At 41.7% G+C, this 248,119-nt stretch overlaps 1 protein-coding gene and 3 long non-coding RNA genes across 4 annotated transcripts; 2 read left to right on the top strand and 2 right to left on the bottom strand.

Moving 5' to 3' along the window:
* Positions 1 to 28,281: 28,281 nt before the first annotated feature.
* On the bottom strand, positions 28,282 to 35,520 carry LOC129624663 (uncharacterized). Its single transcript, XR_008701090.1, has 3 exons — positions 35,382 to 35,520; positions 31,119 to 31,453; positions 28,282 to 28,580 (listed from the first exon to the last, which is right to left on the bottom strand). It is a non-coding gene; the product is annotated as an uncharacterized LOC129624663 (long non-coding RNA).
* On the top strand, positions 34,587 to 36,977 carry LOC129624664 (uncharacterized). The gene is made up of 4 exons (XR_008701091.1): positions 34,587 to 34,683; positions 35,222 to 35,981; positions 36,241 to 36,304; positions 36,743 to 36,977. It is a non-coding gene; the product is annotated as an uncharacterized LOC129624664 (long non-coding RNA).
* Positions 36,978 to 47,499: 10,522 nt separating this feature from the next.
* Positions 47,500 to 224,692, bottom strand: LOC129624247 (ATP-binding cassette sub-family C member 4-like). The gene is given in 31 exon segments (XM_055541908.1): positions 47,500 to 47,571; positions 51,975 to 52,109; positions 71,988 to 72,093; positions 72,461 to 72,633; positions 76,223 to 76,312; positions 92,066 to 92,221; positions 102,973 to 103,155; positions 104,238 to 104,338; positions 110,039 to 110,149; positions 111,297 to 111,416; positions 116,236 to 116,386; positions 130,512 to 130,591; positions 134,469 to 134,615; positions 139,622 to 139,716; positions 140,405 to 140,442; positions 141,185 to 141,325; positions 143,561 to 143,758; positions 155,553 to 155,649; positions 165,780 to 165,866; positions 166,090 to 166,184; positions 172,958 to 173,149; positions 174,698 to 174,787; positions 185,743 to 185,844; positions 191,570 to 191,819; positions 193,748 to 193,873; positions 195,007 to 195,170; positions 196,225 to 196,314; positions 200,504 to 200,728; positions 218,320 to 218,440; positions 218,991 to 219,101; positions 224,625 to 224,692. Coding segments are annotated over 31 exon segments (3,915 nt in total).
* On the top strand, positions 167,608 to 170,322 carry LOC129624659 (uncharacterized). Its single transcript, XR_008701089.1, has 3 exons — positions 167,608 to 167,896; positions 167,980 to 168,189; positions 169,506 to 170,322. It is a non-coding gene; the product is annotated as an uncharacterized LOC129624659 (long non-coding RNA).
* Positions 224,693 to 248,119: the final 23,427 nt, after the last annotated feature.

Genomic DNA, 248,119 nt, shown 5'->3' with positions numbered 1-248,119 from the left:
ACAGCATGTGTCACTGCTCCAGAGATAGGTGATAAGGATGTGCTGTGGGGGAAACTCTTGGTAACTTACAGTTAAGTCAAAATGAGGAAGTAATTCTCCTTAATGCTCTCTGGTCTAAAAAAGCCAAGGTCCATGTACGGGAGATATCCACAGGGTCAGCTCAGTTGTAGCCACCTTAAGGTCAATCCTCATCCTAGGTAACTCGTATTTCTGTTATACTCTAGCCACCTCTCATTTATTAAGCTGAACCACTTGGTTAGTGTTCTGTTTTTGCCATCTTGAGATAATTTTTAAACAAGGGGCCCTCCTTTTTCCATTTTGCACCTGGTCCCGTAATTTACATAGCCTGCCCTGACTGGAGTCTGCAGGTCTTAAAACCATGGGCTTCTAGAGACTTGGAACTGTACCCTATTCACTTTTTAATTACATCTTCCAGCACAGTCACTGTCACATAGTGAGTGCACAATAAATGTTTGCTGTATGACTGTTGACTAAGAGCAAACCTTCCTTCTTAACTTTATAATTTTGACATTCTAAGAGCTAGTCTGGGATAACAGAAAGCCCTGGTTTTAGAGCCAGTCACACAGGCCTGAATGCCACTTCTTTGCCACTCAATAACAGTGTGGGTGCCCAAAGAATGTACTGTCAGAAGTGGGACAGTTGAGAGTGAAAGGAAAGCAATAAATAGACCTGACCTTGGATGGTCAATAAACTGGCACCATCCTTGATGAAATGGGTTCTGGTAAATGGTAAAGAATCTGCCTGCACTGCAGGAGACCCGGGTTCCATCCCTGGGTTGGGAATATGCCTTAGAGAAGGGCATGGCAACCCACTCCCGTATTCTTGCCTGGAGAATTCCATCGACAGAGGAACCTGAAGGGCTACAGTCCATGGAGTTGCAAAGAGTTGCATATGACGGAGTAACACTTTCACTTTTTCACCCTATAGCCATGTAACCTTAGGTACATGCTTAGGTAAATATCTTAAATTCTGAATCTCAGCTTCTTCATCTGAAAAATGAATATAGTTCCTGCCTTTGAACATTTGCTTTGGTTGGGATGATGGACAAAAAAGTATCTAAGAAAAGAAAGGATAGAATCATTGACCTTGGTGATTAATTACCAGGAGAGGACAGAAGGATGTGTATAGATGAAGGAGGTTTGTAGACTGTAGAAGATGTATTTGAGGAGGTCCTCATCTGTTGGCCTAACCCAAACTGTTCTGTCTTCACATGTGGTTAAAAATGACACAAGCACAGAGGCAGGAACACAAGATCTGGAGTCAGCCTTCCAGGGACAGATACTGGCTCCACTGGCCACTGACTGGGTTTGGATACAAGTTCTGCTACCTGTTAATCGTGGACTCTCAAGGTTGACCAGTGTGCCTCAATTTCTTTGAAAAGTAGAAGGTTGGTCTGTTTCTCAGAAAAGGAAAGTGTTAGTCACTCAGTCGTGTTTGACTCTGTGACGCCACAGACTGTAACCTGCCAGGCTCCTCTGTCCATGATATTCTCCAGGCAAGAATACTGGAGTGAGTAGCCATTCCCCTCTCCAGGGGGTTTGAACCTGGGTCTCCTGCATTGCAGGCAGATTCTTTACCATCTAAGCCCCCAGAGGGCTGTTGCAAAGATTAAATATGACAGCAACAGTCACAATATAGTCTGTGGGCTAGTACCAGTCCATAAGCTGTTTGTAACTATGTTAAAAATAAGTATAGGAATTTCAAAAAAGTTAGACAATCACAGCTATTCGCTATTTAAAAAAGATCCACACTCAGGATGGGTGGGATCCTGAACAGGCCAGAGACCAGTGTGAGTATCACACTTACAGGGGGGGTACACATGGTGGAGCTGCTCATTAGCCGTGAGCAGCCGTGGGCAGCACAGTGGGATCATTGGTTAGTTTGCGTGGGCTAAACATTTTAATAAAACTGATTCTTAACCCCAGACAACTGGGAAGCACTGCTTAGAACAATATTGGATATGTGATTAGCTCTCAACACATCCCTTTTATTAATAGTAATCTTTAAACCATACAGGCTTTCCACTATACATTAGAAATAGCATAAAAAATAAATTCCTTCTCAAGAGATTTTTTTCCCCTTAAGTCTAACCACAGTACTGTGCATATGCTTACATCTATTCTATTCTCGAATCAACAGCATGGTCTTTATATTGAAGAAGGTACCTGAAAACACATTAGGTCACTTTAGAAGCTCTTCAGAAAACACAAGGTTTTCTGTATAAGCTGCTGATTTTCCTTTAAAAACTGAAGGACTAGGGATTGATGAGCTTTTGATTTTTAAATCTAATGTTCTAAGGAAATTTACCTCATTTTTTTCAAACATTATAACAGCAGTGTATGCTTTTAAAATCTGAGAGAAATGTATGCTTATTTGAATTTGAATTAAAAAAAATATTAATAGAAGGAATACCATATACCAAGCCCTGTGAAACCTCCATACTCTATTCCACACCCATCTAATTTACCCTGGGAGTCAGATTGGGGTTGTATGTTTTTTCAAGAACCATGATCAAGGTTTAGATACACTAATAATATTTTATAGTACGCTTACCTTGTATGGTTTTGATGAAATTCATTCTTCTCAATCAGTAACCATGCTCATAAAACTAGCCAACTCACAATTATCCATTCCAATAAATGGAAGCTTTGGGTACTCCAAACCAGTGTTTGATCCAAAAGCTAATCATACTTAATTTTACTTAAAAAAATGAAAAACATTTTTAAAATTAAATTTTGCAGATTATGTAGACAGAAATTATATCACATTTGAAATGGTATAAAGAACAATCAGCAAAGGACTGAGGATTTTAAAACTTCATATAACACAAATTTTTTAAATCTATGAGTTTATACTGATTCTAATTAAATATAAAATAGGAAGGGCAAGCTCCTTCCTGCAGTAGAATGCCAACTAACAAATGGAGAAAAATTGACAAAAAGCATAGTCATAATTGTCACGAGTAACTCACAAAATTCAATATTGGCTGATAAATGGATATCAAGTGAGTATTTGGAAGGTGGGGGAGATGGAATTTTGCATAGACTAAAAGTATCTTTCCAGATTAATTAGTTCATAAGGGAGGAATTGTATGTTTAAAGGGGAAAAACCTGGCAAGCAGAATCCTAACCAAGTGACCAGAATTAACTTGACCAGTAATGGATCGACTGGCACCCTTGCCTCTTGATGTATGAGATAGTGACTATCATTTCTATGGTATTCTTTCCCTTGCTTCCAAAAGAAGAAGAAGAAAAAAAAGCATAGCCTAAATTAAATTTACAGACAACACGTTTGAAGACATTGTACAAAAAAGCTGGCCTGTACTCTTTAAAAATATCAATGACAAAGGTGAAGACAAGTTTTAGTTTTGTATCATTTACAAAGCTCCCTGCAAGCTGCAGGGCTCTGGTCTAGTTTGGGGTGAAAACACAGAAATATGCACAGCCTCTTTAGGGAGCATGTGGAGGTCAAGGTGCTTTCTGCTAACAAAATTACTTTTCACAGAGGCAGCCTACAGCCTTAGGTGATTTCTTTTGATGGATATAAAAATAATACCAAATACAGACTCACCTGTGAGCCATTCAGTCCACTGTTGTTAGAGGGAGGGGCCCCTGTGGGATCCCCTGTGTTTTGAGTGGAGGTTCTGCCAATAGCGGAGCTGCAGTGAGGAGTGGGTGCCTGGGGCCTCCAGGGGCAGTGGGAATACAAACCACTGCTCATCAGAAGCGCTGTAGACTCCTCCAAAGTATGCGTTCTGGTATAAGTTCATTTTCTCCAAAAGACTTATCTTTTCCTGTAATATATAGATATTTCTACCTGGAGTTGTGCCAGTCAGGTTTATTCTGGTAGGCCTTTTCTTAATATGAAAATAGACCAACACTTTTTCCTTAATTTTCTTAAAGACTGGTTTAATGGCTCTGACTCTGCACAGATGGGCTTTGTAAGAAAGTATGGCTGCTGCTTTGATACTACCTGTATGTGTAGTAACGAAGCCAACACACAAGGACACACAGGAGAAGGTTAATGATTCCAGAATTCCTTTCCTCCAAGTAGGAAACCATTTTCAGAAAGTTCATCTTGACAATTGGAGATAATGCTGAGAAACAGGGATGTCTGATTTCACTTAACATCTCTGGTCACTTTAAAGTTCTACTGAATTTGCAGATTTCCTTTACTAAATATTTACATTTTTTTCTTCCTTGTTGTTTTATAGAAAATACAATGAAAATTATAAGGGGATATTGTGTTCTCCAAGTCACAAGGATTATAACACACAATAGTTCCCTCATAGCTCAGTCAGTAAAGAATCTGCCTGCAATGCAGGAGACCCGGGTTTGATTCCTGGGTCAGGAAGATCTCCTGGGGAAGGACATGGCAACCCACTCCAGTATTCTTGCCTGGAGATTCCCATGGACAGAGAAACTCGTCAGGCTACAGTCCATGGGCTCGCAAAAGTTGGACACAACTTAGCGACTAAATTACTACCACTACTGTTTTTCCTTCCCTGTTTTATAGCAAATAAAGTGAAAATAATAAGGGCATATTGTGTTCTCCAGATCATAAGGATTATAACAGACAATACTTACTGCTGTCAAGGGTCCAGTAAATTAAGCTCTTTCAAACATGCTGTCCACCCCACTCTACCCTGGAAGAGGGGCTTCCCAGGCCCAGGACTACTCATGCCTGAGGAGTTGCCTGGTGCTGTTGCCCAAGGGAGGATGGACTCAGGCAACAGGCCCATACAGGCTGTTGAAGTGAGTTGGGACCATTGGGGCAGGTCATTCTAGGATCCTGGGTACCCTGAGTGTCTACATCAGTGCTTCTGGATCTTTAAGGTGCCAGTAATCCCCAGGGGGATCTTGTGAGGCTGCAGACTCTTATTAACACACTATGGTCAGAGGGCAGGCCTGGGAGCCTGCATTTTTCACCTTCATCCAGAGAATACTGATGCTGCTTGGCCACACTCAGCCAAGTGAGCGCCTGGAGGAGAGGGCTCTGGACAGGTGTGTCTGCTTGGCTCTCAGAGGCTTCACCCCATGTGTACTGGAGGGCTAAAGGACTAGACTGGGGTCCTCTAAAGTGTGAGGCTTAGGGCAGAGGCCTCTTTCCCTGGTTTAAAGGCAGTCTGGTCCCTTCTTTCCCCACGTCCCGATGCATCCATGGGCTCTGTTCCCACACTGCGGGCTCTGGTCCTCCCATACCAGCTCTGCCACCACAGCCCTTTGATCTCCCACTCACTCTTCCCAAGTCAAGTTTCTCTTGGCTCCTTTTTCTGTAGTGGTTCGTACTCCTCCCTGCCCCCAACCACCGCCCCCCCCACCATTTTTACTTCATGAAATAAAAATGTTTCAAAAATATTGACAGTTGATACTGATGAAATCATGTTTTGTTCTCTTGGTGTGTAAACAGGCAGTAACAACAACCAGAGATACAGCATATCCGCTATGCTCATGAACAGAACATATTCTGCTCACCCATTACCTCAAATCAGGATTTCCAAACATAACATTCACCAGACTAGAGGAAACTGAATTTTTGTCCCATATTTCTATTTGCAGAAGGTTACAAAATCTGATGGAATCAAATAGGCTGCTGAAACTAACCCTTGCATTTTGCATTACAAACAGGGAAACACTTCCTTACTATGATGAAGTATTCAGTGTTCCAGTATTTGCACTGGTTTGGGATTCTCTTCTTCCCGAGGCTGTTTCTCACTATTGATCTGAATTATTTGAACAGGTGGCTTTACACCTCCTATGCTAATGAGACTTTTGTCTGCTTTGAGGCTGCACAGGCAGGCATTTAAGGCAGATATGTTTCTTTCTTGGTAAACCATTCATACTTGTTCTGATAACCAGCTGCAAGCCACTCCAGAAGGGTCTTCCCAGAAGTGGACTCACATTTAGCAAGGCAGAGGTCCTGAGGACAGTGAACAGGCAGGACCTCTTTTCTCTCACATGCTACAAGCAGACCTGGGGCTGTGTCTTATGTCTGCACTCTCAGTTCCCTGGTCACAAAAAAAGAATGAAGTGTGTGTGGAATATGGAAGGCCAGCTTGTATATAGTTTAAAGGGATCAGGTCCTGAAATAAACCCAAGCACTACTCATGGTCAGTTAATCTAGGACAAAGAATAGGCAAGAATATACAATAGGAAAAAGGCAGTCTCTTCAATAAGTGGTACTGGGAAAACTGGATAGCTACATGTGAAAGAATAAAATGACAAATTATCTAATACCATATGCAAAAATAAACTAAAAATGGATTAAAATCTCAATGTAAGACCTTAATAAAACTCCTAGTGGAAAACATAGGCAGTACACACTGGGATAAATCTCAGCAATATTTTTTGGATCTATCTCCTAGAGTAAAGGAAACAAATTCAAAAATAAACAAATGGGAACCTAATTAAACTTAAAAGCTTTTGCTCAGCACAGAAGACAAAATGAAAATGCAACCTAAATACTGGTAGAAAATATTTGCAAATGATGCAATGACCAACAAGGGGTTAATTTCCAAAATATACAAACAGTTCATATAACTCAGTATCAAAAACAAAACAAAAAAAACAAAAACAACCCAATCAAAAAATGGGTAGAAGACATAGACATTTCTCCAAATAAGCCATACATTGACCAACATGCACACAAAAAGATGCTCTATACTGCTATTAGAGAAGTAAAAATCAAAACCACAATGAGGTTTGGTCAGAATGGCCATCATCATAAAAGCACAAATAACAAATGATGGAGAGGGTGTGGAGCTACACTGTTGGTGGAAATGCAGATTGGTACAGCCAGTATGGAAAACAGTATGGAGGTTTCTTAAAAAACTAAAAATAGAGTTACCATGTGATACAGCTATAACCACTCCTGGGTTATCCAGAAAAGACAGAAACTTTCATTCAAAAAGATACATGCACCCCAATGTTCATAGAAACACTATTTACAATAGACAAGACATGAAAACAACCTAAATATCCATCGACAGATGAATGGATAAAGATGTGGTGCATATATATATAGAGAGAGAATGGATTACTCAGTCATTTAAAACAAAAATAGAAATGGGACTCCCCTGGTGGTCCAGTAGTTAAGAATCCACCTACCAATGCAGGGGATGCAGATTCAATTCCTGGTCAGAGAACTAAAATCCCACATGCCACGGAGCAACTAAGCCTAAATGCTACAACTACTAAGCCCGCAAACCACAACTGTGACCCAGCACATCCAAAAATAAATAAAATATTTTTTAAAAAGAATGAGGGCTTCCCTGGTGGCTCAGTGGTGGAGAATATGTCTTCCAGTGCAGGAGATACAGGTTTGATCTCTGATCTGAAAAGATCCCACATCCCACATGTGCAGCAACTAAGCTGGTGCATCTCAACCATGGAGCCCGCTCTCTAGAGCCCACAAGCTACAACTGCTTACTAAAGGCCACATGCCCTAGAGCATGTGCTCCACAAGCGACATCACCGCAATGAGCCCAAGAACTGCAACTAGAGGAGCCCCCTCTCACCACAGCTAGAGAAAAACCCACACAGCAACAAAGACCCAGCACAGCCAAAAATAAATATATTAAAAAAGGAATGAAACAATGCTACTTGCAGCCAGATGGATGGAGCTAGGGATCATACTAAGTGAAGGAAGTCAGGAACAGAAAGATAAATATCATACGATGTCACTTGTATGTGGAATCTCAAATATGATACAGGTGAGCTTATTTACAAAACAGAAACAGACTCAGACATAGAATAGAAACTTATGCTTATCAAAGAGGAAAGGAGGGAGAGCTGTATTAGGAGTCTGGGATTAACAGATACACACTATTATATATAACAATTAGATAAACAGCAAGGACCTACTGAATAGCACAGGGAACTGTACTCAAGATCTTGTAACAGCCTATAATAGAAAATAATCTGAAAAAATGTGTATGTGTGTGTAATTGAATCACTTTGCTGTATACCTGAAACTAACCCAATATTGTAAATCAACCATATTTCAGTATTTTAAAAACAAGATACTAAAATTCTTCTTCCAAAAAAAATAAATAAAGGGATCAGATCCTGCCAACAAAAGTGCCTGTGATGACACCTAGGGAGCTCACCTGGCCACCACTCCTCACCTGCGCTCTGTAGGAGGGATCACAAGCTGTCTTCCCTGTTACCCACAGTCACTTGGGACAGCCATGCCTGTATGTGTGTTTGTGTGTGCACATGGACACACACACAATTACAGGTAATATTCCAAGATTCTGGGTGCTGCAAGGAAGCAACAGTGCCTAGCACTCCACTTCTATCAATGTCCCTGTACCTACCATGACCCCTCAGTCCCCTGTCATCTCTATGGGAGGAAGAGGAAAGCTGGCAGCTAGTGCATGGACATGAGATTTCCATCCAGTGGACAAAGACCACAAAGAAGTGTTGGAAGGCAATCCCTGGAGCACATGCTCACCTAGTTTTTCCTGTAAATGAAAACAAATGGGATGTCGAGAAAATATGTGATGCTCTTTTTCAAAGTTATGTAGGAGATGGATTCATAAAAAATGTAATTTTAAGTTTAAAATATTGCTAAAAGCAGGATAGCTCTCAAAAGGCTTTTGGTCAATCAACAGAGCACAGCCACACAACTGTAATTGTACTGTAGGAGGCCGTAGTTTCCTCCCAACTTCCACCCACCCCACCCCCAGTGAGTGGCAGCCACTAGTAGGGTCTCAGATTGGCCAAAGTCACTGCTTCATAAACCTGGTTACACATTAAAATCACCTGGGAAGTCTCTCTGATGCCCAGACACACCTACAGCCACAAGACTGGGATCTCTGGAGGGAGAGGTGGTTCTGACGGGCAGTAGGTGTTGAGAGCCCCTGGTCCCTCAGAGGACTCATCCTCTGGCCACAGTGATTATCTCAGAGAGGAGCAGTGGCCTAAGGCCTAAACCAATCAGCATATGATTAGATGAGTGGCAGGGTGATCATATGGAAAATCAAGAATAAAAGCAGAACCACTCTGAAATGCAGTCTGTAAGAAACAGTAAGACATTCTGAACCCAGAAAAACAGAGTGCACTTTATGGAAGATGGTAGTGATGAGGCTAGAATACAGGTTCAGAAGTATATTATTAACAGTTCTAACTAGCACTACGTATGAATTGATCTGACAGGGGAAAACAATTTTTATGCCTAAAATGTACATGATTAGAGTTTTAGGAAGTTAATTTTGGTGTCACTATGGAGAAGGGCCCTAAATGGAGATAGAGGTGGACCAGCTACTGATTTGGAGGTGGGTGTAGTGGGCTAGGGAAAAAATTTTGTAGGGCTGGGGAGTCCCAAGACATTCTAGAAACTGAGAGAACTTCCATGTCACTTGGACAAAAGTGGTCTTGGGATACAAGTCTTCTTCTCCACAGTGGCTGAGGATGTATCATAAGAAGGAAAGATAGAAGGATAAAAGGGAAGTATCCAAACTTTTTTTAAAATCACAGAACCATGAAAAAGTGTAACCCATTAAATAACAAAAGAATCCATTATGTTTACTGTTCCATAAACATGAGAGAAGGGAAATATCTTGCTTAATAAAATGCAAAGAAATTTAGAAGGAACAATAGAGGCAGAAAATTTTCCACTGAAGAAAAATCTAGTGGGTGAAACTTTGATGTGGAGCACAATATTTATGGAGAAGGGCACGGCAACCCACTCCAGTGTTCTCACTTGGAGAATCCCATGGACAGAGGAGCCTGGCGGGCTGCAGTCCATAGGGTCACAAAGAGTCAGACATGACTGAAGTGACAGCATGTATAATAGTTATATAATATCAAATCATCTCTCTGCAAATTATTAACTATAAAAGGAAAAAAAGCAACTGTACAGAGGATCCTCCCCCAAACCTATTCAAATCCACTATGCATTATTAAATGATATTAATATGCAGAGACAGCCCAAAGATTAGCACCATCTTACTGATTTTGCAGGGTAAGGAAATTTCCAAGGCCAGATAGTCACCACCCTTGAAAGTGGTGATAACCATCCTCTTATTTATTGCATGATTCCCAGCATAATATGGTTACAGAGGAGATGCTCAAGAATTATATGTTGAATAAGTAAATGCCTATGAATTATTAAAGAAGCAGTAAGAGAGGCTGACCTTCAGATTTTGCTAACTCTAGTAGACAGGTACCCCTAAAGAACCCCAGTCCAGGAGTCAAAAGACTGGTTTCTAGTCCCAGCAGTAGTACTGGTGACCCAGTACCTCAACTGTCTGCCCCCATCTCCTTTTCCACTTCAGTTCAGCACTTCCAAGACCATTAATATATCTAGGTCTGAATCTCCTTCCAAAACAAAAGTTATCAGTGAGCATCACCATTAAACAGGTTTGAAACAAGTTAGCCCATTATCCTACAGTCATTCCCTACAGAAAACACTCAGGGAATTAGCACTGGGACCTACCCTGAAAGGCCCTTTTTAAAATTCTTCTAGCACAGGAAAGGATTCCCATCATCACTAATCATTAAGGAAATACAAATCAAAACCACAAGGAGGTATCACCTCATATGTATAGGAGGGATACTATAGGGGGAAAAAAGAGAAAAGAAGGTTTGATAAGGATGTGGACAAACAGGAACCCTTACACACTGACGGTAGGGGATGTAAAACAGTGCGTGACAAAACACTGCATGATTCCACTTGCACGAAGGTACCGAGAGCAGTCAGATTCAGAGAGAGACAAGGTGGCCCTGTGAAGAATATACAAAGGAGAAAAGACACTCTCTTTAACAAGTGGTGCTGGGAAAACTGGTCAACCACTTGTAAAAGAATGAAACTAGAACACTTTCTAACACCATACACAAAAATAAACTCAAAATGGATTAAATATCTAAATGTAAGACCAGAAACTATAAAACTCCTAGAGGAAAACATAGGCAAAACACTGACATAAATCACAGCAGGATCCTCTATGACTCACCTCCCAGAGTAATGGAAATAAAAGCAAAAATAAACAAATGGGACCTAATTAAACTTAAAAGCTTTTGCACAATGAAGGAAACTATAAGCAAGGTGAAAAGAAAACCTTCAGAATGGGAGAAAATAATAGCAAACAAAATAACTGACAAAGAATTAACCTCAAAAATATACAAGCAGCTCCTGCAGCTCAATTCCAGAAAAATAAATGACCCAATCAAAAAATGGGCCAAAGAACTAAACAGACATTTCTCCAAAGAAGACATACAGATGGCTAACAAACACATGAAAAGATGCTCAACATCACTCATCATCAGAGAAATGCAAATCAAAACCACAATGAGGTACCATCTCACGCAGGTCAGAATGGCTGCTATCAAAAAGTCTACAAACAATAAATGCTGGCGAGGGTGTGGAGAAAAAGGAACCCTCTTACACTGTTGGGGGGAGTGCAAACTAGTACAGCCACTATGGAGAACAGTGTGGAGATTCCTTAAAAAGCTGGAAATAGAACTGCCATAAGACCCTGCAATCCCACTCCTGGGCATACACACCAAGGAAACCAGAATTGAGAGAGACACATGTACCCCAATGTTCATTGCAGCACTGTTTACAATAGCCAGGACATGGAAGCAACCTAGATGTCCATCAGCAGACGAATGGATAAGAAAGCTGTGGTACATATACACAATGGAATATTACTCAGCTATTAAAAAGAATGCATTTGAATCAGTTCTAATGAGGTGGATGAAAGTGGAGCCTATTATACAGAGTGAAGTAAGTCAGAAAGAAAAACACCAATACAGTATATTAATGCATATATATGGAATTTAGAAAGATGGTAACAATGATCCTATATGTGAGACAGCAAAAGAGACACAGATGTAAAGAACAGACTGTTGGACTCCATGGGAAAAGGCGAGGGTGGGATAATTTGAGAGAATAGCATTGAACCATGTATATTATCATATGTGAAACAGATCGCCAGTCCAGGTTCGATGCATGAGGCAGGGTACTCAGGGCTGGTGCCCTGGGATGACCCTGAGAGATAAGATGGGGTGGGATGGTCAGGATGGGGAACACAAGTACAACCATGGCTGATTCATGTAAATGTAAGGCAAAAATATTGTAAAATAATTAGCCTCCAATTAAAAAAAAAATCAAAGTGGCCCTGTGGTTGTCAGGGGCTGGGGGGAAGGGGACAGGGGAGAAGGAGAGTGGGGAGTTAGTGTTTGATAACACACTTATACAGGATGAGGGCCTCCCTGGTCCCCAGCTGGTAAAGAATCCATGTTCAAAGCGGAGAGACCCTGGTTCGATTCCTGGGTCAGGAAAATTCCCTGGAGGAGGGATAGGCTACCTACTCCAGTATTTATGGGCTTCCCTTGTGGCTCAGATGGTAAACAATCCACCTGCAATGCAGGATATCTGGGTTTGATCCCTGGGTGGGGAAGATTCCCCTGGAGGAAGGTATGGCAATACACTCCAGTATTCTTGCCTGGAGAATCCCCAGGGACAGAGAAGCCTGGCGGGCTATAGTCTATGTGGTCACAGAGAGTCAGGCATCACTGAGTGACTAAGCACAGCACGGTGTATCAAAAATGACAAAACACTGCATGATTCCACTTACATGAAGGTACTGAGAGCAGTCAGGTTCAGAGAGAAACAAGGTGGCCCTGTGATTGTCAGGGGCTGGGGGGAAGGGGAGTTGGGAGTTAATCTTTGACAGCACACTAATACAGGATGAGATGAGTTCTGGAAATTGGTTGCACAATAATGTGAATGTACTTAAAAACACTGAACCAGATGGTTAAAAATAGTTCAGATGGTAAATTTTCTATTGTATGCATTTTACTACTATTTTTTTAATTAAATGAGAAAAAAATTCCACTCAACGTACCTCAGGTGGAACTCTTCCTGTGTAGAATCTAGACTTTGCCACTTTCTTATTTGTTACAACCTTGGACTAGCCACAAAACCTCTGGGTATGGGCCTCTGGTGAATGGGAGTAACACCTCCGAAGGCTGCTGAGGGGCCAACTGAGAGGATCTGTGTTGCTCTAAAGAGGTCCCGCCAGACAAAGAGCAGCCATCACCACAGCCGAGTTCCTGAGTTACCCCTTATGAGCCCCAATAGAAAGCCTCTGCTAACTTTGATGGATGAGGTTGCTAACTTTGATAGCAGCACCCAACAGGAAGAAGAAAGACTCCTCTTCTTTTCTGGCAAGGACTCAGCCAATGAAAGCTATGGAGTCTGTATACTATAGCCCTCCCAACTTCCTTTTCCCCTCCATAATAAAGTTCTCTGTCCCTAGCACTTAGAAGAACTGCAGATGGCTCACCATGATTACAGGTATCGAGTTGCAATTCCTTGATGATCCCGACTAAACCTATTTTGAGAAACATCTGACCATCTATTTGTTCTACAAAAGGTATACAAAGGAAGGGTATTAACAAGTGTTGGGATCAGAAAGGCAAATTATCTGCTTGACACATTTGAACACACACTAGTTGATACCTCTCAAGTGGATTCAGTGAGTTTTCAGCAGAATCACCTCCCTAAACCATCTCAGCACTCAGCCAGTTCACAACCCCCTCATGTCTTCAGCTTCTCTGACAAAAGTCTCTGGAGAGACTGACTTGACACCAGAGACAGTTTCCACATCCACACTCCCTCTGCAAGGGGACAGTTCACTGACTGAGACGTGGTCAGCGTCAGGAGATTGAGGATGTAACCACTCCCTGATGGGCCAAGTGCATCTGGTCCACGACCCTGCCCCACCGTCATCTCTGGGGACAGGTCCTGCACTCACCCCCAAACTGCTAGCCTCTGGGATGAGGGGGGAAAGAAATTTAGAGCTCACCCCCAAGGCTGCAGTGCAGGGCAGCAGGGACATCTCCAGGGAGAGTCTCAGCAGACTAGACAGTCTAGTCCCCAGCTAGACATGGTTCATAAACTAGGCCACTGATTTTGAATAATGGGGAAGAGGGAGAATTATTCAATAAACTATGATGGGAAAATGGGCTGCTTTGGAAAAATGGGGCCTATCTTATAACAAAGTGGCACTGTGTGGGGCTGGAGTGGCCATAAGGAGATACCGGATGTCCCCACATTTGGGGTATTTGGAGATATCCTAAATTTGGAAAACTCAGCAGTGGCCACAGGACTGGAAAAGGTCAGTTTTCATCCCTATCCCAAAGAAAGGCAATACCAAAGAATGTTCAAACTACCACACAATTGCACTCATCTCACAAGCTAGCAAAGTAACACTCAAAATTCTCCAATGCAGGCTTCAACAGCACATGAACAGTGAAATTCCAGATGTTTAAGCTGGTTTTAGAAAAGGCAGAGGAACCAGAGATCAAATTGCCAACATCTGTTGGATCATTGAAAAAGCAAGAGAGTTCCCAAAAAAACTATTTCTGCTTTATTGGCTATGCCAAAGCCTTTGACTGTGTAGATCACAACAAATTGTGAAAAATTCTTAGATGGGAATACCAGACCACCTGACCTGTCTCCTGAGAAATCTGTATGCAGGACAAGAAGCAACAGTTAGATAACTGAAATTATATCAAAATAACTGAAATTATATCAAATTGATAACTGAAATTATATCAAAAACTAAAAGAAATTCTAGCTGGACATGGAACAACAGACTGGTTCCAAATCAGGAAAGGAGTGCATCAAGGCTGTATATTGTCATCCCGCTTATTTAACTTATATGCAGAGTACATCATGAGAAATGCTGAGCTGGATGAAGAACAAGCTGGAATCTAGATTGCTGGGAGAAATATCAATAACCTCAGATATGCAGATGACACCACCCTTATGGCAGAAAGTGAAGAACTAAAGAGCCTGTTGATGAAAGTGAAAGAGGAGAGTGAAGAAGTTGGTTAAAATTCAACATTTAGAAAACTAAGATCATGGCATCTGGTCCCATCACTTCATGGCAAATAGATGGGGAAAGAATAGAAACAGTGACAGACTTTATTTTGAGGGGCTCCAAAATCACTGCAGATGGTGACTGCAGTCATGAAATTAAAAGATGCTTACTTGGAAGAAAAGTTATGACCAACCTAGACAGCATATTAAAAAGCAGAGACATTACTTTGCCAATAAAGGTCTGTCTAGTCAAAGCTATGGTTTTTTCCAGTAGTCATGTATGGATATGAGTTGGACTATAAAGAAAGCTGAGCACCAAAGAATTGATGCTTTTGAACTGTGGTATTGGAGAAGACTCTTGTGAGTCCCTTGGATTACCAGGAGATCCAACCAGTCCATCCTAAAGGAAATCAGTCCTGAATACTCATTGGAAGGACTGATGTTGAAGCTGAAACTCCAATGCTTTGGCCACCTGATGCAAAGAGCTGACTCACTGGAAAAGACTGTGATGCTGGGAAAGATTGAAGGCGGGAGGAGAAGGGGATGACAGAAGATGAGATGGTTGGACAGCATTAACGACTCAGTGGACATGAGTTTGAGTAAACTCAGGAGTTGGTGACGGACAGGGAGGCCTGGCATGCTGCAGTCCATGGGGTTGCAAAGAGTCGGACACAACTGAGAAACTGAACTGATAACTGAAATTATATCAAAAACTAAAAGAAATTCTAGCTGCCTTTATTGTTATACATGAAACAAGAATTAAAATGCTTACAGAAATTTAGATGATGCTTGAATTTTAAAGGGCTTCCCTCATACCTCAGGTGGTAACAAATCTGCCTGCAATGCAAGATATCCCGATTCGATTTCTGGGTTGGGAAGATCCCCTGGAGAAGGGATAGGCTACCCAGTCCGGTATTCTTGGACCTCCTTGGTGGCTCAGCTGGTAAAGAATCTGCTTGCAACATGGGAGACATTGGTTCAATCCCTGGGTTGGGAAGATCCTCTGGAGAAGGGAAAGGCTACCCAATCCAATATTCTGGGCTGGAGAATTCCATGGACTGTATAGGCCATGGGGTCACAAAGTGTCAGACGTGACTGAGCAACTTTCACTTTCACTTGGATTTTAAAAAGACATTTTATAAAAGCAACAGGAGGTACAAAAAGAAAAGCTAAATATAATTAATGACATATAACTCAAAACCACTCAACTAGTATTGTGCATCAAACCTGGGATGACCCAGAGGGGATGGTACAGGGAGGGAAGAGGGAGGAGGGTTCAGGATGGGGAACACGTGTATACTTGTGGCGGATACATGCTGATATTTGGCAAAACCAATACAATATTGTAAAGTTAAAAATAAAGTAAAATAAAAAAATGACAAATGGTCAATAGACAAAAATTTTCATCACTAGAAATGAAATAAATTCAAATGAAAACTCTGATATTATTTTTAACCTTAGACCCAGAAAAAATAAAATCCAGGTACTCAAAGATAGCAATGAAATAAGCATATAAGAGCTATCAAGAGGACAAATTATTCCAAACCTGATGGAAAACAATTCAGCTTTTCAGCAATTATTCTACTTCTGGGAATACAGAAAAAAGAAAGATGCACCAAAATATATGCTCATGGTCATGGGTATACATCACATCATATTAACTACAAACTGTGTTAAATAAATGGAGAAGGCAATGGCACCCCACTCCAGTACTCTTACCCGGAAAATCCCATGGAGGAGGCAGCCTGGTAGGCGGCAGTCCACAGGGCGCGAAGAGTTGGACACGACGGAGCGACTTCACTTTCCCTTTTCACTTTCATGCATTGCAGAAGGAAACGGCAACCCACTCCAGTGTTCTTGCCGAGAATCCCAGGGGCGGCGGAGCCTGGTGGGCTGCCGTCTACGGGGTCGCACCGAGTCGGACACGACTGAAGCGACTTAGCAGCAGCAGCAGTGAGTCTTTCACTTGCATTTAATACTGCTGCTGCTAAGTCGCTTCAGTCGTGTCCGACTCGGTGCGACCCCGTAGACGGCAGCCCACCAGGCTCCGCCGCCCCTGGGATTCTCGGCAAGAACACTGGAGTGGGTTGCCGTTTCCTTCTGCAATGCATGAAAGTGAAAAGGGAAAGTGAAGTCGCTCCGTCGTGTCCAACTCTTAGTGTCCCCGTGGACTGTAGCCCACCAGGCTCCCCTGTCCATGGGATTTTCCAGGTAAGAGTAATGGAGTGGGGTGCCATTGCCTTCTCTGAAAGACTCAAAGACTCACTACTTAAAATGAAATACCACGTGTTGAATATTATTTAATGCTATGAATAAATGTTCAGTCACTAAGCCGTGTCCGACTCTTTGGGACCCCATAGACTGTAGCACACCATGCTCCTCTATCCATGGGGTTCCCCAGGCAAGAATTCTGGAGTGGGTTTCCATTTCCTTCTCCAATGAATAAATGTTAACCTTAGAAACTAAGGAGGAACCAGGATTCAAAGCTATTTAGTCATAGAGAAAAGTGTGCATGTGCAGGTGTGCACAGATTTCTAGGGAAAGACAAAACAACCAAAATACCAGCCAGTGTGGATAACAGAAATAAATCCTTATTCCCTTCTTCTTCTTCTATAGTTTTAAATTTCTTACAGAAAGAGAAATATATATACTTTTCTAAAATTCATAGCAATTACCAGTAACCTTAATGTTCAACCTCTCTTAGACCCTAAGTCCATCCTGTACTGTGAAAATACTAAAACCCCAGCAAGGTCATTTGTATAAAAGTTGGTAAGCTTATTATAGGCATCATTTACAAGTTTAAAAACAGTAAGGAACCAAGCAAATACCCAATGAGAAGATGAAAACTCAGTTCTTTTCTACAAGGTGGGTCTTGTCTCTGGGTGGCACTTCCTGGCTGGACTCATTTCAGCTTTCATGGGGCAGCAAGTAGGGGACACAAGGAAATCACGAAGCTACCTTAGACTTTACATACAGGATGGCAATCGTGGTCAACAACTAACCCCTTTTTAAAAATTAGCACTAAAGTAGCAATGCCAATGGGAGGAGCGGCTTAAAGCAGAAGCCAGCCTCAATCTTCCATCAGAATCACCTGGAGCTTGTTTATCTCCATTCCCCCCCCCCCCAAGTTTCTAACTTTCCAGAATTGGTCTAGAAAGAGCACGAGGGTGGGGGGAGGATTTGCATTTCTAACAAGTTCCCAGGTAATAAGGATGCTGCAGGTCTGAGAGCCAGACTCTGAGAACAGCCGCCCTAAAGCTTGATTATAGAATGTTTCATGTACATCATCTTCAACAGCAAGAATATTTTAAGAACTTCCCTTGAGAGACTCCTGCCAACAAGACCAAAGGTGTATCTGGAATTGCCTTCTCCTTGCATTTAAGAACAAGTATCAGAAAGATCCTCTGGAGGAGGGCTTGGCAACACACTCCAGTATTCTTGCCTGGAGAATTCCATGGACAGAGGAACCTGGTGGGCTACAGTCCAGAGGGTCCCACAGAGTCAGACATGACTGAATCAACTTAGCATGTATGCATGCATCCCAAGAGAAGCAGCTCAGTACTGCATACAGGACAACACAGGCTCAGGAGTCAGACTCCTAATTTGGGATGACACTGTTTCACCACTAGCTGTATGGTGGTAGGCAACATATTCAACCTGTTTCAGTGCCTTCCCATGTAAAATATGAGGTAATAGCTGCTTTAGCTCCAGCAGGAAAACTGGAAGTAGGTGTCCACCAAAATTAATGAGAAACCCTCCCCTTCCCATTTCCACGCACACACACATTTTGAAAATCCACAACAGAAGGTGCTTGAAGAGTTCCTTGCCCTGCCTAAAGTTAAGGAGATATTTCAGGCTTCATTATTGTTTACAGTAACTACATTCATACTCCTCTTTTTAGGTCCCTCTTTCCTTAAGGACCACCAAAAGGCCAAGAGATTTTACTACACATTGAATATACCACCATCAAGAAAAGCATAGGGGCTTCCCTGGTGGCTCAGTGGTAAAGAATCTACCTGCCAATGCAGGAGACAGAGGTTCCATCCCTGATCTGGGAAGATCCCACATGCTTCAGAGCAACTGAACCTGTGTGTCAGAACTATTGAGCGTGTGCTCTAGAGTCTGGTATCACCCTAGAGCCTGTGCTTGACAACAAGAGAAGCCACCAGAGTGAGACTCCTGCATGCTACAACTAGAGACTCCTGCATGCCACATGGCAATTAAGATCCAGAAGAACCAAAAATGAATAAATAAAAAAATCAAAAGACATGAGGCTTAGAAAAATAACAAAACCAGCATAGGAGCTTCCATTCCCTGGAAAACCCATAAGCCTTTCCATAAAAATTAAAAAAAAAAAAAAGGAAATATCAGAATTTGTGGGAAAGATGAATGGGTTAGGGTTCAGAAATAAAAGATCTAATAATCACCCAAGTGTAATAAAACCCAAAGATTTGGGCCCACCTAGTTAGTAGTCCCAGATATCAGGTAGAAAACTCTGGTTAAGAGCTTTACCTCTCTGAGCCATTTTTCATCTCCATTTCCTCCCAGCTCAGGGACCCTTCAGTGGTTTCAGGACCAAAGGACTCCTAGGCAAGACCCCCTGCATCAAGACCATGCACTTCTTCTCTGAAGGCTAAAGATCCTCATAATATTCCATAGGTTTTCAAAATTGAAAAAGACACATGTACCCCCAGTGTTCATTGTAGCACTATGTACAATAGCTACAACATGGAAGAAACATAGATGTCCAATAGATGAATGGATAGAGAAGTTGTGATACATATACACAATGGAATATTACTCAGCCATAAAAAAGAACACATGAGTCACTTCTAAGAAGTGGATGAACCTAGAACCAGTTATACAGAGTGAAGTAAGTCAGAAAAAGAAAGATAAATTTTGTATACTACAGCATACATAAAGCACACAGGAGGACCTAGAGGAGCTACTCCACGTTCAAGGTCAGGAGGGGCGGTGGTGAGGAGATACCACTCGTCCAAGGTAAGGAGCAGCGGCTGTGCTTTGCTGGAGCAGCTGTGAAGAGATACCCCACGTCCAAGGTAAGAGAAACCCAATTAAGATGGTAGGTGTTGCAAGAGGGCATCAGAGGGCAGACACACTGAAACCATAATCACAGAAAACTAGTCAATCTGATCACATGGACCACAGCCTTGTCTAACTCAATGAAACTAAGCAATGCCCTGTGGGGCCACCCAAGATGGGTGGGCCATGGTGGAGAGGTCTGACAGAATGTGGTCCACTGCAGAAGGGGATGGCAAACCACTTCAGTATTCTTGCCTTGAGAACCCCATGAACAGTATGAAAAGGCAGAATGATAGGATACTGAAAGAGGAACTCCACAGGTCAGTAGGTGCCCAATATGCTACTAGAGATCAGTGGAGAACTAACTCCAGAAAGAATGAAGGGATGGAGCCAAAGCAAACACAATACCCAGTTGTGGATGTGACTGGTGATAGAAGCAAGGTCCGATGCTGTAAAGAGCAATATTGCATAGGAACCTGGAATTTTAGGTCCATAAATCAAGGCAAATTGGAAGTGGTCAAACAGGAGATGGCAAGAGTGAATGTCAACATTCTAGGAATCAGTGAACTCAAATGGACTGGAATGCGTGAATTTAACTCAGATGACCATTATATCTACTCCTGCCGGCAGGAATCCCTTAGAAGAAATGGAGTAGCCATCATGGTCAACAAAAGAGTTCGAAATGCAGTACTTGGATGCAATCTGAAAAACGACAGAATGATCTCTGTTTATTTCCAAGGCAAACCATTCAATATCACAGTAATCCAAGTCTATGCCCCAACCAGTAACACTGAAGAAGCTGAAGTTGAGGGTTCTATGAAGACCTACAAGACATAACTACAAGAACTAACACCCAAAAAAGATGTCCTTTTCATTATAGGGGACTGGAATGCAAAAGTAGGAAGTCAAGAAACACCTGGAGTAACAGGCAAATTTGGAATATGCAATGAAGCAGGGCAAAGGCTAATAGAGTTTTGCCAAGAGAATGCACAGGTCATAGCAAACACCCTCTTCCAACAACACAAGAGAAGATTCTACACATGGACATCACCAGATGGTCAACACCAAAATCAGATTGATTATATTCTTTGCAGCCAAAGATGGAAAAGCTCTATACAGTCAGCAAAAACAAGACCAGGAGCTGACTGTGGCTCAGATCATGAGCTCCTCACTGACAAATTCAGATTTAAATTGAAGAAAGTAGGGAAAACCTCTAGACCATTCAGGTATGACCTATATAAAATCCCTTATGATTATACAGTGGAAGTCAGAAATAGATTTAAGGGACTAAATCTGATAGAGTGCCTGATGATACTATGGACGGAGGTTCCTGATATTGTACAGGACACAGGGATCAAGACCATCCCCATGGAAAAGAAATGCAAAAAAGCAAAATGGCTGTCTGGGGAGGTCTTACAAACAGCTGTGAAAAGAAGAGAAGTGAAAAGCAAAGGAATAAAGGAAAGATATAAGCATCTGAATGCAGAGTTACCAAGAATAGCAAGAAGAGATAAGAAAGCCTTCCTCAGCGATCAACGCAAAGAAATAGAGGAAAACAACAGAATGGGAAAGACTAGAGATCTCTTCAAGAAAATCAGAGATACCAAGGGAACATTTCATGCAAAGATGGGCTCGATAAAGGACAGAAATGGTATGGACCTAACAGAAGCAGAAGATATTAAGAAGGGGTGGCAAGAATACACAGAAGAACTGTGCAAAAAAGATCTTCATGACCCAGATAATCACGATGGTGTGATCACTCACCTAGAGCCAGACATCCTGGAATATGAAGTCAAGTGGGCCTTAAAAAGCATCACTACGAACAAAGCTAGGGGAGGTGATGGAATTCCAGTTAAGCTATTTCAAATCCTGAAAGATGATGCTGTGAAAGTGCCTCACTCAATATGCCAGCAAATTTGGAAAATTCAGCAGTGGCCACAGGACTGGAAAAGTTCAGTTTTCATTCCAGTCCCAAAGAAAGGCAATGCCAAACAATGCTCAAACTATCACACAATTGCACTCATCTCACATGCTAGTAAAGTAATGCTCAAAATTCTCCAAGCCAGGCTTCAACAATACGTGAACCGTGAACTTCCTGATGTTCAAACCGGTTTTAGAAAAGACAGAGGAATCAGAGATCAAATTGCCAACATCCTTTGGATCACTGAAAAAGCAAGCGAATTCCAGAAAAACATCTATTTTTGCTTTATTGACTATGCCAAAGCCTTTGACTGTGTGGATCACAATAAACTGTGGAAAATTCTTAAAGAGATGGAAATACCAGACCACCTGATCTGCCTCTTGAGAAATCTGTATGCAGGTCAGGAAGCAACAGTTAGAACTGGACATGGAACAACAGACTGGTTCCAAATAGGAAAAGGAGTACGTCAAGGCCGTATATTGTCACCCTGCTTATTTAACTTATATGCAGAGTACATCATGAGAAACGCTGGACTGGAAGAAACACAAGCTGGAATCAAGAGTGCTGGGAGAAATCTCAATAACCTCAGATATGCAGATGACACCACCCTTATGGCAGAAAGTGAAGAGGAACTAAAAAGCCTCTTGATGAAAGTGAAAGAGGAGAGTGAAAAAGTTGGCTTAAAGCTCAACATTCAGAAAGCAAAGATCATGGCATCCAGTGCCATCACTTCATGGGAAATAGATGGGGAAACAGTGGAAACAGTGTCAGACTTTATTTTCGGGGGCTCCAAAATCACTGCAGATGGTGACTTCAGCCATGACATTAAGACGCTTACTCCTTGGAAGGAAAGTTATGTCCAACCTTGATAATATATTGAAAAGAAGAGACATTACTTTGCTAACAAAGGTCCATCTAGTCAAGGCTACGGTTTTTCCAATGGTCATGTATGGATGTGTGAGAGTTGGACTGTGAAGAAATCTGAGCACCAAAAGAATTGATGCTTTTGAACTGTGGTGTTGGAGAAGACTCTTGAGAGTCCCTTGGACTGCAAGGAGATTCGACCAGTGCATTCTAAAGGAGATCAGCCCTGGGATTTCTTTGGAAAAGGAATGATGCTAAAGCTGAAACTCCAGTACTTTGGCCACCTCATGTGAAGAGTTGATTCATTGGAAAAGACTCTGATGCTGGGAGGGATTGGGGGCAGGAGGTGAAGGGGATAACAGAGGATGAGATAGCTGGATGGCATCACTGACTCGATGGATGTGAGTCTGAGTGAACTCTGGGAGTTGGTGATGGACAGGGAGGCCTGGCGTGCTGCAATTCATGGGGTCGCAAAGAGTTGGACATGACTGAGCGACTGAACTGAATTGAAAGTTTACATATGGAATCTAGAAAGATAGCACTGAAGAGTTTATTTGCAGGGCAGCAATGGAGAAACAGACATAGAGAACAGACTTACAGACATGGAGAGAGGGGAGGAGAGGCTGAAATGTATCGAGAGAGTAACATGGAAACTTACATTACCATATGTAAAATAGATAGCCAATGGGAATTTGCTGTATGTCTCAGGGAACTCAAACAGGGACTCTGTATAAATCTAGAGGGGTGGGATTGGGAGGGAGGTTCAAGAGAGAGGGGATATATGTCTAACTATGGCTGATTCATGTTGAGGTTTGACAGAAAACAAAATTCTGTAATGCAATTATCTTCAATTAAAAAATAAATAAAATTAAAAAAAAAAGATTCCAGAGGTTTCAAGGACCCCATCCCCAAGGTGGTCCTCTAGAGTGGAAGCAGAATATTCACAATAAGAAACTGTTAGTTGCTCAGTCATGTCTGACTCTTTGTGAGCCCATGAACTATAGCCTGCCAGGCTCCTCTGTCCATGAATTTTCCAGGCAAGAATACTGAAGTGGGTTCCATTTCATTCTCTGGGGATCTTCCTGACCCAGGGATCAAGCCCAGGTCTTCTACACTGCAAGAAGTTTCTTTACCATCTGAGCCACCAGGAAAGGAAAGGGGCTTGCCAAATACACACCCTACTCCAGGCTGTGTGTCCAAGGCAGAAGCAAAACATGTTCAAGAATAGTGTCCTCGTTCATTATATAAAAAAATCATCCTTTTTATACACATGAAGTTTGTCACAACTGGGTATCAGGATACACAGTGAGAAAGTCACAGAGAGAGTGGGAGGGAGACCTGGTCATAGACTCAGGTCAGAAGGAGCTCCATGCAGTTGCAATGTAGCTGTCACTTAGGAATATGGGAAAAGGTAGGGATGTTACTGGAAGACTACAAAGGTGCAGGACACTAATTAGATAAAGGAAGCTGTTCATAAGCTGCTTGCTTAGGAAAAAAAGGAGGGGTACTTTAGTTCAGAACTGAGGAGTATAATTATTCTATAAACCCTGATGGGAAAGGGGGCAGTTTGGGGGAAAAAAAAAACCGAGCCTATCTTATACTGAATACTAAATGAAATTCTAGCTGCCTTTGTTGTTAGAAAAAGAAGGGTAAAAGAATAAAACACTTACTGAATTTTAGATGATGCTGGGATCTTAAAAAAGATATTTCAAAAGCAACAGGAGAAAAAGAGGCTCAATATAATTAATGATATATAATGTAAAACCTCAACTAAATTACAATACAAATGAAAATCTGGCAAAGTATTATAAACACTATTGCAAGTTATTTTAAAACTATAAATGCCATTAAAAGACAATTAAAAAACAACAAATAGATAGTAAGTTCAGTTCAGTTGCTCAGTCAGGTCCGACTCTTTGTGACCCCATGTGGACTGCAGCACACCAGGCCTCTGTGTCCATCACCAACTACTGGAGTTAACTCAAACTTATGTCCATTGAGTCGGTATTTCCATCCAACCCTCTGATCCTCAGTCTTCCCCTTCTTCCTGCCTTCAGTCCTTCCCAGCATCAGGGTCTTTTCCAATGAGTCAGTTCTTCCCATCAGGTGACCAAAGTATTGAAGTTTCAAACTACCACACAATTGCACTCATTTCACATGCTAGTAAAGTAATGCTCAAAATTCTCCAAGCCAGGCTTCAGCAATACGTGAACCGTGAACTTCCTGATGTTCAAACCGGTTTTAGAAAAGGCAGAGGAATCAGAGATCAAATTGCCAACATCTGCTGGATCAAAGAAAAAGCAAGAGAGTTCCAGAAAAATATGTATTTCTGCTTTATTGACAATGCCAAAGCCTTTGACTGTGTGGATCACAATAAACTGTGGAAAATTCTTAAAGAGATGGAAATACCAGACCACCTGATCTGCCTCTTGAGAAATCTGTATGCAGGTCAGGAAGCAACAGTTAGAACTGGACATGGAACAACAGACTGGTTCCAAATAGGAAAAGGAGTACGTCAAGGCCGTATATTGTCACCCTGCTTATTTAACTTATATGCAGAGTACATCATGAGAAACGCTGGACTGGAAGAAACACAAGCTGGAATCAAGAGTGCTGGGAGAAATCTCAATAACCTCAGATATGCAGATGACACCACCCTTATGGCAGAAAGTGAAGAGGAACTAAAAAGCCTCTTGATGAAAGTGAAAGAGGAGAGTGAAAAAGTTGGCTTAAAGCTCAACATTCAGAAAGCAAAGATCATGGCATCCAGTGCCATCACTTCATGGGAAATAGATGGGGAAACAGTGGAAACAGTGTCAGACTTTATTTTCGGGGGCTCCAAAATCACTGCAGATGGTGACTTCAGCCATGAAATTAAGACGCTTACTCCTTGGAAGGAAAGTTATGTCCAACCTTGATAATATATTGAAAAGAAGAGACATTACTTTGCTAACAAAGGTCCATCTAGTCAAGGCTACGGTTTTTCCAATGGTCATGTATGGATGTGTGAGAGTTGGACTGTGAAGAAATCTGAGCACCAAAAGAATTGATGCTTTTGAACTGTGGTGTTGGAGAAGACTCTTGAGAGTCCCTTGGACTGCAAGGAGATTCGACCAGTGCATTCTAAAGGAGATCAGCCCTGGGATTTCTTTGGAAAAGGAATGATGCTAAAGCTGAAACTCCAGTACTTTGGCCACCTCATGTGAAGAGTTGATTCATTGGAAAAGACTCTGATGCTGGGAGGGATTGGGGGCAGGAGGTGAAGGGGATAACAGAGGATGAGATAGCTGGATGGCATCACTGACTCGATGGATGTGAGTCTGAGTGAACTCTGGGAGTTGGTGATGGACAGGGAGGCCTGGCGTGCTGCGATTCATGGGGTCACAAAAGTTGGACATGACTGAGGGACTGAACTGAACTGAACTGAACTTCCAATAAATATTCAGGACTGATTTCCTTTAGGATGGACTGGTTGAACCTCCTTGCAGTCCAAGGGACTCTCAAGAGTCTTCTCCAACACCACAGTTCAGAAACATCATTTCTTCGGCACTCAGCTTTCTTTACAGTCCAATTCTCACATCCATACATGACTACTGGAAAAACCATAGCTTTGACTAGATGGACCTTTGTTGAATGCAGAGTTCCCAAGAATATCAAGGAGAGACAAGAAACCTTCCTCAGCGATCAATGCGAAGAAATAGAGGAAACCAAAGAATGGGAAAACTAGAGATCTCTTCAAGAAAAGTAGAGATACCAAGGGAACATTTCATGCAAAGATGGGCTCGATAAAGGACAGAAATGGTATGGACCTAACAGAAGCAGAAGATATTAAGAAAAGGTGGCAAGGATACAAAGAAGAACTATACAAATAAGATCTTAATGATTGAGATAATCGCGATGGTGTGATCACTCACCTAGAACCAGACATCCTTGAATGTGAAGTCAAATGGACATTAGGAAGCATCACTAAGAGCAAAGCTAGTGGAGGTGATGGAATTCCAGTTGAACTCTTTCAAATCCTAAAAGACGATGTTGTGAAAGTGCTGCACTCAATATGCCAGCAAATTTGGAAAATTCAGCAGTGGCCACAGGACTGCAAAGGCAATGCCAAAAATAGATGGTTAGTATACACAAAAAGTTCCATCTCTCTAAGTAAAATAAATTCAAACTGGTTGATATTATTTTCAACTTTAGACTGAGAAAAAAATGTAATTCAGGAACTCAGAGTTGACAGTGAAATAAGCACACAAACAGTTATTAAGGTTTTCCAAACCCTATGGAAAACAATATGGCCTTTCACCAGTTATCCTAGTTCTGGGAACACAGATAAAGGAACAGTGTACCAGAAGCATGGCCATGGATACACATCACATCATAATTAGAAATAAACTGTGTTAAACAAAAATGAAAAATGAAAGGGTGGACAAATTACAGTGCCATGTTTCAAAGACTATTTAATGCCCATAAATGTAAACCACAGAAAATTTAGAAAGATTCAGGATTCAAAACTGTCTGGTTTTATAGAAAAGAATGTGGTTGTGTGCAGTTGTGCATAAAGATTTCTAGGGGAAAGACTAAGAAACAACCAAATATTGGCAGGTATATTTGGCTAATAGAAATCCTTATTCCTTTCTTCTGCTATAGTTTTAAATTTCTTACAGGAATAGAAAAATATTTATTCTTTTCTAAAATTTATATTCACCACTAGCCATAATGTATGATTCCTCTTAGACCTTAAGTCCAAACTGAACTGTGAAAACACTGAAACCTCAATGAGGTTGAAATGGAGTAGGACCCTATGTGCCTTCCCCCCAGGTCCTCCAATGGCCTTTTGTCTATAGGAAAACTTTAGCCAAAGAATAAGTTTAATCAGAGAAGTGAGAAAATGCAGAAGCAAAGGAAAACAGTCAAACAGGACAAAACAACAGTAGTTTAGTTAGTAAGCAAATTCAAGGACCCTTAGCTCCTCCTTCAGTTCCTCCTATTCGGAACCATATCCTGTGAGCTGTCTTGTAGATACTGAAACCCCCACCAGGTGGAAGAAGTTAACTATACTATGACTAGACTGTAGCGATGATATAAGTAAGTAAGTGAAGTCACTCAGTCGTGTCCAACTCTTTGTGACCCCTTGGACTGCAGCCTACCAGGCTCCTCCGTCTATGGGATTCTCCAGGCAAGAATACTGTAGTGGGTTGCCATTTTTTTCTCCAGGGGATCTTCCCAACCCAGGGATTGAACCCAGGTCTCCCACATTGCAGACAGATGCTTTAACCTCTGAGCCACCAGGGAAGCCCTAGCTATAATATAAGCTGCCACAATTTTGAGAACTGCCTCAAGGAAATGGGAAGAAATCAGCCCTGGACCCAAAGATTAACTGTACCTAAAACAATCAAGATGATACTAGTCAGACCACCAGTGACCAATTTCAAGATGACTATTAGAGCTGACTGCTGTTTTTCCATGGAGCCCCTGCCATTGGTCTATAAAAGTTCTTGCCCACTGATTGTCGGGGGGCAGGGGTAGGGAGTGAGACTTTGGACTGGCATCTGCCCTCCCCCATACCCCTGTGACAGCATCCAAAATAAAGCAAACTGTCCTTTCCACAAACTTTGCTTCTTTATTGGCTTTTGAGAGGCGAGCAGCAAGACCCCACTTTCCGTTTCAAGGTCATTTGTATAAAACTCAGTAAGCTAGTTACTGGCATCGTTTACAAGTTTCGAAAGCAGATGAAATTTGGGAAGAAAGCAAATACCCAAGTTCAGTTCAGTTGCTCAGTCATGTCCGACTCTTTGCAACCCCATGAATTGCAGCACGCAGGCCTCCCTGTCCATCACCAACTGTTTCACATGCATCATCTCCAACAGCAAGAACTTGAAGAACTTCCCTTGAAAAACTCCTGCCAACAAGACCAAAGGTGTGTTTAGAATCACCCTCTCCCTGCAAATACCCAAAGAACAGGTGAAAAAACAGTTTTTCTCTATGAGTCTCTGGGCAGCACTTCCTAGCTGGACTCACCTTCACTTTCCCAGCTCAGCAAGTGAGGTACACAAGGAAATCACTAAGCTACCTCAGACTTCACACACAGATGGCAATAACTAACTTCCTAAAGTCTGGACCCCTTTTGAAAGTTAACACTGAAGGAACAATGCCAATGGGAGGAGCAGCTTAAAGCAGAAGCCAGCCTCCACCGTCCATCAGCATCTCCTGGAGCTTGTTTAACACCATCCCCAGAGTTTCTAACTTTACAGAACTGGTCTAGAAGGAGAACGGGGGATCTGTGTTTCTAACAAGCTCCCAGGTGATGAGGATGCTGCAGGTCTGAGAGCCAGACTCTGAGAACAACCACCCTAAAGCTTGATTACAGAGATGTTTCACATGCATCATCTCCAACAGCAAGAACTTGAAGAACTTCCCTTGAGAGACTCCTGCCAAAGACCAAAGGTGTGTTTAGAATCGCCTTCTCCCTGCTCTTAAGAACAAGTGTCCCAATAGAAGGAGCTCAGTATAACATTTCCATACAGGATAACACAGGCTGGGGAGACAGATGGACTGGTTTGAGATCTAACTCCACCACTTACTAGCTATGTGATATGGGCAATTTACTCAGCCTCTCTGCTTCAGTGCCTTCAGGTGTGAGATGAGAGGTACTAGCAGGCACCCCACTCCAGTACTCTTGCCTGGAAAATCCCATGGATGGAGGAGCCTGGTAGGCTGCAGTCTATGGGGTTGCTAAGAGTCGGACACGACTGAGCGACTTCCCTTTCACTTTTCACTTTCATGCATTGGAGAAGGAAATGGCAGCCCACTCCAGTGTTCTTGCCTGGAGAATCCCAGGGATGGGGGAGCCTGGTGGGCTGCCGTCTATGGGGTCGCACAGAGTCGGACACGACTGAAGCGACTTTAGTAGTAGTAGTAGCAGCAGCAGCAGCTCCTTCGCCTCCAGCAGGAAAACTGGAAACGAGTGTCTACCAAAATCAATGAGAAATCCTCTCCTTCCCATTTGTATACACATGCATTATTGAAAATCCACAAATAAAACAGAAATGAGTTCCTTGCCCTGCCTTAAGGAGATGTCTGGCTACTTTGTTATTATTTACATTAATCTCACCCATATTTCTTCTTGCCTCTTTTCCCTTAAGGGCCAACAAATATAACTATACACACTGGAATCACCATGATCAAAAAAGCAAAGAAGAGATCCCTGGGAGATCCTGCAAGCTGTCTTGTGATAAAAGGAAATAGAATTTTGGAAAGATGAATGGGTTAGGGTCCAGTAACAAAAGATCTAATCATCACCCAAGTGGGATTAAAGTCCACCTAGTTAGTAGTTTCAGCTACTGGATGGATGACTTTAGTTAAAAGTTTCACCTTTCCAAGCCTTTTTCCACCTGTAAGCTTCTTCCCAGCTTAGGGACCTGTAAGTTTCAGGACCATAGGACTCCTGGGCAGGACCACCTGCATTAAGAGTGCGTGTGTGAAGTCGTTTCAATCATGTCCGACCCTTTGCAACTCCATGGATTGTAGCCCGCCAGGCTCCTCTGTCCATGGGATACTCCAGCCAAGAATACTGGAGTGGGTTGCCATTCCCTACTCTGGGGATCTTCCTGATCCAGGGATCAAACCCACGTCTCCTGCATTGGCAGGAGGGTTCTTTGCTACTAGTACCACCGGGGAAGCCCCACCTGTATCAAGCCCATGCACCACTTCTGTAAAGTCTGGGAATACAGAGAAGACCCCACTGGCTTCAGGGACCCCATTCCCTGAAGATGGAAGTGAAATATTCACAACAGAGAAAGGGGCTGGTCAAATATTAATACAATACAGGACTGTTAAAAGTTAACACTGAAATAGCAATGCAAGTGGAAGGAGTTGCTTAAAGCATAAGTCAGCCTCAACCTTCCACCAGAATCACCTGGACACAGTCCTGGCTGTGTGTCCCAGGCAAAAGCGAAACATGTTCAACAACAGTGTTATCCATTAAATACAAAATTGTGTGTGTGATCACGTGAAATTTGCCATAACTAGGTTCCAGGACATACAGTGAGAGCCACAAAGGGAGGGTGGGAGACATGGTCATGGACAGGGACAGGGACAAGGGGACGTGGTGGAGTTGGACCGCAGCTGTCACCTAAGGAATTTGGGGTAAGGTGGGGACATTATTGAAAGATGGCAATGGCGCAGCGCACTAACTGGATACAGGAAGCTGTCACAAGCTGCTTGTTTAGGGGAGAAAAAAGGTGCGGCTTTAGTTGAGAACTGAGAATTCCTGACCGATTTGGGGGAAGCCGACTAAGGGTGGGTTGGGGAGGGGGTCTAGGCCATTCGAGACTCCACAGACCTCAAGAAGCCGATCTCACCCCGACATCTGTCCTACCAAAGGCGCCGGCGGCGGGGTGTCACAGCCCGGGCCGGGGGGTGCGGGGGGGACGCTCACCAGACAAACGAGCGCGAGCCGAGGTTCGCGTCCTGCAGCGAGAACTCCGGGGACACCGGCTGGCTCTTGCCAGCTGGGGCTGGCGCGGAACCGGGACTCGCTGCTCCTGGAGGCGCCGGCGGGGATGCTGGAGACCCGGCCACCTCACCGGTCCGCTCGGCGAGAGCTCGAGAACCGCTTGCTTCCTGGAGAGGAGCGCCGGCTGCCCGCCAGGTGGTCAGCTAAACCGCCTCTCGGGAGTCGTCTCTGGGCATCGGCTAAACGCCAGCGCTGCCACGGCTGCTGGAAGCCAAGCCGGGGCGTGGCTACGGGAGGAAGGGAAAGCCGGGCGGAATCTTCAGGGGAGATGTGAGACCAGGAGCCAAAGCAGTTGATGGAGGCGGGTAAGCGAAATGCTCAGCAAGCGGGGCCGGCCTCTGGCTGCAAACTCTACGGAAGAGCTCGCTCTGAGCCCAGGAACCCACCCAGATGCAGAGAGGGAGCCAAAGAGTCTGTCTGCCTCTGCTGCTCTGAACCGCCCCCTGGCTTCCGGAAAGACCCAGAGAAAGCTGGCCAAAGGCATTAACAGTCTGCCCTCTGGGCACTCTGTCCTCATCAGGACCAAACAAGGGAGCGAAGAAGGTCCCCAACTGTAACCAAGCAGGACACTGTGGGACTTTCCTGGAATGGACCCCCCGCCCCCCCCCCCCCACCCCTACACTTTCACTGCCATAGGTACGGCTTCAACCCCTGGGTGGGAACTAAGATCCCACAAGACTTTCAGTACGGTCCAAAAAAAAAAAAAAAAAAAAAGAAATTTCATTAACTTGAGATGGCTATGTATGCGTACTAAGTCGATTTAGCTCTGACTCTTTTCAACCCCATGGAGTGTAGCCCACCAGGCTACTCTGTCCATGGGATTCTCCAGGCAAGTATACTAGAGTGGGTTGCCGTGCCCTCTTTCCAGGCAGGATCCCAACCCAGGGATCGAACCCGAGTCTTACATATATCCTGCACTGCAAGCATGTTCTTTACTACTAGCACCAAATGTCTGGTTTTCCTTAACTAACAGGGCTTCCCTGGTAGCTCATCTGGTAAAGAACCTGCCTGCAATACAAGATACAAATCTGCCTACAATGCAGGAGACTCTGGTTCAATTCCTGGGTCAGGAAGTTCCCCTGGAAAGGGAGAAGTTACCCACCCGTGCATTCTTGGGCTTACCCTGGTGGCTCAGATGGTAAGAAACTGCCTGCAGTGTGGGAGACCTGGGTTCGATCTCTGGGTTGGGAAGACCCCTTGGAGGAAGGCATGGCAACCCACGCCAGTATTTTTGTCTGGAGAATCCCATGGACAGAGGAGCCTGGGGGGGCTACAGTCCATGGGGTCACAAAGAGTCAGACATGACTGAGAGACTAAGCACCATTTTTTGATGCTCTGACTACCTGGTTTTTATTGCAAAATCCCCTATATATCCTGGTTCCTCCCTTATCTCTTGGGAGCAGTCCCTTAGAGCTATCTCTGAACTATGGGTTTAAGTCCTCAGCAAGTTGGCTGAATAAAATATAATTCTCAGTTAGGATCCTGGACTCTCTTCCTTACTCTGCCTTTAAAAATTTTCCCCTGAAATCCATCTGGGAATTCAGGTCTTTCAAGCATAGGGCCCCTGTACTCCCTGCTTGATCCTCACAATAAAGCTTTCTCTGCTCCGAACTTGAACATTACAGCATCACTGTGCCTTGGGTACAGGAACTTGGGTTTGGCGACACAAACCTGTGGCCAGAGCTCACCTTCTGGAAAAAGTGGCAGTGAGTGATTCAATGTAGGGGTCATCAAAGAGTACCGAGATAATAAAGCAAAACAACAAAGTGGAAACACTTGCCAAAAGAGTGGCCCTAGAACCAGTAACTTGGCAATTACCCCTCATAACGAGGCTGCTGCTTCTAAGTCACTTCAGTCATGCCCAACTCTATGTAACCCCATAGACGGCAGCCCACCAGGCTCCCCCGTCCCTGGGATTCTCCAGGCAAGAACACCGGAGTGGGTTGCCATTTCCTTCTCCAATGCATGAGAGCGAAAAGTGAAAGTGAAGTCGCTCAGTTGTCTCCGACTCCTAGCGACCCCATGGACTGCAGCCTACCAGGTTCCTTCATCCATGGGATTTTCCAGGCAAGAGTACTGAAGTGGGGTGCCATCGCCTTCTCTGCATAACGAGGCTAGATCCATCCAATTATTCCCCAGTATATATGAGCAAAGAATCAGACAAAGCCGAGAATTGGGGCTTCAGTATATAACTGAACAGGACCCTTCTGGGATAGACCTCCCTACTCCCCAGTCCATGTCCTCTGTGTGCTTCTTATTTGTAGGAAAACTTCAGTCTCCCAGGCCTCCCCTGAGTCATCAAAAGCTGACTTAAAAATTAATAATTGAAAGATCAACATGTAGCAACAGCCCAGATTATAAAGACCTACAAAGACCTAAAGAAAGGCAACAGAAGTTTAAAGGAGCTCAGATGCCTTTGAAGGATAAATGAATGCTATCCATGGGGACAGGCTTTGGCATGTTGCACTGTGTAGGGAACTGTGCCTGTTAGCTGTTTGCTGCCCTCTTAGATTGGGAAAGGGGAACATAGGGAGAGAGAGAGAGACTGCCTTGTGATTTCCTTCATCATGTGCTCAGAATCTAGACAAATAACAGTGGCATGTTACAGATCGACAGCCTACATAACTAGTCCTCACCTGATCTACAGTTCTCTTTGACTTTCCCTATACTTTCCAGCCCTGAAAATGCTCACCTATTAGTTCTACTTCAAAGATGAAGAAACTGCTTGCTGAAGCTGGAAGTCTAGTGACTTCATTTGTCAGACCCTAGACTGTTCTCTCCAGTCCCCACAACTATCTCACGACCATAATTGTTGTTTAGTTTTTAAGTCATGTCCAACTCTTTTTCGACCCCCATGTAGTCCATCAGGCTCCCCTGTCCATAGGATTTCCCAGGCAAGAATACTGGAGTGGGTTAGGTTATAAAGTTATTTCATTTCAAGTAGAGAGATCCAACCAGACCTTAAAAGGAACTTAGTCAAGCTATGTCAGAAGACTCAAAAAAATTGATTAACTTATTCCCAATTTCCTTGCTCTGCATGTAATTAGCTCCCGGGGATCAAGTCAAGTGTGTTTGAGCTCATGTGTGGCAGACCCACTCCCCAAGCCCAAAAGAGGAGACATTTTAGACCCTTTGAAATGAAACAACTTAAGTGTGCCCTCCAGGTAGGAGAAACTATGGTAACCAGGTGAGGCTGCACCTGCTCACCTGCCCTCCACTCATTCCAGCCAGAGGATCAGGTGGATCTAAAAACCCGAAAACCAGCAGCCTGCAATACCAATCACTCCTGAGAGAAGCAGACCCTACCTGGTGATGCCAACTACCATCAACCAGAAGCTGCAGGAGGTCACTCCATGGGGACATCACACTTGAGAGAAGGGGCCCTGAGCACCCACCTATGAGGAGACAACCTGGAGCAAGTGGACCCCCTTGACTACTTGTGTGAAGATCTCTCTGACCTGAAGCTTTCTTCCAGAAAACAATAAAAGTGTGTCCCCAAAGAGCAAATGACTAATTACAGGAGTTGTTGCACTCAGGGCAGTTAGAGACCTTGGCCGAAGGAACCACATACAACACTTACCATGAAAAAAGTAACAGCCACCCTTGCGATGGCCCAACGAGACCCGCCTGGACTTCTAGTGTGACATAAGCCCACTGCCTCCCTGGCCAGGGGTGGTCCTGGGGACCGAGTTGCCTCTGATCTCCCATTCACTGCCTGGGGAGGGGTCTGCGCACTGGGCAGCATATGGAGCTGTTATCACGAGGATGCACGTAGCCTCACTGAAGGAGGTGTAGGTGGACATTGGGCGGCAGACACCGGGCTGCCTGATCTGGGGAACAATCCGGGGCCAGGGTGATGGGGCCACGTGAGCCCCACTGGGTTTGTCCTTTCCTGGGCCCCTCCATGATCCTCAGAATCTAGAAAACTCCAGACGGCTGTCTCTCAGGGACAGAGCAGTTAGGGCTGAGGCCCAGGGGCACCAGACACGTCCACAGGAGGTGAAAGAGGTCTCATTCCTCTCCAGGGCCTGACGACCCCACACTAAGCAGGAAGCAGCTGCAGGAGCTGGACCTGCACCTTCAGGACGAGGAGAAGGACAGGCACAGAGGAGGGTCATGTCACCACAAAGCCCATCAACAGTTACTGGGTAGAAAGCACAGAATCTGCTCATCAAATAATCTAACCTTTTTTCTTTTTCTTTGTGCTGAGCTGAGCTTCACTTGTTCACAGAGTGCCTCCTGCAGAGGCCTTGCACCCAGCCTTTCATACCAGACGCCCTGATGCGAAATGGCCACACCTTAGCTCTGAGGGCTGTGAGCAGATATATCGCACCCGGCACTGTGATCTGGAGCCTCAAGCAGCACAGCTGAGCCCTTCTGGGAGACCCTCACCCCCTCCCAGCTGACAGGAATCATATAAAACAGCCCTGCTGGTTTGGGGGAGAGCATATGCTCTAGACCAAACTCCTACCTCTCACGCTTTATTGGGAATAAAGCTCTCCTCTCATTCTGAATCAAACTTCTCATTCTATGGGTGCAAGTAACTCCTGGCAGAAGGACCATTTTTGAGATCTGACTCAAAAGTGTAGGTGACAAAACAGGAAGAAATAAAACCCTCTTATGCCCAATAACAGTAGGATTCTCCTAGAGACTTAGATAAGGGAGAAGCACTAGACTAGCCAAGAAAATTGTTTGATTCTTAAATTCAAGTGTGGTCTGCATTGTTCCCTTGAAACATGATGCTTACCCTTGGAAACTCGTTGCTCCCTCCCTCATAGAAGCCAGGTGAGGTGTGTAGACCTTCTGTTCTATCAAGAACCAGACAGCCAGGAACCTCTCAGAGGTGGGATTCTTGAGGGAAATCCATTGTCCAGGAGACCCAGGCTCACACTCGACCCAGGAACCAAAAGCATCAGAGCGTTTTCTCCTTCAGATGCCCCGACTCTATTTGCTATGAAGTAATGGGACTGGATGCCATGATCTTAGTTTTCTGAATGTTGAGTTTTAACACAGCTTTTTAACTCTCCTCTTCCATGATTCTTAGGCAGGGTGCCACCTTCCTGGTTACTCAGATGGTAAAGAATCTGCCTGCAACACTGGAGACCCAGGTTTGATCTCTGGGCTGGGAAGATAGAATTCTGGGAAGACCGAAATGGATGTGAGGGGAAGTCCAAGGGCAGAGGGAACAGAAGGGTGGAGGTGCTGGGGGCAGGGCAGGGGGAGGACCAGCAGGGTCTAGAGGGTGCTGATTCATCTCAGCCTCCTCCCCACCTCTTAATCATGGGCTCACTCACACAGTCAGGGGGCTGGTGATGGTGGTCTTCTCTTAGCCTCAGCCCTGCTCTTCTGGGGAAGATGAGGGAAGAATTTTCAGAGGCTGAAAGACAGGACTAAGTGATATCCATGTCCTTCGTACCCTGGGAGTGGATGATAGATCTGAACACTATAAAATGTGTGATGTCCCTACTTTGGGGGTGGAGAAGTAGCAACTATTTATACAAGGAGACACAGCACATGTTTCCCTCAAATTCAGTTTCCATTCACAGCCTTGACCTCAGAGCCTCAACATATCAGAGAACCAGCCAGAGTGAGCCCTCAGGGAGCGTCTCCATGGTACATTCATCCTGGGAGCCCCCTTCACACACAGGACAAGCTTGGTGCAAATCACAGCAACTGGCTGTTAGCCATGCTCTTCCTGAACTAGAAAAGTTCTTTTTTCCCTTCTCTCTCCAACTGTCTTCTATTTAAATCTTACATGTGTCCTTACTCTGATGCCCTCCCCCCCACACCTGAAATTTATTAGCCACTAAGTCCCTAGTTCAAGAGGAAAAGAGAAGCATTTGGGACTGGAAAGTTGTTCACCTACAGCCTGGGTGCTTTCAAAGTCTAGCTGAAATAGCTGAGCTGTCCTGTGCCCAGGCTCCCAGACAGGTGCTGGGGTCCCTGGAGGAGACACAGCTGTCGCCCTTCCAGGCTAAAGGAGGAAAGAGATGAGAAAGGAGCCAACACAGGAGAGTCAGGAAAGGGGACAGGGAAGTGGGGGGTCTCATCTCACGGAGAAGGAGTCCTGCTTGGCAGACTCATGTTTCACGTGTGACCTGAGAGTAAGGGTCAGTCAATAAAAGACAGAGGGGAGGTTCCAGGCAGTGGAAAGATGGGCCCAAAGGTCCAGAAGAAAGGAGAGCTTGGTGGATTCAAGGAACTGAAAGGGATTAAGACACATTGGAGCTCAGGCTGGAGAGAGAGTGAAAGTCTGAAAATGCTGACCTAGGGATCAATAACCCAGGTCTCCTGCATTGCAGGCAGATTCTTTACTGTCTGAGCCACCAAGGGAAGCACTAAAGAACTGTACCTGGACAATGAAACAGTAAACGTGATCAGTTGATTCTGCAGGAGCAGGAGTGTGTGTTTTCTGTGTGTGGAGGGTGGGGCAGATGGGGAGGATGAGGCTCGGGCCCCCCACCCTTCTAGCTGCCTGTGTGGCCTACAGGGCCCACATTCCATGGCCTTTCCCCTTTGCTCACCTGGATGCCTGGATTCTGCTTCCCCCTGGTGGTAGTTTTCAGTATGGCATAGTTGTCCCTGGAGGTTTCCTGAAAGCCCAGCTGTAGTTAAGCAAAACCCTAAGAGCAGGATTCCCTAGGTGTAGCTTGCTGGGACGGAAATCCTGGGAACTGTACGTGATGAGCAGCTTGGCAGTAACCTCAGGAGTTGATCCTGCACAGGGAAGCTCAGGGAGCTCTAGGTCACTGGCCAAGCACAGGTCTGGCACATGTCTGTGACTGAAGACTTCTTGTGCCTGGGGTTTGAGGAAATTGGTCTTATCAGCCAGTGACAAGTGCTTATGACACCAAGCATCAGGAAGTGCTGACATGTAAGGTGACAAGCTTCTTAATAAGCAGCAACTGCCTCTTATCCTTCTCTGTGTGGCAGGATGTGTTTTTTATTTAACTATCACGTTTAATTTTAACACAAGCTCAGAGGGTATTAGGATCCCCATCTGAGAGACAAAAATACAAGCCTACAGAGCTTAAAGACCTTGATCAAGGTCATGTGACCCCTAACTGACTGATGCAGCCTCTGAGCCCTGGTGGGACCTCACAATCTGTCCCCGTTCCTCTCGTGTCCTGGCAAGACCAGGAGGTCTCCCTGCTTAAAGACCTGCTCAGCGGCTTCAGCCTGACCCTTCAGGTGGGTTCGTGTGGTCCCTCCAGGTGCTCGCAGCCCCTTTGCTCCTATTGCCCCTGACTCAGGTCCTTCCTTCTGCAGGGCATCCCCAGAGAGCCCCAAGGTCTGCAGGAGGACACTTTTGCCCCGTTCTGATAGCTTCTCCCAGCAGACAACTTCTGGGGGTGGGATCAGGCCAGGTTGTGAGGAGAATCATGAAATAAGCAGGAAGGTGTGAGCTCGTGGTCAGCACCTTCCTCTGACCTGGGGCCTTCTTCTTTTCTCCCTGCGCTTCCTGCCCCTCGGGGCAGCTCCTCTCCACACCCTACCCCCCACCCCCACATTATAAGTACTCCTGTAGCTCTGCTATAGATCAGAGTCACCAGCGGAGTGGTCAGAATGTAGAGTCCTAGGCTCCAGCCCCAAAGATCTGATCCAGAGAGTCACAGAATGGGGCCTGGGAATTTAAAGTTTTGTTAAACAACTCAGTGGATTCTGGTAGGGGGTTCAGCAAGGATTCTAGGTCCAGGTGCTAAGAGCATGGCCTGGAAGGGGAGGGGCTCTAGATGGCCAGACCACCTTGTCCTCTCTGGCTGCCTGCACCTGGTGGGGGGAGGGGGTGCAACCACAGGATGATCTGAGCAGGGCCTCTAAACCAGTGCTTCTCAAACTGTAATGTGATCAGGACTCACTTGTGATCTGGAGATTCTGAGTCTGTAGGTCTGGGGTCGGAGAAGGCAATGGCAACCCACTCCAGTACTCTTGCCTAGAAAATTCCATGGATGGAAGTGACTTCACTTTCACTTTCACTTTTCACTTTCATGCATTGAAGGAAATGGCAACCCACTCCAGTTTTCTTGCTTGGAGAATCCCAGGGACGGGGGAGCCTGGTGGGCTGCCGTCTCTGGGGTCGCACAGAGTCGGACATGACTGAAGTGACTTAGCAGCAGCAGCAGGTCTGGGGTAGAGACCAAGATTCGGTGTTCCTAATAGCCTCCCAGGTCAAGCTGATGCTGCTGGACCACAGGCCTCCCTTAGAACAGTGGAGCTCTAGGGCAGGGTGGGTGGAGTTTTCCTATAATGGATCAGGAAGTCCATATAGTCTCTAGTCAAAAAAACATTTACTTCTACTTTATTGAATACACTAGAGCCTTTGATTTTATTGATTTTTATTGACTACAGTATAGTGGTTGGATCATTGAAAAAACAAGAGAGTTCTAGAAAAATACCTACTTCTGCTTTATTGACTATGCCAAAGCCTTTGACTGTGTGGATCACAACAAAATGAGGAAAATTCTTAAAGAGATGGGAACACCAGCCCACCTTACCTGCCTCTTGAGAAATCTGTATGTAGGTCAAGAAACAAGTTAGAGCTGGACATGGAACAACAGACTGATTCCAAATTGGGAAAGGAGTATGTGAAGGCTGTATATTGTCACCCTGCTTAGTTATATGTAGAGTACATCATGTGAAATGCCAGGCTGGATGAAGCACAAGCTGGAATCAAGATTGCCTGAAAGAAATATCAATAACCTCAGATATGCAGATGATACCACCCTTATGGCAGAAAGTGAAAAGGAACTAAAGAGCCTCTTGATGAGAATGAAAAAGTTGACTTAAAACTCAACATTCAAAAAACTAAGATCATGGCATCCAGTCCCATCACTTCATGACAAATAAATGGTGAAATGATGCAAACAATGAGAGACTTTAACTTGGGGGACTTCAAAATCACTGCAGATGGTGACTGCAGCCATGAAATTAAAAGACGCTTGCTCCTTGGGAGAAAAACAATGTCTAACCTAGACAGCATATTAAAAAGCAGAGACATTACTTTGTCAACAAAGATCCATCTAGTCAAGGTTTTGGTTTTTCCAGTAGTCGTGTATGGATGTTAGAGTTGGACTATAAAGAGATCTGAGCGCCAAATAATTGATACTTTTGAACTGTGGTGTTGGAGAAGACTCTTGAGAGTCCCTCAGACTGCAGTGATCAAACCAGTCCATCCTAAAGGAAATCAGTCCTGAATATTCATTGGAAGGACTGATGCTGAAGTTGAAACTCCAATACTTTGGCCACCCCATGGGAAGAAGTGACTCACTGGAAAAGAACCTAATGCTTGAAAAAATTGATGGCAGGAGGAGAAGGGAAGGACAGAGGATGAGAAGGTTGGATGGCATGACCAACTCAATGGACATGAGTTTGAGCAAGCTCTGGAAATTGGTGATGGACAGGGAAGCCTGGTATGCTGCAGTCCATGGGTCACAAAGAGTAGGACACAATTGAGTGACTGAACTGAAAGTGGTGGATCACAACAAACTGTGGAAAATTCTTCAATAGATGCAATACCAGACCACCTTACCTGACTTCTGAGAAACCTGTATGCAGGTTAAGGAGCAACATTCAGAAGTGGATGTGGAACAACTGACTAGGTCAAAATTGAAAAGGATTACAACAAGGCTGTATAATGTCACCCTGCTTATTTAACTTATATGCAGAGTACATCATATGATTGCCAGGCTGGATGAATCACAAGCTGGAATCAAAATTGCTGGAAGAAATATTGACAACCTCAAATAGGCAGATGATACCACTCTAATGGCAGAAAGTGAAAAGGAACTAAAGAGCCTCTTGATGAGAGTTAAAGAGCTGGCTTGAAACTCAACATTAAAAAATCTAAGGTCATGGCATCTGGTCCCATCACTTCATGGCAAATAGAAAAGGAAAAATTGGAACTAGTGAAAGATTTTATTTTCTTGGGCTCCAAAATCACTGCAGATGGTGACTGTAGCCATGAAATTAAAAAGATGTTTGCTCCTGGAAACGAAAACTATGACCAACCTAGACATCATATTAAAAAGCAGAGACATCACTTTTCTAACAAAAGCCTGTATAGTCAAAGCTATGTTTTTTCTAGTAGTCATGTATGGATTTGAGAGCTGGACCATAAAGAAGGCTCCTCACTGAAGAATTGATGCTTTTAAACTGTGATGCTGCAGAAGACTCCTCAGAGTCCCTTGAACTGCAAGGAGTTTGAACCAGTCAATCCAAAAGGAAATCAATCCTCAATATTCATTGGAAGGACTGATGCTGGAGCTTCAGCTCCAATACTTTAGCCACCTGATTCAAAGAACCAATTTATTGGAAATGACCCAAGTGGTGGGAAGGATTGAAGGAGAAAGGATAAGGGATTAGCATAGGATGAGATGGTTAGATAGCATCACAAACCCAATGGACATGTATTTAAGGAGATAGTAGAGGACAGAGGAGCCTGGCTTGCTGCAGTCCATGGGGACACAAAGAGTCAGACACAACTGAGTGACTGAACAACAATTCATTGGAAGGACTGATGTTGAAGCTGAAGATCCCATACTTTGGCCACCTGATGCAAAGAACCAACTCATTGGAAAAGACTCTGATGCTGGGAAAGAATGAATGCAAAAAGAAAAGAGATGGCAGAGGATGAGACAGCATCACCATCTCAATGGACATGAATCTGAGCAAACTCCAGAAGATAGTGAAGGACAGAGGAGCCTGGCTTACTGCAGTCCATGGGGTTGCAAAGAGTTGGACATGAGTGACTGAACAAAAACAACAACAAATGCTTTCTTCTTCATGGGACCTGGGGGCGGGGCAGCAGGGGTGGAGGCAAGAAACCATAGAAATGATGTACTGTTGTCATTATCTCACACATCAAGAGCCATGAGGGTCAAAAATGAACTTATCTGTGAAACAGAAACAGACTTAGATGTAGAGAACAGATCTGTGGTTGCCAAAGGGGAGGAGGTGTAGGAGAGGGATAGATTAGGAGTTTGGGATTAGCAGATGCAAACTATTTATACATAGATTAGATAAACAATAAGGTCCCACATTATAGCACAGGGAACTATATTCAATATCCTGTGATAAATTATAATGAAAAAAATGAAAAAGACTCTATTATATGTAAACTGAGCTGCTTTGCTGTAAAGCAAAAATTACCACAATACTGTAAATCAACTGTACTTCAATGAAATAAATTTTTAAAGAAACAAGAAAAAAAAGCCAAGGGTGTCAGTAGGTTCATTATTAGTAACTTTAACTCTGGTCATTTGCTTAGCCTGGTGTCTACCAGATTTTTCCAGTTTAAAAATAAAATTCTTTCGTAAAGAATCTGGGAAGGTATTTTGACTCTATGAAAATTCCACGCCTTCCCCAACCCACCAAATATTGACCGTATATTCAGCTAATGATGAATTCTGTCTAAATTATTTATGACAATGATGGCTGCTATATGGTGCTATTCTGTCAATATTTCTACATTTGTGAGTTGGCATTCTACTGCAAAAAAGAGCTTTCCCTTCCAATTTTATATCTTATCAGAATCGGTATAAATTCATGGATTTTTAAAAATTTTATTGTTGTAAAATATAGGGTTTAAAACCCTTCAATCCTCTTATCATTACTTACAACACTTCTAATGTGATACAAACTCCATCTCAGAGACTCTAGGTATTCTTCAAAATATAATTAAAAATGTTTGTCATACAATCCTCAAAATTTAAATATGATTAACTATTGGATAAAACACTGGTTTGTAATACCCAAAGCCTCTGCCTAATGGGATGGATACTAGTGAGCATGGTTGCTGAGTTAAAAAGTGAATTGGTGGTCAGAACCATCCAATGTAAACTTTGTATAACACATTCTTAATGTGTCTAAGTCTTAACGTTGGTTCTTAAAAAAATCACACAATCCCTATTTGACTCCTAAAGCAAGTCAGATGGGCCTGGACTATAGATGGAGGTTTCATGGGGCTGGGGCATGTTATTCCTTCTGGTAATGTTATTTTTTCAGTTCTAAATTCAAATATATCTTTCTCCAAGCTTTCAACACACTTTGTTTTGGTTTTTGGAAAAAAAAAATTCCTTAGAACATTAGGTTTAAAAAGCAAAAGTTCAGTTAATCCATATTCTTTGTTTCTAAAGGAAAATTAACAGCTTACACATAAAACCTTGTGCTTAAACAAAAAACTATGAAGAGTTTAAAACACAACTGTGCTGTGTTTCCAGGTACCTTCTTCATTAGGAACATGCTACTGATTCAAGAATAGAATTGGTATAAATATATGCACACTATTGTTTTTAGACTTGGGAAAAAACCCTCTAAACTTGAATAGGAATTTAATTTTTTCTAATTTTTTAATGCTATTAAAAATATTGATAATGTATAGTAGGGCCTTTTGAAAGTCCATATGGTCTAATTTTACACATAAATATGATGGTAACAATTCAGAAAGAGGGTAGTGCTGGAGAGGGTAGTACTGACAGCTAATCACACATCTAGCAGTGTTCAAAAGTAGAGTTTCTCACCCGTCTGGGTTTGAGAATCAGGTTTACTTAATTTTACATTTTCAGCCAATGCCACCTAATCACTGATTCACTGTGCACGGCTAGTGTGCACCTCCCCCTGCAAGTGCCACACTCACACTTGGTCTCTGTGTTGTTCAGGATCCCACCCATCCTAAGTGTGGATGTCATGGCAGTTGCTGATGGCTCTGAGTTTCCAGCTTTCTTGAATTTCCTGTACTTACTTCCAACCTGGTTACAAACAGTTCATGGACTGGCACTAGTGCACAGACCACACAGTGAGCGTCTCTGTCATAGTTAATCTTCACAGCAACCCTCTGTGAACCATGCTATCCCCATGTCAACTTTCAGACAAAGACACTGAAGCACAGTGGACTTCCCAACCTTAAGAGCTCATGATTAACAGAAGCAGAATTTGTATCCAAACCCAGTCAGCAATGCCTAGAGTCAATATTTGTGCCTGGAAGGCTGACTCCAGAGCTTGTGCTCCTCCCTGTGGGCTTATGTCATTTTAACTACAAGTGAAGGAAGAATAGCTTGGTTTAGGCCATCAGATGAGGACCTCCTCAAATACACCTTCTACAGTCTACAAACCTCCTTCATCCACACTCATCTTGTTCTCCTCTCCCGGTGATTAGGAATCACCAAGGTCAGTGATTTCACCCTGTGTCTCTGGATGCTCTTGGTCCATCCATCATCCCAACCAAAGAACTCCAAGCCCAGGAATAATATCCATCTTCCAAATGAAGAAGCTGAGATTCAGAGATTCAGAGATTAATATACTTGCTTGGGCAAGTAACTAAGGCTACATGGCTGTAGGGTGTTTATAGTCCATTTTTTCAAGGATGGTGCTAGTTTATTTCCCTGGCATCTTGGCAGGTTATCACTTTAACTTGACTCTCAAGTGTCCCACTCTGGACAGTACGTTCTTTGGACACCCACACCGCTATTGAGTTGCAGAGAAAGAACTGCAGGTGAGTGTGACTGACTCCAAAACCAGGGCTGTCTGTTATCCTAAGCTACCTCTTAGAATTTCAAAATTATAAAGTTGACAAGGAAGGCTTGTTTTCAGTCATCATTTATTCATTCAGAAAACATTTAACTGAGCACCTCCTATGTGACAGACACTGTGCTGGAAGATGTAATTAAAAACTGAATAGGGCACAGTTCCATATATTTTTCTCTCTTGGTTTAGTGAGAAAACAGACCATGTATGAATACTCATAGTCAGGGCTACATAACTAACATAACCAGTGTAAAATGCAAAGAACAGGGCCCTTTGCTTAAAAATCACCATATCAGACAATAGGACACTAACCACGTATGGTTCAGTTTAACAGATGAGAGGTGCTCAGGGTCCTACAGAAATACGAATTACCTAGGATGATGACTGATCTTAAGGTGACTTCCTAGAAGAGGTAACAACTGGCCTGACCCTAGAAAATGAGATTTCTCACCTACATGGACCTTGTCCTCCATTTTTTAGAACAGAGTGTAGTGATGAGAATCACTGAGTCATCATTTTGACTTACACATCAGTCATCAAGCGTTTCCCTCACAGTACATCTTCGTCACCTACCTCTGGAGCTGTTACACATGCCGTGGGAGCACATGGAGACATGTTGTCCAGACTTCAAGGACTCGCTGTCCAGCTGCTGGAAGTGCTGCCAGTGGGTGACCTTAAACCACCAGCCCCTCTGGGGGCAGCCTGGATGCCATGACCCATCCAGGTAGAGGTATGACAGCCTGGCCAGTGGACGTGTCAGGACAAACCTGGAGGGCCATCTTCACTCCAAACTCTCATGGGGTCAGCTCAGGTTTTCTGGCCAGTGATCTAGCTTGATCCTTCCCTCTGCCCTACCTTGTTTCTTCCCTCCTGATTCCACAGTGTTGATCCGAAGGGCACCCCTGATATACATCCCAGCACTAAACTCCATCCGAGTCTGCATCCCAGACAGCCAGGCTGCAACATGTATCAGAAAACATTCCAGTACTCAGGGAGGATTTTTATTTGAAAATTACTGGTTACACATGTCCTTATAACATTTTAAAACCCCCAAATAAAATACAAAATGGTGGAAACAAGGACTTTTTGTGTTAATATGGTTACCCTTGGTTTAAAACCCACAATCTAATGTTGCCTGACCAAAATGAAATTGTTATATATCAATAACAAAAGAAAACTAATACGTTGAAACACATGAAAGTGCCATTTTATAGCTTTAAAATAGGTTGAATGTTAGCAGGTCCACATATTCAATCTAATAGAAAAAATCCATTGGCATTTGAAATTAAGAGAACACTATACTTATGAATAACTCATGGGTGAAAGACATGGTTAATGAATTAAATTAGGAATTAGAAAATACATAATACATTGAATATTGATTGTAAGTAACAAAATTTTTCTACCAAAGTTTTGTAAGTATCAAAACTTGTAGGTTATAGCTAAAGTGGATCTCATAAAAAATGTCAGCTTTATATACTTATTAGAAAAATAATTACATTATTAATCTGTTTCCAATTTAAGAATTTAGAGAAAAAAATCTCAAAGTAAAGGAAAAGTTGAAGAAAAGAAAGAATGATATGATGAACTAAAAAGAAAAACAGAGCATCAATCAAGCAAAAGTTGATTCTTTGAAAACAGGAAGAATTATTCAAGATTATTCATAAAATAGTGAAGGCTCAAAGAAAATTAAAAGGCAAAAAGAACACAGAGATGCTGCAGAGATTAAATATATAAGATTTTGTGAATACATTTATTCCAATCAAGCTCAAAACTCACAGGAAACAGATCCACTTCTAGAAAAATGAAACTTACCAAAATGACTCTGCAGAAATAACACACTGAATAGGAAGAATATAATTACCAAAAGTTACCCAGAGAATTATGGTTTCACAACCTTGTAAATGTGATTAATGTCACTAAACTGTATGATTAAAAATGGTTACATGGCAAATTTTATGTTATATATATTTTACTACAATTTTTTAAATTGTAAAAATATAAAATCCTCTATCTACAAGACAGTCTAGAACATGTCTATCCTTCATTAGCAAATCCCTGGAAGGATTCCTACTTTGAGAAAGCATATTTTCTCTTCTTTTAGAGGGCTTCCCCAATGGCTCAACTGTAAAGAATCTGCCTTCAATGCAGGAGACACAGGAGATGAACGTACAATATTGTCCTGTATTTTTTGGAGGGCAACACCTCTCTCACCTATAATGTTACTTAAACTACTTGTGTTGTATGTTTTTCCTATTAGTTTTCTCTGTAGTATTTTAACCAGAGATCTCTGAGTGGAAAAACAGATTGTAGTTCTAGTAAAGAAAGTGGTGATACAAAATGGCAACTTCACAGTCTTCAAGAATCTCTGATATAACTGGAAAGTAATATGTAATTCTGTGAACAGTAAAAAAATAAATAAAATAAATCTGTGACAACTTTGTCTCAAATCTTAGAAAATGTGGCTTCAGAGTCCCTCAAAACAAAAAACCTGGGAGACAGCTTTTTTTGGTGGCCTGCATCTTTGATTTAGATAAAAGAAAAGAGTATAACATATAAATAAACATAATAAGTCCTTTTGCAAGAGCTTGAAATCACTGAATGAAGTTGAAGAAAAAATTACAGATTAACATCTTATGTGAATATTTGTTGCTGGTGTAAAAAAGTAAAATATAACTTATGCAGTACAAAAATCTATTAGAAAAATGCCTTTGGAATAGACATGAACTCATGGTACAATCACAATGTTGACTCAAAAATTGTTAAGGCTGAGGGCTGTCCACTAGACATTCATAACATTCATAACCACACGGTCACTGTGAGTGATATCTGGTTATTTCCTTTCAAAGTGCACCTGAGAGGATAAAAAGACAAAAACCACATGTTTAAGCGTTTTAAAGTCCTCCTAAGGCAACACATTTCTAGGTCCACTTCTTCATGTGAAGCAAATCATATCACTACTGGAGGCACAATTGGAAAAACCAGGGGTGTATTTATTCTACGGAGGAAGTAGCCCCATTAGAACTTTCATTGGGGCTGGACTTAATGACAAACAACCTGTAGATACACTTGAGTTCTGATCATTCTCACTAACAAATATGCTTTATCACTAAAGTAAATTGATAAGTAAAATCATTTTACTGACTCAAATCCTAGAGATAAATTAAAAACAAAGTGACAAAGAGGCTGGGAAATCTATTAATAGCATCTGCTCAAGGGTTTCTCATTTTCCCACATAAAATGAACACAATAAATTTGGATGTTAATATGAGGTTGTAACCCCTATATTTTATATACTCTGATTGATAATCATCAAAAATAGAAATAAGAAATGGAGAAAGCATAATACTAAGTAGCCATTAAAAAAATAAGATAACTATGTGCATTGATGTAATCTGAGATAGATATTAAGTGAAAAAAGGAAAGAATAGCTATCATTTGTGCTTAGAAACAGGAATTTTCTTCCTGATACACAGAACATCTCAACAGAACAGTCAACAGTGGTGCTGGGCTCCACCTTGGGGGAGAGCTGTGTGATGACAGGAGTGGAGAGTGATTTACTTTTTGTTCATAAATTTTAAAAAAGTATTTTTAAAAGTTTTAAGATTTTATAGCATTAGATATACCATGTGTTTTAAACTATATGATTATAAATACATTTTAATTATTTAGAGCAGTGGTCCCCAACTTTTTGGCACCAGGGACCCAGTTTCATGGAAGACAATGTTTCCACAGACAGGGCAAGAAAGAGGAGATTTAGGCATAATGTGAGCGATGGAGAGCAGCAGATGAAGCTTTGCTCCTTTGCATACCACTCACCTCCTGCTGTGCAGCCCAGTCCCTAACAGCACACTGACCATACCAGTTTGGCCCAGGAGTTGGGGACCCTTGATTTAGAGTCTCTAAAGCTACTTAGAACTATGGGTATATTTTTTTTATTATTGGAAGACAAGTCTTCTGTCTACAGCCTTTTAAAATATGATCCCACTTTTATACTGTAAAATGCTCTATATTCTCAAAGCCCTTAAGCATGTGGTCTCTCATCTGATCCCTGTAATAAAACATGTGAAGAAGCTGGCCAGGCTGTAATCCCCGCTCTACACATAGGTGAGGACCTGAGGCTCAGGGACACAAGGCCACATGGATGCTAACTGCCCCCTCCATTGATTCAAACTGGTCCAGGCTCCTAGAGCTAGGATCCTGAGAATTTTATAACTTCTGGGCTGTATTAGGTGATTTCATGAATTAAAAAAAAGTACACCTCTGTTGCACACTGGGAACAAAGAAACTTAAGAAAACCTCAACCAAATCTGCTTCATCACAGAACAGAATGGATGACAGGCATTCATTCTTTGAGCTGAATTGTGCCCCCTCCAATTTACATGTTGAAGTCCTGAACACCACCGTACCTTAGAATGTGACTGAATTTGGAGACAGTGTGTTTAAAGAGTCAGTAAAGTGACAGTGAAGTCATACAGATGGCTCCTAATCTAACAGACTAGAGTTTTTATAAGAAGAGATCAGGACACAGGCAAACAGAGGGAAGACCATGTGAGACACAGAGAGAAGACGGATCTCCAAGCCAAGGAGAGAGACCTCAGAGGAAACCAACCCTACTGACATCTTGACTCAGACTTCCAGCCTCCAGGGATGTAAGGAAATATGTTTCTGATGTTTGAGTCACCTGCTCTGTGGTCTTTGTATGACAGCCCTAGCAAACTAATGCCCCCTTCAACTTTATGAATCTAAAAGGTACTTTCTCTCCTATTTCATGGATCAGGGTCAATCAGACAGTGATCAGTTCACCTGAACTATTTGTGCAAGAAAATGTGATGTGGTAGCACCTTCTCCCAGATGTTGAGTTTTCTCTTCAGATGAATGAATTCTGTTCTATTAGAGTGAAAACCTTGTGACTTAGGCTAATCATCCTGCTGTTAAAGCTCTGAACAAGGCATTGATAACTGATGCCTGCAAATTCAGAAAACTGATAATCTGACAGTCTATCCTCCTAAGAGGATGCAGAGTATGCAGAAATAATATCAAGATGGGATGAGAATCAAGAACTGCATTTCTTTCTGTAGAGGTGACCTGAGCCAGTGGCAGGACTGAAATCTAAGAGTGAGGGTCTGTCACCCTGTGAACTTGAGTGACCGTCTCCACCTTGGCTACCACGTGAAAGGAGCAGTGTTCTCAGACTCGGCACAGAACACAGTACCTAGGTCCACACTCAGCCTCCCCAGAAATTCCCCCTCTGTGCTCCCTGGACCAGCTCTGTGATTTTGGGTGAGTCCTGGACCCAATCTCTTCATCCATGACATGGGATAAAAAAGGGCAGTCATGAGGATTAAGCGAAATAATATGCATGAGAGCTATGTAAAATAAATTATATAGAACCACACAAATGTAACTTACCATTAATATTGTTAGAATAGGTGCAGGATTACTAGATCAGGAATCACAAGATTTCTAATTCTGTGACCTATGCCTGCTTCTGTATGACCTATGTCTGCTTCTTTATGTGATACTTTATCTAAAACATATACTTAAAGAACAGATTCCTAATTCTGCATCTGCTGCAAACTAGCTTAACACCAGTTATATGCATAGGACAACATTCCTTCTAAGAGGAATTAGTTTCCTCACCTCTAAAGTGAGGATGTTGAACCCTATTACCTTATCTGGACTTATCTAAACTTCTGAGATCAATTTCTCATCACTCAACATTTTGATCATATATAAGGATAATATAGTTTTTAAATGAACACTTTGACACATAGGTGGGGACACCTCTCTTTGATGTGTAATGCCTAAGTTCAAAAGAACAAAAGGTTTTGTAAGAGTCCTGACTCATTTGTGACTAGGTTATATGGGAATCACAAATGATTATCAGGTCTCAGGAGGGAAACTGACTGGGAGACACTCTAGTAGATGAAAGCACTCTGTAAATTTTAGGCACAAAAAATACAGAGCTTCATGTTCAGTTTCTCAACATTTGCATACAATACAGTACTTACAAAAAACTATCTCCTATCCTATGAACAGTGGAAGGTACTGATCTGCATTTTCTCATTTCTAAGGAGGATTGAGAAGAAACAGTGACAGAGGGAATTTAAGCCACATTTTAAGGTAAGTCTTTCATACAGAAATACTGCTAGATACTGAGGCATGTTTTCTTTAACAGATATTTTAAATATTACACAAGTAACTTTATTGTACTTACAAATGAAAATCTGGGAAAGGCAGAAAAGTATGAAGAAGGTAAAATGCATCCATAATTTCATACCCAGAGATAAATTTTCAGTACGGAAGCTTCACCACATACAGCTAGATAACTCATCCCACCCTGAACAACGCATCTCAAGTGGCAAGAACACCACACCTTCCCTCTCTCCCTCTATCTTCCCATCAGTGTCAATCCCACCTTGTTCCAGAATGAATTACAGGTGGCCGCATGACAATCGCTAAATCCCGCAAACTAGACCTCAGTTGTCACAGCTGTACAAGACACTACCACCCCACCTTTGTGAGAAAGACATCATGTGAGTGAATGTCGCTCACTGAGTGCCTTCCTCACACCATATATAGCGCTTAGTGCTCTCACCCACCTCATCTTCAAGCACCATCCAGAGTACAGTGTTAAGGTATTGTGAACTCCTGATTTATCCTGATGACAATTTACCTTCTTCTGGAAGGTAAAGGCAGCAGTGTTGGGGAGGGGATAATTGAATAAAATTTTAAACAATATAGAATTAGGGATTAAGTGACAGTATTGTGTAGGAGTTTTCTTTACAGCTTAGAAACAGAAGCAACTTATACCTTTCCCTGGTAAATCTTCATAGACTCAAAATATTCCAAATTTTTTTTCCTTAAACTATCAAATTTCATGGATGCTCCTGACAGCACTTGAATCACAAACGTGCTGAGGACCAATCAGAATGAAACGCCAAAGGTCTGCAAAATGAGAGTGTTCTGTGCGCTAATGGAATGTGAATCTAGGGTCCAAGTGTGGTAAGTCCTATCTGAAATCTGTCTCAAGCGCAGGTGTGCGTGTGCATAGAAAAGCACACTCATACTACCCCCCACCCCCACCACTACTGCAGATTCTCAGCAGACTTGCCCACCACATCTTGTTAAGACCCAGCCATGAAGCTTAGTCTCTGGAGGTTTATGATTGGAAAGGGCACAGAGATCCTGGGTGGAGATTTTGAAGAATGAAGCTGGAGACAAACTAACTACAAAGTCATGCAGCAGACTCACCTGTTTTGCCCTTTCAATGAGGGCAGAGGCCTCTGCCTTACCCAGGTTTTGCACCATCTTGTAAAACAGGCTAACTGTATTTTGCAGTAAATCATATGGCTGGCTACATTCTTTCCATCTCCCTAAATCCAAAACCTGTTAATCATCAGAAAGAAACCAATTAGCACCAATGTTGTACAGTAACATATTATGTATGTGTGTCTCTGTGTTAAGTCATTTCAGTCATGTTCAACTCTTTGCAACTCTATGGACTGTAGCTCGCCAGGCTCCTCTGTCCATAGGGTTCTCCAGGCAAGAATATTGAGTGGATTGCCACTTCCTTCTCCAAGGGATCTTTTCGACCCAGGGATTGGGTCCTGCATTGGCAGGTGGATTCTTTACCATGAGCACCAAATGTTTCACAGTAACACATTATAACCTGGACAATATTTCAAACACAGGCAGGACAGGAGAGTAGGGAGGATTTATTTGGATGTTAGAACTGGCTGGTGTTTAAATGGTTTGATTACCCTGTTTTACTAGGCAGACAAAGGTCTAACCTGATCTTTTATTATTATAAGGTTATAGGAAAGGAAGAAAATGAAAGTTTTACACTATGATTACTGGCACTCAGCAGTATGTAGCATCTTATATTCTTCCTAGGGCATTTGGGATTATTATCATTAGTTAGCACTTTTAGCTGTCAGACTCTGAGCTTTGAGGGATATTTATACAGATACACAGAGTTGCCAAATATATTGATTCAAGAAAATCAGTCAATTTATCTAAAAAGAAGGTTGATATCAGACAAACCAGATGACAGTGACCTGACAGCAACTTGTCAAGTTGGTTTGACAGAACCTGAGCAAAATTTGGGGAAAAAAAGAAGATGCTTCTGGAATTTCTTTAGGGTTCTGGAATACTGTCAGCTGCTAAGAGGGGCTGAATGCTTTATATGAGAGATTAAGATGTTTCTTGAAGTTGGCTGTGGTTGTAGTTTATTATTCTGAGAGTGAAAGGATGGCAAAAGGAGATGCTACATAGCACTTTAGTAGAATTGCTCTGCATAAAAACAAACTCTAGAAATCCAATTTTCTGCTTCAGTTAAATTCAGTCAGTCAGTCATGTCCAACTTTTTATGACCCCATGAATAGCAGCATGCCAGACCTCCCTGTCCATCACCAGCTCTCAGAGTTTAACCAAAATCATGTCCATTGAGTTGGTGATGCCATCCAGCCATCTTATCCTCTGTCATCCCCTTCTCGTCCTGCCCTCAATCCCTCCCAGCATCAGAGTCTTTTCCAATGAGTCAACTCTTCACATGAGGTGGCCAAAGTATTGGAGTTTCAGCTTTATCAGTCCTTCCAATGAACACCCAGGACTGATCTCCTTTAGGATGGACTGGTTGGATCTCCTTGCAGTCCAGGGACTCTCAAGAGTCTTCTCCAAAACCACAGTTCAAAAGCACCAATTCTTTGGTGCTCAGCTTTCTTCACAGTCCAACTCTCACATCCATACATGACCACTGGAAAAACCATAGCCTTGACTAGATGGACATTGTTGGCAAATAATATCTCTGCTTTTGAATATGCTATCTAGGTTGGTCATAACTTTCCTTCCAAGGAGTAAGCGTCTTTTAATTTCATGGCTGCAATCACCATCTCCAGTGCTTTTGGAGCCCAAAAAGTCTGACACTATTTCCACTGTTTCCTCATCTATTTCCCATGAAGTGATGGGACCAGATGCCATGATCTTAGTTTTCTGAGTGTTGAGCTTTAAGCCAACTTTTTCACTCTCCTCTTTCACTTTCATCAAGAGGCTTTTTAATTCCTCTTCACTTTCTGTCATAAGGGTGGTGTCATATGAATGTCTGAGGCTATTGATATTTCTCCTGGCAATCTTGATTCCAGCTTGTGCTTCTTCCATCCCAGCGTTTCTCATGATGTACTCTGCATATAAGTTAAATAAGCAGGGTGACAATATACAGTGTTGATGTACTCCTTTTCCTATTTGGAACCAGTCTGTTGTTCCATGTCCAGTTCTAACTGTTGCTTCCTGACCTGCATACAGGTTTCTCAAGAGGCAGGTCAGGTGGTCTGGTATTCCTATCTCTTTCAGAATTTTCCACAGTTTATTGTGATCCACACAGTCAAAGGCTTTGGCATAGTCAATAAAGTATAAATAGTTTTTTTTTTTCTGGAACTCTCTTGCTTTTTCCATAATCCAGCAGATGTTGGCAATTTGATCAAGTTCCTCCAGCTTAAACATCTGGAAATTCACGGTTCATGTATTGCTGAAGCCTGGCTTGGAGAATTTTGAGCATTACTTTACCAGCGTGTGAGATGAGTGCAATTGTGAGGTAGTTTGAGCATTCTTTGGCATTGCCTTTCTTTGGAATTGGAATGAAAACTGACCTTTTCCAGTCCTGTGGCCACTGCTGAGTTTTCCAAATTTGCTGGTATATTGAGTGCAGCACTTTTACAGCATCATCTTTCAGGATTTGAAATAGCTTAACTGGAATTCCATCACCTCAACTAGCTTTGTTCATAGTGATGCTTTCTAAGGCCCACTTGACTTCACATTCCAGGATGTCTGGCTCTAGGTGAGTGATCACATCATCATGATTATCTTGGTCATGAAGATCTCTTTTGTACAGTTCTTCTGTGTATTCTTGCCACTTTTCTTAATATCTTCTGCTTCTGTTAGGTCCATACCATTTCTGTCCTTTATCGAGCCCATCTTTGCATGAGATGTTCCCTTGGTATCTCTAATTTTCTTGAAGAGATCTCTAGTCTTTCTCATTCTGTTGTTTTCCTCTATTTCTTTGCATTGATCACTGAGGAAGGCTTTCTTATCTCTCCTTGCTATTCTTTGGAACTCTGCATTCAGATGCTTATATCTTTCCTTTTCTCCTTTGCTTTTCACTTCTCTTCTTTTCACAGCTATTTGTAAGGCCTCCCCAGACAGCCATTTTGCTTTTTTGCATTTCTTTTCCATGGGGATGGTCTTGATCCCTGTCTCTTGTAGAATGTCATGAACCTCCGTCCATAGTTTATCAGGCACTCTATCTATAAGATCTAGTCCCTTAAATCTATTTCTCACTTCCACTGTATAATCATAAGGGATTTGATTTAGGTCATACCTGAATGCATATGACACCACCCTTATGGCAGAAATTGAAGAGGAATTAAAAAGCCTCTTGATGAAGGTGAAAGAGAGTGAAAAAGTTGGCTTAAAGCTCAACATTCAGAAAATGAAGATCATGGCATCTGGTCCCATCACTTCATGGGAAATAAATGGGGAAACAGTGGAAACAGTGTCAGACTTTATTTTTGGGGGCTCCAAAAAATCACTGCAGATGGTGACTGCCGCCATGAATTTAAAAGATGCTTACTCCTTGGAAGAAAAGTTATGACAAGCCTAGATAGCATATTGAAAAGCAGAGACATTATTTGCCAACAATGTCCATCTAGTCAAGGCTATGGTTTTTCCAGTGGTCATGTATGGATGTGAGAGTTGGACTGTGAAGAAAGCTGAGCGCTGAAGAATTGATGCTTTTGAACTGTGGTGTTGGAGAAGACTCTTGAGAGTCCCTTGGACTGCAAGGAGATCCAACCAGTCCATTCTGAAAGCAATCAGCCCTGGGATTTCTTTGGAAGGAATGATGCTAAAGCTGAAACTCCAATACTTTGGCCACCTAATGTGAAAAGTAGACTCATTGGAAAAGACTCTGATGCTGGGAGGGATTGGGGGCAGGAGGAGAAGGGGACGACTGAGGCGAGATGGCTGGATGACATCACTGACTTGATGGACATGAGTCTAAGTGAACTCCAGGAGATGGTCATGGACAGGGGTGCCTGGTGTGCTGTGATTCATGCGGTCCCAAAAAGTCAGACATGACTCTGTGACTGAACTGCATGGTTTCGTGGTTTTCCCTACTTTCTTCAATTTAAGTCTGAATTTGGCAATAAGGAGTTCATGATCTGTGCCACAGTCAGCTCATGGTCTTGTTTTTACTGACTGCATAGAGCTTCTCCATCTTTGGCTGCAAAGAATATAATCAATCTGATTTCGATGTTGACCATATGGTGATTTCCATGTGTAGAGTCTTCTCTTATGTTGTTAGAAGAGGGTGTTTGCTATGACCAGTGTGTTCTCTTGGCAAAACTCTATTAGCCTTTGCCTTGCCTCATTCTGTATTCCAAGGCCAAGTTTGCCTGTTATTCCAGGTGTTTCTTCACTTCCTACTTTTGCATTCCAGTCCCCTATAAAGAAAAGGACATCTTTTTTGGGTGTTAGTTCTAAAAGGCCTTGTAGGTCTTCATAGAACCATTCAACTTTAGCTTCTTCAGCGTTATTGGTTGGAGCATAGGCTTGGATTACTGTGATATTGAATGGTTTGCCTTGGAAATGAACAGACATCATTCTGTTGTTTTTGAGATTGCATCCAAGTACTGCATTTTGGACTCTTTTGTTGACCATGATGGCTACTCCATTTTTTCTAAGGGATTCCTGCCCACAGTAGTAAATATAATGGTTATCTGAGTTAAATTCACCCATTCCAGTCCATTTTAGTTCTCCTTGGATAAGATCAAAGAAGCAATTAAGAAATTGAGCTTGTAATTCTAGTGATCATGGACCACACAGCACATGGAGGCAGCCCAATCTGAACTGCCTAGAACCTGAACCTGTTTTCACAAATTATTTTTCTCTGCTCCTTTTTCTTTCTTTCTTAAGCTGCCTTCCTTCCACCCCTTTTATTGCTCATTAATATGTCTGCTGGACTACCTGGGTAGCTCAGCTGCTAAATAATCCACCTGCAAAGAAGGATGTACCGGTTCAATTCCTGGGTGGGGAAGTTCCCCTGGAGAAAGGTAGGCTACTCACTCCAGTGTTCATGGGCTCCCCTGGTGGCTCAGATGGTAAAGAATCCACCTGTTGTGGGAAACCTGGGTTCGATCCCTGCATTGGGAGGATCCCCTGGAGGATGTCATGGCAACCCACTCCAGTGTTCTTGCCTGGAGAATCCCATGGACAGGGTAGCCTGGCCAGCTACAGTCCATGGAGTCACAAAGAGTCGGACATCAAGAGACTAAGGATAATAGGTCTCTGCTTACTGACTAAACACAAGGAAGTGAAGTGAAAGTCATTCAGTCGAGTCTGACTCTTTGCAACCCCATGGACTATATAGTCCATGGAATTCTCCAGGCCAGAATTCTGGACTAAGCATAATAGACCTGCTAATTATAAACTGAAAGAGAGAGGAAGGGGCTCGTAACTCTCCCTTTCTACTTATTAGTGACTTTGGTTAATTATTTTTTTGGGGTGGGGGAGGGAGTGTCTGAAACAATTTGCTCAAATGATATAACTCTTAAAAAGTTCTGATGTTAAGTTGTACTTTGTTCTTCATTTAAAGTAAATGCATCTTTAAGAGAATATGCTGAAACTCTAAACAAGCACAGGTTGCTTTTCCACATCTAGGCATTACAGTTAATTCCATTCTTTGTAATTAATTAGAAATATTTATTAAGTCTCATAAAGTCCATTTTCCTGTTAATCTTTTGTTTACTCCTGTGGATCACTGCTAAAGGCAGCTCTCTCAAAAGAGCCCAAGAATAACAGAATCTTTCACACCCACATAATAATTTATATCTTCTGTAACTTGTCCAACTCAGATGCTCTGAATATATAATTTTACTAAAGTGTATCATAAGAGAACATAACTACTTATTCTGAAGTTGAGGAATAAAAAGTAAAGTTTTAAAACATGGGTATCCAAACACCTATATTCAATGAATCTATGAAAGTGTTGTCAGGAATATACAGTGGAGAAGACAGTCTCTTTAGTAAATAGTACTGGGATAGCTGGACACGTGGAATGTTAGGTCCATGAATCAAGGCAAATTAGAAATGTTCAAAGAGGAGATGGCAAGAGTGAACATCGACATTTTAGGAATCAGTGAACTAAAATGGACTGGAATAGGTTAATTTAACTCAGATGACCATTATATCTACTACTGTGGGGAAGAATCTCTTAGAAGAAATGAAGTATCCCCCATAGTCATCAAAAGAGTCTGAAATGCAGTACTTGGATGCAATCTCAAAAATGACAAAATGATCTCTGTTCTTTTTCAAGGCAAACCATTCAATATCAAAGTAATCCAAGTCTATTCTCCAACCAGTAATGATGAAGAAGCTGAGGTTGAACAGTTCTATGAAAACCTACAAGACTTTCTAGAACTAACACCCCAAAAAGATGTCCTTTTCATTATAGGGGACTGGAATGCAAAAATAGAAATTCAAGAAATACCTGAAAAAACAGGCAAATTTGGCCTTGGAGTACAAAATGAAGCAGGGCAAAGACTAATAGAGTTTTGCCAAGAGAACACACTGGTCATAGCAAACACCCTCTTCCTACAACACAAGAGAAGACTATACATGGACATCACCAGATGGTCAATACAGAAATCAGATGAATTATATTCTTCCAGCCAAACATGAAGAAGCTCTAAGCTCTATACAGTCAGCAAAAACAAGACCAGGAGCTGATTGTGGCTCAGATCATGAACTGCTTATTGCAAAATTCAGACTTAAGTTGAAGATAGTAGGAAAAACCACTATACCATTCAGGTATGACCCAAATCAAATTCCTTATGATTATATGTTGGAAGTGACAAAGAGATTCGAGGGATTAGATATGATAGACAGAGTGCCTGAAGAACTATGGACAGAGGTTCCTGACACTGTACGGGAGGCAGAGATCGAGCCCATCCCCAAGAAAAAGAAATGCAAAAAGGCAAAATGGTTGTCTGAGGAGGACTTACAAATAGTTGTGAAAGGAAGAGAAGCAAAGGGCAAAGAAGAAAAGGAAAGATATACCCATCTGAATGCAAAGCCCCAAAGAATAGAGGAGAGATAAGAAAATCTTCCTCAGTGATCAATGCAAATAAATAGAGGAAAACAATAGAATGCGAAAGCCTAGAAATGTCTCCAAGAAAATCAGAGATACCAAGGGAACATTTAAGGCAAAGATAGGCACAATAAAGGACAGAAATGTTATGGACCTAACAGAAGCAGAAGATTTTAAGAAGTGGTAAGAATACACAGAAGAACTATACAAAAAAGATCTTCATGACACGGATAACCATGATGGTGTGACTCCCCTAGAGCCAGATATCCTGGAATGTGAAGTCAAAGTGGGCCTTAGGAAGCATCACTATGAACAAAGCTAGTGGAGGTGATGGAATTTCAGTTGAGCTAATTCAAATCCTAAAAGATGATGCTGTGATAGTGCTTCACTCAATATACCAGAAAATTTGGAAAACTCAGCAGGACTGGAAAAAGTCATTTTTCATTCCAATCCCAAAGAAAGGCAATGCCCCAAAATGCTCAAACTACCACACAATTGCACACATCTCACATGCTAGCAAAGTAATGCTCAAAACTCTCCAAGCCAAGCTTCAACAGTACGTGAATGATGAACTTCCAGATGTTCAAGCTGGATTTAGAAAAGGCAGAGGAACCAGAGATCAAATTGCCAACATCCTCTAGATCATTGAAAAAGCAATAGAGTTCCAGAAAATCATCTACTTGTGCTTTATTGACTACACCAAAACGTTTGACTGTGTGGATCACAACAAATTGCGGAAAAATCTTAAGAGATGGGAATACCAGACCACCTGACCTACCTCCTGAAAAACCTGTATGCAAGTCAGGAAGCAACAGTTAGAACCGGTCATAGAACAACAAACTGGTTCCAAATTGGGAAAGGAATATGTCAAGGCTGTATATTATCACTTTGCTTATTTAACTTATATGCAGAGTACACCATGAGAAACACTGAGCTGGAGGAAGCCCAAGCTGGAATCAAGATTTCTGGGAGAAATATCAATAAACTCAGATATGCAGATGACACCACCTTTATGGCAGAAATCAAAGAAGAACTAAAGAGCCTCTTGATGAGAGTGAAAAAGTTGTCTTAAAACTCAACGTTCAGAAAACTAAGATCATGGCCTCTAGTCCTATCACTTCATGACAAATAGATGGGGAAACAGTGGAAACAGTGACAGAGTTTATTTTGGGGGACTCCAAAATCACTGAATATGGTGACTACAGCCATGAAATTAAAAGACACTTGCTCCTTTGAATAAAAGTTATGACCAACCTAGACAGCATATTAAAAAGCAGAAGTATTACTTTGGTGACAAAGTCTATCTAGTCAAAGCTATGGTTTTTCCAGGAGTCATATATGGATATGAGAGTTGGACCATAAAGAAAACTGAGTACCAATTCTTGTGGTGTTGGAGAAAACTCTTGAGCATCCTTTGTACTTCAAGGAGCCAACCAGTCCATCATAAAGGAAATCAGTCCTGAATATTGATCGGAAGGACTGATGCTGAAGCTGAAATTCCAATACTTCAGCCACCTGATGTGAAGAACTGATTCCTTGGAAAAGACCCTGATGTTGGGAAAGATATAAGGCAGGAGGAGAAGGGGACAACAGTAGATGAGATGGTTGGATGGCATCACTGGCTTGATGGACATGAGTTTATGTAACCTCCAGGAGTTGGTGATGGACAGGGAAGCCTGGCATGCTGCAGTCCATGGTGTTGCAAAGAGTCAGATACGACTGAGTGACTGAACTGAACTGAACTGGACACCTACATGGAAATAAATGAAATTAGAACACACTAATTTTTTTGTATATGTACAACCATAGAAAATAAACCACATACAAATATAAACTCAAAATGGTGTAAGACCTCATATAAAACTGGATACAATAAAACTAGAGGAAAACACAAAACACCCTTTGACATGAATCATGGCAATAGCTTCTTAGTCTCCCAAAGCAAAAGAAAAAAAGCAAAAGTAAACAAATGGGACCTAATCAAACCTATAATCTTTTAACAGCAAAGAACACTAACCAAATGAAGAGACAATACCTAAGGAATGAGATAAAATATTTACAAATGATGTGACTGACAGGGGGTTATTATCTAAAATATACAAACATCTCATATAACTCAATATCAATAAACCAATAACCCAATCAAAAAGTGGACAGAAGACTTAAATAGACATTCTCCAAAGAAGACATACAGAAGACCAACGAGCACATGAAAAGATGTTCCACATCACTAATTATCAGAGAAATGTTAATCAAAATCATAATGAGGTACCACCTCACATGGATCAGAACGGCCATCTTTATCAGGTCTACAAATGACAAATGCTATAGAGGGTGAGAAGAAAAGTATACACCTTTGACACTATTGGTGGGAAAATAACTTGGTGCACTATTGGTGGGAATATAACTGGAAAACAGTATGGAGATTTCTGAAACAACTGAAAATAGAGCTACTATATGATCTAACAATCTCAATACTGGGCATGTATCTAGAAAATACAAAAACGCTAATTCAAAAAGATACATACACCCCAACATTCACAGCAGTAGCACTTAAAATAGCCAAAATATGGAAACAACCTAATTGCTAATCAACAGATGGCTGGTTTAAGAAAATCACACACACACACACACACACGTGCACACACACACACACACACATGTACTATGGAATATTTCTCAGACCATAATAAATGATGAAATATTGCCATCTTCACTAACACAGGTGAACCTAGAGAATATCATACTAAGTGAAGTAAATCAGACAGAGAAAGACAAATATGATATCATTTATATGTAGAACCTAATCAATAATACAAATGAATCTACATACAAAATAGACTCACAGACAGAATATAAACTCACGGTTACCAAAGAGGAAAGGAGGGGGCATAGAAATTGGAACTATAGGGCCAATAGATACAAACTACCATAAATGAAACAGATAATCAAAATAGACTTAATGTATAATACAGGGAAATATATCCAATATCTTATAATTACCTATAATGGAAAATATTCTAAAAAAATATTTAGGTGAATAATTTTGCTATATATCTGAAACTAACAAAATACTGTCAATCAACTATATTTCATGTTTATAAACAGGAGTAACACATGGCCAAAACACATTTGAGGAACACTTAAATAAATTTTCATTAATTTCTGAATTGATTCAGCAAACATTTATTGCACATTTAAGTGCCCTGATGGCATTTTCCTAGATTCTGTGGAAGATGAAAACACATAAGCCACAGACCCTGCTCCTATGGAGCCTGCACTGAGAGAAGAGAGAAGAAAACCTCAAGTACTTATCATGCAGGAAAAAAAGCACAACAAGAAGGGTTTAGTAACAGAAGAAATGACTTCTGACCAGAGGTTCTAAGGATGAGCTTCAAGGAGGAGAGAGGGCAATGAACTAGGCCTTGAAGAAAGGACAGGCATGAACAGGCAGAAACAAAGGTGGATGGGTGGACAGTGGTCATTCCAGACACAGTGACTATCATGGGCCAAGTGGACTGGAGTGAGCCTGGCAGCTCCTTAAGGACAGGGTTATACAGTTTTCCTTGTTCACTGATGCATCCCAGGGCCCTGGCATTGTACATGATAAGTATCAGGCACACAGTACATGCCAGTTGAAAGTTCAATACAAATGAAACTAAATTCAGGGTGTGACTGGGTGAGTGGCCAATGGTGTGATCTGTCAAGACTACAGGGTGAGATCAAGGGGAGGATGAGTCCAGCTGGAATGGGAACAGCTAAGGCAGGGGATACAGGGATGATAGGATGAGGGATGTAGACCTGGAGGACCACATGCTTCAGGTTGATGGCTATGGACAAGAGGGAGAGTGAGAGGGGAAATGAGGGAGGGACAAACCAGGGCTGAGGATGGAGGCTTCAAACTAATTTATGTCAAATACTGGAAAAGATAAAGAAGAAAAGAGATAGAAAGGAGGGGGAGTTGAGAGGCACAGGAGGACCATGCAGCCAGATATTCCAGGTAGCTGTCCTACACATAAAGATTAAATGGAGCCACTGCAAGATAATCCAATTAGTTTTCATTGGCAGGATGCTATCACTGATAATGGAGTGGCTGCAGGGAAAGGTGGGGGCAGGAGAGGCTGGAAGAAAAGCCTAGTAAGAAAGAGATGCCAGAGACAGTTTTCAATATGGTGACAAACAATAAAGGGAGATCCCATTAGGGACAAATAGACTGGGGAGGGGAAGATCTGAGTCTTAGACCTCTGCTTTTGAGTGCCAGGTGACACAGGGACAGTTGTCCAACCTTGGAAGTTGGGTCCTTAATTAAATGGGTTCTTGTGATTTTCTCAGAGGCTGGACCGTGTGGCAGGCATTAACTCAAAACTTTTTCTTAGGTCTTGAAATAAGTCATTTTTCTTGCCCATGGAATGATGAAGTCTGGGTCATAGTCACCTCCATAACTGCTCTCCCAAATCTTCTGCTTTTGCATGTAAGCACCACCTTCATAAAGTATTTCTTTTCCCTTACTGTGCTCTCAACTTTCACATTAGTTATCTTTTCTCTAAAAACTTGAAGGAAAACACTTGGCATGTTTTTGAAGGAGGTTTCTCTTCTGAAATGTTATAACTATATCCATGCAGGCTTATGAAAGAAAAATTCCATGAAGGTAAAAACAGAATTTAAGTGAAACTCTAGGTAGGTGTAAGCTGTTTTGTGCTTTTCAGGTGGGTATATTACAACAGTTTCTGGTTTTGATTTATCTGGGAAAAAGTATACTTAGAAGAGGTTTGAGTTGAGGAAAAGAGGTAAAGAATATGCATAAGATCGTTTACAAATAGAAGAGGTAGAATTTGAGATTCCTGGTCCTGGTTTTGGTCCTGCATCATTCATTTCCAAAGAATAACTGCAGATGGTGAAAATGTTGAACACACACAACAGCACTGTTTGGGCAAGTGCAGATTTTCATGTGCCCCTTTGCTTGTGCTTCTAAGGAGAATGCAGGTGATATGAAGACTGGAGTGTGAGAGATGGGAGGGGACAACTGGGCTATTGGCTGAAGAGAAAACAGGTCATAAGCACCCAGCAAATCCTTAAAACCATAGGAAGAACCCACCTTTTAATGCAGAGACAGTGGTGAGTCTTAGGAGACAGAGAATTTCTAATTTATCTGTTTTGCTCCACTGTTTTGGAGCAAAAAGAATGATTAAATTAGTTGTCATTATGACTCCATTATGTTTAATAAAATTAAGAGAACATCTTTATAAAACAGAATTCTGAAACATTAATGGTGCTTAATGAACCAAAGCTGGTAAATCCCTTTGAAGAGTCAACATATAAACAAACCTATTAACTAAGCCAGTTGATACCCAACAAGTCTTTTGCTTAATTTACTTACAGTAAACAAAACCATTTCAAATAGCTGAGAAAAGAAGAGAAGCCAAAGGCAAAGGAGAAAAGGAAATATATACCCATCTAAATGCAGAGTTTCAAAGAATAGCAAAGAGAGATAAAGCCTTCCTAAGTGAACAATGCAAAGAAATAGTGGAAAACAATAGAATGGAAAAGACTAGGGATCTCTTCAAGAAAATTAGAGATAGCAAGGGAATAATTCCTGCAAAGATGGGCACAATAAAGGACAAAAATGGTATGGACCTAACAGAAGCAGAAGATATTAAGGAGAGGTGGCAAAAATACACAGAAGAACTATAGAAAAAAAGATCTTCACAACCCAGATAACATGATGGTGTGATTGCTCACCTAGAGCCAGACATCCTAGAGTGTAAAGTCAAATGACCTTAAAAAGTATCACTATGAACAAAGCTAGTGGAGGTGTTGGAATTCCAGCTGAGCTATTTCAAATACTGAACGATGATGCTGTGAAAGTGCTGCACTCAATATAACAGCAAATTTGGAAAACTCAGCAGTGGCCACAGGACTGGAAAAGGTCAGTTTTCATTCCAATTCCAAAGAAAGGCAATGCCAAAGAATGTTCAAACTACCACACAATTGCACTCATGTCACATGCTAGCAAAATAATGCTCAAAACCCTTCAAGTTAGGCTTCAATAGCATGTGAAACAAGAACTTCCAGATGCACAAGCTGGATTTAGAAAAGGCAGAGGAATCAGAGATCAAATTACCAGCATCAGTCAGATCACAGAAAAAGCAAGAGAATTCCAGAAAAAATATCTACTTCTTATTCATTGACTGCACTAAAGCTTTTGACTGTGTGGATTACAATAAACTGTGGAAAATTCTTAAAGAGATGGGAATACCAGATCACCTTACCTGCCTCCTGAGAAACCTGTATGCAGGAAAAGAAGCAATAGTTAGAACTGGATATGAAACAACAGACTGGTTTAAAACTGGAAAAGGAGTATAGCATGGCTGTATATTGTCACCTTGGTTATTTAACTTCTATGCCAAGTACATCATGTGAAATGCTGGGCTGGATGAAGCACAAGCTGGAATCAAGATTGCCAGGAAGAATATTAATGACTTCAGATATTCAGATAACATTACTCTTAGGGCAGAAAGTGAAGAGGAACTAAAGAGCCTCCTGATGAAGGCAAAAGAGGAGAGTGAATTAGGTGGCTTAAAATTCAACATTCAAAAACTAAGATCATGGCTTCCAGTCCCATCACTTTATGGCAACATGGAAACAGTGAGAGACTTTATTTTCTTGGGCTCCAAAATCACTGCAGAGGGTGACTGTGGCCTTAAAATTAAAAGACGCTTGCTCCTTGGAAGAAAAGCTTTGACAAACCTAGGTAGTGTATTGAAAAGCAGAGACATTAATTTGTCAACAAAGATCCATCTAGTCAAAGCTTTTGTTTTCCAGTAGTCATGAATGAATGTGAGAATTGGACCATAAAGAAGGCTGAGTGCTGAAGAACTGATTCTTTCAAACTGTAGTGTTGGAGAATATTCTTGAGAGTCCCTTGGGCTGTAAGGAGATCAAAACAGTCAATCCTAAAGGAAATCAACCCTGAATATTCATTGGAAGGACTGATGCTGTAGCTGAAGCCCCAATACTTTGGCCACCTGATGTGAAGAGCTGAGTCATTAGAAAAGACTCTGATGCTCGGAAAGATTGGAGGCAGGAGGTATAGGGGATGACACTGGGTGAGATGGTTGGATGGCACCACTGACTCAATGGACATGAGTTTGAGCAAACTCTAGGAGATGGTGAAGGACAGGGAAGCCTGGCGTGCTGTAGTACATGGGGTCGCCAGGAGTTGGACATGACTGAGCAACTTAACAACAACAAAAAACATACCCATCTGTCTTTGTGCATATATATTCACCAGTGCAACAAAATGTATTTGTTACAAGAAATGGTAACCCACTCCAGTATTCTTGCCTGGAAAATCCTCATGGTCAGACAAGCCTGGCAGGCTATAAGTCCATGGGGTGGCACAAAAGTCAGACACAACTTAGCAACTAAACAACAACACCTTCAGCACCTATAACCACAGGAGTTCACAGTGACAATCCTGTGGGTTATGCCCTTCATCAACATCTGTCACCTCCCCAGCCCCTCCCTCAGGCTGGCTGCCTGTCCTCTGGAGCGTCAGGTTTTGCAGCAGGTTGACTCGTCTTATGTCCACATTAAAGCTTTCAGAACAGACAGTCACCTGCTTTCCGGAAAGGAAAGAGGTACAGGGATCCCTTAGAGATTTGGGGGGTTTAGTTCCATAACACCAGAATGTAGTGAATATCACAATAGTCAGTTATACAAAATTTCTGGTTTCCAAGGGTGTATAAATGTTCAGACTACACTGTAGCCTAGCAAGTGTGCAGTAGCATTATGCCTAAGAAAGCAATGTACAGACCTTAATTTAAAAAATAATTTATTGCTCATGGGTGCACCTATGGGTGATTCTGTTGATGTTTGACAGATAACAACAACATTCTGTAAAGCAATTATCCTTCATTAAAAAAATAATTTAAGAAAAATAATAATAATAAAAATTAATTGCTAAAAAATACTAACCATCATTGGAGACTTCAGCAAGTAACACTGAAGATCACTGATCACAGATCACCATAACAAATGTAATGACAGTGAAAACCTTTGACATATTGTGAGAATTACCAAAAGATGACAGACATGGAGTGAGCAAATGCTGTTGGAAAAATGGTACCTGTAGACTTTCTCAACTTGCTGGACAAACCATTAATTTGTAAAAAAAAAAAAGCACTATCTGGGAACTTCCATAAAACAAGGTATGCCTGTATTTCTAAAGCAAGCAATAAAGAAACTGATTCAAAAATCAAAGGTTTGAAAAAACATTATTTGTTATTTGTGATGATTTGCTGAATTGAAAACCAACTGGTAATCAGAAGCTCTAGAACAAAATATAAGGTTTACACCTGGGGTGGATGGAGCACAGAGGACAATCCCCAACTCTGAAGCTGGGGGATGCATGTCTCTTAGTCCTAAGGTCTAATCCTGCTATTCCTACAAGAGCAGTCAACAACCACAACCAGCTCGAACCAAGATGTAAACAAGTGGCTGAGTTTACATCTCCTGGTGGGACCTCCCTCTGACATTACTGATGACCTCAATCAGGGAGCCCTAAACTGAAGGACTCCCAAGACAGGAGTGGGAAGGGTCCCTTCACAGTGAAGGACAAGGTCATCATGCAAAACAAGTCCAGTCATTGCAAAGGTGACAGACTTCAAAGAAAACCCTTCCATTTCCCTTCTCCCTCCATCTTCCCCATTCACCCAGATGCTCAGTCTCCACACCCAGACACCAGCATCGAATCCTCTCTTCCCCCTCAGATCTCACGTTGAATCCATCGCTTGGCCCCACTTCCTCATCTCCCCCAAACCCAACCATCTCACCACTTCCACTGCAGGCACCTTAGTCTCAGCCAAGAGAAGGCAAAACTGCAAGAGAGAGGGAAAACTGCATTTGGACAACTGAAGACTATCATTGTGGTTTTGGCTGTGAAGGAAGGAGGGAAAAGAGTGGGGAAATAAACTAGAAAGGTGAGGAAGGACCAGGCGGTAAATTGCTTTGTTAAACCACATTAAAGATTTGTTCAAAGACACTGACCAATTGAGAAAAATTTGAGGTTACAGAAATTTACCAGGAGATAGGCTTCCCTGGTGGCTCAGATGGTAAAGAATCTGCCTGCACCGTGGGAGACCTGGGTTAAGTCTCTGGGTTGTGAAGATCCTGTGGAGAAGGGAATGGCAACCCATTCTAGTATTCTTGCCTGGAAAATCCCAGGGACAGAGGAGCCTACTGAGTGACAGTTCATAGGGTCACAAAGAGTTGGATACGACTGTAAAGTAATGCTCAAAATTCTCCAAGCCAGGCTTCAGCAATATGTGAACCATGAACTTCCAGATGTTCAAGCTGGCTTTAGAAAAGGCAGAGGAACCAGAGATCAAATTGCCAACATCCACTGGATAATAGAAAAAGCAAGAGAGTTCCAGAAAAAACATCTATTTCTGCTTTATTGACTATGCCAAAGCCTTTGACTGTGTGGATCACAATAAACTGTGGAAAATTCTGAAAGAGATGGGAATACCAGACCACCTGATCTGCCTCTTGAGAAATTTGTATGCAGGTCAGGAAGCAACAGTTAGAACTGGACATGGAACAATAGACTGGTTCCAAATAGGAAAAGGAGTTCATCAAGGCTGTATATTGAAGATTGCCGGGAGAAATATCAATAACCTCAGATATGCACATGACACCACCCTTATGGCAAAAAGTGAAGAGGTACTCAAAAGCCTCTTGATGAAAGTGAAAGTGGAGAGTGAAAAAGTTGGCTTAAAGCTCAACATTCAGAAAACTAAGATCATGGCATCCAGTCCCACCACTTCATGGGAAATAGATGGGGAAACAGTGGAAACAGTGTCAGACTTTATTTTTCTGGGCTCCAAAATCACTACAGATGGTGACTGCAGCCATGAAATTAAAAGACACTTACTCCTTGGAAGGAAAGTTATGACCAACCTATATATCATATTCAAAAGCAGAGACATTACTTTGCCAACAAAGGTTCATCTAGTCAAGGCTATGGTTTTTCCTGTGGTCATGTATGAATGTGAGAGTTGGATTGTGAAGAAGGCTGAGCGCTGAAGAATTGATGCTTTTGAACTGTGGTGTTGGAGAAGACTCTTGAGAGTCCCTTGGACTGCAAGGAGATCCAACCAGTCCATTCTGAAGGAGATCAGCCCTGGGATTTCTTTGGAAGGAATGATGCTAAAGTTGAAACTCCAGTACTTTGGCCACCTCATGAGAAGAGTTGACTCATTGGAAAAGACTCTGATGCTGGGAGGGATTGGGGGCAGGAGGAGAAGGGGACGACAGAGGATGAGATGGCTGGGTGACATCACTGACTCGATGAACGTGAGTCTGGGTGAACTCCAGGAGTTGGTGATGGACAGGGAGGCCTGGCGTGCTGTGATTCATGGGGTCGCAAAGAGTCAGACATGACTGAGCGACTGATCTGATTTGAGCAAGTAACACACATGAGTAAGTAAAGCATTAAATACATTGAAAACACTCTGAAAACAGAAACAAAGCTGATTGGTTCAGGGGATACAGATGTTTGCATCTGTGAATCAGGTCCTGAGAGATAAGACTGAGGACTGACCAGCAGAGAGGCTTTCCAAATTCTGTCTTTCCACACTGTTTCCCTAACCAATCACACATTTCAAAGTGACATTATTTCTAAGAATTAGATAATAAAAATAATCTGCTACTATTAATGCTGGAATACCAAAAACCAAAAATAAAGCCTCAGGGTACATTTAGGAACAAAGAATTTATTTGAACAGACCCCTAACTGAGATAGATCAAGCTATCTTTCTGCTGCTACCTCTAAGGTCTGACAAAGGGCTTGAAACAGGTAAATTTTACAGCATCATTTATTTATTATAGAAGAAGGATGCTTTGGGAGACAGTCTTCAAAATTTACAGTGTTAAGAGACAAGAACAACAAAGCAACAAGGAAAAAGTAGAAATGAGAGGCTACTTTTCCAATTAGCATTCAAGAACACAAAATGAGGGTCTAAGAATACCAGGTGCTAAAAAACATTTCTGCAATTTGAGCTACTGTCCTGTGTGTGTGTGTTAGTCGCTCAGTCATGTTCGACTCTTTGCAACCCCACAGACTGGGGCTCACCAGGCTTCTCTGTCTATGGGATTCTCCAGTTAAGAATACTGGAGTGGATTGCCATTCCCTTCTCCAGAGGAACTTCCCAACCCAGGGATCAAATGCTGGTCTCCTGCATTGCAGGCAGGTTCTTTACCATTTGAGCTACAGGGAAGTCCTTGGGATTTAACCCAGTCCCTCATCAAAGTTTGCAGGTGGAGTCAGCTTCCTGCTGAGCTGCTCTAGTCCAGACAACTGGCTACCCTATTGGAGCCTAGAGTATCCCTTTGGTTGGGAATGCCCCATTCCTATTGTCGGACGCTCTGGAGCTCACTTCTATGTATGTCCAGCTTGGCGAGTGAGGCTACAGGCACTGCTTCAATGCTGACAGCCTGATACCTACTCAATGCCCCCACTGATGAAACATCTGACAATGCATGTGAAGTGGGAGGCTGGGTGTGATATTCCAGAAACTCTCCAAGAAGTCAAAAAAGACAGTTAATTTATCATAAGATGTAAGGAAGTTTGGATGTTACTGACTGTTAATTATTGATTATTATCAATTTTGTATGGACCATCAAAATGCCTAAATATATTTTGCATTCATTTGGGACTGACTTCCCTTGTAGCTCAGACAGTAAAGAATCTGTCTGCAATGCAGGAGACCCGGTTTCAATCTCTGAGTTGGGAAGATTCCCTGGAGAAGGGAATGGCTACCCACTCCAGGATTCTTCCTTGGAGAATCCCATGGACAGAGAGGCCTCCAGTCCATGGGGTTGCAAAAAGTTAGACATGACTGAGTGACAAACCATGTTTTCTATATTATTTTATAAAGCCACAGTCTAACATTTACTGAAACTCATCAAGAAACAGGGAAACAACAAAGAAAGAAGATGAAAAGAGATGAGGAATAGAGGGAGGAAGGAAAAGAAGATAAGGAAGGAAATAATAAATTACTGGGAGGAAAGAGCCAATCAAATCTGGAGGGAAATACTAGACAGATGTCCAAAGACCAAAGCTTGGAGCCTACTGCATGTGCAGTGCCTGGATCTACTGTGTAAGAGACTTGTTGGTTGTTTATCTACAGTCTTTCAGCCTTGATTTGCCTTCCTTTCTAAACTCTCACCTGTGATGCATAGGTTGGGTCTCTGCAAGTCACATTTCAGAGGCTCTTTGGCAAGCTGGCCTTTTTTTAGGTTTTGCCAGTAAGCGGGCACTAGAGGGAGACTGACAGTGGGACAGAGCTAATCAATCTGACTTGGCTGTTCCTGCAGCGTCACCTCAGCAGTGGGACCTGACTCCAGCTCAGAGCTTCTATTAGCACATGGAGAAATAGCCCCATCCTGCTTCCTCAGCACATACAACCAGCAACTAGGCAGTGACCTCTCCTTGGAGGCTTGAGCACCAGCTGTAGGGCCTCTCTTCTGAGTTCTTAGGTCTGGAAATCTGTTCTAGGACATGATAGCTGCTTCCTAAAACCATTACCCTAGTGCTTCCTTTCCTTTTTCTAGCCTCTAATTCTTATGTAGGAAATTTCCTATATTAAGTCCTTTCAGCTGAAATACTGTTTTTCTCACGAGGCCCTTTCTTCTCACGGACTCCCTTCTGACAGCAAGAGCTGAAAAATTCTGCTACCTTAGTCAACAATATCCTGGCAATCTAAATAAGAGGTTAATTTTTTCATTAAGGAAATCAAACAATGCTGAAAGAACTGTGACACAGTGAAAATGACTGTGATCTACCCTCTTGAAATATGGAGCTATAACTTGGGTTTGGAATATTTTCAAGGCTGGACATCTTAAAAAATGACAATTCAAATATAAGAATATTATATGAAAATATAAGGTTATTGGATATATTATCTAATAGCACATTTTGAAAGTAAAGTTAAGTACTTGAGTTATTTTCAAGAATGAGAGGAGAAAATTAAATTACTGGAGGTTTCTATCAAGTTTTACAAGGAAGGATCAGTTAAAAAGTTGAATATAAATGGAAAGAACCGATATGGTAAGGGTCTTACCGATATCCATTCACAGTCAATAACAGTGCTCAACCTGTGTGTGATGGTTAGCACAGTGCACTCAGAAAATTTCTCATGGATTTTTTTTTGTATTAACTCATCTGTTCTGGAATCAGAGAAATTGATATACTTCAGTGAAGACAGGAAAAGCAGACTAAAGAGTTAAAAATTAAAAATCAATACTTTAACATATAATCTTGTTCCTAAAAAACTAAGTATAAAAACTCTATTTAGAAATTTACTATTTTTTTATAAAATGATGGAAAACAGTCTTCCCTTGAAATTGCATAACAACATTAACAGCATATAACTTTCTTGGTTTCTTCCCTTGTTTTCCTTTGTTTGGAATAATATTATTAAGAGATATCTGTGGGCCAAAGAGAGCATAGAAACATTTCTCAGCATCACTAAATGTTTTCCATTTACCACATTTACAATTTGGATTCCAGGTTTCATGGACCTCAGCTCCATACCTTGGATCCACATTGGATGTGGCTTTGTCAAGAATCAATATCTTATTTTTCCTGAGAATAGCCCTGGCAAGGCACACTAGTTGTCTCTGTCCAACACTCAAGTTCAATCCTGATTCTGCTAATTCAGTATCCATTTTACCAGGAAGACCTTGGATGGTTTCTTTAAGTTGTACCTGTGGATACAGAAAGAACATTTTCCTAAATAAACTGCTGCTGAAATAGACAAACCTCTTAGACATTAGAGCTTTGAAGTCCTCCCAACTTCTTGTGTATCTTGTATGTACAGCCAGGTGATGGGAAGAGCTGTTTCCAATTAGTGTTCACTGAGAAAGATGGTGGGTAGAGTCAAGTCAGGACAGAAAGATTTCAAAGTCCCCGATCCCTGCCACAGGCCATCCACCAACAACCCCCACCTAGGACTTAGTTCAGAAAGTCTCTCAAAAATTGAAGCTATTTCTCCCAATGTGGCTTAAACAGAAAATCTAAAAGGATCTTTATGGTTGAATCAACTTTACCAAAGTACATTTTGCATAGGAGTTGGTACACTAAAAGGAAACTTAAAAAAACTACAGAAAGTTTTTTTCTCTAAAGATATATTTTTATTCATTTTACAAAACCTTTAAAATTTTGTAATGTTTAAAATAATACAAATTTAAACAATGGAAAACTCCATCTAATACTTTAGTAATCCTGGAACCTTTCCCACGTTTAATCCGATAAATGGTGGACCGGTCAAGTGCATTTTCTTCAATATCATAGATGTCTTTCAGTGAATGAAAACTCACAAGAAACAAGATACAATATTACATCTTATCTCCCCCACAATATGGATATAGGTGATGTTTATATTAATCTATCTTCAAAAAATTTTATTCATAAGATTAAAAACACAAAGCTTTAACCACCAAATATAATCTGAAAATACACTTGATGGTAGGGGTCAGTTCAATGAATTCTGGAGAAATACAATGGAGCAAGAAGCAAACTCAGGCTGTACTTGAAGTTAAAGAACAAAGAAGAAATACACTTCAAATTAAGAAACCAATAGATTGATGGCCAAAAAGTTATTTGACATACTACAATGTCAGACAACAACACACCGAGGGTGAATGAGTAGCATTTTTGTGATATCCTAAATGCTGGAGCACTTCCATGAATGTGATCCTGAACTGTGCTCCTGATGGAGTCCAGTCCTTAGAAAGCAGAATTCTGAGTTAGGATTAAATATGGTATTGGTATTTAGTGTCAGCATAAAAGGTGTACAAACTCTAAAGGGTAAGATTTGGACTGTGGTGCAAGTGATTGGTCTTTGTTAAGACTGACATCCTGAGTTTGAAGAAATAATCTCATATTTACTCCTGAGTTGGATGACATCATACAACTAATCTGTTTTTTCCCCTTCTCCTTCAGGTTGTCCATATCTGCTTCATGATGAATAAGAGTTGTAAGGGGAAATGTTTTTCATAAAATACTGTTTTCTGAGACTCTCTATTTATTTATGAATCAGGGATGGTTATGAGAACAATATGAATATCAAAGCCCTCTGTAGTGTAATCATAAAATCAAGGTATAAAGTATTAGAATGGAAGAAAAGGACAACAGAGACAGTAGACAATAATAATTAAAAGTTACAACTGGAGAATCTGAACACATTAGATGATAGTATAATATTATTTTTTTTTTGAGATAATTGTGTTAGATTACACAAGAGAATGTCCTTGAAAAGGATAGAGATTGTATCTCTTGATGACTGTGATAGACCCAAAATCTGAAACTATGCCTATCTAAGAAGTTCTCAGAGATATTTGTTCACTGTGTAAAGGCAGAAGTGAATCTAATCTTGTGACATATCTGTTCCTATAAATTAGAAAGTAAATCCATATAGACAGCTTACATATAACACTATTATTATGTGTAAAAGGATTATATTCTTATAACAATTAACTGGCTCCAGAATATCACAACATCACATTGTAAACTGTGGAAAGCACATAAAAATTTTTAATTTAAGAAAAATGGAGCTAATAATACTATTGAAAACTATACATCTCAATATAGACTACTTCAGATCATTTTTGAGTTTGGGAAATATGAGATTATAGCAAAACTGAAGAATAATAAACTGAACTTATAAGGTACCCTATTTCTATCATCATTACCATTTTTAAAGTAACGCACTGTGTAGTGTATCTAGTAGGTGCCAATGCCTCTCACAGGAGGTTAATACAGATGTCAGATGGTTCCCATATTTCATGGAACCTTCTTACTTTTCAAAAAGAAAGGTTGGTGCAGGCTGGTAGGAGACAGGGAAATGCAGTCAACTGATGGGGAAAAGCTTTTACTAGAGCAGGACCAGCAATAAAGGAAGTAAAGGGGGAGCCCGTTTACCTAATAAAAGGCCTCAGGAAATGGACATGTGAGCTGTCCCACAGCAAGAACTGAACCACAGGTTCCTGATACACAGGCTGCTGATGCCCATATTTCTGTATCTTAGTTTCCTATGTGATAAGACCTACTTGTGTCCTAACAGAGATACTATCAATGCTGGACTTGTGTAACACAAAATTTTTTAAAGAAATAAGCCATACTTCTCTGAAATGTAGACATCAAACAAACATCTAGTACCTATTTATTAAGTGCTACTTTTTAAAAGCAAAAGACTGAGCTAGGTCCTATGAGAAATTAGAAGTCTGTCTATGATTTAGAAGTCTAGAGTTTCTGTTATCAGTAGAATCAATTTGCAAAACTAGGGCTAATACACAAAATAGCTAGTATTAAAATATACAAGCCAACAGCAACTCAATAGTCAAAATTTTTTCATGCAAGGGTAAGAAAATTCAATGAAGTAGAGCAAGGAGAAACATGATACAAATAACAGAAAATACTCTAGAAATTAGCCTATCCATATAAAAACTAAGCCAAAACTCCAGGATTCTGTTACTTGCATTCATGCTGCAGCATTAAAATGATATAATCGTCAATAAGTAATCGTCATCACATTCCACTAATATAATTTACCTTTATAAACACTTTCTTATGAAACTCCATAGTATTTTATTGGTATGATCTTGTTTATCTTTCAGTTAATAATGAAAAAGTATCGTTTCCACTTAGATATCCCCTAAGGCTAGAGGAAAAAAATGAACATTGGTGGGCAATTAGGATAATTAATTTACTAGGTCACTAATCAGAGAAGGCGATGGCACCCCACTCCTGTACTCTTGCCTAGAAAATCCCATGGACAGAGGAGCCTGGTAGGCTGCAGTCCATGGGGTCACGAAAAGTTGGACACGACTGAGCGACTTCACTTTCACTTTTCACTTTCATGCATTGGAGAAGGAAATGGCAACCCACTCCAGTGTTCTTGCCTGGAGAATGCCAGGGACGGGGGAGCCTGGTGGGCTGCCGTCTATGGGGTCGCACAGAGTCAGACACGACTGAAGCAACTTAGCAGCAGCAGCAGGTCACTAATAGAATTTGATCCCACAGTTTTAATGTCTAGTTTAGTGCTCTGCTAAGGACAAAATAATGTATCTAGTGGCTTGGGGTTCTATACAAAAAGTTAAAATGAAAACATGAGGCATTATATTGTTGGTTTTCATTATCAATACACACATTTTAAGTGCACCCATTTCATCACTGTTCTCTTAGAAAGTAAACAAAGTTAGCTCAAGTGATAAGCTTCCCTTAATTACCTGCAATGCTACAAATGTACACACACAGATACTGATGCTAACAAGTTAATTACATTACATAAATTACCTCTTCCAAGACATTCCACAGTTCTTCTCCCAAATACTCATTAAAGGGATCCAGATTTTTCCTCACTGTTCCAGTGAATAAAACAGGTTCCTAAATACCGCAGAATAGTAAATGTTATTACTATAATCTCTTTTCATTTTAAACCAACGTTTATAGAAAAAAATGAAAATATAAAATATCAAAATTCTCTGCAATTATTAACAATAAAGTTGCAAATGTATGTTTACAAAACAGTATCTCTAAAGTAATTTTCCATTGTATGAAGTGTGCTACACATTATCCTCTGGATTATTAAACACTAAGAGAAGAAAGTGTTGAAGAAGTATTTTCATCCTAAGGAAAAAAAAAACTGAAGAAGAGAAAGGAAAATTTTATTTTATTTTTTAAATTGCCATTCTGGTAATAAATGTCTGCTTAAAGACATACACAAACTGAGGATATAATTACATGAGAAACTTTACATCAATATTTATGTAAATTAACTGTCAATCCTGGCATGATACTGGGAAATACCAAGACAATGATTCAGCACAAGCTGAATTTTGTGCCTCGAAGCAAAATTGTTAAATTTTTTCACATTTGCACTGAAGAATAAAGTAGGCTATTTTCTATGCTAGTCAAACAACCTTCTGGGACGGGGGACTCTCTCCACATGCATGAATGGAACATCCCTACACATGCAAAGAGAACGTCAGCTCCTGGGGCCTGCGGCTTCTCTGTCCTTGGAGAGATCGCTGATTCTGCACCAGGTGATTCCCATGTTCTCTCACCTGTGCGTCAGGATGACCTGCCTCACAGAACCTCATTACTAACTGCAATGTCAGGATGACCTGAAACCCATTGTGACATGAGCCAGGATAAAATTATTTTCATTGAAATAGTTCTTCCTATTCATCTGCATCAGGAGGAGCCACAAGTAAATTAATCTGGAAATATATGCCTTTCTGGGTTTCAAGAGAGAATCTTGTACAAAAGCTCATGTAGACCATTTACATTTTTCTACTGGAAGGCTCTAGTAAGCCAGGCCACAGAATATGAGCAACAGAGAGGAGCCCAACTGGCTCCTTTCAGTGAAGGAGACAGGACAAGGGGAGGCACACGTGTGGGTACAAGAGGAGACCTGACGCTTCCACAGTGCCCGGAACTGCTCAGAATCCCCACATTCAAATCCCGCCTGGCCTTGGGGCGGACTTGCCTCCTCCTTTCACAAAAGCCAGAGAAGAAAGATGCAGAAGACAGGGATTTCTTTTCTCCAGCCATGAAGAAAAATGACACTCAGAGAGCCTCCTGTACCTTCTTTCCTTATTGTCTTAAAGTCTGATGAGAGAAAAATGGATGCAGAAGACACAGGGCATGTCACCAAAAAAGACATATCCCTAAACAAAATCTAAATTTCAAAAGACATTATAAAGGGAGTTTCATTTGCACAAAGTTAATTAAGTGGCCAACATTCCCCCAAAGCACTGAAAATCACTGGTCACAGGACGTTTCAAAATGATTATTGTATTGAACTGAAAAATACTGAGACCCAAATTTAAAGTCTCCCTTAAAACTCTGAAATTTAGGATCAAAGACTACCCAAGTATCTAAGCAATGGTAAAAGTTCCTTGTCAGTGGACTAATAATTATTTTACTTCAGATAAAAAAAAATTCTTAATTTTTGCAATTATCAACTCTAAGTTTCCAACAAACAGGCTATTTCTCTCCCTTTAGCTGTCTTCATGAGGTTTAGACAAATGACGTGGCCCAACAAGGGGAGGCTGGTCCCCAATATTTCTCCCTTTCCTTTGACTCTCCTCCACCTCTGGGCCCCAAAATGAAGGAGGGACTCTTGAAGGACTAGTGTTTGAGGAGATTTGTTGTTCAGTCACTCAGTCATGACTGACTCTGCAACCCCACAGACTGCAGCACTCCAGGATTCCCTGTCCTTCACAATCTAACAGTTTTCTCAAATTTGTAAAGGGACGGAAAGAGGCCAGGTTAATAAGCCAGCTTGGAGCCCAGCTGGGAGACGTGAGATGGGGTCTCTTTGCTTATAACAGTGACAAGAATGTTTCTTCTTAGCCCATCACAGCTTATGTGACCTGAATAGTTTTTCCTTCAGGTTTCTCTCATAGAGCAAATTTACATCCTGTAAGAGGTCTAAGGTTTGAAGTGTCCACCAAACCTTTAGCTGCAGAAAGCAGGGGCTATTCTCTAGTTGGAATGTGCAGGCTTCTCATTGCAGGGGCTTTTCTTGCTGCAAAGCACAAGTTCTAGGCGCATGGGCTTCAGTAGTTGCAACTCCTGTGCTCGGCAGTTGCGGGGCACAGTCTCTAGAGCACAAGTTCAATAGTTGTAGTGCACAAGCTTAGCTGCTCTGTGGCATGTGGGATTTTCCCAAATCAGGGATCAAACCCATATTTCCCACACTGGCAGGCAGAGTCTTTACCACTAAGCCACCGGGAAAGCCCTGTGAATGTAAACTGATACAGCCACTATGGAGAACAGTATGGTGGTAGGGGTGGTTTAGTGACTAAGTGGTGTCTGACTCTTGTGACCCCATGGACTGTAGCCCCACCAGGTTCCTCTGTCCATGGGATTCTCCAGGCAAGAATATTGGAGTGGGTTGTTATCTTTTTCTCCAAGAGAACAGTATGGATATTCCTTACAAATATAGGAATAAAACTACCATATGACCCAACAATGCCACTACTGGGCATATATCCTAAGAAAGTCCTACTTCAAAAAGACTCATGCACCCTAATGTTCACAGCAGTACTATTTACAATAGCCAGGATATGGAAACAACCTAGGTTTCAGGTGGACAGATGAATGGATAAAGAAGTTGTGATACATATATACAATGGAATATTATTACTCAGTTACAAAAAGGAATGCGTTCTAGTGAGCTCTAGTGAACTCACCTCACTAGAACTGAACGAGTTCATTTCTAAGTGAATCTAGAGCCTGTTACACCGAGTGAAGTAAGTCAGAAAGAGAAAAACAAATGTATTAATTAATGCGTATGTTGCATAATTAATACATGTAATTTATAATAATTAATGTATTAATTAATGCATATACATGAAATCCAGAAAAATGATATGATGAACCTATTTGCAGAACAGGAAGAGAGACACAGACATAGAGAACAGACTTGTTGATACACAGAAGAGGAAGGTGAGGGTGGGAAAAATTGAGAGAGTGGTATTGATATGTATACCACCATGTATAAGATAGTGGGAAGCAACTGTTTAGTGCAGGGAACTCGACTCAAAGCTCTATGATGACCTAGAGAGACGGGATGGTGGGATGGGGGAGGGAGGCTCAAGAAGGAGGGGATACATGTGTATATATGGCTGATACAGGATTGAGGGCAGGAGGAGAAGGGGGCGACAGAGGATGAGATGGTCGGATGGCATCACCGATTCAATGGACCTGAATTTGGGCAAACTCTGGGAGATGGTGAGGGACAGAGAGGCCTAGCATCCTGCAGTCTGTAGGGTCCCAAAGAGTTGGACAAGACCTGGCAACTGAACAACAACAAAAATAACAGCATGGCTGATACATGGTGTTGTACAGCAGAAACAAACACAACAGTGTAAAGCAATTATCCTCCAATTAAAAATAAATTTAAAAAAAGAATCTGAAAAAAAGCATATGTGTAACTGAATCATTTTGCTGTACATCTGAGACTAACACAATATTGTAAGTCAATTAAACTTCAATTTAAAAAGAAGGGTTATATGCTTTATTTATATAAGCAATGTTCAACTTTTTTATATAGTTTGATAGTTCTAAAATTTGAATGGTGGAGGAGTGTTTTCATGTAATTATTCATCTTTATAAGCTGTAGATGTTTTTAAATGACTTAAATTCAAGTTTTAATGGGTGGGCATTAGTTACGAGAGTTCAAAATTTAGAAATCTTTACATGGCAGTAATTTTTGCTTACATGTTACTGTAATAAATCTATGTGAGTATGAAAAAAAGTTCAGTCACTTATTTCATAATCAGGGCTCTCTCTGTTGTCACCTTCCTCACCTTCTTCCCTATAGGAAGCTCCTTGAAGGGGATGAAACTCTCCAAACTCTGGGGGACTAATGTGACATTCTTTGCAAAAAGAGGAGCCCTCACTTCTGAGTCCCTGACCAACAACACCAGCTGTTTCATGCTGAGCTTTAATCAGAGACCTCAAACACTGTGTAGGCCTTAAGGAGTTTCTGCTAAGTATCACCAATCCACTGCTGATTGTCATAAAAAGAAAAAAACTAAGTTTAACCATTTCATATTGCAATAAGGGTCCTCACTTAAGTCTATGCTGTCAGTCTAAAAGGACATATTGGGAAATTATGAGCGTTCATTTAGCAGTATTAGTGGAAAAACATATTTTAGTAAGTAAGAATATTTCTGTTATGATATGTCAAATATATGACATGCTAAAACTTCAATACTTTGGTCATCTGATACAAAAAACCAACTCATTGGAAAAGACTGATTCTGGAAAAGATTGAAGGCAAAAGAAGAAGGGGTAAGCAGAGAATAAAGACAGGTAGAAAGCATCATCACCTCAATGGACATGAATTTGAGCAAACTCCAGGAGATAGTAAAGGACAGGGGAGCCTGGCAAGCGACAGTTCATGGGGTCGCCAAGAATCATACATGACTTAGTGACTGAACAACAAGAGCAACAAAATTTCATTTAAAAGTTGAATGAAAAGAATGATTTATTACAACATTAACTGACTGAACCTACATTTTTCTTTAAAGTCAGCAGGCAATTTGTGAACAATGTCTGTTATAATAGGTCATGTATTTCATGTGTGGTGTTCATTTTGATTTCTACTCACTCTACTTTCATCACTTGCCAAATAAGAAACCATTATATTATCTTCAAAAGGTAATAAAAGTGCTGACAAACACATACTGCAAGGGCAGATAAAGGTCAAATGAATGACCCTTATTTCTGATAGATACTTATTATTTAAAGTAAGTAAGTAAGTGTTAGTTGCTCAGTTGTGCCCGACTCTTTGTGACCCCATGGACTGCAGCCCACCAGGCTCCTCTGTTCATGAGATTTTCCAGGCAAGGATACTAGAGTGGGTTGCCATTTCCTTGTCCAGGGGATCTTCCCAACCCAGGGATTGAACCCAGGCCTCCTGCACTGCAGGCAGATTCTTTACAGACTGAGCTATAAGGGAAGACTACCTCCAATCATGAAGTTAGTAAACTAATCTGATAAATAAGGGTTGTAAAAATGTTTGTAAGGGATTTGCCTCTTGGTACAGTAGCTAAGAATCCACCTGCCAGTGTAGGGGACACAGGTTCGATCCCTGGTCTGGGAAGATTCCACATACTGTGGAGCAACTAAGCTGGTATGCAACAACTACCAAATCCATGCTCTGGAGCCCTCGAGTCACAACTACAGAGCCTGCACACTTCTACTGAAGCCCACTGGCCTAGAGCCTATATTCTGCAATGAGAGAAGCCACTGCAATGAGAAGCCTGTGCACCACAATGAAGAGTAGCCCCCACTCACTGCAAACTACAGAAAGCCAGCTCAAAGCAACAAAGACCCAGTGCCGCCAAATAAATAAATAAACATTTTAAATATCTGTAGGCAGAAAACTTCCGGAGAAGGCAATGGCACCCCACACCAGTACTCTTGCCTGGAAAATTCCATGGATGGAGGAGCCTGGTAGGCTACAGTCCATGGGGTTGCTAAGAGTCGGACACTACTGAGCAACTTCACTTTCACTTTTCACTTTCATGCATTGGAGAAGGAAATGGCAACCCACTCCATTGTTCTTGCCTGGAGAATCCCAGGGACGGGGGAGCCTGGAGGGTTGTTGTCTATGGGGTCGCACAGAGTTGGACACGACTGAAGCAACTTAGCAGCAGCAGCAGGCAGAACACTTTACTGTAGAGATTTATGGCAGGATGTACAACCTATGTGTAAATAAACACCAAATTTATTGGCCCATGTATACTTTTTCTGAAGGTATACAACTAAACCTCACTTAATAAAGCTTAGCTGGCACTGCAGAGTTAGGAGAAAAATACTCTTATTTAATATAATATTTTAAATGGAGCATTAGTTTCAAAACTGTCTTTCATCATGGTTTAAAGTTCATACTTTTAAAATTTTATCCTAGAGTGCCATATTCAGTTGTAATTTTTTCCTTTGTTACTCAACATAAATTCATATTAGGCATGTGACCCAATAATGGCAACTCTGAATCAGCATTTACTGTAGTAAACTGATAATCCCTTGGCACAACTGCAAGACTGGAAGCTGCAACCTTAGTGGACCTTTTATGTCTGCTGCTGGAAGACAAGACCCTCATTATCTTACAAAGAAATCCTACTCATTAACTTTCAGAGGCCTAACACACCCTGAGATGAAGGCAAAACCATACAAGTGGTTATAAACAAAGCAGATAATCCTTTCAGTCCCAAACCAGGAATCTGCCCTCCACTATAGTATATCCTCACAGAAGCTACTGCTGCTTATTCCTAAGAGCTACATTATCATATCTAATCTGAGGATCTTTCTTAAGAGGAAGCTTATCTCCCTGATTTAAGAATAAGAAAATCACCTGAAGTCACTTTTAATCTTGGTTTCCATCTTTTTTTTAAATCCTGTAATGTCTGAATGAAACATGAACAGCATGAAAAGGCAAAATGATAGGATACTGAAAGAGGAACTCCACAGGTCAGTAGGTGCCCAATATACTACTAGAGATCAGTGGAGAACTAACTCCAGAAAGAATGAAAGGATGGAGCCAAAGCAAAAACAATACGCAGTTGTGGATGTGACTGGTGATAGAAGCAAGGTCCAATGTTGTAAAGAGCAATATTGCATAGGAACCTGGAATGTTAGGTCCACAAATCAAGGCAAATTGGAAGGTGTCAAACAGGAGATGGCAAGAGTGACCATTGACATTCTAGGAATCAGCAAACTAAAATGTACTGGAATGGGTGAATTTAACTCAGATGACCATTATATCTACTACTGTGGGCAGGAATCCCTTAGAAAAAATGGAGTAGCCATCACGGTCAACAAAAGAGTTCAAACGCAGTACTTGGATGCAATCTCAAAAACGACAGAATGATCTCTGTTCATTTCCAAGGCAAACCATTCAATATCATGGTAATCCAAGCCTATGCCCCAACCAGTAATGCTGAAGAAGCTGAAGTTGAATGGTTCTATGAAGACCTACAAGACCTTTTAGAACTAACACCCAAAAAAATATGTCCTTTCCATTAGAGGAGACTGGAATGCAAAAGTAGGAAGTCAAGAAACACCTGGAGTAACAGGCAGATTTGGCCTTGGAGAACAGAATGAAGCAAGGCAAAGACTAATAGAATTTTGCCAAAGAGAACGCTCTGGTCATAGCAAACACCCTCTTTCAACAACACAAGAGAAGACTCTACACATGGACATCACCAGATGGTCAACACCGAAATCAGATTGATTATATTCTTTGCAGCCAAAGATGGAGAAGCTCCATACAATCAGCAAAAACAAGATGGGGGGCTGACTGTGGCTAAGATCATGAACTCCTCATTGCCAAATTCAGACTTAAATTGAAGAAAGTAGGTAAAATCATGAGACCATTCGGGTATGACCTAAATCAAATCCCTTATGACTATACAGTGGAAGTGAGAAATAGATTTAAGGGACTAGATCTGATAGACAGAATGCCCAGTGAACTATGAACAGAGGTTCATGACATTGTATAGGAGACAGGAATCAAGACCATCCCCAAGGAAAAGAAATGCAAAAAAGCAAAACAGCTGTCTGAGGAGGGCTTACAAATAGCTTTGAAAAGAAGAGAAGTGAAAGGCAAAGCAGAAAAGAAGAGATACACCCATCTGAATGCAGAGTTCCAAAGAATAGCAAGGAGAGATAAGAAAGCCTTCCTTAGTGATCAGTGCAAAGAAATAGAGGAAAACAACAGAATGGGAAAGACTAGCAATCTCTTCAAGAAAATTAGAGATACCAAGGGAATATTTCATGTAAAGATGGGCACAATAAAGGACAGATATAGTACAGACCTAACAGAAGCATAAGATATTAAGAAGAGGTGTAAGAATACACAGAAGAACTATACAAAAAAGATCTTCATGACCCAGATATCCACGATGACGTGATTACTCACTTAAAGCCACACATCCTGGAGTGGGAAGTCAGGAGGCCCTTAGGAAGCATCACTATGAACAAAGCTAGTGGAGGTGATGGAATTCCAGTTGAGCTATTTCAAATCCTGAAAGATGATGCTGTGAAAGTGATGCACTCAATATGCCAGCAAATTTGGAAAACTCAGCAGTGGCCACAGGACTGAAAAAGGTAAATTTTCATTCCAATCCTAAAGTAAGGCAATCCCAAAGAATGCTCAAACTACCGCACAATTCCACTCATCTCACACGCTAGTAAAGTAATGCTCAAAATTCTCCAAGCCAGGCTTCAGCAATACATGCACCATGAACTTCTGGATGTTCAAGCTGGTTTTAGAAAAGGCAGAGTAATCCGAGATCAAATTACCAACATCTGCTGGATCACTGAAAAAGCAAGAGAGTTCCAGAAAAGCATCTATTTCTGCTTTATTGATTATGCCAAAGCCTTTGACTGTGTGGATCACAATCAACTGTGGAAAATTCTGAAAGAGATGGGAATACCAGACCACCTGACCTGCCTCTTGAGAAACCTATATGCAGGTCAGGAAGCAACAGTTAGAACTGGATATGGAACATCAGACTGGTTCCAAATAGGAAAATGAGTATGTCAAGGCTGTATATTGTCACCCTGCTTATTTAACTTATATGCATAGTACATCATAAGAAATGCTGGGCTGGAAAAAGCACAAGCTAGAATCAAGATTGCTGGGAGAAACATCAATAAACTCAGATATGCAGATGACACCACCCTTATGGCAGAAAGTGAAGAGGAACTCAAAAGCCTCTTGATGAAAGTGAAAGTGGAGAGTGAAAAAGTTGGCTTAAAGCTCAACATTGAGAAAACTAAGATCATGGCATCCGGTCCCACCACTTCATGGCAGATAGATGTGGAAACAGTGGAAACAGTGGTTGACTTTATTTTTCTGGGCTCCAAAACCACTGTAGATGGTGAGTGCAGCCATGAAATTAAAAGACACTTACTCCTTGGAAGGAAAGTTATGACCATCCTAGACAGCATATTAAAAAGCAGAGACATTACTTTGCCATCAAAGGTCTATCTAATCAATGCTATGGTTTTTCCGGTGGTCATGTATGGATGTGAAATTTGGACTGTGAAGAAGGCTGAGCACTGAAGAATTGATGTTTTTGAACTGTGGTGTTGGAGAAGACTCTTGAGAGTCCCTTGGACTGCAAGGAGATCCAACCAGTCCATTCTGAAGGAGATCAGTCCTGGGTGTTCATTGGAAGGACTGATGCTGAAGTGGAAACTCCAATACTTTGGCCACCTCATGTGAAGAGTTGACTCACTGGAAAAGACCCTGATGCTGGTAGGGATTGGGGGCAGGAGGAGAAGGGGACGACAGAGGATGAGATGGCTGGATGGCATCACTGACTCCATGGACATGAGTTTGAGTAAAACCCGGGAGTTGGTGATTGACAGGGAGGCCTGGTGTGCTGCAATTCATGGGGTCCCAAGGAGTCTGACAGGACTGAGCAACTGAACTGAACTGAACTGAACTGAATGTCTGAATTATCAGACTGAATGTCTGATCATCATCCATATTCCGAAGAAAAATACATTGTTTTCCAACAAAGGAAGAAGAATTTAAGTCATGAAAAGTCCTGTTTCAGGGGCTCCAGGGAGCCACTTTCAAGGGATTTAATGAAGACTTCAGGTTAAGAAACAAAGGGCTGACTACATTAGGCTAGAATCCAGTTATATTTCCTTACTAGTATTCTCCTTCTCAGTTTTGTTCTCAAGAAAAAAAACAAGGTGTGGGGCTGGGTAGGGGTGGGGAGAAAAGCTGGTAATCATGGAGAAGTCTAGAGAGCGAGCTCTGGTTCACCCTTCAACCTATTGAAGAAAACTCATGGAATCAAAATACCAAAAGAGCAAAGTAAGCTGTTTAAAAAACACTTAGCTTTTGCTTTTTTTTTTAAGCCTAAAAAATGTTAAAAAATGAATCTGTTTAAACATGAGAAAGATGATGACTGCTGATCTGTACCAACACTTGGGCTGTAATCATAAATACTGAATTTTCATGGAATCCCTCTTCATCTGAAAACAGTTTATTTGTGCCACTATCATAAGGGGTTCTAGGTTTAGAGAATCATTCAGAGGTTTTGAAATCTGTTTTTCAAGATCTGTTCAGATAAGCAGGCTTTGTTGCTGTTGTTTTTCAGTCACTAAACTGTGTCCTACTCTTTTGCAACCCCATGGACTGTAGCCCACAAGGTTCCTCTGTCCATGGAATTTCCCAGGCAAGAATACTAGAGTGGGTTGCCATTTCCTTCTCTACGGGATCTTCCCAACCCAGGGATCAAACCTATGTCTCCTGCACTCTCAGTGAGATTCTTTACCACCAAGCCACCAGAGCAACTGTACTTCAATTAAAAAAAATAAATAGACACACACAAAATTTGTGTCCAGGCTTGGCCCCTTACTTATTAAAAGGCATAAGCTCCCAGAACCTCTATTTTCAAATTTGACAGGTAAGGATAACAACAGAAGTGTGAGAATTAAACAAGAAATGGTAGGAAAAGAGGTTAAAATGTGTTAGTTCAGTTCAGTTCAGTTGCTCAGTTGTGTCTGACTCTTTGCGACCCCATGGACTGCAGCATTCCAGGCCTCCCTGTCCATCACCAACGCCCAGGGTTTACTCACACTCATGTCCATTGAGTCAGTGATGCCATACAACCAACTCATCCTCTGTTGTCCCCTTTCTCCTCCTGCCTTCAATCTTTCCCAGCATCAGGGTCTTTTCCAACGAGTTTGTTCTTCGCATCAGGTGGCCAAAGTATTGGAGTCTCAGCTTCAGCATCAGTCCTTCCAATGGATATTCAGAACTGATTTCCTTTAGGATTGACTGGTTGGATATCTTTACAGTCCAAGGGACTCTCAAGAGTCTTCTCCAACACAACAGTTCAAAAGCATCAATTCTTCAGCGTTCAGCTTTCTTCACAGTCGAACTTTCACATCCACACGTGACTTCTAGAAAAACCATAGCCTCAACTAGACAGACCTTTGTTGGCAAAGTAACGTCTCTGTTTTTTAATATGCTGTCTAGGTTGGTCATAATTTTTCTTCCAAGGAGTAAGCGTCTTTTAATTTCATGTCAGCAGTCACCATCTGCAGTGATTTTGGGGCCCCCCAAAATAAAGTCTGTCACTGTTTCCACTGTTTCCCCATCTATTTGCCATGAAGTGAGGATTCCACAAATGTTAGGAATTATTATTAATACTTGTGTAACTTACTGCTAAGCTGCTAAGTCGCTTCAGTCATGTCCAACTCTGTGCGACCCCATAGACGGGAGCCCACCCGTCCCCCATCCCTGGGATTCTCCAGGCAAGAACACTGGAGTGGGTTGCTATTTCCTTTTCCAATGCATGAAAGTGAAAAGTGAAAGTGAAGTCACTCAGTCGTGTCCGACTCCTAGAGACTCCATGGACTGCAGCCCACCAGGCCCCTCTGTCCATGGGATTTTCCAGGCAAGAGTACTGGAGTGGGGTGCCATCATCTTTTCCGCTTGTGTAACTTGTCAGAGCCTAAAACAAGCACTAGAGGAACAGAAATGAGAGATTCAGGCTCTGTCCTCTAGGAGAGGATAAAAATAGTCAAGAATGTGGGGAGAGCTGAGAAAAAATAAAAATGCCAGAGGTCTTCATCATGGACTGGAAAGTATGAGTGTGTATTCAGTGGTGGTCAGGAAAGAAGCTGCTGGGAGAGGAGCCACAAATCAAAATACTGAAACAAACAAACAAACAATATTCTCTCTTCTTACTCTTGGTAGAAAACATTAGATATATTACTCTGTTATGCTTTTTCACAAAATTCCTACTGTAGTTTTTTGTTGTTTTGGTTTGATTTGGTTTGTGCTTTATTCTTTGACTTAAATGGCAAAGAATCTGCCTGCAATGCGGGAGACCAGGGTTCATTCTCTGGGTCTCGAAAATCCCCTGAAGAAGGAAATGGCTGCCCACTTCAGAATTCTTGCCTGGAGAATTCCAGGGACAGAGAAGCCTTGTGGGCTACACTCCCTGGGGTCACTAAGAGTCAGACACAACTGAACAACTAACACTCTTTAAATTTATATAAATAATTTGGTTTATATTATAAACAATAAATATAAAGAAAATCACAATGAACCATAACAACATAAACAGAAATTAAAGAGCAAAGTCATTTCAGAACATGTTACTCTTTTTACTTATGTAGACTAATACCCAAAAGGCCAGTCCCCCAATCTATAGGAATAACAATAGTTACTATTGACTGAGCTTTCCCAAAAACCAAGCACAGGCCACGAACATTTCCTCACCAGTTACATCTTCACAACAAATTTGTGAAGCAGTAATTTGCAGATCTGGTTTAAGGAGGGGGAGGCTGAAACTTGAAAGCCGAGTGACTTCATCAAAGTCCTACAGCTGTATGAAGCAGAGCAGGAATAAAACTGTGGGTCACACTGACACTTGGTCTACACTCTTAAATATTCTACACCTGGCTGCCTCCTGAATGATTTCCTGGGAACTTTTACACATTGAAAGTTCTCTCCAAATTCTCTCTCTTTAATCAATCAACACTGCACCTTGGAGACAAATAAATATAAAATGGAAAAATAAATATTTGATGATCATTAACAACATGGATGGGAGAAGGCAATGGCACCCCACTCCAGTACTGTTGCCCGAAAAATCCCATGGATGGAGGAGCCTGGTGGGCTGCAGTCCATGGGGTCGCTAAGAGTCAGACACTACTGAGTGACTTCACTTTCACTTTCCACTTTCATGCATTGGAGAAGGAAATGGCAACCCACTCCAGTGTTCTTGTCTGGAGAATCCCATGGACAGAGAAGCCTGGTAGTCTGCAGTCCATGGGGTCACACAGAGTCGGACACGACTGAAGCAACTTGGCAGGCAGCAGCAACAACATGGATAGAAAGTTTAGCACTGTTTTATAAGCATGTTCTCTGGAGTGTGTATATAAGTGAAAGTGAAATCAGTCATGTCTGATTTGGACTGTAGCCCCACAGGCTCCTCTGTCCATGGAATACTCCAAGCAAGAATACTGGAGTGGGAAGCCATTTTCTTTTTCAGGGTATCTTACCGACCCAGGTATTGAATCCGGGTCTCCTGTATTGCAGGCAGATTCTTTACTGTCTGAGCCACCAGGGAAGCCCATAGAACATGCTCAAAAGTAGGGTGGAAACTTATGGAACAGAACCAAAACCTGGTGATGAAGGATGTTTAATCTTTTCTCAGATGTGTTTCCAAACATTACCTGCAGAGCCAAGACCATCTACCATTACTTCTTTATTTATAGAGTTCTTTTATGTATATAGCCACACAACCTTTTCCATTAAAAATAATGTGGAGCACATTTCTAAATACTTTCATCCAATGATACAAAAGGATTTTACAGACAGACCCATTATTTCTGCAAACTAATCTCATTTGGCACATTCCAAAATATAAAACTTGGTAATCTAAACTTATTCATTTTCTACTGTAACAACTAAGTTATGAATCTAATAGCCAGTGGGAATCTTTAAATACAGGCATTTTACATACTAAAAATTTCTTTCCATTTTTCCTAAAAAGGACATCTTTGAAAAAAATTTTAATTGTGGTCAAATATTAACACACAGAAAATTTACTAGCATAACCATTTTTAAGTAAACAGTTCAGTGGTATTAAATACATTCACATTGTTGTGAATCTGGATCACAACCATCCAGTCACAGATTCCTTTCATTTTGCAAAACTGAAACTCTGTACCCATTAAACAACAACTCTCCATTCCTTGCTCCTGGCAGCTCATGGCAACCATCACTCTACTTCCCATCTCCATGAATTGACTACTCTAGGTACTTCATATCGGTAGAATCATACAGCATTTGTCATTTGTGACTGGCCTATTTCATTAGCACAATGTCCTCAAGGTTCATCTGTGTTTTAGCATGTGTCAGAATTTCATTTTTTTAAGGCTGAATAGTACTTCATGGTATGTACATGTACTAGATTTTGCTAATCCATCCATCTGTCAATGGACCCCTGGGACCCTCAACCCTTAGGCTATTAAGAATAATTCTGCTATGAATATGCATCTCTTCAAGACTTCTTCAAGTATCTCTTCAAGATCTTTATTTCAATTATTTTGGGCTGAAATCCTAAAGGAGAATTGCTAGATCATATGACAATTCTATTTTTAAATCTTTTGAGCAACCACCATTCCCCGCCCCCCCCACAGTGGCTGAACCATTTTACATTCCTATCAGCAATGAGCAGGAATCTAATTTCTCTACAACCTTGCCAACACTTGTTATTATTTTTCTTTCTTTTTTGATAGTAGACATCTTAAGGGGTGTGAGGTGTAATCTCACTGTATTCTGAAAAGAATATCTTGATTTTAAAACTACTTATACTAATTCCAGGTATTTTAGAGGACAGGGGTAGGTAGCAACAGTTGTACTCAGTTGTAAGACTCAAATCCACACTCTCCTTCCCTTTGGGTACCATATTATATATGCTCCCTAATAAACAGGCATTCCAGAGCTCATTATACCCACATTCCAGGAATCACATTTGCCTGGTTCATTTTTCTCCTTTCCTGTCTGTGTTTCTCATTTCCTATGATGTCTGTGTTTTCCTGAGCTTCTCTGGAGAATTGTACAGTATTAAAAAAAAAAAAAAAACTCAAAACAAAAAATTGGTAAGTCTGTCAAAGCAAAGGGCAGGATGGCAGCTGAGGACACATAGGGCCTATGTTGCCCTTGGCTATGTACCTGGAGGACAGTAATTGCTCAGTAAATACTCATGGAATTATGTTGAGTGGATGAACCACAAGGAAAGACAGGCACTTCTACTGTGCATATAACCCAGTCTCCAGAACAATCTCTGAAAGTCATACTTTAAGAATCAGAAAAAAAAGAAAACAGACTCAGCACTCAGGAAGAGATGGCCAATTCAATGCTCCATCCTCACAGCATCTATGTTTTGGGTCTGTGTGAAGCACTTCACACTCACTTACCTATTTTGTCCTCACAACAGCTCCAGGGGTTTGTACTGCTAGCTGCCTTGTAAGAGAGAAAACTGAGGTGCACAGAGATGGAATTCTGAGTTCCATATTCTTCCTTACTTTTCTGTACTGATGCCCTGGTGAAAGTTACTTACTAATAGCCAAATTTTAAAAGTCTCTCCAAAGCATCTATATACCCTGAAATTCTCAAAGCCCCACAGTTTCCCAAAGCACCCTCCAGGGAGATAGTCACCTTTGAAAAGATGTCCTTGTTTCCAGAGCAAAATTCCTCCTGTAAGACACTTAAAATTCGTGTTTCCCTATAGGAATCTCTCCAGTGCTAAACAAATCATTAGTCCTTTTGTTCTCAGAATTATGTGGTTATCAGTGAATAAAACCATGAAACCTGAGGAACTCTAAGTCCAGAAATCTATCTCAGTAAGTCCTTAAATCACATGCAAACAAAACTAATGAATGAACAAAGAACCAAAACCTGGTGTCTGATGAAAGTGTCTGTTGAAAATACCTGCTGCTAAAAATATGCTTTATTGAGGGGGAAAAGGATTAATCATTTCATGTAACTTGAAAAAAAAATAATCAAATTAAAAACAAGTAAACTTGGGTGCCTTATTAAAAGAACATGTGAGAATGTTCTAATGTGCATACCTGAGGTGCAACTGACATACTCTTCCGTGAATGGTTAAGTCCAATATTGGTTGTCAAGATGTCATCAATCCAAATGCCACCTTCAGGTTCTGACAATCTAAAAAGTGCAGCAATAAGGGAACTTTTTCCAGCTCCTGTTCTTCCCACAATGCCAAGCTGTAAAGAGATACAGGAGAGATTAAGAATTAACAGGATGCAACAGACCTGGGAGAAATCCTGATTGTTGAAGATTAAATTGAAAAGTTCTATATAAACAGTAGTATATAAGTTTCTTAGTTATGGCACTGTTGACATTCTGGGCCAGATAATTCCTTGTTGAGGGATGGAGGGCTATACCGTATATTGTAGGATGTTGGTAGTAACCATGAACTCTACCCACTAGATACCAGAAGCATGCTCCAAATTGTGGCAATCAAAAATTTCAGACATTGACAGCTGTTCCCTGGTTAAGACACCCACTGGTTCCAAGAAGTTAAAGATGACAATCTGCTGGAGTGAAAATCCAGCAATCTCCTAAATGGTCCATAAGAAGTCAGCTTTTAAATTAACCTTATTCCTACTGCCCAAGTAATTTCAGCTTCAGAATTATGTGGCTAATTTTACAGAGATGTCAATAAGTCAAGTAAGAAGTATTATACATAAACAAGTGCTCACTTTCTCAGGGGTGTATTATTTAAGATAAAACTGGGTAGAAAAACTAAATCACTTTCTGATATTAAATATCTTAATTATGATCTATCTTGAAAGGAAACATCTTAAAATTATAAAATGCAGATCTCAGTGTCTTAAAAGACAGTGGCTAGTAGATAAAATGCACTTAATGAGATCAATGCCAACACAAACATTTGCTATTTATATGGAACATTTCATCAGAGCACTTCAAAAGGCATTTTATTAACAAATTAATACTTGGAATTGCACTTTGGAAAGATACATGTCAAGTGTCATGCTAGTCATTAAAACCAAAGCAGAGAGACATTAAGTGTACCAACAATAAGATTGGGGCTTTCCTGGTAGCTCAGCGGTAAGGAATACACCAGCCAGTGCAGGAGAATCGAATTCAATCCCAGGATCTGAAAGACCCCCTGGAGAAGGGAATGGCAACCCACTGCAGTACTCTTGCCTGGAGATTTCAATGGAAAGAGGAGCCTTGGCGGGCTACAGTCCATGGGGTCACAAAAGAGTCAGACATGACTTAGCGACTAAACAACAACAGGTTTAACAATAACTGCTGCTGCTGCTAAGTTGCTTCAGTCGTGTCCGACTCTGTGCGACCCCAGGCTCCCCCGTCCTTGGGATTCTCCAGGCAAGAACACTGGAGTGGGTTGCCATTTCCTTCTCCAATGCATGAAAGTGAAATGTGAAAGTGAAGTCGCTCAGTCGTGTCCGACTCCAAGCAACCCCATGGACTGCAGCCCACCAGGCTCCTCCGTCCATGGGATTTTCCAGGCAAGAGTACTGGAATGAGGTGCCATCACCTTCTCCGACAACAATAACAGTAAAAAATAAATATAGCACAGGTAGAATGCTGGTGAAGAATAAAACTGCATTCAAATATGTATGCTGAAATTTGCCCTTTGCTACCAATGAGCTAGCCCAACTGCAGATTCCTTGAAGGAAGCTTCCCAAGAAATGATTTCATCTCTATTTAGGAATCTGGAATTGATGAGGTTGTAAAGGCATGTTTTCCATCATTTGTAAATTAATTCATCCAAAATTTAAAACTCATGGCTTTAAACAGAGAAAAACTAAATCTTTCTGAGTACTATACTCAGAATGCTGGGAACTTTATATTTTATCATTTGAATACCTCTAAAGTTTCAAAACTTAGCCTGTAAAATCAATCATGACATTTCAAAAAAGAACTTATCTTTATAGAGATTAAATGTAAGAAAAGTGGTTTAGCAAATTTTATCTTACAAAGATAACACAATGTCTATAAAACATTTTGTACTTTATGTTAAGCCCTATTTTATATAATATAGATTGGCTATTCTCTGCACATAGGTAGATTGTAGTGTGTATATATGTGGTTCCTATGTTCTGTGTTGTGGCTAGATGGCATCATCATCTCGATGGGCATGAGTTCACGTAAGCTCTGGGAATTGGTGATGGACAGGGAAGCCTGGGGTTCTGCAATCCATGGGGACACAGTGCCGGACATGACTGAGCAACTGAACTGAACTGAACTGAACCGATGTTCTGTGTACAGGCAGGCCTCAAAGATATTTTGGATTTGGTTACAGGCCACCTCAATAATCAGGGTTTTCCAGGTGGCACAACAGTAAAGAATCTGCCTGCCAATGCAAGAAACACAGATTTGATCCCTGGGTTGGGAAGATTCCCTGGAGAAGGAAATGGCAACCCTGTCCAGTTTCCTGCTTGGGAAATCCCATGGACAGAGGAGCCTGGTGAGCTATAGTCCACGAGGTCACAAAGAGTCAGATATGATCAAGTGACTGAGCACACACACACACCTAAATAACATAAATATCACACAAAAAAGGAAGTTACATGAACTTTTTTGTTTCTCTTTGCAAATAAAAGTTATATTTAGGGGCTTCCTTGGTGGCTCAGTGGTAAAGAATCCATCTATCAATGCAGGGGACACAGGTTTGATCCCTGATGCTGGAAGAATCCACATGATGCAGAGCAACTAAGCCCATGTACCACAGTGACTGAAGCCTGCCGGGGTCCAGCCCCGGCTGATCCAGGCTATTCGAAGTGGGGACGGCGTCGGTGAGGATCAGGATACAATAGCTTCATTTAGATATTAATTAGAGATATAAAGAGTAATAGAATGAGGATAGCTCAGTAGGAAAATTCAGTGGAGAAAAGAGGCTGAGTAGCTTGGTTTACACCGGAGACCAATAAAACTTCAAGACAAGAAGGATGCTTGGGGCTGGTGCACTGGGACGACCCAGAGGGATGGAATGGGGAGGGAGGAGGGAGGAGGGTTCAAGATGGGGAACACATGTATACCTGTGGCGGATTCATTTTGATATTTGGCAAAACTAATACAGTTATGTAAAGTTTAAAAATAAAATAAAATTAAAAAAAAAAAAAAAAAAAGAAGAAGTTTGCACCACTTACGTAGGCCGCAGGCGTCCTTCTGTTCTCCCGAAGGAGAGGAGACACTGAGGCCTCCCCGGTCGGATCTTAGAAGCCCAGGCATAATTAGTAAGCATGGTGGGTTCTGCGCTCCAGATAGAGACTCAGCCAGAATTTGAGAGAGAGAGAGACATGCGGAGACCAGTCTTTCGAGGAACTGATCCCAATTCTTTATTTTCCATGGTCTACTTTTATACACTGAGATGTTATGCAAAAGTCACACGGGGTCAGCAGTCCTGACTTTTATCAAACTCAGGTGCTTCATACAAATGTATACAGAGGTCTTAGGGGTGTTACATCATCTTCTGGCCAGGGGGCCTGCTGACAATTTATGACCCTCTCCTTGTGACAGCGGTCAGTCAACCAGGACACTTATTTCTCCAGGGGTGATTATTCTTAAAACAGACGCCACTCAAATAAAGTTACATTCCTATAGGGTGAGGGTGTAGTGGGTTTTAGTTAAGGAAAGAATTTACTTAGCCTAAGGTCTAACGTGATTAATATCAAAGGTTAATACTTATCTCTTCTATATATTCATTAATGTGTTTAAGGGCAGGGGATATGGAGACTTAGCAACAAACATTGGCTCAACAAATGAAAAACCCTTCACCAATACAATTTCTAATCAGCCCATTATACTTATACTAATAGCTTTCTAACTTTTCTAAGGAACCTGTTTTTAGAAGGTTTAAAGCATCTTGTGCCTCTCACGGTTGGGAGGCTGTGAGCAATCACATGTGGCCGGACAAGCCTGTCAGGCAGGCCAGAGAACCTTCTGAGGAGTTTGTAGGTTAAAACCCTTGTCACGCCCAGGAGTTTTTATTAACTGGGGCACTAGGTTAACTCCTTCTCCAAAAGAGGTGGTGGGGGACAGCCCCCCGTAAAGTCAGAGGTGTAGGTGCGAGCATAAAGTAGTAAAGCAGGCAGGCTCTGGTTATGGGGGTAGATGCTCGAGGATTTCCAGGGGGACTCCTGAGGCTCGATCCCACCTTTGCGTATGTCGAGCCTCCTTCCTCATGACCTTTGCCATGGGCGGAGTGCCTCACACCGGCCCCCAACAGAAGCCTACATGTCCTAAAGCCAGGGAGCCAAAAGAAGAGAAGCCACTGCCATGAGAAGGCTATGCACTGCAACTGGAAAATAGCCCCTGCTCACTGCAACTAGAGAAAAAGTGAGCATCAACAAAGAACCAGTATAAACAAAAAATAAATAAAATTATTTTTTAAAGTTATGTTTCTACTATATTGTAGTCTACTAAGTACACAATAGCATTATGTATATAAAAAATGTTCATACCTTAATTTTCAAATAATTTATTTCTAAAAGAATGCTAACCATCATCTAAGGCTTTATCAGGTAGTAACACTAAAGTGAAAGAGATGACTTAAAACTAAATATTAAAAAATTAAAATCATGTCATGCAGCCCCATTCAGTTCAGTTCAGTCACTCAGTTGTATCTGACTCTTTGTGACCCCATGGACTGCAGCACGCCAGGCTTCCATGTCCATCAACAACTCCCGGAGCTTATACAAACTCATGTCCATCAAGTCAGTGATGCCATCCAACCATTTCATCTTCTGTCATCCCCTTTTCCCGCCTTCAATCTTTCCCAGCATCAGGGTCTTTTCAAAAGAGTCAGTTCTTCACATCAGGTGGCCAAAGTATTGGAGTTGCAGCTTCAGTATCACTCTTTCCAATGAACAGTCAGGACTGTTTTCCTTTAGGATTGACTGGTTGGGACTCCTTGCAGTCCTAGGGACTCTCAAGAGTCTTCTCTAACACCACAGTTCAAAAGCACCAGTTCTTCAGCGCTCAGCTTTCTTTATAGTTCATCTCTCACATCCATACATGACTCCTGGAAAAACCATAGCTTTGGCTAGAAGGACCTTTGTTGGCAAAATAATGTCTCTGCTTTTTAATATGCTATCTAGGTTGGTCATAGCTTTTCTTCCAAAGAGTAAGAGTATTTTAATTTCATGACAGCAGTAACCATCTGCAGTGATTTTGGAGCCCACCCCCCCCCACCCCCCGCAAAAATAGTCTCTCACTGTTTTCACTGTTTCCCCATCTATTTTCTATGAAGTGATGGGACCAGATGCCATGATCTTGATTTTCTGAATGTGGAGTTTTAAGACAAATTTTTCACTCTCCTCTTGCACTTTCATCAAGAAGCTCTCTTGTTTTTCTTCACTTTCTGCCATAAGGGTGGTGTCATCTGCATATCTGAGGTTATTGATATTTCTCCTGACAGTCTTAATTCCAGCTTGTGCTTCATCCAATCCAGAATTCCCTGCATGATGTACTCTGAATATAAGTTAAATAAGCAGGGTGACAATATACAGCCTTGACATACTCCTTTCCCTATTTGGAACCAGTCTGTGTTTCATGTCCAGTTCTAACTGTTGCTTCTTGACCTGCATGTAGGTTTCTCAAGAGGCAGGTCAGGTGGTCTGGTGTTCCCATCTGTTTAAGAATTTTGCAGTTTGTTGTGATCCACACAGTCAAAGGCTTTGGCATAGTCAATAGAGCAGAAATAGATGTTTTTCTGGAACTCTCTTGCTTTTTCAATGATCCAACGGTTGTTGGCAGCTTGATCTCTGGTTCCTTTGCCCTTTTAAAATCCAGCTTGAACATCTGGAAGTTCTCGGTTCATGTACTGTTGAAGCCTGGCTTGGAGAACTTCGAGCATTACTTTGCTAGCATGCGAGATGAGTGCAATCGTGTGGTAGTCTGAACATTCTTTGGCATTGCCTTTCTTTGGGATTGGAATGAAAACTGACCTTTTCCAGTCCTGTGGCCACCGTTGAGTTTGTGGCCACTTCCTGAGTAACCAGGAAGCTTAGGGTGCTATTTACCTCATTTGGGGTCTTATTTTTACTAGCTGTTTATTCCATGAATTCAAATCCTATTTGTATCCACTACATTTTCCTCTTTACTCTAATTCCCATGAATTGAGGCAAAGGAGGCAAGGACAAAAAGAGAATAAAGCCCAATTTCTGCTAGGCTGGGCTTCCCTTGTGGCTCAGATGGTAAGGAATCTGCCTGCAATGCAAGAGATCCGTGTTCCATGCCTGGGATCTCCAGAAGATCCCCTGGAGAAGAAAATGGCAACCCACTCCAGTATTGTTACCTGGAAAATTCCATGGACACAGGAACCTGGTGGGCTAAAGTCCATGGAGTCACAAAGAGTTGGACATGACTGAGTGACTTCCTCTTTTCTGCTAGGCTGGCTCACTCCCTTGTTCCCCCACCCAACAGCAGCCTCTCTCAATCAAATCCAAAACAAAAGGGGTGTCTTAGAGTAACAGGACCTGGGACATGTGAGCAGAGAGGGAACCTGGGATGTACACAGGTGGAATGAAATTACTTCATGAATCTACTGCCTGGGTATCATCTTCAAACACAGAAACGAAGCTAATGGTGATACTTTGGGTGAATCAAGACACAGATCAAAAGTCTAGTTACTTTTTTCTGGAATTGAGCTGCAGGAGTTGCTTGTATATTTTTGAGATTAGTTCTTTGTCAGTTGCTTCATTTGCTATTACTTTCTACCATTCTGAAGCCTGTCTTTTCACCTTGCTTATAGTTTCCTTTGTTGTGCACAAGCTTTTAATTTTAATTAGGCCTCATTTGTTTATGTTTGCTTTTATTTCCAATATTCTGGGAGGTGGGTCATAGAAGATCCTGCTGTGATTTATGTCGGAGAGTGTTTTGCCTATGTTCTCCTCTAAGAGTTTTATAGTTTCTGGTCTTATGTTTATCTCTTTAATCCATTTTGAGTTTATTTTTGTGTATGGTGTTAGAAAGTGTTCTAGTTTCATTCTTTTACATGTGGTTGACCAGTTTTCCCAGCACCACTTGTGAAAGAGATTGTCTTTTCTCCATTGTATATTCTTGCCTCCTTTTTCAAAGATAAGGTGTCCATAGGTGCGTGGATTTATCTCTGGGCTTTCTATTTTGTTCCATTGATCTATATTTCTGTCTTTGTGCCAGTACCATACTGTCTTGATGACTGTGGCTTTGTAGTAGAGCCTGAAGTCAGGCAGGTTGACTCCTCCAGTTCCATTCTTCTTTCTCAAGATGGCTTTGGCTATTTGAGGTTTTTTGTATTTCCATACAAATTGTGAAATTATTTGTTCTAGCTCTGTGAAAAATACCGTTGGTAGCTTGACAGGGATTGCATTGAATCTATAAATTGCTTTGGGTAGTATACTCATTTTCACTATATTGCTGGGCATACAGACTGAGGAAACCAGAACTGAAAGAGACAAGTGTACCCCAGTGTTCATCGCAGCACTTTTTATAATAGCCAGGACATGGAAGCAACCTAGATGTCCATCAGCAGATGAATGGATAAGAAAGCTGTGGTACATATACACAATGGAGTATTACTCAGCCATTAAAAAGAATATATTTGAATTATTTCTAATGAGGTGGTTGAAACTGGAGTCTATTATACAGAGTGAAGTAAGCCAGAAGGAAAAACACCAATACAGTATACTAATGCATGTATATGGAATTTAGAAAGATGGTAATGACAACCCTGTATGCGAGACAGCAAAAGAGACACAGATGTATAGAACAGTCTTTTGGACTCTGTGGGAGAGGGAGAGGGTGGGTTGATTCGGGAGAATGGCACTGAAACATGTATAATAGCATATAAGAAACGAATCACCAGTCCAGGTTCGATACAGGATGCTTGGGGCTGTGCACTGGGATGACCCGGAGGGATGGTATGGGGATGGAGGTGGGAGGGGGGTTCAGGATGGGGAACATGTGTATGCCCGTGGCAGATTCATGTTGATGTGTGGCAGAACCAATACAATATTGTAAAGTGATTAGCTTCCAATTAAAATAAACAAATTTAAATTAAAAAAACAAACAAAAAAAAGTCAAGTTACTGCAGTTATTAATTCAGTCTCCAAATTCGTTTTGCCCGCAAACATTGTATAATTTCAATAATCCTATGATTTTCAGATTTTAAGAAGGAAAAATAAGAATCTGTTATGCTCCTAAGTTGTACTATCGAGTTTCTTAGATAATTAATATTTTATGGCTTTTTATGGGAAAATTTAAGACAAGTGCAAGTTAACAGAATTATATTTACAACAAGAAATCTGACAGACACATTGAGAGTAATCTTACATCACCTATAGGCCTCTCAGGGACAGGACTATGTCAAGAGATGTGGTGAATGTTTTCCTGACACAGCAGTTCATCTTCTTGACTTACAAAGGAACCAGAAATAATTAGGAGGGAGCGTTTGCCATTTGACAAACTGAAGCTGCTGCCTGGGTATTATTTGGGTAATAAGTTTAATATTTATTTTCATGTCTCAAGGGTTTCATTCATTAAATTACTATACATTAAATTACATACATTAAGCTATAGTTCACTAGATAGGTCTGTGGTAGAAAGAGTTTTAAAGAGCAGTTCTTGCTTCAGTTGTTCACCCAGCTGTCATGTGTATGCTCTGGTTCCTGGTTTCTCACACCTGTATGTTACTCACTCACCTTCGCAGCCAGCAGTCCCTCAGCACCCTCTGTGTGCCCTGCAGAAAGCCACTTTCTGGGGAACAAAGATGAAACTGAGGTGCTCCCTGATTTTAAAAAGTTTCAAGGTAGTGTGAGATACAGACCCCAAACTACAAAGCATGCCATAGGTGCTATCTTTTATTTTAATTATGATAAACTTCACATAACATAAAATTTAACTACTTAACCATTTTTAAGTGGACACTTTGGTGTTCAGTACATTCACATTGTTGTGCAACCAAGCTCCAGAATTTTTCTGCCTCATAAAACTGAAATTCTTACCCATTAAACAAACAACTCCCCATCCCCCATCCCCCAGTCCCTGTAGACCACCATCCTACTTCCTGTTTTCTTGAATTTGACTACTCTAGGAACCTCACATGGAGAAGGCAATGGCACCCCACTCCAGTACTCTTGCTTGGAAAATCCCATGGGTGGAGGAGCCTGGTAGGCTGTAGTCCATGGGGTCGCTAAGAGTTGGGCACGACTGAGCGACTTCACTTTCACTTTTTACTTTCATTCATTGGAGAAGGAAATGGCAACCCACTCCAGTATTCTTGTCTGGAGAATCCCAGGGACAGAGGAGCTTAGTGGGCTGCCGTCTATGGGGTAGCACAGAGTTGGACACGACTGAAGTGACTTAGCAGCAGCAGCAGGAACCTCACATAAGTGGAATGAGGGTATTCGTTCCTTTTATGTCTGGCTGCTTGTCATTTAGCAAGATGTCACCAAGGTTTATTCATAGGTCAGAATTTTCTTACTTTTTAACACTGAATAATATTTTGGTAAGGATTTAGTTGCTTCTAAGTTCTGGCTGCTATGAACACAAGTGTACTGTAAATGTTACCTTAATATATATAAGGCACTGAGGACAAATTGAGGGCCTCACAGAGGCAGATACTTTAGTCAATCAGAAAATTAGGAGACTTTTACCAGCCAGATGATGAGGAGAAGGGTCTCTGAGATAGAGCGGCAGCATGCACACTGGAAGTGGGAGGAGGTGGTGCTTTGGGAGAACCTACATGCAACCCACATGCAGCAGTGTGCATGTCAGGAGATATCCTGGCTGGAGAGGTAGGTGGAGGAGAGCTTCCTACCACCTTGTCTGTTCTGGTTTCATCTCTTCTTCAAGACTCTACCCTGGTCCAGGCCAAGGGCCTCAAGCTAAGTGTGAAAAGAACACTGCTAGCAGACATGGATTGGAGAAGGCAGTGGCACCCCACTCCAGTACTTTTTCATGGAAAATCCCATGGATGGAGGAGCCTGGTAGGCTGCAATCCATGGGGTCGAGAAGAGTCAGACACGACTGAGTGGCTTCACTTTCACTTTTCACTTTCACACATTGGAGAAGGAAATGGCAACCCGTTCCAGTGTTCTTGCCTGGAGAATCCCAGGGATGGTGGAGCCTGGTGGGCTGCTGTCTATGGGGTAGCACAGAGTCAGACACGACTGAAGTGACTTAGCAGCAGCAGCAGCAGCAGACATGGATACTGGCAGGACCAGGCCACAAGCCTCTCTGCTGCCTTCCATGTGCATCTTCCCCTGTTCCCTTCAATTTGCTTGCAGAGACTTTGAGTGAGTCTCTGGGCCCTGACTCTATGGGGGGCTCTGGTTCCTTACTACTGACTTATCATGATTCTGGGCTCTTCTCTGGTGACTACAGGGTCACCCCACAGCCCCTGTGGGAGTGGACATAGGTCTGCACTGTTTCTAGAAGCAACTCACCCAGGCCAGTAAGGATCAGATCGGTGCTAAAGAACGGAGCAATCTCTCAGGGGAGGGCAGGGGGATGGCAGCTAAGTGTGGGTGAGTGGAAGAAAAGTCTACAGAAACAGCCAAGGGACAGAGGAGGAGGTTACAACCAGAGGACATCATGGTAGGAAGAGGAGATTTCAGACATACAAAGGTGACAGGATGGAAAGAAAGGTAATATTGGAGAGTTAGGGACAGGGAGCCAAGGCTGGTTCTTAGACTTCAAATATAAAAATCAGATGAAACATATTGTATCCTGGGTCAGCTTAAGTTCTAGCTTTGGGGCCGAGGGCCACCAGTCACCATGAGGGAGCTCATGATACAGGGAAAGAAATGCTGGAATCCTCATTCCATGATCAGTTTCCAAGAAAAATTCACCTGCCATATCACTGATCTAATCTGCATCCACAGAGGAATGAAGAGTCCCCATAACACAACAAGGAAGCCAAGAACAAAGACAGTGCTAAATCTTTAGCTAGATTTTAAAGAGGCAGATGGCTTAAACAAACCTTTTGTCCTGAGTCAATGCATGCTCTCAGGTCCTTCAATATCAGACGCCCATATGAGCTGTGCCTGAAGTTAACATTATGAAAGACAATCTTTCCTTCACGGAGCAGGTAGGGTGGCATATGTTCCCAGGGCTCTTCTTTCTTAAGGTCTGTATATTCAGTAACCCTTTCTACTGAAATCATCTGAAACACATATGACATCACATCAGTTAATATCAGAGGGTCTTGTTTATGGATGTTCAGAGACTATAAATGAAATATTCTGCTTTTATGTATTTATATCTACTTTTACATGGTTAAGAATATCTCAGGTCTTAATACCACAAAGTATAGAAGTAGGAGTTTGATATAGTCTTTGATGATTTGCAAACTTGTTCATCATCTTATAAAACTTTCACTTACAGCTATTTCCTTCAACATGATAGTAAAACTGAAAGAATTAGAAAAATGAATGGTAAGATTTTATTGATCTGCTTTTCATACTTGAATGAAACAAACAAGAGAATTTTGTCACAGAAAAGAATATTTATGGATACCAATCAGTAATGTATAGCTACAGAAGGGCCACATGTTATAGATAACAGAACTGGATGGTCATCAAACCTCCATTTAATTATTAATCACTTACTACTCTATTAGAAGAGAGAAATGGAAAGATTTCATTTCTATTGTTTTTCTCACTTTAGGAGAAGGTGCAAATATTTGTAAAGTATATAACTTACATATTGATTAAGGCATCTTAAACATCCATACCTCCATAATTTTGAGAGCACATTCTGAGAGGGAGCTTATCCTACCAGAAAGAAGAGCTGCCAGCAAATTCAGGTGTTCAACACACACAAGAATAAATGCTAAAATGGGGGAGGGCTGATGAGTGAACATATTAATTAAATAAACCTCAAAACACTGATTTTTTTTCTTTTACCAAAAATGAGGACTTACCCATTAAGAAACAAAGATAAGCAAGCTGCTAAGAAATTAGCTTATATTCTAAGATTTCAGAACTTTCATCCTATAGAGACATTTATTATACTAGAGGACAGTTTGTGATGAATATAAAACTTTCTGACATGCATACATAAGACTGAGAAAAGATGTATATATTTTATTTTACATTAACTTTAAACAGATGGAGGAGAATGCAAAAAAAAACTTTGTTAACTATGATGTAAAAATAATCGTTTTCTATTTTACAGAAGAATTGCTTTATGCCATTTAACAGCAAAGAAACTTGAAAAGGCTAAGAATGGAAAGATAAACATCACCATATTCTCCACCTCGGCACTTTGCTTGACGCACCACTGGAACATCCCTGTGAGTGTGACGGTGAGTGACAGCGCCAGGCCAACCTGCCCGAGATCCAAAGCTAAATTAGGAAGAAAAGGAATCAAGTCAGTCTCCTTCTCAACCCCTCCTGCAGCTCCTTCTGTCACCTTATGAACAAGACTCCTTTATTTTTATGATTTTTATTGCAGTATAGTTGATTTACAAAGCCGTGTTAGTTTCAGGTGTACAGTAAAGTTAATTAGCCAGACATATACATATAATCCAGGCTTTCCTGGTAACTCAACTGGTAAAGCATCCACCTACAATTCAGGAGACTCCAGTTCAATTCCTTGGTCGGGAAGATCCCCTGGAGAAGGGATAGGCTATCCACGACAGTACTCTAGGGCTTCCCTGGTGGCTCGGACGGTAAAGAATCTGCCTGCAATGTGGGAGACCTGGGTTCAGTCCTTGGGTTGGGAAGACCCCCTGGAGAAGGGCATGGCAACCCACTCCAGTATTCTTGCCTGGAGAATCCCCATGGACAGAGGAGCCTGGTGGGCTACAGTCCATGGGGTTGCAAAGAGTCGGATAGGACTAAGCACAACAGCACAGCATACATATAATCTATTCTTTTTAAAGAATTTACCCATTTATGTCATTACCGAGTATTTAAATAGAGTTCCCTGTGCTATACAGTAGGTCCTTTTTAATTATCTATTTTATATAGTAGTGAGAAGACTCCTTTATTATATTTAAATCATTTGCATGTAATAATAGTATTACTCATAATATTACTTCTGTTGAGTGAGACAGTAAAAAAAAAAAAACAATAAGACAGTAAAAAAACAGAGAGACAGTAATATAGTTAAAAAAAAATATATATTATGAGGGACTTCTCTGGTGGTCCAATAGCTAAGACTCTGAGCTCCCATTGCAGGGGGCCTGGGTTCAGTCCCTGATCAGGGAACTAGATTCTACATGCCACAACTAAGAATTCACATGCTGCAACTAAAGCCCTGTATGTCACAACTAAGACTGAAGATCCCACATGCCCCAACTAAGATCAAGTACAGCCAAATAAATAAGTAAATTTTTATAAAATATTAGGAACTTAGAAAGAATTAATAAAGTTGTTGTTCAGTTGCTCAGTCATGTCCAACTATTTGCAACCCCAGGGACTGCAGCACGCCAGGCTTTCCTGTCCATCACCAACCCCCGGAGCTTGCTCAAACTCATGTCCTTTGAGCCAGTGATGCGATCCAACCATCTCATCCTCTGTAGTAACCTTCTCCTACTGCCTTCAATCTTTCTCAGCATCAAGATCTTTTCTAATGAGTCAGGCCTTCACATCAGGTGACCAAAGTATTGGAGCTTCAGTATCAGTTCTTCCAATAAATATTCAGGACTGATTTCCTTTAGGATGGAGTGGCTTGATCTCCTTGCAGTCCAAGGGACTCGCCAACACCACAGTTCAAAAGCACCAGTCCTTTGGTACTCATCATTCTTTATGGTTCACCTTATACAGACCTTTTTCGGCAAAGTAATGTCTCTGCTTTTTAATATGCTGTCCAGGACTGTCATCGAAAAAGCAAGAGAGTTCCAAAAAAACATCTATTTCTGCTTTATTGACTATGCCAAAGCCTTTGATTGTGTGGATCACAATAAACTGCTGAAAATTCTGAAAGAGATGGGAATACCAGACCACCTGACCTGCCTCTTGAGAAAATTATATTCAGGTCAGGAAGCAACAGTTAGAACTGGACATGGAACAACAGACTGGTTCCAAATAGGAAAAGGAGTACGTCAAGGCTGTATATTGTCACCCTGCTTATTTAACTTATATGCAGAGTACATCATGAGAAACGCTGGGCTGGAAGAAACACAAGCTGGAATCAAGATTGCCAGGAGAAATACCAGTAACTTCAGATACACAGATGACACCACCCTTATGGCAGAAAATGAAGAGGAACTAAAAAGCCTCTTGGTGAAAGTGAAAGAGGAGAGTGAAAAAGTTGGCTTAAAGCTCAACATTCAGAAAATTAAGATCATGGCATCTGGTCCCATCACTTCATGGGAAATAGATGGGGAAACAGTGGAAACAGTGTTAGACTTTATTTTTTGGGGCTCCAAAATCACTGCAGATGGTGATTTCAGCCATGAAATTAAAAGACACTTACTCCTTGGAAGGAAAGTTATGACCAACCTAGATAGCATATTCAAAAGCAGAGGCATTACTTTGCCAATAAAGGTCCATCTAGTCAAGGCTATGGTCTTTCCAGTGGTCACATATGGATGTGAGAGTTGGACTGTGAAGGAAGCTGAGCGCTGAAGAATTGATGCTTTTGAACTGTGGTGTTGGAGAAGACTCTTGAGAGTCCCTTGGACTTCAAGGAGATCCAACCAGTCCATTCTAAAGGAGATCAGTCCTGGGTGCTCATTGGAAGGATAGATGCTAAAGCTCCAATACTTTGGCCACCTCATGTGAAGAGTTGACTCATTGGAAAAGACCCTGATGCTGGGAGGCATTGGGGGCAGGAGGAGAAGGGGATGACAGAGGATGAGATGCCTGGATGGCATCACTGACTCAATGGACATGAGTTTGAGTAAACTCAGGGAGTTGGTGATGGACAGGGAGGCCTGGCATGCTACAGTTCATGGGGTCGCAAAGAGTCGGACATGACTGAGCAGCTGAACTGAACTGAACTAGTGTTTTCATAGCTTTTCTTCCAAGGAGCAAGTGTCTTTTAATTGAATGGATGAAGTTACAATCTGCAGTGATTTTGGAGCCCAAGAAAATAAAGACTGTCACTGTTTTGATGTTTCCCCATCTATTTGCCATGAAGTCCATCCTAAAGGAGATCAGTCCTGGGTGTTCATTGAAAGGACTGATGTTGAAGCTGAAACTCCAACACTTTGGCCATCTGATGCAAAGAGCTGACTCATTTGAAAAGACCCTGATGCTGGAAAAGATCGAGGGCAGGAGGAGAAGGGGACGACAGAGGATGAGATGGTTGGATGGCATCACTGACTCAATGGACATGTTTTGGGTAGTCTCCGGCAGTTGGTGATGGACAAGGAGGCCTGGCGTGCTGTGGTTTATGGGGTCGCAAAGAGTCAGACATGACTGACCGATTGAACTGAACTGAACTGAACTGATGGGACCAGATGTGATGATTTTTTTTTTTTTTTTGAATGTTGAGTTTTAAGCCAGCTTTTTCACTCTCCTCAAAAGGCCTTCATGTTCATCAAAAGGCTCTTTAGTTTTTCTTCACTTTCTGCCATAAAGGTGGTGTCATCTGCATATCTGAAGTTATTGATATATCTTCCTGCAATCTTGATTCCAGTTTGTGCCTCAATCATACACTTCACATGATGAACTCTGCATATAAGTTAAATAAGTAGGGGGACAATATACAGCCTTGACATGCTTCTTCCCCAGTTGTTAACCAGTCTGTTGTTCCATATCCAGTTCTAACTGTTGCTTCCTGACCTGCATACAGTTTTCACAGGAGGCAGGTAAGGTGGTCTGATATTCCTGTCTCTTTAAGAACTTTCCAGTTTTTTGTGATCCACACAGACAAAGGCTTTAGCATAGTCAATGAAGCAGAAGTAGATGTGTTTCTGGAACTCTCTTGCCTTTTCAATGATCCAACGGATGTTGGCAATTTGTTCTCTGGTTCCTCTGCCTTTTCTAAATCCAGTTTGAACATCTGGAAATTCTTGGTTCATGTTCTGTTGAAGCCTAACTTGGAGCATTTTGAGTATTACTTTGCTAGCGTGTGAGATGAGTGCAATTGTGTGGTAGTTTGAACATTCTTTGGGATTGGAATAAAAACTGACCTTTTCCAGTCCAGACCAGTGGCCACTGCTGAGTTTTCCAAATTTGCTGGCATTTGAGTGAAGCACTTTCACAGCATCATTGTTTAGGATTTGAAACAGCTGAGCTAGAATTCATTGCCTCCATTAGCTTTGTTGGTAGTGATGCTTCCTAAGGCCCACGTGACTTCACACTCCAGGATGTCTGGCTCTAGGTGAGTAATCAGGTCCTTGTGATTTTCTGGGTCATGAAGATCTTTTTTGTATAGTTGTTCTATGTATTCTTGCCACCTCTTCTTAATATCTTCTGCTAGGTCCGTACTATTTCTGTCCTTTATTGTGCCCATATTTGCATGATATATCCCCTTGGTATCTCTAATTTTCTTGAAGAGATTGCTAGTCTTTCCCATTCTATTGTTCTCCTCTATTTCTTTTCACTGATCACTTAGGAAGGGTTTCTTATCTCTCCTTGCTATTCTTTGGAACTCTGCATTCAGATGGATGTATCTTTCCTTTTCTGCTTTGCCTTTCACTTCTCTTCTTTTCTCAGCTAATTGTAAGGCCTCCTCAGACAACCATTTCACCTTGTTGCTTTTCTTTCACTTGGTGATGGTTTTGTTCACACCTCCTCTACAGTGTTACAAACATCTGTTCATAGTTCTTCAGGCACTCTATCATATCTAAATCCTTGAATCTATTTGTCACTTCTACTGTATGATCTTAAGAGGTTTGATTTAGGTCATACCTGAATAGCCTAGTGGTTTTCCCTACTTTCTTCAATTTAAGTGTGAATTTGGCAATAAGGAGTTCATGATCTGAGCCACAGTCAGCTCCCAGTCTTGTTTTTGCTGACTTCAAACTAATGTCCATTGAGTCAGTGATGCTGTCTAACCATATCATCCTCTGCCACCCTCTTCTCCTCTGGTCTTCAGTCTTTCCCAGCATCAGGGTCTTTTCAAATGAGTCAGTTCTTCTCATCAGGTGGCCAAAGCATTGGAGCTTAAGCTTCAGCATCAGTCCTTCCAATGAGTATTCAGGAATGATTTCCTTAAGATTGACTGGCTTGATCTCCTTGAAGTCCAAGGGACTCTCAAGAGTCTTCTCCAACAACACAGTTCAAAAGCATCAATTCTTCAGCACTCAGCTTTCTTTATGGTCCAAAAAGATGACTGAGGCTCTGGATACTCCTGAAGTCTGTCACCTCACTCTGGGAAATGTTAACTAACTCCCCATGGTGGAAAACTATCTTAATCATAATAATTCTAATTGTTCTTTTTTTACTGTTTGCTCCCTGCATCTGTAACTGTATAACTGGATTTGTTTCTAACCATCTGAAAGCTTTTAAGTTGCAAATGGTTTTCCAGGCTCCTATGAGTGTCACAGCCTCCTCCATCTATTACTTGGGGCCCCTAGAGGGTGTAAATCAACTATACCCCAATAGAACTTAAAAGAATGGTCCATGTGAGCCAAAGCAGGGGCCCAAGGCACCACAGGTCTGCCAGAGCAGGCACTTCATACCTGGTCTTTGCTCCTAAAGGTTCCAAAAGCCAAAAAGAAAAATTCTTTTCTAATTATTTGAAGTATTAATTAAAATGAAAAGTACTAAAAAAAAAGAGAGAGATACATGTCCCCCAATGTTCATGGGATATAGAAAAAAGAATCTTTAAAAAAATGGACACATGTATAACAGATTCACCTGGCAGTATACCTGAAGCTAACACAACATCATAAATCAACCATACGCCAATCAAAAAAATTTTAAAGGGTCTCAACAGGGACCTACTGTAAATAAATAAATGGAAAAAAAGACACAAATGACTTCACATGGAGCACACTGCACACAAATGGACTCACATGCTGCAAACACTTTAATACAATTCATTACAACCAAAGAATATATATTAGACAAGATGGCAAGAGTTTAATAACTACAACCAAAGCTATAAACCATAAATATACCACAAATATGCACATCTGTACTTACTTTCTACCAGAATCAGGGCCCCAAAGGCAACAACAGTGACAAAGATGGCACATATGACATCCAGATACACAGCGAGCCATCGGGACGTCGTCAAAAGCAGGAACCAAGCCTCTGGATTTGTGATGTAATATGCATAGTACATAAACAGAAAAACCATGTTAGCTGCTTCTCAGTAGGGAGAGCATTTTTCTCAGTTGAGCATTTTACACAAGGTAGAGCAGCAAAGTTACACACCCAAAGAAACTAAAGATTCCAGAAAACTAGGTTCTAACACAAGACAATGTATGGGACACACAGGAATCAGTCCAGGAAGCATGCACTGAAAACGTCAACCCACTTATCAACAGAAACAAGATCACAAGAAGGAAGATGGAAAATCGTCTCATCGGTGCATTTCTTGCAGTGCTGGGCCTCAACCTGAAGATCATCCTCTCACAGGGCTGACTGTTCCCAGCTCTCTGACAGCAGATAGAACAGCTCACACTGATTCCAACACCTTCTGCCCTCACTACGGGGCTTGTAGTATTTATTCTTAGGAACCAGTGTCTATATGACCATCAGCTAAAAGGATCTGCATATGGCTTTCAATTACCACTTTATCTTCAAAATACAATAATGATTGGAAAGTTTGGTCAGGATTTTATAGACTTAGAGGAAATTCTGAACTTTCTACCTAGGAAAAAAACTTCATTGATACAAAGCATAATCAAGTGGGTAGTGAATCAGGAAACTACTTTCCTCAATCACATCTACTACCCTCCACATCTGCTCTGAAAAAAGATGGCAAACCACAGCCCAGAGGTCAAGAACAGCCACCCACCTGGTTCTGAAAATAAAGTTTTATTGGAACACAGCTACAGCCATTTACTGATAAATTATTTTTGCTTGTCTTTGTGCTACAGCAGCAAAGATGAGTAGTTGCAACAGACACAGTATAGCACTCAAAGCCTACAATATTTTATATCTGGATCTTTGCAAAAAAAAAAAGTTTGCTGACTCTTGCTCTAAAGAGACAGAAGTCCACAGGGCACAGAGATGGAAGGACAATGAAAGCCAGTCGGGGAGAAAAGCAGGGGATGATGGGGAAGAGGGGAGCACAGAGGGGATGCTGAAAGGAAGGTGTGGGGGAGGCAGGTGTGAGGGGGACGTGGGGAGGCACAGAGAGAGGGACTGGCCAGCCAGGTCACCTGAGAGGGAGATCAGCCCTCAAAAAGCAGCACACCCCATCCTTAGGAAAAATCTCCAGAAACTTACAGACCTGAGTGCAAATCCTGGTGTGAGTCAAACAGCTCCTGAAATTTCTGTTCAGCTTTGTATGCTCGAATGGTCCAGAGTCCCCAGAGAGAAGATGCTAAGTGGGAAAACACCGGGCTCCGAGCTGGGGGAGCAGAGACAGATACATATCAGAGAAAGTCAGGGAGGCTGGACCCGAGGAAACCACCACCTCCCAGGCTCTGTGGTTACACGTCCTGCCAAAGGGAACCTTCCATGTGACCCTCAAACTCTTGCGCACACCACGCTTCACTTCAATGACCTGGGAGTGAAAGATTCTCTTTGAAACCACCTTTGATCAAATTCAAATTACAGCTAGATTTAGATAAAGCAGTTCTTTACTGGTTCTTTCATCAAGGTCTTCTCATACACACCTCCCTCCAAATTCTTCTGGCATCTCACCAGGTGGGAATTGTTCACCATTTTTAAAAAATATATTGAAGATTTACAACAATGTGTTAGTTTTAGGTATATAGTATAGTCATTCAGTTATTATTTTTTCCTGATTATATCCCCTTATAGGTTATTATACTGAATAAAATTCCTGTGCTTTACAGTAATCCTTGTTTTTTATTTTACATATTAATAGCAGTGTGTCTATTAATCTCATACTTCTAATTTGTTCCTCCCTACCCCCTTTGAAAACCATAAGTTTGTTTTCTATGTCTCTGAGTCTAATTCCATTTTGCATACTGATTCATTTGTATTATTTTTAGATTCCATGTATAAGTGATATCATATTTGTCTTTCTCTGACCTACTTTACTAAGAATAATATTCTCTAGATCCATCCATGTTGCTGCAAATGCAATATTTCATTCTTTTCCATGGGTGAGTAATTACTGTTCACTAATTTTTGAATCAGTAGCATTCTAAAATTTAATTCTCATTAAAGTCCTCACCACCCTGAATTTTGATGAACTACCTGTGTGTTGTCTCCACCTTAGATGAGTAACCTAAGGCCTGGATAAGAGTCAGTACATCCCCATGCTGGACCAGACCCAGACCCAGGACAGGGTGAGACAAGTAAGAGGAGTGGACAGTCTGCCATCTCCCCCATCCTAGGCCTCTCCCTGCACCTGCGCCAGGAGCCTCTGTGCGGGTCATGGAGCACCCAGTGCTGCACCGTCCTTGTGACCACAGGACCCGGCAGATGAGGAGCCTTTGAATGGTCTTGACTTCTGCTCCAGGAACCTGATGGATGTTTTTACAACTGCGCTACTGGATCTCTGAACCATGACACGATCTAACACTTCCACTTTGTACTCTGTTCACGCAAAGAGCTGAAAATGACTCGGTGGGCCTTTGATTATCCAGTTGTGTACCTGTGTTCTCATTCCAGCATCCACACTGCTCTCTCTTCACTCTATTGACTAACTTTTTAGCTTCCTATAACTCTGTGCTTATAAAAGCAACATAAACTAAGATGGAGCTCATGCTCCAAATAATAAAAGTGAGGGACTCTGTTCAGGGCTTTTCTTCAGCCTAGCAGGTGTCCCAACCCACCCCCCAGAACTTGTTCTGGAAGCAGGGTGCTCACAGGCATGATGCAGATGAATTCCAGGGCCCATCACCCTGTCAGAAGGATGGCAAGAGTCCAGCTCCAGAGAGCACAGAAAACTCACTAGAACCAGGCTCTTGTTTCCTGAGCAAATGTTGTGACATCAACACTATTCATTACGGACAAGGCTTCTGAGCAGGAAGCAGATGTGGCTGTTCCCCCAGGGAGAGTCCTGGAGTGAACTCAGCACCTTGGCCTCCCTCACCTGCTTCCCTAGTTAGGAGATCAAAGTGCAGCTGATTCTCTCCAGCAGGGATGGAGGGCAGGGTAGACTTTAGAAACCAGGTGTCATCTCAGCCTTGAACACCTGGGAACCAAACACCCTATCACCTACCTCACCTCATGCCCAAGAGTTACAGGTTGGGAGAATCTGGACCCATGAAAAGTCATCCTGTTTCTCTCAAATCCCATTTAGGGCTGAGCAGGATGCCAGGATGAGTTGCCCAAAGTAACATCTTTTTCCCACAAGCACTGAGTCCACAAGTCCTGAAGCAGACTATGTCACAACCATGGCATAAGCCCACAGTCACAGACACATGTAACCCTAGAGTTCACATGATTGATGCCTGTGTTTCCCACAAGCCTGAGGACACCTGGGGACATACCCCACCAGGACTACAGATCTTTGCCGGCAAGGGGACCCGGGGCTGATAGCCATGCTGCCAGATTATCATTCAAGTCATGTGAGACATGCTAGTTGTGAGTAAGTTCTTGATTCCCTCATGTTCAAGGGTCCAGTGCCTTTGGTCATGGCCAGCAAGTACCTTACAAGCATCGATTCAAGAAATCCTCATGAGAACTCCAGAGACTGAGAGATTAAGAGCATTCACTGCCCAAGATTAACTATTTCAACCCACCTAAGTGATAGATCTGGGTGTGAGACCCAACTTTCTGATTCCCAAGGTTGTGCTTTTAATCACAACAGCAGTGTCTCACACAGAGAATAATCAGGGTGAAGGATACCCATGTGTGATAATGAGCATTTTTCTCCAGACTTTGTTATTATGTTCAGAAAACCCTCAAATCTTACAACAGCCTTTACTGTTACTGCACATCTTATTAAGCACCTGAGGTTGAACCAAGATTCTGGGAATCTAGTGTGAGAACTCCTTAAAACAGCAGACTTAAAGATCCATGGTACTAATACACCTGACACACGCGCTAAGCCTCCCCAATAATGCCTCTGGTAGACACTGCTAGTTAATCCCAGCACATTTCCAGACAGAATTTGGATACAGCTTCCTCATTCAGGCACTGTCAAAAGCAAAAAGTGGACTAGAGAAAGGCAACCAAATGTCATGCTGGTTTTATGCACTTGTCCATGACCGACCATTGCTATGCTGTCTTATGCAAAAATGTGCCCCCCACCAAAACCCCCTTATAATCAGCTGCCAATATGTCATTAAGATGAAAATGTCAGCCTAAGCTTCCAGAGGCAGTTAGGCAGTAGGATCTGAAACTAAATCTCAGGATGTCAGTAATCCTTCAGAGCACAATGCTGAAGCTGATTATGCCTTCTGGCCACAGCAGTCACATGTCCTTTTGGCTGGTGGCTCCAGCAGTAACCTTAAGATATACTGTCACCTGCTCAGTCACTCAATAGTGTCCGACTCTTTGCGACATCATGGACTGTAACCTGTCAGGCTCCTCTGTCCATGGGATTATCCAGGAAAGAATACTGGAGTGGGTTGCCATTTGCTCCTCCAGGAAATCTTCCCAACCCAGGGACTGAACCCATGTATTCTGTGTCTCCTGCATTGGGAGGCAGATTTTTTTTTTTTTTTTTTACCACTGAGCCACCTGGGAAGTCCTAAAATATACTAGAGAAAACAGCAATGTTACTATTTATGGCACAGACCCACCACCTAGAGAGAGAATATAAACAGTTCTAATCAACTGGCCACCACATGTGGTTATCTGGGGTGTGGAAGACGGGGAACCTGGATTGAATTTATTGTCTAGCTTATTGCAGCCTACTAGGGTGCAAGCAAACCCAAATATTCCACAGGTGCCAAAGTACTCAGACTCTCCAGATCAAATATTGAGAAAATACTGTACTTCTTTTTAAAAAAACCCTCAGGAGGTGCCCTTCTCTCCACTTCCATATGGATGGGAAATGGCCCCTCCTCAGGCAAACTCTCTGTCAAGTGTTTGTAATTAAAAAAAAAAAATAACAATTCTACTTTCATTATATTTTTAATATTGATGAAATGTGTGCATTAATAATGGCATAAATTAAATTATTTCATTATCTGTGATTACCTGTAGAATAGAATGATTAATCATAAAATGTGTTTCCATTATTCTATTTTTTTTTTTTTTTTTTTGCTGCACCTTGCAGGTTCTTAGTTCCCTGACCAGGGATTGAAGCTGTGCCCCAGGAACGAAAGCACAGAGTCATACCCACTGGACCACCAGGGAAGTCCCTGCTCCCCATTATTCTGCAACTAGGAATTTGAATGGAGTAATAAACTAAATGCATACTGAACAGATCCCCCTCCTGTGTCCTCCTAAGGGATTATTTTCAGCATCGTTTATATGAATGACTTTGATGAAGGTGGGACCATAAACAGTGTGGAGTCACCCCAAATACTAGTAATGATAAAGAGCAAGCCTGCAAATAACAGGGCTTATCTTTTCAACAGGGCTTCCCTGGTGGCTCAGACAGTAATGAAGCCACCTGCAATGGAGGAGACCTGGGTTCAACCCCTGGGTCAGGAACATCCTCTAGAGAAGGGAATGGCTACCTACTCTAATATTTTAGCCTGGAAAATTCTATGGACAGAGGAGCCTGGTGGGCTGCAGTCCATGGGGTTGCAAAAGTCGGACATGACTGTGTGACTAACATATATTTTTTCAATACATTTAACAACTGCAACTTACTTGAACACGTGAAAAATGTATTTTTCAAATCTATCACTTCTGACACACATTTACTGAGGTCTCCTTTCCTTTTCCTAATTATTTCCTTTCCTTGTCATTTCTGGTAACTTTAGGAGAAGAAAAAAAATCTCTATTTTCCTTCTACATTAGTTCCAACATGATGAAATATTTTTAAGAAAAGTATTTATAGAGTGGATACTCTGTGTTAGGAAGTGTGTCATGAACAAGACAGAAACAGTCTCTGTCCTTGTGCTCACATCCATCCTCCTTGTTCTAAAATGCAAAACTGCAGCTGACCTGCCATCAGTTCCATTTGCCTTAAGGACCACACTGACTCACAGTGGCCAATACGTTCAACCTAATGTTGACTTGGTGAGAAATTTCAGAAGACAAAATCTGCAGAATTCCAGAGGCCTGGTGAATTACGGCATAAATGGAGCCATTCTATATAGCCACCCCAACCTGAGAGCCCTGGTACTCACTTGTACATTCCAGGCGTTTCACATTTCGTGATGTCCTAAAGAAATACCACCGGAGCACAAAGAAAATGATGCCAAGGGGGACCACAGGTATAGCAATCCAAGGAATCGCAGCCACCATCACTCCCACCACGCCAACCACAAGCAGAAATGTCTGAAATAGTGAAAACAGATACAGAGGCCTTCTTATGAAGGATACTTTTCAAATATAAACTGTAACAGTTTGTTCTGTTGGGCTCAAACTCCTTTCCTTGAAAAGACTTGTTGTAACATCAGGGAATGCTTTCCCTTCCAAAGAAATAAAATTATAAGTGGTCCTCATGATATTTAGTGTATGTGCCAAACACGATGATAAGAACTTTTTAGGTATCAGCTCTTGTGATACACTCAGTAGCCCTATGAGGCAGGCATTACTAGTTTTAACAAATGAGAATATTTGAAGTTCAGAGAGTTGAATCCCAAACTATCAGGAGTCAGCAGGTATTATTCGAAAGATGAGGGAGCAGGTATCACAGGTGAGGAATCCAGATGTCTCGGCTATGCATGGAGGGATAAAGAAGTGGTTAATTACAAATTCAGTGTCCATAAAAAGTAGGACAAGACAAAACTTAAATGCTGACCTCTGGAAGTAGGGATTCCTCTTTCTAGATTTTCTATCCATAGCTAATATTTACTGAGTGTTGACTGTGTACAGGGCTATACCTTCAAAACTTCACATGTATTAACTCATTAATCCTCACAATAGCTCTATCTAGTAACAGTATTGTCTCATTTTACAGGAGGAGAGAGTGAAGCTCAGGGAGAGGAAATCAACTTGATGGACACTGCAAAGCCTAAGTCATGAAGCTGGGAAGCCCATGTCATGAGCCTTTATGACATATTTAAGCTTGCCCCCAATATACAGTCATCTTTCTATCATTATACTAAGTATTTAAAATGCCCAAGGCTAATGATTTTGACAACAGCAGATCCCATTTACCAAGTATTTACTGTATGTAAGGCACAGTGCTAAGAATTCCATGAACATTCTCTTAATCATCACATTATCCCGTGAGGTGATTTTATCTTGGGAAATGATCTTGGTCTAAAAAGACAGCAGGTAGAATAGAAAGTGAAATCATTGGTTGACATTGATTTAAAGTATCCATCTTTAGCAGGAAAAGTATACCCTTACTTTTCAGCATCAAGCAATAAGAATGGAATCAACACTTAGGGTCTGCCTGCTATACAGTGGGGTTGGCGGGGGTGGGGGGAGGGATGTGCAGATTTAGTCTGGTCCAAGGCCTCTGAAGTTGGTGATCTCAGTTGGAGACAAATCCATAGTGACCTGCACAAGGCTGAGAGTGCTGGGAAAACACAGGGAAGAATTCAGGAACATTTTCAGACAATTCTAAGAAGAGACTTCGGAGAAGGCAATGGCACCCCACTCCAGGACTCTTGCCTGGAAAATCCCATGGACTGAGGAGCCTGGCAGGCTGCAGTCCATGAAGTTGCTAAGAGTCCGACACGACTGAGCAACTTCACTTTCACTCTTCACTTTCATGCATTGGAGAAGGAAATGGCAACCCACTCCAGTGTTCTTGCCTGGAGAATCCCAGGGACAGGGGAGCCTGGTGGGCTGCCATCTCTGGGGTCGCACAGAGTTGGACACAACTGAAGCTACTTAGCAGCAGCAGCAGCAGCAGCAAGAAGAGACTTATAGCTGAATTTTACAGACTGGTTTAACAAACAGAGTGGCAGGAATAATTTGCAGGCAGCAATTACAACTGATGGAAATTTTGACCAAAAAGGAGCTGGGATGAGAAGGCTGAGATGCTTGTCTGAGTTAACACTGGTTGTTCTGGGTCTTCTCAGCACCAGCACGTGCATCCCATGCTCACCACCCCAGGGCCTCCCCACCTTGTCACCCAGGGCAGCTGGCCCTGGTGTGTCTCTGTGGGATGGGTTATGGGGGTAATGTCTGTGTCACAGAGATTCGGGTTATCATTTCACAACTCTTCCTGATCGGTTTTCTCAGAGTATCTTTACAACCATCTTCTGAATGAGAAAAGCAAAACCTTCATTTCCATTTACAGATATGATATAAAGATGGGATGATAAGTGGTTGTCCTAAGTTTTCCCAGGAAGGACTGCAGGTCAAGGAGAAAGACAGGAGCGGTTTGTACTCAGGGAATCCCAGAGCCACAGCCGCAGGCAGGAGGAGCCTGGAAGGAGGAGGAAACGTCCAGAACTGTGACTCTGTGTCCAGGAGCCCTTGGGAGTCAAACTCTATTATCTGGATGGAGACCCATGTGCTTTTCCTGTTTCTCCCACACCTGCTATGGTATCAAAGTAAAACCCAGAGTGAAGAGGATGGATTCTGAAGGAACACATTCCAGTCATAAGTGGAGAAAGATAGGCCTGACTGACCTCTCTCCTATTAGATCTACAGATGAACAACTGCTTACAGCCACTGCATTAAGTATGCATTCCAACGGCTACAACTTTCACGCTCATGGGGGGCAGGGGGTCCTACCAGCTCCTTCTGTGCCTGGTCTTAAGTCACTTGGCTTGCCATAGTTGGTTGTCAAAAAAACCTGCTAAAATGCCAATAAAAAATCCAAATTACAGCTTTTTTAGCAGACTCACATCATTTGATGGGTAACATTCATCAGTTTCAATAATCTGGCTCTCCCCAGGAGGGCCTGTTAAGACTAAACCCAGTCTGGCAGATAACCTGGGAAGCAGAGTTAAAATAAAAATGAAGGGCTCCACAGGAACTGAGCTAATGCATTTTCCTCAGATACTCATTGCAAACCTATTATTAACGCTCTCAGAGCTCCAAAGTTAGGTCACGTCCTTCAGATTTCCTGTCCCTAAATTCTGAAGCAATTCAAAGAGGATATCTCTAACATCTACTTGTAGGTAATACTATATCCACCCTCACTGTAGACTGAATATTTTATATATATAAACATTGTATGGGTTTACAATTATATGTATGCACATTTATGAAGCTTTTATTGCCAGCTATCTCAAGTCCTTTATAGAAGTTGGCAGAAGGTGAAAATAGTATCTAAGCAAAAAGTCATTTGAGAGAGCAGTTCTCCTGGGTTCCCTTACTCTACTGCTCTCTGCCCGGGTACCCCTTCCCAATAAAATTTCTTGTGCTGTTCTTTGTCAGCACATGTGTCTCCTCGGACAATTCATTTCCGAGTGTTACACAAAAGCCCACTTTCCTGCCCTGGAAAGGGTCCCCCTTCCTGAAACAAATGGAGACTATGGTGGGGTCTCTTCTTCACTGTGATTGACATCCTGGCCACTCGGGGTACTCAGGGATCAGCTTGCCTGCTAACGGATCAGACCCAGTGGCCACAACTGGGACTCTTTCATCCCTTGTCTTCTCCTGACACAGACAACTGGCCATAATGCCCCGACCAGGTAAGGAACAGGAACATTTACTGATTTTTCTCCCCTTCCTTCCCTCTTTCCTCTCCTTAACCCTTCCTATCCTATCCCTTTTTTTCTAGTCCCCTGGTCCTGGATGCAGGAATCTGGTCAAAGGGCCTCAGCCCGAGCTGAGGATTGAAGGCTGATAACCTCCTCTTAGCAGAGAACTCGAATTCTGGTTCTGTTTTGGTCTGTTCTGGTTTCTGGTGGGGCTGAGTTCCAGTCCTCCCTTCTCTGGTGGCCAAGGGTAAAGTCCTGTAATGCCTGTGTATCTGCAGGTGGCAGGAGATGTCTGTAAGGCCACACTTTTCACATCCCTTCTCCTGCCTCCTTCTCCCTCTTCTTTCAACCTGGCTTCCTTTCCTCCCCTTGAAATCTCTAAAGACCTGAGATATTTTCATTTACTTTGTTAGTACTTGGATCTGAAGTTGTGTGTCTCTATAGGAGGTTTTCTGAGAGACTGTAACCTTATATTTAAGGGAGGGTCTGATTAGGACTGACAGGTCTATGTGTGTGTTTTAAACTCTGTGTTCTGTGTTGTGATTTGTGATGGCTATTTTGCTTTGTGTGGCCACCATTCGGTTTAGACCTGTGGCCACTGTGTTAGAACTTGATTTTCATTCCCTGTGTCAACACCAGGGCTCTCAGGAACACTTATCTAGACCATCTTCAACTCCTAAAACTTAGGGAAAAAGGGAATAAGCTTTTAAAAATTTTATTTATTCCAACTGTAATTTATAAGTTAGTGAATTTTATATTGTAATATCCAATTCATGACTAAGTTTAGAAATGAAGCTAGATCTTGTCTTATGTCTGTTTGAATATGTGTATGTCTTAGTATGTCTTTGTCTCTGGATAATATTTTTGAGATTAATTTGTAAATGATCTCTATTTAATTGGCTTAAAGAAAAGTAAGTACTTACAAATCAAATAATGCTAAATTAAACAATGAATTCCAGTTTCATATGAACTGGGAAATATTCAGTATTAAATTAATATCTGGTAACAAAGACATGTCTTTAGAACCATCAATAAGTATAAATACTTCTGTTCCACTTAGATTTACTAGAGGTAAAAAAGACTGTTTTCTGTTACAAATTTGTTAACAAGAAATGTACCTGACTGTGGAACATACTTTAGGGAAACTAAGATGTGTTTTAAGTAGGAGAAGGTATGAAAAAAATTACTGAAAAGAGTTATGCATGATCAAGATTTTCTAAAACTCGATTACCATCAGTTAGATAAGTGGATTTGATTTTCTTAGGAATGACACAGCCATAGGAAAATTGGTTAGAGCCAACTATCCCCAAATGGCGGAGTCAAATTTCACTCAACCACAAGCCTCCATATATATGCCCATTGTGGCATATCAGCAAGCTAAGTGATAGACCCATAGCCTTGACTAAATGTGACAAAATGTTCTAAACCCTTTTGACTGATTTCTTTGACAAAACTTCCTAAATTGAATTCTGTTGAAGTTCCTTTGTCCTCTAGCTAACTTTGGCTTGCTCCAGAGGGCCCCTGAAATATCCCAAAAAGAAATATTAAACTAACTGCATTGATTTGGTTGGTTAATTTACATGGGAAATACTATAAAATGAATCATAAATCCTATCAGGTTGTAATGTCTGGTAAATATTCAGTTAAGTTCAGTTCAATCTTTTAGTCATGTCCAACTCTTTGCAACCCCATGGACTGCAGCATGCCAGGCCTCCCTGTCCATCACCAACTCCCAGAGCTTGCTCAAACTAATGGCCATCGAGTCCGTGATGCCATCCAAACACCTCATCTTCTGTCATCCCCTTCTCCTCCTGCCTTCAATCTTTCCCAGCATCAGGATCTTTAGCAATGAGTCAGTTCTTCCCATCAGGTGGCCAAAGTATTGGAGTTTCAGCTTCAACATCAGTCCTTCCAAAGAATAGTCAGGACTGATTTCCTTTATGATGGACTGGTTGGATCTCCTTGCAGTCCTAGGGACTCTTAAGAGTCTTCTCCAACACCACAATTCAAAAGCATCAATTCTTCAGCAGTCAGCTTTCTTTATAGTCCTACTCTCACATCCATACATGACTACTGGAAAAACCATAGCTTTGACTAGACGGACCTCTATTGGCAGAGTAATGTCTCTGCTTTTTAATATGCTGTCTAGGAAAGTTATTGGTCATAACTTTCCTTCCAAGAAGTAAGCGTCTTTTAATTCCATGGCTGCAGTCACCATCTGCAGTGATTTTGGAGCCCAATAAAATAAAGTCTGTCACTGAAGCAATGGATTGTTGCCCCATCTATTTGCCATGAAGTGATGGGACCAGATGCCATGATCTTCGTTTTCTGAATGTTGAGCTTTAAGCTAACTTTTTCACTCTCCTCTTTCACTTTCATCACGAGGCTCTTTAGTTCTTCTTCACTTTCTGCCATAACGATGGTGTCATCTGCATATTTGAGATTATTGATATTTCTCCCAGCAACCTTGATTCCAGCTCTGCTTCATCCAGCCCAGCATTTCACATGATGTACTCTGCATATAAGTTAAATAAGCAGGGTTACAATATAGCCTTGACATACTCCTTTCCCAATTTGCAGTCTGCTGTTCCATGTCCAGTTCTGTTGCCTTTTGATTTGCATAGATTTCTCAGGAGGCAAGTAAGTTGGCCTGGTTTTCCCATCTCTTGAAGAATTTTCCACAGTTTATTGTGATCCACACAGTCAAAGTTTTTGGCATAATCAATAAAGCAGAAGTAGACTTTGTTCTGGAATTCTCTTTCTTTTTCTATGATCCAACAGATGTTGACAATTTGAGCTCTTGTTCCTCTACCTTCTCGAAATCCAGCTTGAACATCTGGAACTTCAGGGGTCACATACTGTTGAAGCCTGGCTTGTAGAATTTTGAGCATTACTTTGCTAGTGTGTGAGATGAGTGCAACTGTGTGGCAGTTTGAACATTCTTTGTAATTGTCTTTCTTTGGGACTGGAGTGAAAACTGACCTTTTCCAGTCCTGTGGCCACTGCTGAATTATCCAAACTTGCTGGCATATTGAGTGCAGTACTATCACAGTGTCATCTTTTAGGATTTGAAATAGCTCAACAAATTCCATTACCTTCAGTAGCTTTATTTGTAGTGATGCTTCCTAAGGCCCACTTAACTTCACATTCCAGGATGTCTAGCTCTAGGTAAGTGATCACACCATCATGGTTATCTGGGTCATGAAGATTTTTTTGTATAGTTCTTCTGTGTATTCTTACCACCTCTTCTTAGTACTTTGTCTACCAGATCTAATCCCTTGAATATATTTGTCACCTCCATTGTATATCCATAAGGGATTTTAGTTAGGTCAAACCTGAATGGCCTAGTGGTTTTCCCTACTGTCTTCAATTTAAGCCTGAATTTTGCAGTGAGGAGCTCATGATCAGAGTCACAGTCAGCTCCAGGTATTGTTTTTGCTGACTGTATAGAGGTTTTCCATCTTTAGCTGAAAAAGACATAATCTGATTTCAGTATTGATCATTTGGTGATGCCCATAGTTAGAATTGTCCCTTGTGTCGCCAGAGAGCGTGCTTGCTATGACCAGTGTATTCTCTTGACAAAACTCTGTTAGCCTTTGCCCTGCTTCATTTTGTACTCTAAAGGCCAAACTTGCCTGTGACTCCATGTATCTCTTGATTTCCTACTTTTGCATTCCAATTCCCTGTGATGAAAAGGACGATGTTGAATCATTTGCCTTGGGAATGAACTGAAATCATTCTGTCATTTTTGAGTTTGCACCCAAGCACTGCATTTCAGACTCTTGTTGACTATGAGCGTTATTCCATTCCTTCTAAGGGATTCTTGCCTACAGAAACAGATACAATGGTCATCTGAATTAAATTCACCCATTCCCTTCCATTTTAGTTCACTAATTCCTAAGATGTCAGTGTTCACTCTTGCCATCTCCTTTTTGATCACATCCAATTACCTTGATTCATGGACCTAACATTCCAGGTCCCCATGCTATGTTGTTCTTTACAGCATTGGACTTTACTTTCACCAACAGACTCATCCACAACTGAGCATCATTTCCGTTTTGGCCCAGTCACTTCATTCTTTCTGGAACTATTAGTAATTCCCCTCAACTCTTCCCCAGTAGCATATTGGATACTTTCTAACCTGGAGGGCTCATGTTCCGGTGTCACACCTTTTTGCATTTTCATACTGTTCATAGGGTTCTCATGGCAAGAATACTGGAGTGGTTTAGTATTTCCTCCTCCAGTGGACCACATTTTGTCAGAACTCTTCATGATGACATGTCCAGCTTAGGTGGCCCTGCATGGCATGGCTTGTAGCTTCATGAGTTACACAAGCCCCTTCACCAAAATATGGCTGTGATCCATGAAGTGGGAAAGAACATGAAGAGTCAGTTATTTACGCTCAGCCAAGCTGCTGATTTTTTGTTGTTGTTCTTGCTGTTGTTTTTTTCTTTTCCTAAATGAGGGGTGTGTGAAGAAGAAATGTTTTTGCAATTCAGTTTTCCTCAGTAAATTACAGCGCTTTGTTGAGGGCCACTGTGTGCATCTTCTCATGCTCAAAGCAGTCCCAATTTTTTGAAATTTAATGAGTAATTTTTCTAGTATTTTTTATTTATTTTTAATTGAAGAATAATTAAAATAATTAAAATGCCTAACTCTAACTTCCACATCTTACTTTCATTTCACTTGTTTTACTAGTAGGAAGACTTCTAGGAGGAGGTGATTTCAACGAAAAGAACTATACATAATTGAGACTCTTTACTCAATGTTATGTGGGACTTTGGGAAACTGTATGAAACTTACATTAATCTGAAATATTCAGTGCCCAATTGTCAGTTTTGAAAACAACTGATTTTTATTCTGTGAGTCTATACAAGAAAGTGTCCATTAAATTTTTCAAGAATTACAAACTAGAATCTCTGTAATACAAACTGATGAGACGGTATTTATGGGCCTGGAAACTGTGTCTGACAATAACTGTAATGCAACATAATGCCAATGGTCACAAGACAGTTTTTCTCACTTAAAAACACATATGGTGTTTTAAAAACAACTACCCATTACTTAGTGCTCAACATGCATTTAGATGTTATGCAAAGAATAATATTAAAACAACTTCATTTTGTCTTCCCACAACATTTATGGAGTTAGTATTATTTTGTCAATTTTACTGAGAGAAGACTGGCTTTGTTGGGGAAAGACAGGAAGAGGGAGAGCTCAGATTCAAGCTTGGAAAGGGAGACTGCAGGGCTCCCCACACCACTGCACTTTAAAGCTGTTGCCATCATAAATGACTATCAGGTGGAATCACACTACATACATTGATTTTTTATGCTGCTTTCCCTTCATCCATTTTGAAATGGTGAACAGCTCCAATTTGCCTAACAACCATAATGTGACTGAACAGGTGACATATCTGTTATCTGTAAGAGTCAGTGTACAGGATGGTGCACAAACCCATGATCACCCTCTGGTGGGATGTGGTCTCTGAATGACATTGTCTGAGTAGATGTTCTGTCCTGAAGTGTAGACCCACTAGTCAGAACCCAGGGTTTTCTTTAGCCACACTTGGCATCACTATTATAAAATATTAAATAAATTATCTGAGCTATCATTTATGGGAATGAAAAGGAATTAAATGAGGAAAAGTATATGAAATAGACTCTTTAGAAGTAACATAAATGATCAAGAATCATCTAAGGTTTATCATATACACAAAGGAGAAGCAGAACCATCATAAATGAGTTTGAAAACACTCGGCATGAACTAACTCCTTTAAAACAAAATTGAACAACCCTCTTCCAGCCCCTTCCCTTCCCCCTTCTCAGCTGATGATAGAAATACTGGTTCTTACACAGGAACCAGCATCACCTCCAGCCCGACCATCCACAGCAGCAGCCTTCTTTCTCATCTGGGATCAAAGGTCACCTCCTAGAAGCTCTGCCACCTCCTGGACCAGGCTCTGTAACTGCTTCTAGCCTCCACATCCAGTTTGCCTTCCAGGACTTCCTCCACAGAGCTCCCACAATTAGGATTCCAAAGCTATCAAGGGGTGAATCTCTGGATGTCTTCCTTCCCTGGAGGACTGGAGGAGACCCATGAGGGGAGGGCTTCGTGCTTTACTCATCCCTGTGAGTCACCCTTGTACCTCATGGCCTCAATGCTTGTTTGTTGAAGGGAAGGATGGAAGAGAGGGAAAAACCATGAACCATTGCTCATACTCCCCTCCCAGAAACTAAAATCTCAAACAACCAGCAACACCTCCTTAGTTCCTACATTCCAGATGGGCCTCTCTTCTGATTCATTCAAACTCTTTCCAGCCTGTCTTCATCTCTACTCCCTCCATGCCTCCTGGATTTGCAGCCCTTTGCTCTTTAACTCCTCCCACCTGAAATCTGCTCCTCAGGTCATCAGATGCCTCCTGATTTTAAATCAACAAACAGGTTTCCATGGACTCACCTCATTTGCACTGAACAGACCTGTCCTTCCTCGGGTCTGTACCACATCTCCTTCTCTTGTCCTTGCTGTTCATCATGTGTCTTCTGTACTTCCCTTCTCTCTCTGCTTCCTCTCTGAACATCAAGGGTTCCATAAGCTTCTGATCTTAGGTCCTAAAATGCTTCCCTTTCTCTGGGCAATATTGTTATCTTCACAGATTCAGCTACTGCCTCCTCAGTAAGGAAAATACAGGCTCCATGCTCATCCCAGGTCAGTCTCTCAAAGGGGAGACTCTTACTTCTAATGAACTACAGGATGCCTCCACCAAACTTCAAGATAATTGAACTACAAGTGGTAGAAGAGGGACTGGAAAACAGCTTGACTAGAATATTCTCTCCTCTTCAATGAGAATATTCCCTGCTGAAGTCAGGTAGCATCTGCTGCTGCTGCTGCTAAGTTGCTTCAGTCATGTCTGACTCTGTGCGACCCCATAGACAGCAGCCCACAAGGCTCCCCTGTCCCTGGGATTCTCCAGGCAAGAACACTGGAGTGGGTTGCCATTTCCTTCTCCAATGCATGAAAGTGAAAAGTGAAAGTGAAGTCGCTCAGTCGTGTCCGACTCTTCGCGACCCATGAACTGCAGCCTACCAGGCTCCTCCATCCATGGGATTTTCCAGGCAAGAGTACTGTAGCGGGGTGCCATCGCCTTCTCCAAGGTAGCATACATATGTCATCTAAAAATATGTTATGAATTTTGATTATGACAGAATATTCTAAGCACACACTGGAAAACCAACCTTGGCCTAGCTTGCTGTAGCAAAGAAACAGAACCTTTCACAAAATCCTTTCAAAGTAATTCACAGTCACTGTCAACACATGACACTGTTTTAGGAAAACATTGTTTCTGGGGATAAATTATGTAGCTAAATCCAACAGGGCACATTTATAAAATAAGTTTACAGAAGAGAAAGAAAAATAAACATCTTTGCAATAAAAGTTCTCTGCCTCTGAGTCTCAGCTTAGTTCTCATTGGTAACAGTGGAATCCTTGCCCACAGGCTAAGCTATCTGCAGGCAAATGTTCACTGCAGCATTTCTATGTGCAGCTTTTGATACATGCACTTCATTTCCAAAATTAACACTTGGAAAGAAAAAGTAAATTCCCCACATGCTTAATCACTGAAATGGAGACAGAATTAAATAACAGAAAAAAAAAAAACAAAAACAAAAAACAACACTCCATATGAACAACAATACTGAATGTGGGGATGAGATCTAAGATGACTCAACATCATTCCTTAAAACCTCAAGTTCACAGACAAAGGCTGGATAGCGGGTATTCCTGTACGTCTTTCTCTCACTGTCTTTTTTTAAAGACACCTTAAGGCTGAGCAATCAACTTGTGAAAAGAAAATATGCCTACAAAATGAAGGACATTTCCTGAAATGATTTTCATCTAGAGATCTCTTCAAGAAAATTAGAGATACCAAGGGAACATTTCATGCAAAGATGGGCACAATAAAGGATAGAAATGGTATGGACCTAACAGGAGCAGAAGATATTAAGAACAGGTGGCAAGAATACACAAAAGAACTATAGAAAAAAAGATCTTCATGGCTCAGATAACCATGATGGTGTGATCACTCACCTAGAGCCACACATTGCTATGCATAGCTTTTGTCAGGGAACCCTGCCCCTCTGCCTGAATGTTAAAATAAAGTGGCTTTTCCCAGCTCACAGGGAGACAATCTGACTGTCACCACCCGTGAACAGCTGCAGAAAAGAAAAATAAATAAATAAATGAATCTCCTCCTAATTTGCAAGATAAATGGCCTTTTAACTTTATTTCTTCACCTCTTCTCCTCTATGTTCTATCAAAGAACCTGGCATCTGGACCCCAATAAGATGGTTATTTTGAGACATTAGTCTGCCATCTTCTCAGACTGCCAAGTTTCCAAATAAAGTTGCTATTCAGATAATCATGATGGTGTGATCACTCACCAAGAGCCAGACATTCTGGAATGCAAAGTAAAGTGGACCTTAGGAAGCATCACTACAAACAAAGCTAGTGGAGGTGATGGAATTTCTGCTGAGCTAGTTCAACTCCTAAAAGATGATGCTGTGAAAGTGTTGCACTCATATGCCAAAAAATTTGCAAAACTCAGCAGTGGCCACAGGACTGGAAAAGGTCAGTTTTCATTTCAATCCCAAAGAAAGGCAATGCCAAAGAATGTTCAAACTACCGCACAGTTGCTCTAAATTCTCCAAGCCAGACTTCAACATGAAGTACATGAACCATGAACTTCCAGATGTTCAAGCTGGATTTACAAAAGGCAGAGGAACCAGAGATCAAATTGCCAACATCTGGATCATCAAAAAAGCAAGAGAGTTCCAGAAAAACATCTACTTCTGCTTTATTGACTATGCCAAAGCTTTTGACTGTATGGATCACAACAAACTGTGCAAAATTCTTAAGGAGATGGGAACACCAGACCACTTGACCTGCCTCCTGAGAAATCTGTATGCAGGTCAAGAAGCAACAGTTAGAACTGGACATGGAACAACTGACTGGTTTCAAATAGGGAAAGGAGTACATCAAGGCTGTATATTGTCACCCTGCTTATTTAACTTACATGCAGAGTACATCATGAGAAATGCCAGGTTGGATGAAGCACAAACTGAAATCAAGGTTGCAGGAGAAATATCAATAACCTCAGATATGCAGATGACACCACACTTATGGCAGAAAATGAAGAACCAAGACCTCTTGATGAAAGTGAAAGAAGAGAGTGAAAAAAGTTGGCTTAAAACTCAACATTCAGAAAACTAAGATCATGGCATCTGGTCCCATCATTTCATGGCAAATAGATGGGGCAACAGTGGCTGACTTTATATTTTTGGGCTCCAAAGTCACTGCAGATGGTGATTGCAGCCATGATATTAAAAGACTTCTTGGAAGGAAAGTTATGAGCAACCTAGACAGTATATAAAAGAGCAGAGACATTACTTTGTCAACAAAGGGCCATCTAGTCAAGGCTACGGTTTTTCCAGTAGTCATGAATGGATGTGAAAGCTGGACTATAAAGAAAGCTGAGCACAGAAGAACTGATGCTTTTGAACTGTGGTGTTGGAGAAGACTCTTGAGAGTCCCTTGGACTGCAAGGCATATCAAACATGTTCATCCTAAAGGAGATCAGTCCTGGCTGTTCATTGGAAGGACTGATGTTGAAGCTGAAACTCCAATACTTTGGCCATCTGATGCAGAGAGCTGACTCAATTGAAAAGACCCTGATCCTGGGAAAGATTGAGGGCAGGAGAAGAAGGGGACAAAGGAGGATGAGATGGTTGAATGGCATCACCGACTCAATGGACATGAGTTTGAGTAAACTCTGGAAGTTGGTGATGGACAGGCAGGCCTGGCATGCTGCAGTTCATGGGGTCACAAAGAATTGGACACAATTGAGCGACTGAACTGGACTGATTGTCCTTCTTGGAATTCCAAGGTGGCTCAGTGGTAAGAATCTGTCTGCAATGCAGGAGACACAGGAGACAAGAGTTTGATCTCTGGGTCAGGAATATCCCCTGGACAAGGAAATGGCAACCCATTCCAGTATTCTTGCCTGAGAAATCCCATGGATGGAGGAGTCTGGCCAGTTGCAGTCCATTGGGTCACAAAAGAGTTGGACACAACTTAGCAACTAAATAACATTGTTCTTGTTAAAGTATTATTTTCACCCTATTTTTTAACCAATCTTTTCTTTGTAAGTAACCACCCCTGGCTTTATCCAAATACAATGGTGCAGCAAATACTTGTCTCCTGTGGGAATACAATGCATCATGCTCGTGCTCTGTTGTGTCCAACTCTGCAGCCCCATGGACTATAGCCTGCCAGCCTCCTCTGTCCATGGAATTTTCTCAGCAAGACTACTGAAGTGGGTTGCCATTTCCTTCTCCAGGGCATCCTCCCAACCAAGGTATCAAATCCACATCTCTTGCATTGGCAGCTGAATTCTTTACCACTGAGACACCTAGGAAGCCCAATACAATGCATAATTTTGTCAATCTAGGCTGTCTTTCCATGAGTGGTATTATTTCTATATTATGAAATGTGCCCACAGTAAAGGGAATCCACACCAGACACCTGGAAGTCAGAGGGAGAACCACTTACCCAGCATGTCACTGTTTCAGACCAACCTTGACGTGACTGTGTAGACACTCCTGCCTCAGGGGTTACTCATGTTAATTCACCCTCCCAATCAGAACTGCACCTCTTTCACACAAACACAGAATTTACTGAGGATAACAGGACACACTGCCAGGCTGAAAGGCCCACCCTCAGTCCCTGTGAAAAGTCCTTGAGAAACAGGCGCTCTGCTCTTCCCTGTGAGAACTCTGACAGGACTGATACGTTACCTGGATGAAATCAAGAAATATCAGGGGCAGTAACTCATCCATATGCCCAATGTCTTTGGAGAAACGATTCAAAATTCTTCCTGCAAGAACAGGATATGAGAAATTACTCATTTCCTCAGATAGGAACTTTAAGAGAATCAATTCATGAACAAATAAAAACAATATTTTTGAAGAATATGTATTTCAGGTCTTCCCTGGTGGTACAGTGTCCCCATTGTAGGGGGCATGAGTTCAATCCCTGGTCCGGGAAGATTCCAAATGCTGCAGAGCAACTAAGCCTGTGCGCAACAACTACTGAAGCCCATGTGCCTAGAGCCTGAGCTCTGCAACAGAAAAAGCCACCACAATGAGAAGCCAAGTCACTGCAATGAACAGTAACCCTTGCTTGCTGTAACTAGAGAAAGCCCACACACAACAACAAAGACCCAATGCAACTAAAAATAAATAAACATATCTTTAAAAAAATAAAGTATATGTATTAAATATTTAATCAATTGGGCTTCCCTAGGGACTCAGTGCTAAAGGATTCGCCTGCAAAAGCAGGAGACATAAGAGACAGGGGTTCAATCCTTGGGTCAGGAAGATTCCTGGAAGAGGAAATGGCAACCCACTCCAGTATTCTTGCCTGGGAAATCCCATGGACAGAGGAGCCTGGCAGGCTACAGTCCATGGGAATATAAAAGAGTAGGACACGATTTAGCGGTAAAACAACAACAAAGTTAATGTATTACAAATTCTTATGAAATAAGCCAATGTCAGTGACAAAAAGAAAGACAAAATAGGATGATACCTAAAGAGAAACAAAAATGCCACCAAATGGCAGTGGGTGGGGAAGTGAAACTGAGCCCTGATTTTTAAAAGAATTGGGGGATCTTGTGGCAGTATCAGGAAGAGTTGGTGGATTTGAGAATGTTCCCTTCCTTTAGAGCCATCCCATCTAAGGCTCACTCCAAGTGTTAAATCGGTAAATAAACAATTGCAAAATACCTAAGTTAATCCTAATTGTCACAACAATTTTGCTTTAATTATCAAGATTAATTTTGCCAAGTGATATTTTCTAAATAAACATAACTATAACCTCTTTGTAATTTTTTTTCCCTCCAGATGGTGCACAGCACCTCACATTTTGGGAAATTTTGGATTGTGGCCATTTCTAAGTTGTGAGTTTACTACTGGCTTAATAAGTTTCTGTTTTCAGAGGTGTACCAGGTGTGACAAGCACAGACTTACAAATAAGCATCTAAGATCACAGGGATGTAGGCAGGAAAACAGAAATATTACTAAATGACTAAGAATCAGTTATCATTGATTTTATTTGCCTTCTCAGAATCCACAATAATAGTATATCCTTAAGGCTGCAATATGGGGATATGGAAATTTCCAGTAAATATCTGGCATAAATTAAAAATGTCACCTGTCACATCAGTAAACAAAGGATGCTGTAGCCATCAGGACTCAGCAGCCACCCCTGCAAGGCTGGTGCACCCTGAGGAGACTCAGGATGAAAAAGAACAGGACACTGGCCCCAGACAGGGGAGGTGCAAATCAAAGGAACTGTAGCAGGGAGGAGCCAATTTTGACTCCATGCTGGATGTGTTTCTTTGACTGCTGCTGGTCATTGCTTTGGTCAGGGAACCCTGCCCCTCTGTCTGAATGTTAAATGAAAATGGCTTTTTTCAGCTCACAGGGAGACAATCTGACTCTCACCACCTGTGAATGGCTGCAGAAAAGAAAAAAAAAAAGAACAAATACCCTCTTATTGTGCAAGATAAATGGTCTTTTGACTTTACTTCCTCGCCTCCTCTCCTCTCTGTTCTATAAAAGAACCAAGCATCCAAGGTTATTTTGAGACATCAGTCTGCCATCTTCTAAGTCTGCCAAGTTTCCAAATAAAGTCATTTTTCTTTGCATTAACACATCATCTGTTAAGACTTATCAGCATTGTGAGGCAAGCAGAGCGAGCTTGAACTTGGTAACAAGTAATACCACTCTATGTGGTTCTCTCTTCATGCCATCATATTCCAGAAACAAAGACACCATAAGCAATCTATCACAAATTCTACATTTGAAAATAAACACAGGAAAGAATTCAATTTAATATACTACTAAAAGAGTAAAAAACAGATGCCCCTAAACCTTAGGGCCTATCTTTGCTGTACTTACTTGGGCTTCTATTTTCTTGAAGGGATGAAGTTCTGATAATAGACACAGGAGGGGGAGACAAGGTACACACTGTGTATGACTGTTGCTCTAGGATTAGTGACCTTAAAGATTTAAACTTGGTTCCAAATCCTTGAATAATAAATCAGCATCTGGAGATGCCTACAGGTCATCAAGAGCCTGGTTAACAGTGGTCACAAGCACTCAGAGGCTGTGATAACATAAATTATAACTGATAACTGGTAACAGTCCCACTTGATGCTCCCAAATTTACAACTGTAGTTTCCCCATTAGCAGGAAAAGTAGAGCTACTTCACAGCCATAATAGCAACAACTTCCAATCACTTCCTCACTCCAGCTTCATAATAAGATGAGATTGTGTGGGCCTCTGCAGTTTACCATCCTGTTCTCCTCACAGTGCCTGGACTAAAGAACATGTGTTGAATAAATCTGCACAAGATGCTGCACTAAACACTCTTATTTAATCCTCATAACAGTCTTGTGAAACAGAAAGGGCAGCAGTTAATCCCATTTCACAGGAGGGGAAGTTCCCAGACACCATGTAGACATCCTCACTTAGGTTCATTAGGCACTGACCCTGTGCTAAGTGCTGTGAATGTATTAACCTGCTTAATGCCCACAACATCAAGATATTGGTAAGGATGTGAATAGTATCCTCATTTTATAGGTAAGGAAATTGAGACACAGAGAAATTAAATAACTAACATAAGTATTAAAATAACTATAACTGGCTATTACTATTAGTAACTATCTCCAGGACCGAACCCAGGAAGTTGGCTCCCAGAGTCCATACTTATAACCGTGACAACATCCTGCCTGGAGATTTGCCTGCCCAGTAGTATCTACCTACTTTGGCCTTGATTGCACAGCTAGTTGATAGCCAGGCCAAAGCTACTGCTGTCCTCTCTCCAGTCACATCCCTGCCTCATCAGGCCCTGTCAATCATGACCTGCAAAAACAAAGCCACCCAGGGCCTCAGCACAAGTCTAACCAACTGAACAGAGTGGTATGTGTGCTGATGAACTAGCTGTTCATAGAAACCCAGGTCAGGAGGCCACCTTCAGAAGCAAGACAGGTTGAAGGCCTCAGGGTATAGGAACCACTGGAAACCTTCCTAAGTAAGATTGGGAAACCAACCTAAGTAAGAGTGTTTCTTACTTAATAATGAAGATCCTCCTGCTAGATACCACAAGACATCTTTAATGTAATCAAAAGTCCATTGTAAAACTAGAAAGTTAATTTTATTGAAGAGGATGCTTACATTTCACTGATCTTGTATTTTAATTAATTTTACATTACCATTTAGGTGAAACTCGAAATATGAGTGCATGTCAGAGCTCTGTGGTCCCAGAAATGAATGGGCAAAGAAAGAAAGAAACACACAGCCTGTCTTCTGTAGAGACGTTCCTGGAAGATGGTCCTTCCTAGTTAGCTTAACATTATGTAACACAGCCAAAGTTTTAACAACTAGTCAAAAACATTTCAACACATTTTCATCATTTGTTGAGTGTTTCATTGGACTCCTAAATCATCCTGCAAAGTAAACATTCATATATTTTTACAGACATGCATAAATTGGAATAAAGGCTTATATGCTCCTATATTCAGATTTTCTCTGGTAGGAAAAATTATTAGTGAAGATTTTTATAGAAAATGAATAAACATACACAGTGATTTTCTTCCAGGCATCTCTTCCATTTTCAAATATGAAAATGTAAAAAGGCATGTAATGTGTTAACAAGACATATTCATTAAGAAATTTGGTGTCTGACTTACCTATTGGATTTCTATGGAAGAACAATACCCGAGTTCTTAAAATGGTCTCCAACATTATCTTGTGCAAAGTTCGTGAAGAATTAACAAGGATGCAGAATATCAACAGAGACCTTGTGATACCAAAAAGGACAGTGGACACAGTTAACCCTGAAATAAAGAAACATCACTCAGCACAAGATCTCTGTCTGATCCTTAAGCATGCTAAAGCATGGCAGGCAGTTTAAAAAGATACTGTGCATTTTATTCTATAAATAAAATTTGTATAGAGATTTACATATATACAGAATTTAATATATATATATATATATATATAAAGTAGATTCTGTAAGATTTTAATGCTTTCAAAAATACATTTAAAATAAAAATATAAAAATCACTGTTTTCCCCACAACATGGGGGAAAATGTGTAAACTGCAGCTTCATTCTAGGCTTGCCTAATTCAGTTACAAGTTCTAATAAAACTTATAAAACAGATAATTATACAACTAGCTGATCTTCCTTTCTTCACATTTCAAATCTCATTATTTACAACATGTCCCATAATCTGAAAGAAAGGTATGCTTTGGTAAAAATGAAAGTGTTAGTTGCTCAGTCAAGTCATACTCTTTGCAACACCATGGACTGTGGCCCCTAGGCTCTCCTAAGCATGGAATTTTCCAGGCAAGAATACTGGAGTGAGTTGCCATTCCCTTCTCCAATGTTTTGCTACCAGCACATGAATTAACGGGGAAAAGGAGAAATGATCTACCATTTCCTTGTAATTTACAAGGAAATTTACTTCCATGTAAAGTAGCTTTTTAAAAATCTACTATATAACACAGGGAACTCTACTTAATTCTCTGTGGTGACCTAATTGGGAAGGAAATCCAAAAAGAGGATATATGTTCAATGGTTCACTCGGCTGTACAACAGGAACTAACACAACATTGGAAAGCAAGTATAATAAAAATTAATAAAAATTTAAAATATTAAAAATAAATTAGCTACTTCTATGCCCAAGTAGCTATAAAGAGCATGAAAAGACCATGTTAGGTTGCAAGTGGACAATCTCTTAAATAACTGAACTGCAAGAAACTACAAATTATATTTTGACATGAGATAATCTAAATAAAATAAACTAATCTCTCACTATTTAATAGCACCCCAAAGCATTTATAAATAAGCCTAATCATTTAAATTTATGTATTATCAATGATATAAATGAGCACTACTATGCATATAAAAATAAAAATAGCCCTCCAAACACCTCTTCAACTCACAATGCTATATTGAATGGAGATAACTTCAGCAATATATATTCCATCAAGTACTTTTTCCCATTTAGCTGCCATATCAGTGTTATTTAAATACTGAAAGCTGCTTAAGTTCCTGAATTCCACCAACAGGCATTTGCCTTAGCCCACAATCCTATATGAATGTGTAACAGAATCCCTTCCTTCTTTAAGGCCTCATTGTCCACCAATTCAGAAGGTAAACAGCTGGTAGATTCAAACTTCTTATGAAGTGATTAATAAAATAAATACCAAATTCCAATGAGTGGATTTTTACATAACTTACTCTTTGCAGAAAGCTTTCACAAGCATTTCCTGTGAGGATATTTAAATTTTTACTTATTTACAAAAATATATTGGGGTATAGTTACTTTACAATGCTGTGTTAGTTTCTGCTGTTCAATAAAGTAAATCAGCTATATGTATACATATATCCCTTCCCTCTTGGACCTCCCTTGCCCCCATCCCTCTCCTCTAGGTCAGCTCAGAGCACTGAGCTGAGCACCTTGTGCTACATAGCAGCTTCCCACTAGCTATCTGTTTTACACATGGTAGTGTGTATATGTCAATCCTAATCTTTAAATTTATTTCCCTCACCTCCCCATTCCTGCTCTGTGTCCACACATCTATTCTTTACAACTACAACTCTAGTCATCCCCTGCAAATAGGATCATCTGTACCCTTTTTCTAGATTCCATGTTGCTGTTGTTGTTTGTTCAGTCGCCAAGTTGCGTCCAACACTTTGTAACCCCGTTGACTGCAGCACGCCAGGCTTCCCTGTCCCTCACCATTTCCCGGAGTTTGCCCAAGTTCTTGAATTGGTGATGCCATCCAACCAGCTCATCCTCTGTCACCTTCTTGTCCTTCTGCCTTCAACCTTTCCCAGCATCAGGGTCTTTTCCAGTGAGTCAGATGTTTACATCAGGAGGCCAACGTATTGGAGCTTCAGCTTCAGCATCAGTACTTCCAGTGAGTATTTAGGGTAGATTTCCTTTAAGACTGACTGGTTTGATCTCCCTGCTGTCCAAGGGACTCTCAATCTCAAGTCTTCTCTAGCACCACAGTTCTAAAGCATCAATTCTTCAGTGCTCAGCCTTCTTTATTGTCCAGCTCTCACATCCGTGCATGACTACTGGAAAGAACATAGCCTTGAGTATACAGACCTTTGTTGGCAAAGTGATGTTTCTGCTTTTTAACACACTGTAGAGGTTTGTCATAGCTTTCCTGCCAAGAAGCAATTGTCTTCTAATTCCATGGCTGCAGTCACCATCCACGGTGATTTTAGAGCCCAAGAAGAGGAAATCTGTCACTGATCCCACATTTTCCCCTTCTGTTTGCATGAAGTGATGGGACTAGATGCATGATCTTGGTTTTTTTAATATTCAGTTTTAAGTTGGCTTTTTTACCCTCCTTCTTCACCCTCATCAAGAGGCTCTTTAGTTCCTTTTTGCTTTCTGCCATTAGAGTGCTATCACCCACATATCTGAGGTTGATATCTTCCAACAATCTTGATTCTAGCTTGTAAGCATCTACCCCAGCATTTCACAAGATGTGCTTTGTGTATAAGTTAAATAAACAGGGTGACAATAAACAACCTTGTTGTACTCCTTTCTCAATCCTGAACCAATCAGCTGTTCCATACAGGGTTCTAACTGTTGCTTCTTGATCTGCATACAGGTTTTTCAGGAGACAGGTAAGATGGTCTGGCATTCCAATCTTTTTAAGAATTTTCCATAGTTTGTTATGATAAATACAGTCAAAGGCTTTAGCTTAGATAGCAAAACAGAGGCAGATGTTGTTCTGGAATTCCCTTGCTTTCTCTATGACCCAGAAAATTAGTAGTTGTCTTCTGCTTTTCCCCAGTAGCTTATTGGACACCTTCTGACCTGGGGGGCTAGTCTTTTGGTGTCATATCTTTTTGCCTTTTTATGCAGTTCATGGGTTTCTCATGGCTAGTACACTGGAGTGGCTTGCCATTCTCTCCTCCAGGCGATTATATTTTGTCAGAACTCTCCACTATGATCCATCCGTCTTAGGTGGCCCTACATGACATAGCTCATAGTTTTATTGAGTTACACAAGCTCCTTCACCATGATAAGGCAGTGATCCGTGAAGAGGCTAGATTCCGTATGTATGCATTAATACAAGTATTTTCTTTTCTGTTTTTCTTTTTCTGACTTACTTTACTTTGTGTGACAGACTCTAGGTCCATCCACATCTCACAAATGACCCAATTTCATTCCTTTCTGTGGATAAGTAACATTCCAGTGTACACGTGTGTTAGTCGCTCAGTCCTGTCCAATTCTTTGCAACCCCATGGACTGTAGCCTGCCAGGCTCCTCTGTCCATGGAATTCTCCAAGCATGAATACTGGAGTGGGTTGCCACTCCCTTATCCAGGGGCTCCTCCTGACCCAGGGATGAAACTCAAGTCTCCAGCTTTGCAGACATATTCTTTATCATTTGAGCTACCCGGGGAGCCCCCATCCCCTGATCCAGTGTCTATATGTACCATAAATGAGATGAAAAGACACCCCTGAGAATGGGAGAAAATAATTACAAAATAAGTAACTGACCAGGTGTTAATCTCCACAATATACAAACAACTCATGCAGCTTAATATAAAGGAAAAAAAAAACCCAATCAAAAAATGGGCAGAAGACCTATATAGACCTTTCTCCAAAGAAGACATACAGATGGTCAAGAGGGACATGAAAAGATGCTCAATACTGTTATTTGAGAAATGCAGATCAAAACTCTAATAAAGTATTACCTCACACCAGTCAGAATGCTCTCATCAAAAAATATACAAACAATAAATGCTAGAGAAGGTGTGGAAAAAGGGAATCTTATTGCACTGTTAGTAGGAATGTAAATTGCTACAGTCACTATGGAGAAGAGTATGGAGGTTCCTTAAAAACTGAAAATAGAACTACCATACAACCCAGAAATCCCACTACTGGGCATATACCCTGAGAAAACCATAATTCAAAAAGACACATGCACCCCAGTGTTCATAGTAACACTATTTACAAAAGCTAGGACATGGAAGCAACCTAAATGTCCATCAACAGATGAATGGATAAAGAAAGCATTTAAAATTTTTGTTAAAGACATCCTTTAAATAGTATGTAATGCTATACTATATATATTCTAAATATTCTTGTGAATAGAGAAAGTCATGTTAATAGTGAATATTAGTCTGGCAAGCCAAATTTTGAATTAATCACACAGTTGGGGAGGAGGGAACACTGTAATATAAGGGTAAGAAAGAGAAGGAATCCTAATTCCAGACACTGGACTTCTCCTGCTTAGCTTCTCAAATTATTAGTGAAGCCCAAGAGATGAGCAGTGTGGAAAGGGGAGCTTTGCATACCTGGGAGTAATGCTTTTATTTATGGCCCATGCAGCCAGAGGATTTCACCCAAGATCAATAAAAGTCTGTTTATTCAGACAGAATTGGAACAACCTGAACCACAGGGTGGAATTCATTTGTAATCCCCTTGCCCATCCATATAATGATATAAGATTTAGCTAAAGCACCTACTAGAATACACAGTAGCTACCTATTTCCAGTGGCTGATTTTCTCAATATGCAATCTTGGCTTAAGTACCAAAATCCAGTATGGAACAAGTTAAGAGTCTTCATTCAAATATTTCTTTTGCTGCTGCTGCTGCTAAGTCATTTCAGTCATGTCCGACTCTATGCAACCCCTAGTAGATTTTTAAAATAATTATTCTAATTAATTCACAGAGTAAATGCAATTCAGATATTTAATCTATTAAGACATTACTGAATTACTCTGAAAGCCCTCGTTGCTCATACAGACTCATTGTAAGCACCTTAAACTCTGGTATTCTAGAGCAGATGACTCAACTTTACCTGAATAAACTCCTAAGTACCAGTTCAGAACAAATACTACATCTTCATCTTCTTTCAAATATCCCCCAAAATACAGGTCACTTTGTACATTCGCCCTATGGAACAGAAAATTTAAAATATTACACTATAGATACACATAGAATTTAAACAGATATCACAAAAAAATTACCTCAACTCAAGAAATGTATATTATGCTGGAAAGTATTTCCCAGCTTGAAAGGCCCTGTGTGTATCTCTCCCTTTTAAAAATATGAATCACAACTTTCAGTTTTCAAAATTATCTGTGAAGACAGACTTAGAAAATGAACTTATGGTTGCCGAGGGGAAGGACAGTTAGAGAGTTTGGACGGTCATGCACAAACTGCAAGATTTAAAACAGATAACCAACAAGGACTTATTGTATAACACATGGAACTCTGCTGAATGTTATGTGGCAGACAGGAGAGAAGTTTGCGGGAGAATGGATACATGTATATGTATGGCTGCGTCCCTTCACTATTCAGAAGAAACGATCACAACATTGTTAATTGGCCATTTCCCAATACAATATTAAAAGTTCAAAAAAAAAAATTGCCTGTAAAGAAGCTGCTGAAGGGAGGGACATGGGGAGAGACCACAAGGGGATCACATACTACCCACAGGAACATTCATCTTTCTTCAGGGAAACTATGTGAGGGTCAGAAGAGGAGGCTGAACAAGCCCCATCTCCTCCCCTGACTCTGTAGGAAAGTGAGGCTTCGTGTAGACTTCCCAACCCTTTGGGTCAGGCCAGGAATCACTCACCAGAATGCAAGCCACCAATCCTGCAGGATGTAGGCAATCTGGAGGAGGAAACAGCAGTCACTCAGATATTGACATCACTGAGCCTCACACCCCGCTCACTAGGACGGGGGACAGAAAGGCTCCAGAACATGGAGATGCTCCTACCAGCTCAGGTCTGTGCCAAGCCCCATACCCCAGATGACCACAGGTCAGGGGAGGGCATCTTACATGTTAATATATTTAAAAGAAATCCCCTTTTCCCTAGAAGACTTTGCTCCCCAAATATAATGTACTTCAATGCAAATCCAAGTGGACTCCAAAGTCAGTAATAACAAAACAAATGTTGGGATTTTGGAAAGCAAAAAGCTTGTCAGGTACAGTGATGGTCAGTTCTGGGTGTCAGCTTGGCTGGGCCAGTCTCAAGTGATTCAACTAAATACTCATCTAGATGTTGCTGTGAAGGTATTTTGTGAATGTGGCTCACATCCATCATCAGAACCTAAATAGAGGAGATCACTCTCAACACTGTGGTTGCCTCATCCAGTCAGACAAAGGCCCTAAGAGCAAAATCTGAGGCTTCCTGGAGGAGGAAGAAATTCTGTCTCAAGATATCAGGGTCAGCTCCTGTCTGAGGTTTCAGTCTGAAGGCCTGCCTTTCTGATTTCACATTCACCAAGCTAGGCCCACAACTGCATGAGCCAAGTCTTTGAGATAAATCTCTTAATACAAATATATTAAAAGAATTATAAAATACAATATAAATAACTGAGTGCACAAATCAAAATAAACTCCCTTACATACCTGAGCTGCGATGTTTACTAGAATAAGGAAGATGATGACAGGCCAGTGAGCACCAGCTGTGAAGTAATTCTTAAAGGTCTTAAAACCAACTTTTCCTTCCAAATGGTCCTCTAGAGGTAGTACAACCTGTATATTCTCAGTCTAAAAGGGAAAAAGAGCAGTGAGAAATGGAATTTTTAAAAATGAACCTCAGCACTCATTATCAGAGAAATGTAAATCAAAGCCACAATAAGGTATCACTTCATGCCAGTTAGAATGGCTGTGATCCAAAAGTCTACAAGCAATAAATGCTGGAGAGGGTGTGGAGAAAAGGGAACCTTCTTACACTGTTGGTGGGAATGTAAACTAGTCCAGCCACTATGGAGAACAGTGTGGAGATTCCTAAAAAAACTGGAAATAGAACTGCCATACGCCCCAGCAATCCCACTGCTGGGCATACACACTGAGGAAACCAGAACTGAAAGAGACATGTGTAGCCCAATGTTCATCGCAGCACTGTTTATAATAGCCAGGACATGGAAGCAACCTAGATGTCCATCAGCAGATGAATGGATAAGAAAGCTGTGGTACATATACACAATGGAGTATTACTCAGCCATTAAAAAGAATACATTTTGAATCAGTTCTAATGAGGTGGATGAGACTGGAGCCTATTATACAGAGTGAAGTAAGCCAGAAAGAAAAACACCAATACAGTATACTAACGCATATATATGGAATTTAGAAAGATAGTAACAATAACCCTGTATGCGAGACAGCAAAAGAGACACAGATGTATAGAACAGTCTTTTGGACTCTGTGGGAGAGGGAGAGGGTGGGATGATTTGGGAGAATGGCAATGAAACATGTATAATATCATATATGAAACAAATCACCAGTCCAAGTTCAATGCGTGATACTGGTTGCTTGGGGCTAGTGCACTGGGACAACCCAGAAGGATGGTATAGGGAGGGAGGAGAGAGAGGGTTTCGGAATGGGGAACACGTGTATACCTGTAGCGGATTCATGTTGATGTATGGCAAAACCAATACAATATTGTAAAGTAATTAGCCTCCAATTAAAATAAATACATTTATATTGAGAAAAATAAAATGAAAATGAACCCCAAATTTCAAGAGTTCAACAACGTCCTCCTCTGCAAAGCTGTGGGAAACAGACACATCTCATACACTGATAGGAGTGCAGGATGGTCTATCTCCTATAGAGAAGGGTGTGGGAATATCTAGCCAAACCACATATGTGTTTACCCTTGGACCCAGCCACCCCACTCATAGGAATCTATGAGAAATAATCAAATGTCATTCACATGAGGTTATTCACTGTTGGGGAGCTTTCCTTAAAATAGAACATGACTCTCAACACGCACACAACAAAATCAATTAATGTATAAATGCACAAACTTCCTCTAAAATAACGCACAAAATGATATGGAGCTAATGTATCCCTCCAGATGACTTGTGTCATTCAATGATAGAAACATAAAACATACTCAAAACACTAGGGACTCAAAACACTAGCCAAATACAGTAAACTGAGTTCACAGAGAGTTAGAGTTACATAGCATGTTGCAAGCATATGATCTGAATCTATTTAGTTCCTAAATTTCAGAGAGTGATTCTTGAGTTTAGAAAGTGAATCAGAATAATTCCAGGCTCCTGGGTTTGCATATCAAGGAATATCTGTGTATATTTTTAAGGGGGATCTAGTGCATTTCTGTCTGGAGGACTTAGAATGCATTGTAGGGTCACAGAAGCCTAGTGTGTCCTCGGCTCTCTCCTGGCCACTGGGATTCAAGGTCAATAAGATGTGGTTCTCGGTCTTGAAGGGTAAGAAAGGAGGATGGGAACTAACACTGAAGCGTCTACCATGTGTCAGGTCCTTTGCACATGTTATCTCTGACCTATCACAAACCATCTGACACTGAGGCAAAATAATACCATCAGTCACCTGAGTGCTAGAACATTCCAACATACAGGAAAAGTAGCTGATTTAACGTGGCAACAGCAGGACTCAGTCTAAGGGGGTCTTCACATTAAGCCTTGGGATGTATAAGGGAAACTGGGGCCAACCAACATGAGTAGGATGTAACTATGGTAAACTGAAGAGTTCTCAATCAGTGTAAGTCACATTCACTCAGAAATTTATAGCAGTGCACTCACTGCTGATCTCCATAAGTTTCTCCATCCTACACTCAAAGGGGAACCCCGAGCAGGCTTGATTCCTTCATGCTCTTCTATCAGTTCCATGGAACAAGACTTTGGGAACCTCAGGGTCTACTTTGGGACAAATGAAGAAGTCATGAGCAGAACAGACTGAAAGTCCGTGAGACCACCAAGAGCAGACAGACCCAGGCACACTGCAGGATCAGAAACTCACTTCTTGGTCTTCTGGAGCCGCATCTTTCAATGAGGGTCTGGGAGACTGGAGAGACTGAACCAAAGACTCAGAGATCACAGTGGGAGTTCCTGGAACTGGAGATGGTTCAGACTGCTCATTCCCGTTCTCAAAAAGAGAAAAAATATCTATCCCGGATTTCAGGAACTCAGAGTAAGTTCCTCTTTCTATCACTATCCCCTAAAATAAAAAGTTGAGAGGAATTAATTTATATTTGATAATATTAAACCAACCCAAATACTAATCAAGAAAAGCTATTTTGTCTTAAATTAACATTCTTGAAAAAAATAATCCCTGGTTCTAGAAATCTTGTTGAGAAATATAATTCAGTCATCTCAATACAGAACTGATAATTGGGTTCTCTGCCAAACCTCATCCCTGTGTTAGGTGCTAGATGTGAAAGAAAGGTGTGCTCATGTGTTAAAAATAGAGGCCATTGACATGACTACCATGGGCACTTAGGGAAGGAAGAAGCACAGAGGTTGGTGGCAGGATCAGCACAGTCTTTTTAGACAACACAGGAATTGAGAGAAGCCTCATGTGACAATTCCAGGAAAGAAATTTAAACTTAACCCAGAGGTGGGCACAAGCACATCTGCATATGGGTAAAAGTCACTCATTAAATCTTCACTGACCACTGTCACTGTCGCACTATCATGTGCCCAGCTGGGATAATAGGAACCAGCCCCGGACAGAAAACCCATGAGAGGCCTCTCCCTGGTCTCTACAACTGCCCCCCCACACTCAGCAAGTTCCCAACTGAAAATTCAATATTCCACTTTTTAAAGTAATTAAACAAGGAAGCCATGGGGCTGGGGTGGCTCTGAAGCCTTGGAGGTCTGTGCCCACAAACCAAAACCTAAGCCAGAATCAATGTACTCAGATCCGAGAAAAAACTTAGGAACGACCAACCACAAGCAGCCAGCTAGGCTTCCCCAAATCAGGTAACTGCTTAAGCTACAGCCAATCAAATAATTTTCTTTGAACACATGTGACACATCCTTGCAGTTTCCCTCCCTTACAAAGTCACATAAAATAATGTGCAGATGTTTTGCTATTTTCTGACCCCATAAAACCAGATTCAGCTTATTCACTCAGTAGCAAATAAAACATCAGGGGAAAAAAATCTCAGCATTGAAAACACATCAAATGAAAGCAGCTGTGGTTAAGGCAGCTCAAGTGGAGGGAGCTGGCCAGGACCCTCGCTGGGACCCCTCTCACCCTCTCCCCTGAGGGGGTCTACTGGGAGAAATGCAGGGAAGCCTTTGGGTACCATCTGATACTGCAAAACTAGAAAATTATGCAGGATATATCAGGTCTTGTTCCACTCGGGAGGCAAAATTCACACACCTCTTTAATGAAATCACCACTCACCACATCAAATTTGTAATATGCACAATGAAATGACTGGTGGTATAAAGACAGCAATTTCACTCAATGGTCAAGCATTGACAATTCTTGGGGGGATGAAAGGACAGCCATTCCCCATCTGCTGTGAACAGAGGGACCAAACAAACAGTAAAGATGAACCCCAACTCATGCAGGGGTGCTCAACAGGGGGCAAATAGCTGTTTTGTGAGTACTAAAATTGGGTGTAGTGTCCTCAAAGGAAGCAATAAGGGGACCCCAAAACATCTAGGGGCTGGCTAAATAGGTTATTCCCCTGCCACTGATCCTGTGCTCATAACACTGCACTGTCAACACGGGTTTACACACTAGAATTGCCCCCTCTGCACATAAAATCAACTGCTCTCAAGCTTGAGAAACCTTAGTCCCTCCCCACATTCCTAGAGGAGTGGAGAGGAGTTAACACATGGAACTGCTTCCAGAGAGGCAGGGGTTCTGTATTTTAATAATCTTTCTTGGAGCAGAGATTCATTTCAAAAGTCAGGGATCTGACCAAGGGCTTGTGGAGCAGTCATAGGTTAACAACAAAGGTGCTGAGACCCAGAGGTAAATGAGCCAAGGAATGAAGCATCAAATGACCACCAAGTCTGAAAGCTTCTCACTAATAATCTCCATCCCACCCCTAGTCATGTTGGGAGTTGTGGGTGGGATGGTGCGCCCTCCTCAAAACGATGTGTTCAAACATGATACCTGTGAACATGACCTTATTTGTATAGAGTCTTTGCAGATGTAACCGAGTTAAGATGAGATCACAGTGGAGCAGGGTGACCCTAAAGCCAGTAAGACTGATGTTGCTATGAGAACAGAAGAGACCCAGACTGACAAGGGGACAATGGCCATGTGACATCAGAGGCAGAGACCACAGCACTGCAACTGGAAGCCAAGGAACACCAAGGAAGGCTGGTGAACACCAGAGGCTGGAGGGAAGGATTCTCCCTGGAGCCTTCAGGGAGAGCTGGGCCTGCCAGCACCTGGATTTGGGACTTGAAGCTTCCAGAACAGGGCAACAATAAACTTCTTTTGTTTTAAGTCACCCAGCTTGAGGTATTTGGTTACAGCAGCTCTAGAAACGGATACTCTAGCCTGAGCCCACACTTCTGTCTTCTCAGCTTTACTAGGACTCCTAACTGCTTGGTCACCCCTCCAGTGACCATCAGAGAAATCTCTTAACTCCCACATCAGACCACATCCCTCCTCTGTTCTGGACCATCCAAGACTTCCATCCCACTTCTGGGCTCGCTGCCCACTGCCTGGAGACCAGCTCCCTCTCATGCCCCTGCTCACTTTCCTCAGACCCGCTGGTCTTCCTGCTGTTCCTCCAACCTGCCAGGTCAGCTCCTTCCTCAAGACACCCTGTCTCAGACCCCCTCCCCCAGATGACTCTGTGGCCCCCACGTTCATGTCACTCAGACCCCGTGAGGCACCAGCTCCTCAGGGAGGCCAGGATGTCACCTTCTTTGTCACATCCTCCCCATGAGAACAGGAGCCCTGTGAAGGCAGGGCCTTCTCCTCCTGCTGCACAGGCTCCCACACGTATTGGGCACATAGAGACTTGTGCAGGGAGACCAGAGACTGGAGAGACACCAGTAGAGAGGACATCTCTAACCCAGGTGCTCAGCTATCCAACCTCACTTCTGGTGCTAATGGAATATGCTCTTTTTTTTTATTATTATTTTTATTTTTTACCTTTACAATATTGTATTGGTTTTGCCATACATCAATATGAATCCGCCACAGGTATACATGTGTTCCCTGTCCTGAACCCACCTCCCTCCTCCCTCACCATACCATCCCTCTGCATTGTCCCAGTGCACCAGCCCCAAGCATCCAGTATAATGCATCAAACCTGGACTGGCAACTCGTTTCATATATGATATTATACATGTTTCAATGCCATTCTCCAAAATCATCCCACCCTCTCCCTCTCCCACATAGTCCAAAACACTGTTCTATGTACATCAATGTCTCTTTTGCTGTCTCGTATACAGGGTTATTGTTACCATCTTTCTAAATTCCATATATATATGTGTTAGTATACTGTATTGGTGCTTTTCTTTCTGGCATACTTCACTGGGTATAATAGGCTCCAGTTTCATCCACCTCATTAGAACTGATTCAAATGTATTCTTTTTAATGGCTGAGTAATACTCCATTGTGTATATGTACCACAGCTTTCTTATCCATTCATCTGCTGATGGACATCTAGGTTGCTTCCATGTCCTGGCTATTATAAACAGTGCTGCGATGAACACTGGGGTACACATGTCTCTTTCAACTCTGGTTTCCTCAGTGTGTATGTCCAGTAGTGGGATTGCTGGATCATAAGGCAGTTCTATTTCCAGTTTTTTTAGGATTCTCCACACTGTTCCCCATAGTGGGTGGACTAGTTTGCATTCCCATCAACAGTGTAAGAGGGTTCCCTTTTCTCCACACCCTCTCCAGCATTTATTGCTTGTAGACTTTTGGATCACAGCCATTCTGACTGGCGTGAAGTGCTACCTCATTGTGGTTTTGATATGCATTTCTCTGATAATGAGTGATGTTGAGCATCTTTTCATGTGTTTGTTAGCCATCTGTATGTCTTCTTTGGAGAAATATCTATTTAGTTATTTGGAAATTTTTTGATAGGGTCATTTATTTTTCTGGAATTGAGCTGTAGGAGTTGCTTGTATATTTTGGAGATTAGTTGTTTGTCTGTTGCTTCATTTGCTATCATTTTCTCCCATTCTGAAGGCTGTATTTTCACCTTGCTTATAGTTTCCTTTGTTGTGCAGAAGCTTTTAAGTTTAATTAGGTCCTATTTGTTTATTTTTGCTTTTATTTCCAATATTCTGGGGGGTGGGTCATAGAGGATCCTGCTGTGATGTATGTCAGAGAGTGTTTTGCCTATGTTCTCCTCTAGGAGTTTTATAGTTTCTGGTCTTACGTTTAGATCTTTAACCCATTTTGAGTTTATTTTTGTGTATGGTGTTAGAAAGTGTTCTAGTTTCATTCTTTTACAATGGTTGACCAGTTTTCCCAGCACCACTTGTTAAAGAGATCATCTTTAATCCATTGTATATTCTTGCCTCCTTTGTCAAAGATAAGGTGTCCATATGTATGTGGAATTATCTCTGGGCTTTCTATTTTGTTCCATTGATCTGTATTTCTGTCTTTGTGCCAGTACCATACTGTCTTGATGACTGTGGCTTTGTAGTAGAGCCTGAAGTCAGGCAGGTTGATTCCTCCAGTTCCATTTTTCTTTCTCAAATTGCTTTGGCTATTCGAGGTTTTTTGTATTTCCATACAAATTGTAAAAGTATTTGTTCTAGCTCTGTGAAGAATACCGTTGGTAGCTTGATAGGGATTGCATTGAATCTATAAATTGCTTTGGGTAGTACACTCATTTTCACTGTATTGATTCTTCCAATCCATGAACATGGTATATTTCTCCATCTATTAGTGTCATCTTTGATTTCTTTCACCAGTGTTTTATAGTTTTCTATATATAGGTCTTTAGTTTCTTTAGGTAGATATATTCCTAAGTATTTTATTCTTTTCGTTGCAATGGCGAATGGAATTGTTTCCTTAATTTCTCTATTTTCTCATTATTAGTGTATAGGAATGCAAGGGATTTCTGTGTGTTGATTTTATATCCTGCAACTTTACTATAGTCATTGATTAGTTCTAGTAATTTTCTGGTGGAGTCTTTAGGGTATTCTATGTAGAGGATCATGTCATATGCAAACAGTGAGAGTTTTACTTCTTTTCCGATTTGGATCCCTTTTATTTGTTTTTCTGCTCTTATTGCTGCTGCCAAAACTTCCAAAACTATGTTGAATAGTAATGGTGAAAGGGGGCACCCTTGTTTTGTTCCTGACTTTAGAGGAAATGCTTTCAATTTTTCACCATTGAGGATAATGTTTGCTGTGGGTTTGTCATATATAGCTTTTATTATGTTGAGGTATGTTCCTTCTATTCCTGCTTTCTGGAGAGTTTTTATCATAAATGGATGTTGAATTTTGTCAAAGGCTTTCTATTGAGATAATCATATGGTTTTTATTTTTCAATTTGTTAATGTGGTGTATTACATTGATTGATTTGCAGATATTGAAGAATCCTTGCATCCCTGGGATAAAGCCCACTTGGTCATGGTGTATGATCTTTTTAATGTGTTGTTGGATTCTGATTGTTAGAATTTTGTTAAGGATTTTTGCATCTATGTTCATCAGTGATATTGGCCTGTAGTTTTCTTTTTTTGTGGGATCTTTGTCAGGTTTTGGTATTAGGGTGATGGTGGCCTCATAGAATGAGTTTGGAAGTTTACCTTCCTCAACAATTTTCTGGAAGAGTTTGAGTAGGATAGGTGTTAGCTCTTCTCTAAATTTTTGGTAGAATTCAGTTGTGAAGCCGTCTGGACCTGGGCTTTTGTTTGATGGAAGATTTCTGATTACAGTTTCAATTTCTGTGCTTGTGATGGGTCTGTTAAGATTTTCTATTTCTTCCTGGTCCAGTTTTGGAAAGTTGTACTTTTCTAAGAATTTGTCCATTTCTTCCACGTTGACCATTTTATTGGCATATAATTGCTGATAGTAGTCTCTTATGATCCTTTGTATTTCTGTGTTGTCTGTTATGATCTCTCCATTTTCATTTCTAATTTTATTGATTTGATTTTTCTCCCTTTGTTTCTTGATGAGTCTGGCTAATGGTTTGTCAATTTTATTTATCCTTTCAAAGAACCAGCTTTTGGCTTTGTTGATTTTTGCTATGTCTCTTTTGTTTCTTTTGCATTTATTTCTGCCCTAATTTTTAAGATTTCTTTCCTTCTACTAACCCTGGGATTCTTCATTTCTTCCTTTTCTAGTTGCTTTAGGTATAGAGTTAGGTTATTTATTTGACTTTTTTCTTGTGTCTTGAGGTGTGCCTCTATTGCTATGAACTTTCCCCTTAGGACTGCTTTTACCGTGTCCCACAGGTTTTGGGTTGTTGTGTTTTCATTTTCATTCGTTTTTATGCAAATTTTGATTTCTTTTTTATTTCTTCTGTGATTTGTTGGTTATTCAGCAGCGTGTTTTTCAGCCTCCATATGTTGGAATTTTTAATAGTTTTTCTCCTGTAATTGAGATCTAACCTTACTGCATTGTGGTCAGAAAAGATGCTTGGAATGATTTCTATTTTTTTTAATTTACCAAGGCTAGATTTATGGCCCAGGATGTGATCTATCCTGGAGAAGGTTCCATGTGTGCTTGAGAAAAAGGTGAAATTCATTGTTTTGGGATGAAATGACCTATAGATATCAATTAGGTCTAACTGGTCTATTGTATGGTTTAAAGTTTGTGTTTCCTTGTTAATTTTCTGTTTAGTTGATCTATCCATAGGTGTGAGTGGGTATTAAAGTCTCCCACTATTATTGCGAATTTCTCCTTTCATACTTGTTAGCATTTGTCTTACATATAGCGGTGCTCCTATGTTGGGTGCATATATATTTATAATTGTTATATCTTCTTCTTGGATTGATCCTTTGATCATTATGTAGTGACCTTCTTTGTCTCTTTTCACAGCTTTTGTTTTAAAGTCTATTTTATCTGATATGAATATTGCTACTCCTGCTTTCTTTTGGTCCCTATTTGCATGGAAAATCTTTTTCCAGCCCCTCACTTTGAGTCTGTGTTTGTCCCCTGTTTTGAGGTGGGTCTCTTGTAGACAACATATGTAGGGGTCTTGTTTTTGTATCCATTGAGCTAGGCTTTGTCTTTTGGTTGGGGCATTCAACCCATTTATGTTTAAGGTAGTTATTGATAAGTATGATCCCATTGCCATTTACTTTATTGTTTTGGGTTCAAATTTATACACCCTTTTTGTGTTTCCTGTCTAGAGAATATCCTTTAGTATTTGTTGGAGATCTGGTTTGGTGGTGCTGAATTCTCTCAGCTTTTGCTTGTCTGAAAAGCTTTTGATTTCTCCTTCATATTTGAATGAGATCCTTGTTGGGTACAATAATCTGGGCTGTAGGTTATTTTCTTTCATCACTTTAAGTATGTCTTGCCATTCCCTCCTGGCTTGAAGAGTTTCTATTGAAAGATCAGCTGTTACCCTTATGGGAATTCCCTTGTGTGTTATTTTTCCCTTGCTGCTTTTAATATTTGTTCTTTGTGTTTGATCTTTGTTAATTTGATTAATATGTGTCTTGGGGTGTTTCACCTTGGGTTTATCCTGTTTGGGACTCTCTGGGTTTCTTGGACTTGAGTGATTATTTCTTTCCCCATTTTAGAGAAGTTTCCAACTATTATTTCCTCAAGTATTTTCTCATGGTCTTTCTTTTTGTCTTCTTCTTCTGGGACTCCTATGATTCGAATGTTGTAGCATTTAACATTGTCCTGGAGGTCTCTGAGATTGTCCTCATTTCTTTTTTTTTTTTTTTGTCCTCATTTCTTTTAATTCGTTTTTCTTTTATCCTCTCTGATTCATTTGTTTCTACCATTCTATCTTCTAATTCACTAATCCTATGTTCTGCCTTTGTTATTCTACTATTTGTTGCCTCCAGAGTGTTTTTTATCTCATTTCATGCATTATTCATTATATATATTGGCTCTTTTTTATTTCTTCTAGGTCCTTGTTAAACCTTTCTTGCATCTTCTCAATCCTTGTTTGTAGGCTATTTACCTGTGATTCCATTTTGGTTTCAAGATTTTGGATCAATTTCACTATCATTATTCAGAATTCTTTATCAGGCAGATTCCCTATCTCTTCCTCTTTTGTTTGATTTGGTGGGCCTTTATCCTGTTCCTTTACCTGCTGGGTATTCTTCTTTCTCTTCATCTTGTTTATATTGCTGAGTTTGGGGTGGCCTTTCTGTATTCTGGCAGTTTGTGGAGTTCTCTTTATTGTGGAGTTTCCTCCCTGTGTGTACAGGTTTGTACAGGTGGCTTGTCAAGTTTTCCTCATTAGGGAAGCTTGTGTCAGTGTTCTTGTGGGTGGAGCTGGATTTCTTCTCTCTGGAGTGCAATGAAGTGTCCATTAATGAGTTAGGAGATGTCTATGGTTTTGTAGTAACTTTGGGCAGCCTGTACATTGGAGCTCAGGCCTGTGTTCCTGTGTTGCTGGAGAATTTGCTTGGTATGTCTTGCCCTTGTGTGGTGCTTGGTTTCAGTGTAGGTATGGAGGCATTTGATGAGCTCTTGTCAATTAATGTTCCCTGGAGTAAGGATTTGGACTTAAGCCTCCTGCTTCCAGGTATTGGTCTTATTTTCACAGTAGTCTGAAAACTTCTCCTTCTATACTGCACCATTAATAAAACATCTAGGTTAAAGATGAAAAGTTTCTCCACCGTGAGGGTCACCCAGAGAGGATCACAGCATTACATGGAGAAGAGAAGAGGGAGGAGGGAGTTAGAGGTGACCCAAATGAGATGAGGTGGAATCAGTAGAGGAGAGAGCAGGTTAGCCAGGATTCACTTCCTTATGTGCATTCCTCCACAACTGGACTGCTCAGAGATGTTCACAGAGTTATACAGAGAAGAAAAGAGGGAGGAAGGAGACAGAGGTGGCCAGGAGGATAAAAGGGGGGAATGAAAAGGAGAGAGACAGATCCAGCCAGTAATCAGTTCCCTAAGTGTTCTCCACTGTCTGGAACACACAGAAATTCACAGAGTTGGACAGAGTAGAGAGGGATTAGGAAGGAGACACAGGTGACCTGGTGGAGAAAAAGGACAGTCCAAAGGGGGAGAGATCAGTCAAGCCAATAATCTCGCTCCCAAGTAAAAAATGGGTACTGAAGATTGGGTTCTTAAAGGTACAAAATTGGTAACAAATACCTAAAAGCAACAATTAAAAATCTAGAGTAGAGTTTGGAATTTTAAAAATACAATGTTAAAGAAAAGAAGAAGGAAAAGAAAGAGAGAAAAAAAAAGTCACAAAAATTATAAAGAAAATATAGGTACAAAATTGATAACAAATACCAAAAAGCAAAAGTTAAAAATCTAGAGTAGAGTTTGGAATTTCAAAAATACTGATACTGGATGCTTGGGGCTGGTGCACTGGGACGACCCAGAGGGATGGAATGGGGAGGGAGGAAGGAGAAGGGTTCAGGATGGGGAACACATGTATACCTGTGGTGGATTCATTTTGATATTTGGCAAAACTAATACAATTATGTAAAGTTTAAAAATAAAATAAAATTAAAAAATAATAATAATTAAAAAAATACAATGTTAAAGAAAAGAAGAAGAAAAAGAAAGAGAAAACAAACAAACAAAAACAAAGTCACAAAAATTATAAAGAAAATATAGGTACAAAGTTGATAACAAATACCAAAAAGCATAGATTAAAAATCTAGAGTAGAGTTTGGAATTTCAGAAATACAATGTTAAACAAAAGAAGAAGAGAAAGAAAGAGATAAAAAGAAAAGTCACAAAAATTATATATATAAAATATATAGGTACAAAATTGAAAACAAATACCAAAAAGCTAAAATTAAAAATCTAGAGTAGAGTTTGGAATTTCAAAAATACAATGTTAAAGAAAAGAAGAAAAAAAAAAAGGAAAGAAAGAGAAAAAGAGAAAAAAAAAACAAGGTCACAAAAATTATAAAAAATATATATATGAAGTTTGCTTTTTAAAAAAAGGGTCTTTTTTTTTTTACAAAGTAATAGTAGGTTATAAAAGTGAAAATTAAAGGCATAATAGAGGGCTTAAAATTTTTTTAAAAATTTAAAAAAAAGATAGAAAGAATGATTGTAAAAAAAATATATAGAATGATCATAAAAATAGTAAAAATATATCTAGGACTTTCTCTGGTGTTGTTGTGGGTATTGTGGGGTCAGTTCATTTTTGGCTAGTTCCTTGGTCCGGCTTATATTACTCAAGATCTATAGGCCCCTTCCTATGTAGTCGGTACTAACGACAGGGTTTTAATCTATTGCCTGTCACTTCCTAGGCGGTTCCCTCTGTTATAGCTTCTTCTGTTTGCTGGTCTCTTCAGTGTCTGATTTCCACCCTGACACAAAGGGGGAGTGGTGGACACTTTTTTTTTTTTTTAGACTTACTTGTTCAGTCGCGCTGTGGGGAGGGAGGGACATTGCAAACAAATAACACTGGCATGTGCTCACAATGCCTCAGCAACACTGGGCCTGCCCCCAACTCACGGCACGTGTAGTCTCCCTGCCCACACTGCTCAGGCTCTAGGTTGCTCCGCCGGGAACCATCTGAGGCCGGCCCTGGGCTGCTTGCACCTCCCAGGTCTAAGCCACTCAGGTTCAGGCACTCGGGTAGTCCTCAGAGGTGTAGACTCAGTTGGGCCTGCGTTTTATCTCCTTCCCAGGTCCGAGCAGCTCAGGTGATGAGGTGTTTGGTGAGTGCGGTTGCTGTGACTTACTGCCTCCCCACCGCTGGGTTTTCTGTGTGTACAACCGGCGGACCTTTTCAGGCTGAGGTTGACCATCCAGAACCCCAAGAAGTCTTAGTTAGCAAAGAAGCCTGCTTATAGTTTTGTAGATAATGTCTCTCTGGGGCTGCAATTGCCCCCTTCTGGCTCTGGCTGCCTGTCACCAGAGGGGGATGGTCTGCAGCCGGCTATCTCTGTTCAGTCCTTTGTTCTGTGCACGGGCCTGGTGGTGTCTTAGGTTAGGGCAGGCTTTTCGCGTGGTAGTTATCCCACAGTCTGGTTTGCTAGCCCAAATTAGTTCGCTCAGATAGCGCTCTGGGCATTCAGGCCAGATCCTTACTCTAAGCGACACAGCCCATGCCTCCCTTCCCAGCCCCCGCTTGCTAGTGGTGGGTGCAGGCATCTGCACTGCTTCTCCCCTGGGGGAGTTACCATTGGGCTCATAATCTGTGGGTTTTAATTGTTTGTTTATTTTTCCTCCCTGTTATGTTGCCCTCTGTGCTTCCAAGGCTCGGCACAGACTCGGCAGTGAGAGTGTTTCCTGGTGTTTGGAAACTTCTCTCTTTTTAAGACTCCCTTCCTGGACTGAGCTCCATCCCTCCCTCTTTTCTTTTTTATTTTTTCCTACCTCCTTTCGAAGACAATGGGTTGCTTTTCTGGGCACCTGATGTCCTCTGCCAGTATTCAAAAGTTGGTTTGTGGAATTTACTCAGCGTTTAAATGTTCTTTTGATGAATTTGTGGGAGAGAAAGTGGTCTCCCCGTCCTATTCCTCCACCATCTTAGCTCCTCCCCTGGAATATGCTCTTGAGGCAAACTATGTATGACAATCACCTGGATTCAAACAGATCTTAGAATCTCTAAGTAATACACTTCGACTTAAGTCATGGAAGAGGAAAATAAAAAGTTCTAAATAAAACTATCATTATCTTTAACAAATTTCATTCGGACAGTGATGATTCAATAACCCTGTGGTTGCACTTTTATACGCTTTAAGGGTTTATGTGGCTTAGAGTGTAATAGTGACATTTCTACAGGGCTTTAGGTTCATCCTCTGAGGCATGAACACCAGCTCTGGGAATAAAGGGGCAAAAAACTGAGCGAGAAGAGAGCATTTACCATGAACCTAGGAGAGTAACCTGTGGGGAGGTTTGTTCTTCAACACACCTGAGGGCTAGCAATTCCACAGACTTCTAGAAATTACTTACATCTTTCAACATCAGAATCTGACTTGCATCTTTTAGGTATTGGAACTGATGAGTGACTAAAATTGTGATCTTCTTCTTCAAGGCCTGATGAACACACCTACAAATGTAAAAGGCACAGGAAGCAAAAGCACATTAATGGAGTGACTCAAACTGAAAACTTATATTTTGAAAACAGCAGTCAAAGATCTTAGTTTAAATGCCAAATCAATAATAAAAATTAAATAAAAATTAACTAATCCAAATAGCTTCTTAAATTTATAAGCAGCAAATTTGAATCTAGTGCTACAAAGAATTATTAAAACCAGTCCAGTGAAGGAGGCCCTAACAGCTAAGTTTTTTCCTCTAAAACTCAGCTTTACAATTATTGGCATGTTTCATAAAGGAAAACAACTGAGTAATACTGAGACTTCAAAACTTGACTAAACTAAAACAGTATCTTATCACTATCCAGGAATGGGAGAAGAGGGATCCATGTCATTTAAAAATATGTACATTATTTGACAGCTTTCTAGGCAATTATTTATAATTAATGATGTAAATATTCACAACAAAAAATTAATAGATTCTTGGGACTCTTTGCCAGAGTACATTTGCTAGACACTTGTTCCCAAAGAATATTAGATAGAAAATGAATGTCAGCATGGTGTCCACCAGTCTCTACAACAGTCCCAGTTCCATCCAAGAAGCAAGGCTTCTTTCATTAGGACTGAACACTTCCCAAACATCAAAGTAAAAGAACAGAATCCAAATGGCCCAAATCACAGTGGAAATCACCCAATGGCTCAGAGTACCCACCAGTTCTCTTAGTCAAGACATCACTCACTATTCAACCTTAAATTTTTTTCACAGTAAGAAAACTACTCCTCCATTTCACATGTAGACCCCTAAGGACTCAGCCCCAGCCTCATCACACAGGGTCCACAACCCCTCCAGGGAACCAAGTGGGTGAGTCTGGGGCCCAGTGACCACAGGCAGGGCTCCAGGCAGGCACTCTGGGTGCCCCAGCATCTCGCAGAGCAAATCTCAGGAACCTGGGTCAGAGCTCAGCCTGTGAGTGAATCAGATGGACAGTCTGGAGGCAGCAGACTGCAGCTCAGTCCCTCTCACAAGCCTGACGTCAGATGAGCAACTCAAACTCAGTTTTTTCATCTCAAAACAAGGTCAATGACATCTCATCCACATGTTCTGAGAAATCAAACCACCAATCTACTCAATAAATGTCATCTCACTTCACTCCTCCCTAACCATGAATGGTCATGTGCTTTGGACTCAGGATAGAAAACTCTTAAGGGGACATTCTGGACACTGGGTCTGTGATCAGAAACAAGACCCTAGGATGTAAACACATCCACCATTGCTTCATTAAGTCCAAAAGGATTCATTTTTACCTTTTGACATGTGTTAGCTCAGTGTTCATACCTAAGTTTCTTGATTAACACCTTTTCAAACTCAGTAATAAAGCTTTTAAACAGAATTTTTTCTCCTTAATTCATAATTGCCTGCCAATAGTCCTCCAGTGTTCTTGCCTGGAGAATCCCAGGGACGGGGGAGCCTGGTGGGCTGCCATCTATGGGGTCGCACAGAGTCAGACACAACTAAAGCGACTTAGCAGCAGCAGTAGCAGTCCCTAAAGATGAATGTTAATAAAATCTGATGGGCTGTCCAAGATGAATCAACCCAAAGTTTTAAGATGTTTTCTTCCTAAGATCCCATCACAGAGGCAGTAATACAAATAATTACAATGAAATGATCAGTTGATGGCTTTGAATTTTTCGTAAATAATGTTTTTATCCAAATACTAGAAAAATACACTATTTTCCAAGTTTTTAAAGATTTTCAAGTCATGTCATAGAAAGGATCAAGTCAGCAACAAGTTGTATAACAGCTATTCTTATATAAAGGCCATGCTAATTCTATAATCCTATAAATCCACATATAATCTTATATAAGGGCTGTATTAAGAGGGAACACATCCCTTGGTGGAGGCAATACAAATAAGACAGAGTCCCCACCTCCATTCATTCAATCAGCAGAGGTTTGCTGAGGAGCTAGGCATTGTCCTAAGTGCTGAGGAACCACCCACATGTCAAGATAGAGGACAATACTCTGCACCATGTAGATGACACACTGAACAAGCATAGAAAATGCGCTACTCGGCTGTGACCTGTGCTCTCAAGGTAAAACAAGGGTAGCTGATATCTTAGATGTGGAGACACGGGAGCCTTGAGACTATGTGGGGAAACATCCTGGAAGAAGGCACAGTGGGTACAGGGTTTCTGGGACAAAACATGCTGGACAGAGACACCTTCCTGCATTCATAGTTTACGGGTGGCAGGGGGACTCATAAATGGTCAAGTGCACCCACTTAGGGCTGTGGGAAGACAGAGGGCATGGCCGACCCCTGGAAGAGCAGGAGGGGATGGGCAGGTCCCATCTTCCACTGTCCTTCTGTGCCCTGGCACGCTGCTTTCTTGTTCTGGACAGAGGGACCAGTATGTACAGACAGATGGGGGTGTGAAAGGACCCCCACAGAGCCAGCACAGCTGGACACCAAGTGGGTGTGGGGACAAGCTGGAAAGGCTGAGGGGGGCAGATGGCAAAGAATCCCGTTTGTCTGAGGACCTGGAGCTGCTTCCTGAATGTGTGTTTTTGGTGGAAGGGTGGTTTCTGTGAAGGGCTGGAGCAGGAGAGTGAGCTGTGTAGACAGGAGGGTGAGCTGTGTAGGCAGGAGGGTGAGCTGTGTAGACAGCGGCATGGGAATCTTATCAGGACAGACCCCAAGACCTGATGACGAGGGAGGCAGGGGTCTAGTGATGTGGGTGGGGCTGAACCAGGATGGGATCCATGGCTGGACACAGGTGAGATCTCATCAGTTCATCTAAGGCCCCTCACCTTCTGTAGGTGATAGAATCCACCATGTTCACAGCATAATGTTGTAAAAGTCATGAACCTTAAATTCATGGCTGAAGAAAACAACAGCAGGTAGAAGTGTGGTTCATTCACTTTTAATACAAAACTCTCCCCATGGCTAAGCTTACACATGACCACCATATCTCACAGCATATTGTTCCATCCGATTCTCTAACTTGAAAGCACTCTCCAGGATGTGGAGAAAAGGGAACCCTCTTACACTGTTGGTGGGAATGCAAACTAGCACAACCACTATAGAGAACAGTGTGGAGATTCCTTAAACAACTGGAAATAGAACTGCAATATGACCCAGCAATCCCACTGCTGGGCATACACACCAAGGAAACCAGAATTGAAAGAGACACGTGTACCCCAATGTTCATTGCAGCACTGTTTACAATAGCCAGGACATGGAAGCAACCTAGATGTCCATCTGCAGATGAATGGATAAGAAAGCTGTGGTACATATACACAATGGAGTATTACTCAGTGATTAAAAAGAATGCATTTGAGTCAGTTCTAATGAGGTGGATGAAACTGGAGCCTATTATACAGAGTGAAGGAAGTCAGAAAGAAAAACACCAATACTATATATTAACACATATATATGGAATTTAGAAAGATGGTAATGATGACCCTATATGCGAGACAGCAAAAGAGACACAGATGTAAAAAACAGTCTTTTGGACTCTGTGGGAGAAAGCAAGGGTGGGATGATTTGAGAGAATAGTGCTGAAACATGTATATTATCATATGTGAAATAGATCACCAGTCCAGGTTCGATGCATGAGACAGGGTGCTCAGGGCTGGTACAATGGGATGACCCTGAGGGACAGGATGGGGAGGGAGGTAGAAGGGGGTTCAGGATGAAGAACACATGTACACCCATGGCTGATTCATGCCAGTGTATGGCAAAATTGACTATAATATTGTAAAGTAATTAGCCTCCAATTAAAATAAATAAATTTAAAAATTAAAAAAAAGCACTCTCCAGTTGCTGCTGAGTGGCTTCCTAAATTGCTTTCATGCTCTCTGCTTTAAGTTTCCCTAGAGAATGTGTGGTTCTGATTACAAACAACAGTTTTAAGCTTGCTTATATCAAGTATATATCCAAAGTGGTGCACCCAAAATATTGAAGAGGATTTTATAAATATCTCCTGTGTTTGAAAAAGAACTCAGGGGAACTTTTGTGATCAGCACACTGTACTTGGCACCAAAATGCCTTACTCTCCCTTCCTTGTGACATGGATGCAATGACTGGCAGAATCTGTTCCTACCCTGATGGAGAACTTGTGCAGATGCTCACAGGATGTGGTAACACACATTTGTGAGTTCAGGGTGGGGTACTGGGAACAGGGAGGCTGAGATACTCATGATGCCAGGCGGGTGGAGGTGGGGAATCCTTATCACAGCACAAGCTCCTGTCACTGAATTCTTGACAAGACACAAGGCACTTCTCTAAGGGAAAATTCATCAAGTCATGAACAGCAGAGGGTTGGAAAGTGGGGTCAGACCAGAGCTGGAGACCATGCCATATGTCATCTGCTCTGTTCTCTCATGTTCTCAAAGATGCAGTGCTACTATGCAGGTTTGTGTGTATGTGTGTTACAATATACCTAACATGAAATTTACTGTTCCTGCCATTTTAAGCACATAGCCCAGTGGTATTAAGTACATTCACATTATTGTGCAGCCATCACCACCTTCCATCTCCACAACTTTTTCATCACCCCAACACTAAGCATGCTTTATACACGGGCAGGTTCCACCAGTCTAACAGCCCCTGCTTAGTAGATGTGCAATCCCAGCTCCTAGTGTCCAGAGCCCAGAGCTCCTCACAGGCCTCCCTCTCACACTTGCTGACTCTGCTGAAGTCTCTAATCACAAGACATGACACTATGAAACTCCTAGTAGAGATTATAGGCAAAACATTTTCTGGTATAAATTATACCAATGTTTTTTTAGGTCAGTCTCCTAAAGCAATAGAAATACAAACAAAGCTATACAAATGCAGGCTTCCCTGGTGACTCAATGGCAAAGAATCCACCTGCCAGTGCAGGAGACACAGGATCCTTCCCTGGTCCAGGAAGCTCCCACATGCACAAAGCAACTCAGCCCATGCACCACTGAGCCTGTGCTCTGGAGCCTAGGAACTGCAACTACTAAGCCCACACACCATAGAGCCCGTGCTCTGCAACAAGAAAAGCCACCACCATGAGAAGTCCATGCATCACAGCTAGAGAGTAGCCCCTGCCCGCTGCAACTACAGAAGAGCCCTCACAGCGACAAAAACCTTCACAGCCATAAATAAATAATATTTTTTAATTAAAAAAATAAATAAACAATGGGACCTAATCAAACTTACAAGCATTTGCACAGCAAAGCGAACCATAAAAGTGAAGAGACAACCTACAGATGGGAGAAAATATTTGCAAATGATGTGACAACAAGGGTTTAACTTCCAAAGTATAAAAATAGCTCACACAACTCAACAACAACAAAAAAATCCAATCAAAAAATGGTTAAAAGAACTAAATAGACATTTCTCCAAAGGACACATACATATGGCCAACAGGCACAAGAAAAGAAGTTCACCACTGTGAATTATTAGAGAAATGCAAATCAAAACCACAATGAGGTATCTCCTCACATAAGCTTCAATGGCCATGATTAAAGTAATGATGGCTGAGAGGAGTAAAGGGAACCCTCCTACCCTGCTGGTGGGAATATAAATTGCTGCAGGCACTGTTGAAAATAGAGTTTCCTCAGAAAACTAAAAATAGAATTACCTTATAGTCCAGTAATCCCACTGCTGGGCTTATATTTGGATTAAACTATAAATCAAAAAGAGACAGGCACTCCGATGTTCACAGCAGCACCAATCACAATAGCAAAACATGGGAACAACCTAAATGTCCATCGACAGATGAGTAGATAAAGAAGATGTGGTGCATATAGACGATGTAACACTGCTGCTAAGTCGCTTCAGTCGTGTCCGACTCTGTGTGACCCCATAGACAGAAGCCCACCAGGCTCCGCCGTCCCTGGGATTCTCCAGGCAAGAATACTGGAGTGGGTTGTGATTTCCTTCTCCAATAAAAAAGAAAGAAAGAAAGCTATTTGCAGAAACATGGATGGACCTGGAGATTCTCATAGTAAAGTGAAGTAACTCAGAAAGAGAAAGTCAAGTATCATAATTACATCACTTATATGTGGAATCTAAACTATGGAAAAATGAACCTATTTACAAAAGAGAAACAGACTCAGACATAGTGAACAGACCTGTGGTTGCATAGATGGAAGGAGGCAGTAGGGAGGGATGGGCTGGGACTTTGAGGTTAGCAGAGGCAAACACTTATGTGCAGATGGATAAACAACAAGGTCCTATGGTATAGCACAGGGAGCTGTATTCAATACCCTGAGATAAACCATTATGGAAAAGTATACATTTGTGCATAACTGAGTCAGTTTGCTCTACAAAGAAATTAATACAATGTAGTAAGTCAGCTATATTTCAATAAATTTTTTTCAAAAAAAAAAAATAGGACAGAGACACAGGTTGCATGTAAACAGAGGAAAGAACATGAGAGGACACAGTGAGATGGATGCAGTCAGAAGCCAAGGAGAGAGGTCTCAGGAGAAACCAAACCTGCCAGTATCTTAAACCTGTAGCCTCAAGAACTGTGAGAAATTTAATTTCTATTCTTTAAGCACCCCCATCTGTAACAATTTTGCTATGGACTGAATGTTTTTGTCCTCAAAAATCATACATTGAGACCTAATCCCCACTGTGTTGGTATTAGGAGGTGGGGCCGTTGGGAGTTGATCAGGTCATGAGAGTGGAGCCTGCATGAAAGAGATTAGTGCCCTTATGAAAGGACCCACACGGCTCCCTCACCGCTTCCCCACATGAGGACACAGGAATCCAGCCCTTACCAGACACTGAATCTGCCAGCACATTCACTTTGGACTTCCTAGCCTCCAGAACCATGAGAGACAAATTTGTGCTATTTATAAGCCATCCAGGCTCTGGTCTCCTGTGAGAGCAACCGGAATGGACACCACCCTAGAAACTAACACAGGATGTGACAGAGAGAATTTTCAAACAGCTTCTCTCTGCTGAACACCCCGCCTCCTCCAGGTGAGGACGTTCCTGCTATTCACCTCACAGCCCTGCTTCCTCCTCCCTCCACACCTGTGCTTCTACTCAGCAAAGGACTGAGTCCTCTTTTCAGCCTCAACACACCCACCCAGCCTGCAGGCCCCAGGGTATTTTCCATCCAACCCCGGGCACAGGGAGATTTCCAACTTCAGTGAAAGCCTCTAGATGTCACTTCCAATTTCATTTAGCACTTCCTATCCTGTATCAAAACCTCTAAACTTTGACCCTGGTGATCTTTTCCCAGGCATCTGTGTTAATAAGCTCCACGTTGAAACAGGTTCCTCAGAGGCAGGAATGAGAGATGAACATCATCAGTGTAGTTCATTTCAGTCACTCAGTCATGTCTGACTCTTTGTGACCCCATGGACTGCAGCAGCCCAGGCCACTCTATCCATCACCAACTCCTGGAGTTTACTCAAATTCATGTCCATTGAGTCAGTGGTGCCATCCAACCATCTCATCCTCTGTCATTCCCTTCTTCCACCTTCAATCTTTCCCAGCATCAGGGTCTTTTCAAATGAGTCGGCTCTTTGCATCAGGTGGCCAAAGTACTGGAGTTTCAGCTTCAGCATCAGTCTTTCCAATGAATATTTAGGACTGATTTCCTTTAGGATGGACTGGTTGGATCTCCTTGCAGTCCAAGGGACTCTCAAGAGTTTTCTCCAACACCACAGTTCAAAAGCATCAATTCTTCAGTACTCAGCTTTCTTTATAGTCCAACTCTCACATCCATACATGACTACTGGAAAAATCATAGCCTTGACTGGATGGACCTTTGTTGGCAAAGTAATATCTCTGCTTTTTAATATACTGTCTAGGTTGGTCAAAATTTTTCTTCCAAGGAGTAAGCGTCTTTAAATTTCATGACCTCAGTCACCATGTGCAGTGATTTAGGAGGCCAAAATAAATAAATAAAAGTTTATCACTGTAAGTTTATCACTGTTTCCACTGTTTCCCCATCTATTTGCCAAGAAGTGGTAGGACCAGATGCCATGATCTTAGTTTTCTGAGTGTTGAGCTTCAAGCCAACTTTTTCACTCTCTTCTCTCACTTTCATCAAGAGGCTCTTTAGTTCTTCACTTTCTGCCATAAGGGTGGTATCATCTGCATATATGAAGTTATTGATATTTCTCCCAGCAATCTGGATTCCACCTTGTGCTTCATCCAGCCCAGCGTTTCTCATGATGTACTTTACATATAAGTTAAATAAGCAGGGTGACAATATACAGCCTTGACGTACTCCTTTTTCTATTTGGAACCAGTCTGTTCCATGTTCAGCTATAACTATTGCTTCCTGACCTGCATACAGATTTTTCAAGAGGCAGGTCAGGTGGTCTGGTATTCCCATCTCTTTAAGAATTTTCCACAGTTTGTGGTGATCCACACAGTCAAAGGCTTTGGCATAGTTAATGAAGCAGAAATAGATGTTTTTCTGGAACTCTCTTGCTTTTTTTGATGATCCAGTGGATGTTGGCAATTTGATCTCTGGTTCCTCTGCCTTTTCTAAAATCAACTTAAACATCCTGAAGTTCACGGATCATATACTGTTGAAGTTTGGCTTGGAGAATTTTCAGCATTACTTTACTAGCATGTGAGATGAGTGCAATTGTGTGGTAGTTTGAGCATTCTTTGACATTGCCTTTCTCTGGGATTAGAATGAAAACTGACCTTTTCCAGTCCTGTGGCCAGTGCTGAGTTTTCCAAATTTGCTGGCATATTGAATGCAGCACTTTCACAGCATCATCTTTCAGGATTTGAAATAGCTCAGCTGGAATCCCATCACCTCCACTAGCTTTGCTGTTCCTCTAGCTTCCTAAGGCCCACTTGACTTCACATTCCAGAATGTCTGGCTCTAGGTGAGTGATCAGACCATCCTAGTCTCCCTTATTCTGCCCAGTGTGGGTCCTTCCCCTCTCCCAGCTCACCATCCTCCTTGTAAACTAAGAGGTTTTGTGCAGTGACATCTGTAAGGGCATTGATCTCAGTGCACACAGCAGGGTGTTAATAAGTGCAGCTGGAAGGGATTGTTGCCTTTAACAAGGTGAACAACAGCAAGATAACTAAGCATGGGGGAGATGTGGAGGCTGTTTTAGGAAAAAAACAAGTCCGTGAGACTTTCAAAAAGGTCAGTCTAGACTCCATAAGAGGCCTCAGTCAGTGTATGTTAGGACACACTATACATAGAAAAGCATCAGAGTTGTTCTAGTTTAGTCACTGTGTAGCCAAACAAGAACCACTCACAGGTTATAAATTCTAGAAGCAGGAATGTGACTCAAGACTTAAGCCAGATTATAGTTGACCCTACATTGTAAGTCTAAGTATTAATTCCACTAAGCATCCATGAAGCAATGTGAAATGACTGAAATCATACTCAGATATGGAATAAATGAGTCTCAAACTCTAGACTTTATGGGTTTCCCTGGTAACTCAGATGGTAAAGAATCTGCCTGCAATGCAAGAGACCAAGGTTCGAACCCTGGGTCGGGAAGATCCCCTGGAGAAAGGAATGTCAACCTATTCCAGTACTCTTACCTGGAGAATTCCATGGACAGAGGAGGCTGGTAGGCTACAGTCTATGGGGTTGCAAAGAATTGGAAATGACTGAGCAACTAACACACACACACACAGACTTAAAGACTTTATTTGGAAACTGATAAGAATAACAAGCATAAACCAACAAGGCCTTTCCATGGAAGCCCTATGACAGCACCAAAAACTTCACCTCTAATGCGTCTTAAACAAATGATGGAGGAAAAGAGTTGGCAGCCAAGTAACAGGTTATGGAGTCTCACTCTCTGATTTAAAAACCGTACATCATCTTTCTTATCCCTGAGGTCTGGATCCGTCCGCAGTGCCTGGATCCATCAACTGCAAGTAGCAGGGGGAAATTTACCATCGATCCCTCACTCCCTAAAGCACTGACCCCACTGTCCTCCACTCACTGGAAACACCTGCTGTATTTTCCTGTCCTGACCTCATCATGATGCAAGATTTCTCTAGGATGGATCTTCTGTGGAGGGAAGGGAGGGGAGAGAGGGACACCAGAGCACAGCGAGCTGAGTCTCCTGAAGCACAAAGGCTTTCCTGAACTCTTTTCCCTCTTCTCTACAGGGTTCCTGGAAAGCAGAGATGATATAAAACAGGAGCAAACTCACTGTTCAAACAAGTGCCTGCTGACTCCTGCATCCACTGCGCTGAGCGGATCATCCAGGAGGTAGATGTCTGCGTCCTGATACACGGCTCTAGAAAATGTAGAGAGACGTCAGGAGAAGACACTTCACATTCCCTGGGTCTCAGCCCTGAATCACAACAATGTGAAACAACTCCATGTTCATTCCAAGAGTCCATGGAAAGAGCCAAGTTCCTGCTTCACACAGGCCCACCTGGTGAGCGGGGTCTGTGTGCCCATATCCACTAGGAGCCATGGAGGAGGAGGGGAAGGATGGCAACTGAAACCCCATTTACCTTGCAAGGCATATCCGAGCTTTCTGCCCTTCACTCAGCGGGGTTCCTCCATCTCCTATCTCAGTTAGATTTCCATCCTCCAAAAGCTGTAAATCCTATACACAAATAGGAAAGGGGAAAGAGAAAAAGATATAAAATGTGTTCTACTACCATCTTACACTCCTAGCATTAGTTCCTCATACAAGTATTTAATCAACATGAATGCATGTTCAGCTGCTAAGTCATGTTTAACTCTTTGCAATCCCATGGACTGCAGCCCATCAGGCTCCTCTGTTCATGGGATTCTCCAGGCAAGAATACTGGAATGGGATGCCATTTCCTCCTGCAGGAGATCTTCCCTAACCAGGGATTGAATCCGTGCCTCCTGCATTGGCCGGTGGATTCTTTACCACGAGCCATCTGGGAAGCCACAGCAATGGATAAATGTCAGATTTACTAAACTGTAAATCTGAACATTAAAAAAAAAAAAACCTCTCAGTGTTTTTTAATTTGTTTTCTTTCTGTAGTTTTTGACAGCATCTATGCATTTGACCATTTTAACAGATATTTATTGAGGATTTGCTGTATATGAATTGATTGAAACTTGCTGTTGGTGATTGATCTCTATTTTCTCATCAAGCCAACAGTGGGACCCCATTCACAGTGTGAATCATAACATGCAAAGTACGTGACCACATTAGAAGAGACTCCATCATAACCCTCCCTGACAGCCACAAAGACACGTAGACACACAGGTTCTCTGCTCACTCAAAGCTTAATGGAGGTGCGTCAGATAAAAGGCAGCAATTGCTCTGTTGTGATAATTTATAATTACTTCACATTCTTTCTTTCTTGAGCTCAGAAATTAATACCATCTCTTGCTTTTGGTTGTCATTCAAAAAATGAGCTGTGTTAAGTTCTCAGCATCACACACACACAGAATTACTTGGCCTCTCTTTCACTGTTGGCAGTTCTTGCAAACTGTTCTGCTTAGTTTTTATGCTTTGATTTGATGTTGTTCAAATGGTTTTCTTCTTAAAATAGCACAATGATGTAACACAGCAATCTTAACCACATTCTAGAAAAGGCACTTACATCCTCTCTTTCCAGGACATAAGATACTATCTCGGAGTCTGTTAGTAATACTTTGGGTGTGTTGTTGACTTTGCAAATTATTTAAGAACAAGCCACCAATGGGGAAACCATTTTGGAGGATTTGAACTAAAACCAATTCAAGTTGATTTCTCAGCCACCATTTTCTGATCAGATTTAAAGGGGAAAAGCCTGAGCTGAGCATATATTACAGTTCCTTTCACTAACAGGAAGGTGTTCTTATTCATGTTTGCTATCTTTAAGTTAAATTTAACCAATTCTCACTGAATAGAAGGCACCCAACCTTGAGGTAAACTAGGAAATGGCGCTGCTGGTTTGGTGCCATCCATCCAGAAGCACATCAAGGGCTCTTCAAGAATGGTGTAGACAACACTAGAAACACCACGGAGCAGACTGCTGAAATGGTTAATGTGGGCTGGACATAAGGCCCTGCCAGAGGAGGGCTGGATCCCAGAGTCAAGCAGCAGGAGGTCTGCCTTCCTTCACAGCTTTTCTTCCATGTGGAATTGCCCCTCCTCTCACAGCCTGGCAATATCCTGCCCATCATCCTTCTAGGCTCAGCCCACACACACTCTCCCATGGAACCATCCTGGACTCATCTCTACCTGCGGGGTTCCTAAGGCTCTGTTTACATCTCTTATCTCTCATGAAGGATCCGTCTTATTATGCTCCATAATTTGTTCACATGCCCATGGCTTCTCTCAGTTCCTGGCAGGTAAGATTTGTGCTGGACCCTGACGCTGATTATCTCTAAACCTCACAACAAACTGCTCAGCAAACACTGGCCCCATTTCACAGGTGATGAAACTGAAACTAAGTGGGGTCACATCACTGGTCTGAGGACTGTCAGCTGTTAAACAGAAGAGATGGAATCTGAACCAAACTCATCTCAGTTCAGAGCATTCTGCCCTTTCACATCATGCTGGCCAGATAGTGAAAGAAGAGTATATTTGAAATGAAGATAATATTAAAGTAACTCAAGACTTGAAGGCCTCTATACCTATTCATGTAAGTATCAATAAACTTATTATCCTTTGATTGTCAAGGCAATCTGAAAACAATGACCAAGTAAGTGATCTATGTGGAAAAATATTAAACTAGAATTTATCAATTTGATACCTTTAAATATGTGTTTACTAAACATTTTCAAAAGCCTTAAAGATAACATGTAGACAAATGTTACATACTATATTGCTTATATTATGGTAATAGAATATTGTCATTGTACATTTATATAATGTCCTATGTGTAGAGCACCTATAAAAATATAGAAATATTAACTCAAACAATGGAAGCTAAATGCTCAGATACCTTCTTTCTTAGATGTCACATTTTATGGACATAGTTTTACCAGAAGCTGGCTGAGCTTATAAATAAGAATTAATTTATTTTCAAAATCATTCTAATAATATTTACAGAGTACTTGCTACGTCCCTAGCAATCAGCTGCTTTAAAATCACGACCACATTTCATCCTCAGAACAACCTCATGAGGTTGATGGTCTTATTATCTCCATTTTACAGTTGAAGTAACAGGCTTGTAAAGATCAATCAGCCAAAACCAAACACCTGGTCAATGGAGTCACTGGGACTCAATTCCAGAGCCTTCTGACTCCTACACCTTGGAGTTGACGTCATCAGCCTGAATCAACACTGTCAGTGTGATTAGTTCGTGTCTCCCTGTTTTGTTACAGAAAAGCTTTCAGCTCAATGAACTTAAACAATTACTTCAATCAGATCTTGTGTAATACATCTAGTAGTTACTAACATATGTTATATAAAAATATTGTTTTTAGAAAGATGGTGATGATGATCCTACATGCAGGGCAGCAGAGGAGACACAGATGTAAAGAACAGACTTTTGGGCTCAGTGGGAGAAGGTGCAGGTGGGATGATTTGAGAGAACAGCAGGGAAACATGTACATTACCATATGTAAAATAGATGACCAGTGCAAGTTTGATGCATGAAGCAGGGCACCCAAAGCCAGTACTTTGGGACAACCCATAGGGATAGGGTGGGTAGAGAGGTGGGAGGGGGAGTTCAGGATGGGGGGACATATGCATACCCATGGTCAATTCATGTTGATGTATGGCAAAACCATCACAATATTGTAATTATCTTCCAATTTTAAAAATAAATTAATTAAAATATTTGTTGCTTTTTAATGGTTTTTTCCTTCAGGATTTGGGGGAGGTGGGAGTAGGGAGAATAGTAAGGAGAAATCTTTATTATATTTATATGGATGGCTGGGTGGATGGAGAGAAAAAAAGAATAGTAACAATAGCCACCACTTACTGAAACCCTGGTTTGTTTACATTTCACAGGTATTTTCTGTAGCCTTTACAGAAATTCCACCCCTCCCCCATTTAATAAGAAAGGAAACTGAGACAAACACCTGGAGTCACTACCCAGGACTGTTCTCTCCAAAGGCCAAGCCTTTTCTACCAGACATGCCGTCTCTGTGTCTACAAGTCAGACTAACTCCAGGACGCCACTATTTCCTGTGATTGTTTTATGTCCATCCACTGATATCTGGAATCCAAAAGGAGATAAGCAGAGGCTCTCTTAACTAAGTAGTTCCCAGGTGCCGTAAAGACCATGCTGACCTCTTGCTAATCAGAGTCATAGATGACATTCCAGAGCAACAACAAAACCTCCTGGAAACCCTCTGATCCAATGTCCTCATTTTGCTGCAGAAACATCAGAGGTCCAGGCAGGTAACAGGACATGTCCAGAGTGACAGCAGGCAAGTGATGAAGCTGGGGCCAGAACTCTCCTCCGTGCTACTTCTCCATGCTGGGCCTTCCTTCCTGCCAAGGAAGGAATGGACCCCAACTCCATGTCCCAAGTACACAGTCCATGTTTATAAACATCACATCATGTTCAGAAGAAGTGCTGTGCAGCTCAGTCCTGCAGAGCCCCTTTCCACAGAGTCTATGTTGCACACAAGCCTAGGGTGGGTGAAGCCCCAGGACACTGCCCACGTTATTGGTCCAGTCACCCTGTAAGGCTCCAGCAAAGTATCAGCCCCCCAGATCTGATCTTGAGCTGTAAATGTAGAGATGAGGTGTCTCATCGCTCCAGGCCTCAGTTTTACTAACTATTAAATGAGGATGGGACCATCAAAGACACTCATAAAGAATGAATAACTCATAAATCTAATTTTTGTGTGTGCATGTGCACATGTGAGAGACAGAAAAATGCTTTGCACATGGACTCTGAATAAATGGGAGCTACTGTTCTCATTTGCTTTCCCTTATTTTCTTACATGGTATCTACACCATTTAACAAAAATCTATCTCATTCCTGCTAATTTGACATCATTTCCACAAACATACAGTCACCCATGAACAATAACTCAGAAGAAACAAGCCCATTAAACAAGTAATTGTTTGTCCATATCATTGTAAAATGCTGCTCACCTGATACAGGGCTTCCCAGGTGGCACTAGTGGTAAAGAACCCACCTGCCAATGCAGGAGACATAAGAGATGTAGGTTTAATCCCTGGGTTGGGAAGGTCCCCTGGAGAAGGGCAGGGCAACCCACTCCAGCATTCTTACCAGTAGAATTCAATGCACAGATGAGCCTGGTGGGCTATAGACCATGAGGCCACAGAGCTGGACACGACTGAAGTGACTTAGCACACACACGTGGCACGCCTGATACAACCTATGATGTTCAAGCCATTGTTCCAGGAGAATTACTATTTCCTCACAAAGCAGGTCTGGAGCCTTTGAAAATCTGTCTCTGTCTTTCCCTCTCAGTACAACAGAACAGTCAGACGTCCAGACTGCACTGAACAGACCCCAGGGGAAGACCTTTAATGCTATTATTCACTAACTTTTACAACCTGAAAGAGTAACATAGTATTTAACATTATTTACCCTTTTTCTTTTCTTTTTGCCAAACTGTATTCTCCTATCAGTTTAGCTGGGCTCCAAAATCACTGCAGATGGTGACTGCAGCCATGAAATTAAAAGACACTTACTCCTTGGAAGGAAAGTTATGACCAACCTAGATAGCACATTCAAAAGCAGAGACATTACTTTGCCAACAAAGGTCCGTCTAGTCAAGGCTGTGGTTTTTCCAGTGGTCATGTATGGATGTGAGAGTTGAACTGTGAAGGAGGCTGAGTGCCGAAGAATTGATGCTTTTGAACTGTGGTGTTGGAGAAGACTCTTGAGAGTCCCTTGGACTGCAAGGAGATCCAACCAGTCCATTCTGAAGGAGATCAGCCCTGGGATTTCTTTGGAAGGACTGATGCTAAAGCTGAAACTCCAGTACTTTGGCCACCTCATGCGAAGAGTTGACTCTTTGGAAAAGACTCTGATGCTGGGAGGGATCGGGGGCAGGAGGAGAAGGGGACGACAGAGGATGAGATGGCTGGATGGCATCACTGACTCGATGGACGTGAGTCTCAGTGAACTCCGGGAGTTGGTGTTGGACAGGGAGGCCTGGCGTGCTGCAATTCATGGGGTCGCAAAGAGTCGGACACGACTAAGCGACTGATCTGATCTGATCTGATCAGTTTAGTTCTCATTATTTACTCACTAATCTTATTTAAATCCCAAGGTATAGGTAAACCTTTCATCTTACCATTTTCTGTGAAATTCAATTCTGTTTCTGAAAATAATATCCCTCAGTGAAATGACACAGTATTAAAATGTGTGTGTGTGTGTATGTGTAAGATTCTTTTTATCTTTTATTTTACTTTATTTTTATTTTTGTTCTTTTGTTGTTTTTTAATATAAATTTATTTATTTTAATTGGAGGCTAATTACTTTACAATATTGTATTGGCTTTGCCATACATCAGCATGAATCTGCCATGGGTTAGTATTCTGGTTTCCTTAAAAAATAGGCTGCCGTTTTAATGCTTATGGGCTAATGGCACTCTCAAAATACATTATCTGCAGGGCAGATTGTTTCATTCTGTGAAGTTTCATTCACTTTCAACTATTTTTAATGGAAAGTTACAAACATTTACAAAAATAGAGAGCATGGTATAATGAACCCTCATGTACCACCCTCAGCTTCAGCCAGATTCAACTGGTGGCCAGTCTTGCTGCATCTCTACCCTTGCCCTCTGCCAGCCCCAGTCAAAAATGAAGTGGAGAAACTCACATTAAACAAGTGCAGAGAGCAGACCTTATGTGGATTCCAACAATGGTGCAGGAGATTTCTCAGTGAGATGATTAACAACATGTAAACACAGACTAGCAGGTGGGTGATATTAAGGAATTAGAAGTATTTTTCAGGTGAAATAGTGATTTTTCCCCCCAAAGCTTTCCGGTCTTTTAGAGAAAACTAATGAAATGTTTACAGATGAATTAACTTGAGGTCTAGGATTTGCTCCACAATACTCTGGGGTGGGGATGGGGCTGGCAGAGGCCAGGGGTAGAGATGCAGCAAGACTGGCCACCAGTTGAATCTGGCTGAAGCTGAGGGTGGTACATGAGGGTTCATTATACCATGCTCTCTATTTTTGTAAATGTTTGTAACTTTCCATTAAAAATAGTTGAAAGTGAATGAAACTTCACAGAATGAAACAATCCGCCCTGCAGATAATGTATTTTGAGAGTGTCATTATCCCATAAGCATTAAAACGGCCGCATATGTAAATATGCCTGCATTATTTACCAAGAAGACCTGCTTAAATATTAAGCAATATTGAAAAATCCTTTTTAAAAAGAACTTTTAACAAAACTTGTAGATTAAAATCAACACTATCATCTTTTGAAATTCAAGTATATGCAACTCAGAAGTCATTACTCACCTCTTCCAAAGCACAAGCTTTTATTACTTCTTCATATCGGTCTTCTTCATATTTCTTCCCAAATAAAATGTTACTCCTCACAGTTCCTGGAAACACCCAGGGCTGCTGAGAAACATATGCGATCCTCCCATGCACGCTGATCTTCCCCTGGCCTGGGGGCAGCTCCCCCAGCAGAGCGCATAACAGTGACGACTGAAACAGAAGGGAACCCACACATGTGAACAGGGTGCATGCAGGACGGAACACGACCCACAGCACAGCTGACCCCATCCTGGTGCTTGATACAGCATAAACACTTTCATTTAGAACAGGATAAAGTACAGCCCTCGAAGTTGACACACAAAAAAATTGAAAATAACACTAATGGTCAATGAAAACAATGACTGACAAGGAATATATTAATAGTATAAACAATCTACTCTGCCCGAATAGCCGCCAAATGAAATTCTACTCAGCAAAGAATAATTAAGAATGTTTAACATCCATCTCTAGCAGAGCCTGGCAGGCTCTGTATTTTCTGTATATGATGTTTAGTGCATCCTGAATCTGGTATCCTTTACTTAACAAACACTTGTTTAAAAACTATGTGTGAAGAATATATCCAAAGATGATTAACTGAAAGAACTGTGAAGTGAGTTGTGTCTGCAGAGCAAAGTCCATCATAGAGGAAATCAGCACCCTTTCATATACACATCCCACATTAAAAAAAATAATTTTATTTATTTATTTATTTTTAGTTCTTTTATTTTTTTTTCATTTATTTTTTTACAATGTTGTGTTGGTTTCTGCCATACCACAATTCTAATTTTATTTATTTTTGCTTGCGCTTGGTCTTCATTGCAGTGCATGGATTTTCCTGTTGAGGAGCACAGGCTCTAATGCGCAGGCTTCAGCGGTTGCAGCCCATGGGCTCAGTAGTTGCAGCTCCCAGGCTCTAGAGCACAGGCCCAACAGTCGTGGTGCACAGGCTTAGTTGCTCCACATATGGGATCTTCCTGGACCAAGGACCGAACCTGTGTCTCCTGCATTGGCAGGTGGATTCTGTTACCACTGAGCCACCAGGGAAGCCCACATCCCACATTAAATTTCTGTATTTTGTTGTTTCAGACCAAGCACATGTGCACCTTTCCTTTCAATCTTCAACATCACACAGATGTGGTGTGTCTCCATGCCACCAGAGCTCTCATCACACTGGGCTAAAATAACCTGCCTGCATACCTGTCTCACTCCAGAACCTGGTTGCCTCTGAAAGGCAGAGAGTCGGAGTCTTGCTCACATCTCTACCTTTAGCTCCAGCACGTGGAGAACATTCACTACACGTGCACTGACAAGATCAAGTCAAGTCACAGGAGGAAATGCTCAAAGCTTCTGGGAAGAGCCTTTACTACCTCCAGACTTCTTGGAAAGGCCACTAAGATGAAAAGAAGTCCCCATTGCCTCTGTCTATCCTGAACAGTTGTCACTTAAATAATTTCCTTCACTGAGATATCTAAATTCCCCACAAGCAGTTCCTAATTTGGCAAAGTGAAGCAAGAAGAAAAAGACAGTGTACATTTATCCAGATTTATTTGGCCATGAAACATTCTTGTAAAATGAATGTTCCGTGGAACACACCTAGAGGAACACTGTTCTAGACACACTTGATTCAAACTGAGTCACACTCAGCTCTGGGTTCCACTCTGAGGATTTAACAAGGGCTGTGGTGTTGCATTAAAGCTGACAAAAGGCATTGCAACTTACCTTTCCTGCGCCCACAGGTCCGACCACAGCTAACAGTTCACCGGGCCTGACAGAAAAGCAAAGGCCTTGTAGGGTTGGAGTCTCTGACGCCTACAAATTAAAGTTCATGAAAATGTACCCATTTCAATAAAGTAACACAAATTATTTTACAAAGTGGAAAAGATAGCAATAATAAACATAATTGATATGTAAAATATAACCCACATTTTTCTCTTTCCTATTTTAAGACACTGAGTCCTGGAGATTCTTCATCTAATCTCATCTCTTTGGGAATTTGAGGCAGCTTTAGCTGACTTTAAAAAGGTTCCTTCTGGGAGGAGCCAAGATGGCGGAGGAGTAGGACGGGGAGAACACTTTCTCCCCCACAAATTCATCAAAAGAGCATTTAAACGTCGAGTAAATTCCACAAAACAACTTCTGAATGCCGGCAGAGGACATCAGGCACCCAGAAAAGCAGCCCAACTCTTCGAAAGGAGGTAGGAAAAAATATAAAAAGCAAAAAAAAGAGACAAAAGAGGGAGGGACGGAGTTCCGTCCCAGGAAGGGAGTCTTAAAAAGAGAGAAGTTTCCAAACACCAGGAAACCTTTTCACTGCCGAATCTGTGCCGAGCTTTGGAAGCACAGAGGGCAACATAAAAGGGAGGAAAAAAAAAATAAACAATTAAAAATCGCAGATTGTGAGCCCTACGGTAACTCCCCCAGCGGAGAAGCAGCGCAGACGCCTGCACACTGCATTAGCAAGCGGGGGCTGGGCAGGGAAGTGCGGCGCGGGCTGTGTCCCTTAGAGTAAGAAGCGGGCCAAATGTCCTGAGCGCTATCTGAGCGAAATAATTTGGGCTAGCAAACCAGACTGTGGGATATCTACCACGCAAAAAGCCAGCCCTAACCTAAGACACCGCCAGGCCTGCGCACAGAACAAAGGACTGAACAGAGATAGCCGGCTGCAGACCTTCCCCCTCCGGTGACAGGCAGCCAGAGCCGGAAGCGGGCAATCGCAGCCCCAGAGAGACACTATCTATAAAACTGTAAACAGGCTTCTTTGCTAACTAAAACTTCTTGGGGGTCTGGACGGTCAACATCTGCCTGAGAAGGTGCGCTGGTTTTACACCCAGATAACCGAGTGGCGGGGAGGCGATAAGTCGCAGCATTGGTGCCCGCCAAACACCTCATCACCTGAGCTGCTCGGATCTGGGATCTGGGAAGAGCACAAAATGCAGGCCCAACCGAGTCTGCGCCTCTGAGGACTACCCGAGTGCCTGAACCTGAGCGGCTTGGACCTGGGAGCTCAGCCCAGGGCCGGCCTCGGATTGTTCCCGGCGGAACAACCTAGAGCCCGAGCAGTGTGGGCAGGGAGGCTACACGCGCCGTGAGCGGGGGCAGACCCAGTGTGGCTGAGGCACTGCGAGCGCACGCCAGTGTTATCTGTTTGCAGCATCCCTCCCTTCCTCCCCACAGCGCGGCTGAACAAGTGAGCCTAAATAAAATAAAAAAAATAGTGTCCTCCACCGTCCCCTTTGTGCCAGGGCGGGAACCAGACACTGAAGAGACCAGCAAACAGAAGAAGCTATAACAGAGGGAAACGCCTTGGAAGCTACAGGCCATAGATTAAAACCCTGTGGTTACTACGGATTACATAGGAAGGGGCCTATAGATCTTGAGAAATGTAAGTCGGACTAAGGAACTAGCCAAAAATGAACTGAACCCACAATACTCACAACAAAACCAGAGAAAGACCTAGATATAGTTTTACTATTTTTAAGATCAATCTTTCTTTCTTTTTTTTTTAATTTTTTTTTTAAATTTTAAGTCCTCTATTGTCCTTTAATTTTCACTTTTATAACTATTACTTTCCAAAAAAAAAAAAAAAGACCCTTTTTTTTTCTTCTTCAGCAAACTTCATATATATATTTTATAACTTTTTGACCGTGTTTTGTTTTTTTTTTTTTCTTTCTTTTTCTTCTTTTCTTTAACATTGTATTTTTGAAATTCCAAACTCTACTCTAGATTTTTAATTTTAGCCTTTTGGTATATGTTATCAATTTTGTACCTATAGTTTTTTTCATAATTTCTGTGACTTTTTTTTCCCTCTGTTTCTTTCTCTTCTTCTTTTATATAACATCGTATATCTGCAATTCCAAACTCTACTCAAGATTTTTAATTTATGCTTTTTGGTATTTGATATCAATTTTGTACCTGTATTTTCTTTATAATTTTTGCGACATTGTTTTTGTTGGTTTGTTTGTTTTCTCTCTTTATTTTTCTTCTTCTTCTTCTTTTTTAACATTGTATTTTTTGAAATTCCAAACTCTACTCTACATTTTTAATTTTAGCCTTTTGGTATATGTTATCAATGTTGTACCTATAGTTTTTTTTTTTTATAATTTCTGTGACTTTTTTTTCCCTCTGTTTCTTTCTCTTCTTCTTTTATATAACATTGTATATTTGCAATTCCAAACTCTACTCAAGATTTTTAATTTATGCTTTTTGGTATTTGATATCAATTTTGTACCTGTATTTTCTTTATAATTTTTGCGACATTGTTTTTGTTGGTTTGTTTCTTTTCTCTCTTTATTTTTCTTCTTTTTTTTTAACGTTGTATTTTTGAAATTCCAAACTCTACTCTAGATTTTTAATTTTTGCTTTTTGGTATTAGTTATCAATTTTGTACTTGTAGTTTCTTTATAATTTTCGCGACCTTGTTTGTTTTTATTTGTTTTTTCTCTCTTTCTTTTCCTTCTTCTTTTCATTAACATCACATTTTTGAAATTCCAAACTCTACTCTAGGTTTTTAATTTTTGCTTTTATGTATTTGTTACCAATTTTGTACCTTTAAGAATCCAATCTTCAGGACCCATTTTTCACTAGGGTATGAGATTACTGGCTTGAGTGCTCTCTCTCCCTTTGGACTCTCCATTTTCTCTACCAGGTCACCTGTATCTCCTCCCTAACCCCTCTCTACTCTACCCAACTCTGTGAATTTCTGTGTGCTCCAGACGGTGGAGAACACTTAGGGAACTGATTACTGGCTGGATCTGTCTCCCTCCTTTTCATTTCCCCCTTTTATCCTTCTGGCCACCTCTGTCTCCTGCCTCCTTCTTCTCTTCTCTGTATAACTCTGCAAACATCTCTGAGTGTTCCAGACGGTGGAGAACACTTAGGGAACTGATTACTGGCTGGATCTGTCTCCCTCCTTTTCATTTCCCCCTTTTATCCTTCTGGCCACCTCTGTCTCCTGCCTCCTTCTTCTCTTCTCTGTATAACTCTGCGAACATCTCTGAGTGGTCCAGTTGTGGAGTGCACATAAGGAAGTGACTACTGGCTAGCCCACTCTCTCCACTATTGATTCCACCTCATCTCATTTGGGTCACCTCTAACTCCCTCCTCCCTCTTCTCTTCTCCATGTAACACTGTGAACCTCTCTGAGTGACCCTCACAGTAAAGAAACTTTTCATCTTTAACGTAGATGTTTTATCAATGGTGCTGTATAGAAGGAGAAGTTTTGAAACTACTGTAAAAATAAGACCGATAACTGGAAGTAGGAGGCTTAAGTCCAAACCCTGACTCCAGGGAACTCCTGAATCCAAGGAACATTAATTGACAGGAGCTCATCAAACGCCTCCATACCGACACTGAAACCAAGCACCACACAAGGGCCAACAAGTTCCAGGGAAAGACATACCAAACAAATTCTCCAGCAACAAAGGAACACAGCCCTGAGCTTCAAGATACAGGCTGCCCAAAGTCACCCCAAAACCATAGACATCTCATAACTCATTACTGGACATTTCATTACACTCCAGAGAGAAGAAATACAGCTCCATCCACCAGAACACCGACACAAGCTTCCCTAACCAGGAAACCTTGACAAGCCACCTGTACAAACCCACACATAGCGAGGAAACGCCACAATAAAGAGAACTCCACAAAGTGCCAGAATACAGAAAGGACACCCCAAACTCAGCAATTTAAACAAGATGAAGAGATACAGGAATACCCAGCAGATAAAGGAACAGGATAAATGCCCACCAAGCCAAACAAAAGAGGAAGAGATATGGAATCTACCTGATAAAGAATTCCAAATAATGATAGTGAAATTGATCCAAAATCTTGAAATTAAAATGGAATCACAGATAAATAGCCTGGAGGCAAGGATTGAGAAGATGCAAGAAAGGTTTAACAAGGACTTAGAAGAAATAAAAAAGAGTCAATATATAATGAATAATGCAATAAGTGAAATTAAAAACACTCTGGAGGCAACAAATAGTAGAATAACAGAGGCAAAAGATAGGATTAGTGAATTAGAAGATAGAATGGTAGAAATAAATGAATCAGAGAGGACAAAAGAAAAACGAATTAAAAGAAATGAGGACAATCTCAGAGACCTCCAGGACAATATTAAACGCTACAACATTCGAATCATAGGGGTCCCAGAAGAAGAAGACTAAAAGAAAGACCATGAGAAAATACTTGAGGAGATAATAGTTGAAAACTTCCCTAAAATGGGGAAGGAAATAATCACCCAAGTCCAAGAAACCCAGAGAGTCCCAAACAGGATAAACCCAAGGCGAAACACCCCAAGACACATATTAATCAAATTAACAAAGATCAAACACAAAGAACAAATATTAAATGCAGAAAGGGAAAAACAACAAATAACACACAAGGGAATACCCATAAGGATAACAGCTGATCTTTCAATAGAAACTCTTCAAGCCAGGAGGGAATGGCAAGACATACTTAAAATGATGAAAGAAAATAACCTACAGCCCAGATTATTGTACCTAGCAAGGATCTCATTCAAGTATGAAGGAGAAATCAAAAGCTTTTCAGACAAGCAAAAGCTGAGAGAATTCTGCACCACCAAACCAGCTATCCAACAAATACTAAAGGATATTCTCTAGACAGGAAACACAAAAATGGTGTATAAATTCAAACCCAAAACAATAAAGGAAATGGCAACGGAGTCATACTTATCAGTAATTACCTTAAACGTAAATGGGTTGAATGCCCCAACCAAAAGGCAAAGACTGGCTGAATGGATACAAAAACAAGACCCCTACATATGTTGTCTACAAGAGACCCACCTCAAAACAGGGGACACATACAGACTGAAAGTGAAGGGCTGGAAAAAGATTTTACATGCAAATAGAGACCAAAAGAAAGCAGGAGTAGCAATACTCATATCAAATAAAATAGACTTTAAAACAAAGACTGTGAAAAGAGACAAAGATGGTCACTACATAATGATCAAAGGATCAATCCAAGAAGAAGATATAACAATTATAAATATATATGCAGCCAACATGGGAGCACCGCAGTATGTAAGACAAATGCTAACAAGTATGAAAGGAGAAATTAACAATAACACAATAATAGTGGGAGACTTTAATACCCCACTCACACCTATGGATAGATCAACTAAACAGAAAATTAACAAGGAAACACAAACTTTAAACCATACAATAGACCAGTTAGACCTAATTGATATCTATAGGACATTTCATCCCAAAACAATGAATTTCACCTTCTTCTCAAGCACACATGGAACCTTCTCCAGGATAGATCAAATCCTGGGCCATAAACCTAGCCTTGGTAAATTCAAAAAAATAGATCATTCCAAGCATCTTTTCTGACCACAATGCAGTAAGATTAGATTTCAATTACAGGAGAAAAACTATTAAAAAATTCAACATATGGAGGCTGAACAACATGCTGCTGAATAACCAACAAATCACAGAAGAAATCAAAAAAGAAATCAAAATTTGCATAGAAACGAATGAAAATGAAAACACAACAACCCAAAACCTGTGGGACACGGTAAAAGCAGTCCTAAGGGGAAAGTTCATAGCAATAGAGGCACACCTCAAGAAACAAGAAAAAAGTCAAATAAATAACCTAACTCTACACCTAAAGCAACTAGAAAAGGAAGAAATGAAGAACCCCAGGTTTAGTAGAAGGAAAGAAATCTTAAAACTTAGAGCAGAAATAAATACAAAAGAGACCATAGCAAAAATCAACAAAACCAAAAGCTGGTTCTTTGAAAGGATAAATAAAATTGACAAACCATCAGCCAGACTCATCAAGAAACAAAGGGAGAAAAATCAAATCAATAAAATTAGAAATGAAAATGGAGAGATCACAACAGACAACACAGAAATACAAAGGATCATAAGAGATTACTATCAACAATTATATGCCAATAAGATGGACAACGAGGAAGAAATGGACAAATTCTTAGAAAAGTACAACTTTCCAAAACTTGACCAGGAAGAAATAGAAAATCTTAACAGACCCATCACAAGCACGGAAATTGAAACTGTAATCAAAAATCTTCCAGCAAACAAAAGCCCAGGTCCAGACGGCTTCACAGCTGAATTCTACCAAAAATTTAAAGAAGAGCTAACACCTATCCTGCTCAACCTCTTCCAGAAAATTGCAGAGGAAGGTAAACTTCCAAACTCATTCTATGAGGCCACCATCACCCTAATACCAAAACCTGACAAAGATCCCACAGAAAAAGAAAACTACAGGCCAATATCACTGATGAACATAGATGCAAAAATCCTTAACAAAATTCTAACAATCAGAATCCAACAACACATTAAAAAGATCATACACCATGACCAAGTGGGCTTTATCCCAGGGATGCAAGGATTCTTCAATATCTGCAAATCAATCAATGTAATACACCACATTAACAAATTGAAAAATAAAAACCATATGATTATCTCAATAGATGCAGAGAAAGCCTTTGACAAAATTCAACATCCATTTATGATCAAAACTCTCCAGAAAGCAGGAATAGAAGGAACATACCTCAACATAATAAAAGCTATATATGACAAACCCACAGCAAACATTATCCTCAATGGTGAAAAAGTGAAAGCATTTCCTCTAAAGTCAGGAACAAGACAAGGGTGCCCACTTTCACCATTACTATTGAACATAGTTTTGGAAGTTTTGGCCACAGCAATCAGAGCAGAAAAAGAAATAAAAGGAATCCAAACTGGAAAAGAAGAAGTAAAGCTCTCACTGTTTGCAGATGACATGATCCTGTACATAGAAAACCCTAAAGACTCCACCAGAAAATTACTAGAACTAATCAATGACTATAGTAAAGTTGCAGGATATAAAATCAACACACAGAAATCCCTTGCATTCCTATACACTAATAATGAGAAAACGGAAAGAGAAATTAAGGAAACAATTCCATTCACCATTGCAACGGAAAGAAAAAAATACTTAGGAATATATCTACCTAAAGAAACTAAAGACCTATATATAGAAAACTATAAAACACTGGTGAAAGAAATCAAAGAGGACACTAACAGATGGAGAAATATACCATGTTCATGGATTGGAAGAATCAATATAGTGAAAATGAGTATACTACCGAAAGCAATCTATAGATTCAATGCAATCCCTATCAAGCTACCAACAGCATTCTTCACAGAGCTAGAACAAATAATTTCACAATTTGTATGGAAATACAAAAAACCTCGAATAGCCAAAGCAATCTTGAGAAAGAAGAATGGAACTGGAGGAATCAACCTACCTGACTTCAGGCTCTACTACAAAGCCACAGTTATCAAGACAGTATGGTACTGGCACAAAGACAGAAATATAGATCAATGGAACAAAATAGAAAGCCCAGAGATAAATTCACACACATATGGACATCTTATCTTTGACAAAGGAGGCAAGAGTATACAATGGATTAAAGACAGTCTCTTTAACAAGTGGTGCTGGGAAATCTGGTCAACCACCTGTAAAAGAATGAAACTAGAACACTTTCTAACACCATACACAAAAATAAACTCAAAATGGATTAAAGATCTAAACGTAAGACCAGAAACTATAAAACTCCTAGAGGAGAACATAGACAAAACACTCTCTGACATACATCACAGCAGGATCCTCTATGACCCACCTCCCAGAATATTGGAAATAAAAGCAAAAATAAACAAATGGGACCTAATTAACCTTAAAAGCTTATGCACATCAAAGGAAACTATTAGCAAGGTGAAAAGACAGCCTTCAGAATGGGAGAAGATAATAGCAAATGAAGCAACTGACAAACAACTAATCTCGAGAATATACAAGCAACTCCTACAGCTCAACTCCAGAAAAATAAAAGACCCAATCAAAAAATGGGCCAAAGAACTAAATAGACATTTCTCCAAAGAAGACATACAGATGGCTAACAAACACATGAAAAGATGCTCAACATCACTCATTATCAGAGAAATGCAAATCAAAATCACTATGAGGTACCATTTCACACCAGTCAGAATGGCTGCGATCCAAAAGTCTACAAGTAATAAATGCTGGAGAGGGTGTGGAGAAAAGGGAACCCTCTTACACTGTTGGTGGGAATGCAAACTAGTACAGCCACTATGGAGAACAGTGTGGAGATTCCTTAAACAACTGGAAATAGACCTGCCTTATGATCCAGCAATCCCACTGCTGGGCATACACACTGAGGAAACCAGAAGGGAAAGAGACACGTGTACCCCAATGTTCATCGCAGCACTGTTTATAATAGCCAGGACATGGAAGCAACCTAGATGTCCATCAGCAGATGAATGGATAAGAAAGCTGTGGTACATATACACAATGGAGTATTTTTCAGTCATTAAAAAGAATACTATTGAATCAGTTCTAATGAGGTGGATGAAACTGGAGCCTATTATACAGAGTGAAGTAAGCCAGAAAGAAAAACACCAATACAGTATACTAACGCATATATATGGAATTTAGAAAGATGGTAACAATAACCCTGTGTATGAGACAGCAAAAGAGACACTGATGTATAGAACAGTCTTATGGACTCTGTGTGAGAGGGAGAGGGTGGGAAGATTTGGGAGAATGGCATTGAAACATGTAAAATATCATGTATGAAACGAGTTGCCAGTCCAGGTTCGATGCACGATACTGGATGCTTGGGGCTGGTGCACTGGGACGACCCAGAGGGATGGAATGGGGAGGGAGGAGGGAGGAGGGTTCAGGATGGGGAACACATGTATACCTGTGGCGGATGCATTTTGATATTTGGCAAAACTAATACAGTTATGTAAAGTTTAAAAATAAAATTTAAAAAGGTTCCTTCTTTTTACTAGATTCCCATATGGACAGAGGAATGTTTCATCTACTGCACAACTGGGCTCATTTCACATGCTAGCAAAGTAATGCTCAAAATTCTTCAAACTAGGCTTCATCAGTACATGAACTGAGAAATTCCAGATGTACAAGCTAAAATTAGAAAAGGCAGAGGAACCAGAGGTCAAATTGCTGGCACCTGTTGGATCACAGAAAAAGCAAGGTAATTCCAGAAAAACATCTACTTTTGCTTCATTGACTAAAGCCTTTGACTGTGTGGATCACAACAAACTGTAGAAAATTTAACTTAAAGAGATGGGAAGACCAGACCACGTTACCTGATACCTAAGAAACCTGTTTGTAGGTCAAGAAGCAATAGCTAGAACTGGACATGTAACAGTGGACTGGTTCAAAATCAGGGAAGGAGTATGTCAAAGCTGTATGCGGTCACCCTGCTTACTTAACTTTTATGCAGACTACATGATGCAAAATACCCAGCTAGATAAATCACAAAATGGAATCTAGAATTCTGACAGAATATCAACAATCTCAAACATGCAGATGATACCACTTTAATGGCAGAAAATGAAGAGGAACTAAAGAGCCTCTTAATGAAGGCTGAAAGAGGAGAGTGAAAAAGGTGGCTTAAAACTCAACTTTCGAAAATCTAAAATCATGGCATCTGGTCCCATCACTTCATGGCAAATAGAAAGGGAGAAAGTGGAAACAGTGGCAGATTTTATTTTCTTGTGCTCCAAAATCACTTCAGACAGCGATTGCAGCCATGAAATTTAAAGATGCTTACTCCTTGGAAGAATAGCTATGACAAAACTATACTGTGTATTAAAAAGCAGAGATATTACTTTGCCTATAAAGGTCCACATAGTCAAAGCTATGGTTTTTCCAGTAGTCATATATGGATGTGAGAGTTGGACCATAAAGAAGACTGAATGCTAAAGAATTGATGCTTTTGAACTGTGGTGTTGGAGAAGAGTCTTGAGAGTCCCTTGGACAGCAAGGAGATCAAACAAATAAATCCTAAAAGAAATCAATCTTGCATAGTCATTGGAAGGACTGATGCTGAAGCTGAAGCTCCAATACTTTAGCCATCTGATGCGAAGAGCGAACTCATTGGAAAAGACCCTGATGCTGGGAAAGATTGAAGGCAGGAGAAGAGGATGACAGAGGATGAGACGGTTGGATGGCATCACTGACTGGATGGACATGAGTTTGACAAAGTTCAGGAAATGGTGGAAGGACAGGGAAGTCTGGTGTGCTGCAGTCTATAGAGTCGCAAAGAGATGGACACGACTGAGCAACTGAACAAAAACAACAGAAATACTGGGGTGGGTATCCATTCCCATGGACAGAGGGGCCTGTTGAGCTACAATTCATGGGATCACAAAGACTCAGACACAACTGAAGCAACTGACACTTCACAATTCAGCCCAAAATATTAGATCTGGGTTTTCAAGAAAAGATGTATTTGTGCTCTATACCTTTTGTTTAAGGTGATCCTATTGTATAGCACAGGAAATTATATTTTTGTAATTATTTTTATAATTTTATAATTTAATATAAAATTTACAACAATTTTATAATTATTTTATACTTATTTTTATAATTATATTTATATAGTCTATAATAAAACAATAAAAAATGAAAATTAAAAATAATTTACATACTTTAAGTTCAACGTGTGCTAATACACTGAAAGCTCTCTTGAAAATGAAAAAAAGAGCAACATGTCAAATGCCTCAGGCTGATTTTACACTTAATCTCCATTGACTGCAAACCTTATTCCTATTCTGAGAATTTTTATAACATATTCTCAGTAAATGAGAAAGTCACATTTTACAGTATGTGTAAAATCTCAAAATTTTCTAATAAATCTATGTCACAGTTGTCTTTTAGCAGGCACAATTTTGTAAAGCAAAGTTTCTCACCTTTTCCCAAGAAGCTGTAAAAGCTTGCACATCCACGATTGTTTTACCGTCCAATGGCAGCTGAGGGTAGCACTGTGATACCTCATCAAGTAACAGAAAGTTCTACAGAAAAAAGGCAAAACACAGATTTTTTTTTACTGCAAAAACAAAGCACAAACAAAACAATTGCTTCCCTGGAATTTGCAATAAAAAGTTTGATACTTATCATTTATACCTACCTATCATTTTACAACTGTATTTTATTAGGTCTTGGTTCATAGAAGAAATATTAAATAGTATATAGTGTGTAGCATATTATTATTATAGTATATGTACATCTAAATACATAATATATTATAGCATATATATAATATTGCATATACATACATATATATAGCATGTCTGCATGTGCATGTGTGGGTTCATGTATAAAACAAATGGTTCCTAGCCATGAGGCTATCTTTGTACTTTCTTAACAAGTGCACTGGTTCTTCTCTAAGAATAAAATATGGATTTAAACTCCAATACATTTAGAAGCTGGACATTTTTATTGCTTTACTTGTGTTAGCAACAATAAACAGGTGAGCTGGTAGGAAATTATTTCATAAATATTAACTGAATCCCACCATGTGCCAAGCACCATGCGACACTGCTAGGAACACAGACAGGAAGGCCCTTCCCAGGCCGTCAGGAATCAGGTGGCACAGGACAGGCTGGGAACACAAGACCAATGACAGACTCTGAGTGCAAACCCTGTACTCAACGCTTTTCTGCTCGTGTGTGTCAAATCTATATCACTGCTTGTCATCATTCTAAAAAGAAAACGCTCTTAAGTTTCTATGCCTTAAAAAATATTTCACAAGCATTTTTTCACAACTGCTGTCTCTTCTCCTTACTTGGTGCCCCCTCTCCTCCACAGCAGGAATGGCTGCACCTACCACTTGTTATCTTCTACACCACTTGGCAGTCAATCAATGCAAAGTAGCTGAATAAGACAAGGTCTTATAAACTGCTACAAAGCTGACAAACACATACAAGAAAACTCCCTCTTGCCTTGCAAATGCTAGACATAATTCAATGAGAAAAGCTAGAGAGGTAGAGATACTGAACACACAACTTAGACCACTTCCACTCCCCAAAGTCCCGGAACTGTGAACATGGGGCAGAGACGGCTGGCTGACCTCGAAATCTGCTCTCATTCTTCTGAGGTAACAGATCCTGGATTTTAGCTGCACATGGCAGCCTGGAAGGAGGCCCTCTGCTTCTAGATTCACGAGCAGATAGGAGCAGCCATGTGACTAAATCCAGGTCAGTGGAGAGTGACAGCAACCAGGACCTTCCTCCACCCCAAGGCCTGGGACTTGGGGGCTGCCAGCTGGGTCAAGGTCACATGTGATGGGGTAACAAGAGAGAAAGAGTCTGGGTCTCTAACACCACAGAGATGGACTGGTTGGATCTCCTTGCAGTCCAAGGGGCTCTCAAGAGTCTTCTCCAACACCACAGTTCAAAAGCATCAATTCTTTAGCGCTCAGCTTTCTTCATAGTCCAACTGTCACATTCATACATGACTATTGGAAAAACCATAGCTTTGACTAGACGGACCTTTGCTGGTAAAGTAATGTCTCTGCTTTTTAATGGTTGCTGTAAATGTAATCAATTAAAGTGATATCACAGTGCAGTAGGGTGGGCCCTGAATCCAGTAAGACTGGAGTCTCATGAGAAATGCAGAGACAGATTTACACACAGAAAACAGCTTACCTGATGGAAAGAAAGGCTGGAGTGACCGCAGTTACAAGCCAAGGAATGCCAAGTTTGGCCTGCAACCACTCAAAGCTAACAGAGGCAATAAAGGATGCTCCCTTATTGGATTCAGAGGGATCCTGACCCTGCTGACACCTTGATTTTAGACTTCTGTCCTTCAGGACTGTGAAACAACACATTCCTGTGGTTTTACGCCACGTGGTTTGTGGTACTTCATATCAACAACCCCAGGAAACCCATACAGAGCCTCACAAGGATTCTTGAATGAGAGAAAAACAAATGACCCCTGTAAGCAGCTTTACCATGGGTAACACTGGGACCCACAGGCAAACCAAATTCTAACTCATATGGGGAAAAACTGAAACAAACATGAGGATGTTTGAGAAAGAAAACAACACATAAACAGTAATCTACCTTAAACATCTTGACCCCCATCTATAATGCCTCAGAGTCATGAATGTGATTGCAACCTTCTACTTAAAATGAAGAACCGGTCAAAGGCAGTTCAGTTCATTTGCTCAGTCGTGTCCGACTCTTTGCGACCCCATGAACCGAAGCATGCCAGGCCTCCCTGTCCATCACCGAGTCCACCCAAACCCATGTCCATTGTGTCAGTGATGCCATCCAACCATCTAATCCTCTGTCATCCCCTTCTCCTCCTGCCCTCAATCTTTCCCAGCATTAGGGGCTTTTCAAATGAGTCAGCACTCTGCATCAGGTGGCCAAAGTATTGGAGTTTCAGCTTCAACATCGAACTGGTCAAAACTGAATGTGAAAAACGTTCTGCAGGAAAAGAAAGATGTGATCCTTGCATTTCTCTCAAAGCCCAGCTGGTGGGAGATGTGATTCATTCATGCCCTCCTACTCTCATCCAGGCTCACTGAGAACCTAGCACCGGGCATGGTGACTCCTACCCTCCCCGAGCCTGAGTCCAGAAGGAGGCAGGATGGGCAGATGGTGGTCTGAGGACACATTGGCAGGCTTTCAACCACCACAGCCTGAGTTCTCACTCCATACCATCTCCCACATTGTCAGCCAGGTACCAGCTCTCATCTGTTCTGAAACAGTTCATCTCTCTCCCAATTCTCTTTTCCCCTTGAAACAACATAGTTTAGAATCTCATTCACCATTAGTCATCTCAATAATGCAGCTTTTCTTTTTCTGATTCCTTCTGCAACATCACTGACTGTACCCCAAGACAACTCCCTCCTGATCTCCTTAAAGCCCCTCTGAGAGTGTCCACAAGCTTAACACCCCCCAGTGACCCAAAGCACCTAAGTCCACACTCCACAGGTGGCCTCTGCCTGGACACCCTGAGTTCTGACTCAACCCATCCTTCCAGCCCTTCTTAAATACTAGCCATATTGAAATTAGCTCAGCACATCCCCAGCTGGCACTGCCCTTCCTACTTCTGAATCCGCAGAAGGATAGTAAATCACATACAGAGGAGACACTACATCATTTGTGCACTTAAACAGTCCCAACTCCAACAAAGACTGAGCCCTGCACAGTCAGCCCATTGAGGGCATCAGCTAAAAGAAGGAACAGACTGCACGGCTGTTCAAACCATCCAACCACTGACTGCATGGCTACAGCCTTACACAGTCTAAGCTGACAGAGCAACAAGCAAAAGGTGATGGGACAGGCTGGGACCCGGGACCCTTTATGGGAGCGTTTGCACCTGAACAAACATTTCTTTGAGCAACAAACTACAAAGAAACCATAAGAGACTAAATATAACTGCACACATGCAAAGGCAATTTCAAACAGTAAGACATAAAAACACCACAAGCCAACTGCCATTTCTGAGCTGCTGGGAGCAAAGCAGGGAACTGTGTATGATCTTGACACACGGCACCTACAAGACGGTAGGCAGACCACATAAGTAACCCCTGTGGCTCAAATGACCAAGTCTCCCCTACCCTAACCCCACTTAAGGAACCAGCCCGCCCATCTCAAAGAATCAACAGGGCATCAGTTTCTTGTTTTCATATTTTGTGCTGTAGCACAAGCCTCAAAAAGCCTTGTCTGAGTTTATCGTCTGGCCTATTATCAATTTCTATTGATTAAAAAGACCAAGGGCCCTGGAGAGTAATGTATATGTTATATATTCAGTCTGCTGCTGCTGCTAAGTCGCTTCAGTTGTGGTCCGACTCTGTGCGATCCCATAGACGGCAGCCCACCAGGCTCCCCCGTCCCTGGGATTCTCTAGGCAAGAACACTGGAGTGGGTTGCCATTTCCTTCTCCAATGCATGAAAGTGAAAAGTGAAAGTGAAGTCGCTCAGTCGTGTCCGACTCTTCGTGACCACATGGACTGCAGCCTACCAGGCTCCTCCGTCCATGGGATTTTCCAGGCAAGAGTACTGGAGTGGGGTGCCATCGCCTTCTCTGATATTCAGTCTAGACAGAATCAAATACAGTTTCAACTTGAACATGTAACCAATATTGAGTGTGTGTATATTAGAATAGAAATCCCTCACTTTCAAACAAAAAAGAAAGAAAAGGAAAATTATGCCCTAAGTGAATTCAATTTATTGAGCACTTGTCCACAAATAATAGTCCTGAGGGGAACAGGTGTCAGTCTTTCAAGGGTTAAAATGAGACCCCATTCTATACATGATCAGCTCCTAAAAGCATCAGAAGTGCTGGCTGGATTTTTTTCCAGGACTCAGTCTGATGAAAGAGCTGAAATTAAATGGCCATTAGCCAGGAAGTGCAGACCCAGAACAGGTTATGCAGGAAAGTATAAACATCAGAACTGCAGCCACAAAGACTGACTTCCCAGTGGCTGGTAATGGAAAACCTAAAGCTGCTTTGTGAACAATATAACCTCAGAGGCACATTTGACTGCATACAAAAGTCACTGAAGACTTTTAGTGCTTTGAAGTTGAGATCTTTTGCAATCCTATTGGAGTCATTCAGTGCCAAGACCATGGGTCCCCCTTCCTCTCTTCGATAAAAACAGAGCCTTCTTGGGCCTTTGAGGTCATAATAAATCATTCATTTTCACAGAGCCCATTTAATCTTCATTTTAAACAGAAATACTTGAGCACCTACTGTGTGCAAGGCCCTAGTCTTCATGATAAAAATTATTTACCCCCTGACTAGAAACAGTTTTTGGAGAAGGCAATGGCACCCCACTCTAGTACTCTTGCCTAGAAAATCCCATGGACGGAGGAACCTGGTGGGCTGCAGTCCATGGGGTCGCTAAGAGTCGGACACGACTTCACTTTCACTTTCATTGGAGAAGGAAATGGCAACCCACTCCAGTGTTCTTGCCTGGAGAATCCCAGGGACGGGGGAGCCTGGTGGGCTGCTATCCATGGGGTCACTAAGAGTTGGACATGACTGAAGTGACTTAGCAGCAGCAGCACAGAGAGTTTATAAAGGAGACAGGAGGTATGGTGGGAATCACAGGTTTGAAAGGAAGGGGGCAGCTAGAGACAGGCTTAGACACTAAGCAAAATAAGGACAGGAACAAAAATGCAGAGATCAGACATCAGGAGGAAAACATCTATGGAGCAAAGAATCTAGTTTTAAACACAGAGAACTAAGTGAAGCTGAGGCCACTCTTCCTGCCCTGGGAATAGGACTTCTCAGCAAGTTCCTCCCCTCCTAGCCCAGAGAGGAATCCTGTTCACCCTGGTACTGTGCACAGTTGCTGCCTAGTCATTCCAGGTGGCACAGGAGATGCAATCTGTTTGTGTCTCCTGCTTTCAGATATTTTAATTGTCCAGCAGTCATCCCAGAGATGGAGGAGCCTGGTGGGCTGCCGTCTATGGGCTTGCACAGAGTCGGACACCACTGAAGCGACTTAGCAGCAGCAGCAGCAGCCATCACTGAATGTCAAGAGCCTGTGAGGCTTTATTTATGCTACTGTCCATAAAGGAGCATGGGTCTTATGATACTTTTAACACACTTTACCTAAGAAAAGAGGGAAATACATACATTTTGGAAAGACTGCCAGCTTTCCAAAATGTATGAAAGAGTTAAATCTCACCTAACTGGCACACAGTGACACTACATAAAAGGAGGCATTTTAAGTAAAATCCACCTATAACTTTAAAAAGTTATTTTTCACTAAACCTTGATTCTTCGGATGCTGACGACAGCCTCTGACACCTTCTCAATGGCCATGGGGAAGTAGAGGGTGCTCGAGAACCGCAGAGCCTCGAACAGCGTCACCACCACAAACACTTGGCTGGCTGCGATCAGGTTGTCAAGGAGCTCATTGGCGATGAAGGTAACGAAAATCATGATTTTGCTCACAGCAAAAAATGATGTCAAATTCATGCCCCTAAGGTAGGAACTTCTCAGAATCTTGGAAATTTCCTTCCTGTAAAAGAGAGTAGGATATAGGTTTTATAAGAAGCATCAACATACAAGACATGGATTCAGTGCCATGTGTGAGTGGCCCCTTTCTAGGGAGTGGACACATAGATAAACCATCCCTCACCTCATGGAGATACTACACTGTGCACACTCGGGGTTCCCCAACATCTGTATCATACACTGCATCACCACTTCAATCTTTCAAGTGAAAGGAGGCTTAATGTCACACTTTCAAACATTCTGCATCAGTCAGACTGGGTTTGAACATTCATTCAACAAACATTCATAATCACAAGTCCTGGGCCAGGCTCCTCACAGAAAGACACAGCCTGTCCCCTCCAGGGGCTCATGAACGTGTTGGAGAAGAGAATTAGCAACCAAAAAACTTGGGAGACAATGGACAGAGACAGTCAGCACAGCCCCCAAGGGAGCCCAGAGCAGAGGTGTGCAACTCTGAGCAGTGGAGTCAGGGCAAGTCATACTCACACGTGGACCCTGAGAAGATGAACTGGAGTCAATCAGGCTTGGTGGAGGCCAGAGTAGAAGGAAGAAGGAAGTGTATTCCCAGCAGAGGGAGGGGCCCCCACAAAGGTGCAAAGTTAGAGGTGACAAGGTAGAGTCAGAGAAATGCTCATCAGAATACATTTGAATCAGTTCTAATGAGGTGGATGAAACTGGAGCCTATTATACAGAGTGAAGTAAGCCAGAAAGAAAAACACCAATACAGTATACTAACGCATATATATGGAATTTAGAAAGATGGTAACAATAACCCTGTGTATGAGACAGCAAAAGAGACACTGATGTATAGAACAGTCTTATGGACTCTGTGTGAGAGGGAGAGGGTGGGAAGATTTGGGAGAATGGCATTGAAACATGTAAAATATCATGTATGAAACGAGTTGCCAGTCCAGGTTCGATGCACGATACTGGATGCTTGGGGCTGGTGCACTGGGACGACCCAGAGGGATGGTATGGGGAGGGAGGAGGGAGGAGGGTTCAGGATGGGGAACACATGTATACCTGTGGCGGATTCATTTTGATATTTGGCAAAACTAATACAATTTTGTAAAGTTTAAAAATAAAATAAAATTTAAAAAAATAAATAAAAATAAATAAATAAAAACTACAAAAAAAAAAAAAAGATGGAGAAACATCCTACAAACATGAAGCAAAACAAAAGGAACAGTATTTTCATAGCTCCATTTGAAATTAATAATAGTGATTCATGAGCTTTCCTGGTGGTAAAGAATCCGCCTGCAAAGCAGGAGACATGAGTTCAATCCCTGTGTCGAGCAGATCCCCTGGAGGAGGAAATGGCAACTCATTCAAGTATTCCTGCCTGGGAAATTTCATGGACAGAGGAGCCTGGTGGGCTACAGTACATGGGGTCACAAAGAGTTGGACACGAATAAACAACTACGTGTGACAATGACAAAGAACAGTGATTCACATAGTTCGGCTCGATACAAGTACACCCAGTCTCTATAATCTCCCTGTTTGTACTCCATCAACATAAATTACAATTTTAGTTTGAATGTCATTGTCTCAAATGCTAAATATCTTAAAAGCATTGCTCATTAGGATTTGAGGTATTAAGAACTACTTAGAATTTCATTTCTATACAAGTAAGAAGCATATATATTTTTTCCTTTGAGAAGATGGTAAATGGAAGAGAAGGTTAAATGATGTCTCCACTATTCTACGGAACCCTCCTGCAACATGTGGGGGATGCAGTGAATGGTAAGTATTTAAGCTCACCTTAATGTGAAGGTGAACTTAAAAATGTATTTGGTAAGACATCGAAAGCATTTAGTAGACTAGGAAATAAACCATGAAAATATGGAGTGATATGAAGTGACTTAGCAGTAGTGTATATATATATATATATATATATATATATATATATATATATATCAATCACACACTTACCTTCTCAATCTGGTAATAAGGTCTATAAATGACTGTTCCCAAACATTCATTTTTACTGTTCTGATGCCAGTTATGACTTCACTCATGGTCCTGATCCTGTCGTCTGTGAGAGCTGCAGTCTTACTCCTGAGGGGACAGATGTGAGACGAGCCTTAGTGACCACAGCCCAACTTTCCTTAGCAGCAGCAGCAGGAGTGGGCATGGGGGCGGGGCTAGGAATCAAAAGATTCTTTACAGCCTTTTTGCACTTAGAACACAGCCAGGTCTTACTCAAAGTACAAATGGAGAAAAGGGTTTCAGTTAGGAAGTCAAACACTCAGCCCCTTTCAAGAAGTAGCTTGGAGAATGTGCAGCATCGGCTAAGGAAAACCTGAAATGAGTCAGATACAAATCACCTGCTCAAAGAGGTCACAGTCAGGTAGGGAAGGCAGAAAGGCACCCAAATCTACGAGGAAGACAGTGGCTGTGCTGTAATAAAATAGGAGTAAAGTTCTGGGGAGCAGAAAAGATGGGGCTGTTAATTCCAGCAGGAAAGGAGAACAAGAAGAGCTTCAGGGACCTGGTAGCACTGGAACAGGGCCTCGGAGGATAGGGAACCTCTCTCCATATCAATGGCAGGAAAGGGAATTCCAAATAGAGAAAGACACCAAGCATGGAACGAAACACAGACAACACACACAAGACTCAATGAGTTTCAAATAGCACATCTCCATCACCTGACAACCACCCACTTCCAACCCTCTGGCACTGCTTCAGGTCTAACTCAGCAGCAGAAGGCTCTTCACCACCAGCCACTTTTCTGTCACATGTACTGCTGTGAATGTGGGGCTTCATAAAGACACAATGAAGATCAGCCTGGCCCTTGGGGTGCTTATAACTTATTGGAAACATGAACAGAATACCTGAAAAGGTTCCAACAGAAGCATAACAAAAATATATGAGGTGAGAAAAGGGCCTACAAGATTATTACTATTTAAAAAGATTTAAATAACTTAGACATGGGTAAATTCTGCTGAAGAACACTCTACTTATTTAGATATGGTTCCAAGAGGACCCAGTGAATGCCTTCACTGTTCCTGCTTCAGGATCAGCCTTCAGTTTAAGGCTGGAGCCTTCAATGGCTAAGCCTGAAGGGTCTACAACCTACACAAAGAAGAGACCAGAAAAGGCATTTGTCTTGTTTTCAACAAAAGCATCAAGCTGACTGTGGATGTTACCAATTACATAGTGTCAATTTTTAAAAGAAGTGTTTCTCTTACCGGAGTGATGAAAATGACATCCCACAGCAGCTTTGCAAAAGCAGAAGAATAATGAGAACTGCCATCCCAGCAAGACACGACATTCCTATTTCCATCCAGAGCAGGGCAGTCACTGCAATAGCCTGCAGTGGCCCCACCCACAGATAGTGCAAGAACATCGTTACCTTAAAAGAGAGAGACAAAGCCTTCTTAGGACTGCATACAATAAAATGAGTGAGGACACAGTGTAGAAACAATCTTCTCTGAAGGAACAGACAGAAACCTAAACAGCAATGACCTCACTGGGTTTTAAACATGCTGAAGCAGAAATTCAAGTGTCCACCCCAGATGATGCCTTTCAGGGGCAGCACAGGGCTGGCTTCAGGGATGTCCTGGGAGAATCAGACCAGCAGCACTGAAGGAAGATGTTGATTTTGTCCACAACACAGATGAGCTCAGGGCTTCCCCAAATGCTCTCTGTCCTAGAATTTAGACCCCATCTCCTCTGGTGAACCATGGCATCCCAGGAAAACCTATATTATGGTACCTACCACTTTCTCCAATAATTACTTGTGTATTTAGCTCCCTGATAGGCTGTGGCTTCTATAGGGCAAAAACTAAGCTTGGCTCATCCCTGAAAGTGAGCAGAGGCCTTACTTCATGTTTGATGAATGAATACTTGAAACAGAAGTATCTAGTGCAACACAGATCTGACCAACAGCTACAAGGCCCTGGGTTATGTGATCTATGCATAAGGTCAGTGGAAAAAAGACTGTGGAGGGGACAGTAGAGAAGAGGTTGTGTCTTGCTGGGGACCACACACTTGGCATTATTCTTTGCAGGTTCCCTATGCAGCAGGCACTGAACAGGGTGCAGGGGAAAGAACAATCCCTCCCACCAGGCCTTCATCATCGAGAAGAGGAGGAAGACAGTTCAGCAATACCCACACCACGTGCCAAGAAGGGAGGCTCCAGGAGAACCCCTAGGGAAACTACCAAACCTGGGCAAGAACACTGCTGCTTATTTATTATTAGAAAAACAAAACTCTCATTTACAGAACAATACATATAATTACATCAAAGTTGCACACAGAGAAATGAAAGTTGGATAAATACAACCTTTGTCTTGCATCCTCAATGGAATCCTGGCTGACACCAAACCCTGGCACCTTGCATCCCAATAAGCTGAACCCAATGAGAAAGATGGGAAATGGAAGAGGATCCCTCAGGGGCAGCTCACCTGGTCAAACCTGTTCACATCGTTGGACAGCAGGTTGACTATCTGGCCTGTGGTGGTCTTCCCCATGGCCGAGCTACTCAGGCGAAGTGCCTGAAATGAGAGAGAGAGACAGAGAACTGGATTCCCAAGGTGATACCAAGTCATCTTAGAACATAACACAATGGAGCATGTGTTCCTAGGGTCTTGAGTGGTGTCAGCAGAAGCAGGATGACCCCTGACAGCAGGGCTCTAGGGACCCTTGTTCAGCCTCTAACTCCTGAGTGTGGCAGCAGCCCCTCCAGCAAGGACGGCAAAGGGAGGAGCAGGAGGTAGAAGCAAAATCCCCATCCTATTTCAGTGAACTTGGACCTGTCTGAAGGGTAAAGGGTGTAGGTTTACACTTAAGAGACAACTAAGTAATTTGGAGCCAAATTAGATGAGAGAAGAAAGGCTAATTTAAGGAAGGAAATTTGGAAACTTGGACTATAAATCTGGACTCAATCATTAATTCTGTGGGTGACAATATTTAAACACTTCAGGCTTAGATTGTTCGTTCTGAAATGAGCAAGTATAATATTCAAAACACTGTTCCTGTGAGGAAACTGTGTTCTTAACACCAGTCTGCTGACTTACAAAAACCACAACCTGTGTTACACAATCCCTTTATTTAGTAAGAAAAATGCCCTAGAGATCTGAGGAAACTGAAAACACACCAGGAGCTGTTTCAACAGACCACCAACTGGAGCCACTGATCCAAACACAATGTCACACTTTATAAAAATGCTCTGTTTACTCCTCAAGTTAAAGAAAACCAGTGATCAAGTGAGAATGTAAAATGATACAACCACAATGGAAGAGAATATGGAAGTTCCTAAAAAATTAAACATGAAATTATCATACAATACAGAAATTATAGTACTAATGATATACTCAAGAAAAGCTAAAAACGCAAACTTGAACAGACAATTTAACTTATATTCAGAGCATCTATGTTTACAATAGCTAAAAGGTGGAAACAACTGTCCATTGACAGATGAGAGAATACACAGAATGTTGTATAGACCTATAATGTAATATTATTCTGTCTTAAAAAGGAATTAAATTCTGACACCTGCTATAACATTGGATGAACCTTGCAGATATTGTGCTACAGGACATAAGCCACACACACAAAATGACAAACACTGTATGATTCCACTTAACAGAGGTACCTACAATAGTCAAATTCACAGAGAGAAGAAGAACAGTGCTGGGTAAGGGGACAGGGGTTGGGGAGTTAGCGTTTAATGGGTGCAGAGGCTCAGTTTGGGAAAAGCAAAAAGTTTCAGAGATGAATTATGGTGATGGCCACCAACAATGTGAATGTACCTAATGTCACTAAATGCTGCATTGAAAAGGAGTGAAAATAGGACACTTTATGCAGTGTATATTTCCCCACAATAATAATAAAAAAAAGATCAGTGATCAAAAGCCAAAAGTAACTTTACCAAATTTGTGAAAATGTATTAATAAATAAATGGTAAGTCATTTTTATTTATGGAACCTCCCATAGGATCATTCAAAATTCAGCTGAAAAGAGCATGAAAATGCTGGCATATTAGGAGTGGCAGATGTGCAGCCTTAGAGATCCCCTGGAGACCTGCCCCAGCCTGGGATCCATGGTGTAGACAAACTACAGCGACGAGCTTAGCAGCCACTCCATTTCTAACACTTGACCTGGTTTCTTCCCAGGACCAGGGATCAGGAGGTGGGACCCAAGATGAAACACAAACGTTCAGAGAGGCCTTTCAGAGCTGCTTTGTCGCACCAGTTTTTGGGTCCTAGGGAATCAGTCCACCTGTAACCTGAAAAGGAGTGTCTTGTTTCTACAACAGGAGGAGTCTAGATGCAAGGCTGTGCACAAGGAAATCTGTCTTTCCCATGTTTCTGGAATTTCAGATTATGTCAATGGTGTAATCCTCACAATTTCTGACTTCATATAGGAACCATCTTTTGGGTATAATTAAGGCAGCAAATGAACATCTCAGGAGATGGTTACATTCACATAAGCCAATGTGCCAGGTCAGGTCACATTTCCAAAAGGCAAGATTTCAAAGTGTTAGAGGGAAGAGGAAGAAAAACAAGTGGACAATGGCTCCCCTGTGCAGCAAAGAGTGAGCTTTGACTAAACCATCACCTCACACCTAACTTAAAGCTTTCACAATGCAGTTCTGGTAAAATTTCATATTTATTATGAGAGTTATGGAGAAGGAAATGGCAACCTGCTCTAGTATTCTTGCCTGGAGAAACCCATGGACAGAGGAGCCTGGCAGGCTATGGTCCGTGGAGTCACAAAGTGTCAGACACAACTGAGCGACTATCACTCACATGAGAGTTAAGCATGATCTAAAAAGACAAACATTTAGCCAATTGGTGGGAAAATCTTGAGTATCCACCTCCTAAATGGTTAAAGATGAAACAGAATAACAAAGATGATATTGAACAGCAATGAAGACCCTGACTAGAATGTGTGGGCACTGCTGAGATTTCCACATCACCCTCTGTCCATGGGTTTCTGCCGTTTCCAGAAGGAAACCAACTCAGATGCTGCTGCCAAACAAGACAGTGTGATGCCAGGTCTCCAGGTTCACACAGTCCTGAGATGTACAAGACTCTGCTCAAGGAAAGATGAGACGACATCTCACTTTCTGCTGACAGAAGTATTTCGAAGAAATGGAAGTTCTAGATAAGTAGCAACCAGGTAAAAGAAGCAATATTTTAAATTTAAGCTGTTTGGGTTTATCTTTCAATGAGGGCTATATTTATTTTAAAAATTGCATATGTTTAAGGTTACCACATGATGCTTTTATGTAAATACACATTGGGAAATGATTACTATAGTAAAACCATTTAAAATATCCACTACCTAATACAGTTATCCTATTTTACATGTGTGGTGAGAACATTTAAGATCTACTCTCTTGGAAAATTTCAAGGCTACAATACAGTCAAATAAGGATTTTTTTTTTTTTAAAGCAAACAGTCTGAGGCAAAGAGGTATCCAAGGTCAAATTTAAACAGAACCCTTCAGCTCTTGACACTTATATATCTGTGGCAATACTTTTGTAAAGATACCTGAAATCCTTATTCCTTTTATACTAGTTTAGACCAGGGTAAACTGTGAAATAATTTCCTGGCATTGCTCAATACAAAATTGGTGAACACATTAAATCAGTTCTAATTAAAAGTGCTATAATGCATACTGAAGATAAAAGGAAATATTGTATTAAAGTAGCTTAAATGAAGAGCATCAAATTCTCTCTAGAATGAATGAAACACTGTATTTCAAAAATTTCAAGTTTTATCTCAAAAACCCTACTATTTTATTTAATATCATTAACAACAATCACATCCATAGAATATAGTGAGTGAATCTATATTTGGCATGAATTCTCTTTATATTTTCTCTAATTAACATAACTATATTGAATATAATTAGATGGGTCTTTTAAAATTATAATCATTCCCTTTCTCAAATACATTATCTGCTTCTAGATATAGTTTTATAGATCCAATCTCCTTAGTTCCCTTTTAAATAAATATCTGATGTAAATTAAGGTTTTAATGAACAACAAAAAAAATTTTCTATAAACAGCACTATGGGATCTAAGCATGAAGACACTAAAAATCAGCTTGATACTTTTGATGCTTGTTTTTAAATATTAATTTAATATTTTAAAAATATAATTTAATATTAATTTAATACCACAAATTTCGTGGGTATTATGCCACAGCCTATGGCTAAAAGTTATCAAGGGCAGCCCTCATGTGATCTCAAAAGAAAAATTTTCATTATTTATTGGTAAAGTTTACTTCAACAACAACAAACTTGGCTTAATGCAAATAGCAAGCTTCTCTGCTGCTGCTGCTGCTGCCAAGTCGCTTCAGTCGTGTCCGACTCTGTGCGACCCCATAGACGGCAGCCCACCAGGCTCCCCCGTCCCAGGGATTCTCCAGGCAAGAACACTGGAGTGGGTTGCCATTTCCTTCTCCAATGCATGAAAGTGAAAAGTGAAAGTGAAGTCGCTCAGTCATGTCCGACTCTTCGCGACCCCATGGACTGCAGCCCACAAGGCCCTTCCGTCCATGGGATTTTCCAGGCAAGAGTACTGGAGTGGGGTGCCATTGCCTTCTCCGAGCAAGCTTCTCTAGGAAGGTGTAAATGATCCCAGTTATGTAATTTTTAGTTTATAGAGATCCTTCCCTAAAAGTCCCTGATGCTTCAGGAGAGGTACACACCGTGGTACCCAGCGACACTCACCTTGCCGTAGATCATATGGCACACGGCTACTCTCAGCCTCATCCCCACACGCTGCATGTGGTAGAAGTACAAGTGGTGCAGAATGGCCCACACGAGCACGCAGGCGCTCAGCCCTGCCGCGTAGGCGTAGGCTTCGTGCAAAGCGGAAGAATCATTGGGATCGTAGTTTTCAACATAACTAATCATTTTCCCCAAAAATATAGGTTGGACTACTTTGGTGCCTTCCTAAAAGAAAAGAAAAGCCTTGATTAGAAATGTCAGTTTTTCTTAATACAAGATTTACTGTTAGCATTAGCAGGTTAAAAATACATTTTGGCAAAATGCTACATTCATGGCTAATTTAAAAGAAAAATATGCAGATCTACTATCTCCTATAAGACAAGCAGGCAACAGTTTAACCTTACTGCAAAATTTTACATTCAAAGATAGTAAAGCCTTAGTACCTTATGCCTAATACACTGTGGATACTCAGTATAAATATCACAACCAGTGCTTTAGAAGTCATTTGGCACAATACAAGTGAGCCTTAAGACGAATAAAGAAAAAAGTGGCCGAAGAGGAAGAAATCTGCTTCCATATGAATTAGCCTGCTGGCAGCCTCCCCTGTCCCCTGTCCTCTCAATGTCCCAGCCCAATAGAAAGTCAACCTGGTTTACATATGGGAGACATGCTTTCATCACCTTCTTCAGGAATCTTTATGAACTGATACCCTGGCACAAACACCCACTCCTTTCCATCCCAAACTCCACATGTCTGTAGATCAAGAGAAAGGAAACCAGCTTCAGTTGGAACACCACAAAGAAATCAGGCTTGGCAGCTCTGCAGGCTCTCAGCCCCCGAGAGTACTGCCTCAATATGCCTCTACCCTCTAGAAGTTGGAATGTTCCTTGGAGTAAAAAATTAAACATGGTGGCTGCTGCCGCTGCTGCTAAGTCGCTTCAGTTGTGTCCGACTCTGTGCAACCCCATAGACAGCAGCCCACCAGGCTCCCCCGCCCCTGGGATTCTCCAGGCAAGAACACTGGAGTGGGTTGCCATTTCCTTCTCCAATGTATGAAGGTGAAAAGAGAAAGTGAAGTCACTCAGTCATATCCGACTCTTAGCGACCCCATGGACTGCAGCCTACCAGGCTCCTCCGCCCATGGGATTTTCCAGGCAAGAGTACTGGAGTGGGGTGCCATTGCTAAAAAATGATGTCTTCCATGGTTCTCCATCCACCATCCACTGCAGTTGGTGGTTTAGAAGAAATGTTCCCAATCCTCCCTTCCCCAAGGCTAAACCAATTGACACAAGGTGCACTGAGGCTTCCACCCTGAGTAAGACTTAGGGAAGCAAGTTTATTTCTCAAAGAAAAAGGCAAAGAAACAGCAACACCTACCTACCCTACCAAACAGCCACTTCATCCCACAACTTACTTCCTCTGTCTAGTCCCCTCTTGAAGGTCTCCTTTTCCCCAGGTTCCCTTCCTTCATCATCAAGTAAAACCACTCAATGAATGAAAACCACACACCTAAAGTAAACATCTCCACCCTCAACATCATTTCCTACACAGACTTCATAAAAGACAAAATGTTAAAAGTTTGAAAGTCTTTCAAGAACAGGGCCTTTTCTTTTTGGCAATCCCACCTTAACTAACACAGACAGGATAAGCAACTGACAGGTTTGCTTTGATAGCTCTCTTCTATCTGTCTGAAGCTGAGGAAGCCACATACAAGAGGAAGGGAAGGAGAATCCATAACACCAAACAACAAAAAAACTAAGCATTTTCTTAGCCAACTAATACCTGATCAGGATATTTATCAAAAGGTGTCCCCATGCCTCATATGGGTGTCTCATTAAACCTCAGCATTCTCGTCTTGTTCTACACACATGCACACACGCATGCACACACACACATTCACAGGCTACACTAACTGCCTCTCCTTCCATGAAGTCAGGGACATTTTCATCTACTATACAGAAAAAAGAGAACACTATTTAGCTGAAGAAGTGTAAGTAAGATGATCAGACAGCAGCAAAACGGTCAGTTCTGATACATTTCCACCATGTCCTGTCATCCATCCCAAGAGGCATAGAGACCTCTTGGAAGAGTCCCTCATACAGCAGATTGTCAAGCACACTGTTTATAGAGTTTCCTAAGATGGAAATGTGGAGGCCACACAGAGAAGCAAAAATGTCAAACTGTACACCTGGGCAGTCCCAGCCCAGGTGTCACCAAGGGCAGTCCAGGGCTGCAGCCACAGACCACCAGAAGCCCAGCAGGAATATCTGCCATCCCCAAATTTCCTGAAATTTGTGATTCTTTTTGGGAATCACCATTGCCTTTTACTCAGTTCTCCATTTGAGCCTAACATCCTTGTAATTACAGGAGAAAAAAGAGTAACATCACTCACCAAAGAGAATATGATTAAGTGCAACAAATCCAGCAAAAAAAAAGTAAATAAAGGCAGATCACTACCACCTAAATATATCTGGGTTTTTTTTTTGTTTGTTTTTTTGTTCTTTTTTTTTTTTTTCACTGAGAAACAATATTTAATAACCAAGTTGTGGGACTTCCCTGGTGCTCCGGTGGCTAAGATTCCACACTCCCAATGCAATGGACCTGGGTTAGATCCCTGGTCGGGGAACTAGATCCCACATGTGGCAACTAAGACCCAGCAGATAAATAAATAAATATTAAAAAAAAAAGAACAGTTTATCAAAAAGCCTGATTAAGGTATAATGCCAGTTTAGGGCCCATACCTTCCACTCATCTGTCAATTCTTTTTTTTTTTCTTGATAATGATTTTTATTTCTTTGGAATAGAAATTTTCAAAAGATAATAAAGGTTTTCAGTCATGACCTGTTACTTTGATCTGATGTAATTTGGGAGGAAAGTCATTTGTTATTCTTAAGCACTATTTTGGGACTTCCTCCAATGGCTCAATGATAAGGAATTCATCTCAATGCAGGAGACACAGGAGATGCAGGTTTGATCCCTAAGTTGGGAAGATCCTCTAGAGGAGGAAATGGCAACCCACTCCAGTATTCTTGCCTGGAGAATCCCATGGAAAGAGGAGCCTGGCGGGCTACAGTCCTTGGGGTCACAAAGAATCAGACACAACTGAGTAACTGAGTACAAGTGCACAAGTTTTCCTCTAACAAGGAGCAGTCATGGTAATTCAGAAAGGTGATGAAAAGTATAACATACAAGGAACTTCCATTCTGGCATAAGTTGCAACTATTGAAAACAGAAAATTGATATTATACTCCATATGAAAAATAACAGCAAACAAAGAACAATTTTCCAGTAATTTATCTCTCAAAAAAAAAAAAATAGAAAGCAAAATAGTGAATAGCACAAAATTGTGAAAACAAACCCCCAAAGTACATATAGAGAATAAGAATACACACATTAAATATGATCCTTGCAAGCTTCCAGAACACATAGGGCAGAAGTGATTATGGCCCTCAAAGGTAGACTGAGTAAATCCGTCCCCTCCACACACAAGGAAAGGTTAGAGATGAAGAGTAATTTAACAGGACAGCTATCAGCAGCATTTGTAATATGTGAATATTTCCATTTCTGGCATTTGGTAAAACTGGCTGAGGCAAACCAGGCAAAAGTTTTTCCAACTACCAGAAGATTAGCTCCTACATATGCTCAATGCTCCATTCCAAGTATTATCTCCAAATCAAATAGTGGTGTGAATTCCAAGGAAAGGCCCAATTTCAGAAGACTCTGTTTGTCTTGGAGAGTCTCTCAGAGAGGCAAGGAGTGGCTGTGGCTGGGGACACAGACACTGGTGGCAGCATTCCCAGGACTTAACCCCACCACGTGTACACAGGTGTGAGCACACACCACCTCTCATCTGCACATTCCCGATTCTCACCTTCAACTAATGAGAGAGAAAACAACTAAGAAAATATTCATTATTAACCATGCTGCTGCTGTTGCTAAGTCGCTTCAGTTGTGCTCAACTCTGTGTGACCCCATAGACGGCAGCCCACCAGGCTCCCCCGTACCTGGGATTCTCCAGGCAAGAACAATGGAGTGGGTTGCCATTTCCTTCTCCAATGCATGAAAGTGAAAAGAGAAAGTGAAGTCGCACAGTCATGTCTGATTCTTAGCGACCCCAAAGACCGCAGCCTACCAGGCTCCTCTGTCCATGGGATTTTCCAGGCAAGAGTACTGGAGTGGGGTGCCATTGACTTCTCTTATCAACCATGAAACTAACCAAATTAAAAAATTCTTGATAAGCAGTTCAGTTCAGTTCAGTTGCTCAATCGTGTCCGACTCTTTGTGACCCCATGAACCGCAGCACGCCAGGACTCCCTGTCCATCACCAACTCCCGGAGTTCACTCAGACTCACATCCATCAAGTCAGTGATGCCATGCAGCCATCTCATCCTCTGTCGTCCCCTTCTCCTGCCACCAATCTCTCCCAGCATCAGTCTTTTCCAATGAGTTAACTCTTTGCATGAGGTGGCCAAAGTACTGGAATTTCAGCTTTAGAATCAGTCCTTCCAAAGAAATCCCAGGGCTGATCTCCTTCAGAATGGACTGGTTGGATCTCCTTGCAGTCCAATGGACTCTCAAGAGTCTTCTCCAACACCACAGTTCAAAAGCATCAATTCTTCAGCACTCAGCCTTCTTCACAGTTCAACTCTCACATCCATACATGACCACAGGAAAAACCATAGGCTTGACTAGATGGACCTTTGTTAGCAAAGTAATGTCTCTGCTTTTCAATATGCTCTCTAGGACCTAGGTCATAACTTTCCGTCCAAGGAGTAAGCGTCTTTTAATTTCATGGGTGCAGTCACCATCTGCAGTGATTTTGGAGCCCCCAAAAATAGTCTGACACTGTTTCCACTGTTTCCCCATCTATTTCCCATGAAGTGATAGGACCAGAGGCTTTCATCAAGAGGCTTTTTAGTTCCTCTTCACATTCTGCCTTAAGAGTGGTGTCATCTGCATATCTGAGGCTATTGATGTTTCTCCTGGCAATCTTGATTCCAGCTTGTGCTTCTTCCAGCCCAGTGTTTCTTATGATGTACTCTGCATATAAGTTAAATAAGCAGGGTGACAATATATAGCCTTGATGTATTCCTTTTCCTATTTAGAACCAGTCTGTTGTTCCATGTCCAGTTCTAACTGTTGCTTCCTGACCTGCATATAGGTTTTTCAAGAGACAGGTCAAGTGGTCTGGCATTCCCATCTCTTTCAGAATTTTCCACAGTTTATTGTGATCTGCTTAGTCAAAGGCTTTGGCATAATCAATAAAGCAGAAATAGATGTTTTTCTGGAACTCTCTTGCTTTTTCCATGATCCAGCGGATATTGGCAATTTGATCTCTGGTTCCTCTGCCTTTCAAAAACCAGCTTGAACATCTGGAAGTTCATGGTTCACATATTGCTGAAGCCTGGCTTGGAGAATTTTGAGCATTACTTTACTGGCGTGTGAGACTAGTGAAATTGTGAGGTAGTTTGAGCATTCTTTGGCATTGCCTTTCTCTGGGATTGGAATGAAAACTGACCTTTTCCAGTCCTGTGGTCACTGCTGAGTTTTCCAAATGTGCTGGCATACTGAGTGCAGCACTTTCACAGCATTATCTTCCAGGATTTGAAATAGCTCCACTGGAATTCCATCACCTCCACTAGCTTTGTTCATAGTGATGCTTTCTAAGGCCCACTTAACTTCACATTCCAGGATGTCTGGCTCTAGGTCAGTGATCACACCATTGTGATTATCTTGTTCATGAAAATCTTTTTTGTACAGTTCTTTTGTGTATTCCTGCCACCTCTTCTTAATACCTTCGATTTCTATTAGGTCCATACCATTTCTGTCCTTTATCAATCCCATCTTTGCATGACATGTTCCCTTGGTATCTCTAATTTTCTTGAAGTTATCTCGAGTTTTTGCCATGCTTTTGTTTTCCTCTATTTCTTTGCATTAATAGCTGAGGAAGGCTTTCTTATCTCTCCTTGCTATCCTTTGGAACTCTGCATTCAGATGGTTATATCTTTCCTTTTCTCCTTTGTTTTTCGCTTCTCTTCTTTTCACAGCTATTTGTAAGGCCTCCCCAGACAGCCATTTTGCTTTTTTGCATTTTTTTTCCATGGGGATGGTCTTGATCCCTGTCTCCTGTACAATGTCACGAACCTCTGCCCATATTTCATCAGGCACTCTGTCTATCAGATCTAGGCCCTTAAATCTATTTCTCACTTCCACTGTATAATCATAAGGGATTTGATTTAGGTCATACCTGAATGGTCTAGTGGTTTTCTGTACTTTCTTCTTTTTAAGTCTGAATTTGGCAATAAGGAGTTCATGATCTGAGCCACAGTTAGTTCCTGGTCTTGTTTTTGTTGACTGTATAGAGCTTCTCTATGTTTGGCTGCAAAGAATATAATCAATCTGATTTCAGTGTTGACCATCTGGTGCTGTCCATGTGCAGAGTCTTCTCTTGTGTTTTTGGAAGAGGGTATTTGCTATAACCAGTGCATTTTCTTGGTAAAACTCTATTAGTCTTTGCCCTGCTTCATTCTGTAGTCCAAGGCCAAATCTGCCTGTTACTCCAGGTGTTTCTTGACTTCTTACTTTTGCATTCCAGTCCCCTATAATGAAAAGGACATCTTTTTTGGGTGTTAGTTCTAAAAGGTCTTGTAGGTCTTCATAGAACCATTCAACTTCAGCTTCTTCAGCATTACTGGTTGGGGCATAGACTTGGATTACTGTGATACTGAATGGTTTGCCTTGGAAACGAACAGAGATCATTCTGTCGTTTTTGAGATTGAATCCAAAAACTGCATTTCGGACTCTTTTGTTGACCATGATGGCTACTCCATTTCGTCTAAGGGATTCCTGCCAGCAGTAGCAGATATAATGGTCATCTGAGTTAAATTAACCCACTGCCGTCCATTTTAGTTCGCTGATTCCTAGAATGTCGATGTTGACTCTTTCCATCTCCTGTTTGACCACTTTCAATGTGCCTTGATTCACAGACCTGACATTCCAGGTTCCTATGCAATATTGCTCTTTACAGCATCGGACCTTGCTTATATTACCAGTCACATCCACAACTGGGTATTGTTTTTGCTTTGGCTCCATCCCTTCATTCTTTCTGGAGTAATTTTCCACTGATCTCCAGTAGTATGTTGGTCACCTACCAATCTGGGGAGTTCCTCTTTCAGTATCCTATCATTTTGCCTTTTCATACTGTTCATAGGGTTCTCAAGGCAAGAATACTGAAGTGGTTTGCCTTTCTCTTCTTCAGTGGACCATATTCTGTCAGATCTCTCCACCATGACCCGCCCATCTTGGATGGCCCCATGGGCATGGCTTAGTTTCATTGAGTTAGACAAGGCTGTAGTCCTAGTGTGATTAGACTGACTAGTTTTCTGTGAGTATGGTTTCAGTGTGTCTGCCCTCTGATGCCCTCTTGCAACACCTACCATCTAACTTGGGTTTCTCTTACCTTGGACGTGGGGTATCTCTTTACGGCTGCTCCAGCAAAGTGCAGCTGCTGCTCTTTACCTTGGACAAGGGGTATCTCCTCACCTCCACCCCTCCTGACCTTGAACGTGTAATAGCTCCTCTAGGCACTCCTGCGCCTGTGCAGCCACTGCTCCTTGGACATCGGGTTGCTCCTCCCAGCTGCCGCCCTGGCCTCATGCATGGGGTAGCTCTTTTCAGCTGCTCCTTCCCTGTCACAGCCTGGCACTCTCGGCTGCCGCCCCTGACCTTGGACGCAGGCTCGCGTCCGCTTGATAAGCAGGAACAAGGTCAAACACTGCCCCCTTAAACCCTTCCTCTTCGACATCAATCTATGACCACATGTATTTTCTTTCCACAAACCAATTGAGCATATAGTTTTATTATTTCACAAGAATTCTTCACAAATCTGAAATCATAAAGGATCTTTAAAATAATTGAATACCACCACCTCCATTATTCAGGATTATCTGAGAGTCTGAGGCAGACTTCTTATTTTGGGCATACAGTGTGGCATGCAGAATCTTAGTTCCCTGACCAGGGATCAAAAATCTTGGCATCTACTATGGAGAACAGTGTGGAGATTCCTTAAAAAACCTAGAAATAGAATTGCTGTATGACCCACCAATACCACTGCTGCATATATACACTGAGGAAGCCAGAATTGAAAGAGACACATGTACCCCAATGTTCATTACAGCACTGTTTACAATAGCTAGACATGGAGAAGGAAATGGCAACCCACTCCAGTGTTCTTGCCTGGAGAATCCCATGGATGGATAAGCCTGGTAGGCTGCAGTCCATGGGGTCGCACGGAGTCGGACACGACTGAAGCAACTTAGTAGTAGTAGTAATAGTAGTAGTAGACATGGAAGCAACCTAGATGTCCATTGGCAGATGAATGGATAAGGAAGTTGTGGTATATATACACAATGGAATATTACTCAGCTATAAAAAAGAAAGTGTTTGTGTCAGTTCTAATGAGGTGGATGAAACTGGAGCCTATTATACAGAATGAAGTAAGTCAGAAAGAGAAATACCAGTACAATATATTAATGCATATATATGGAATTTAGAAAGACAGTAACGACAACCCTATATGCAAGACAGCAAAATATATACAGATGTAAAGAAGAGACTGTTGGACTATGTGGGAGAAGGAGAGGGCAGGACGATATGAGAGCATAGAATTGAAACATATATATTACCATATGTAAAACAGATGACCAGTGCAAGTTTGATGCATGAAGCAGAGCACTCAAAGCTGGTGCTCTGGGACAAGCCAGAGTGATGGGGTAGGGAGGAAGGTAGGAGATGTAGGAGGGGGATTCTGGATGGGAGAACACATGTACACCCATGGCTGATTCATGTCGATGTTTGGCAAAACCACCACAATATTGTAAAGCAATTAGTCTCCAATTAAAATAAATAAATTAGTTTTTTTAAAAAAGCCCTGGCATCTGCACCGGGGACATGGAATCTTAACCAGTAGACTGCCAGGGAAGCTTGAGGTAGACATTTATTGGTAGAGTCCCTTGGTATTCAGCCTCATGAAAGCACCTGACAGTGGGTCCCACCTTTTGCTTCTTAGGGTAACTTCTTGCATGGTTAGCTTAGATGCTAGAACTTCTGAGTGGATAGAATTCCTTCTCCGTGTTAATGCACTTGAAAAATTTCTCACACAACTTGCCCATATCTCATTCATGGGGGGAAAAACACAAAAATAGAAACAAGCTATCAAAGTTTTACCAAACTCTTGAGAGAGACATATAAGCAGAAAAGAATGGGCTTGTAGGAAAAAACGAATAGACAGAATCTTTAGAACTGGGTGAAAGGTGACAAAATGTAGAGTTGAGAAAAATCCAAAGATAAGGAGGAAAAGCAGTGAACCTGCAGAAATCATAACCATCAGGATTCCAGACATAATAGCCTTCACTCGTCTCTTACACACTGGTCTTCATCTTGAGCACACCTTAGCATCACCTGGGAGGGGATAAATGCATTCTGTCACCCAAGACCCAGCCTCCAGAAACTGGTTAAGGTTCAACTGATTAGGGTAGAGAAGATTCCTCTCCCTGTAGATTCTGGATGTGGAAACTAACCCCATGTAAGTATCTGCTAACCTCCACTCTCGGACTGTCATGGCATCTGAACCTGGAATGGCTGCAGACCTGATCTGCAGGAATTACAAGGAATTACAATGATCACAAAGACTTTTTACCAGAGTTCCATTGCACATTTCATGCTTCCAGAAAAGTCCAGATATTTAAGAAACATTAATAAAAAGATGAGTCAAAATTAGCCTGCAAAGTTATCTATAAAAGGAGGAGAATTAGAATAGAGCTAACAATGATATTAGACTTCTTTAGGTCTTTTAGCCTTTTTCTTGATTTTGGAATCATGAAAACATTACACAGAATTATAATTATAAAATAATTTTAAAAAAGCAATTCCTAAAATTTTAGAGTAAAATTACATAAAAGTACCTAAATATACATACCCATTCTGTTTTGTTTTGCAAAGCCATACAAAAAAAGAACTATCAAAAGTGATTTGAAACAAAATAATTTGAAAACACAGTCTCTGAGTGATACACCCAAATGAACATAGTATGAACTCCAAAAGAAAATAAAAATATTAAATTGCTTTCAGAAGTCACTTTATAAGGTACAACAAATGAATAATTATGTTGATGTCATTGAGAATTGGACTTAGACATTGGACAAAGAGAATAGATGATGGGGGAAAAGAGACATGCAAGCACAATAACAACAAGCTGTGGAAAATTCTGAAATAGACAGGAATACCAGACCACCTGACTTGCCTCTTGAGAAACCCATATGCAGGTCAGGAAGCAACAGTTAGAACTGGACATGGAACAACAGACTGGTTCCAAATAGGAAAAGGAGTACGTCAAGGCTGTATATTTAACTTCTATACAGAGTACATCATGAGAAATGCTGAACTGGAAGAAACACAAGCTGGAATCAAGATTGCCAGGAGAAATATCAATAACCTCAGATATGCAGATGACACCACCCTTATGGCAGAAAGTGAAGAACAACTAAAGAGCCTCTTGATGAAAGTGAAAGAGGAGAGTGAAAAAGTTGGCTTAAAGCTCAACATTCAGAAAACTAAGATCATGGCATGTGGTCCCATCACTTCATGGCAAATAGATGGGGAAACAGTGGCTGACTTTATTTTGGGGGGCTCCAAAATCACTGCAGATGGTGATTGCAGTCATGAAATTAAAAGATGCTTACTTAGAAGGAAAGTTATAACCAACCTAGACAGCATATTAAAAAGCAGAGACATTACTTTGTCAACAAAGGTCCATCTAGTCAAGGCTATGGTTTTTCCAGTGGTCATGTATGGATGTGAGAATTGTACTATAAAGAAAGCTGAGCGCTGAAGAAATGATGCTTTTGAACTGTGGTGTTACAGAAGACTCTTGAGAGTCCCTTGGACTGCGAGGAGATCCATCCAGTCCATCCTAAAGGAGATCAGTCCTGACTGTTCAATGGAAGGACTGATGTTGAAGTTGAAACTCCAATATTTTGGCCACCTGATGTGAAGAACTGACTCCTTGGAAAAAACCCTGATGCTGGGAAAGATTGAGGGCAGGAGGAGAAGGGGATGACAGAGGATGAGATGGTTGAATGGCATCACTGACTCAATGGACATGAGTTTGAGTAAACTCCTGGAGTTGGTGATGGACAGGGAGGCCTGGCATGCTGCAGTTCATGGGGTCAGAAAGAGTCGGACATGGCTGAGTGACTGAACTGAACTGAAGCACAATAAGATCAAGTAAAAACACTAAGTCCTGTATCTGAATTGGACTGGAAACACCCATATAAACATATTTATTTACCTTAAAAAAATGTATTCTAACTTTGTCTAATGAAAAAGCCAAGAAAAACAATCAAGAGCAGTAAGGTCCTCTAGCAACCAGACTATAGTCTATAAATACCATTTCACACTAAAAGATGACAGAGCTGCTTGGAGAAATGGATGATTCCAGGGCTGAGCAAATGCTGTACAAAATGAGATAAAAACATCCTGTCACACCAGAAACCAAAAAAAAAAAAAAAAAAAAAAAAACCAAAACAAAAGAAGAGATTTAAAAAAAAAAAAAAAACTAGCAAAGGCTTCTACAGTATGTGCAAAATACTTAGGACCCAACCTGAATAGACTCCATTGCCCAAAGATGGCCAAATGTTTGCACAAGCATAACAAATGAAATGGACTGAAGCAGGTCAGAAATGCTGAAATCCATGAGCTCAAACTGACATATACAAAACCAAACCAAAAAACAACAAAAACTCACTAGTCCCAGAGGAGAACCAATTTATCATTTTGAAAACAGGTTTTAAAAAGTGAAAAAATCATTTTCTCCTACTCTCCCTATGAATACTATATTTCAGGGTTAATCAAAGAGCTTACAACATCCCCATTTTGCAACCCTTAATGAATTAATGGACTTTGATAAAGGATCATGAATAGCTCCTAACATTACACACACACCCATACCACCACCCCTCCTACACACAAAAGATATTATGTACCTCATAAGGGAGATATACAACCCTACCTCCTACATAGACAAAAGGGGTGAATAAAATCCAAATGAGCTATATCAAACTTCTAGACCTAAACACCTACCTAAGGTGCCAGGGGAACATGTTAATTGACACAGGCGGAGAAGCGATCAGCCAAATCCAGGCTGTGGGAATCTCAACAGGACAACCTAGAGGCTCGGGGTGGAGGGGAACAGAAAAGCAATTGTATAACCTGTGTCAGCCAAGTGTACCTTATTTAATACTGCTTCCAACAGAAGAGGGAAAAAAGACAACTGTGAGCACTGGCTAGTTATTGATGACATTGAAGTTAATATTTATGCATAATAATAATGTTTATGCTAAATATGTTTAGTGGGGGGAGATTCCACATCTTTTAAAGATATATACTAAAATATTTATGGATAAAAATGATATGATGTCTTGGAATTGCTTTAAAATAATCTTGGGAAGTGAAAGTGAGTTTCAGATGAATCAAGACTGCTCATTATAGCAATTATTGAAGCTGACTTAGGGTGACATAGGGGCTTATTTCCCTTTACCCTTCTGAATTCCTAGCTGAGAATCTTTATAATAAATGACAGAATAACAGGAGAAAATCAAACAAGTTTATTAACATGTATATTTCTGATACACATGCGAAATAGCAAGAAGAATTGAGGCTGTGGGAGGAGAGGAAGCCTCAGGACATGATGTAGAGAGCACTGGTCTAGGAATCAGAAAGCTGTACTTCAGAAACCAGGTCGGCCATCTGCAAGTCACAAGATTCTAAGCCCATGAGGTATCCTCCTGCATCTCCATGTCCTTATCTATGGAAACTCCTGCCTTGCCTCCCTCAGAGGAATCCTGGGACAAATAAATGGGCTGCAACACTCAAAGTGCTCTGAAATCATTTCAACATCTTTATTAACAGAAGTTCAGGGCAGAGACTTACTCTATTCATAATGGCAGAGGCTGGTTTCAAAAAGGGCTTGGAAAACTCATTGCTGCTTATAGGTGATCGTAGTAGAACAAGAACTCTTGAGACAAATCATGTGTAAAAGCCAAATTTTCTAGCCTGTAATTAAAGTTTCACTTCTAAGCAGATTGCTAAAATTTTTAACCATTATGAATGCATTTTTTTAAAGAGAGACACCTACCACCCTGACTACTTAAAGAAAATGCACTGAGGGGAGTGAAGTGAACAAGTGAAATAGGTGAGGAAACTTAAGAGGTACAAACACCAATTTATCAAATAAATAAAAGGGGACTGGGAGAAAAGATAAATAAATAAAATCTTTAAAAATAAATCACAAGATTGTAATATATAACAGAGAAAATATACTCAATAATACTGGAATAACTTTTTATGGTGACAGTTGGTAACTAAAATTACTATGTACTGTATCAAATATTAAATCACTAATGATGTATACCAGAAACTAATAAAACATTATAAGCCAATCAGACTTCAATTTAAAAAGTTATTTTAATTTTGCAATAAAAAACTTACATATAGTTAGAAAAAGAAAAGAAAATGGATTGAAAAGCATCACCCTCATTTATAACTCAAGGTCATCATGGTGGGCATTACTAACACCTAATGGCTAACATGATGCTCTCAGGAACCAGCAGGGTGCACACAGCAGGTCTGCTCTGTAGGTCCCCGTCCACTTGGCTCAGTGCCCCCTCCTCCTCTCCCTTGCTGTGTGGTCCTCAGTGGTTGCTCTCAGCCCACAGTATCTTTGCCACCAGCAGCCACTCCTCAGCCTCCTGGGTTGAGCAGAAGTGAGGGACATATGGAAGAAAGGGTTGGGAAATAAAGGCAAAAGTCCACTGCAGCTCTAAAGCCCATTGTGGGACTCTCAGAGGATTCTGTTGACTCCCTGTCCATCAGCTGAGCTCCAAAATGAAGATTTACACAAACATGTGCTTCCCAACCTCCACGTGGACCAGAGACCATCAGTAAAAATGGCCTCAGACAAAGGACAAGTGACCAGACAAGACCAGGACACTTCTTAGGGTTCTGGGAAGAGGACATAATTCCCAGCCACTCCTCCCCTCTCAGAGGGACTGGGTGAACCCACTCTGGCTCTCTGAGGTCACCCCACTTACACACCAGCAGGTAGAGACCTCACCTCTCAGAGAGAAGCCCTGATGACCTGGGGAGGTAATCTCTGTGACTCAGGCCCAGGCAGAGTCTTCAGGCTCCTCCTCTCCATGCTGAGGGGCCTGGGCAGGTGGGGACCTGTCCTCCCCACCCACAATACCCGTGGAGGTGCACACAGGGGCCAGGGGTGCTGGGAACTTGCTGGCTGTTCTGTTCTAATTAGGGGTGACCTGCGCAGGCTCCACAGCCTGGTACTTGTTTCTCTGAGCAGCAGAGATATTCCTCACTTCTCATAGGACAGAGGTTTTCATATCTCAAAATCCTAAAACCTAAAAGCCTCACTCTGGACTGGCATCACCCTGCTTTTTCCCACTGGTGCCAGGAGTACCTGGGAGGCTCTGCTCATGCTGTGGGTGGAAAGAGCACACTGCTTGGGATCATGGATGATCCATGGGGCATTCTGTGCACCCAAGGAATTGAAAGACAGCTGGAGTTCACCAAGGAAACATGTTTGTGTTTTAGAGACTTCTGGATTGAGTTTACATCTTCCACTGTCTAAAATACAAAGACCAACAAGGAGTACAGATAGATCACAACATGAGAAGTTGCTTCATAAAATCAATTATTTAACTAACTAACACTGCTAATAGATCTAGCAGTACTACCACACAGATGAGCCCCTATATTTACGGTCCTCTACTCCCCACTTCTCCACCATGACCACCCAACGACCAGTCTCCTAAAAAGGGGGTCAGGGCTTTACCAGTTGCACCTTGTGCAGCCCCCAGGGAACTTTCTGGACCCTCAGGTGGCTCAGATGGTAAACAGTTTGCCTCTAGGGCAGGAAACCCGGGTTTGATCCCAGGGTCAGGAAGATCCCCCGGAGAAGGAAACAGCAATTCACTCCAGTATTCTTGGCTGGAGAATTCCATGGGCAGAGGAGCCTGGTGGGCTACAGTCCATGGGGTAGTAAAGAGTCGGGCACAACTGAGCGACTAACACTTTCACTTTCGGCAGGATGTATTCCAGGGGCTGGACAACTTTGAAACCAACATTCCCAGCACCACAGTGGGGCAGATTCTCTCTCAGGAAGAACCCCAGATCCTGCAGCCTCTCCCTCTATGTCTGCTTCTCCCATGAGCTGCCACAGCCAAGAGCCAGGACTCATATTAGAATGGGATCCATCCAAGGCTTAGTGACCCTACCCAAGGAGCCAACAGCCCAGGACAGCAAGAAAAACCAGCAGCTCAGTTCAAACCCAGCCACATGGGCTATGCTTTGAGACCCACTTGACTTTAAGCTTCTTTAGCATCTAGTACCAAAGAGAAACTAGAGCCAGGGACAGCAGAGAAAGACCTGCTCCAGGATATGATCCAACATTAAACCCAGAGGCCACTCATCCAACCCAGCACCTGGCATGAGCCACAGGCAAACACCGAGGCCCCAGGATTTTCAGACAAGCAGAATTCATGAGAGCTCTGCTGTGTGAGGTCAGGAAATCCTGCACAAACAGGCCCCACCAGCTCGCCACCTGTGTATTTCAAACAGACTTACTGTGACTATGTGGAAATACCATCACTGGGACAGCTGCATATGGGACAAAGAAGGGCTGGGGCGGCCTGAAGGGTTCCTGTCCCCTCTCCCACCCCTGTTCTTCACAAGGCACTGCAGTACCGAGGTGGTCAGTGCCCCCTCAAGCATGGCACTCTGCCCTACACACCTGTCCCATGCTCTGACACAATGACCAATCCACTTCTATCATCAACGAGAATTCTGTCTCCCAGAACCATCCAGTCACCTGTGAGCTGACAGATTCTCTGTCTCTCCAGTTGTGTGGGGTGGACTTCACCTTTCCAGCTGCCCACTGCCCACAGTGCCCTTCAGTCTAGCACAGCCTTTAAACAAGAGCCACGATGCCCATCTGTAAACCACCTGACCCACTTACCTCACCCCAACACAGTGGACTGACAACAGCTCACACCTTCTCCACCTAAAACACCCCTTTCTCAGCAACTGCATCTTCCATCCCTCTTGCCCTCACACACTCACAGGCCACCCATGTCCCTAAGGCAGCGCTAAGGGACCACGGAGAGCATGAGCCACCCAGCAGGTTCTGCAGCAGATCTCCAGCAGGTTCAGCCAGAACAGGGGGGCTGACAGCACTGTGTCCCCAGATGGACTGTCTCATTGGGGGGCCTTGACCCAGGATCTTCAGGGTCATGTTTGTCACTGACCTCACAACTTTCTGCCTTTAGTTTTCCCTGCACATCCCCTCCTCCACCCTCTGCCAATGCCAGGCTACCAAGATCCCCCTTCAACCAGCAAACCACCCCCACAGCCAGGACGGAAACCAGCATGAAGCGTGCACAGAATTCATGGTGAAGTTGAAGCTCCTCCCACGTTGGGGTCTGGCCTGGATGACCTGGCCTATGTGGAGGGGGCACCCTAGGGAAGGGTGTGCCAGGGACACCCCAGGGAAGAGCTCTTGGGCACTCTGGCAGCTCCAGCCCAGATGCAAGGCCCCAGGTTCTGTTCCACAGGAAGGGGATGATCCTTTCTTAGAAAGCATTTATCAGATGTGACCTGGAAAAGTCAACAATTACTTGCTGAGCACCTGTAAAATGTCTTACATTATTCTGGACTCGACTTCAAGTTTGAGTGAGTAATAGTTGCTCAATCGTGTCCAACTCTTTGCGACCCCCTGGACTGGAGCATGCCAGGCTCCTCTGTCCATGGAATTCTCCAGGAAAGAATACTGGAGTGGATTGCCATTTCCTTCTCCAGGGGATCTTCCTGACCCAGGGTTGGAACATGGGTCTCCTGCATTGCAGGCAGATTTTTCTGAGCACCAGGGAAGGCTACTATTAAGAGACATTTCTAAGCATAAGGACAGGTCAATTTAAAAAGTATCAGCAGATACGTATTTGACTTTATCTTACAATCTATAGGCAATACATTAGAATATGTAATGAATCCATACACCTTTTTCAAAGGAATACCCGAGACAGAAGCAGCAATAAAGTTATAAATGACAGTCATCAATCAGATGAAATTATTTAGATGAAGCTTGTCTCTCTAGAAGAGATGGGGACTGGGCAAGTGGTCAGGAAGGAAATACAATGTGCTTTTAACTTTGTATGAAAAATAGTGTTCAGTTCCATGTTGTTGAACATAGGTCTGTTGTTGCCACATAAATCCTCTACTTCAAATTACTGTCCAAATGCTTTATCAAAACTCTGCTTCTGGCCTTTGTTTTGGAATCCGTTACCTTTGTTGCCATCTCTTCATCGCTCTTTTCTGAAGTTTACTTCCTCCAAACCACAGGACACATATTCCCTGAGGTTGTAAGATCTTCTTTTGGTCAAGGATCACTCAATATTTATATTGAGCACCAAAAACATCCTAACGTGGCATAAAATACCTTTCCAGTGCTGCTATCCTTCCATTACACTATGTTTTAATCAGTTAAAAGAAAAATAGTAATCTCCAGAGGTCAAGCCCTTTAAGAATCTGTCTATTCTAAAGATAAATACAACTGCTGATCTACATCATGATTCCTAGATGAGATTTACCCTTAGACCTTAAACCACTGTCCTCTCCCCGCCTCAGTCCATCCATCTCAGGACTGACCCACATATACTCAAAATCAATGCACTGTATGGAGAAGCTTTTACCTCAAGACATGTTAACATTCCCAAAACTAAGTAGGATTTCCCGTAGCACTTTATGATCACTTTCATTAAAGAAGGCTCCCGCGCATCCTCCTGGGCTCTCAACACTTCTTGATCCCAGTACCTGTGAAGAGAGACAAAGCACAGTGAGGAACAGCCCTGCGGTAGGAAAACAGGGGAGGGGCAGAGCAGAGGACAAGCCTTCACTACAGGGCGCTCCGTGACTGCCCACAGATGCTGGCTAACTGCTCGCAGGGCTCCCGAAAGATGAGCAGTGCAGACACTGAAGCACCAGGAAAAGCACCAGACCAGGTCTTAAGAGAAAAGTCCCAGATTCTAGAAACAAATTCCTGCTAAGCTTTGCTGAACTCACAGGTCATGAGCAGCTCAGAAGGACAGACACTGTCCTCCAGGGACCCCACCTCTGGGGACAGAGCTAGGTCTCCAGGGCCCTGGCTGTGGGCTCCCTCCACATCCACTCACACAGGGAACACAGGCTCCCCCAGCCTCCAAAGTGGGCTGAGCCCAGGGTCAGCATGAAGGGCTGAGGCTTCAGTGTCAGGGAAGGAGGCTCAGAAGACCCCAGAGGAAGGCAAAGGCTCCTCCCCACAAGCCTTTAGCCCCATGGAGAAATTCTCACTCTTCTAACCATACTCCCTGCTGCCTGTGCTCACCCTTGCAGCTCTTCTCCAAGGTGCTGGGAGCGATCTTCCGGAAGCACCGGGTACATGTCATCGTTTTCTAATTTCCGCTTATAACCAATTTTAAGCAAGGGGTTTAGCCACCTGTTAAACATTAAAAGGAGAGTGACATATATTGAAATTATATATCTTTAATTAGAATCCTACATTCGAGGACATTGTTTAAAAAGAAGTCTACGTTTTAACTATACAAAGATGTAGGGAGAAAATTAGACATATGCTTACAAACACATATATTAGGGTGTCGATAAGTCACTCTGGCTTACACAGAATATAACTTAACTAAAATACCCTGTTTATGGTCCACTGAGCATACATTGTAAGTGAAGTGAAGTCGCTCAGTCATGTCTGACTCTTTGCAACCCAGTGGACTGTAGCCCACCAGGCTCCTCTGTCCATGGGATTCTCCAGGCAAGGATACTGGAGTGGGTTGCCATTTCCTTCTCCAGGGGATCTTCCCGACCCAGGGGTCAAACCCGGGTCTCCCACATTGCAGGCAGACGCCCTACCCTCTGAGCCATCAGGGAACATACATTGTACATCTACTTTAATTATTAAGAAAAACACATTTAGAAATCAAAATAATGTTATCTTGGTTCAGGAGCACATAATAGAGCTGAATGGCCACTGTGGATAAGGCTGTAGATACATTCCTGTATTACCAAGCACTTACATTTTCTGACCTGTATCAGACTCAAGGATTTTGCTGTTGTTTTGTAGTGGCTAAGTCATGCCTGACTGGTTTTGTGACCCCATGGACTGTGGCCCTCCAGGCTCCTCTGTCCATGGGATTTTCCAGTCAAGGATACTGGAGTGGGTTGCCATTTCCTTCTCCAGGGGATCTTCTTGGCTCAGGGATCGAACCCATGTTTCCTGCTCTGGCAGATGGATTCTTTACCACTGAGCCACCAGGGAAGCCCACCAAACTCAAGAATGCCTCAGTCACATTCACATAAGACGCAACCTTGCAGTCTCATGACCTCCTTACTTCAGCGAATAACACAAAGGAAATTTTACAGGGAATCACGTTACAATACACCACCCTGAGTCCAACAGGCTCTGGACCCTGACCTCCTTACAGCCCTGTCAGACTCCCCTCACATGAGCCTCTTTCTGACCCTGACCCTCTGAAGATGTCCTAAAGATAAGTAACATCTTTCCAACTAAAATGAATACATTGATTTTTCTTATAGTCCTCCCTATAATTGAAGCAGAAATTGCTAGACAGTGTAAGACTTTTTTTAATTTCAATTTTTAATTCCTTTTTTAATTTCAATTTTTCTCTTCTCAAGTAAGCATCTTACTCTGTGCTCCAATTTCCAGGCATTCAGAGGAATCCCTTCCTGATCTGAAAGGTCATAAAACATTCAGACTGAGGACAAGATAATTATTAACTGCTGTCCAGTTTATCAAGAGAAACCTCCAAGAAGACGATTAGCACTTAAAAAATACATTCGGCTCCTAAATAATGGTCTGGGGTCTTGAGAAAGGGTCGAGGGATGGTGTTGCAATGTCTAGAGAAACTGAGAAACTGGGGGATCCAAGAAAGCCATAAAATCGACAAACTGGACATTGTGATGTTTACATTAATTGGTCAAAAATGACATATATTAAAGTCATGAATCAACCCTAAATGTATAGATCAATACTAAAAAAGATATAAAACTGCTATAATCCTTGCCTTTTGGGAGCCCTTCACCCCATCTCAGAGTCTATGCTGAGGATTTTATATTTCTATCTTCTAAAATAAACTTCGTCTCTGTGTTTGCGAGTTCCCCGGAATTCATTCTCAGGCTTCGTGAACAGAACTCAGCTTTCACGTCTCATTATCACTTCCTGGATGATTAATTTCTTTTCAAATGTAACACAAGACTTTCATAAGGGCTGAAATTTTACTGACTGTGGGGTCTGCCATCTTCAGCCTCAATCAGGGAATAAATATAGCCCCCATATTTTCAGGAAACTCCACTAACATCTGAGAACATCACCAAACTACTGTTCAATCCCTTCACACCAGGCTTCTGCCCAGGGACATCAAGATTACCCCCATTGCCACCCCACCCAAGCGTATGTGTTAGTCAAATCCCTATTTTCTTGGAACCCAACCAATATTTCCGATAAGCCCTCCACCTCCAGACATGACTGACTCTAGATACAGACCATGCCCAAGGGCTCTGGGAACAAGTTCATACCAAGCCTGTGGGGGTCTGGTCTGTGGCGGTAGTATCCTGGATGGAAGGGCGCTACCATTAGTCTAAACATGACACAAGGAAACCCAAACACAGTGCGCCCCTGAGGGTCCTCGAGGCCCCTGGGGCAAGGACCACCCACACTGGGCCAACAACTGTCTCCAAGAAAACTCTACTAGTGGATACTGGGCTATAAGAGGTGCACATCCCAATCCAGGTCACATTCAGATTTCAATTACACTCACCCCACCTCCCATCTAAATGGAGCCATTCATCTAGTCAGGAGGGAGCTGGACTGGACTGGTAATGCAAGGAGTTGTCGCCCCTGTAGCATCCTTGGTAAGCCTAGCAACGAGGAACAATTTATAAAGCCAAAGCTACTAAAAAAAAAACAAAAATAACAAAAAAGTGCACTCGAACATTGGCCTGGGCAACTAAAGAACCCAGCTCTAACTTTAGAAAGATGAAATTTTCACTGGGCCTCTGGTCCACATGACACCGACCACTGCATAGCTCCTGATTACCTTCTGGCTGATCAAGCAGGAGTTCGTGCCCTTGCAACTAGTTCCTGTTGTTTCTATGTTAACATGAGTGGTCAAGTAGAAGACGGTGTAACCTGACTGTTAGAGAAGGCTGCTTGCAGACAGAGAAGGACGAATATCATATGATATCGCTTTTATGTGGAATGTAAGTAAAGGCTATAAATGAACTCTTTAAAAAATAGACTTAGAGTCACAGATGTAGGAAAAAAAAAAAAAGCTATGGGTACCAGGAGGTGAGAGGAGGGACAAATTGGGGCACTGGGATTGACATACACACACTATAATACATAAAACAGATAACTAAGAAGGACCTACTGTATAGCACAGAGAACTCTATTCTATACTTTGTAATGGCCTACATAGGAAAAGAATCTAAAAAAGAGTGTGTATATGTACATGTATAAGAGATTCACTTTGCTGTAGAGCAGAAACTAACACAACATTGTTAATCAACTACACTCCAATAAAAATTCAAAGAGAAAGTCGCTTGATCCAATACTCAGAACAAGAAGGGCCCTGACTGAACAAATCTGGGACAGTATCAAAAGGGTAATCTCAGCTTGCTGGGCTTCTGCCATTCTTAGGACCCCTTACAATTATTCTCCTCCTGCTTTTTGGTCTGTGTATCCCCAACTGCCTCATTAGTTTTATCTGGTCTTTATCTGGGTGTGAGAATTGGGACTTTAGCCAGGTGACAATCATATTTATTTTAGCTATCCACTCCAGTATTCTTGGCTGGAGAATCCCATGGAGAGAAGAGCCTGGCAGGCTACAGTCCGTGGGGTCACGAAAAGTTGGATATGACTGATTGACTAACTCTTTCACTTTCACTTCCTGTTTTTGTCTGAGTCTCAGGCGCAAATGAGGAAGTTACAGACAAAAATAAAAACTGTTAGAACTAGCTAGGCCCAAAATTGGAGAAGGACATGGCAACCCACTCCAGTACTCTTGCCTGGGGATTTCCACGGAGAGAAGACCTGGAGGGCTACATTCCACGGGATCGCAAAGAGTTGGACACGACTGTGCGACTAACTTTCACTTTCAGGTCCAAAATGGTGAAAAACCTAACCTCCCCTAGACCCTGAGCCTCATTTATGCATTCGCTGTAATATATTAGTATGCTAAATGGCATACTCACCAGTGCCGTGACAGCTGACCATGGTCATGACACAACCCACACAAGGACTAAAAATGAGTGTTGCCTCACTTTTAGGTCCAAACCACACCCTTATTCTCAGATAAGTCATGAATATTCCTCCCTCTCTTGATTCAATTTCCTTGCTTTTACCTTGACCCGGACTGGGTTGAGGAGTTGATTTGTGAACTAAGCTCTTGCTTCTCCATTCTTTGGTCACTGAATAAAACTTGTGCTGTTCCAGTCTAACCATCAATTTAGTTATGGCTGTGGGAATCTGAGTGGAAAAACAACCTCTTCAGCCAAGAAAAGGGGTCTTAGCCTAGGCTAGGAGCCCAGCACAAGGCAGGAGACCAATTTGGTGACATCAGTTACATATACAAGGAACACCATCCTCAGAGCCAGACTGCTTGACTTGGGATCCTGTTCCAGGATCCCAAGTGTTTCCTCTGGGCTCAGGGACCCTTCAGTGGTTTCAGGACCAAATGATTCCTGGGCAGGACCACCTGCATCAAGACCATGCACTGCTTCTCTGAAGGCTAGAGATTGGGAAAGACCTCACAGGCTTCAGGGACCCTATCCCCAGAGTGATCCTCAAAGGTGGAAGTGGAGATATCCACACTAAGGAAAGGGACTGATCAAATAAATCCTTCAGTCCTGACTGTGTGTCCCAGGCAAAAGCAAAACGTGTTCAAGGACAGTGTTGCCAATCATTAAGTAAAAAACCTTTCATTGTTTTACCCACATGAAATTTGCCACAACTAGGAACCAGGTTATACAGTGAGAGCCACACAGGGAGAAAGGGAGAGGGAAAGAAATACATGGTCATAGACATGGGGGCAGAGGGAACCCAGTGGAGCTGGAACACCCTGTCGCACAGGGCATGTGGGAAAAGGTGGGGACATTACTGAAAGATAGCAAAGAAGGTGGAGCACTGAAGAACTGTGGTGCTGGAGAAGATTTCTGAGAGTCCCTTGGACAGCAAGGAGATCAAACCAGTCAATCTGAAAGGAAATCAACCCTGAATGTTCTTTGGAAGGACTGATGCTGAAGCTGAAACTCCAGTATTTTGGTCATCTGATGCAAATAGACGACTCACTGGAAAAGGGTCTGATGCTGGGAAAGATTAAGGGCAAGAGAACAGGGTGTCAGAGAATGAGATATATAGATGACATCACAGATGCAATGGACATGAACTTGGGCAAACTCTGGAGACGGTGAGGGACAGAGACCGGCAGTGCTGCCATCACGGGTTGCAAAGAGTTGGACAGGACTGAACGACTGAACAACAACAACGGTCCAGGGCACTATTCCATAAAGGAAGCTGTTCATAAGCTGCTTGCTTGGGGCTGGGGACGGGGTAGGGGGTGGAGGTATGACGCTTCAGTTTAGAACTGGGAATTCCTGAGCAGTTCAGGGGAAGCCTGTAAGAGTAGAGGCCGGTGTTCAGTGCATTTTCCCTCTGGGCTGTGATTCCCCCTAGGCAGCCTTCCAGCTTCCTGTTTTCTGGCTCTGGAGGGGCTGCCAGGGGCAAGGCACGGAGACCCTGTATCTCCTCCGCCACCAGGTCACCGGGTCCCCTCCCCACCCCTGCTCCCCACTTCCTTGCCCAGTCTTGCCCCACCTTCCCAGGGTGCAGGGGGGAGCAGGACGGCATTGGGAGGGTCCACACTTGTTTCCGAAAGGCGCGGCAGGGGAGGGCCCTATGACTGCCCTGTATCATGGCCCGGGGGGCTCTCACCAGAAGAACAGGCGCGAGCAGAGGTTCGCTTTCTGCAGCGGGTTGAGCTTCTGGTACAGCGGCGGCATCGTGCCTGCCCGGGCTGGCATGGAGCGGCGCTGCGCTGCTCTGCCGGCGGTGAGGCTCCCGCTGCTCCTGGAGGCGACCGCGGGGATGTTGGAAACCAGTCCGCTTACCGGGTCTGCTGGGCGGGCCCTGAGAACAACAGGCTTCTGGGGGTGGAGCACCCACCGCCTGCCAGGTCTCCGCCTCCCGGGACTGCGCAACCTCCCGCGTCGCCTCCGGGTCAGCGGCTCTGCGCTGCTGTCACGGCTCTGGGAGAAGTAGGGCCGTGTGTGTGGGGCTGCAGGACGAAGAGGCCGTCAGACCAAAGCTTCCAGGAGCCACAAGCACGTGGGAGGCAAGGGCCCCGGCTCTTTGATGGAGGAGGGTAGGCAGACCTGACAGCACAAACCAACGAACTCCAAGGATCCCACCTGGCTGCAAACTCTGCTGAAACTCCTGTTCTGAGCCCGGGGCTTACCCAGAAGGCGAAGAGGGGAGGCTCAGGCTCTGCCCTCCTCTGCTGCTCCGAAGCTCCCCATGGGCTGTGGGGAAGGCCCGGAGAAAGCTGGCAGAAGGCATGATCAGCCCATGTGAGATGTCCTGTGGCATCTCACACGTTGCATTGTGAGGGAACCTCTGTGAGCTTTTTGCTGCCCTCTTAGATTGGGAAAGGGGAGTCTAGGGGGAGAGAAACTGCCTCCTAATTTCTTTCATTATGCTTTCAAAACTTAGATAAGTAACAGTGACATATGTCACAAAATACATTTCTGGGGACCTTACCTCAGTTTCAATTCTAACAATGTCCTGGTCAGGAAGGTATTATCCCTATCCTACAGATGAGAAAGATGAGGCTCAAGGACAGCCCTTGTCCAAGGTCTTGGACCCAAGTTTGGGGTTCAGCATGGTTGTCTCACCGGTACATGGACAGTGTGTGTGAAAAGTGCCTAGAATATGCTGTGTGAATGAATGAATGACTGCAGGACTGAATGAACAAAATCTTGGGCTCCTACTCAGAAGTGTTTAGTTACCAGCTCAACAGGTTCTCTTCCCTTCTGCTCTAAATGAAGAAATATCAAAATTTATGTACCTTCAACAAGATCACCATTTTATTCTTTAATAATTTCTCATATACCTTGGCTAAGATTGGTGTTATTAATGACGGCTTTTAGCTTCAGTTATGCAAGATGAAAAGGTAAGTTCTAGAAAACTGGTGTACAGCAATGTGATAATATTGCTGTGTACCTTTAATTTGCTTAAAGAGTAGTAGTTCTCAACATAAAAAAGAAAAAAAAAAAAGACAGAAAAATGGAAAAAGTGTGAAGTAATGGACATGTTGATTGGCTTGGTTGTGATAGCTTATGGTGAATGGCGTCAAATTTGTGATCTCCAAAGCAGAAGATTTAGCTTCAGGCCAGGGACCAGGCTTGATCACTCAAGAGCTTTTGGGTAGCAGACTTTTATTAAACTGTGAAAAAGGACAGAGAAATCTTCTGACATAGACATCAGAAGGGGGATGGGGGCGGGGGATGGAGAGTGCCACCACTAAGTAGTCTTATCAAGGTCTTATATATTTTACTAGACCCACTCCCACAACACACATTTGAAGATGACAGGATTAGTCAGAAAGTTCTCAAGAAGGAGAAACATGTTCTGGAGCAAGCTACATTGTTATATTGACCACCACAAAGTGATGTAGGAAAAAAAAGTTTGTCTTTTTCTCCTTGAGAGCCCCAGACCCCTTTCTTCTTCTTGAGGGCTCCAGACCCCTTTCTCCTCCTCGGGGACCCTGGACTTCTTAGCAACCTACCTAGGAATTGACTCTCTCAGTTGTGATGAATATTTCACAATGTATATGTAAATCAAGTCAACATGTTCAACATCTACATATATATACTATTTGTCAATTATACCTTAATGCCTGAGGGGAGATTGATTTTAAAGAAACCTTTAATGTATTCAAACTTTTTTTTTATGAGTCAAACATATAAGAATGGCAAGGTGTTGATAATTTTGTATTGATGGGCATGATGAGAATTTATTACACTATTTTCTTGATATTTCATGCATGTTTGAAATTTTCTGTTGCAAAAAAGAATGATTAGAGCTGAAAATTTTAATTTTTCAATTACCTACCTTTCTTGTGTTAGCTTTCTCTCAGATAATGCAATCCACAATGTATGGTACCAGACTTGTCCTGATTTACAGTCCTCTTTTACATTCCCTACATTTTCCAGTGCTGTAAACACTCAGCAACTAGTTCTACTTCAAAAATAAAGGAATTGGTTGCTGCAGTTGGAAGTCTGTCAGACTGCCCCAGACTGTTTCATCTGGTCCCCACAACTATCTCAGGACCATAATTAGCCATCTCCAAACTGACAAATACATTCAGTCCCTTTAGCTTCTGCTGTCTTTTTATTTGTTTTTATTTTTAACTAAGATCTTTTGAAACTTCTTAGTATCCTTTTCTGACATAAAATCCTTGAATGTGATCTAATTCATGAAAAGAAATCATCCTCACATTTCAGAACTTTGTTACTAGTAATGAATTACTTCTGTCACTTCCCACTGGCTCTCAGACATACTTGCATTATGACACTTTTACAGAGAGTTCTGGTATAAAAACTTAAACAAAACTCCTTATTCTCTGCCAATATATTCTATTTGATCTCCCTTTAAGATGTTATAATAATAATGGAACCTTGAGTTATTTTGTTTTCAGTTCATCAGAAACACTAGTCCATTACTGAGATGAGTTGTCCAGAAACTGTTAAAAGTTGATAAAGATGTCCTGGGAAAAGAATATACCTAAAAAATTGAAATTCCTATTTTCATTACGATCACAATCTAGAAAAAGAATAGGTAAAAAGGAAATTTCAGCAAAAGAATAAAAAATAATAAAATAACACAAACACATTCATTCTTACCCTGATAAATTAAGGATGTTTTGTGATGCTGCTATCACTGATTGTGTCACACATTTTCACCCTTCAAATGTTTTTCAGCGAAATAAAGAGGCCTAATAGTCATTAAAAAAAAAAACAAAACACAGAAAAACCAGAAGACCCCATCCTAATGAAGGCAAAGTCTGATAGGCACCGTAGTATATTATTGGCAACATATAAATTAGAATACTTTTTTCACAAAATAATCTAACAATATTTATTTTTAAGAGCCTTAAAAATGTTCATTCTGTGCAACTCAATAAGATTTCCACTTTGAAGATGAAGAAGATAAAAAGTCAGCTATAGGCAGCTATTTATGTACAAATATGCAAACAGTAAATAATCTTCCTGCAATGCAGGAGACCAGGATTCAATACCAGGATCAGGAAGGTCTCATGGAAAAGGAAATGGCAACCAACTCCAGGAAGTACTCTTGCCTGGAGAATTCCATGGACAGAGGAACCTGGCAGGGTATAGTTCATGGGATCACAGAGTCGGACATGACTGAGCGACTAACTCTCACTTTCATGTTTCTCAGAGCAGTGCTTATTATAATATTAGAATTTAGAAACATCCTAAGTTCAGCAATAGCAAAATGATTGAATAAATCATGAATCATTTTTAGAGAAGTGCTTTAGATTTCCCTGGTGGTAGAGTGGATAAGAATCCACATGCCAATGCAGGGGACACAGGTTCAATCTCTGGTCCAGGAAGATCCCACATGCCTCCAAGGGGCAACTAAGCCCAAGCACCACAACTACTGAAGCCTGTGTGCTTACAGCCCATGCTCTGCAACAAGAGAAGTCACTGCAATGAAAAGCCTGTTCAGTTCAGTTCAGTGACTCAGTCGTATCCGACTTTTTGTGACTTCATGGACTGCAACATGCCAGGCTTCCCTGTCTATCAACAATTCCCAGAGCTTGCTCAAACTCACAACCATTGACTCGGTGATGCCATCCAACCATCTCATCCACTGTTCCCCTTCTCCTCCCACCTTCAATCTTTCCCAGCATCAGGGTCTTTTCCAATGAGTCAGTTCTTCACATCAGGTGGCCAAAGTATTGGAGTTGCAGCTTCGGCATCAGTCCTTACAATGAATATTCAGGACTGATTTTCTTTACGATTTACTGGTTTGATCTCCTTGCAGTCCTGGGGATTCTGAAGAGTCTTCTCCAACATGACAGTTTAAAAGCATCAGTTCTTTGGGGCTCAGCTTTCTTTATGGTCCAATTCTCACATCCATACATGACTACTGGAAAAACCACAGCTTTGACTAGACAGACCTTTGTTGGCAGAGTAATGTCTCTGCTTTTTAATATGCTGTCTAGGTTGGTCTTGGCTTCCCTGGTAGCTCAGTCGTTAAACGTCTGCCTGCAATGCAGGAGACCTGGGTTCGATCCCTGGGTTGGGAAGATCCTCTGGAGAAGGAAATGGCAATCCACTCTAGTATTCTTGCCTGGAGAATTCCATGGACAGAGGAGCCTGGTAGGCTACAGTCCATGGGATCGCAAAGAGTCGGACACGACTGAGCGACCTCACTTCACTTCACTTCTAGGTTGGTCAGAGCTTTTCTACCAAGGAGCAAGCATCTCTTAATTTCATGGGTGCAGTCACCATCTGCAGTGATTTTGTAGCCTAAGAAAATAAAGTCTGTCAGTGTTTCGTTTCCCCATCTATTTGCCATGAAGTGATGGGACGGAATGCCATGATCTTCTTTTTTATAATGTTGAGCTTTAAGCCAGCTTTTTCACTCTCCCCTTTCACTTTCATCAAAATGCTCCTTAGTTCCTCTTCACTTTATGCCAAAAGGGGGATATCATCTGCATATTTGAGGTTATTGATATTTCTCCTGGCAATCTTAATTCCAGCTTGTGCTTCATCCAGCCCAGCATTTCACATGATGTACTCTGCATATAAGTTAAATAAGCAGTGTGACAATATACAGCCTTGACAGACTCCTTTCCCAATTTGGAGCTAGTCCATTGTTCCATGTCCGGTTCTAACTCTTGCTTCTTGACCTGCATACAGACAAGAGGCAGGTCAGGTGGTCTGGCATTCCCATCTCTTAAAGAATTGTAAATAGTATCTTGTAATCCACAAAGTGAAAGGCTTTGGCATAGTCAAGAAAGCAGAAGTAGATGTTTTCCTGGTATTCTCTTGATTTTTCTTTGATCCAACAGATGTTGGCAATTTGGTCACTGGTTCCTCTGCCTTTTGAAAATCCAGCTTGAACCTCTGTAAGTTCTCAGTTCATGTACTGTTGAAGCCTAGCTTGGAGAATTTTGAGAATTACTTTGCTGAGTGAGGCCCCAGAGAAGCCTTCTGATGGCTGCAGCTCCAGCGTGCATCTGACTGCAGCCCCATGAGGGACCCTGAGCCAGGTCACCCAGCCAAGTTGCTCCCGGATTACTGACCCTCAGAAATTCTGCAAGATTTGGAGTATCCAGGAGTCTCCACAGAGGTGTGAGTCGGCAGTGGCCTGCTGCTGAGTTAGGGGCACTGAATGCAACATTGTGTCCACAAATCCTTTTGAAGGAGGTCTCCATTATCTTCATTACCCCCACCATAGTTTGGCATTAGGCCAAACAACAGAGAGAGAACACCCATAAACAGAAAATTATATTAAAGATTTACTGAGCATTGCCACCCATCAGAATAATACTCAGTTTCCCACACAATCAATTTCTCTCATCAGAAATCTTCCATAAGCCTCTTATCCGTATCCATCAGAGGCCAGACAGAAGGAAAACCACAATCACAGACTACTAACCACACTGATCACATGGATCACAGCCTTGTCTAACTCAATGAAACTATGAGCCATGCCATGTAGGGCCACCCAAGATGGACGGGTCATGGTGGAGAGTTCTGACAAAACATGGTCCACTGGAGAAGCAAATGGCATACCACTTCAGTATTCTTGCCTTGGGAACCCCATGAACAGTATGAATAGCTCATGTTCCACAACAAACAGTAGCCCCCACGCACCACAACTAGAGAAAACCCAGGCAGCAACAGCAAAAATGGTATTGAAAGCTTTGAACAATGACCAAAATGGGAGAAGATCTTAAAAAATGCTGGATGCTAAGAGTGATGAAAGCAACAAGGAAGTTGTGAGTTATTCTGGCACAGAAGCTATTAGGCTCTGCCTGCCATTCCCATTCCTTCATTTGTCTTTCATGGCAAAACGTGTTGTGTATCACCTGTTAACTCAGAATCAGCCCACTGTGTATTGACTTATCTCTACTGCACTGACAGCTAATACCTTTTTCTGACTCAAATGTAGGTTCTTTCTGGATTCTTACTTTGTAGTAGGTTTTGCTGGATTCTGCCTGGTGATGCTATTTTACTATTGACCAGAGTCTACCACATAGAGGAATCGAGATCAAAGTGATAGGGGTTTTTGTGTTTTTTTTTTGTTTTTTGTTTTTTTTTTTTTTGGAGGGGGGTAGGGGAGGAGTTTGTTTGTTTTGCTCTCTGCAGTGGGTTTCTCTGGATTCTGTGTGATGACAATATTTTATTTTACTATTGACAACCAGATGAAGGGTCCATGGTAAGGTGATAGCTTTAGAAAAGAAGCAACTGGAAAAGAGCAACTGGCTTTTGCTTCAAAGCTGGTAGTTTTGGTTCAAGAGCCTGAGGTGCTACCTCTTCAAATGAGCTGATCTGTAAGGATACTTTAACTCCATGTCATGTAGCCACACAAAGTTCAGAATCAAATTATGTGGTATAGCTTGCTTGTATCCCATGAGAGACGCCACTCTGTCTAAATTGAGACCAAATTCTGGACTAAAAGTTTTGATACCTTTATGTGTATGTCACTTATTGTTCTGCAACAGCCAAGAGACTTAAGTTTCTACTCATTAATCAAAACAGCCTGGAGGCTATTTCTAGCACACATCTAGATGTTCTGTTGGGTCATCACCTTTACTCTGCTAACTTCAGACCACTTTTCTTACTTCAAAACTTAGAATTTCACCCAGCAACTGATAACCAAGTATTGCCATCCATTTCTATCAGTCAACTTGTTCAGTTTCCATAAAACAATCACCTCTGTACCATAATGGCCTTTCTTTGTAGATCCATTTAGGTGTTTTATTACATTTTCCTCCACTGTTTAAAAAAACAGAAGACGGAAAGAATCGATATGCTAATATTAACAACAATTAATGTAAATATGGTCCGATGCTGTAAAGAGCAATATTGCATAGGAACCTGGAATGTCAGGTCCATGAATCAAGGCAAATTGGAAGTGGTCAAACAAGAGATGAAAAGAGTGAATGTCGACATTCTAGGAATCAGCGAACTCAAATGGACTGGAATGGGTGAATTTAATTCAGATGACCATTATATCTACTACTGTGGACAAAATCGCTCAGAAGAAATGGAGTAGCCATCATAGTCAACAAAAGAGTCCGTAATGCAGTACTTGGATGCAATCTCATAAATGACAGAATGATCTCTGTTCCTTTCCAAGGCAAACCATTCAATATCAGAGTAATCCGAGTCTATGCCCCAACCAGTAACGCTGAAGAAGCTGAAGTGGAATGGTTCTATGAAGACCTACAAAACCTTTTAGAACTAACACCCAAAAAAGATGTCCTTGTCATTATATGGGACTGGAATGCAAAAGTAGGAAGTCAAGAAACACCTGGAGTAACAGGCAAATTTGGCCTTGGTATACGGAATGAAGCAGGGCAAAGACGAATAGAGTTTTGCCAAGAAAATGCACTGGTCATAGCAAACACCCTCTTCCAACACAAGAGAAGACTACACATGGACATCACCAGATGGGCAACACTGAAATCAGATTGATTATATTCTTTGCAGCCAAAGATGGAAAAGCTCTATACAGTCAACAAAAACAAGACCAGGAGCTGACTGTGGCTCAGATCATGAAAACCTTATTGCCAAATTCAGACTTAATTTGAAGAAAGTACGGAAAACCACTAGACCATTCAGGTATGACGTAAATCAAATCCCTTATGATTATACAGTGGAAGTGAGACATAGATTTAAGGGCCTAGATCTGATAGACAGAATGCCTGATGAACTATGGAATGAGGTTCATGACATTGTACAGGAGACAGGGATCAAGACCATCCCCATGGAAAAGAAATGCGAAAAAGCAAAATGGCTGTCTGGGAAAGCCTTACAAATAGCTGTGAAAAGAAGAGAAGTGAAAAGCAAAAGAGAAAAGGAAAGATATAAGCATCTGAATGCAGAGTTCCAAAGACTAGCAAGAGAGATAAGAAATCCTTCTTCAGCGATCAATGCAAAGAAATAGAGGAAAACAACAGAATGGGAAAGACTAGAGATCTCTTCAAGAAAATTAGAGATACCAAGGGAATATTTCATGCAAAGATGGGCTCAATAAAGGACAGAAATGGTATGGACCTAACAGAAGCAGAAGATGTTAAGAAGAGGTGGCAAGAATACACAGAAGAACTATACAAAAAACATCTTCATGACCAATATAAGCAGGATGGTGTGATCACTCACCTAGAGCCAGACATCCTGGAATGTGAAGTCAAGTGGGCCTTAGAAAGCATCACTACGAGCAAAGCTAGTGGAGGTGATGGAATTCCAGTTGAGCTATTTTAAATCCTGAAAGATGATGCTGTGAAAGTACTGTACTCAATATGCCAACAAATTTGGAAAACTCAGCAGTGGCCACAGGACTGCAAAAGGTGAGTTTTCATTCCAATTCCAAAGAAAGGCAATGCCAAAGAATGCTCAAACTACCACACAATTGCACTCATCTCACATGCTAGTAACGTAATGCTCAAAATTCACCAAGCCAGGCTTCAGCAATACATGAACTGTGAACTTACAGATGTTCAAGCTGGTTTTAGAAAAGGCAGAGGAACCAGAGATCAAATTGCCAACATCCTCTGGATCATGGAAAAAGGAAGAGAGTTCCAGAAAAACATCTACTTTTGCTTTATTGACTATGCCAAAGCCTTTGACTGTGTGGATCACAATAAACTGTGGAAAATTCTGAAAGAGATGGGAATACCAGACCACCTGATCTGCCTCTTGAGAAATCTGTACACAGGTCAGGAAGGAACAGTTAGAACTGGACATGGAACAGACTGTTTCCAAATAGGAAAAGGAGTATGTCAAGGCTGTATATTGTCACCCTGCTTATGTAACTTATATGCAGAATACAGCATGAGAAACGCTGGGCTGGAAGAAGCACAAGCTGGAATCAAAATTGCTGGGAGAAATATCAATAACCTCAGATATGCAGATGACACCACCCTTATAGCAGAAAGTGAAGAGGAACTAAAAAGCCTCTTGATGAAAGTGAAACTGGAGAGTGAAAAAGTTGGCTTAAAGCATTCAGAAAATAAAGATCATGGCATCTGGTCCCATCACTTCATGGGAAATAGATGGGGAAACAGTGGAAACAGTGTCAGAGTTTATTTTTTTAGGCTCCAAAATCACTGCAGATGGTGACTGCATGAAATTAAAAGACGCTTACTCCTTGGAAGGAAAGTTATGACCAACCTAGATAGCATATTCAAAAGCAGAGACATTACTTTGCAAGCAAAGGTCTGTCTAGTCAAGGCTATGGTTTTTCCTGTGGTCATGTATGGTTGTGAGAGTTGGACTGTGAAGAAGCCTGAGCGCTGAAGAATTGATGCTTTTGAACTGTGGTGTTGGAGAAGACTCTTGAGAGTCCCTTGGACTGCAAGGAGATCCAACCAGTCCATTCTGAAGGAGATCAGCCCTGGGATTTCTTTGGAAGGAATGATGCTAAAGCTGAAACTCCAGTACTTTGGCCACCTCATGCGAAGAGTTGACTCATTGGAAAAGACTCTGATGCTGGAGGGATTGGGGGCAGGAGAAGGGGACAACAGAGGATGAGATGGCTGGATGGCATCACTGACTCGATGGCATCACTGACTCGATGGATGTGAGTCTGAGTGAACTCCAGGAGTTGGTGATGGACAGGGAGGCTGGCGTGCTGCGATTCATGGGGTCCCAAAGAGTCGGACACAACTGAGCGACTGAACTGAACTGAATGTAAATATGGAGAGAGCATGAAATGAAAGAAAGGAGGTGACACTTCAGTCTGGAATGGATGCATATTTCAAGTAAGCTAGTTCATTATGTATTTAATTTTTAAGGAAGAGAAACCATTTTTTTTGAACCTATGAAGTATCTAGGGCGGCTTTATTCAAACTACCAAAATTTGGAAGCAATCATGATATCCCTCAACAAGTGAATGGACAAACTGGTTTATCCAGGCAATGAGGTACTACTCAGCACTAAAAACAAATGAGCTACCAACACATGAAACAACAAAGAGGAAACGTAAATGCTCATTACTAAGTGAAAGGAGTCAGTCTGAAAAGACTACATGCTGTATGATTCTAACTATATGACAACAAGGCTAACTATGGAGACAGTAAGGGATCAGTGTTGCCAGAGGGTGGAGGTGGGATGAGAGATGAGTAGATGGAGCACAGGGGATTTTTAGGGCAATGGAAATACTCTGTAATATACCACAATGATGGAAACGTTATCATACATTTGTCTAAACCCATGGAATGCATGACACCAAGAGTGAACCCTGATGTAAACTATGGATTTGGGGTGACTGATGTGTCTCTATAGATTCATCAGATGTAGCAAATCTTTCACTCTATGTTGATAGTGGGAGGCTATGGGGTGTGGAGGCAGGGGAGAGAAGGAAATCTCTGTACCTTCCCCACCCCACCTCCCCCAGAAAGAAAAATCTATGAAATGCTTGTGAGACACTGATGATTATACATTCGAACTTCCCTGGTCGTCCAGTGGTTAAGAATCTGCCTGCCAACGCAGGAGACGTGGGTTCTATCCCTGCCCTTGGAAGATCCCACAGGCTGTGTAACCCGCACTCTAGAGCCTGTGCTCTGCAACTACTGAGCTCACCAACCATAACTCCTGAAGCATGTGCGCCCTAGGGCCTGTGCTCCACAACAGGAGAAGCCACTGCAGTGAGAAGCCCATGCACCACAATGAAGAGCAGCCCCTGCCCACCGCAGGTAGAGAAAGCCCATGCATAGCAACAAAGACCCAGCACGGCTAAAATTAAAATAAGCAAATAAATAACAATTTTAAAAAATGAAGTGTTATAATAGAGGATATGAGATTTTTAAACTTATAGATTGAGATTCATATTAATAAAATTCCCCATTGATCCCTTATAGTATTTCTTAGACTTATACATCACATGATAACTTTCTTCAATTTAATCAAGAAAATAAGAACAATTTACCTTTTTGCTTGTCAATTTTTAAAATAACTTATAAAACACTACCAGAGTTATAATCCCCTTCCCACCCCTTGCAAGCCAAGTCCATTTTGCTTCATTAAATTTTACGTTTATTAAATATAACTTCAGTGAAATTAAGAGAAATTGAGTTTGAGATAAGAAATACATCTATAAAATTAATATGTATTGCATATTATTATTTAATCTATATTTTAGATACTCATAAAATTTGAGGTTAAAAACCTGAAATATTCTTTCTAAACATAAAGAACTTTAGAATTCTTTCTTTGTTTTCTGAGAAGAGACTTCCCTTGCTTCCTTTCATCCAGTCTACTTTCAATTGCACTCTCAGGGAAGCTGTGGGTAGAAAAGTACCAAATTGCATTTGAATGAAATGTATTTCCTACCCTCACCAAGCATACAACTTATAATGTGTGTACAATTCCCATTCTTAAGAGTCACACCTTTGCATGAAGGCTTTCATTATATGTGGACAACAGAAATGAAGTCCATCATGTGTCAATATTAAAACAAAACTATTGACTTTTTATGGATTTTTTTCTAACATGTTTTGCTGATGTCCCTCCCTCGCAGTTTGCAGAACATAATGACAAACATTATTAACTGTTTGATATCATTACCAGCAGTAGTATTATGCCATTTGGTGCAATACATTTAAGGTCTAACAAACATAGGTACAGGGGTTTACAGATTCATTCATATACACTTACTAACAGCAAATTAACTTTTAAAAATTTCACATCTATTTTTTCTATATTTTTATTTCTTATCTTGTATAATAATACTTTACTTTTTAATACTTTTAAACTAGCTTGTAAAGTAAGATTTAATAGGCTTTAAAATAAGGACCTGAGGACCTCTGCTAGGAATAATTATGAGTTTGTAGATCTAATTTTGGCAACTTAGATGTCTCTTGGTGTCAGATGTCTTCTGTGAGACTAAAATTGCCCAAAGATGACAGCTGGAAAAGTGAATGTTATCAGCAGGTGCTTTGGTTTACCAGTGGCTTTATGAAAGTGAAGGTGAAAGTGAAAGTTGCTCAGTCGTGTCGGACTCTTTGCAACCCCATGGACTATACAGTCCATGGAATTCTCCAGGCCAGAATAATGGAGTGGGCAGCCTTTCCCTTCTCCAGGAAATCTTCCAACCCAAGGACTGAACCTAGGTCTCCAGCATTGCAGGCAGATTCTTTACTAGCTGAGCCACCAGGGAAGCCCATGGCTTTATAAGTGTTCCTAAATGATTAGTAAATTTCCTCTCTTCTTTTGACATGAAATAGTTTAAGAATGCTAAAAATATTCCCCAATTTTATTTTTTAAATGTAAATAATTCCCAAATAGATTACATATAAAGTATTCACACTTTTCTATAGTTATTTAAGGCTTTTCATTAAAAAATAAGATATACAGAACCAAAGAGAAAGAGGGAGAGAGAAGCCCAAGGCTGAGACCTGAGACCGTCCAGCATTCACAGGTAGAGACTCAACCAAGGAGACTGAGGAGGGAGAGAATGGGCAATCACTGGAGTGCAGAGAAGCTAGAGCCCATGCCTCTGAGAGGCTGGTAGATTGAAGGCAGAAGAGTACCAGTTGGATTTGGCAAAGATAGGGGTTTTGGTGATTTAGGAAAAGCATTATTTTAAAGAGAAAGAGATTGAAGCCTTTTAAGGATGTGTTGAGCAGAGAACTGTGTCTGAAGGTGTGGAAAAGTGGTTATACACAACTCCTATGAGAAATTTTGCTATGAGGAGGAACAGAAAATAGAAAAAGAAGTAACTGCAGGACTATAACCCTTGAGGAGGCACTCGTCCACACTGTGAACTGTTCAATAGCCAGTCTAAAATACACTGTTTAAGTAACATGGGTGAGCCGATGTTGTCAGTATCTGCCCTAATGCTTTCCATGTCACCCTAGCCTGACTTCCTGCAACACTGCCTGAGGGGTTTGTCTGCCACCTGAGTCAGCTCTGCTACAGCACAAGGCAGCCAGGAGTGCTGGGGAATTTAACGTCTTCCTCTGCTCTCCCCTGGCAGCCTTCAGTCAACAGACAGACAGGAGCTGGTGTGTAAATACCCCTAATCCCTCATTCAGGGAAGCTAACCCTGAGGCTTGTACTCCACACTGTCTCCTACGGTTTCCCAACAGGATTGTGTTCCAGTACCCAGCCTGGAACATACTTTCCCACTCCATTACCAGTGTTTCCTGGGACCCCCTGCCAAATAACCTATTGCCTTCAAATTCTTGTCCTAGACTTTAGCTTCAGCGAACCTAAGACAACCGAAAATATTCATGTAATGACTTGAAACCATTATACCAATTTTGCACAAGAATGCACGAAACAAGAAACATTAAAAGAAAATATTTCAAAATGATAACAATGATCATTTCTTTATTGTGGAAATATGGGTGATTAAAAAAAATCTCATTTTTCCTCAAGAAAATAAAGTGGTTTTCTTTTGGTAAAGAAGTACTGTGATTACAACATACAGATTAATAGAGATTTTGTGAATTTTAGAAGGTGATCTTAAAAGAACCAAGAAAGGGAAAGAAAGAAAGGGAAGCCGCTCAGTCATGTCCAACTCTTTGTGACCCCATGGACTGTAGCCCGCCAGGTTCCTCCGTCCATGGGATTTCCCAGGCAAGAAAACTGGAGTGGATTGCCGTTTCCTTCTCCAGGGGATCTTCCTGACCCAGGGATCAAACCCGGGTCTCCCGCATTGCAGGCAGACGCTTCACCATCTGAGCCACCAGGGAAGCCCTAAAAGAACAAAAAGTATTACCAAAGAAAATATGGCTGCTGCTAACTTTCTCAGCAGCACATAGCAAATGAAGTACCAATATTCATATGAAAAACAGACCAATGGCTTTTGTTATAGTTACCATTTATCGAATGTGTAACAATACCCTTTTATCATCTCACAAATCTTTGCAATACTACTGTAAGGTATGTATTATTCTTATCTTTTTACATAAAATATAGTTCAGACAACAGTGAATTCTCCAAAATGGGGAAAGATTTGAACCCAGATATTGGTCCCAAAGCCCATGAACTTCCTGCCACTTTGGGCTGCCTCTCTCTGTACCTTCAGGTATTATTTTAGAGTCACCAACAGAAAGTCAAAGAGTAATCACTGCATCAACATTTCTAATGTGCTTGATGCAATTTAGAACTACTAGTATAGATGTGTATAAAGACACTTTGTTGGGGCAAATGGCTTCTTCAGAGCAAGCTGAAGTGTGGTCACCATGTTCATTTTGGATAGAACAATTAGAATGCTGTGCTGTCAAACCCTGGAGGCAAGAACAGTACATCACAATGGTGGAAAAATCAAACTGTACCACAGAGAGATGGATTTTTTTAAACTACGAGGCCAAGAAAGCACAATCCTAAAGTATATCTGAGCTTAAAGGACCAAAAATGGCACAGAGTACATAATAACATACTGTAGAATAAATTTTTGGTCAGAGGTTCTTTGGTCACACTTTACACAAGAACATCTCTTATTTATCTCTCAACTGTATTTGCTTGACTATCTACTAGATGCCAGTCACTCACTACTTTATTTACAAGGTAAAATGCAGATTACGCTTTAAGAGACAATGGAGAAATAAGCCTGTTATTTCTATTTTTAGCTTATTAAAAATGAGCTAAGAGTTATAATTGCTGGATCTGCACTGGTTCACAATCCCTGGACCATAGGCTTCTTAGAACAGGAGAAGGTCTGCTCCCTCGGACTCGAGTGCCCATTCAATGCCTTGCCCACAGGAAGTCTTAGAAAGCACATGCCTGGTGAATGACAAGGATACCCACACCCCACCAGAAAGAGGAGGGCACTGCAACCTCTAAAAACATTTACTGTGACTCAAAAAGTTTCTCTGTCTCTCAGGACCAAAGGGAGAACTATGCTTCCCCCACTGCCTGAGATATACAGGGATAATGGCCAATACTGATCAGTGGAGGTGAACATAAATGACAGGGACAAAGATAGCTAGACTACTTAGATGACATCCCCAAACTCCCTAGTGTCTGTTCTACTCCTAGGTTGCTCCTGGAGGAATCCTGTTTTGATAAGAGAGGGAAAGAGGAAAGACCAAAGCACATTCTTCTAGGGGCATGAAGGCAGTTACGCAGCAACTGATGCATAGAGAAAAGTACATAAGCATTAAGTAAAATTCTGGTTTCTTTATCTCTCAAATACATAAATAAATTTAAGTGAACTAATAAGTGCACATCAGTATAAGAGAAAAATAAGCAACTTCAGATTTTTTCCCATATATGAAAACCATCTGAATAAAGAAATAGAAAATTTTAAAAAAATATAAATAAAAAAATATAAATAAAATATATAAAAAATAAATGCACTCAATGCTGACTGTACTGTTTCTGTCTATAGTTTACAATGCTGACTGTAGCCCTCTCTGTCTATAAAAAGCTCTTGTCCACTGATTGTCAAGGGAGGGGGAGTCAGCCTTTGGACAGGAGTCTACCCACCCCCCAACACACACTCCAGCATCCAAAATAAAGCAAATGTTCCTTTCCATCAACCTGGCCTCTTTATTGGCTTTTGAGTGGTGAGCAGATGGAACCCCACCCCCTTCACTTTTTGACTGTCTATGGTCAGCCTTGGAACTATTACAGCACCTGTCATGGTGAGAGGGGAGTGAATTTTAGTGTTACAATGAAGGCGTAGTGAGTTAGAAGTCAGAGACCAGACCATACTCAAAACCATCTTGATTTTAGCTGGTTCAAGCCAGTTTTTGTGGGATCCTGTTTATCTCAATATCTGTGCCCACCCACTTCCTTCCTGTCTCACAAGCATAGACACACTGTTTCCATAGTGACAAGGCCATCTTAGCCTGTCACCTGAGAGCCCAGACCTGGTTCTCTGTGCACCCTGATGCCTAGGTCCTTTCCTTTCCTATTTAAATAATACCCAGTTGTCTTCCTTAAATGAAGGGTGCCAGGGGCTCCCATTTATTTCAGGAGCAACATCAAGCCCCAGACAAGAGGGAGCTACCTTATGGGTTAAAAAACAACAACAACAACAAAATAAAACTGATTATATCAATACCTTCCCTTTCGGATCTTCAGGAATAGAAGAGAAATTGGTCTCTTTTTTCTTCATCAGGATTATCTCCTCAGCTAACAAAGGAAACAGTCATTATAGGTAAGTCAGGGCCCTTAATATTCCATGAGGCTGGGCTGTGATGAAACAGTCACCAACAAAGCCCATCAACAATTCCCTGGGAGTAAAAGTAAAACCTTGGTAATAGAATAAAGTCTAACCTTTTGTTACTCCGTTTGTGCTGAGTCGAGTTTCATTGCTCACAGGGTGCTTCATGAAGAGGCCTCACACCCGGCCCATCAGACAAGACTCCCTAGTGTGAAACGGCTGCGTTGACACCTCAGCTCAGAGGGCCAAGTGCAGGATCATTGCCCCCAGCACTGTGATTCAAGATGGCATTGAGGTGTCGAATGCAGAGATGCTGAGCCCGGCGCTACAATCTGGAGCCACTGGCAGCACAGCTGAGCCGGTCCTATGAGACCACCCCTGGCCCCCAGTTGACAGGAATCACATTCAGCAGCACTGTGGAGGGTTTTCAGAGGAAACAGTGTCCTCTAGAGCACATTCTGCTGGCACGAGCCACACCTGGAAGAGGGACTTCCCAGGTGGCTCAGCAGTAAATATCCCGCCTGCCAATGCAGGACATTCGTGTTGATCCCTGGGTCAGTAAGACCCTCTGGAGCAGGACATGGCAACCCACTCCAATATTCCTGCCTGGGAAATCCCATTGACAGAGGGTCCTGGCAAGCTGCAGTCCATGGGGCCACAAAGAGTTGGATATGACTGACTGAGCATGTGCACACACACACACACACACACACACCCCTCTATCAGAAGGAGTTCCACCTCCTGTCGAGGGTGGGGGGTCTCACTTGGGAGAATCAGTAATAAAATAAGAAATCAAACTGTTTTCCTGGTGGCTCAAATGGTAAAGAATCTGCCTGCAGTGCAGGAGACCCGGGTTTGATCCCTGGGTTGGTAAGATTCCTTGGAGATGGGAATGGCTACCCACTCCAGTATTCTTGCCTGGAGAATTCCATGGAATTCTCGTGGGCTATAGTTCATGAAGTCACAAACAGTCAGACACAACTGAGCGACTTAACGCTTTTTCACACTTTCTAGCAAAGACAGCAGCTGCCATTTGGGAAGAAATGAGATCCTCTGCCTCCAATAGTGGTTCTCACTTGGCTGCAGGGTGGAATCACCTGTGAGGTTTTAAAAAGTGCTGATTTCTGCGTCCCCTCCCCTGAGATTGTGATTTAACTGAGATGAGGCTTCAGCACTGGGATTTTACAGAGCTCCTCTGTTGATTTGAATTTGTAGCCAAGTTTACAAACCACTGGCCTTTGCCATACTGAGGATATAAAGAACTCTACCTGGACGAGGAAGCAGAATAAACAGACAGAATGATTCTGCAGGAGCAGGCATGTATGTTTCTGTGTACAGGGTGTAGTTGGGGTGGGGGCCTGTGACCCCTTTTGCCCACTCTGAGGCCTTTCTGGCCTCTCATTGCACAGCCTTTCCATGCTTCTCACCTGGATGTCTGGATTCTCCTGCACCCTGGTGGTGATTTTCAGTATGATACAGTTGTCTCAGGAGATTTCATACAAGCCCCGCCTTAGTTCATCACAAACCTATGAGCAGGATTCCCAAGGTGTGGCTTGCTGGGAGGGAAATCCTGGGAACTATATAGGATGAGCAGCTCAGCAGTAACTTCAGGAGTTTCTCCTGCGCAGGGAAGTTCAGGGAGCTCCAGGCGACTGGCCAAGCATGGGTGTGGCACACAGCTGTAACTGGAACCTTCCTGTGCCTGGGATATGAGGTGTGTGTGTGTGCTCAGTCATGACGACTCTTTGGGATCCCATGGCCAGAGGATGGGATTTCCCAGGCAGGAATACTGGAGTGGGTTGCCATTTCCTCCTCCAGGGGATCTTCCCAACCCAGGTATTGTACCTGATTCTCGTGGGTCTCCTGCACGGGCAGGTGGATTCCTTACCACTAGCGCCCCCTGGGGGCTTGAGGGACCTGATCTTAAAGTCGGCTGCCGCTGCTGCGTCACTTCAGTCGTGTCCGACTCTGTGCGACCCCACAGACAGCAGCCCACTAGGCTCCCCCGTCCCTGGGATTCGCCAGGCAAGAACACTGGAGTGGGTTGCCATTTCCTTCTCCAATGCATGAAAGTGAAAAGTGAAAGTGAAGTCGCTCAGTCGTGTCCGACCCTCAGCGACCCCATGGACTGCAGCCTTCCAGGCTCCTCCGCCCATGGGATTTTCCAGGCAAGAGTAGTGGAGTGGGGTGCCATTGCCTTCTCTGATCTTAAAGTCAGTGACAGGTAATTCCCAGGCTCAGGGATAAAGAATCTGCCTGCCAATGCAGGAGCCACGGGAGCCACAAGATCGATACCTGGGTCGGGAAGAAGCCCCAGGGAGGAAACAGCAATCCTCTCCGGTATTGTAATCTTGCCTGGAAAATCTCATGAACAGAGGAGCCTGGTGGGCTACAGTCATAGGGGGACAAAGAGTCGGACATGATTGAACACAGGCAGTGATAAGTGCCTATAATATCGAGCATCAAGAAGTGCAGAGGTGTGATGTAATAAGCGTCCCAATAAACAGCAGCTGCCCCTTGTTTTGCTCTGTGTGACAAGGATGTAGTTTTACTTAACTATCATATCACATTTAATTTTTTTGGCATATGAAAATTTATTACTACAATTCTTTCATCGTCAAAATTTATGATCTTGGTCTTTCCTTCTTGTCTTTGTAGAAGACCAAAAAAGACACTGGCTACTTTGACAACCTTAAAACAGACTCCAGGAATGTCACCAACAGCATGACCTTTGGAACCAAATCCAGCAACCAGAACTTCATCATTTTCCTCAATAAAATTCCTCAATAAAATTTTGTACCCAGTGATGGTTGCAACCATCACTGGGTACAAAAGGCTGTGATTTTTGCCATTCTTGGTGAACTGAACCCTGACACATTTCCTGATGGCAGAATTTGGATGTTTGGCTTCAACCCCTATTTTTTCGAGCACACTTCTCTTGGCATGAGAAGTGTGTCCAAAAGGGTTGGCCTTCAGGGCTGTGCCCAAATGGGCTTTATTATACTGTTACCATGCTGCCTCTGGGCTCATCGGTGGCTACAGAGCTTCCTGGCAAAAACCACAACACTTGCTCATCCTACCAGCATTGTGGGCCTGAATGAAAGACCATCATGTTTAATTTTAACACAAGCTCAGAGGGTACTAGGATGTTAGGACCCCCATCTTGCAGAGCTTAAGGATCTTGCTAGAGGTCATAAGACTCCTAACTGACAGATGCAGCTTCTGAACCCCAGTGGAACCGCACAGTCTGTCCCCACTCCACTTGTGTCCCGCAGGACCAGGAGGTCTCCCTGCCCAAAGACCTGCTCAGTGGCTTCAGCCTGACTCCCTGGGTGGGTCCGTGTGGTCCCTCCAGACCCCTGCAGCCCCTTTGCTCCTATTGCCCCTGACTCAGGTCCTTCCTTCTGCAGAGCAGCCCCTGAGAGCCTCACGGTCGGCAGGAGGACACCCTTGCCCCATCCTAGCAGCTTCTCCCCACAGCCAACTGCCATGGGTGGGGTCAGGCCAGGTTGTGAGGAGAATCATGAGAGAAGCAGGAAGGTGTGAGCTCATTGTGGGCACCTTCCTCTGATCTGGGACCTCCCTCTCTTCTGACACTTCCCACCACTCAGGGCAGCTCCACTCCATGCCCCACCCCTCTCCATTACAAGTGCTCCTGTAGCTCTGCTGTGGATCAGAGTCACCAGGGGAGGGGTCAGAATGCAGAGTTCTAGGCTCCAGCCCCACAGGTCTGATCCAACATCCCAGTGGATTGGGATGCAGGGGGTCCTCTGAGAACATTCTGAGAAGCATTTAACAGACCTGCCACTCACCTCTGTGGGCCATGGGTCAAGAGTATAATGAAGCCCATCCTTTATGTTTAGATATTTAAAAGTTATAAATCAAGCTAACACACTGTCAAGTACACACTCATAACCACCTGGCAGGCTGGGGTTCCTGGACCCTGGAGTTAGGAACCAGAAGGCAGAACAGCAGAGCGAGGGGCCAATCCAGCCCCCAGCCCTCCCGCTGCTCTTCCCACCTCTGGCTCTGACCCTCTCTGTGCCCTGAGGAATCTGCGGCTAAAGCAAGAGTACCTTCAGCCTTCAAGTCCAAGCTCAGTCCACCCTCTTCTGCCCCATAAACAGCTGAATCTTGACCATCTTTCAGGCTGGGAGATGGGACCCAGGATGGAGGCCTGCACCGGCACTGGGAACAGGGATTCTAGGGTACTCAGAGTACTACCTGGAGGGGGCGGGGCTCCAGGTGGCCACACCCCCTGGCCCTCTCTGGCTGCCTGCACCTGGGTAGGGTGCAACCCCAGGATGACTGAGCAGGGCCTCTAAACCAGTGCTTCTCAAACTGTAATGTGAGCAGGACTCACCTGGGTTCTAGAGATTCTGAGTCAGTAGGTCTGGGGTAGAGACAAGATTTTGTGTTCTAACAGCCTCACAGACCAGCCGATGCTGCTGGCCCACAGGATCCACTTAGAACAGCAGAGCCCCAGGCCAGGGTGGGAAGAGTTTTCCTGTAAAGGACCAGGAAGTACATTTCCAGGATTTTTGGGCCTTATGGTTTCTGCTCAGAAAAATATCTACTTCTGCTTTGTTGACTACGCTAAAGCCTTTGACTGTGTAGATCACAACAAACTGGAAAACTTAAAGAGATGGGAGTACCAGATCACCTTACCTGTCTCCTGAGAAACCTGTATGCAGGTCAAGAAGCAACAGTTTGACTGGGCATGGAACAACTGCCTGGGTCAAAATTGGTAAAGGAGTATGACAAGGCTGCATATTGTCACCCTGCTTATTAAACCTACATGAGAAAGAATGCAGGTATATGTATAACTGAATCACTGCTGTACAGCAGAAATTAACACAACAGTGTAAGTCAAACATTCTTATATACATTTTTAAAGAAGCAAGAAAAAAAGCCAAGGGTGTCCAGTAGGTTCACTATTAAAATTTACTCTAGTTACTTGCTTAGCTAGGTGTTTGTCTGATTTTTCCACTTAAAAAAAATATAATTCTTCCCTAAAGAATTAATCTGAAAATATATTTTGAGTCCATGAAAATTCTGTCTCTCTTCCAACCCCCAAACATTCAACATATGTTCAGTCAATGATGAATTTTGTCTGAATTATTTATGGCAATGGCTCCCATGTGGTACTTTTCTGTCAATCTGTCTACATTTGTGAGGTGCCTTTCTGCTGTAAAAAAAATCTTTCCCTTACTCCTAATATATTTTATGTCTTATTGGAATAAGTATAAACTCATGGATTTTTAAAAACTTTTATTGTTGTAAAATGTAGGGTTTAAAAATCCTCAATCTACTCTTTATTGTTATTTACTTACAAAAGGTCTAATGTGATATAAACTCCATCTCAGAGACTCATTTTTTTTTTTCTAGGTAGTCTGCAAAATGTAATTTAAAAAATGTTTTTCCCATAATGTCCTGCAGAATTAAATGTGATTAACTATTGGATCAAACACTGGTTTAGAATACACAAAGCCTTCACCTATTAGGTGGATAATTATGAGGATAGTTGCTGAATGAAAGAGTGAAGTTAGTCAGAACCCTCCAATGTAAACTCTGTGTAGAACATTCTTAGTGTGTCTAAGTCTTAACCTTGTTCTTCTTAAAAATATCACACAATCCCAATTTGATTGTGGCAGGTCACATGGTTCTGGTGTATAGACAAAGGTCTCCTATGGCTGAGGCATGTTATTCCTTCTAGTAATGTTATTTTTTAGGTCTACATTCAAATAAATATGTATTTCTCCCAGTTTTCAACACACATTGCTGGTTTAGTCTTTGAAAAAAAAATTTCCTTAGAACATTAGGCTTATGCACTGGGACGACCCAGAGGGATGGAATGGGGAGGGAGGAGGGAAGAGGGTTCAGGATGGGGAACACATGTATACCTGTGGCAGATTCATTTTGATATTTGGCAAATCTAATACAGTTATGTAAAGTTTAAAAATAAAATAAAATTAAAACAAAACAAAACAAAACAAAAATCAGTTAATCCATATTCTGTTTTAAAATTAAAATTAATAATGTATACATGAAACCTTGATTTAAAAAAAACCTGTGGTGATTCTAGGTACACTCTTCAACACTAGGACCATGATGCTGATTCAAGAATAGAATCTATATAAATACATGCACAGAATTGTTTTTAGACTAAAGCTACATGGCTGAAGGGTGTCCATAGTCCATTTTGTCAAGGATGGTGCCAGTTTATCTCCCTGGCACTCTGGCTGGTTACTGCTTTCCTTTCAGTCTCAAGTGTCCCACTCTGGACAGTACATTTTTCAGACACCCACACTGCTGGTGAGAGCCGAGAAAGACCTGACAGGCAGATCAGTGTGACTGACTACAAAACCAGGACTTTCTGTTATCCTAGGCTACTTCTTAGAATTCCAAAATTATAAAGTTGACAATGAAGGTTTGTTCTCATTCATCATTTCCTCATTCAGAAAACATTTACTGAGTGCCCCCTATGTAACAGGTACTGTGCTGAAAGATGTAATTAAAAAGCGAATAGGGCACAGTTCCAAGTCTTTTTCTCACTTGGTTTAGTGAGAAAACAAACCATATGAACACTCATAGTCAGACCAGGCTACATAGTTTACATAACCTGTGTAAAATGGAAAGAACAGGCCCCTTGTTTAAGAATCACCACACTGATGACAATAGGACACTAACCAAGTATGGTTCAGTTTAACAAACGAGAGGTGCTCAGGGTCCTACAGAAAGACGAGTTACCTAGGATGATGACTGGTCTTAAGGTGACTTCCTAGAAGAGGTGACAACTGGGCTGACCCTAGGAAATGAGATTTCTCCCCTTCATGGACCTTCTCCTCTATTGTTTAAAGCAGAGGGTATTGAGGAGAATCACTAAGTCATCATTTTGACTTACACATCAGTCATCAAGAGTTTCCCCCACAGGACATCTTCATCACCTACCTTAGAGCTGTGACACAGGATGTGGGGGGACATGGAGACATGTTGTTCAGACCTCCCTTCAAGGACTCGTTGTCCAGCTGCTGGGGGTGCTGCCAGTG

Source organism: Bubalus kerabau, chromosome 12 (genome assembly GCF_029407905.1).
Source record: "Bubalus kerabau isolate K-KA32 ecotype Philippines breed swamp buffalo chromosome 12, PCC_UOA_SB_1v2, whole genome shotgun sequence".
Lineage (NCBI taxonomy): Eukaryota > Metazoa > Chordata > Mammalia > Artiodactyla > Bovidae > Bubalus > Bubalus kerabau.
Note: the sequence above shows the minus strand (reverse complement) of the source record. Positions and strands in the feature narration are given on the sequence as shown.